Below are 277202 nucleotides of genomic sequence, written 5' to 3'. Positions count from 1 at the left end.
GCTATAAAACATTAGAATGCATTATAGTGGTGGCCTTTTACAAAGTAATAAGGCATTGTCTTTCTAGTTAATCCTGGACCATGTAGAGGTTTCTACTCTGCTTCAGTACCTGTGTTTCAGAGCACATCATAGCTGGCAGCACATGGGCAATTACATCTGCACTCTTTATAGAAAGAAAGAACCAAATGTAATGAATTTAATTTTTTTACAGTGGTATGATTGCGTATTCTTTGCTACAGTATGTTTTTTTGTAATTCTTAAAGGAGTGCTGACCCTAGGTTTTTAAAATCTGTTTTCTAACCAGTATCAATAACAAACAAAAAAGAAGTGATAATACACTATTGCTAATGCTGAGGTAAGAAAAATGTTAAACCTCCTTTAAACCGTGCTGTTCCAAGCTCTATCATGACTTTACCAATTGTTACCAAGCTTAGCCATGTTCGGCCAAGGCAATGATTTTGGCTACAGTTTTGCAACTCATGGATTTTATGTTTACTCCATATATTAATCAAAGTCAGAAACCCTGTCATGGACCCTGAAAAGCAACATTAACTCTTTGTCCAATCTCAGAATCGATTCAAGCGTTAAATAGGTCTACAGCATGAAGCCAGGTTGAATTTGGATGATGCTCAGCAATCACCCTGTTTCTTAGAGTGGAAAAGCTCTTTCAGGAAGAACTGAAGTTTGAACTTGGCTTAGTTGGAGTGTGAAACAAATAGCCCGGGGGGCAAGTAATCCTAATTAGTTAGGGCCAGGGTAAGCCCCTCAGTCACATAGCTGCAGCTAGAAAGACAATGACCAGTGCTATCTGAATCTGGACCTTCATCAATCATTGCAAACATTCAACCATAACATATTTCGTAAGTAAAGGTTTTGGTAAGCATGAAAGATGTGTTACCCTAACTTCAATTTCCTTGATGTTGGAATTTGCAACTTTTTAAAAAAGTAATTTCTGCCTCTCAGGATGGTCATCAGGATTTTTTTTTTTTATTTGATTATGTTATGTTTGAGACAACAACATCAATTCAGTATTATTATTTGTTTATTTAGCAGACGCCTTTATCCAAGGTGACTTACAGAGACTAGGGGGTGTGAACTATGCATCAGCTGCAGAGTCACTTACAATTACGTCTCACCCTAAAGACGGAGCACAAGGAGGTTAAGTGACTTGCTCAGGGTCACACAATGAGTCAGTGGCTGAGGTGGGATTTGAACCGGGAACCACCTGGTTACAGGTCCTTTTCTTTAACCACTGGACCACACAGCCTCCCACCAGTAGTAATTGGATACTGTAGATTTAATGGTAACCAAGCCTTACTCCATATTCCATGACTATCAAAAGCACAGTTCTTTCTTTTGTTTTTATTTATTTTTTTATTTTAGTGTGTCCAATTTTCTCCCCATTTGAAATGCCCAATCGCTTTTCTCCTCACCGCAGCAGTTCCCCACATGCCTCAGGAGACCCGAAGATTCAGTCGGCTTCTACCAGGTGAGCCAGGTGCGCCATGTTCTTCTTCTTTCTCATTTCACATAGTGGCAGGAATACCGTGTTTCTCATAAATACTCTTCCTTGGGTGTCACATTATGTTCGGTTGTGAGGGAATACAAATGTGACTGACATGACATTAACAAAGACCCATCATGTGTACAAGAGTGTTCATTGCACAGAGTTCAAAGATCAGCTGCCAGCCATGAGATCATTGCAGGTCATTATTTTAACATTTCACATTGAAAATTACATAACATTCATTTATTGGATGCTAGTTTTTATATACAAATAAAACTCAATTCTTAATCTTAATCCCCTTCAACCACATTAAAGAGACAAAACTTCCCAGCTAAAACAATATCAAAAATATGTTATGTTTTATTCAGACCTAGACAAAGCTGTTGGCACAATTGCTGAAATATTGTGGGTCATTATTGGGGCATTTTCTGCAGCCATTAATCTCCATAACAGCCCCCAACTCCCTCCCTTGGCTGTGCGTCTGACAGGGTCACATGACAAGGGACTCCAGTGAGTATGCCCTGCCTGTCCGCATGAGTGGCAGGTTCACATGGCCGCCAGATGACCCTGACATACTGTGTGCGGAGAGCAGACACAGGTCAATAGAACCTCTTATCCCTGCCGGGGGGGGGGATTGGAACACATACTCTTTAAAGACACACTCTCCCTTTTTGGAATACTATTTTAAGATGCACTCTGTTGTAGGGCAGAGGACACAGTTGGAATCCAGCTAAGGTCACGACTGAAATTAGTTTGGCTGTCTGAACTTGATACCTGTCTAAGATGGCAAGCCTCTTCATAAAGCCTCCACACAATTAGGTATAGTGTGGTGGTGTGGCGGTCCTCCAGGTCAGTATAAGGGGGGCACTGGCAATGCTGGGAGAGCTAAGGGGGCCAGGTGGCACAGTGAGTAATTCCAAGCCTTTCACTTCTGGTTGCCTTGGTTTAAATCCAGATTGGGTTTCACAAAGAACAGTACTAATAGTTTGGTAGTCTGGACAAGCACAGTCAAGATATGTAGTTACATCAGGAAAGTGCAGCTGAGTAGCTACAGTGTAGATCCTATAGTTTTCTTTTAAATGTTTTGTATATTTTTGATTACTGATACCCTTTCATAGGGATTGGTCTAGAAGAAATGTATATACAAATAAAACATTACACATATTCTTCATCTGCTGATGTATGGTGTATCTTAACTATTAATGTATGCGTTTGTTTACAAAGTTGTTTTTTTTTTGTTCCATTGTTCTACAATCCTATTTAGCTTCAAAACAATACATCTAAAATAATGATACTTTATATGATACTCAACCGTATATGTCACAATTCAGCCTTAGTTACATTGCCCTCCCTTGTGTGGCAGTGAGGACCCATTAAGCCCCCCTCCGGGTCTAATGAAGTGTGGACTGCAGTTGGACAGTCACTGAAGTGGCTCTTCCCCCTTTGCCATGAATACCAATACTTGACCCCGTACTGCAAGGGTCAGCAATTAGTTTTAGCAGGGGGTTTGTGTAGCACTTCAAGCTTCCCAATCCGTGCGGTCAGCCCTGCTGCTGAAGTTGCCAGCACCCATTGACGACATTGAGCCTCCTTAATGAGTCTGCAAAGCTGGCTTTCAGAGCACTTGGGTCTGATTCAGAGGCTCTAAATGGGCACAGTCTATATGGCATTGTGCTGCTCGAAAAAGACCCAGGCTTGAAGAAAGTATGGCTCCCTGACAATAGACTGACACAGACCATTCTTTAGACCCTGGGCCTACTTCTTTGCATATCAATATGGCCGTCCTTGAATGTGGTCACTCAACTGATAAATAGGATCACTAGCAGTGTTTCCAGGCTTCTATTTCTCTTTCACAAAGGGACTTACTGGGAAACTCTAAAGCCTCTCTTTACTGAGAATGTTGCACTTCTAAGAAAAAAGAAGAAAAACACCTCCCCCACCTAACCCCCCAGCCTTTCTCCCCAAAGTCTCCAAAACAGATCGCTGTTCCCCCACAGCAAGCAGTCCCCCATGGAGAGCTGGCTTCTTCCTCAGAGGCTACACTACACTACCCTACCTGTTGGGAATTTTGGTTTAATAAAGGACAGTCATTATAAAGTCACTAGCTCTATGTCTAATTAAACACTACATCCAATTAAAGCCAGTTAAATTCGCTATTTGAAAAAAAAGATTTGAGAGATGGATCCTTGCACCTAATAAATTAGTAATTTAGTCTTTTCTTGTGGATCAAAGGTAAAATGATTGGTCTGGATGCTGTTTTTGCTAAAACTGGACTGGTAAATATTTGTGTTTCAATTTCCAAGTCTTGCTGGCCTCCAGAGAATCTCCAGTTGCATTTGAATTAGCATTTACAGGGCATTGCGGCACTGCTTTCTAAAGCAGCTGCTTTTCCTGAATGGGCCCGCTCCATTCTTGATTGGGCAAGTCTGCTCTTGTCTGGATTGTCAGTCGGTGGAGAGGTTGAAAGTATCATTACAGATGGATTGTTGTAATCAAGGATGGGCGGGTTGCTGTGACCTAGCTCTGATATTGACACTCAACATCCTGATTTACTTTGATAAATTCAGGGCCAGGCTGGAATAAAATGAATAAATATCAATACATTCTATTAGAGGTGCCTAAGTGTTTTTTACAAACTGATTTCATTAGTTTACATCACTGTAAGCTGACTGATTTATGCAATTTGTAAAGATAGTATATAAAAAAAAGATAAATGGTTTTACTTCCTTTGTTGTGACATGTGAAATTAATTTTACAAGTCTTGCGTATAATTTGACAAAATGATGTGCCTAATACAGTTGGACTTTGTAAAACACTGCCATTTGGTCACATATGGATTTGATGGTTATGATATATTAATCATACCCAACTCCCTTGCTAAATCAAACAGACAGCAACATGAATCACAGCTATAAAGATAGAAATCAGCTATTGACCACACAATTTCTTTTTCATCTCTGGTCTCTTAGTTAAGTTACTGGTATTAATGGATCATGAAGCAGAGTTGGTCAGTCTATTACTCTACACAGGCTGTGGTCAGCAGCCTAATTCAGGTCCAGGTCAGAGGTCAGGGAAAGGCAGAGGGCAAAAGTCACAGGTTTCAAGCCACCCTCACAAATGATCCGTTCACGTGAGAAAGTCTTCTCTCTGTATTAATAACTTCAAATTCAGCCTTGGAATGTTGACACATACACTCCCTATTGATTTCTGCCCCCTCCCTAACACCCCAAGATATTTGACCTGATGGTGTTTTTTCTTATATAACCAATCGCATAGTATGTGGCAAAATGTAGTGTTTTCATCTGTTGACATCCAGCGCTTACCCTTTACAGCTGACCAAGCTTATGACTCAGACACTGTGCACAAATTTAAAATAATAATTTTACTAATATTTTACAAAAAAATATATACAACACAGTTACTTACTGCTCAATGCAGGCAACAGTATTAATTTTAATATATAAATTATTTTATACAGTAAAGAACAGTGTTAGTCTGAAATGGCAGTAAATGAGATTAAAGAAATGCTGTTGAAACCAATATATAAATGTCATTTTACATGAACAATGACCATGTAGAATTTAGGTACCTTCAGTCCTCAGTTACATAAAATGTGCAATATAAATTATAATCCAGCCATTTACATTTATAGTTATTGACAGGTTCATGGGGACTGCAAACATTGGCCTGAATTAAATCAAAGACTATGGATCTGCCATTGCAATACTTTATAATGTTCATGGCGATGCAGTGTTTCCTTGTTTGTTTGCTTGTTTTCACATGTCTTGGCAGCTCAACATGATCTCCTATGTGAGTCAAGAGTTTCTAAAACTAAAATATTCTAAATGTAAAATTAATTTTATACCACTTAGATACTGCATACTGGGTGGATACATTTGCGAGGACTACTTACATGTGAAACTAAATTGTAAAATACATAAATAATGAATCCTACTCTACATAATTAAATCAAATGTATATGCCATATTCACAAAGCCCATTATTTAAAGAATGTGTTTGTTTTTATGAATAATATAATGTTTGCTATATATGAGACAGCCATTGCTAAAGAAACCAGCAACAGTCTAAACAGGAATGGGCAACCCTGCCCATTCCTGACCATGTTCTTAATTAAACCTCCATGCAGATCCTATACAAGTTAACTACATTAGAGCTGGTAAACTTGGTATAGAACGGCTCTCCTGGACCAGAGTTGCCCATGCCTGGTAGAACATTTCCATGAACGTTAAACTTTGGCAACAGGACCCTACAAACCTATACAAACTGCACTAACACTACTATGTACTGTATGAATTAGAGATGAAAACCCTGACATCTGTATAAATGGATGCATGGTCCGAGGATGATAAGAGTAGAGCACTGTGGAGTGGTGCAGTTTAATGAATCCAGGGTTGTATTAAGGGATGAACTGAACAAAAATATTACAATTCAAATAAAATGAATAAATAAATACAAAAAATATCTAAAAATTCACCTTGGTAGTTGTATAATACACAGTACAAAGTTCAAAAGGCTATCTACAAAACCTCTTCTCTTTAATTGAGTGGATCCCTAAAATTGATTTGAAGTGCCTGCCGCTCACATCTGAGATACTGAAGGAGCACTGTAATAAAAACAAACAAACAAAAAAACCAATATAATGTCATAATTTCTACCCAATGATTCTGTAGTTCCCCAAAACCTGTATTCACATGTATTTGTGAAGAGTTGGAAATATGATATCCCTTTCTTTTTATAAAATAGTATAAAAGAATAACAAAAATAACAATCATAATAATAACAATAATTATAATAATTATAATAATGTGTCAAACAGCAACTGATCATCAGGAACCATAGATCAATAAAACAAATAACATTAAATTATGAATGTAGCTTTGAAATGTTATGTGCATGACTGATTGATTATGACTATTTGAGATGTAGGGATACTGTAGGGATACAGTCTGACTGTATTCTTATTGCACTGTGTGTAAATCAGTCCCTCTACTTATTCCCTTCACACCCCTTATAATGTACCAAAACACATTTAACATCCTGCTCATAAATAAGGTGATCTGTTCTACCTGCCACCTCTGTTCTACCTGCCATGAATTGCTTTATTACCTTCCCACGTATGAGTACTAGATAAAATCTTGGAAATCTTGGTAGTCAACAACTAGACCGTAGCTTCTGTTGATGCCACTGGAAACATAAAAGTTTACATTGCATACATAGAGATAGTTTAAACCAAACATGGAAAGCTTCCTTGTCCTACAGTAGGTGCTTGCCATTGATTGGATGAATGATTGATTCTTTATTTATTCTTAAAATAGTAAAGAAGGTCCATCAAAGTGCCATTGGAAAAGGAAGTCAATCCCACCCAAAGTCATGTCCGGTCATTTGGTAAAACTTGAGATTGAAGGGCCTGTAGAACTCCTGCAGTCTCTGCACCACCTCTGGGTCGATCTGTGGGTGTGGCCTCCCTTTCGACTTGCCGAGGCAACGTGGTCGACTGCTGCCCTCTGGCTTCTTGAGGCAGGGGAAGCCTTTGGTCTCGTTGAAGTAGAAATGTTTGTCAGAGATGACCCGCTTGAGGCCAAGGAAGTCCTGGACGCGGCCCATCTCGTCGGCAGGGTGCGAGACCAGCCTCTCCCCGCTGACGAAAAGGAAGCGGGACAGGGGGAAGTACTGCAGCCAGTTCTCCAGGTGCTTGGCGTAGATGCCGATGCGCACAGCGCTCCAGGAAGTGTCGATCAGCCCTGTGCTGGCGTTCTTGAAGGCCAGCGCCCGGAAACTGGGCAGGCCTGGGCTCTTGGACAGGGTCTGGGTGTAGTCCGAGATGGCCCTTGTCACTGGGTTGCGCACCACCACGATCAGCTTGGTTTCTCGAGACATGTTGAAGATGCGCTTGGGCGCCTCCTTGGTCACAAAGTAGCTGGGAGTCTTCTCCATGGTGATCTGGCCATCCAGCGTCCTCGGCATCAGGTTTCTGTGGAACGGATAAAACAGCATTTTAATATGTGGTTTTAAAAACATTTCAAATTAAACCAGCAGTCCCTGTATTGTACGTCCGAAGCCTGGGGGTGAATGGGGCTGCCATTATTGAACTTACAGCACCCTCCGGATCAGTGCAATCTATTCATACTAGTTCAGGATGGAAATAATATATGCATTAATATTAATACAAAGAATACTATATATGTTTAAATAATAAAGGTTAGGAATGTGCAAAAAATAAGAACATTGTGTTTACTCCTCAATCAATCAAATTCACAATTTCAGCATTTGCATAATTCAATCATGGGGAACTTTTCCCACAGCTGTTTTGTGGTTTTACGCGGTCACACCTATTGATATTGTGGACAGGTGTGCCTTGCACCTCTGAAAGAGATCAGCTGAGATTAAGCTCTACCTTATGAGTTTTTCAGTGTGAACAATACAGAAACTTCGCTGAAGAAGTGGTGCTACAGAGCTCAGTAAACCTTAGAGGGGTATTGAAGTGCACATGACAGGTAAGACTTAGGGATGCTTGAATACATTTCTCTTTGTTGAGCAATATAAAACCTGAGACCATTAACACCTTAAACACTGATCTGGTAACTATAATCAGGATCACTCTGTCTGGGATATCAGGCAACATTATCACACGGGCTTGTGAAAAAAGCAAGTTTACACTGGAAGCTGAACATTTGGTTTGTAATTAGTTTAAGGTGCAAAATTGCTAACCATTCATTTTTTCTGGGGTTACATTTCACCAAATTTCCCGAAATAGTTGCAAGAAGCACTGCTGGTAAATCAACATAATTTCGAAAGTCACATTAGCACAATTATTTAATAACGAAATAGGCATAATGACCACTTGAAAATACCAAAATCAATGCTACATACCGATTTGTGGGTTAACACTGGAGTTATCATTTACGACCTTTTGAAAATCCTGGCCATAATGTCATAAAATGTTTTTTTGAGGTTCAAAATTAATATTTGCACCAGAACAGATGTGCTTCAAACCGTTGACATTAAACACAGATATTCCACATCTTGGCCCAGCCCAGCAAACCCTGCTGTGATAAGAATCCTGGCTCAAAATACAGGAATAAAAAAACACACTTTGCTGTCCAATACATTTATGAGTGTCTTAATGCTTAAGGCACAATGTAAAAGCTGGCACTAATGTCGTAATTCAATTAACAACTTAATTGCCAGTGTGTTCATTAATTACAAATGAATATAGAAACATATTTTCATTGGTAATTGCATGCACTAATAAATGTTCCAAAAGGTTTGCCTCTAGCAAAAAATTGTAAACTAAATATTGGGCTAATTCTAAGACAAACTCAAATGCTCCTGTTCTACACACCTTGAGATTTACGTCTCGATACCATGGGTGCTTTGGTAGGACAGCAACATACAAGAGACAATTTTATAACAACGATCTTGTCTTTTTTCTTTATATCACTCTATTTTCTCAACTGGCTCTGCTATCTACTGCACATATACTGCATCCCTTATAAAAGTTGATCATAGTAAAAGCATAGCAAAGTGTAATAAAGCACAGTGAAAGCATGTTATGGCATTGATAAAATGCAAAAATACAGTGCAATAATTTCACACGAGCCAGTTATTTATTTTTGGCAAAAATAAATTAGAATAACATATATTAGAATAACATATATAAGTTATTCTAATTTGATATATATGTAGTAAATAATATATAACTATGTAGTACATTACATCACAAGCACATTACTAGATTTCCATAGAAATAAGTGAGTGTAGTTACCATGACATCAAAATCCTAAAAAGTAACTCCACTGTTTGTTTTCAAACACATTTTCACTTGACAAAGGTATGTTAAACAACCCGAAATGTTGGGAAGTTGGCTCTTTTGGGATATCAGGCAACATTATCACACGGGCCTATGAAACAAAGAAACAAAAGCTCCTGGCTTAAAAGCTTAAAGATGCTGTGTTCTAAGCGTATTCGGAATTATATCACAGTCCCTGCCAAGATTTAATAATCACATTGTTTTGCCAGGACATTGCTGATACACTAATTAGCCGGAAGCTGTGGCACCCACAGGTATTCAGCGATGCTGCCCGAGTCCAATCCTGACTGGGCAACAGGCAGACCAGAGCCAAGGCAGAAATATGCTAGGATTTCTGACACATCAGCAGACTGCGGCCAAGATAGAAAATAAAGATGTTTCCTTGCAGCAGGGGGTTGGAAGGGTGTTCTGTCCCTATTCAGAGCAGCGGGGCAAGCACATGTGTTTTGGGAAAGGAGAGGGCAAAGGAAATTTAGCCAGGCCAGAATTAGTTGAGCTGTACTATTCTGCCAGGCTCTGCTCTTTTTCGGGGCTCTCATTGAAAAATGATCAGTGGTATACTGTCCAGGGAGGCATGGCAGTTCTCTGGTACCTATACCTACCTCATGGTAGACCAGTGAAGATGGGTACTTGATGGCTGTTTGTCGCTATGCAATTCTGAATAATTGGTTAACTTTGAAAAGAGAAAGGGTGGATAATTACTTGGACTCAACTGGAGTTTTGAGACCTAATAAAATATCCACTGAATCAGTTAAAATATATGCGACTTGACAGTTAAAAGGATGACTTATTACAGTCCAGCCTCAGTCTCTGTAAGGCAATAGTGTTGAGGAATGATCAACAACATGACAGAGTCATTTCTAGGGCAGATTAAAAAATCATGAACACTGGTTATCTCAGACATCTTGAATCACTGCCCAGATCTCTCTATGCTGATTGAGAACATGCTTTATTTTGGTGTGTAGAATGATAATTTAGATAGTTTCCTTTTGATTATATCAGTACCCCAGTGGTCATATATTATATTGCCACCAGAATGATTAAACAATATGCTGTAATCCACCACCAGCAACTCCCACTAAATACAGTACAGTAACTCCCCAATATTAGACACAGTCCTATCTGCTGTTAGCTACTGATGGGAAACCACTTCAATTCCATATCATCAGCATTCCAAAGCATGGGGCAAGTTATCCCGTTTTGTTCCCTTCTGTTTGGGGTATATTTAAAAGTATTTTTTATTTGTAGCTCTGTTTCAATATATGTGTTGTTTTATACTAAAATTTATGTGCTAAATCATATAATAATCCGGATCACACACTAGGTATGTCCCCACCTAGAACACTGTGCATTGCTGATTTCATTGTATTCCAGAAGTTACAGAGAAAGGAGACTGGGCCAAATCCTGCTTTTAGCATGTACTAAAGGGTGTAGATATTGTCCTTGTTCGTGAAGATATTGTCATTGCTTTCAGACATATGAACCAGGCTCTAGATAATCCCAATTGCAAGGCATCTGTAGACTGGCACCACGCAACACTGATGGCAAGCAGTACAGTCGGCGTCACCTAATCGGGATTGCTGCTTAAATGGGATACAACTCAGGGTAACAGTTCTTCCCAATGCTATTTATGTGTTTAATTGGGACGTCACTTTGTTTAATTGGGATACGGTATTTTTAAATGATGAACAGGGATCGCTTTTCAGAACAAGACAGGCCTCGTAACACAGTTCAGTCAGGGCAGAGAGCTGTGACTTGCGTAAACCACGTTGAACTCTTGAGAAGGAGGAGCCTTCTGTGGTTTCTCAAGCTGCTGTTGCAAAGAAAGTTGTCGTGTCAACATCGCAGGTGCGATTCATTTTGTTTAGGGGGAAAAAAAACATGGACTCGTATTTTAAATGATGTATTTAACATTTAATCATAACGTGATGTGATTTCATTCTTTTTCTTTTCATCAAGAATCAAAAAAGTGTAACTAAGGTCATCTAAACTGCCTCTCACTTAATTGGGACAGATTTTCCCTTCTCCTGAGGTGTCCACATAAAATGGTGTCAGCTGTATACGGTTATCCCCAAGCAATGGTTGAACCTCTGTCCACCTAGCCTGGAAGTGATCGCTCTACCCATTGCTAAGCACTCCACATATCAACTCACTGTATTCTGACAGATGGTGCTCATGCAGCTATCACCTGACCATGAGTTTCTAAGCCATGGGTCACATTCTTCCACATCTTTAGCAAAACAGTTAGAAATGCAGTCTATCACTGTCTGCTCCTATAACATCACTGTCTTGTACTGGCTCTGCAGAGCTGAATCTCAGCCACCGCTCCTCATTCCTGAGGCTAACCAGCCCTGCTCGTTCTGCATTGATAAGCAGTTACAGAGCACAAGATTACTGCCTAATGGACAGTTGCAAGACTAATAAAACACACCACTGCTGTGCAACTGGCTAAAGATACAACAGCATCCCTCTCCTCCCATCTGGCAGGCAGGAAATGCGGCCTAGACAAGTAGTCGTTGAAGGAACTTCGGTTTGTGGGTTTGTTGCTCAGGCATTTATTGGTTTCTGGTAAAGACAGCTCATGTCAACTCACGTCTTTTGTCAGTCCCACCCAGGTATTCAATTGGCCTCTTGCTCTATACAATGTTGGGAAGGTTTTCATCTGTGGAAAAATGTTTACGTTTTGGTGCAGCTAAAAGCACTAACAATATCACTGGCGCAATGGCCTTTAGAAATAATATTTTTAAATGTGGCTGCAAATTTACAACTACAAGTTTCCATGTGAAAACATCTTCGAATTAGATTCAGATACATGTGGACAAGTTGGAAATGGGAAGTTGGTTTGAGTTTTTAAACTGTTTCATGGAATGAGTTTCAAATATTTGTAAATTCTGATTGTATAAAAATCCGGAAAATTAGGGACTCTGTTATGGTAGTTATTACAATAATGACTCCAAGCCCCAGGGCAGAAAGAAAAAATCTACTTGATGAATACATTGTTATTTTAAAAATCATTTGAATTTAGATATTTAATTAGGATTCATAACAGTGCTGATGTTGCACTCTCAGATGATACCCTACTGTGAAAACCACTAGCCACGATGATGAAGGAACACAGATCCTAAAGAAGTAAGTTTATGTATAATTCAATGTATTCAATGAAATGGAAGTCATACCACCTCGGTGCATCTACAGAATGTTTACATTGAAAACAATCATGAAAACAATATAACAGTACTGTTTAGTTATTAAAGCAATACAGCAGATAGAAGAGTGAGGCTCACACTCACTATGAGTGAGTGATGTTCAAAGACAATACATGATTTAGGAAAGAAATGCACAACACACAGCCACAATTAAAAAATATATAAATGTATCTCTGTCTATACTACGCCAATGAAGAAGTAAATATGATTCATATAATGCAACTTTGGACAAGCGCCTATAATTTGAAATTAAATCCATATCTCAAACTTACTTAAGTGTACACATTTGGTTCTTATTCTGAATGCTTCAAATACACTGTAGCAGTCTGTATAAAACTAGAAGACTTCAGACTTCATCACTGTGTACTTTCTTGAACTGTAACCACTTGTTGAAATTATAGATGTTTGATAAGCACAAAAAATGAAACAGCTTTTTAATTTTGTTGAGCGAGGAATGCTGCTTGATTGGTATATCAGTAATATATTAAATGTTAATACTGGCTTTTGCCTTTGGAGGGCAGAACTACGTAAATAGTTACAGTTTTTTCTTTGATTTAAACTCCTGCCCTCTCTCCTTCACACACACACACTGACTGGGCTCCAGCTGTTACTAAAATGCACCCAGCTTTAGAGATCTTCGAGATCATGATAGAAACCGATATCACAAACTGTTTTAAGCACAGGTCAGTACACGTGGGTGGCCAGCTATTAGGATTTTAAACCAGTCATGTTAACATCAGCAGCTATTACCATGCTAATCAGCTGCCTGTAATTTCACTGAGTTTCTGTCACAGGGACTTTGTTTAATGTTAACCAGTAGAAACCTCTAGTGTCTAATCCTTTAAACTCATTCAACATCTGGTTGTGTACGGTCAGGGTAAAGAGTAACTTGGTCTTCAGTCATGTATGCGAGCTGGCAGAACCCAGTCTAGTTTCATGGTGCAGATGTGCAGGTAGCATTGGTGTGTACAATGGGGGTTTCAGTACAGCTCATTAAGAACAGGTGACTGAATCATTCTGACAATTACAGAAGTTTGAAAAATACCACTGAGAAAACATTTTAATACCAGTGTATTATCCCCATAAATAAACCATAAGTAGACCACAGCATGGCAACTCAAAGGGTTTGGTACAGATATTGCACAGTGATCCTGATTTGGTATTGCATGGTTCTGTAATGAATTACCAGTCAATGTTGGTTATACCATTGTCATTGTAGTGTCACTGCTCTGAACAGGGACTCTAAATCCCAGACGATCTCCCTGTTCTTTCTAAAGGGGGGCTGACATGTCTATAATTGAGTTTAAACAGCTCTGTATTACATCTAAATAGCTAATGCTGTAAGAGACCACTCATTGTTTCCAACAGGCTTCTTTCTGTCCGTAATTATGGCAGGCTCGATTTCATTAACTCAGAAACACTTTCCCCTCAATTACTCCAGTTAATTATTGATGGCCCTTTTTTCCTGCAAACGCGATTAAAGACGCCTGTGAAGAGCAGGTTTTTATTAGAAGTCATTTTTTTATTGAAATCTTTAATTGGCAGCTCTAATTAAATTCCCGTCTAAAGTGTATTGACACGAAAAGCCAGAGAAGCAATGCCTACAGAAGGATTGCGGGTTTCTCATAATGAAGCTTTGTAGTTGAAGAGCCCTTTCTGTTTTCCATTTTCTTTTGAATCTGATATATTCTCATATCAGAATAATTTTATAGGCCAGATAAAAAAGGGTGTTTTTTTTGTTTCAACATTGATCTTTTTAGTTCTTCTTATCATTAGTTTGCACATGCATGGGCCTTTTTATAACAACAAGCCTGAATAGTTCTGTGAGGTAATAAAGCTAAAGCCCATGTACTCCAAATTGAATAAAGAAAAATGAGCCAGATGTTCAAAGTTTTCATTCTGTCCTTATCATCCATCTTGTTGAAAGAAGGAAGACACCTGTTGAAAAGCTAGAACTGAAGCACTACAATATGTAACACAATCCAAGGTCTCGCAAGTTGTTTGTTGAGTTCTCCCCCTTTCAAACATATAGGATTAAATTACAGACTTGAGTAAATGCTTTAACAACATTCTCCAATGGAAATGTTAGATATACAACTATCACAAATATCAAATAGCTTGTCATGTCAGAATTCCTAAAAGACGGCATTTTGATACATTACATTTTGTGAATTTAAAATTATACATTTATATGTAACATACATATAAAGTTACATTTATTCACTTTACCATGGTAAAGAAGCACACTCATACCACCCTGTCAAAATGCTTTACCAAATATTTTTAACTTGCCTCCCTATGCTTTCATAAAACGCTTGTGCATCCATTTGTTTAACTATTTTATTGCTGTTTATTTTCAAATTTAAACAAAGTATTATCATTTAAACAAAGGGATATGAAAGTTAAAATACTATTACATTTATTTTAGATTAATATCATACAGCCAGTAATCCAGTAACAAAATACTTCCCCAGGATACCAGCAGTGCAGCCATTAGAGATATACAATTAAAAATAAAATAAACCACTAGTATAAAACCAATGAATAGAGAGAGATCTGACAGATAACGAGACAACCGCAACATCTCATTAACACTGAATACCGGATGCTATTTTGACCTCCCTGGAAATGGAATCCTGGGAACAGTGAAAGCAGCAGTCTCACTGCTCCATTCCTAAGGTCCTTCAACCTGCGATAAATGAGGAGTCCACACGTACAGTGATCAAAGTCACAGCTGAGATAAAGCTGACATGTGCATACCCCTGTGGCAGGTTTTACTGGGGAGATATGTCAAACCTGAAAATGTCCTGAGTTTGTGCAATGCAGTCATGATTTTAGAAGGTCTACACTGTATCGCAATATCATTGAAATGAGACTTTAATTGTTTTTACTGTATGTTCTAACCTTTCACAGACAGAAAAGAAATGGTGAATTTTAACTGGAAACCAGTAACCAGGTACGGTACTGCACTTTCTCTGGAGACTCTTGTGTTTAACTGAGAGCCCCAGGGCAACGGAGATAATAGCTCCAATTAACGCTGAAGCTAAGGGATGAGTAAATTGTCCACTTTCAATGAAACAGCCTAATTGCTTATCAGTTTAGCAAAGGAAGGGGAAATAATCCATGGTCTGGTTCAAGAGTCATGTCACCTCTATTGGGACACAAAGCCTGTTTTATGTGACTGTAAGAAACAGACAAAATAAACTAGAACAAACAAAAGAGAACGAGGCTGTAAAATATTAACACACGATGCAACGCACTTTTCTGTATGTTAATGTTTTAAGAATATGCCTCTAATGAATCTGAGTGCAGTCCTCCCTTTATTATCTGACTTACACATGAAGTCATGAAATATTAAGGCCAGTGCATTACTAAAGGGATTTTACACTGTAATATATAGTAAAGTACAATTTATTGCATGCCAAGAATTACTGAATGCATGAATTATTTAGTTTTAAAATGTAAGACATGCTAACTTCCAGTTTACAATTTCAGGATTTATGCAAGGTACTTGTATTAGAAAAGTACCCTATTGTTGTTGTGTTTTTTTTTTCTTTAAGGGTAGCAAATGCAATAACTAAAAAAAAGCAGTATTTAAATAAAGTGAAAGTTACAGATTTGTGAGGTTGAATATTACTAAGAACAACATTGGGTAGAAGAAGTAAAGCCTGTTCCTAGCCTGGAATGTGAGTGTAAAGTCTGTCTCAGTTAGAACAAGTACTAAGCAAGCTTGGGACTGTTTGCATGTTTGGAACATTTGAAGGTACAGTAAATATACCATAGCCGTTGTTAACTTCAGTTAATTCCTTATCGCTGTTTGCTCACCTCTCTGATAGCACCCTAAGGTAACACCATAACTTGAGAATTGTACATATTAATTTGTTTGATTTATAAGAGCCTTTTTTTCCCTATAAACTCTTGAGAAACAGTCTGGGAAAGAAAGCAAACTTGCCTCCTAGGGTGTAACAGTGTGGTGGTAGCCAGTTAAGAAGGTTAAACATCTGGCAATGATGAAATCGTGTGCAGTAAAAATGGAACTGAACTACTTTAGAAAAGGACATTTTTTTTTAGATTTTTAAAAGAAGCATCAGTAGTTTTTTTGGATTACCAAAGCATGTCAGTAATATTGTTGTAGGAATTCTGTCATGGTCTTGTTTTACTGGGTTGGGCTTTCTTAAAAAATAAAAAACATTTGGATACCATTACAGTTGCAGCAGTGCATTCCACTGAAGAAAATAGATTTTTGCACGGTAGTTCTGATAGAGTAGCACACTGGTACTAATATGGTGCAGTATTATTGCAATGTGTTTATTGGCTCATAACATTGGCATACTGTGGTACCATTCTAAGATGCAATGTCATTGAAGATGACAGGGGCTAACTCACTCTTACCATTATTCTTGTGTAGCGAACCTAAACAAAATAAAGGATCAGTTTATCCAAGGTTTGCTTCATTTGTATACCCCTCTTTGTATGGGAACTGTGTAAACCTTAAATAACTGGGTCTTTTTGGCATTAGTGATTTTAGGAAAAGACTTGTAGTTTGATTGTTTGCAGGAAGTACGTGAAAATCATCTAGAAGAAAGAGAAAAAGTGTTAATGAGGGTACACTTGGAGATCCACAGGTTTGTCTTTTTGCAGTGTGAGAAATTGTGAATGGGAAAAAAGAACCTTTATATTTTCCACCTACTGTCCAAAACTATACAAATGGCTTTAAAAACGTAATTCCTATGTTACCAACACCAAAAGCACCTGGTAAAATTATTTTTTAGGAGACAGCAGGTCCTGAAAGAGAGATCTTCAGTAAGCAGGTTTATATGGAGCTGTCTCAAGAGTTGTATAACTGTATAAGGTTTTAGCACTTGTGAATGCATCTGCACATCAATAACACACTTAGGAAAAATGTTAATCTATTTTAATTATATTCATATCATTGTATAAAACAGGTTTGATGAATATGTTCTACAACACAGCACATCTAAGTTAAGGGAAAAAAATAAGATATGGCCAAAAATGATACTGTAACTTACCACCGTGCAACCTGGCAAACAATGGCATTGTCTAGATTTGTGTGAGAATGACATGTGAAAACATCTGTACTTTAAACTGTTTCTCCACAGATAATGCTGAGCCCTCTAAGGGCTTGAATGAAAGGGGTCAGGCACTGGGACAGAGAGAGATCCTTCTGTATAGTCCCGGACACCCTAATTACCCTCTACACTTATCACATGGGAAAATCAGCCATGTCTAACAAGCAGACTCCTGAAGCAGTCTATGATAAATGCCATGAAACGATCTTCTGGCTCGTCACACCAGTAAGATCCTTTTTTCAGTCTCATGCAATCGCCTATGATTGTATACAGCAGATGACTGAACAAACCTGAAACACATACAAGGACTATTTTCTTTTGCATTTTTCCTTTATCAATTTCTAAAAGAGGACAATGGGGATTATTGTAGTGGAAAATGCTATTAATAATACATATTTTGTATTCATTTTTCTTTGACTGAGAAACCCTCACTACACCTGCTACAGCTGATCCATTGCTGGCAGTGAAGGGGTCATGTCTGGGTTCTGATTGGGTGGAGATGGACCCCTTGCCCTTTGCTCAACCCTGCAGTGCATATATGGAGTCTTTGTTGGATTAAAACCAGACATTGACTGGCACCCATCAAAGAGCCCACTAATAACCCCAGAACCTCAATAAAACATTTTCACAGAAACTAAATTCAATTATGCCCTCATTGAAGTGCCCACTGAATTATATCTGTTTGGCATCTGTTAAAAAAAAAGGAGAGGAAAGAGAGAAAAAAGGAATTCAGTTAGGGGCTAAATGATTTGCCTGAGATCAATTAAGTTTCTCTTGGCAACAGGCAATCTTCTCTTTCTAATTCCTTTATACCTTTTCCTTTTTTTCACCCTTTTTCTCTCTCTACTTTGCAGAGAAACATTTTACCCCGAGACACTTAAGCACAGCTGGAGTCCTGGATGCTGTTCAGCTCCATATTGCCACTTCTTTGTTTTATTTTTTGTGGCCAGGTATGCAAATGAGCATTATTAGTAAAAAGCAAAGGTACAAGGCCAGTCTGTGAGGTAATTGGCTTTTAAAAGACTGTGGAATATGCTAATAAACAATGTAATGAGGATAAGAGCTGCCTGGAGTGAATGCTCCCCATGCATATTCAACAACAACAGCAACAAAAACAGAAAAAACCCTCTTTGTATACCTCAATGTGAAACCCAGTAGAGATTAGTTTAAAGGTTTTAGCCTATTTGCCTTGACATCCTAATAGCTGCCCATAGGGAACCATGGAGAAAGTAGACACTGTTTACACCCTCCACTGACATACTCACTCTGTATCAATAGACTTTACAGTCACGTTATGGACAGTGATTACTATTAATTTTTAACGGTTATCAAAATGAACAGCTGCATCTATAGTGGAAAGGTAATGTGTGATGCTGGTAGTGGAGAAAATTGTTATTTCCCCATTTAAAAGTTATTTCTTTTTCATGGAATTCACCAAAATGCACCATTTTCAGCATTAAAATTGTTACCAGATGAGTCTTGGTCCGCACTCCCTCCTCCTCCCCCCCCCCTTACTCACACAGATTCACTACACTGGGATAGCATTACTGCAGCTCTTCCAAACCACTTCCACTGTTTGTGTAATGGAAGATTTCTTGTGGTCTCTGCCAGTCCTCACTAACTGCTCAACTACCATGTCCGGACTCTGTGGTTTTCAATAATGCAGCAACATGTGGCAAATAAATTTTAAATTCCACACTTAATTTTTCTTCACAGAGAAAGAATCAAATATATGGAATGGAACACTGCATTCTGGTACAATATCAAGGGATTCTCATACAAGAGTCCCATACATACTGGCCACAAATTGGTGCCTTACTGGAATAAAAGCGTTGCAAACCTCTTGACTAGAGCTTTGTTAAGATCCCCACAAGAAGAGGTGGTGTGCCCTGAATGTGATGTTTAATTGTATTTCCAAAAGTGTAGAGATATTGTTGAAGTTTTGTAACCAGCAATCAGCAAAAAATGTATTTTTGCCCCAGGGTAGGTTAGATGAAAGTTATATGATTTAAGAACTTTCTACTCAGACTCAGGCATGGCTGGTTAATGCATCTGCTGGCAAAGAAAAGGAAGTCTCCAAACGAGTAGTGTGTCCTGTCCACTTCCCTCTGACTCCGCAGACTCCCTGATAATACAAACAGACAGGGCTCCTAATCACAGCATCCCTTGAGAGGAATCAGCAACTTCGTTTCCCCTTGCAATCGCCTGTCTTTACTGTGAGCCTTGCAGAAAGAGGGGCTGGAAAAAGATGGCCAGAAAACAATGCTGTCCAAGCTTAGTTAGAGATGTTTTGCAGTCTACTACACTGTACCTTTCAATACAAATTGTGTTTATAGGCATACACCACACAGAGGAACATAAACCTGTTGTTCTTATTTTATAGGTATCTGGCTTATAAGAGAGACTGGAATGATTCAAACTGCTATGCTATGCCAATGGCAATTTTTGTCCCTGCCTAATGCAAGACTGTATTGGCCTGTGAAGGAATGTATGGGGTTTGAGACTGAAAATAGAAAGTTGCTCGGGGTTCTTGGGCAGTAAGAAATACTTTCACCCGCTGGGAGCACTAGATGGTGAAAAAGCCCTCCAGAGAAATTCTTCCTAATACAGGAGGAGCAGGCGTCTGGCATAAAGGGAGATGTTAACAGCGCTGTCTCATTGACCCTGCCTTGGTGTCACAGTGTTGGGCTCCCTGTCATCAGCGTGGGGACAGAATGACAGGTGCCCAGGCAGGTCAGCACTGGGACTGCAAACAAAGCAGTTCAGAGCAACCTGGAGGTATTCACACAAATACAATATAAAAAGTTCCAAAAAAATCCTGGTCTTTCTCTAGATCTTGCAGTGGAGCGGCTATACCCAGGAATGTAGTATTATGCGCTAGTAAAAGAGTCCTTATTTCTGTATTTTTGATTAAGCAGTTAAACTCAATTCAAGGAAGTCCTGGCTTGCAATCAAAATTTAGTTACAGATAAACAAACTCATAGACTTGTGCTGAGTTGGATCCGGTGAAGCATTTCTGCTACAGATCTTTTTGACCCCTCTAGGTGTGACGAGGCAATTGGGTAAGTATGTATAACTGGTCTCAACAAATCTGTTAAACTTTGATAGGATTAATATAAAGTAAACGCTAAAGTCTATTAATAAATAATCCAGTGTTGGCATTGGACCAGAGTAGGGCCTCACCTGCCAGCAATGTGGTAAACATGTTCCTTGTTTGTGCAACAGAGACCTTGAATCTGTGCACTCCGGTCATTTCATATTCAAACTCTTACTAGAAGTCTGCATCAACCAACCACTGTGACAGAAATCAAACACTGTTAGACTCATAGGGCCATCAGTGGGTCACCCTTGGGGCATGACAAACCCAAACCTATCAATAATAATTCCAATCCCATTTGCTAATGCCTCACTCCAGTCAGCTCCCTACATTAACATAATAAGGATCAATCACATTCTGCCTTCCCCGACCAACCTACCTGCAAGTTAATTGTGGTAAGCTGACATCCTTTCCAGATATTTGAAGAATGAATGATCTATCCCACCGCAAATAGTTAATAGCTAGTTAAACAGCGGCTTAGGTTTCAGAAACAGAAGGTCTGTATCAGGCAGCTGAGTGGCAACCGTCCAGCTCCCAGTCAGTGCCCACAGATACATGGACTGTCATTGTACATGGCAAATAACTTTAAAAATGATTAGAGTTTTATAGATGTTAGGAGATATGATAGTGGATGTTGCATTCATACCAACATTTATCATCTAAGAACCACTTGGCAGGCTACAGACTGCGTGTCTGGTGGTGCAATGCAATATTTATAATATATGTTGGAAAACATGAATTAACCATTAAATGAGTATTGGTAGCAGATTGCTAAGCGTGCAGACTGGCAGAGCTACAATCATGTTATTTTCTGAAAAGCAACTAACATTGGAGATAGCATACTGCTAGTTCCAAATTGCATGCTCTGCTGACAATTGATAAGGGCTAGAGTCACAGACTCTGGGCCTACAGCTTACTTGCCCGGCATTTATTGCAAGCAGGCAATAATTGACTGCAAGATGCATATTCTTGAGAAAAACAGGATGATGCCCAAACGTGTGGATTTGGCTGTCGCGCTAACAGCAACTTCTGTTACAAACAATGGATGATGACTGAGGAAACTGAAACACCCAAGATAACATGACAATAGCTTGATAACATCCTAAGAATAACATGTTGGAAAACACATCAGCACATGACACTAGTCACATGTTTTGCACACAACACAAAAACATTACACACACAGTACTAAGAAAGAGGTGTAACCACAGAACATTGTCCCTGTACTATTGGTTAAGTGCCAGGAACAGGGGAGTGGAAACACTCTGTACAACAGGGTATTTAATGTCCTGTAAACTGTAAAAACTTGGAATCTGATAGTTCTGTATCTGGGATCTGATTTCCTGTATATTTTAAAATATACATCAACCTCACTGGTAAATCCATCTCAGTTACATATGTGAACAGGAGGATGAACACACCTTACGTAAACAGTTGTAGCAACACATGGGAACATGTAACACAATAAAATAAAAAGGTCCTTATGCACCCTTTAACACTTATTAGAGAAAAGGACTGTGCAATTTTCTTAAATCCACTTACTCACTTTAAAAAAAATACTTCAATATATATATATATATATATATATATATATATATATATATATATATATATATATATATATATATATCAAATATTTTAATAACAATAATGAACCATTAAAACAAGAGCAATACAATGCAAAAACTGTATGGCATGTAACTGTTCAAACAATAAGTAACTGGCTGTTCTACTCGATAAAATCACCTTAAGACATAACTGTTACTCAGGATCAAATGCTACTGGTGTGCATCCCAGTTATATTAATTCATTTGTTGAAACGCTTGGAAAACATTCTATGAAATCCAGAAAACGCTGACATGAGTTATGACTCCCCATCAAATCTCTGCAAAGGCATTAAACGTCAATCAACTCTTTAATGTTAGGCACCCACAGATAAATTAACGAAGCACAGTAAATAGGCCTAGTGAAAAGGGGTCGATTTTTTTTTTTAATATAGGAAAACCTGCTGGAGAAAAAAAAGAATGAAACATTATGAGATCCACGTGTTGTTTTCTCTTGTCACTGTATTTATTTATTTATTTAGGATAGCGATTCATCTTTTTGACCAGGGTTTGTTCAACCTGGACCTCCTCTCAAGGATCTGAACCCAGGATCTCCTGTCCTGGTTTTTATTCCTTTGCCATTTTTCATTTCATTAGCCAATGGTTTTTAATCACTCAAACAAACTGTTATAAAATATTTCACTGGCCATCAAATTTTGCATGAAATACAATGGCTCACACAGCAGTCAGCTAAGACACTAGTCTTAGGGCCAGCATCTACAAAATAATCCACATACGCTTATGCTTGGAACTAAAAATCTCAAATCTTTTCAAAAAAGCTTTGTTAAAAGCTGTTATAGCAGCTATTCCAGAGTCCGCCTTGCTCTGTGTTATATGATATTTACTTAGGAATTATTTTGCGACTTCTTCAGCTCAGGCAGCCAATGTGTCGAACTGGGGGCTAAGGGGGCAAGCAACACGAAACAGCTGGACAGAGCATCCCTTTTACTGGATGACCTCCTATAAACAACTCCATTAGTTCTGCTTCCCCACATAGCAACACATTCCCAAGCCCTGTATGCCTCTGGTGCTGGTTGGAATGTAGAACCTGATAGTGTGAAGTCATTGCACTGCCCTCAGGACCCTTTCACACTCGGCTCTGTTCAATGGTATTGTGTTCCTTCACTGTCGGCATAAAGACAGCACGGAGATGGCACATGTAATGATGACAGGAGAGTGGAAACAAGCATGTAGACTTTATTTTGATTAAAACAAAAACTGAAGGAATGCATTTTAACAAAAGAAAAACATATATCAATATGTACATACATCCAGGACTGGGATCACATACGGTACTGTAAATAAGTTTATTTACTGACCCAGCTGCAGCGGCTATTCCTCTGCCACTGAATAACATCAAATAGAAGACTAAATGTAAAGCCAGGTTTGTGATTTCAGTCCATGAAATAATTATTTAATAATTTCACTAAATAAAACCGTCTGAACATGTAGATCAGTGGTACTCAAATGTGGCCCTTGAGATCCAATCCAGCCCAGGTTTTTACTCCAAACAGGTTCTAGAATAGTTAACTGAACCTGCTAAGAGGCAATGAACTCATTTAGGACCTGCTTGAAATAAAGACCTGGACTGGAATGGATCTCAAGGGCCACATTTGAGTACCACTGATGTAGATCCTGAGACTACAAACTAGTCAGTCTAGATGAGAGGACCCTGCTCTAAACCGAGAAGGCTCTGGTAAAGATTTATGTTTTTTAATTGCAATCTGATTAGAGAGGTCCTCTCATGTCAAGGGTTAAAGGTCAGGGAATTGATGATCTGTCAAAATATCAAGGACAGACGTGAGAGATGATTGCAGAGTACAATGCTTTGATAGGGACTTTTCTGAACAGCCCATAAAGGTACTACAATCTAGCTAGGGTAATTCTGTTAATTAAACAATATTCAAATCATCTCAAAAAGGTATTTTGCTTTACAACAGTATTTAGTTAGTGTTTAGTTCTTCCTAGTTCTGTTCTCCCACTTAAGCCAGGATTCAATCCAAATCAAAGCATTCCAATATGGCGCTATAGATACACAACAGCTATAGCAGCACAATAGGTATTCAGGTACCAGTGGGGCAGTGCCCATCACAACTTACTTATATAAAGAAGCGAACCAGCATCAGGTGAGTATTCATTTTTGAATAGGAAAAACTGAAGCCTTTTAAAACCAGACAAAAGCAGGAATGCGGCAGAAAGCAGGAAACACAACTAACATGTATAATACTGTACAGTTCTAGGTGGAATAAAATGCCACTTTGCGAATCCGATAACCCCCAAGTGCCTGATTCGATTCTTCAATGTAGATGATACTAGAAGTTGTTAGCAAATTCTGGACGATTCTGAACGAAATACAGTGCATGTAAATCAGAAATGTAAAGTCCTCTTCACCAGTTCTGAAAGCAGCTGGCCTTTTGAAACAGGTGCTTTCACTGAACAGGTGGTCTAAGGTTTGCATTGGCTGTGTTCCCTGTGAACACGACACCTGTATCTCAATTGACCGACATGTAGAAATCATTTAAATAAATAAATTACATACATAAAAAGCCACATGCCCCCCCCCCCTTTTCCCTGAGGTTCAGCAGTAGGCAAATCAGAAAAAGAAGGGTTTGTTTGTTATCCCCAAGATATATATGGATTTCATTAATTCCAGTTCCATGCATTTCACCATGAAAGAGTTTCTCATATTTGACACTGCCTTTTTTCTTTTTTCTTTTTAAATTGTTTGTTCTAAATTAGGTTTCTAGGGTTTCATGCTGTGCTTCTTTTAAGTGGCTATCACCAAACCGTCATGCCTCCCTGCTGACAGGCTTTTTCCAAAGCTCACATTTGACTATAACCCCAAGTATCTGCTTTTGTTTGTTTGTCTGAAAAATTAATGGCCTGGTTATAAAGGCTCTAATTTGTTCTAATTTAGAACAAGGCTCAAGGCTCAAGGCTTATTCAGAGCTATATTGAGACCACAAAGACTCACTGGGTATGAACCAGGTCCCACAGGTCCTATAGACAAGGCACTCTAAAATATAATGGGGATAGTGAATCTTTCAAGAGAAAAAAAAGTAACTGAAGCCAGATCCAAATCCCCCATCTGCCTCTTGTCAAGAGCAGATGAAAGAGCAAGGTAGCTGACGTTGACACTCGGCTGTAAAACACAAAACGTTCCACTCCGTCTTACCTGCTAGAGATTTCAGCACCACGCTCTAATGTTTATTACAAACGATTCCTGCAATGATGATTTTACAGCCTTTAATATGACAATCGGCCCTGGCTGTGATCAATATTACCTCACAAAATGCTCTCACCGTCAAGGTTAGAGTGTCAGAATGCAGGGGATAAAGGCTAAAAAGGAAGTGCTGACCTCTGTGGCAGCCTTTCTTAATTTCCAATCTAGGGGGGCGGTCCAGGGTCGGGAGGGGCGAGGGTGAGCCATGGGTGTCCTTTTGAAGTATGAGATCTACAGGTGGCTCTGCAATAAAATAATTTACAATCATAGCTATAGCAGCAACACTGATATAGGCCATCACTCTGTTTTAGTGTGCTGACCCTCTGATCTCCAATATTTTAAATTCAACTTATCAACAGGGGACTTGGGATGGATTCAGGAGATCTGCAAACCTCAAATGTATATCCTTGTTTTTTTTCCCCCAACAGAACCAAAATCAACAACAAGATTAAGTACAGCAAACGACTACAAATAAGAGCCTTAAAGATAATATTACGAATTAGTTTGTACATTGAACTAAAAGATTTACAGAACTGCTGGGGTTTGGATATTCTGCATTGCAAATTTAGAATTGCAGCCAATTGACACAAACCTGTTTTGGGTAAGATGATAGTAGATTGTACAATTCACCAGGATGCTTGTATTATAGACATCCTGCAAGGTCATGGATAGTCATGCCTGTTTGGTATGGTAAAGCACTCAAGTGTGATGCATTAGAGTCCAGAAGACCTTGACCTGGCTTTAGATCATCAGGCTTTTGACTTTGTTTCAAAAGTACATGAGCACATTGTGTTAGAAAGAGAGAGAATCCAGATTTAACATTGAAGAATCGCACGGCTAACATGTGGGTACAATTTTAGCAACTTCTTGTTTTTCTTCTTTCTTCGTTTACTTTTTTCCACTTTTTTCTATTTGGGTTCTTCTTCCAGAAATTCTAGAGGCAGTTTTTACAAATTACTACACTTGTAAACAGCAGATTGACCGAACGCACGTATTTTCTGTTTTGACAAGAAAAAACAGATCATGTTTTGCTTGCAAAGTAAAAACCGCCCTCACTGAAACGCTGCCAACTGTTTGACGTGGGTTGGTGAGATGTGGTTAGCATGAAGGTGACAGAAACAGCAGTGACTGCAGTTACTAGCCAATATTGTAAAGCCTCTTCATCAGGGGTTTAATATCTAATTGAGACTTGTTTTTACTGAATCAATTAGAGTGTTACTCACCCTAGTTCAATTAACAGAGCTTCTTCAGTGCACTGTTCCACTTTACAGTGAAGAACATTAACAATTGTCATGTAAATGTGTGTTTCGGTGAATTTTATGATAGACCAATGTCCACACAAAGTTGGATGGAGTCCATAAGAACTCCATTGTCCAGTCCAGTACGTGAAGGCAGACAGTGTCCAAAGGAAGACCTTAAATGTTATTCCCAGACACACTAATCTTGTGAGATGTGTTTATCAGACTAAAAGTACAAAAAAATATGACATGTGACTCTTTCTCGGACTTTAATACTGAGCTATTGTACACTAATTCGCAAGGTAACACATGAGAGCACGGGAGAACCAATCAAGGATTGGCTTTTTTCCTCAACATCATCACAGAGCATTTGTCTTTGCCATCACAACTGACGGAACATGAAGACGGGAATGATAAAGCATTTTAATTTTTATGATTTGACATTGGCAACGTTCACTCTGTAGCCTGCTATTAAAATCAGATGTTGACTCTGTAAGTGATTTCAGCCCACAGATGTTGAGTTACAGCTATCCTTTAACAGCTTTAACCCCTTCTGCAACAATGTGTCCCTGTTTTACCACACCCCTACATTACTACACTAACCCTATTGGGACTATCGGGACTAGACAAGCAGGTTCCTTGAAAATCCAATAGTTAAACTATTCATGAACACCAACCATTACCCAACATGAGAAAGTCTTGATGGAAAAACCCAGTGTCAGATATTGAATCAAACAATCTATTCCTTTATCTAGTCATATGAAACCACTGAGAATAGGTGAACAGGTTCTCACAGGCAGTGGTGACCCAAGCCAAGAAGGCTCAGAAGTAGCAGCACTGCAGTAACAGTAAGTGTCATTACAATAAATACCAGACAAAGCCATTGGAACACACTCACAATGAGATTTTAATAATGACATTCCTTCTGGGTGTAGACAGTGAAAGGGACTGGTGCTCACATCTCCTTTAACCAGGAGGACCTGAGGAAATCCAATAAGGGCCATTGTTGGTATTGCTATTAGGGACACCTCCCATGCTAGCATGATCCATATCTGGTAATTCGCTGCAGCCGTTAGTTAAAACCAACCCTCTCCAGCTCTGATATGAGACTTTATATTTTTCCATATGAGATGTAATTAAAAGCGGCCCAACCACAGCAAGACAAAAAGAGTTGCAAAAGATTAACATAACGGGTGGACTTCCCAGAGATCTAGGGATTGTAAATATGGGGGATGTGATCCCTGAGTTCGCATGGCCAGCCAGTCGTCCCTCTGGCAAGCATGCAAGGAAAACATGTCTGTCTAAAAACATCCGCAAAATCGCATCAATCAATTCATTTTAGGTTGCGAGTGTGTTTTTCATCTCCTGGTTGTGGATGTGGACCTGACCAACCCAACACTGCAGATTCACAACACTCTGCATGGAGTTTCAGCCGAGGATCTCCCTGTCAGCTGTGTTGCCTTTGGCACAGAGAGGGAATCTGACACAGGGAGGTGTTAAAGTGTGTGGAGAGAAGGAGGGAGGGTTAATGCCCTTGGGCTTTCTTTCTTTCTCTCGCTCTCTCTTCTGAGAAAGCCGACCAGCACCTGTGAGGAGCAAGAGAATGAAAACACCTCATTCCCTTTGACCTGACACTGAACTGTAACAAGTGTACAGCCTTTTGACACCCTGAAATCAGACACTTACATGGAGACATGGAGCTTAGACATGGAGCTTAGCAGCATTATCATTGTTATCTCTCCCACACACAGTCCTGCTGACCGTATTACAAAGGTTAGATGTGTATCGTGTATAGCTGACCTGTATCTGCCAGGACAGGTAACAATATGTAAGGGATCCTTAAGAAAGCCACTAATAATATTTCTACTTTAACATCCCTGTGATTTGTAATACTTTTTAATTATTTACTGCATTGCTGTTTACATACGTGTCTATCCATCAAGACACAAGCATTTAGCTATTATATATATATTACAAATTTAGCCTATAAGATGAATGTGTTTGAATTGCAAGGTTGTCAGTTTGTAAATGTTTGATATTCTTAAAAAAAAAGTTTAGCTTAAGCATTGGCATCTAATGCTTATACACAGGAGATCAACACCATATGTGTGTCTAGTCAATCAAAAACAGGTGAAAAGCCACTAGGAGAATAAGCGCCAATTAAAAGAAAATTCATGAACCTCACCGACAAAAATCTCTGCTCACCAGCTGAGGAAACTATGGAAACTTGGACAACTATGACACTCCCTTTTAAAGTTAGTATTGCAATTGATACATTCAAAGTTCTAAGAGTTTATGGTTACATACCAAGTACAGATATAACATTGGAATGTTCAGATAACACAAAACAGAATCCTGAAAAATATAATGCTGAAAAAGAATAAAGAATAGACTATGACCCCTGTACAATACTCTGGTTTCGAATTGCCAGTTTTGTGCAAGACACAAAACAATTTGTATTCTGCCACTCATGCCAGGTGCATAACATATGAATTTCACACATCGCCGCAAGTATTTCGCATCCCAGAAATAATCCAACCTTCTGTCCCCCTAAAAATGCACAAAAGATGGCCTGCTGTTTCCAGCCCCAGGCAGAACCACATCTGTCTCCGGTTACATAACCCTGAGCCAGGCAAGGGACCCCCAATTGATGCCCGCATGTTTTAATGCTGTTTAGCCAATTTTCAAATTTGTCCTGAGCAATGCCTTGGAGGAAACTGGGGTGGCCACAGGCATTTCCAAATAAACATTTCTCGCGGCAGCCGGAATAAGCTTTTCGGACACAGAGAAGAAGAGTTTCAGGCAGTGAAAAAGAGGGAGAGAAGAGACTAGTAGTTTTCTATGCTAAAATTATCAGTGCAAAAACGTTTCCATGTGTTCCTCTGTTTATAGTCAGAGGCTGGTTAAACGAAAAAAAAAAGGCAGATACAATTACAGCTTGGAATTTTGATGATGTTTGTGGTTTTGTTTCTCTGTTTTCAGTTACATCCTAGGGATGGGCGCGCTCTGAAAAAGTATTCCTGTATCCAGCTGTGCACAATCAGCATCTATGAAGTGACTCAAACCATGGCAAAGAAGAAGAGGGAGCTTTTTAATCAAACAGTGCTGAATTGTATTTCGAGTTATCAGAAACACTTCCGCTCAACAGCAGCACCTACTGGCACAGGCAAACCTGAAGAATCCTGCAGTGTGGAGGTGAAGGCAGTCTTCCTGCTCTTGAATTGAGGGTTCATAGTGCGGGACTAATAGCACTTCCAGTCCAGGGCACGTCAGGATGGAAGAGCATTCTTTACCAATGTGTACCAGAGATCCTGCCCTGAGGGACTGCATCTGTCCTGGATTCTCTCCAAAGCAGAGTCTGACAATTAAGTCTTTAAAAGAGAGGTCTTCATCACTACAGTGTTCTGCCCTTGGGCTAATTTAACAGCGCTGTTAAAATTCACCTTGCATGTGTTGTACTGTTCAAGCCTACACACGAGTGGTGTGGTGAGTGGTTAGAAACCACCTCTGGTTTGGCCTTTGCCCGCTCTAAAGGCGTTTGTGGAGGAGAGGACACTTGAATCTCGGCTGGCGAGTGATATTCCATGCTCAAGGGCCTCTCTTGAAGAGCTCTTTCCTCTCTGGAGCCTGATATTCGTTAACCTCCTCCACTCTGCCCATCTCTGCTTTTTATCTTTAATGAGCGCCCAAAACGCTCCCCTGCTTAAAATACAAAGGAGTGCCAGAAGCAGGGGTGTACGCCTTTCAACAAAATCAGCAATTCATGTAAAACAAAAAGTTAATGAAATCAAAGGTCATTAAACACAAAACGCACTCATGAGAAATAGCTATAATGCAGCCATTGCACTGCCTCACAGGTTTGTACTTCACCTCAGTCTGTGTACGAGGTGTGGCAGTTATTTTTTATCAGCGTTTAAAATGGAACAGACCTACCCTTAGGTAACGTACATTAGCTAAAGTACATTTTCAAGGCACATGGCAATGTATAAAGAGACATTGGGATATCAAATGTATCTAATCCCTTTTCAAAAGCCAAATATTAAGAAGTAGATCACCATGAGCTACAATAAATCCATGAAAAAATATATAAGTAAAAACAGCACCTCCATACATGCTTGGATTCTGATGCAAAAAATTGTGTTAAACATTCTCCTAACCAAGTTTCATCACAGCTGGATACGCGGGTCTCTAAATATGTGTGTGACACACGTTCATACTGTATGTGCACCTCTACCATAAATGGTAAGGAAAACATGAAAATGGGTGGGTTGGTATGTTCCTATGTACCGTAAGTAATGTGGAAATTATAGGTCTATGGCCACAAGGCAAAATGCTATGTGCCTGTGTTTCTGTGATCTTGAGTGATTTGTCAATTCAAGCCCAGCTGATAGCTATGTATCACATGCTGAAATAGGGAAGCTGCCTGGCATCACTGTAAGCATGCTGGTACTTTTGTGGTATATTCATCAGGTCAAGTCCCCACTAACATACCCCATGATGAAGCTTTTCTGCTGCATTTAAAACTGAGTGGCCTTTCTAGTTCCTTTTGTTAGAGCTCTGCCAAAAACCACAACAGCAATAATTATTAATTTAAGCAACTGAATCCACTCCCCAGGGAGCAGCTCATCATTGAAAGAAGAACAGTAATACTGAACTACAGAGTGCATGCAGATGACTCTCTCATTTTTCCAGCGTGCAAGCTGTGTTTACCTTTCTGTAGGTTTTTGCAGCTTCCCCAGATCCCAGTAATTACATACACTCTGAAGTCAGTGCGCTGTAATTACCAGCAGTAGCAGCACATTCGGATCAGCAGCCCTGTTCCTGGGCAGAGATATCACGAATAGGAACCCTTTGTTAGCCCCTGTCCTCTCTTCCAAATTAGAAGCTGAGGAAACCTTGTACTGCTGTGAGCTTGATAGCTTTTATCTTACCAGAGTTTGGAAAGCATTTAGCATGACCTCAGCGGTGCATGATTACAGGTCTGCTATTGTAATAGCTCTGATAGTACACTATTAAACACAGCTCTGCCCTTCTCATAATGTCTTTGTGGCATGCCAAGCTATGACACAGTCACCCCTCTCTATCTCCCTGTGCAGAGTTCACCATCAATCTGGCAGCAATGTTGTACCACTCCACTCGCCGCTGCTAGTTGGCTATGGTGGGTTTTTTTAAGCGCTACGGTTGTATTTCCTGACTTTTATAAACCTGGAGCTCACACATGCTTGTTAAATAATAGGTTTACAACAGGGTTTGATGGTTTTTCTGTTTTTGGTGCTTGTGAATTTTTAGTACTCAAGAAAGATTCAAGACTTCAGTTAGACATGCAAAGACAACTTCCCCTTGTAGCTATGAGAGTGAATCTCAATCCTGACCTGAATTATCTCAGATTTATTGGTGGTTTTGTGCTACGGACCACCAAATTGAGTTCACTTGTGACATGTGCCAGATTTGTACATGAATATGCCGGCTGTGCTACCTCACTCTGATAAGACTTTTAACAGACACAAACTATTCTTATTCATTTATTTTGTAATGTATCTCAAATAGTTAGCCAACTTTTAGAAAGACGCTGAGAAACAAAAACAAATGTATAAAGTACAAACATTATCATCCTGTTTACTTATGAAGCTTACAAACAACATCTGCAGTTCTCCAACTCTTTCTTCCCAAATAGAAGTGACATTGTCTTTTAACTTTAAAATCTAACTTGCATAACTAAAGTTATTTTTCTGACCCATGAAATTCAAACCCTCTCATTGTTGGAAGGTTATAATCACTGATATTTGCAGCAATAGTTCTGTTACGTGAAATGTTGTGAGCGAGACCTACTTTCCCACAGTGTTGTGTATTTTTTGTTTACCCTTGTAGCAGGATTCCTACATGGCAGGTAAAAAAAAAGTGACTTTGTGTCTTTTTGTGTTTTTCTGTAGCGTTTACAAACCACAGATCACAGAGAGAAAGCCGGATGTGCAGTTGAAAGTCAACTTCATAATTTTGAATTAAGTGCTCGTTGGTTTCGTGGAGACAATGGCATTGAGCAAACCCTCCACGAGTAATAAACAAATTTATGAGGCTTTAAACCAGACTGGGAGAAAGAGCTTGCTTTCACTGAAAACAGTGGTAAACTTGTGTCTCATCTGCAACAAATCGTACACACTGTAGCCTATACAAGGCGAGCAACCTCAAACGTCACGAACACATTTCCATCTGAATATCCTCCTGGATCAGGCTTAAGGCAGATGCTGCTTTCGTTGTTCAGTAAAGAAGCTGATTTAACGACTCAAGCGAGTTTTGTATGGCAAGCATGGAATATTGCTTGTGGCAAACGTCCTTATTGAGATGAGTGAATCTTTATAAAATTGGCGTGTTGGCGCTAGACTAGAGAATGCATGTTTAAATGTTATATTACAGGTCTAAAATTATTATATTTACATATCTTACATCTCGTCATGAGCAGGTACTGTAATCCCTTTCAAAATAAATACAGTGCATTTGCCATCCACAAAGCTCTCAAAGGTATTTAATACACGCAGCAGTCATATGGAAAAAAGTGTATTTTTTCTTTTTAAACCCAGCATTCAGATCTTTAAGGGAAGAGCTTGTCAAAAAGAATCCTTAAAAAATGTCTTTTTATGTGGTGTTTTTGGTGAAATAAGGTCAGTTATTGTTTTTTTTTTGCTGATAATAACTGAATATATTTTATTTTAAGTGTGTAATACATACAATATAAACAGAAATAATGGAAAAACACCAGTGTGTTACATTTAAAGTTTAATACACTGTAGATCTACAGTACAATAAAAATTACACAGAAACTGTGTAGGCTCTGCAATGTTATATCCCTTGTTCTTGTGTATTTTGCTGCCATCAAAATATGGCAGCAAGAGCCTAACAACTACTGTACTGCACAACAATGCTAGTATTTAATAGGTCTTGCTCACAAACATTTCATGTTATACAGTCCCTGTCTTGCGGCTCACGACCATATGGAAATGTTCGTACGCGCTCATAGGGTCAGGCCACCCATGCAATATACGGACAGCTGGAACCTTGCTCGGCCAATCACATTGCTTGTTTCACGTTCCATTGCCAGCCCTGGATTATAAATATTTAAATAATGAAAGTCCTCATCAAAGTAACAGTGATGTATGAAACAATAAGCTTTTAGATGTTTCAGATGTCACATTCTAAATAGGTGGGATGTTTGCAAGATATGAAAAAGAAGGTTTAGGAATTGACAGATGATTTAGACAGTATTCACATGTCTTCTACTGTATATATTTTTACATCTGTGCTCCGTGAGGAAGTTCCAAGCAGACTGTGTGTTTGGCATTAGCAGCGAGTGGGCAGGCGGGCAGGCAGGCGGGCGGGCAGGCAGGCGGGCAGGAGGGACACACACACAGCTGAAAGCATGCACATCAGTAACCACAGCGAGAGAGGAAGAGCACAAAGCTAATCATGCAAGATAACTTGACTGCAGTTCAATCTCACCCAGCTCTGGAGCTCTGAGTGAGAGGACGGTGCCAAACGGTGCTTTTGCAAATAAGGAAGAGACTATTAAAAACACTGTGTGGGTCTGTGAGTCAGTGTGTAAGAGAGTGATTCATAAGTACCTCACTGTATCTCACTACAAAAGAGACAGGCACTACTAGGACTTGTCCCAGCAGAAGGTGGTGTATCCTGGTGGTTAGAGCCCACGGCCAGGGCATCCTTTCTGGGTTTCAATCCCAGATCAGCCACTGACTCTACAACACAAGACCTCAGTCAAGTCACTTGGCAAACTTCCACCTCCTTTCCATCTAGCTGAAGAGTTTTGCAAAGGAAGGAACTGACTGGAAATTAGGTTGCAGCTCAGTTGGGTCATACCCAGAACAAAACCCAGAAGGACCACATATTTATGACTCGTTATCACTCCCAGGATCAGGCCTTTTTTAAAATCATCATCCATAAAAACACTCAATCATAAGAAAATAAGAGCCATATTTTCAAAGCTTGTTTTTTTTAAAAGAGAAAGACACTTTAAGACACTATCAATAAGGTTGTAATATCTGAATTGGCTTTGCTTTTCTAAAGAGGTTTTACATTAACTAAAAGTTGCCACATTAAGCATTTAGAAGTCTTTTCAGAAGGCTGAAGAAGAGAATTTGTTTGCATGACTGGTAAACAATTATCTAAGCAAAAATAGCAAAAGAGGATCAAACACATAATATTAAACAAGTAACAGTGTGGTGATATTGTGATATGGCCTGTGAATGTTATTTATAACAACTCTAACTACTATGTTAATTATTTCCTGATTAACACCTAATTAATGACAATCCCCCTCCCCTATAACCCTAATCAGATATAAAGTAGATGTGAATCATTAGCAGTATTTTAAGGCAGCATTCCTGCTGTAATTAATCGAGCCAAACAGCTGTGCTGCAAAAGCAGCCTCTTTTGCACAATCTGCAAAATGCAAAACATTCCCACCGTGGAACATTTAAAAATTAGCAACTGTGACACAAAAACAAACAAACAGACACTTGCCTAGATTTGTTGAGCTCATCGCACTGATGCCACATCAGGAAATTAGCTTCCTAGGAACTCCACGATGTCACCTCATACGCAGCCTAATGCAGTGATAGGGTTATACATTCAGCAGGGAAAAAAAGAAAGAGATCCCAATTTGTCAGCCTACTTTAAGTTAAATGATAAAATGATGCAGAGAATGAATCACTTAATGTTGCATCTGCATTTGTTTTGCTCAGTGACAATTGTGGCAACATTTGGCCTCCATCACCTTTCCACAGTGTAATTCCCTGGGAAACAGCAACATCGTTTGTCGTGTTTCGAATAAACAAAGCCCTCTATTCATAGTACAATATTTGCCGTATTTTGTGCTGCAAGGGGAAAAAAATGGACTGTCACCAAACTAGCAAGTACTGCTTACAGCAGCTATTAAATTAAAATGTATCTTATTTCTGGCACATGCTATTGTAAGAGTTATTCCCAGCAAACTAACAAATTAAATAAAGTAGGAATTAGTAAGTACTGGTAACCTGACTCTGTAAAGCCATGTGTCACTCTATTTGGGAGGATGTCTGCTGCATGTTACAAAAAGGACAGTAATAATGGTATCTAAGCCCCTTTCACACTTGGGGCTTTAGATATCACCACTTGGCTACCAGACACAAGTCTTTATAAAATAAGGTATTTCGTCATCTAAACATTTTGTTTTCTGTCACACTGTAAACATAAAATGACATAGGGAACAGGATGAAACAGGAAAGAATAGACTATTGTCCGAAGTTTCCACATTGGCCCACGTCAGTCACAGAGCCCCAGAGATATCCCACTGCCACTATCCCTAGATATACAACGTCAACAAACAGGATTTTATTGGCATGGGACTGAATAGCCTGCCAATGGCCAGGACCCTAACTCCTAGTATTTATTGACAAGTGTTTGTAATGAGACGAGTGTTGACAAGCAGGAGTGGCTGATCAATACTCCTCTATGGCTCCGCTTGTTCCCTTCTCTGAAATAACGTGAACTGCTCTAAGCTTTTAGTCACTTACTGAGGGGCTGCTGGTGTTTCAAAGGCTATTGACATTCACTCAATACCTGTGTTAATAAACAGGCTTGTTGATACACTTGTTGGACAAAAAAAAAAAAAAGTTGAAGAACCCTCCTTGAGTAGGATTGGAAGGAATAATGCAACTGCTTTATACTCTCAACAAGGCGTTATTGAACCCACGGACTGTATTTTAAAGATAATTTGAATGTTTATTTTAAAGGGAATGTATAATGCTAACTTCCTCGCTACTGCATGCTTGTAGGGGTTTATAAACAGGTTCAAATAAATAGAAAAAAAAAAAAGTTGAAGAACCCTCCTTGAGTAGGATTGGAAGGAATAATGCAACTGCTTTATACTCTCAACAAGGCGTTATTGAACCCACGGACTGTATTTTAAAGATAATTTGAATGTTTATTTTAAAGGGAATGTATAATGCTAACTTCCTCGCTACTGCATGCTTGTAGGGGTTTATAAACAGGTTCAAATAAATAGAAAACATGTGTAGAAGAATATATATGAGTGGTTTACAGCAAACAAACTATGATCTAGAGGACAATATCTGAGGTAAACAAAATCTAAATAAGCTTTGCTTATACAGTACAAAGCAAATGCAAAACTGTTATACAACACTGAATATACAACACCAAAACATGAATATATGTTGACATGCTGTCAACCCAACAAATAATATACTTTAATAGAAAAACGCGACAGTATCTACATTGGTGGTATAAATATCATTTATTCTAATTATATTGACCTGTTTTTCATTATAACAATTAGAAAGAAAGATTTTAAAAGTCAACTCTCATAAGTTCCTACCACAACTGCAATGTGGTCATTTTAAAATTAGAACAAGATTCACTTAAAAAATAGATAGCCGTTGCAAGTGTTAGCATAACCAGGAAGTTGTGGGATTTTTTTAAAACACAGTTTTAACACAACATTGCGTTTTTATTCTAAAGAAGAAAAGTTCCACAGAAAGTTGAAACAGAACTCCAAACATTCTTCCTCAACTTGCTACTATTTGTTTGACAATGGAAGTTTTTTTTTTCCCCCAAATTCTAATTACAGCTAGAGTGATTAAAAGCTTTGAAACTACATTCACATGTGATGATGGTCTGTTCTCAACAGATGCTATCTGATTTTATGGAATCTTTAATGAAAGTAGTATAGTATCCTGGTAATAAACATTATATTGCAATTTACTTGATTGTTTCTCAGATTTCTTTTTTGGAATACATACAAATCAATCAGTGGTTCTGCTGTTATAAACTGTGTGTAAATACCAGATGTAAATGTTCTTTAATGTATGGTTCCAGCCTGGAAGTCAGCATGAAGCTAATCTAACCTTCTGTTATAGAAAAATTAGCCTTACACACTGCCAACTTACATTCAAAATGTTTATTAATTCATTATAACTAAAGGTTATATCAGAACATTTCCAAACTTAAATTGAAATAAAGATTGCATTACAGTCACATAATACAGCAGTCATACTTATGCAAACTTTAAAAAGTCTGCCCCACAACAGGATGCCTATCTAAATATCACTGCAGTGTTTAGACCAAAAAGAAAATAAATCAGTCAATCGAGTAAGATATGCACTGTTTTAAAATGACCTCTTGAAATTGTTTGTCTTCATCCTTGCAATAGTGCTTGAGGGCAAACAGAAGTTATTCATAATACTATATACAGTACTGCATTCTGTATGCAGCATACATGTGTTTCCTTCTGATGATTAATGTAGCCTACATTTTCCATTTGTGCCAGTCTGGTGCTGGAGGTATATACACATGTGAACAGTGGAAAGGGTGAGAGAGAGAGAGAGAGAGAGAGAGAGAGAGAGAGAGAGAGAGAGAGAGAGAGAGAGAGAGAGAGAGAGAGAGAGAGAGAGAGAGAGAGAGAGAGAGGCCAAATGTCTTGGCCAAGGCCATGTAGGTCAGATGCTGAGCTGGGATTCAAACTCAGGATCAGCTTGCTCCTTGTCCTTCATTGCTAGACCACTGGACTGAATTAGACACCCTCTGTCTGTCCACAACACTTGAAGAGAAAAAATATTATAAAGAGGAGCAAAGGTCTTCCATTTAATATATATAGCCTCAGATGACGAGCCTACATTTGAATATTTAACTTTTAAAAAGTATGTATTTTATTATTAAAGATTATATTTCTATATGGGTAGACCTTGGACTATCGTCTTTTTGTAGGGAGTCTGGGGTATTAAATGCATTAACAACACAGGTTTTTCATTAACAGAGTGATCTATTTTTAAAGTAAATAAAGACTGTACAGCTGCTTTAACATAAGCAGGCGTTTTATTTGTATTTTTCCACTAAATGTTTCCCCGAAGCGGTTGTCTGGGCATGACTACAGGAATATAATGGCTTAAGGAAAAAAAAAACCTGAAAGTAGCTCTGGACCCCTTTTTATTGCTTGTTTTGAATCTACTCAAGCAAGAGCACATTTAAAGAGAGAATGTAGTTAAATACATGTAAAATGGCCTTGTGGCCTTTTGGTATTAAACTTCTATATGGCATCACTCATTTGGAATACACCCCTGTGGGTCATTGTCTTTTTCCCCTCTGTATTTAGGGTCATATTCACAAAGCATTTACCACGATGCTAAATTGTCAGCATTTTTTTGTAGAACGTCCTGAGTAATTTATTTAAAGCTTGTTAACACAATTTTATTTTCCTTTTAGATACAAAACACTAAACGTATGTAGCACAGAGGGAAATACTTTGTGAATGTTTACAACTTATATTACAACATAAAAGTTACTGATGCATTGATCTAACATAGTACTACTGTACTGTATATTTACATTCAATTAAACATACAAATTGTACAGATTTATAGCTGGACATCCTGTGTTTTTTTACATGCATGTTTCTTAAAGTCCATCTCCTGCCTCAAAGCCTCCCCACCCCCCTTATAAACAATAGAGCAAATAACACTGCCAATAAAAACAGGTTTTGAAAATGGTTCCAGTCTGTCCTGATTGCTGAAAGGTTGTTTTTGATAGTGTGTCAAGCATTGGCAACTGAAAGCAACTGCTGACATACAACATACAGCAACATCATTCAGTGTGTACAGTTTTGAATAAGTGGTTTACGGTTTTATAAGTGATTTATGGTTTTATAAGTGATTTTTTGGATTTGGAATATGTTGATGATTTGTAGCATTACAGTGTACCACCAATAAAACCTGCTTTTCCAATAGCTGTTTCTCAACATCAAGACTTTAATTTAGAATTGTCTTTGTTGCGTGCATTTTAAGACTATTGACCCATTGGGTAAATCAATTTGCACAAATAGAGACACTTAAATCTTTTAACAAAATCTGAGTATTTGCTGTCAGATGTATTCATTATATTGGTCGAATAGTAGATTACATTCATTATTTTCTCTACAAAAAATAAGTAAGTTACACATGAATAGATTTGTTTTCTTTTTTAAAGTATGCGAGAACAGATATACGGACCTAATGCAATACAAACTGTAATTACATAGGTTATATATTAATCTTTAGCAACCATCGCAATGTCTTACGGCAAAGTTAATCAAAGCAAATGTTAAACATTATCAGCTACAGCTATTTTAATTACAACCTACTGTATTAAACGCGTCTGGCACTGTATTTAACATATACTTGCACGTTGCATTTTAAATCAACCAGCTTTGCGCCTCCAGCAAGTGATAAAATTGCAATATCTTAAAAAAAAAAAAAAAAAAACTTAAAAAAAACGGTACGTTAAATTTTATTACAACTGCGAGGTGATCAATATTTCATGATTGCTTTACAGACCAAAGACCGTAGCCTAATGTCCATTTACTACAGGTTAATAACTGAAGGAGGGTTTCGCTAACACTGTAATTAGTGTCGCTATTTATGTTGCACACAATCTAACAAATACCTAATATATTTTTCAAAAAAAACTTGTGTATTTTTGTGGTACAATATGCTGTACAGTAAGTGTCAACCAGTAGAATGCCTCCCTTGTATAAGATCATGTTAATGTACAGGCAAGCCACACACATACATTTAAAAAAAAGACCCGTGATATGTTTAATGATACAGTTATTATGGACAACATAGCCTAACATTTGTCCAATGAAAGGCTCGATCAAATTACAACGCCAAGTTGGTGTTGGATCCTGAATAAAGCTGTTTTTGTCCTTACCTGTACCACTCCAGCCCCTTGTCATATAACCTGTCGAAGAAATGGGGCTCGGCACCCACAGCTCTGACGTCGGGATGAATCCGGAGAAACTCCAGCAGCGCACGGGTACCCCCTTTCTTTACCCCGATGATGACCGCCTGCGGTAACTTTTTACTCCCAAAGCTATTGAAAACAGATATGCTGCTGCTGGCATCTTGGAACTGCTCCTTGTCCCCGTCAGAAATCTGTCTTTGGACGTCTCCGATCTGTCGCAGGATAGAATGCAGTTTGTCAGAACCAGGCAGCGCTCTAGCCCCAGAACTTTGCAAAGTTCTGTAAGTCTTAGTTAGTGAATGTGGCATGTCTTTAGCGAAATCTGCTCCATCCAAAATGCTGTTTTGCACTTGAAAGGCATTCTGTCCATTGTGATATTTACTTGTGCTGGTGGCGGGATGGTGATCATACACTGGCCGTGGTAGAGTCTCGCAGTAACCCGCCAGACAATAAAATAAATAAGTGAAAATAATGGTCATGGTAAAAAATACGGACACTTTGGATTGTGCCTTTAACAGTCCAAGATTGGTCCTATTTCTCCAAATACTACATCCCATGAGTCGCTATCCTGATGGAAATGCCAGCTGAAAAACTTTGGAAACATGCCTTGTCTTTCACAAATCTGGACAATTTGTTTTGTAAAATTTACAAAAAGATATTTCCGAACAGCGTCGGCCGTGCAACTGCGGGCAGAGGTGAGCGTGGCCGCGCTGTTACCAAGGGTAGCTCCAAAAAGGTAGAAATGTCACGCATTGTAATACGGCTTCTTCATATATTATAACAGTGCGTTCTACTCCCTGGCCACTTTCATTTCCATTTTATCAGGTTTATTTTGCTCAGACAACACTAACACCAAATGTTAAATCCTGCTCATTTGTTTTGTTTTCGAAACCTCAATTCACAGAAGCGTCCTTTTCATGTTCAATACTAGTTGCAAATTATGCGATCACTCAGGGTCCCTCATCCGCTCTCATACCAATCATAGACTCACTTATTTTCCTTCTCACACTTCTTGCCTTCTATGATTGTATTCCACGCCCCGCTTTGAACAAAGTACACACCCCCTTTGGTTTTTGTGCAGTCTCATTCTTAGCCGTGCACTCTCCGAGCAATTAACTAACTGCAGTGCATACGAAGGTGTTGTATATGTGCTTAAATGCTGCACAGTTATTTTAAAAAAAAGGTATACAACACATTTTCAGCTGTGTCATCGATGCTAATTATTATTATTATTATTATTATTATTATTATTATTATTATTATTATTATTATTATTATTATTATTACTACTACATTTCATTTAAATATAACTATATTATAATACGATTTTTTGAATTTGTATCCTTTTTTTAATACTTGTATTTATGTATTTATTTAAATATTTAGTTTTCCTGAAATCCCTTTGTTGTTCAAACAAATTGTATGATACTGGAACAAACAGCATCGTTAGAACGGCACCAATAAACTATAGCTAATTGTTTAAACGTCACATTACAAAATGTGTTTTATTTATTGCATAGTTTATTATGTAGCATTATAAAAACAAGATATGTTCTGGTAAAAACTGATATAAAAAAAACTTTAAACACGTACTTCCATTTACAGTAATTGTTCTTGATTAATTTATCAATGTTATTATATTAAACGATCGTTACATAATACCTACGCATTATAATACTACTACTACTACGACTACTACTACTACTACTACTACTACTACTACTAATAATAATAATAATAATAATAATAATAATAATAATACATTTGAACTTTATGGCATAATTAACAGCAGCTGTAAAACGTTCCAGCAAACACTTTAGTGCATTCGATTCCTGGAAGATTATTTGGTAAAATGAAGAAGAAATTGCTTTGAATGACCAGAGAGTACGTCACCACACACTTACTGTTAATGTAATCAAGTGCCTTTCATGTTGCTTATGCAGCTCTTTTTTAATTCTCTGAAAGCAGGTTCACGAGTCAAAGCGGGATTCGGATCGATCGGTTTACCTTAAACAGTGATCTGCTATAGAAAAGGATATTGCATCTAAAAGGTCTCTGCAGGGCAAACATTTTAATACAATTTAATCGTGAACAAATGCATTACAGTAAGTCACTCTGCATAGCCTACTATTAGTATTGAATATACCATTATTTTAGTAAATAATAATACACATAATAGTACTACAACTACCAATAATAATGATATACAAATTAGAAAATACAACTGGCACATTTAGAAAAAAAATCTCAAAAAATGACAAATTAATAATTTAAACAGTTAAATCCGACTCTTTTTCTTTTTTTTCTTCTTTTTTAAGGAAAGTTTCTAGGGAAACAAAACCTTATTAAATTTTTTTTAAAAAAATAAACTGTTTAAACATTTTATAGCCTTGGGTTTAAAGTTTTGTTTTTTTTTCATTTGTTTTGTTGTTCAGTCATACAAGGTTATTGTAGGGATAGGTCAGAACATTTCTGTCTTAAACTTTCTGCTGCACTTGAGTACTACAGTGTGTTTTATTAAGCCTGTCCAACAGTATTTACACTGCTGATCTGTGCTTTGATAAAATTAAAGAGTGCTGTTCATGTAGGGTCCCCAGTACCCGTCCAGCAGCAGCTTCAGAAGACCTACTGTATCATTACACACTTTAATTAGGCAGTCCCTGCTTTCCAAATATCCTTTGCTCTCAAATGGGTTGAGGCAGGGACCTAATGGTGATCGGTTCAAAACAGTCAGTGGCACATAACTGCACAATGACCAGAGCAACCCAAGCACAGGAGACTCCGACAAGCAATAATTCGGCTTGGAGACTCCAGCTGAGAGGGCTAACAACCCAGATCAGAACACAGCTCAAAGAGATGCACGGCACCCTCCTAAATATGTCCTTTTAGCTTCAGATGTCATTTTAATAGCTTTTTGTACATTACTGTTACTTTTTTGAATGATGATTGCAATTCCGTCTGAATGGTTCTGGTTCTATAGTTCCAATATTGAATCATTAAAGTATATATATATATATATATATATATATATATATATATATATATATATATATATATATATATATATTTATATATATATATATATATATATATATATATATATATATATATATATATATATATATACATTTGTTTTTGAGAAACACATAAACTTATTACACCCTAATCGTACAAACTGAACACTTGTAGCTCAAATATGTTTCCTTTCAGCTGCTAAAGCAAATGCAAGCAGACTGCTGTTCAAGATAAAATAGCCCTCTTTTAGTCAGAGTACAAAGAGTACTTAAGTTTCAGACAGGTCAGGTGAGGGGGCTTTTGAACTGCAGATAAAGAAAACATTTTCTGCAGCCTCTTCTGTACACATCATGAACAGAAGAAGTGATTGCTTGTAAGCATGAACAAATACAAGTAGTCACTGTAATGCGAAAATGGAGAAGCGTGTATTTAAGTGGAGTGTTATTGCATGCAAAATAGACATTGCGGCCAAAAATTATGGACACATGAGCATCAGGGACCTCTTTTGTTCTTCTAAGCAGTTGTCAATCTGCGTGGCTGGTGACAGGTGGTGAATGCTGCACCGTTAGGACATTGTACCTGTAGAACATTTTGCAAAATTACATGTTCATTTTTGAAAGTATTGAACTTCCAGTCTAACAGCAGCTTAGTTGAAAATCTCAGGGCAAAGCATGTAAAATATGTTTTATTGTAAGCTCAGTTTCAACTCTAAAGATGCACTAAAACGTGTCACAGACTGAAAACATTTTGAATAGCATACAAGAACAGATGCTGTCCAGATAATCTCCAAATAAATCGATATTTTAAATCTGATAATCTTCTGCACTAGAAGCAAGGTGCTTCCTTCTGAATAAACACATGTATATGTTACTCAAGTAACAAACAATACAAATGCTACTTGTAATAGTGGCCAACTTAATACTTGTTTGAAGAAATTAGGAGTAGTTCCAAAACCATGTAATACACTTTTTTTGTGTCTGTTTTAGCAGTGGACAAAGAATTGAAAATTTCAATTCCTGCACATAGCTGAGAGAGGAAATCAGTGCTCAAACATTCCAGGTAGGCAATCAAGCAGCTTGTGAGCACTCGCATAGCTAATAAGGGTATAATACCCCAATTTGCATGTGGAAATAACATTAATTGCAGCTAATTAACATATATGCAAAACGAGGATTCGATTTGTTGTGGAAGGCAAAATTTGAAGGTTAAGCTCCTTATGCTATCAGGGAAAACAAATTAATTAAGCTAATTCATGCTAATTACCATATACAAATGAGGTTAATTGGGAAAACTGAGGTTTATTTCTAAAAAATGAGAAATAAAAACAATAAAATCAAATAAACATTGGCTGGGTATTTGTGACTATCAGCCAGGTAATGTTTAGTTAAACGAGTCCGATGATAACATTTTGTATTTAAATGAAATTATATCTCAGATTTAAAAGGAGTGCTCCCATACTACCTCATATAAATATGTAATTATAAGTAGGATTTAACCAAGGCTGACCTTGGCCCAGTGCTATAAAACAAAGGAAACAGCTTGAACAAATAAACATGAAGCAGTTACAGTTACTGGAACTAATAAAACATAGCGCAAATAATGGCATTTGATATTTTAATTTAATAAAGAGCATTTTAGGTTCACCAGCATAATATATCCCTCTTCTTTAAGGAAGAACCCAACAAGCAGGCTGTGGTCTTCGCTTTCTTATTTCTCTAGTTCATTCAGTAGTTCAACTGACCACTGGGGTTTGTCACAGAAACCACAGAAAACAAAGTAAATGGTAGACAACTCAAGTTCCAAGTTTTTTAAAGCCTATCAGCCTGTCCAAAAGATGGATTGCTTTTTTGAATTAACAGTAAACAAATCAACATCCATTTTGAATGAATTTCTGTTATAAACCATTCAAAGTACCCTATATCAAGTTATTGTAACAGAGCGAATGGCAATGCCACTGATTGAAATGTGTGCTTATTGCATATTATTTAGACAGTGTGTATAGGGTGAAATATATCATCTGAACTAATGCATGAATAATGTGTTGGATGTCTGTTGCACTGTCCTCTCTGAATCATTGTGTATTCCATATAGATATATCTTGGTTAGGGGCAGGTAACAGCAAGTGGAAAGTGCTTGACATACATGAATGACTTCCTTAACAAGCATGCATTTGAAGAAGTGACCATCATCCATAACCTGGCAGGATGTCAATGAGTTTCAGACAGTTATTACAAGGATCCATTGCAACTTTAACTTTCTGATGGCATTTAGCATAGTATTGACCTGCTTTGCAAGTGAATGTGTAGTTTGAAATATCCTGCATCAGAAATGGCCATCATGGAAGATGGGTAATCCATATTTAATAGGCTTTCTCGTATTAAATGTCATTAAATGTGACATCTAAAAGCATTCCCAATTATTAAATTCTCAATTATTAAATCTGATAGTTTTCTGAAAGTACTACATAAAATGTCAGAGTGAAGGTAATGTGTATAGATGTTAGATGATAGATGTTGTTCGTCATATTTGTCAATTTGCCTAAACTATCATTTGAACTTGTTTTTTTTAGGGAGAAGATTTTGGAAATTACCTCTTCTGTAATTTAGAGAACCCAAACCTTTCTGATTTGTACAAGTAATGATATATTCTGCTCAACATGAAGTTAAAAGCTAATATTCTTGACAAACAACCAAAGCACAGCTCTCCCATTCCCAACTCCTCTACCTCTCCTTACTCAACGTTTTTATATCCATTTCAATTAAACAACAAATCAACCCGTTAAGATGCCATCTGTGCACAAATGCAACATGGGTAAAGTAAATAATCACTGTTAACATTACCTTTAACTTGCCCATCAGAAGCAATTTTTTTCTACAATCATATTATTATTATTATTATTATTATTATTATTATTATTATTATTATTATTATTATTATTATTATTATTATTATTATTATTATTATTATTATTGCAGAGATATAGGTAGTGATGTAAGGATATGCGCAACGTGATTTGCCAGTGCAAAACCTCCCACAATGCGGCCGTAATTGTGTTTAGAAACCTTAAAATCTGATTTTACTGGTCGCTAAAAATGCAGCATATGTAGTAAAGAATGGTGTTCACCTGGCGTTCTGCACCCGCTATCAAATTTGAACTTTGCCATCATGAATCCATTCAAATTATATTGAAATGCATTCAAATGAAGAAAAGAGCATAGAATTGGGTGCTAAAGCGTTATCGTCTCACTCCGCAGGTCATCTTAGACCTAATAGCTGAACTGAGGGATGAGCTAGACCCCAGCATCAATCTAGGAACCACTATCCCTGCACATGTGAAAGTGTGGTATTCTCTACTCTACTTAGCCTTTGGTTCCTTTCAGACCACAGTTGGAATGTCTGGAGGGATAGCCCAATCCACCTCCAGAGTGCTAGGCACATTTCTGGATGTCATGCTAAAAAGGGCAGGCCAATACATATCATTTCCTAAGAATACTAGCATAACTGATGTTGGCTGAGGCTTTTCCAAACAACTCAGTTTCATGCTGAGTGACCTCAGCCATAAGGACTCTCAGCTCCTCAGAAAACTTTTCTTCTCTTTTCTGTGCATCAAGAGGACTTTGCTGCCCTTCCTCTGACGTATAATTTTTTTGGTTTGTATTTTCGTGCTCCACAAATGTCCTACCGCGCCTACTGCTCTCTGTACTCCTAACTCCGTCACCGCTAGGCTGCAAGTGCGGCTCATTGAGACCCTCATTATCATGATTGCAGCTCATTATTTGTGCGTGTTGAGTAATTTGCATTGCTCTTAAGCTTACATATGCTGCAGTGCAAAATAATTCCCTGGCCACAATGCAATTAAAATTTTGCATCTGCAATTATTTGCACTGCGCCTGCACTTACATCTACACCATAGCATTGATTTATGGAAAACCTATGACTAGATCCAAACTATGTTAAAGAAATGCAATAATGTCTAGAAAAACATGCAATTATTTGGTAGCAAACAAACATCTAAAATATTGATCCATTATTTGCTTATTTAAAAAAAAAACTAAACAAAACAAAACAAAAAAAACTCAGTAACCCCCTGTTTCAACTACATGTGAAGGAGCAGCAACTGGATTTTAAAATCTCAGTTATAACTCCTTTAAACAAAGCATTAACTATGATAGTTTAACGGCATAGCGTTGAAATCTATGCTCTTCTGAAAACCTGGGATTTAACAACTGTTTAAGGAATGTTTTTTTTTTTTATTTAATTTGTTATTCTAATTATTTTTATTTTAAGGATAAGAGATTAACTGGTTAATTAATTTAAACTGTTTTATATAAGGCTAGTTTATTCTGACACTATTTTAAATTTAGTAATAAAAGCATAAACTATGGTCTATAGATAATAATCCCACAATATATCTCATATACATTTCAAACTAAACTAAATCCAAAAAAACAACTGTAATTGCTATGTGTTGGTTTGTTCCAATTTGCAGAATTTTGGCTGCTGGCTGAACCACCCAGGGTTCAGCCAGCACAGCCAGGGTCAAGAGCCAAGCAGGTGAGCACAACCTGCGTAGTGGCCGTGCCGGGGGAACCAGCTGCCCCCCTGGAGTGGCGTCGCCGTGGCCGGAAGACATCACCACTCACACCCAAGTTCCAGCCAGCCCAGCTCAGACTGAACAGCCCCAGCCAAGCCCCAATCTGGCCAGATAGGAGGCGGCAGAGCGAATAGCTGTCGCAGTCCCTGTGCGTCGCTAGTCGTGATGGTCCCAAAGAAGGACAAGGAGTGGCAGTTCTGTGTGGACTAAAGGCGCCTGAATGAAGGAGTCGTATCCCCTCCCCCGCATCGACAAGTCGCCGGACCTGGTGGCCTGGTTCTCCTCCCTAGACCTAAAGAGTGGCTTTTGGCAGGTGGCCCTCACTTCTGTAGCCTGAGCCCAAGACCGACTTTGGGATAACAGGGGTTCTATGTTCTACGTCGAGGACTACTGCCGACAGTGCGACCAGTGCACGACCAAGAAGGGACCCTTGAACCGATCGCACGCCCCCCTCCAGCTGTTTCCAGTCAGCAGCCTCATGGAGGGAGTCAGGGTCGATACCCTGAGATAATATATATATATATATATATATATATATATATATATATATGTTGTAGCACAACATAGATATATGTAATATCCTCCCTGCTTAAAAAAGTGTGTTTATTGCATTATTATTTGTTAATTTAATTACTGTTTAATTATCACCTGCACCTGGCTATTGTAAATTAGAGCCAGGTGCAGGGTATTTAAAGAAAGCAGGCTCTTCAGGGCTGCTGATGAAGGAAGAGCCCGGTCATGAGAAAGGTATTCAAAAGGTAATCATGCTTTGCAAACGTAGTACCGCAAACTGTTTGTGCATTTGTGAATGGTTTTTGTGTTTTATGGCAGGTAAACAGCTTGGCTGTCCTGCGAGTCAGTCAGGGACCTGCTGTATGTGTAATAAGTGCTCGGGAGAGCTAGGCTTTTGCTTGCTCATTTTATGTTTCTCTATTAAAAGTGCGCAGAAGCGCTAAACTTCAATTTCTGTGTGTTGGGTCTATAGTTTTTAAAAGGGGCAAACAAACCTCAGTATATAGCCTTTTCAGCACACACCTCAAATCGGTAATTCACATAGCAGCAAAATAAACACGATAAACTATGCTTGGAATGGCATGAGATAGTCAGATAAATATTTCATGACAATGAAAAAAAAGAAAATCTAATTAAAGGGTGAAAAGCTGTAGGTTTGCATGGACCAGCTAGGCAATATAACTTATGCCAGCTCTCTACATGTTGTATTTGATATACATTCTCTTTAGGGGAAAAGTCATCATATAAAGTTTAAACCAAATATACTACGGCTGCCAAGTAGCATTTGTTGTGACTCTTGCTAGATTAAGGGCTTGTTCTTTCATTGGAAGAAGGTTTTTGATAAATCATATGGAAAGTTATCTATTTATTATCATATTCATTTTATTAGTAAAACTATATCTTTTATTTAGCTGCTTTGACACCAGCTTGGAAGACTCAGTCCAGCAGCTGGGTACATACTGAAAGAACCAGCAATTAGCATTGAAAGGGAATAAGAAGCATAGCAATCACATTTATCTTATGGTCCTGTTGATAACTATTGTCATTGGGTATTTTTTTTTATGTTCTGTTTTTTTCAGTTGACCTGTTGCCTTTTTTCAAGAAAAGTGGGGGAAAGTGATATTATAAGGTAATAATAAGTTATGTGTGAGTGTGTTCCTCATTGTTATAAGAGATGCCATTTCGTGCAGTTTGTTTTGGCAGCTTAAACTGTGGCTTTTTTTTTTTTTTTTTTATAAAAAGAGACTCCCTACACATGGTTTTATTAGCTTATTACAAATCACAAAAACAAAGCCTGTACTCTGCTATTAAATATAAAAAGTGTTGTTTTGTTAACTTTCTAATTGTGCTGTATGTTATATAAGGCAGCAGTGTGGAGTAGTGGTTAGGGCTCTGGACTCTTGACCGGAGGGTCGTGGGTTCAATCCCCGGTAGGGACACTGCCAAATACGATTTCCAAACAGGATTTCCTGTTGCTTTCTATTGACATATTCATCAGTTAATAATAATTCCAACCCTTGTTCACATGAACTGACACTTGTGGCAGGACAAGAGGCACACCCTTAATGCTGGAAGTCTGCTTAACAAATGTATGATCCCCTCTTTGTCAGTCTTATAGTTATCTGGGGAAAGAAAAAGATATTTCATAAGGTCTTAGGTTTCAGCCTAAATGAGCAACACAGTCAAAAGAGCCAGGCTTGATTACTGCTTTGTATCCCTATCCCTGCAGACTTTGACACCCTGTTTACAGCAATGGAAATTATTGGTTTAGATTGGAACTGGAGAGGTTGTGAAACTATAATTAGCATTTTTGTCAAGCAGCTGCATTTAACAGCCCAGGGAAGTGAAAAACACTTGGAAGCAAAGAGCTGCGAAAAGATATCCAGCAACCTGAAATACATGTGCACTGTAATATCGGGTTGTGGATTTCATCATCATCATCATCATCATCATCTTCTTCTTCGTGAATTTAGTGCTTATGAAAGGTGAACTAGTCAGATCCCCCTAATCCCTGATGTGAACACCTCTTATTTAGTCCTGTGCTTTTCTCAAGCAGAGATAAATTGTAGTGAATTGTGTGATATTATTTGAATCAGTCTCTTTGTTTGAATATCTTTCATTATTTTTTATTTAGTAGTTTTGCCTCCCTAACCCACAGGAACACCAGAGCCAATGCAAAGCTCCCTTTGGAATTTCCTACAAAGACTGGCAACTCTGAACAGCCAGTATGCGAAACTGCACTGCATGACTCACCCTGCACACCACCTGCCTGTGCTTTTACCAGGTGAGTGACTCCGGGACCCAAATATGATTTATTTTCATAATATTTCACACCCCCTTGTCTTTAATTCGCAATATTTTTGCACATACCTCGAATCATTGTTTATATTCTACATTTTATATCTCAACAAAAATGTTCTATTTTAGAATTGAAACAAAATATAGAATAAAGAGAATCAAAAGTTTTCTTAGAAATATTATTTGCCTGATTCTGTATCAATAAAAGCAAGAAATGAGAATGACTTTATTTTGGATCAACTAAATAGTTGTGGTGTGTTTCTTTTTTTTTTTTTTTTTTTTCTCAACCATGCAAAACAATTATCTTTTCATAACACACCTGCCGGGCTATATGTTATGGCAAATAACCAGCTGGATGATAGGTGATAAGAGCAAAGCTTTGCCTTTTAAATATAAAGAATCAGCCTTTGTCTGCAGTTTTTTAAATGATGCAAAGGATCAAACCACACCTGGGCAGCACATTAATAAAAATACAAGATCCAACTTTTATAATACATGTCAAGCCAGACTTTTTTTTTTAAATGGCTAGGGGGCAGATACAAAAGTGTCAGTCGCAAGGGTGAAATTAAGTCACTCAAATATTTTCTCGTCTTCCACTTTTCCAGTTTAACAGAGTACAGCTTGTATATGATATTTTATAAGGTCTTGTTGGTGTTCAGTGTCTATAAGTGCATTTTACAGTCAAAAGTTATATAAACAAGAACAGGAAGAACTATAATGGAATCCAACAGGTATGAAAGGGTCGTTTACAGGACAAATCCGGCTGAATAAAACAGATAGACATTCTCTTTCCATGCATGGTAATCTCTTTATACATGATGCAAGCTGATTTCAATGCGGGGCTTATTCTATGGAATTTTCTTTATGCAGAAGAATTTGTAAATAATAGGACAAAAGTATTGTGAGATTGTTATTATCTGAGCGGATCAAACATAAAAGAGCAACACCTAATTGTTAGCATCCTTAGACAATTTCTATATGGTAATGTTCATTCACGACACAGTTCTTTTTTTTTTTTTGATTATTATCATGAATCTGCTTGGATTGTGAAGGTAGAATCCTATTCAAACACTGTACTTAGTGACCTCGGGTCAACACACACTTAAACTATAATCTTCCTTGGGGGTGGGGGCATGGATTTATTTACAAATGCACAGGAAATAGGATTTCTGAAATTACAGACCACCCTTTTTTCACTTTTACATTGGGATAAGTAACACATGCTGGTACATTTGAGGTCTTGACTGAAATCAATCTTTTCATTTTTTATCTAGCATCCATCTTTATAAAGTTTCCCTGCGATGCTAATTCTGACGTTCCAAGCACCGACCATTTTTTCATTAGGAAACCATTAATCAACAGCACTTGTAAAACAAAGTTGCCTGTCATTATTTTTCACTAGGAAACCATTAATCAACAGTACTTGTAAAACAAAGTTACCTGTCATTAAAAACACATAAGACTCCATGCCAAGTCTTACCAAAAAGAATCATGTATCATCAGATAACACTATGTAACACAATTTTTGTTCCTGGGTAGTAAGTGTTATTTCCTAATTGCCTCAAAAGTATAGAAAATGGCTATTATTCCCCACAAACTTTGCTTTTGTGACCAGGACAGTGATATTTTGAAATTTACCTATATCCAATGAGTCAACGGGCGAATGTGTCTTTTCGTTCACATAAAGTCAGAAAAAAACAACATATGAATCCAAATTAACATGTATTTATACTAAAGTAATACAAAAATGACTACACAAGATTTAGAAGTGAGTAGTCTTTTTGGTTGGGGTAGTATGGGTTTCTCTCCTCAGCTCCACCTCTGAAATTGTCATCTGGATCTACAACGTCTTCCTCGCTCTCTGACTTAGGCAGCTGGAACTAAACTGAACTGGTGGGCTTAAGGCCCCTGTATTTATACTACTATTTATGTTACTGGAAAGTTCTAGAAAGTTCTAGAAGTTACTCCAAGTTTACTCAGCACTGAATCTATCTGGAATGTTCTGGAAAATAGGTAAATTTCAAAATATCACTGTCCTGGTCACAAAAGCAAGTTTGTGGGGAATAATAGCCATTTTCTATACTTTTGAGGCATAAGCAATTAGGAAATAACACTTACTACCCAGGAACAAAACAAATAAATAAAATTGTTACACGGTGTAATCTATCAAGGACAATTCATGTCTTAAATAATAAATTATCTCAGTGATATTATTGTTCTAAATATTTTTGTGTTAACCTAGTTAGAGGAATGTACATTTGATGAAAAAATTTGGTAACATTTGATAATATATATATATATATATATATATATATATATATATATATATATATATATATATATATATATATATATTAGTTCTGGGATGAACACAGGATTTATATGTTCGGATATTTGCTCATAATTTAAATATTCATTTGGATATTTGTTCATTTTCAAAAAGTAATAAAAGCCAGTATATTGCTCAGAACGCTGGCAGAGACAGCATAGCAGGGGGGCGTGGCCCCTGTGTGTGTGACTTTATTTTACAGCAAGACGTTACACTATGTAACACGTTAAAGTACAAAAATATCCCAAGAGTAAAGAATACGTTGTGTAGGACTTACTTTACCCCAGTGAATTAACTACAAAACAAAGGATGCCAAATAGCAGCTCAAGTTAAACGTTGTTTTGTTTATTCCCGAAATAAATAGTACATAAAGCTGACACTGCATGTTATTTATTTTTTACTTTTTTTCATTCTTTGCCATTACCGTTTCTTCACAGTAGTGGATAGACAGGTTTTCATAAAGTAATAACATGAGGTTTACTTGTGCCTTTTTGTAGCTGAACAAGAAACAAAAAGTGAAGTTATTCTGAATGTAATTAGAAGCTACCAGCACCTACAATACTACTAGACATACAGTACAAATTCATTCAGTATATTTAAAACAAGGTAGGACCAAACAAGTTATCTTAAAACTTTACAATTAGCATTGCTCTTAACAAGAAGAGCAGGTTAAGGCAGTCTTTTTGTCATGGGCAATGGAAATTCTGCAGTCTAACTGACTGAATCCATTCCATTGTCATTATGGTTAAAACTGCTGTGGTCTGCAAATGGTTTGCTACAGCATTACAATGCTATACAAACGGTATGTTATTTTCTTTTTTAACTTCTGGCGAAAAGCATGAAGAATTGCTGCATAATGTACGTAACTTGTTTAGCTTCAGGGGCTGCATGACGGAAGGGTTGAGGATACTGTTAAAGAGGAAAAAGGGATAAAGACTAAAATGCAAAACTGCTCCAAAGGCTTTTAAATGGAGACCTCTGGCCCTGAGCCTCACAGCGCCCCAGGTGCAAAGGAATAAAGAAACCTGGTTTCTTATTGCTCAATTGATGTTCATCACCTATTCATTTTGTTCTGCACCTTGTATAGGTTGGGCTTCTATAATGGGCATTATGTAAACACTTTTAGCTGACAATATATTACACATGTACAGTATAACATGACCGAGAGAAACAATTCAGGAATAAAAAAACAAAAACATATGCAACTGAACGCAACTGTATGTGGTAAGCACAGGTATGTTCAAAAGTGAGTTTAAATGCTTTAAATTGCCAGTGAATGCCTTGTTGCAGTCTAATGCATGCACAGGTACACTGAAACATAACAACCTTTAATCTTTCACCATGAATTTATCTCAGATGAAGACGGCTTCACTCATACCCTTTTTGTTTTTTTATGTTACTGTACAGCTTAAAGGCTTTGCGTCACCTAGAATTTTAAATTATTTAAGATACTTTATTTAACATCATGTAAATCAAAGAAACTACAAAATAATATTGCAAAAGTCTACCGGAAGCCATAATAGTAGTACAGTATTTCATGTTAGATTTTGAAATGTCACACATTTTGATTTTTGTCAATTTTTTATATGTTAATGCAATATGTTAACGTAACATTATTCGGCAGGTTTCATTCGACTTTATGAAGCAAAATGTGTTAATCCTATAGGGTGATGCAAAACTTTTGGCCACGGCTGTATATTTAAAAAGAAAACACTCTTGGCCTTTTTTTTAAGGTACTAATTTTTTATTTCCTGCATGTGGATTTCAAAGCCCCTTTAATGCAATAAATGTATACAAACAATTATATACCCTTGCTGCAAACCTTTTACTCACACTACAATGTTTTCAATTACCATAGACAGAAGTAACTTCCTTTGCTTTAGGCAAATGTATACCAGTACCTTGTTTCCATATGTTAGTGATTCAAATACATTATGAGATAGATCCAAGAAGGATTTGGGTAGGCCATGTTTCGCTGTTGTTTCTAATATAAGAAGTTTGTGAATATAAATAAGTTTTAGCGTCATGAACGCTTAGGGTGCTACAGAAACTATGGCTTCATAAACAATTATCACAGTACAAAGGAACAAAAGTTATACATGTACTGCCACCTAATATAGTATCAAAGCTAATATTGTTTCTATGCAAGTACAAATATCAGAAAATTTGATTAAAACCGTTTACTGATTGTAAGTTGTTGACTGCATTCTTCTGAGTATTTTTTTTTTTATAACGCCCACATTTTTATACTAATATTTTAAACTACAGCCAATTCCAGAGAATATCTGATTATTTTATATGTAGCAAGAGCCTTTACCTTATACTACAATCAATGCAAAATTAATAAACACATTATACAAAAAAGTAGCATTTTTATTATTATATACCACATATAAAATGTTTAATTTCCACAAATAGTCACCAATGAGACCAAAGTAGAGTCCTTAGCTGTTTTTCTTTATAAAGCTAATCTTTCATTAAAAAGGGATATTAAGGAACCCAGAAGGAATGTGCATCTTTGCATAGCTTTGGTCTCAAAATCCCTTCAAATTGCAACCAACCACACTGGGAGGCTGCCGTTGTCAGAAAGTATCAGAGAAGACACCAGTGAACAAAGGAACAATACGAGACTAAACGCTACTTTTTACCCATCATAGGGAAACACTTTCATCATAAGAGGAGCCACATGAAATTAAGATGAAACCATGAGGAGCACAGTAATTGTCATGAGTGATAGTCACTGCTTTAAAATAATGAATTTATTATTCTGCCTTGCAGTGTCAGAAAAATGATACCGGTGCTGTTTTCTACCCTTAACCAGCGGATGCCAATAAAGTTCATTATTTAACTGCCTGATGTCCCCTCGCCTGAGGCTGGGTATAAATCAACAGGAATGATAAGTTACCAGGGTTGTGGTTACTTAATGCATCTTCCTATCAACTTACCTACAGTGAACCGTTGATGGCCTATTGCACATTAAAAGGTTAGGGAACAGGATGCACTCAAAGGCATGTTCCCTGGAACTGATGAGTTATAGACTGTACAGTACTGTAGTTTGGTTTGGGGATTATTTTCAAAGCACGATTCTGAAGCAGGTAGTTTTCCAAATCCATTATCTGTTTATTTTATGACCATTTGTCTTGAAACCCAGGTGACATGGGTGACCATACGGTCATCCAATTATTATTATTATTATTATTATTATTATTATTATTATTATTATTATTATTATTATTATTATTATTATTATTATTATTTGTATATAGTAAGCTGTCCAAAATGTTGTTTTTGTTCTTTAAACAAAGACCCAGAATTCTTCAGTTCTTTTTGATTCATGACCAGATAATCCCAGTTAGGGAAATCATCAACTGGATGTATCTGTAACATTGAGACAAAGATAAATAAATAATCCAGTCATTTCATTCCATGACTTAACCATGGCAAGAACTGAGTAACTACCAATTGTTCCTATTCTTATATGGTAACTACTGGCAGAATAACTGTGAAATAACATGGAAATGACCTGTACCGTATTTAATATGTGGAAAACGTTACAATATTTACTACAGTTGCTAGACAGTATACCTGTAGTAGAACCAGGCTTTATTAGGTTTTTGTGGGAGCTTGTCCTACTGCTTGCACACAGGTGAACATAAAATAAGTAACATAAAAATAACAGTAAAACAAAACAGCACCCAAACTAATATTGAAACATTAGTGTGAGTGTGTGTGTGTGTTTTCCCCATAAAAGCACCTTTAAAGTATCTTAGCAATTGTGGCGACAATACCCTTTCAGACATATTCAAATAATAATTCAATCAGAGCAAACAGAAATAATTTAAAGCCATTTCCTTTGTTTTAAACTGCAACTAAAACAAAACACGGGTTACAGTAAACATTTAAACTGGAAACGATAATGCTGTCATGGGATGAAGCTGATGGAATAAATATGTGCATGTATGAACTGCAGAATATGGAAGTGAATGAAAATAACTACCAGACTTGGCTACGAATAATGAGAAAAAAAAGAAAAAAAAAACCTTTTGTCCTCGATGCAAAACCAAAATGGTATTGTTCATATAGCAACCACTTCAATGCCACATGTATGAGGAGTGCCATCACCAAGGATGTAGGGAACAAAGGACAAAATCTGTCTGGACTCCAGGTCTGTGGCTCCCTTTAGCAGTCTCCCCATGATTCCAATCCTGGCTGGGAGACGAGGTTTGAAGCCAATGCCTATCATACTGATGTGAGGCGCAATATTGGAACTCATGTAGGAGTGAAAGTGGGCAAGTGGATTAGGGTTTTGACAGTCTGGATAAAATAACTTTCAGGCTTTCATGATACGCCTTCTGAACTGTGTTAACCTAGGTGTCTTTTAATGAGAGAGACCAATAGTGAAGCCACACTGGTAGCAATATTACCTGTGCAGATAACATATGCTACATCGACAGCTCCCTTCACCAAAGCTCTGCTCTCTGAAAGATGTGTCCCTCTGCTGCTGGAGAAATTCATTAGAATCTGATATGACACTGCACTGTTTATTGATTGTCATGTGGAAGACAAGACTTACAGATTTCAATTTAATAAAGGTATTTTGTTTTACCTGAAACATTTTTGAAAAATCTTCAAAGAGGAGACACTCCAGCTTTTTCTACAAAATCTACTTTGCGTAAACTAAAAGGTCAGTAAAACTTCCACTCTACAGCCTGGAATTAGGAAACGCATATTATAAATTGCACTTGAAAGGAGGTATAACTGCAGTGTACAAACATGAAAATAATGGGTTGTTTTTTTTTTGGTTTTTTTTGGATGTACAAAAATATTTAAATTACTCATTAAATCAATAATAATTTATATTATGAATAAGATTACTGTCCCAATATTTGTTGGGTGTCAATGTATAAAATAATTATAGGCCAATGCAGACATATAGGGACATGTATTTGATATGATAATGTTTCCGGTAATAGATTTTACCTGTTATAAGCATGGACCCAGTCCTACTAAGAACAGCATGGGCAGAGAGAGGACAGGCTGTAGAACCAATTGATTCTGCAGTCTGCCTCTTCAATACAATAAGGAATCATATACAAGATTTATTGATTATCTCTAAATAATACAATTGTATCACTGAAATATAAATGAAATATCTGTTTTTTGACAATAAACGCATCATATACAGTATGGCTGATATTGATTGTGGATATTAGTGAAGAATATATAGCAAAATATCTTTTCTGATTTTTTTTTTTTTTTTTTAAGTTTATGAATAACATACAGTTTGATAACCATGAAACTTACTGAGACTTTTGTTGAAGACACATGTTTCAACAGGGAAGGGTGGTTAAGCAGCGATGGGGATTTGAAGCTGGAAGCCTGTGAGACATGCTTGCCCCGGAGCACAGCAGATTCGTGAGCTGGGTAATAAGGATCTCAGACAGGCTTTGGGATGCGCCTTGACTTTGCACTTTGTCTTTCCAAAAGGTTTATCACTGGTGTGCACTGTCTGCAAAATCACAAGACAGCGCCAATGTATTTGCTGCCAGAATTAACTTTATATTCTATGATAAATACACTCCACCTTCATTGTGTTGGATCTTCTATAAATGGCATTAACTTTCAAAATTGCGTGGGGTTACAGTATGATGACTGAATAGTTCCACCGTGACTTGCCTTTATTAAAAATTATAGCAAAAGTATAGTAGTCCATATGGTATACCGTTACTACAGTGTGTTGGCCACTGCTAAAAAACATATGTGAAAAGGACCTGCCTAAATGCTTTCCACATGTGTAGTCAGATTCCATTTCCAGCATTTTTTTTTCATTCTAAAGGTAATCTGCAGAGGCAACACCATCTCTAAAACTCAACTGCAATCTCACGTCCACCTGCACAGCTGATGGATAAGCGAAGAGTTTATAATGCCGATGAACTGCTCCTTCAGATTGGCTATGAAAAAATTGCACAATTACAGCCCATATGATAAGGGTCCGGTCTCTTTAAAGAAACACCTGTGAAGGGAAGAGACACAAGAGTTTTCTAGGATCCCTCTTTTGTACATAGATTGGCTGGACACTTAATACATGTCTAAACAGGAATTCTCTAGCCGAAGGCACATTTGTGAATAAATGTTTGCTGGGCTTCAAAGGAAGATATGAACCGGTTGGCACACATGGCATCAATGGAGAGGCAAATTCACAGCAGATGTGTTGATTGCTACTGGGTGAGTGTTTTTTGCAAGCAAAATGTGTTGTACAGTTGTGCAGAGAACTGTACCACTCCTGTTTCTCACTCAATATCTGTACAGGAGGGCCCACAACTTGCTGTGTGGCACATCACAGAAAACAGAGTACTTAGATCCGCTCTTTCTCCTGCTTTCCATGCTTTCACTATGATAGTGTAATACACTTTGCGACACGCTTGCCATCATTTTCTTTTAAAGGACTGAAGGAGTTCAAGTCTGTCTGCAATAATGCCTGAAGTTACAGAAAGAGAAATATAATTTAGCAGTAAATACAGAACAGTTTCGTGCCTCGCGGCCAGGAGAGGGGATTAACAGGGACTCGAGTCAGCAAAATCTGACAGGCCTGAAATGGAGTGAGTCTGCTCCTCATTGTGGAGGAGCCAGCTTCAACCAGAGCACTGACCGTGTCCTGCTGTCTGTCCCTATACCCTCTTCAATTTTCATCCCTCTCTAAACCATTGTTATTGAAGTTTATATTTGTAGTTTCTCTTCATATGATCACTGGTTGCCCACTCTAGCAGCCAGTTTTGTTTAAATCTGTTTTTTTTTAGTCTGTACGTGCATAGAGCCATCACTTCCTTTATAATATTAATGCATATTGTATTAGTGCATACTAATAACAAATAGTTCCTGATTGAAATAAAAACCTGATCTGTTCTAAAACTGGTCAGGATCAGTGAACAACCTTAAAGACCTGGATCAGATCCAGACTGAACTGTCTGTACGCACTATTTGGCTCCAACCTTCACAGCCATTAGTTAACAATGTTGTTGTTCCAAACTGCTTCCATATCCGAGCACTTCCAAACCTGTGGAAATCCATCCTGACACTCCCATGAGACAACCAGGGCTCGAGGGAGTGCTTGAGTGGTGACATCACCCCTGGCCAGGCCAGGATCTCAGTTGAACCCGTGGTGTCAGGCTGGGGTGGGGGCTTAGAAGCCTTGGCACTCAGTGCTTTTAGTGCGTCATCACCCAGCAGGGGGACCAAGATGCAGGATTAGAAGATGACACGTTTTTGGATCTCAATGGTAGTACCCTGTATGAAAAGTTGTGCGGCGCAGGAAATTGGTTCTAGCAGCATCTGTGTGGTTGGAACAGAACAAGTTTGCAGTTCAGCAGCAATGTACCTCATGTGAAGTATGTTGGGATGTGCCCAACTGCTGGTGCTTATTTATTATTATTATTATTATTATTATTTATTTCTTAGCAGACGCCCTTATCCAGGGCGACTTACAATTGTTACAAGATATTACATTATTGTTTACACACAATTACCCATTTATACAGTTGGGTTTTTACTGGAGCAATCTAGGTAAAGTATCTTGCTCAAGGGTACAGCAGCAGTGTCCCCACCGGGGATTGAACCCACGACTCACCGGTCAAGAGTCCAGAGCCCTAACCACTACTCCACACTGCTGCCTAGTAGGTAGCAGTATCAAAAATATTTTGTATTTGTACCCAGCTAAGGAGGATTTCTACACATGACTTACCTGCCATACTCAGATCAGAGAAAATCTGTGTCTTTGAACACTGTTAACTGTTTCAGCATCTTCCAAGTCCAGCCAAGTGTGATCACAGTTCAAAGAAATGTGGTAGAAAAGAACAAGGATCAGATAAGATGCTGTACTATTTTTAAGATATGGGTACTCTCACAAGATAAAATATGACACAAAGAATTTATCATGCTTCAAAAAAAAAATCCTGCAGCTAAGTCATTTTTTTTGTCTCCAGTATTGAAACTGTATAATAAAAACTGTGTTGGCCTCTATGAAAACCGGACACAAATAACCCATGTTGATCTCCATACAGAGTACCTGTACACAACACTAAAGTACATCTGGTGCTGAAACGTTTCGATTTCTGAAGTGGAGAGTGGGATTGACGTTGCCAACAGTCTGGAATGGAGATGCTGAAATGATCCATCTAAACAGACCCCCGCAGAAAGACAGCAGGCAATGTGTTTACATTTCTGTGTCCTGACATCAGACACAACAGCACTAACCTGAGGTGCTGCTGTAGCATTGAGTCTGCAAGATTAGCTCATCTATTTCCTTCCTTTGAAGAAGTGTAATTGAGGACATTTGCAGGAAAACTGTAGGTTGCTAGTTAGTGGTCGTTTGCAGCATTTTATAAAATGTTATTCATCAGTTTTACCATTCATTTAGTGGGTGGGATCCTTTTTTGTTATGAGGGAAAGCTCAGTTTGGCTGCAAAATATCTATGTAATGGCTATGAAAAAAAACACAGTAACGAATCATTTGTAATATTTAATATTTATAGCATGTAGCTTTAATTTGCATCAGCGATTATCCCTACTGATGCGCATGGCAGAAAATGAGTGGGTGGGGAGGCATCTAGGTTTGGTTCTCCAGTGTTGGAAATCACATTTTAGCTGGTTATCTTCTTTAAAAATATAAATGCTAGTCCACATTGTTATTCCATCCTGAGTATATACCATGTAGGGCTGTATTTTTTTTAACGGTACAAATTGTTTATTTCATAGTCTAAAAATACGTATTTCAAGACATTTCACGATTAAACATAATCTGTATCAAAGCAGAAAAATTGCCTTTTCACATAAAAAAAAATGATTAGAGTTATTATACAACAAATGTTGCTAAATATTTAAATGCTTACCTGAAAAACAGTAAATGCAAAAGTGTTGAATATGTCCACCTTTAAAAGATCAGTGAATTATCAAACAAAATAAAAACAACAGTGTGAAATGTACCTTTCTTGTACTGGTCAGAGCAATCTTTGGCAGAAATATTTCCGATCTTTAGTGCAACTGATGTTTTCTTTCATTCAAGTCATTTTAAAGAGATGGTGCAGCTCTATGCAGTATGTTTAATCATTTACTGGAAGCAAAATAAACCGGCTGTCAGGTTCCTAAATGCAGTGCAACAGGTGGTGCATCAATAAGGCCAACGCTTGCGTGATAAAAATACAGCCTTACCCATTGGTGACCAAATGTAAACAACGAACAACATGATGTCTTTCATATTAAGAACCACTGTTCTGTGAAGCTTGGTCGCAGAGTTTCTGTGTGTGAATGCCTTTTATCAGTTTGAAGGCGACAGCTTCTCAAAGCTTTAATCAAAACAATAGTTTTAGTTTGTGGTCTGTCTAGACTTCCTATGGAAAACAGAAACAGTAATTTAAAAATGTTCAGTGCCAAGCATATCTATAGTCATGACTGTTATTTGTGATAAGCTTGCTGTTTGCCAGTTGTACAGTACATTTGATATGGAACACATGTTCTGTTGCCATGTGCATTGTAAAAGCAGTTTTGTCAAAACTGTATTAAAGCTACAGTACTGGACTGAAGTTCATTCTCCTTAATCAGCCAGTGGATAGTCTGTAGAAGCCCAGTAAGCAACGCTCTGATCCCAGGTCAAATGGCACTCATATCTAGTTCACAAATGTTCCTTGTGCTAATGAAATAAAAGGCAAGAAATAAAAGGCTTTATTTTTGAGTCCTGTATATTCTTAGCTTACTGCTAAAAAGAAGATGGCACTGTGTAATTGAGACTGATGAGCATTCCTCTTAATTTCACCCAAACCAAGCCAGGACAGCTTTTCAGATGCACGGTCCTGTTTACCACTAGAATCGCTCTGGGGAAACAGCGGGGACAGGAATGCGTCCCAGACTACTTAGTGGCTACGCTGCAGATTATATTGTAGGACTCATCCCTACTTAAACAGGCTACTGGAAAGCCTTACAACACTGTATGATTAGCTAACTATAAGAGGTGGAAGTAAGATCTGTAGGCTAAGCTGATTTTCTTCAACATTTTTAGGTGATGGAGACACACACCCTTTATACACAGTCCAAGCGATCTGTTTCCTTGCAAGTTCTTGTAGAGAGAAATACTCAAAAACCCACAGTAAACCAGCATTCTCACACCAATTAATAGTTGATCAAGCAGAACTGAATGGCTGTATCAACATGCTTAACCTTAAAGTAGTTTGGGATACATCTAAAAGGCCATCAAAAGCTTCCTTGAAAGTATGAAATTCATAAGAAACATCCCAACCCTTTTATTTCAACCCTAAAGGTCAGTAAGCTTATTCCAGTAACTGTTTTTAATGGAAGTGTCTCCCAACTTCGGGTGGGAATCTGAGATCTTGTGTCATTTGCAGCTAAAATGTTGCTTCATTGAGTTATTCAAACAGGAAAGTTTGCAGAACCTGTTTTTTGGGTTAAACCTTGTGCTGTTCCCAGTAGATAAACAGAAAGAGACTTTGTGCTCTAATGCCCCTTTACAAAAACACAAAAAAACCAAAGAATACAATTTTTAGGAAGAACAAAAAGACCAACTAGAAGTCAGCTGCCTCCCTCTCCTCTGCCTTTGACACTGTCGATCATGCTCTTCTCTTCTCCTCCTTCTCCGACCTGGGGATCTCTAATAATAATAATACCCTTCCTGTTACAGGAGTTTATTTATTTAGTTTTATTAATAAAACATTTTCTTTATTTAGTGTGTCCAATTATAATTTTCTCCCTGATTTTCTCCCAATTTGAAATGCCCAATCGCTTTTCTCCTCACTGCAGCAATTCCTCACGTGCCTCAGGATACCCGAAGATTCAGTGGGCATGATCCCACGACCAAGCCAGTTTCCTTTTCCACCCAGCGAGCTACCGACCTCTGGAGGACAAAGGCCAGCCCTGCAGGTGTCCGCCTTTGACCTCACTGGGTTCCTGGCCAGCAGGGTTCACTGTAGCGCGATGAGGAGAAACAGTCCCTGTTGGTTTTGCCTCCCTAACCCATGGGAGCACCAGAGCCAATGTGACAGGAGTCCCCAGTGAAGACCGGCCTACATCAAACAGCCAGATCGTGAACCCTGCGCCACTCAGGGACCCCTTCCTTGAGTTACAGTCTTTCCTTTAGTGATAGAGTATCTGAAGAACAATTTGCTAGTAATAAGACCACCCATAAACACCTTCTGTTAACAGTATGTGTTTCCACAACCGCACAGCACAGCTTTTCGTGTAATGTTTTGCAGCCAGCTCCTTGGTGCTGTTAACAATGCAAATCAGAATGCCCCTTCAAATATGTGATTTTGATATGGAATACCCACTGAGATTTAATATCAGTAGTATAATGCCAAAAGGAAAGATAAGGGAGGTTTTTTTTATTTTTTCAAGAAAGCCAGGGCCTCTTGTAAAAGGGACTTCAACAATTTATTTACCTCCACTGAGCCAGTGCCCCAGGATGATTTAATCTACCATTGTCTGTCTCTCTAGTGTCTGGACTTGGGAGTGATTTATTCATCTCTAATTATTTATTTTGTTATTATCGGTTTAGAAGAGACATCCAAATTAAAGCACTAGAGGAGCAAGAACAAATGAGAATCAGTCAGTATTGTCTTTGAAGTCTTACAATCCAGTATAGTAGCACCTCCACCTCAGAATGTGACTCCCAGTAGCACAGGATGATAAACCAGTCTGCAATAATCTGACAGATGTTAATGCAAATAGAATTTTGTTACTAGTTATAGGACAAACAAACATCTAGGGTTAAGGACAATGCTAGAGTATCTATACAGAAACAGATCATATATCCCTTTTTAAACAGAAGTATCTTTGGGATAAACTGTTGGTTAGCAACGCCTGTTGCTCATCATCTTTAACCTCCTTCTTTCTTATCTGAGGCTTGTCTGATTGAATTAAGGTCAGCTCAGGAAGGCAGGACCACAGATTGCGTACCTGCATTGGTGTTCGCAGAAGGAAATATTTGCTTTGAACTACTTCGTAAAACATTTCTGATTGGCTCCTTTTTCAGACAGAGAAAATTTAAGACAGGAAATGGGAAGATTAGGCAGCACGAAGGCAAATAGCAACACAAAAGCCGAACACTAAAGATCAGGTGTCTCCAGTCCTGGTCCTGGAGGGCCGGTGTCCCTCCTGGTTTTTGTTCCAACTGTACCAGGACCAGGATTGGAGACCCTTGGTATAGATCATCACTGGATACTGTTATGCTCATCAAGCTTTTTAATAATTGCGTGTTGAGCACCATTGTACTTTGCTTTCTCATTCTGTGTGTCCCTGTTGAACTTGTATCTTACAAATATGTTTTAAAAAACCCTTTGATGTTTTATACATTCATATGGTGCAGTAAAACAGCAGGTGCTTATGGGATACATGTTTGTTTTTATACTGAGAGACAAAGCCTTTTATCAATAATGAGGTACTTGGCATTTATGGTAATTATCTTCATCATTAGGAACTGATTTATAACAGCACATGGGGCAGGGTCTTAGTCACCGAGGTTTTATCTCATTGGTCCTGATCTGGAGGGGGAGGGGCTCTTAGTGTCAGTTTATTTAGCTCCACCCACCAACTGTACCACAATGCCCAATACACGATGAGGAAATAATGAAGATGAAAGGGAAGGCAAACCTCTTAGTTTTAAGAACACATTGTGATATATTTTAACCCTAAGTTGAATAATGCAACATTTAAATAACAATCGTATATTATAAACAATTTTTGTTGCTTTACACTTTTTAGTTCCTTACCATATACCTTACATGTCTGACATTAATAAAAATCCCTAAATCTTTTTTAATTTTTTTTTATAAATTAATATAGGGAGATGGATATCGTTTATGGATTTAATTTTAAAATGTGTCCCTGTAAGTTTTAGTACAGCAGTCGTTGCTCTCCTCTTCATCCAACAGTTTTTAAATACTGTATCAAAGTATTTATTTCGATTCGACCAATATATTTCAGAGAAGAAACAATAAAAATTAGAATGAGAATAAAAGTAAATAAATAAATGAACAAACTCTAATAATAAAGCCGCTTTCCTTCGGTCTGCTGAATCAGTCCCCCAGTGGCTGCCAGCAATGCGACTGGGCGTGATGTCACCATGAATAAAGATGGATGAAGTTATTACCAGGCAATGAAGTGAAGTAAACCCCTAATTTCATCCAGATGTTGTTTGATTTCGCAGTATTGACAGGTGAGCTCTCCTGAGGGTTGTAATGATGCTGTAATGGGAGCAGTGCTTTAATCTAATTAGGTTGCGTTCTGCTTGTCAGTAGAATTAGTCAAAAAGGTAAATTGTAAAACGGTGTGCATGGATTATAAAACCGTCTTATTTTGGATTATTGAATTATTCGTTTCTCATTATTTCATCCCACAGCTGCATCATAACGACCCTGGCTTTGTAACCAGCTAGGCTACAAATGTGCATATTTTATTATTATATGTACTAATGATTACTATTATTATTATTAAATATCTCAGCATGCATTGTATTGTAGATTTTGTTCTAAATAGCATAATAGCTTGTGCACACATTGAATGAAACATTAACCATTTCAGTTTGGATAACAAACTTCATCCACTGCATCCTGGCTTGCATGATCAAGTGAGGGACAAGCATGTCTATTTCAAATACAAAGCAAAGCTGCACTGACGCTGCAGTATTTTGATTCTTGTAACTTTGCAGAAGAGCAGTAGGCAGTACCACTGCATTCTACTGAAGTTGCTGTATGTCCAAAATAAACAGGATGATGCCCTACAATTTATAATATGCAAAAAAATATATATTTAAAGATTGAAAAAGCTAAAAAAAAAAAAAAAAGATGAAGCCCCAAGTTAATTACAGACTTCCCTCATGAAGGAAATATGCTTGCCTATCCACTCCAAACTTTCATCGCTTCAGTTTATCCCACATGTTGTTTGGCACAATGCTTTAGTTTGCAGAAAACACTATTTATAATGCCGATTACAGACCTCTTTTCTCAGAGCGCTCCCTTTACACAGTTTAGGAGTACAGCCTGATCTAGCCACCTGGGGATGTTCAGGAGAAGAACGATCAGTGTCGCGTGATAGGCTGGGGTCCAGATAAGGACAGCGTATTCAGAAATAGAGTATTCTGAGAAATACACACAAAACAGTGGACTGCTCTTATAGCGTCACCTGGTCTGTGGGATAATCTTAACTCTCTTGCAAAAGGTATCACTGTGAAACCATATGTATATGAACATTTTAATAGTTTTTTTTTTATTATTGCCTGGTAACATAGCTTGAAGTTTGGTGAAAAGTGGCATTATGGTCTGCAAGAATTAAGGTATGAAAAAAATACATTGATTATGTTGATATGAACAAAACCTTTGTTGAACTCATTTAGTGTCATAAGTTATTGCTGTCAATCAGCTGACTGTAGCCCTGGTTAACAGTTATTAAAAGAACAGTTGTTCACCTTTTGCCCTATTTGAAAAACAACCTTTTTGTTGGTGGTACGGTGCCATCTAACTGCAAAACGCAATATGACAACTGCTTTAAAAACACTTAACAGCTGTTAGAATATATGCAGTTATCAGTAGGAACAGTTCTGTTTTCACCTGTTGTCAAGGAAACTTTTCTGAAGACAAGGTGAAGTATGGGATGGGGTATATATAGATATCGTACGGTATACTTGGTAGCAGTTTTTTAACAATACAGATTATTACAACAAAATGTTGTTTTATAAAGTCAAGTGGATGGTGACAGCCTTGACGTGGCCCACCCTGACAAATGTCACCTCAGAGGTACTGAACTAGTCAAATGATGGCCTCCCGGCACAGAAGCCATGGTAGCAGTGCGATAGGGTCAAGAAGAGCCTGTTAAGAGTGGTTAGAGTTAAACAATGCTGTTAACTGGGACTGGCTTTTCTAGTCTGTCTCATATCAACTCTCCCAACCCACCAGAGAATTGCTAGCCAGACAGAACAAACTACTGTCATTTTCGAATCTACTGTAGCACGGTTCTCTTTTGGTCCAAATGAAAAAGTCACAGCCGGTGTGAAGTGGACCTGAAAAGAGGTTTAGCCGACAAGCTGTGCCGTGCAAAGACGACCTTTACATTCTTGCTAGTTAATAAAGCTAATGATGCCAAATTGCTCCAGTGTTTTTTGCCCTTATTACTCCGACTTGCGGCATCGATCACTGGAAACAGATGCTCTCTGTATGCACCATTAACCCTTGAGATGCTATTTTTAATGTTGTGGAACGTAGACTGATTACATGCCGTTACATCTTTTCACAGTCGCGTAGCAATTTATTTTTTTTAAAAAAATTTTAATGTTTACTGCCTCCCCTTGTTTCGTGTAATTTGCACTTGCAAAGATATTGCACTTTTCCATTATCAAATTTCATCCATAAATGCTGTCAAAAATTGCTGACCTTTAAAAGCCTCCCCCCATCGCTCCCTCAATAGTACCTGCACTTGTGTACCCATAAGCATTCGTTTTAAGATGTTTCAAGTTCCCCCTTGTCTCATTTAAAAACTGCACTTCAGGCCCTTCTGTTTAATATTTGATGTTTCCAATTCCATTGTGTAGAAATGTTATACGCTGTGCTTCCTTTCATGTGCTGTAATGATGATGTATTAGACAGCTGGAAATGGTTACAATATATGTGTTTATTTTTAAAGCACTGCAAAAAAGGAATTCAAAAGAAAGAAAATAATTGCTGTATCTTCAGAGCAAAGTTGTATAGCACATGAGATGGAGAGGAATTCAGTCCTCCCCTCCTTTCCTATCTGTCTTGTGATTAACGTTTTATTGGATTTTAAAATGTTTAACAGTACCGTGAAAAAGAATTATAGACATAAAAGGATTATTCTAAAATGCCTGTAAAAAAAAAAATAATTCAAGAGGGAGAAATGTATCATGCTTATCAGTTAAAAACTGAAATCAGCCTAATTATTACCAAAATAGGTAACACTCAAAATGCATGTAGACCAGACTATAAATGAGTCTCTGGGAGGCAGCAGCTGATTCTCACTGTGGCGTCAGGACTTTGCTAGCAGTTATTCCCAGGTTGGCATTCCAAAGGTCACATGCCTGAGCACTGTCTGATCAAGGGTCACGCTCCACTCCAGAGAAAGTAAAGAATTCATCTTGTTCATTAACACTGAACCCATCGTGAAGCAGGCACACAAGGCTGGATTCAGAACTCAACAGACCCCAATATCGCAGTGCTCAACAAGAAACGCATGATTTGTTTTAACATGTTAGATACCATCATAAAAACTACAGCTGTACAAGCACAGGTCAGAGGAAGCCAAAGTTCTGTTATTCTGCGGCAGGCTGAGCCATTTGCTAGAAGCTGTGACACACAGTGAAAGGTATTATTTCATGACAAAAACTGCAAATAACCCTGATACTTACCCAAACAGCATTATAATGAAAAATCAGCTGTTAGAATGCATGTCTAGATATCCACACTTGCTCCAAAACTGGTTGTTAGAAAATGTCCACACATTCAGCACCTTTCACATTGGCTCACTACCCAGTTATGTAACAACTCTCTGCAGCTGTTATCCTCTCTGCACACGGACCAGTTAGTAGTTGCAGGTGCTGATGCTCTGGTTAGTAGGATATCCACTATCACACCTTTTTTTCCCAGACTCCATTAAATCTTTGCTTCTACCTGTTTGGTGTGTTCTCTGACACTGGAGTCGATTGACATCATTAAAACCACCTTTCTCTTGACCTCACTTTAATTTACAGCACAGGGCTGGAAATCTGAAAGTAGCACTCCTCTTTGGGGATGAACAGTAGCCATTAACCTCATCCTTGCACAGTGTTGAGTATCCAGGTGTTTGGATGAGATACAGCATTTCAAGAGGCAACATTAATCAAGTGTGTCAAATTAATCAAGTAGACTAATATCAAGTCTGTTTTGATTTTCAAAACATTTGATGGACAACTAGCAATGCATAATAAATGCAAATAACAATTCTAGCATGATCAGCTAAGTTAAATGCACAGCCTGCCCTCTTGTTATTTAGTTTTTATTTCTGACACACCTGCCCATCCTCTATAGCACAAGCTATAATCACTTACTTCCTCACAAATATATATATATATTTTTTGTTTCACCATTCCAACACAAGCACACTACAGATTAGAAGCAACTGCATTGTTTCCCTAATTTATTATTTATTTTTTTTTAAACATGAAAAATTATAACCAGTTTAGCTTTGTTACAGGTAGAAGCGGTTAAAATATTTGGAAAAAATAGGGGTGAACTATGGCTGTACTTCCCTGTTGATTGGTTTGGAATAAAACAGGGATAGAGAAGTGCCAAGTTGCTGTTGATTACACATTGGAGTTATACCATGGTAGATTTTGCTTACGTGATCAGATTTAATTTTTAAATGCATTATTGGGGAGATATTTAGTGCAGCGGTTTGTCATTAATTGTAATCAAAGGTAATTACCCAACTGCATGATGGAATTCAGTTTGGCACAGCAGAAACCCATTTCATGCTTACTTCTAAAATACATCAATGCCTCTTCAAGGGGATACATGAACTAACTAGTCATGAAAACAGTGCCTTTAAAAGAAAACAGCCTTTTAATTAAGTGTGCAAGTGGGGTATAGCACTCTACCATAGGCCCTGTCCCATTTTAAGTGAAGCAATGATACATTAGCTTGAAATTTTGTGTTAAGGTCAGGAATGTTTTTAATAAGGGAATGTACACAGCATTCATTTTAAAACTACATGTAAAGCTCTTTTTACTGTGGTAATGATGTGAACCCCAGACTTACAGTTCCGAAGACACTATTGCCAAAAACTGAAGCCAAATGTTTAGCTAGCAAACTGGTTAGACAAAGATAAACGATGTGTACCAAGCCTGGACCAGATTAGATTCAAACTCCAGGCCAACACAAGGGTGCCCTGATGTACCAGTCGGATCCTCAATCTCCCATGCATGAAGAGAGCCACTGTCATTAATTAAATCAAAGTCCAGAGCGACTATGTAATCTCGATTCACACTAGCAGCCTAATAAGCACCAAGTGCCTTTTAAGTGGAGCACAGAGCCAAGCACAGAAAACGCTTTCCAGCTGAACTGTGGCTTGGACCCACGTGCGATTCCATTTTTAATTTAAAAAAACCCCTTCAGTTTCAAACAGAGGCAGTTTACATGAGTCTGACCTGCGTATATCATGAAGCAGCACGAGACGGAGTCTAGGATAGTGTCAGAGCGCGGTCTATAGAAAGAGGAGGCGGCCTGGGGTCAATTCATTTTACAAGCTTTACAAAAAAAAACTGTAGATAATATCTACCACTGTACTCAACCCACTGTAAACTGAATGAACGATCCATAGGGTTACACTATAAACCAGCATAGGGCAGCAGGGTGGAGTAGTGGTTTGGGCTCTGGACTATTGACCGGAGGGTTGTGGGTTCAATCCCCAGTGGGGGACACTACTGTTGTACCCTTGAGCAAGGTACTTTACCTAGATTGCTCCAGTAAAAACCCAACTGTATAAATGGGTAATTGTATGTAAAATAATTTGATATCCGTATAATGTGGTATCTTGTAACAATTGTAAGTCACCCTGGATAAGGGCGTCTGCTAAGAAATAAATAATAAACCGGACCAATTGTTTGGTTTGTTTTAATACAGAAATAGTTTCTTATTAGTGCTTTGTCACCACCTCTGCCTGCTTACCTATTATCCCTAAACACAAGATGAATGACGCATGATATTTATTTAAATGTGTTGACACTGCTAAGACCCTAGGTAAGATTACCACCATGAAGACTCCTACACCTCAGAGAACAGCTTCAATGCACGGTGTCCATCAGAATGAAGCAGTAACCAAAATCACGGAGGAAAAAATAATACTTGTCGTTGAAAAATACCCAGAGCTTTATGACACAGATCATTCCAATTATAAAGAGATGAGATAATCGAGTATGTGTCGCTTCACGTGTGTTGGTCACGTTGCTGCGAAAGTATCTCGTCACCTGATGAAAAAAATCACATAGCGTCTGGTGCGTAGTGGCCTTTGGTCTTACACTTGACCCAGCTTATCCCACACATGGGTATCTCTTAAAAGCGTAGTGTACTATAAAAATCAGAAACTCTTCCTGTGATTTTGTCCTCAAGCAATTAAGTGAACTAATAAAAAGTGTTCCACCTCATTTCCATTTGGCACAGGTTCAAATTAATACATCAATGAGCCATGAAGCATCTGGAAACAGCAACACTGGTGGTTGTTTCCATCACCTCATTCAAAACTCTGCCAGAAGTGGAGTTACTGTCTTTGACACGTTTGTTATTGCACTGGAGAAATCAGATTAATTATGATAGGTATAAACCTCCCACTGTCTGCGAGCACAGTCACTAAATCATTAAGTGAAAGAAAATCTATATACAGGGTCAAGCCAGGAACGTGCCATATTTAAGGGATAGAATCAGGACGGAATGTGCAATTATATCTGACGTTCTTTGATTCTAATTAGTGATGACATTTTCTAGAATTGCTACATGCAAGGCTCAATTCAAACATGTTTTGTATATACTCTGTAAAGTTGTTTTCGTGTGGTACATGGTTTATAAACTGCCCTGTGTTTTAACTCTAGTTAAAATAAATCACACAACTCATTGATATACTAGAGCCATTTTACAAGCAACAAATAATCTACCAGTTACTTGCAACTTGACCTGTGGAGTAGAAGACTCAACTGTAGATAACACTGCCATCTAATGGACATACGGAGAACTGCAAGAAAATGACAGAATTTACCAGAAACTGGAGATTAGCAGGTGCGAACAGTATGTTGTATCATACATTTACACACCCAGTGTAAACCACATCCCTACAACAGTACGCAACACATGGATCTACACAGATAGTAAGAACAAAACAGTCAATAGCTTTTATTAGATATTGTATGACAGTTTTTATTCCAGTGTTTCAAAATGAATAGAGTAGAGCAAAGCAAAACTGAAAACTCAAGCTAGTTTTACATACATGAGTGTTTCATGATTTTCTCGAACACATTTGTTTGTTGGTGATACAAATGCATGGCTATAATGTAAGCCTTTGTTCAATTTGCTCAAGTACCACATGGAGAAGATACCCTGTCCCAAGTTACAGTATGAGGAAACACGCTCTATTAATACTAGTCTTAGCCTATTAAGGCCTGCTTGTGCTATATCATACTTTTATTATTATTATTTGTTTATTTAGCAGACGCCTTTATCCAAGGCGACTTACAGAGACTAGGGTGTGTGAACTATGCATCAGCTGCAGAGTCACTTACAATTACGTCTCACCTGAAAGACGGAGCACAAGGAGGTTAAGTGACTTGCTCAGGGTCACACACAATGAGTTAGTGGCTGAGGTGGGATTTGAACCGGGGTCTTCCTGGTTACAAGCCCTTTTCTTTAACCACTGGAACACACAGCCTCCTGTACCTGCGTATCTAATAATGCAACCACAATCCTGCGACCAGAAAAGACCAAAATTGCACTTTACAATATTATCACAAGTGAAACATGAATGTGTTTTAAAAAGCATTTTAATTAGGAACTTTGACTTTTTTTTTTTTTTTTTTGGTAGTGCTACAATAAGTAAGGTTAGAGACAAGAGTTAGACGTGCACATTTAAAAAAAAAAAAAAAAATTGAATGCATTAAATAAAGCTTATCCTTTTTAAAAACTGTAGTCTGACCCATCAACATTGATTATGTAAATGTGTTCCTACTCAAAAAAAAAAAAAATAATATATATACATATATATATATATATATATTTTTTTTTTTTTTTTTTTTTTAAGTATGAAAGACAAAACATGTATTAAAATAATAATTTGCATTATGTTGCAAGATAGATACGCTAGCAAAAACACAAACCGTTCAGGACATTTCCAGATGTTCTCCCACTAAACGTGGCACAGCATGGTATACGTGTATTGCTATTGTACCAGGTCATTGTTTATCAGTATATTTTATTAGGTATAGCTACTGTTGCCCATTATTTTTACAAATGTGCCCATGATTTTAAGTAAGCGTTTCCTGAGTTATTGAATAGTTAAAAACAGTATGATTTCCTAAAGGTGAGAACATTTTGTATCCACTTTTAAAATGTAGAGACTGTGCATTAAATTCAGGTTGGAAAATAATTGTATGATCTGCATATGTTAGGTAAAGAACATCTTAAACTCGTGAAGTGTAATCAACGCTTCATCCATACCATAGCTGTCCCTAATGGGGTTTACCCAGAGTACTTCATATACTGATTAAGCACTTCCAAAGCACAAGACGCTCATGTTTCTATTGACGTTCTTCAAATCTGGGTAATAGCGCTCGCCTTACTGTCCCACCAAAGCACCATCGACTTTATCTAGAGGAGAAACAAAACAACTATGAAGGTCTTTCAATAACACCCCCAGTCCAAGAAAACAAAAGAAAAACATCAAACAGCTCATACTACTGCAAGACTGGGTCTACAAAGCTTACAGATTATTGTGTGAATACTTGTGTAAAACCTTACAATTTTTTATTTGTTACCTTTGGGGACAAACTTCAGCGAGCTGCTGAATATTCAGAAACGTGACTGCCCGCGTTTGGGACCATCATTTAGAAACTCGTGGCCCAGACCATTCCCACACTTTCCACAGGAAACCTGGAGAACAGGAAAACAGAATCAGATACTGCCTGAAGAACACGCAAGAATGTACATTAACATCAAGCTTACAGAATACCTACAGTCAATCAGTGTAACTGACTGCTAAAGCTTGCAACGGCCAGAACATCCAGTGGTTTGTCAAATAGGTAATGTAGAACCAAAAACAAAACGTTAAAACATGAACACCATTTTATTAGTGGTAGTTAAACTGCAGTTAGACTAGCTGCACTGCGTTATTAGATTACAATAAGGTCAGCTGCTGTTGCCTACTCTCCCAGTGATAATGTGCTTACACTGTGCCATGCTTCTCCATACTCATACAGCACACTGAAGAAGAAACAAGGTCTTCAAGGTACCTTAAGGGCATCCCTTCTTTCTGCATACTTGGACACGCTGTCTTCGTGGACAGTCTGGGTGAAGGCCGGCCACGGGGACGAATGCTCGTATTTGCATATACTGGAAAACAGCTCGTAGCCACATTTGGCACACACGTATATACCTGGAGAAAACAATAACGTATCAAGACATTTTAGTATTTTTAAGGCCATTTTTTTTGTTTGTTTAATTTAATTGGATTTGTTTGTCTGTCTGTAACAATAAAGTCTTGTAGTCTGGTAAATGCAGCATTTAATACCTCTGACTTTACCTAGTTTAGTGGAACTGGCTGATTTCACTCAAGTACCACCACCAATCCACAGCGGGAGGAGCGATGTTGTAAAAAAATAAAATAAAAACCTGTGACATTGCACGTGATATATAAACTGTGTTTGTAATTGATTTGGTTGAATGTTCTGTAATGTATAAATTCGTGCCACCCTCCTTCCAGGTTTATATTATAAATAGCACGCGCCCGTAACGATGTTTTTTTTTTTTGTTTTTTTTTTACCTGATAAAATAACTTTAATACAAAATAAGTCGATAGGTGATGATACTGCTCGGTTAGCGTGGAAAAGATTAAGTTGCAATAACATCGAAACATACACTTCTGACTGCCTTTCAACGTCGCTGTTTCAAATGCAGCATACTATTTTAACAACCATAACTATAAATATTATTTTAATAAAAAGCAGAGGTTGACGGTCACTGTTGTCGAGTCACGTAGGAGTCAATTTGAGCAAAGTTTGTCCACACTGACTGGCCATGCTAGAAGATTTACAAACTAAACTAGTTTATTCACTTACATTCAATTCCAATATTTTGTTTTATTAGAGAAAACGACTATGAGAACTGGTGATTACGTCATTAATAAGTGCAAACAGGAGGCAGGGTATGTTACAAACACCACAATGACTCAAATTTAAAAAATCTATACATATAAATGCGTCTACTTACCAGGTTCAAAGTGATTTTTAAATACTTCACCTCCTCGAAAGCTACAGAATGCCATTTTTGTGTAAATAGAATGTAGAAAAAACTCCGGATTTTAACTAGAATGTTAAATAAACTTTAGAACGCGTCTCTTCTCCGCCCTACACTTTTAGCCAAACAGCAGATCACGTGACAAAAGCTCAAAGCCGTTGTAATACACAAGTGTCCCGCTGGAGGTCAATAATGTCTCATATTTATTCTTGCAGTGTGCAGAATGTTATCTATTATTATTATTATTATTATTATTTAATTTATTACATTTTTATTTGTTGTTTTTTCTTCTTTATATTATTGTTTGCACAGGCAGATACATTTGAAAACGTTTGTTTCAGAGAAAAACGTCTTAATCGGTGTGCCTTAAAATACAAAATACAGTAATACAGTTTGCAGATTGAGTTCAAATACATTATAGTAATTTGTTAGTCAAGAAATTCAGGAATGAAAGGATATATTACCATATCAGTACATTCACAGTTCATGTTTATGTTCAAAGCACCAGTGTGGCAAGAATCATTAGATTTGTGCAAAGTGGACATTTTAACCACAGACTTGCATGCACCCTGTAAAACTAAAGCAGCTAGAAGGAAATCAAAAGCCAAGTTGCCAGCTGTGTTTTCAGTAATCCCTGGCAGGGAACAAAAGTGTGTCACACAGCGAAGGCCCAGGCAGTTGTCGTAACTCAATGATTTCCACTGGTACAGGAATGAAACAAGGTTACCAAGATAGATCTCCTAATGATGCTGTCCTCATTAGTCCTGCTTGAGGCTTTGAGAAACCCCTCAAGGGACACTGACAAGCTAAGAAAGATCCAGATAAAAGTGTTTGGCAGTGTCTCTAGAAACCATTTCTCCTGATCGGTCTGAGACATGTACTATAATATGCGCTTTAAAATATAATAAAGATTTGGTGTCATGTTTGTATAACTTTATTCTGAGCACTATATTATGGCACCTCAATATATAAGGTTTTGTTTTATATGAATAGCATGTGGAATGCAATTTCCATTTAAAATATACAGGTATTCTATTAAATACTGATTCTATTAACCAGTGGCTCAAATTCACAGTAACACACTTCAATGCAAACCCAGAGCTTTACACATTACGGTTTATAAACGTATGAGTTATCTTATCAGAGATCTAAGAGCATTATCGAAGGCCTCAGAGTATGTAAGAGAGCTATTCACACAACAGGCAGATCAGGCCAGGCTGTTTCCCATGTTGTGTCCCAAAGATGAGTCAGAGACAGAAATAAGACTCCATATGCATTGCTACTTGACCCATTTCAGAGTTCATGTGACCTCCGTTAATTCTTGTAACCAGGGGTACATAAACTCAAAGGCCGACGGAATGTATTTCTGATGGCCCCCTTCTACCTTCTAACACTATAAATGCTATGTCATAAAATATACAGTCCTCATGAGAGTAGGTCTGGACAGACTTATTAAAACACTTTTAAATATCTGGTCCATACCCTTGTAAAATTGTAGGCCTCTTAAAATAATTGGTCCCGCTGAGTTACCATCACATTTTGTCATGGGGCGCTGTTCCTTCTTTCTATGGCAAAACATTTGCATGAGCAAATTTAAATTAAATTTTAAATTATTAAAACTAATTTGGGGATCCCTCCAGATCTACCCTTTCCAGGATTTCAAATAATGTCCGTGAAATAGATCATTCACACTCTTAATGTGTCTCTCCAAGCAAATTTTCATTCAATAAGCTGTACATAACGAAGGGATATTGAACGCTATTAAACTATCTTTAGGATTTGTCTCCTGTTTATTGCCAAGTCAAAACTATGCCAACTTTGTGAACCATTCTTACAGGTTTACCGCAAACTCCTGTCTCTATAGCACCTGCATCTGGTGAATTCAGGAGCCATGTTGTCCTTTTATATACTCTGCCAGAATGCCTCCTTATTATAGGGCTGTTGTGTTGTACAAGGAAGCACATTCACTTTATCCCTTGCTTGCAGCTACCCCCGAGTGACAATTAAAAAAAGTGACAAACACCAGAGTTCAAATTCTCCATGGATATTGTGCGTCAAGTACAATTGAAGGAATGTTTTAGCGAAATGAATATCATGTTCACTTCTGACCTGAACAGGGGCTTATTAATTTGGCTGAGACTGGCACCCAGTCTCAGGGAGTATTGACTTGACAATCTCCTCATGCAGTACAAGACCGTTTTTTCTCTTAACGGGGTGGATGATTTACCTGGCTCCTAACAGTAATGTACCCTTTCTAAACTGCAGTGTGCTGAATGGCTTTTGTCTTTGGTGCACAGTCTTGGCATGGAGTAGCCGGTAATTGTATTTCTGTAGAAGTGCTGAGTTTTGCAGAAAATTGTCTTTTCTCCGGCCCTTCCCGAGACAATGTGCTGTCTTGTGTTTCTGACTGTAACATCAAACTGAGCTTGCCTTATTAATCAATCCTTTAGTCATTTTACCCATCTTTCTGTCTACATGGTTTTTTAAAGGAATGGTGCTATGAAATCCTTACCCTCCTAAATGTAAACCTGCATTGCTGCCAGAGTGATATTTTCAGTCTTTAGATTAACTTGTAGTGTAAGTGTAAATATACATTAAATATCAAATAAAATCCTGCAGTCCCCGCATATATCTGTGCAGCGCAGCGAATGGAGGCCACTGCTGCTCTTGAAAGACCATTCGCTGTCACTACAATGACACACCACCATACTCTAGTTGTTATTTGTTCTTGTTTGAAAAAACATAACAAATAGACTGTGTGTCTTTAAGATAGTTTAATCTTCTGTACATTAAAGGGTTTGGTTTTGAGGGGAGGTGGTGAGTCAGGTTATCATCGTTTAATCTGGATTAGGCAGGACGGCAGGCTCTGACAATTGTCACAGGCTGGAATAATCAGAGCAGAGTAGAATGCAAGTGCAGCAGCTGCAGAGAGAGAGAGACGGAGAGAGAGAGAGAGAGAGAGAGAGAGAGAGAGAGAGAGAGGGGGGGGGAGGGAGAGACAGAGAGAGCGAGAGAGAAAGAGAGAGAGCTAGAGAGAGATGGAGGGAGGGAGGGAGAGAGAGAGAGCAAGAGAGAGAGAGAGGGGGGGAGAGAGACAGAGCGAGAGAGAAAGAGAGAGAGCTAGAGAGAGTGCTGCTGCTGCTGCTTCTGCAGTTAGGAGTTGAAAGCCTGGAATGGAGCTGTCGTTAAATTGTGGCAGGGGGGTAGGAGGGGGGGATGCATATAACTCAGTTTGCTGCACTGAGTTTTTTTTTTTTTTTTGATGAACTGTAGCCCCCAGCTGACTGGAATTAAAACTGTGAGCTGCCGGTAGAACCAGCTGTGCATGTGTCAGTGGAGCAGGTTACATGGTAGATGGTGTTTGCAAAGAGCCGTTCTCAGTATAGCAACAGGGATGCAAACAGAGTTCATGCACCTCAACTGTAACTGGGGAAGCTACTGCAAAATAAGGACAGAAGTGCACGCGTGTTGTGAAGCTTATGTTCAGGTAAAGTTAACAAAATTCGTAACTAATTCTAGGCGTAAAATATGTATAACTTGTATTATAGGTACGCATTCTGTACACACAGACCTACACAAGGCAGATAATGAAAAAATATTTGATCATCTCTCCTGCAGGGGGCAGCATTATCTATTCCAGAAGTGTATCATCAAAAACTGCATGACCTGTTTCATGTAGTGTGAAGTAGCTGAAGGATAAAGGGGAAAATGGGTTCAATGTTTTTGTTTTTTTCTCTGTTTCTTCATAGGCAGGATGGTAAAGGTGGTTTCAAGACTAGATCAAACTTAAATTCAAATGGTTTATCATTGCCTCTCTTTGTATTCTGATTTCTGAATGCACCTCATCCCTACAAAATGGCACGGAAACAAACTGTGTTTCTCTAGCTACAAATAGTTGGAAATTGTTCGAGCTCCTGAAAAAAAACCTGAATCAGACACAAGTCCTGAGCAATTTTATGTTTTACGTTCTGTTGAGTTGCTTGGATATTGCTCCTGTACAGGTATTCATAATTAATCTAGAGCTGCTGCTGCATTTAATGTGTGTAGGGGTGCTGTGTTAGTTTAGTTTGACAGTTAGTTTATTAATGTTAGTTTGTCAGTTAGTTTATTATTATAGTTTATTAGCATACACTTGCCTATTGCTTTTTTATTACTTATTCTGTTCATTTCATATGTTGATGCACGTGTGTCATGACATAAGTACTAAATATTTATTTAATGATTGATTCAAATTGTGTCTGGTGGTCAACTCCGTCTTAGAGAACACTTCAGCTAAGAGAACACTTTGCTTGCTTCCCGAGGGGTGTTCTCTTAGCCGGAGACTACTGTGCCATACTGATCTGTGTCATCATGTTTCTTAAGGCAATGAAATACACCTGCAATTTGGTATGTTTAGGGATTCAGGTTCTGACTTCGGGCATATTCCTAACAGAAGTATTTACTGTAGAAGCTCCAACAGGCTTTTAAATCAGGTAACCAATAACTTCCTTTAAAACATCTCAACTAGCAAATGATTGTAAATACGTGTTTGAGTTTGTATCTCTAATTTCAACACATCGCTGAACTGTTCTACCCTTCTGGGATCTTGTCATTAAGAATTAGCACAGCCAGCCCTGCTTATCGGTTATTATAAAGACTTCTTGTGGTAAGTGATTTGCCATTACACAGAGTGGATGTGAGCCACTGGCTTCTCTTTGTATGCGTATGTCTGTGTGTGTGTGTGTGGGGGGGGGGGGGGGTGTTTCGGAGGGCATTGAATGGAAATGCTCTTTCTTAGACACTGGTTTCCTACACTTTGGAGCCTGGGGCACAAGTAAATCAAGTTCTGGCACTATAATAAACATAGCTGGTCTTGTTGCATTGCAGAATGCATGTAGCAGAGTGCATAATTGCATCTGTCACAGCTTCCTTGCATGGAATAATAATAATAATAATAATAATAATAATAATAATAATAATAATAATAATAATAATAATAATAATAATAATAATTGTGTAAAGTCAGGGATCATTAAATTATAACATCAGCAGAGGTGTATTATTATAGCCAACACAGGATGAAAGATGCAATATTGAAAAGGTATGTTTTAAAAGTATGTCTCCATTCATTTAGATATTGTATTTGTGTACAAGGGCAGCAGCAGATCTGCTTATGTAATGAGTAATGCTCTGCAGAGCAGTCTCCCCTGAAAGGTTGATGGTGACACACAGCCTAAGCTGTTTGTTATTATAAGAGATGGAGACTTCCTGTGGCAAGTGCTTACGAGGACACTGCAAAGGATTTGGCTTCTTGTTTGTTGTTGTGAATGTTTACAATTCTCAGTAACCTGAGACAGCTTGTGCACAGACATATATATTTGCATTGCTATCATTGACCCCAGTTATGCCCTTGGCGTTGGAGCACAGTGACACACCAAGGAACACCGATATTCATTAGGAAGATGCGGTTTCTGCTTCCCTGGACACTAATCCGAGGGCTTCAGGATTTCAGGAATTAGTGTCCGATCAGGCAGAACATGGCAATAAGGGAAAACAGTTGCAGGGGAGAAAATCCATAAGGATTAAAGAGGACTTAAACCAGAAAACAAGTGTTTTGTGACTTGGCAAACTAAGACGGCAACATTAGAGCTTTGGTATGATGGTTTGGTATGATTATTACATTGTTTTAATGCGGACTCCAACTTTCATCTATTTGGGACTCTTGCTGAGTTTGCGTTAGTGCGGTTATCTATGTGAAGCAGCAATATGTGTTCCCTCTTGCATTGCGATTTTATCATAACATTTTCTAGAGGTGCAGTAAAATGTGCTTTCAGATAAATAATGCTGCATTGACAGTTTATTTTTGTCAATACAGCATTATTTTGTGAGCTTCATTGTGTGTTTGGGAAATGTCTGATTAAATAGTGCTATTGATTAGGGAAATAATATGGGTCGGAAAACAAAGTTTCATTTTTAAATAAATCCACTCCGTATATTCAATCCCGTCGCCTTTTCCTTGCTAAAACGGGCAGATTTATTTATTGTGTTTGGAAGAATGCCATTCTGTAATTGTAAATCGTTTGATGGTTGCTTGACTTTGAATCTTGTCTTTATTTGAAGAGATTTTATTACATAACTACTGTGGTAGATATTGGTCTAAATTGACTGTGAAGTAAATTGAAAACAAGGCCAGCAGAAGCTGAGCTGATTAGTCCTGCAATAGGCTTGTTGACTCATCTTCATCCTAGCCAGTACATTCTGATCGCTGTGAAATTATGACTAATCAGTCACTCCCAGCCTGGTGCTTATGGGAGGAGGGGGTCCGTATTATTGGAAGTGCCTGCATAGGGGCATTCAAGTTTTGCTTGGAGACTGGAGTATGCAGAAGGCTGTGTGGAGGGCATGTTGTATCACAGCTTTAATATATCCACACAAAAGAGCGCTTGCAGGGATAAAGCAGTTTTATTGTGGATTACAGCAAATCCACTGCTGGTCCAAAAGTGGATTATATAACCGTGGACTCCTAGGAATCGAGCACATGCTGATGCACAACTTGGATGGAAACCTCCTGCAGACAGACAGGCAGTCAGGCAGACATGGACACCAGGGCATGCAGTATCTTACACTAAGGTGTTGGTTTGATACCATGTTCAATACACATATCAACTGATCTCTTATAAAACCCCCGTGTCAGATTTGCAATAGATGGCAGCAGGCTGCGCCAATGCTGTCATTGCAGATCCTTCCCTTTAACCAGAGTTGCACCAGTCACCTCTCTCTGCTTTGGGAAAACTTTGCAAGGTCTACCTACTTCATGTAGATATAGTTTGTGGGATGCTTTTAGTGTTGGAAATTCAGACCAGTGTTGTATTTTCCAATATGGGCATTCAATTTACAAATGAAAGGGAAATTACAATCCATATCCATTAGCTGGTGTTGGGGCTAATTAAAGTAGACACATTGATAGAGACTGCCCCTTTAATTTAAATGCCTTGTATATTTCTATGCAGGAAAAACTCCTATGACTCTACTGTAACAACAAACCAGAAGACTGCTACCATTCCAGCAGTAAATATAATAGACGCAGTTTCTTGACATTTTTATAGGCATGGGAAGAAATAGGCAGGCAATTTATTCTTGAGTTGTGAGGGTTCTGACTGCATATTGCCAACATTTATCAGCTACCACCCCTCACTTATCGTTAACATTGTGAGCCATTGAACTATAGAAATCATTTTTCATTCGTATTTGGCAGAACACCTTCCAAAGAAGAAAATTAGGTCTGGACCTGAATGAGCCAAACTCAGGAAGGGAAATAAATATTTAAAAAACTTTAGTTACAGGTATTAGTCAGAAAAAATTGTTATGAACATATTTGAAGAGTTATGGTTCCTTCTCTGACACAGTAACTGCTTAGCAAATACAGTCGGAGCCCCTTAAGCGAGAGTCAGCGAGACGCCCTGGTCTTTGCTTCCAGTGAGAAAGACATCCATCGTTTAGTTCAAACTCTGTGTGCCCTATCTGTACAGCGAGGTCCCGAGCTTTTGATTTAATCATTGACCCTTATAAATACGGCCCTGATAGACGTGCGTCCTCTACATTATATAAATAAACACTTTCAGAAGGTAAAAAAGACTACGCGGTGACTACGCAGAACAAAGAAGACTATGCGGTGATCTGATTCAAAATCCTAAAAGGTATAGCCAATGTAGACCCACGGGACCTGAAAAAAGAAACAAGGACCAGGGGTCATAAATGGAGATTAGATAAAGGGGCATTCAGAACAGTAAATAGGACGCACTTTTTTACACAGAGAATTGTGAGGGTCTGGAACCAACTCCCCAGTAATGTTGTTGAAGCTGACACCCTGGGATCCTTCAAGGAAGCTGCTTGATGAGATTCTAGGATCAATAAGCTACTAACAACCAAACGAGCAAGATGGGCTGAATGGCCTCCTCTCATTTGTAAACTTTCTTATGTTCTTATGTTAAAAAAGCCTGGAGAGTGTATGTCTTTGATCCTTCAAGTGGGCTTCGGAACTCCAGGGAGAACACTAGCTGAGTTAATAACTGTACAGACATTTATTTTAATCTGTCAACACACTGGTAGCCTAGCAGGAGGATGAGGCTGAATATCATTCCACTGCATCACAGGCACTGAATACTAATGGCCACTGATAACAAAAGCAGACATTTTTTAAAAGAATGGGTCACAGTTTTTTTTTTTCATGAACTTGGTTCTGCCTAATATCTTACTTCACTGGTTGCAGGTAAGATACAGGTTTGGCTTCACAGATGTATTGCTCTCCTGCAAGGGCTTGAAGGCTCATATTGTAAATAATCCTGGTGCTCTCTCTATACGTCCCCTGTGGTGCCCAGCTGTCACAGAATATCAGGTAACTGGTGGATAATAGATATTCTAGTGCAAAACATAATAGGGATTCAATCTCTGTTCAGTCTTTCAAAGCAAACAAAAAAATTGAAATTTGAAATGCAAAACAACCAATATTCCCACTCATTTTTGTACTACTTTTCATTTAAGTTTTAAATTTTTTTTTTTTAAAAATCCCTCACCGACGCATATGAGAAATTAAAGCATGCTTCATTTCGAATGTGCCAATCGAAATGGCACAGATTTGAGGCAAGTGCTTCCATAATGTCTTGTCTCCTCTTTAGCCTGTAACCAATTTTGACAAATCATTAATCCGCACTCTTGACATTGTATAGGAGATGACATTTCTTCAAAACAGTCTTAAAGTTAGGTGTGTAGCTTTTATTCTTCAATGGAGGGCTGCAGTGTATTGATAAAGACGTGAACACCATTTTAATTATTTGAGTTTGAATTGATTCCAGTGCATGTAAATTAGGTTGGAACCTCTTGATTCCTGACTGTTCTCAGTTGAAGTCTTTCGGAAATAAGTTGTGAAAGAAATAGAAGAAAATAGTAACATGTTTAATCTTGCACTTCCATGGTCTTATTAGCAAGTGCTTGATTCACAATGCATGGCCAGATGGTCTTGGCCTAGCAATTAGTAAAGACAAGAGGAATCAGGAGGCTTTGGAAATTAGAGCACAAAAAAGAACCAGCAATTAGTAATTAGGGTTTCTAATGCTACGTACTGTATTTAGAAACTTTTTTTTTTCAACCAATCGAACTGGTTCCTCCTAGCTTGCTCACTGTCCTATTTCATTTTCATTTTCTCCCCTCTGTTTTACTGGCCTCTTGAGAACTATGTTTTCCCAGCTTCTGATCACAGGCATCTGCAGTCAAAACTAAATTAGGATCTGTTTCATTTCCAGGTCATACCAGTTTGTTCATGCAGAATTCCATCAGTTGTTCTGGCACGTCTGAGTAGTGTCACACCAGGGTTAGCTGGTTTGGTTACTCTTTCTCTAATATAACCAAGTGACTAGCATCCGTTAAATAAAAAAAAGATTTGCGTGGAACTGGAACATACATGTATGGTTTAATTCATTCCTATTCATCTAAAGCAAATAGGTGGTGTTAACCATTTTCAATCAATTCCCAATCTTTTAATAATTGGTGTACCAGTTATTTAATCTTATGAAAGTCACTTTTTGGGGGGTTAGAGAGTATGAGCTTTAAATACAAGTTACAAATGATTATGGTACCAAACACTAACAATTAAAGAGCACATCATACTGTCTCTTCTGTTTTTTGTTTTTATTTTCAGGAGTAGCCATAGTGAAATGGGAATGTAACCAATGGCCGACTCTGCTGAAGACAAGAAAGTCCTAGGACTTCCCTTCGACCTTGACAACCAGTCTCTCCTCCCCACACTGCAGGAACCACCAGCCACCACCAACCAGGGCATTGTCATCCAGCTGACCACGGCTGGCAACGAGGAAGACTGGGACAGCCTGGAGGACAATGAACTCATCTTCTCACTGGACAAAGATGAGGACGGGGGGACGGTCATCTTCACCAAGGAAAAATCATCTTCAGAAAATGGAAAGAATGCTGAAGATGGCCTGGGCTCCACCTTCCACATGCCAACCTCTCCGTCCTTCCCTTCTGTTTCGGGGTCACTCAGGGACTTTTCCTGCTCCACTGGCTTCTTTTCTCCACAAACGTCTCCCAGCAACACCTATAGTTCCTCGGCCCCTAAGCCGTTCATGAACCTTGTCAAGTCTCTTTCCACAGAGATTGAGACCAAGGAGGCCACCTCCCTCAAACCCCGGCCTCTGCTCAGTCTTGTGAAGTCTATATCCACAGAAATCTCACGGCATGAGCCTGAAGTCACTCAGTCTAAGTCCGACTCCAAACTTAACCTCCACCTCTGGAGGCAGCTAACCCAGCCCAAGGGCAGGAATGGAGATTCCAAGACTGCTCCTCCCTCCCCCAGCATCTCGCCATCTGAGAGCAAAGGAGGATTCTTCAAGGTGCCGGAAGTCGAGGCCAAACTGGAAGACACCAAGAGGAAGTTCTCAGAGGCCATGCAGGAACCCCTCAGCATGCTGAGCAAGATCATTGGCGATGAGAACTCTGGTAGCCCAAAACAGAAGCAAGGTGCCAGCGATTCTCCTGGGCAGACCAACGGGGATTCGGGAGGGGACATAGCTGGGAGCAAAAACTCCAGGAGAGGAGGAGAGTGCGACAGGCTGTCCATCTGTGCGACTCCCATTAGGCATACCAAAAGGAGCCTGTCAAAGCCATGCTTGTCCCCAGAGCCAAAATGTAAACTGGATAGTGGTGGCAGCAGGTATCAGATTTGCACCTATGGGGACATCATGCAGGTAGTAGAAATTGAACCCAGTACTGAAAGGGTAGAAAGTGGAGAATTGTCTCCCAAGTTGAGTAGAGAACTTGGTTCCTTACAGACTTCTCAACCCGTGCCAAGCAAATGTTTGTTCTGCATAGCCACGCTGGCCTATAGTTACTTTGTCCTGCCTTTGCCCTCTTATATGTCGGGCCTCTGCCTGGGCCTGGCCTGCGGGGTTATGGTGGGCCTGGTGGTTATCTTGCTTCTTGCTCCTAGGAACCCAGTACACTTTGCCAGAAAGTTGCCATCAGCTCATGATTGTCTGCAGTCGGAGCTTCTTAGAAAGGAGCACAAGGAGCCTGATGTACTGAAGGTAAGTTCACAGAACCGAGGGATGTATCAGGTTTAAGTGAGGTTGCCATTACTCAGTCATCTGTGACATCAATTTGCCATGAAGCATCACCCTCTTCATTGGAGCATGGGCCCTTTGACTTGTTTAGCTGTTAAATGGTTAACACATGTAATTTCTGTTGATTTATGCCACTACTAGGGGAAACAGTGTATCAGTTCTGTTATATTAGAATTGCTAAAAAAATATCCAAGGTCTTTTCCATGACAGACATACACTCAGGAATAATGTAATTCAAACTGCTTTTTAGCTGTAATCCAGTAGCATATTTATATCAGCCTAGCTGTTCATTATTCTCTTTAGAAGAACTGGAGACAGGCCCTAGTGTAATGCTGGCAGTAGCATGTGATGATGGCATGCTGAAAATTAAGGTTTTTTGTCAAGGATATTCTCTGTTGTCCTGTAGTGTCGATTTGATTATTTTTAGGTTTGTTTTTTTCACTTCACTTGCATCCCCACTGGAGTTGAAAGCAAGATTATACAGAGTAATGCTGTGCAAATCCAGCCCAGTTGCAATTTATAAAGTTAAATTATCCTTGTCTGTTATGTAACTGATCTCAGCCAGGATGCTGTGATTCTGTCTCCACAGGCTTTAAAGGTTAAGCCCCTGTGTTCTCTATAATGAAGTCATTTACATTTCAAACTGTCCGGGTCACTCTGCACACTCGTTGGGTGATAACAGTAATTTGTAACATGTGTTAATATCTTATTTGTAGGCTTGACTCATAACCATGTTATCAATACCAGCAAGTGACCATTTCTCTTATTAAGCTGATGAGAGCTGGTAATTGTTCCCTAAAGGAGATGAGGCTGGATGGAGTCAGAAAAGTGTACCAAGCTAAAGTGCAAGGCAGTGGAGCCATTGTGGCGATAACTTTCTCTACTCCGTATACCTTGCTTTACCCTCATGTCGTTCAGAAGATCACTGAGTCCAATTGGGGATGCTGAAAAGTCAGCTTGTTTTGTCATAAACAATAAGTTATTTTGACAACAGTATCTTGGATCCCAGCCTCAGCAGCTTGTTGAACGATGAACTGTCAACTCCAGCAAAATAAGCCAGACTGCAGGAGGGGTTCGGGGTTGGTAAAGGTTAAGGAGGCTTCGGAGACTGAATTCTGAGTTTCAAAAAGCAATGCGTGGTGTTCAGTTAACCTTATGGGTTAGCCTGGGTCATTTAATGTGAAACTGTTTGTTTTTGTGCTTAAATAGTCAAACTGTTATGCGATTAATGACAATGGATGCTTTGTAAAAAAAAAATGCAGCCAAGTCCACATTAAGACTTTGTGTTCCAGGGATGGATTAATGAGATGTATGTGTATGACCCAGAGACCTACCTACCCTCCCTGACTCACTCCGTCTTCATCACGCTGGAGGGCTCCACTCTCAGACTCTCCTACCCCAAGAACAATATCCCAAGGCGGGCCACCTTCGATGAGCCCCGGCATGACGCTGTGTTTGCCAGCCATCGCACAGTGGATCTGGCCGAAAGCAAGGTTTGTCATTTACTACATGTCCTGTGCATTCTCTTTAACACATTGCTGTATATATTTATCCATGTGTTTTCTTCTATTCTCCTATATACTTTTAACAGGTGTTTCTAGTACCTCCAGCACTGGCCCGCAAGAGAATATGGAACAAGAAGTACCCGATCTGCATCCTGTTGACTGAGCAGGAGGAGACAAAGACAGGGAGCCAGGGCGAGCAAGAGGCAGAAGAGCAGAGAACCCAGTCCGACACCCCCAAGAGAGGGGCCAGCCCCGAGCTCTCTGCCAGACCCCCAACAGCGGAAGCCAGCCCTGGGATCCTCTACCTCTTTGGCCGCACAGGAAGGGACAAGGAGGAGTGGTTCCAGCACTTCCTGGCTGCCTCCAGATCTGACTCCAAGGACAAGGAGAGCCCCAGTAGATGTGGCTCCAAGTTTGGTAAGGGGCAGGAGGAATTCTTGCACAATATATGCCAGTTTCCCCTTCACACTTGTTTCCCTCTCTATATAGAGTCAGGTGTTGTTTGTGGTTTAGTCCACTTGTGTGATTCTCATTAATATACAATGCTGTGTGTGTATGTCAGGTGTGTCAGTGAACCTCCGCTCCAGCCCCTCAGCCCGGGTGTTGTACAGCGGCGGCTCCAGCAGGGGGAGCACTGAGGACATTGCCTCCCTGTTCCGACTCAGGGACCTGGCTGGGAGTGTGCGCCAGAAGATCCTTCTGGACTACAATACCTACATGGCCCACTTCATCCTGTCAGAGAGCTCCAGCCCACTGCTCAGCCCCTGCCACAGTGCAGCCAGCAGCCCCAGCGTCAAGAGGAAGGTACTAAGCATGGCTTTTTTTTTTTACTGTGAACTGTTTTTTCAGACTTTTCACTAATGGGTGAGTCATTGTTAGTCTGCCATTGCCTGTGTTTTGTCTAGTTACTAGTATATCCTTAAAACACTGGAATTTGACTTTGGGTAAACTCTCAGGCTACTTGAGTAAACTTAAAAGAAGCTTCACCACACAATGAGCAAAAAAAATCCATATCGTTCTTTTCTATTTGTATTTAGTTGAATTCGAAAAACAATGTTCTACACTGACTGAGTAGAAAATGATGATCTGCATTTAGATTGCAGTATTTATATTTTAAGGATTTGCTTATTTCAATGAACCAGACAGAATTGTTAGCAAAACGCTGGGGTGATTTTTTTTTTATTTTATGATCAAGTAGTAATTTCCAAGGCCAGGTTGTTCAGTCATTGCTCAGGAGAATGGAGATAATTTAATAGTTCGATCTGAATGAAAACCTAGCACAGTCTGGAGTGCTAAATTTCAGTGGAAGATAATTTGCTGTCTGTCTCACTGGGTGGCTGCATTTGAAGTGTGACTAGAATTTGCATCAACATCACCAGACTGTTAACTGAAAAACATGTATTGGATAGAATGCCAAAGGCTCCTGTAAAATTAAGTTTGGAGGTGACTTCAAAGTGTTCTTGTTGTTTCTGAGCTGTTTCTGAGCTGTTTCTCCTACAGTTCCCCAGAGACCAGCTAGGGGGCAGCAGCGAGGCTCAACCAGCCTGGATCAATGCTTTGATTGGACGTATCCTCTGGGACTTCCTAAGGGAGAAGTACTGGGCAGATCAAGTGGCATACAAGATCCAGAAGAAGCTGAGCAAAATCCGGGTGAGATCAGGGACAGACCTCCCTATGCCTTATCCTCAGGCTTGTATAGATATAAAATAGTTTCATTTTGTACTGTAGCCTATATTAGAAATATAGGCTATAGTACTTTAGTACAGTATTCTCAGGAGTCTTTTTATCATTTGTAAAAAATATTTTACTCTCTTTTACTCTTTCTATTAAAATATATACAGAGCAAAAAAAAATCTATTGTAGCTGAAATAACTTTACCTTTAAGGCGTTGTTATTGGTTTTACTTTTTGCCACACAGTGGCTGAATTGTGTTATTATTTCAGCATTAAAATATAAAAAGCATTGTAAAATACAAATCTTTGTTTTTCAAAGTTGTTCTTTAACTAAATAAATCTGTGTTGTACCATGGCAATTCCGAATACCGAATGCCTGCCTGTCTCAGTAGATCAATCAGGCCCAAAACACATCCTTCTGTTTTAGCAGCTTCAGCCTTGTACAACCTGGCTCTCCTTAGGCTGTTGTTAGAGAAACTGAACAAGCTGTTAACAGATTGCAGAGGTTTGCCCTGGGCTGTGATCTGCACTGACATCTTGTGAATGACTTGTAGACAGTGACAGACATGAACCCAGAGTCTGCAGGGACTGGCCTTGTCAAGCTTTCAAAGGTGTCAACATATCTAACAGCTCTGTATCTTATCCTTTTTTTTTAACGTATCGTAAGGTATATAGTAAGGTCATAATAACCTGATATGTCCTGCAGTTACCTTACTTTATGAATGAGCTGACCCTAACGGAACTGGACATGGGAACATCTTTGCCTCAGATCCTCAGTACCTCAAAGCCGTCCATCAACCACAGAGGTAAGGCTAAAAAGGTTTTGAAGAGCATAAAGAAAGAAAAATCTGAGCAACTCCATTCCGGCAGCGTTTACATTTTTCTGACATCTGATGAAAAAGCATGGCCCCCGTTGGGAGCTGTAATCTGCTTTTATCTCCAGCCCCCTTCGTGCTTTCTATTCCTGTTCTCCTGTTCAGTGTAGTGTAATCATGCATGGATAAAGCATCTCAGGTTATGAAACACCTTTAGTCATGTTTCAGTTTGAATGTCTCAAATGTTCTGAAGAATTCAATCTGACTGTTCTTCAAAAAGAAAGTTTCATCAATATCAAACTGAATTTAGGTCATGAAAACCAGTAAACAGCTCATGAGCTAAATTCAAATGTAACTTTCCTTAATGCATGTACAATGCAGTGGGACTGCATGCATACTGTATTATGGGTATTTTGCAGTGCTGCCAGTTCTTTGTCCAGAGGTATGCATATTTAGTACTGTATATTTTCTATTTAGTAATTCCAGTTGAATAGATGACCTTCTTGTGTTTTAGGTCTGTGGATGACACTGGAGGTGTCCTATACCGGAATGCTGCAGATGACTCTGGAGACCAAGATGAACTTGTGCAAGCTAGGGAAAGAAACCATGGAGGATGGAGACGGCATGCTGGAGCCTGGGAGGGTGGGGTAGGGATTGGGGCATTTCCATACCACACTACATACAGCATCCAATCAAACTGCAACCTCCATTTGTGAATGACGTCTGTGCTTTCCACGCGTATTACAGTCGGCGCCGCTTTATCGGGACGCCTCGGGAGAAGTACAAATATCCCGACAATTAAACGAGAGGCGAGACGACCAGTTTGCTGTTTTTTATTTCTACATTAAATGAAAAAGAATGAAATCACATCTTATCACAAGACGAGGCACCTGCGATGCTGACACGCCAACTTTCTTTGCAACAGCAGCCTGAGAAACACAGGAGACTCCAGCTCCTTTACGCAATTTATGCAACTCATTGTAATCACATACTCACTGCACTGTGCTGCGCAACCTGTCTTACTCTGAAAAGTACTGTATCCCAATTAAACGAAGTGACGTCCCAATTAAACGACATACATAGCATTAAGAAGACACGTCTCCCAGAGTTGTATCCCATTTAAGTAGAAATCCTGATTATCAGTATCCCAATTAGGTGGCACCGACTGTACCTCTGTGTTATTTACTTCTTTCATATTTATATGGGTAAGCCTGCCTCCAATGATAGCTTTCAAACTGGTTACTGAGATCCTTTTTGAAAAAACATCTTGAGTTTAAGTGTTTAAGAGGGGATTTTTTTTTTTTTTTTAATTGTGCCAAATTGTGCAACGCTTTTATGATGTGGATGTATTTCCTCTGGAGGTTAAGAACGCCAAACTGTTACCTAGCCCTTGGTGATGTATCATTTTGTTCCATTTAGTGATGGCTCAGTGCAGCAGAAGAGCATGGGGAGACATGCTGTGTGTTCTATAAATGTCAGCTGACTGTCTGCTTGGGTTAGCTTTGCCCAGAGCTCTGACAGCAGTCAGGATAGGGGCACCATAGACTAGTGTGGGCTGTGTGTGGAGACAAAAGCTGTGTCAGTATGCGTTAATCCCTAAGAGAGGTTTACAAACTTTGTTATTCAACAGTATTTAACCATTGTCATGCCATAGCACTTGTCCCCAACTTCGAATAGGTTTATATAACATTTCTGATGATATGGCAAAAACAAAAACAAACAACAATAGCACTCCAGCACATTAGTTTCAGCGTAAGGCTCTGTACTTACATAGCTGCATCCGCTTTGTACTGCCAAACTCCTCCCTGTGATCAGCCCGGCGCCACGCTCTAGCCAATCAGCGCGTGCTCCACAGCTGATCACAATACATTTGTTTAGCAGTCTTGCAACTACGTCCTTTCTCCAATATGGCCGATTTCTGGTTCCGTCCTACCATTGAGTCGGGCCATCTCTGTGAAAGCGTACCACCAAGGTTACTTAGCGCCCTTCCTGGTCGGGAAGCAGACTTGCAGCTCAGATTCCTTCTCTACTCGGCACACTTCTATAAATGAGTTATGCACTTTACAGATGGCGTTACACGGCTTTCTAATCCTTTAATGCACATTACTGTTCGTGGTATTTGATAAGCAGTGTCTAAAGCTTACTAATCATCTTATATGATTTACTGCTTGTGATGCACTCTTTTGTTTGTAAATGTTTTTACTATAGTTCATAACTTTCTATTTAAGTTCCGTAGTACTGTATTTATAAATTCTCCCACAGTTAAAAAATGGCTCCGTATATATACAAATTCTATGATAAAAATTATTATAAATGAGATCACATAGTGCATTTTTTTCCTAAATTGTGTTCTTATCAATTCACATTGGAATGGGTCAGATTGTAGTTGTGGTATTTTTTATTGTGAATTTCACTCTGTACAAACACCTTTATGTGGATCTTATTCTGTAAATGAGACTGGTAGACACTGTTTTGTGAATTCTTAATCCTGTCATAGTAATAAATAAATGAAGAGACACTGGGAGCTAGATAGAATGGATCCCTCTGTAGTCCTGAATATATTGATCTAGCAGGAGCGGTGCAATCACAGCGGTGATGGATTAACTGCAGCTCAAACAGGCCTAGTTTGAGTCCCTGGTGCTTGTTTGTTATGGATTTGGGTCAGCTGGACCTTGGGGATGTAGGACTTGGCACTGTGTATTATCCAATAACGCTGTCCTGTTCAGTAACAGTACAGCCAGCTGCTGACCTCACTGCAGATGTACAGGGGTATCATCAGCTGGGATCCCACATGCTGATATTAATGAACTCTTACAGTCACAGATGGGAACTTCTACTGTTACCTCTTCATCTTTTCATAAGAAATTATGTACAACCAACTGCATATAATAAAGATGTAATTCCATCAAGGGGTTTTCTGGTGACAAACCACAAGAGTGAATGTAAAGTTGCATAGCAATGTCACCTGAGCTTTGCCTAAACTCTCAATCATTAAACCTGAGAAAAGACCCAACTAGACAATAATATTTCTTTAGTTTTACTCCAATTTATACTTCCATTGAAGCCACATAGCAAAGCCAAGCATAGACCACAACTGTTAAATCTTTTATTTATGTTAACAACAGTCCTTTGTTTCTGAAAAAATTGATAGCTGATTTACAAATCATGATCTTAGGTTATTTTAGAGCTGTTCTGTTGCACTACTGGTTGACAGGTCAAAACCGCGCGTCTTCCTGCTGGCGGACAGTGATGAGGAATCTTCAAGCGCTGGCTCTTCTGATGAAGAAGAAGACCCACCCACTGAGCCGCAATGGATTCTGGGAGACAAGGCCACACCCACTGGCACTGAAGGGTAACCTATATGCACATTTTATTCTTCCACTCCACGTCACAGTTCAACGAATATAGAAATTTAGACCCACAAACAATTTCAGTCTGACACACTGTCAATGCAGTAGTACTGTCACAGATTTTTAAAAACTAAGGATATCAAGAATGATTCAATATATTTTTCTGTGACTGTAATTCCAAACAAAATGTGGCTGTTTGTTCCTGGTTTAGCCACATAGGTGGGAACAGTACAAGCCGGAAGATCCTCCGCTTTGTGGATAAAATCGCCAAGTCTAAATACTTCCAGAAGGCCACGGAGAATGAGTTCATCAAGAAGAAGATTGAGGAGGTGTCCAACACGCCCCTGCTGCTCGCCGTGGAGGTGCAGGAGCTGTCAGGGACGCTCGCTGTCAACATCCCACCGCCCCCCACTGACCGGTTATGGTATGTCCCCAAACGCAATCCTGTCCCCTCAGCTCACAAGCTCGGGCTCCCGATTTGGGCTGTGCTGTTACGGCATGGCCTCCTGCGCTATGCAATCTCGCTGCTGTTTTTGCAGCATTACAAACTATGTGAAGTAACTAACAGTAGTATGCTACAGTTGTCCCTGTTTTGGTGATGTTCCTATTTCGAGTGGTAACACACTGGGAAGCCATGATGAGAGAACCTCATGGCTGGGCAGGCCGAGCTGCTCATTTAACTCACCCAGTATTTTTTACTTGTTGAATGAGAACTGTGCCTGTAAATCCTAGAAAGCCTTAACCAGGAAAGGATGGAATAAGGAGACTTTGTAACGAGACGTTCGCTCTTTTCCCCAGGTACAGTTTCCAGATCCCCCCAAGACTGGACCTGAAGGTGAGGCCCAAGCTAGGTGAGAGGGAGGTCACCTTCTCCCATGTCACAGAATGGATAGAGAAGAAACTCCAGCAGGAATTTCAGGTGAGAATAACAATTACCTGCAGGTTTGGTTTAGGCTTTATAAATAATTAACAAAGATATCGAGCAGGTTTTGAAGCACAACAGCACCCTCTGCTGTTATTGTTGGAATTTTTTCATATTCTGATTAAGCAGTGGCAATAATAAAATAGAAATCGCTGGAGCTTAACTATATCTTTCTAAAAAGAGCTATAGAAACTGAAGTTATAGTTATAATATTAGGTTTTATTGTGACACTACTTTAAAAAGCATTGCATTATTAATTGCATTATTAAATAAATAACATGTGTTATATAAGAGAGGTTAAAGCAGATGTGGTGTGCAATCATTCCTCAAGCTGTTGAGAGAAAGGAGCATAAACTGCAGGGCTGACGTGCCCAAGACCTGTGTCTGGCAGAGCTAGGATTGCCTGGCTGCATTTCTGACTGTGATTAAATAGAAATGGATTGGAGCCTTTTGTTTAATCAGAGGCACAACATATAAAAGCACCTAAAGCAACACTAAATCACTTGTCAGCCACCCTCTTCTGCTAGTTTGTTGGGTACACCCATTTCTCTCATGTTGAGTTTTTATTTTCCTAAAACCTGTTCTGGAAACCGTTGCTATTTTTGTTTGCCTTTTCATTGCGAATGGTATCTGTACCATTCCTCTTCGTGTACCGTGCAGTATGTTTACTGTATGTCAGGATTTCCTTGTAGCTGAAATGACGTACAGCATAGCACCATCACAACCCATGAAGTTTCACAGATGAATTACATGCAGTCCTAATAAAGTCTGGCTAAATATTGCCTTTGAAGAGTGTAAATGTTTTTAATGTGAAAACTCAATTTTAGACGTGGTCTGAAAATAAGACATTATGTGTTATGATAAAAAGCAGTGTTTGCTTTTACCTGAACCAACTCCTATTTCCAGAAGCACTAAAACAAACATATTAAATTAAATGATAACCGTTTTGACTAGAAGTGTTACTTCATGTGTTTAGTGTTGTCAGTGTTACATTGAGGAGGGCATTGAGAACCACTTCTTGTCAAAACGATTGTCATTGAATTTAATATGTTTGTTTTAGTATTTATAAATTTAGCTCTTTTGAGTTTTTAATAGTTATGGATTATTTCCAGAAACGTACTCCAACTGGAGGCCATTCATAGAAAGACCACACAGCGAATACTTCAAGTTTATTTTAATGTACAGATTTGAAGAATTAAATAAACCTCAACACAAGCTTACGTTTATCCCACAGTTCTAAAGATAAGAACACATATAAACTGGTAAAACAGCAGGATTTATTTTAAGCAGTAATGTTGGTTTTAATTGTATTCATCCTAATTGTAATTATGCTCTTTTTATCTACAAAAAAAAAAAAAACAGAAAGTGTTTGTGATGCCAAACATGGATGACCTATACCTTCCCATCATGCACTCTGGCCTGGACAATCCGGCGCAGTCCCAGCAGTCCCCAGCAGGGCCCTCGAGACAGCCTTCTGAAGAGTCTCTGCAGAAAACAGAACCTGTACCATCACCTATTGCTGAATAACATACCTGAGCTACCAGGACTTGGTACTTATTATATACCCAAGGCAGCTGTGAGTGTGGCACAAGAACCTACACAGGACACTAAGAGTACTGTACAGAACTGAACTGAGCTTCTTGGTTAAGGACAGATTTTAAATTCTGAAATACATTGCTGTAAAAAAGAAAATGTAAGAAACGTACGTGCCATAAAAATATATTGGACGGCTTGGATATTTTTACAGACTTGTTAAATGCATCTTGTTAAGACTTACAGAATCTCCTTACCTTAACAATGTACTGTTTCCTTGTAAAGTGGTCTGCAAACACAATGGTAACCAATCATCTATTGCACAAAGCTATCAAAGGAAATTCCAATAGAAACTTTGCTTGTACAGTACTGCCATATGCATCAACCCCACAGGTTTCCCCATATGAAAATAAAATAGAGATAGAGAAAAAACGAACTGGAATTATTAAATTGCAAAGATATAGAAAAACTTGCTCAGTTTTCAGAAAAGAATGACTGAGTTCTAGCAGCAGTTCTCCATGCCAGTAGATTAGTCCAGTTGAAATCACTCTCCCAAAATAAACTTGTCAGTAGTAGGAATAGCTAGTCATGGACTATAAAAAGATTATTTTTGATGTCTTCTATAAATTGTGATGTTCCGAAGACTGCAGCTTGCTGAAAACCGATGGGTAAGTGCATGTTTTTAACACTGACTTTATTCTGTATTTTGTCTCCTAAATGTTAATAAATGGGACACATATTTGCTGCGCATTCTTTTTACATCTCTGGTAAGCTGCCATGCTGTTGACTTTACACTCTTAAAACAATTGAGGCATTTCATTTGATGCAAATGACCACACAACACTGATGTTTATCATTGGTTTTATTGCCACGCAATGCAGTAATAGCACAGTGCTGGGCTGCTCCTTCTAGGGACCCCCTGCCTCTTCATGAACCTCTGGGGTCTTCTTCTGAAGGCCCTTCTTGAGAGGACCCTAAAAAAGTGGAAATGAGCAAAGAGTTAGAAAAGCATCGCATTCCAAAGGATCTCCGTTGCACATATACACTTTTGATATGTCCCCCTATTGGTCCCTCTATCCTCATCACTGTCCCACCTACTGTAATAGACAGCTGGTCCTGATTGATTGTATCCAAAGTGAGCAGGGCTGACAGAGATACCTTAATGGTTAGCTTGTGTTTATAGAGAGGTGGTCCCTTGGAGGTGGTTTACTGCAGTGCAGCTGTGATCGCTACTCACCATGAAGGCTCTCTTCTCTTGCGCTGTCTGGAAGCGCCCGTAACCGAACTTGGAGGTGGTGTCAATGAACTTCAGCTCAATAGACTCCAGGTCCTTGCGGCTGGTATGCACGAGGAGGGACTGGAAACAAGAGCAGATGAGGACAGTGAGTAATCCTGCGCACTGGGGGTCCTGACCACAGGCACATACCTATTGCGAGAGTCCACTTACCTTCCGGAGCGTTAGGACACGCTTCTTGGTCCCCACGACGCAGCCCTTCAGCATGAGGAAATCATTGTTGACTTCCCCGTAATGGGGAAAGCCTCCCTGAAAGAAAGAGGAGAAGAGAAGGCTAGGGCAACGGCTGCCAGGAAATAGAAAGACATCGAAATGAAAGAAGAGCCCCGTACCATGGGAGTGATGGACTTCTCTGTGGTGTCGTAGTTAGTGGAGGCATTGTTCTTTACCACTTTGCCATCCTGTGTATGAATGCCTTTGCCGATGCGGTAAATCTGATAATACAGGACAAAGAAAAGGAAAGAGAAGGCATCATCTCTAGAACATTAAAACGGAGGTCATATGTTGCTTATAAAGCCTTCCCTTGTAACTTCGGGCTAACAATTATGTACATGTTCAAACGATTGTGTGATGGGGGGGGGCTTAAAAATAATTACCGGTAGTAATTTTCATAATTTAAATAGTATTATTATAACCTGCTCTTGTTGTTATTAGTATTAATACTAGTAAGTTAGGCAGAACTGAAGATTTTACGATGAAGTACTGTTCAGGATGATGCTTACGGAATCCCCTGACACAAACAGTAGCCTGTGAATGTACACGCCTACAGTATTTTGGTACATGATTTGTGTATTAGTGAATAGATGTCTGGCGGTGTGCATACAGCACAATTTACCAAGGATAATGAGTATTAGGACAGTAGTAAAGACACCTTCAGAATACCTTCTTGTTCAGCTCAGTGCGGTGGTGGTAGCCCTTCTGGCCAGCGCGGGCGATGGTGTACGACACGCGGGCCGGGTGCCAGGCTCCAATGCACGCCACCTTCCTCAAGCCTTTGTGGGTCTTCCGGGGCAGCTTCTTAACGTGCCAGCGACTCGTCACCCCTGCGTGTGCACGAACAAAGAACGTGAGCCTTTTCTAAACAATGAAGGTAGGATCTTTTGCAAAGAGCTCATCTAATTGAAAACGCTTTCAGGTCGGCTGGCTGAACTAAAGTAATCGAAGCTAAAATGCTGGAATCTCGCTCTGCTGGTATGAAAGATGTCAATGCCGGGTCTACCTTTCATGCCCCGGCCCTTGGTGACCCCGATGACATCGATCATCTCATCCTGGGTGAAGACGGAGGACACTGGGACCTGCTTCTCCAGATGCTCGTAAGCCCAGTCCACTTTTTCCGCCACCGAGCCACCGTTCAGCTGGATCTCCATCACGTGGGCCTTTTTCTGACGAAACGGCAGCAAGCGCATCTACAGCAAGGACAGAGCCAGGTAGCAGCGCAGCTGGCATTAGCTTTGTTGCAACTTCCACCCCTTCCCGAAATGACTGTGCAATTGAAGCTATTGTTTGGGTGTGTGTTTTCAGTCTGCAGTGCCCCACAGTCATGTTAAATATTATTTGGGTCACGATTACTTTTCTTCCATTCCACAATGGCTGGACACACTAGTTTAGAAGATCAACATTCTGCTATTTTCCTATTTCTGTAATCAATACTATGACAGGTCTAGAAAACCATATTACTGAGCTGATCGGTTCCCTGTTTCTCAGAGCAATGTTGTACAACCATCACAGCTTTAGCTGGATTATTAAATTTGTTTTTATTTTAACTTAAATTGGACCCAAGTCTGTTTTCATAATATAACTTGGCAAAGCCTGCTGCATATAACCTGTTCCAGTTTATTTTTAAATTGCCATTTGAAACCTCATGCTCAGTACAGCTATCAGTTGCTGTCAAGATATTCATGTTTAAGGTAGACATGTTCTCACAAGTACATTAAACCATTAAAAATGGAAGAAGAAAAAAATGTATTACTAATGTCGACTAGGCTCCCCATTCAATTTTAATAAAGTTTTTGCAGACACATTATTAGCCCTAATTTCTGTTCATAGTGGTAGATCTGGAACATCTTGGATCATGGATTTTTTTACTTTGGTGATGTCAAGGATACTGGAAAGACAAGTCTATGAAGAGTGAGTGAGGCTGTGTGAGAAATCCACAACTTTAAAACAAGCCCTAAAAAACTAAGAGGTTAAACTTCTCAGAAACAAAGGCTGAGGGTTCTGATCCAGAGTCTTACCTGGGTGTGAGTAATGACCCGGATCACTGTGCAGAATTTCTTCATGGAATCAAAATCCTTCTCCAGGTGTTTCTTCCCCATTTCATCCTGCCATTTCTTGCAGTACTTGCTGAAGGCCTTCTTCTTGCTCTTGTACCTGAAATACAGTTCAGTTTTAGAGGACTCAGACAACACCACAGCATTGTGAAATCTAGTGAGCCAAGCTCATCGCACCAGTTCCTGTAGAACCGGCGCTTGCACTCGTCACTGATGTGCTCCGCGAAAACGGTCTTGAAGTTCCGGAGTCCACGAGGAGTCTCGATGTATCCCACAATCCCTACAATCACTAAGGGGGGCGTCTCCAGGATGGTCACTGCTTCCACCGCCTCTCTCTTGGATATCTCTATGAACCAAACAATAAAAGAGACAAATTCCCACAGAGACAGTGTAGTCGTGTAACTGCTAACGAGAGGTAGTAGGGGTCTATTATTTAGTCAACTTACCAAAATGTACATGAAATAAATAAATAAAAAAAACATTACAAAATGTCTCTGTGAAATAAGCAGGTGTCCAAATGTCTTATATTAAAGGCATCTGTACACAATTTATGCTGTTTGCATTAAGACAGCTGTTGCACCATTACTATACAATTTAAAACTTTAAAAAGAGAGGATTCAGTAACATTGTCATTCTACTTTACAGCAGAACAGATTGCAGAAATGTGACATCCTGTTAACAGTGAAACTCGTCACATGTTCGGAAACAGACACACACTTAGCCCAGTCCTGTGCACTTCTCGAAGTGTGTGGGTCATCCCAGCCTTGTAGCCCAGGAAGGCGGTGAGGTGGACAGGCTTGCTGGGGTCATCCTTGGGCCAGCTGCGGACCTTGCCTCGGTGCCTGTGGCTTCTCTTGTGGGGCAGGAAGCCCATGTGTCCATGGCGGGGAGCTGAGAACTTGCGGTGTGACTGTACATGAGAAATAGAGACACAGGGAAGGACAGTATTCAATTTATTAGACAAAACAACGCTTGTCTGACACCAGGAAACAAGAAAAAAGTGCAATGAATTATCTGCTTCAATTTCTCCTTTCAAAATCATCAAGCATAAATGAATATATCTTTAATTTTAAATTAATCCAACTCAGCCTTAGGCTTTATTACCTATTATATAATAGTTATAATTCATTTATATGTACATTTTCATTCTTGAAAAACAACAAGTTTACTGCACTGTGTTTATTTTCTTTCAATACAGCTGAAGAAAGGCTTTTGTCTGAAATGTGAAATGTCCTAAAACACATTCTTTTTTTAATAATTTAAACCTTTTGTGTACATCCAATATATAGAGAGATATTACACAGACCTTGCTGGTTATAAAAGAGATATTAAATAAATATATATATTTAAAAAAAAAAAAAACTATGCCGCAATAGCTGGAAAAGTACAACTCTCTCACTCACACAGTAACACGTGTTGTGGATCATCGGCCTCAATCTATTATATATCATACATGTTTGACAACATACAGAGCAACACTTGTAATCACATACTAAGACTGCATAAGTTAGAGCACACACAAATCTTATTAATTTGAACTGGAGTTTTGTTTTAATATATAAGGTATTTTTTAATGAAATACATTAAGCAGTACTAACCATGGGACTTCCCTGTGTCGAAGCTGATGGCAGAAAGAGGCAGTGATAAGTGCTGATATACACTCATACTTAAGATGTTGCTCAATCTAGAGACACTAATTTAGTCCCTGGCCCGCTTCTGGTAGTATTAGTTTCATGCTAGAGGGAAGCTTGCCCAGGTTTGACATCACACAGGAGCAGATGGGAAAAGGAGGCAGGTGCTCCTAACTAAATCAACTGAACAGGCAGAAACGTTAGCTGATTACACTGTAATGAGGCACTGCATTGGGAAGATCTGTATTACTAAATACATGATAAACTAGCATATTAGTTGAGAGTTATTAAAGTATACCTGTCCCCGGTAACTACAAAAATGTTGTACTTTAGGTAGAGAGGTAGAGTATTATACCTGTTGCTACTACGCACGTGGAGGTGTTAAGCAATATAACAATATAACATAATATTAACAATAACTAGGTATTATCTCTTTCTCATTATAGTATTGGCATATGTAAGTCAATACAGCCATTTACAGCTGTATGTTTGTCTTTGGACAAATGTATAAATTACCAATGTGCAACATCTGTATGGCTTAAAGCAATTCCCCACAGGGCATCCATCCAGTGGACATCTGTTCTTTCTGTGAATAGGCTTTTTTTTTTAATATAGCAAATAGTGCCACTCCCAGACAATGGCTAAATAATGTAAGTGAAGAAAAGATCCAAATACTACATCAAACCTGAATTTATGGAGAGAAAAAAACCCTGAGAAATCTGTAAATGAACACAAAAAAATCGCATATAGGCGTATACGCTTTTATTCGTGATAATACGGTACAAAAGACACGCGTTTGTTTAACCTTTCAACTTGAACCTTTACGTTTTTAAATATGATACAATTATTAAATGAAGAGAAATCAATCACATCAATCAGATATTTTTTTCCTTTATGGCACTATAAAATTCCACTCAAAATGTATTTATCTTATGCGATCCAAGTGTTGTTTTTCATGACCTTTATTCCGCCATGTTGTTTGAGTAGCGGGGACGCGCAGCTTCTGTGAAGCAGGCAGAGAGAGCTTGAGGTCGAATTGTAGATTTATATTTCACTTGAAAGTTGAAATGCCGGACGGTTTTGATAAAGATGTATATCCAGAACCACCTCGTCGGACCCCAGCGGTTGAGAAGCAGACTGGTCTCCCAAACCCGGCTGACATTTTAATAAAACTGTTTCAATACACAGTTGACGTTCCTGTCACGACATTCAGAGGTCTGTGCAGAAATATATGTCTTGATCCATGTATAGTTATTTGTTGAACATCATAATTGATAATTAACGAAATGTGCTATTTGTATTCATGTTAAAATAGTTTATTTAACGTTTGAATGTGGAAAATCAATTGCTTAAAAATATATTTATCAATTTGTGTTGGTGTGCAACCGTTTTCTGCTGGTGTTAATAAATCACATTAAGAAACAGGCATAGAATACTATTATTATTACATTATTCTATGCGGTACAGATACTTAGCTATGTGTATACAGATGTGTATCTGTAAATAAAGTACCGTATTTTATCCAAATTATGTGCTTCATGAGCAATATTTTAAACTGGTCCCCCCCAATTGAAAATCCCTTTATTTTAAACTTCTTGAGTCAACTGGTAGACAATTCTGTAATGGATTTGATATACATGCTGGGTGGTCAGTAAATATTTGTTCCAATTCCCAGCAGTGAATTGGTCACAACAGGTAATAACTTGCATATTATTCGTGTAAATGTGTTACTTGAACACCCTGCTGTTGGTTTTGCTTTTCTAGTAAAAATTCAAGTCACTGGTCTTTAGCATTCTAATGAATGTCTCTTTTTTATCAGACTGGGTCGAACGCCAGCATGAGAGAAACAGATTCTATTATTACCAGCAGAAATTCCGCCGCGTCCCTGACTTGACAGAGTGCAAGCTGGGAGACCACCTGTGCAACTATGAAGCAGAGATGCAGTGGAGGAGAGACCAGTATGTATCAACAAGGGTTTCTCATTATTATCATTGTCTAGTGCTCTACGTGCACTCATCATCATCTGCTGCAGTTCATATCAGTCTAATCCCCATATGCCCCTAACTGTACAGGTTTTTGATTTAATTAGTGCCTAAAGTTTCGTTCTTAAATCTGCATTATTTTTTCAGTGTTGACACAAAAGCCCTGGTATACAGCCTCAAAGACTTCAGTCAGTAGCTACAGTGATTGCTGTGATTGCTGTATGTGCACCAGACCAATACATTATGCAAGGCCGGAACACCTGAAAATGAATAACCAAGCCCTTTGTTGTGGCAATAAGCATATTGTACCCCCAAAAGTGGTCAGTCATTTTGATCATATCCACTATATAGACCACTTGATCCCAAATCTTTAGACCAGGCTGTTTAACTTGTCCATTATTGTAGTAGATGTGACATATGCCCTTCACAATTCCATTTAAAGTCTCAATCATTTTAAATACACCTCATACACCTTGCATGCGAGTTAACACTGTTGTGTGTGTGTCTCCCATAAGCAAAGTGGATCAGGAGATTGTGAAGGTGATCAAGGAGCGGCTGGGGGCCTGTCAGCAGAGGGAGGGGAACAGCTATCTCCAGAACTGTGACAAGGAGATGAACCAGTTCAGACAGGTCTCCAAGGCTTACCAGTCCAGATGTAAGTATTGTCTATGAACACAAAGGTACTCTCCAGCTAGAAAGCACACACATTTTTCACAAGTACAAATTACTTTCTGTAACAATTGCCTTTATTTATTTATTTATTTATTTATTTATTATATATTGAGTATAAGCTTAAACCTGGTGGGGTCTTGAAACTAGTATATAATGAGCTCTCCTAGTTACAGTAGTGGAGCTGCCATGCACACCGATAAAATACAATTTTGCTTCTACCTTGCCTTTCAGATGGGGATCTCGGAGCTTATGGCAGTGCCCAGAAATGCTTGATGAAACAGAAGCACAGAATGATTGCGGAGAGGAAAGAAACTGCTGCTGAAGACTAACATGAAGCAGCACTTCAAGACTAACAAGTGGATCTACAAGACAGTCCTTCAACATTTTGTTGTTCAAATGTGGCAACAGGATGTATTAATGTAAAATAAAAATTATTGGGGAAAAAGATTGTCTTGTTGTTTGTCATAAATATACTGAGCATCAAAATAATTCACTAGATGCAATTGAAAAATGACACTGTTTTAGAGCAGGTGCAGTGACTTTTTATTGTGCTGATTAACAATTGACATCACAAAGATGCTGCAAAATGATCTGTCAATCTTGGTCAGGTGTTTTGACTCTTGGGTCTCCCAGTTCATGGCCTGTCATTGACAGAGAGTGTCTGGTTATAGTCTTACTAAGTTTGAAATTGCTGGCTGTGAGCACTGAAGACGGAGCCACAGTATGCTGCCCTAGTCCAGCCTCCTTTATGCTGATTGCATAAAGTCACTGCTCTCTTGACAGATGTGGCATACTGGGTTTTTTTTCTGTTATTTTCTTTATTGCTTTTATTCAAGCTTGCAATTAAACAGCTGAAATCACTCCATATACAGTGTCCAATCAACTGTCTCACTAATTAGGTGATTAAGTGCATATGCTTCAGATGAATAATCAACTGATTAAACAGAAACCAAAAACATTTTGTCAATCTCCATCATTTACATCTTATTTTTTTTTAAAAAATAAATGTGTTCTAATAGTGGCAAGTTTCTTTTGATGCTCTGTATACTTGCCAATGTTTGAATTCAGGCGATACAGATTGAAATATTCTGATCAAACACAATTATGATTTGTATATACAAATGTGAGCATATGGGAGGTCACTACGTTTAGGTGAAATTAACATTTACAGAATGCCCAAAACTAGAATAAGGCACTAGTTTTTAAAGCAAGCTTCTGCCAGTTTCAGTACCACCAACATGGATGATTGGGGTGAATTCATGCACCAAACTGCCAGATTAAGTTAAGCAGCAACAGGAGCAAATATGCTAAAATATGCTAAACCTATGGCAAATGCACTACAAAAAACTTTTTTTTTTTTTGCAAATGGCATCCAAGATTGCACATTATAATATATTCTCAATTGATAAACGTGCAGTTTGTAGCCATTTAAACATGTAAAAAGATAATCAGTTCACGATTGCTCCAAGGAATGCAATATGCAATATATATATATATATATATATATATATATATATATATATATATATATATATTTTTTTTTTTTTTAAATTTACTTGCACACAATTTAACCCAATTTAACTGAATGCTTATAATTCCACAAATTTAAGTTACTGCAAGTAAAATGTACAAATATTCGTATGGGCAAGTTGTGGCATTGGCAGGTACAATACAAAAGTAAATACAGACTACAGTATCAGTTGAAAATATTTATTATTTTCTTCAAACACATTTAAGAGGTTGGTGGTACAGCTTCCTGGGTCCTCTGCACAGAAACCCTGGTGTGGGTCTTGGCCAAGTGATCAGTGAACTCCTGAAAAACAAGAACACATTACATTAGCACTACAGGTATCAAGTCTTTAGACATCTTTTACAACAAAAGGGACTTAAATGAGGACAAACCAGGGACTAGATTATATATATATATATATATATATATATATATATATATATATATATATATATATAATGTTAAATGACATTAAATAGGCTTCTAGATCACCAACATGAATTCATCCCCACCTTCAATAAATAGAAGCCCAGCTGTAGCCATTTAATCATGCAAACGGATAGCAATTTTAGAGAACGCATTTAAAAAAAAATAACACTCACTTGGTATGGGGACTTGGCAAAGATTGTCTCCTTCCAGAGATCAGGGGTCAGGTAGCTGTAGGTCTTGGAGATGGCATCAAAGGTAGCCTTGGCTGTAGAACAGACAATATTTGGTTAAAATATCTAGTATACAGCATTTACAAACACACGAAAACTGAGAAGACATGTAGAGCTCAGAAAATGGAACAGGAGGACCATCAAGAGGTTAACCTGCCGTGCATTAGGATACTCATTTACTTTCGCTCCCGATTAACGACAGTTATACCACAGTAAAAGGTATATCTGAACAGAGCTGAGAGCTTTAAACATCCATCATCAACAAAGTCAGGCATATTTAGGTCTGAATAAAGTCCAAACTCACCAAAGTTGCCCAGTGTGGCTGTGCAGCCCCTGGCTGAAGTGTAGCAATCATCAATACCAGCCATCGTAAGCAGTTTCTTTGGTACAGGAGCAGATACAATGCCAGTACCACGGGGAGCAGGGATCAGACGCACCAGAACTGAACCGCAGCGACCAGTCACCTGATGAGGAAGATGACAAACCAGTTATTAAAACAGGAAAGGCTGGATCAATGGTCACACTAACAAATCTATTGCTTTTCCTACCTTGCAAGGTACGGTGTGGGGTTTGCCAATCTTGTTACCCCAGTAACCTCTCCTTACAGGGACAATGGACAGTTTAGCCAGGATGATGGCTCCACGGATTGCAGTAGCAACTTCCTTAGAGCACTTGACACCCAGACCAACGTGGCCGTTATAGTCCCCAATGGCAACAAAGGCCTAACATGAAAGAAAAAAATGAATAATTGTATCCAATACAAAAAACAAAAGCTTTCAACAGTGTTGATGACAAAAACGTAACATACCTTGAACCTGGTTCGCTGACCAGCCCTGGTCTGTTTCTGGACAGGCATAATCTTAAGGACCTCATCTTTCAGAGAGGACCCCAGGAAAAAGTCAATAATCTCAGACTCCTGGAAGGAAAAGTAAACAAGTTAGACATCAAGCTTTACAAAGTTTTCAGACAGGTGGATTACAATCTGGGACTTGCTACAACCAATAAGAAACACATCCAGGATTTAATACACCCAAGGTTTACCTTGCTTAACTTTCAGACACCTAAAGATCATGCCACCCGCTACCTCTGCTGGGTGTCAGTTCTCCAACTTGTATTATCAAAGACCACATGTACCTTGATGGGAAGCGAGTACAGATAAATCTCCTCCAGAGACTTGATCTTCATGTCTTTGACAAGGCGACCCAGTTTGGTCACAGGCACCCACTGCAGAAAATAAAGTAAACGTTGCTATTAAGTGAATTTAACAAAAATAGTTTAACACCAAAATGTGACCGTTATATATCTGCAAACCTGCCATTCACCAACGATTAAAAAACTTAAAGTTCAATAGGATACAATTGATCTGACAAGGCATCAAACTCATTCACAGAATTGTAAAAACAAAACTGAATGTTGAACATAGAAAATAATAAATCACACTATCCTATTGAAGCGCGCTGCATTGTTTGAACCCCCAGCACTCACCTCCTTGTCGTCGGCCTTGCCACGGGCACCACGGCCTCTCCCGCGACCCCTACCACGGCCTCGGCCGCGCCCCCGGCCCCCACTGCCAAAACCACCTCGGAAACCTCCTCTAGCACCGGCGTCGTCCGCCATTTGCTGCAGGAGACAGGATAATGCCAGGTAAACGCATGCGCATTAAGAGGTTTACAACACGTACAATGTAACTGTGGTTTTTCATTGACTCGGTAGAATATTAGGCATTCCTGGCTGTACCGAATAAGTCACAAGAAGCGTGCATGATAAACAGCGGTCAAATAGTATCCAGTTTTGGCGTACGGTACAACTTACATTTTCTAAAATACTGATATTGTCACATAAAAGTGGCCGTTAGGATTAACGCCATATGTTTTTACTCAATAGTTAATGTTATTATAATAATTAAAAACATGGCGTAGAACCCGTTTTATTTCATTATACTTAAAAAAAATAAAACAACAGTGAGGCCTACATGGTGTGATAACCGCGTAAAGCGGCTCGTCAAATTTTATTTAAAAAAAAAAAAACATTTAAAATATACCATCAGGGAGAACTGTAAACGTAATTACATAGCAACTACACAAACACATTTCTCAGAAAAGTAAGGATGTTTAATATTTTCCGAGGATTGATTTGTTGATTGACCGCTTGTTCGAAACACCATTACTACTTACGTGATATCTTTAATAAAGAAGGAGGAGTAACAGCCGCTCAGCGCATTTAAAGGGCCCGGCAGCTCGCGAGACTTTGCTGAACCCTGTACTCAGAATATACTATAATCTACCGCGGTCGCTAATACAATCCCAAACTGTTATTCAGATTTGGGGTGGCAAAAGCGCCTCAAGCGCGGGTGTGCACCCCTGACAATGAATATTACATAAACCTATATTGGCTATTGTCATATATTATTAGATTAGGCCGATTCCGGGTTAAGGGCTAGAAGCCTAGATTGAGTATAATTACACACATTTACAGACAAACCTCCTGAGATTATGTGCTATTCAGATTTCGGGGACCATCACGCAGAGGCTATAAAGCCTTTCTCTCAAGTCAGAAAGGTACTTTCGGTAGCGCACACGGACGATGATGGAGCGTTTCATTGGTAATGTATTCTCTAACTGCATAAAACATGCTCAACAGCGGTTTTTTGAGTAGATTTATTTGTGTATTATGTTAGGTTTTGCACAGATGATATGCGTAGATTGTCGACTGTTGATTTGTATTATATTAAGATGATGATAATAATAACAATAATAATAATAAAAATAAAAAATTGAAATATGGGTAAATCTAGATTGTTTTGTTCAATTTAGTACCGTAAACATTGATTTAAGTCGGAACCAAGGCGACGTTTGGTGTAGTTAATTCTGTCTTCAGTGTTTCATGTCTTTGTTGACCACGTGGCTTGCACATCGGACCACGTTTAAAAACTCGAACTGGATTAACATATGTCTTACAATGTATTTTTTGCATTACCTTTTGGCACAGTCTGAAAATTGCCTCGGATGTTTTAGTTTTCCTTGGTAAGATAACTGTGCCTATATGAAAATGGTACATTAAGCTTATTGCCCACTTATGTTGTGTGTGGTGATTAAACCCATGTTCCTACACTGTTGATGTCAAAATGAGTATTAAGATGCAGCAAGCATTTAACTCGCTTATCTCTCAGGACAGTGATATTTTGAAATTTATCTATTTTCCAGAACATTCCAGATTCAGTGCTGAGTAAACTTGGAGTAACTTTTAGAACTTTCCAGTAATATAAATAGTAGTATAAATACAGGGGCCTTAAGCCCACCAGTTCAGTTTAATTCCAGCTGCCTAAGTGGATGCATATCTGCTTTTTTTTCTCAGATGGCATCAAGAGGCTGCAAGCATCCGGCAGACGCATTTTGCTATGTCTGCGGCCAATTTATCAAGACAAGAACAAAAAAGTACTCCGTTGAAGCATCTGCCAAGATGTGCGAGGCCTACAAGGCATATTTCCGCATGCCTGTCGGGGATCAAGACAAACCCTGGGCACCTCATTTCACCTAAGAGCACTGCAAAAAAACTCTGGAAGGTAAGATGGACAATTTTTGCTCGGAATTTTGTTCTAAAATTTGTTAATTTTTAGAATTGTAAAAAATTTTAATTTTAAAATGTTTTACAATTTTCAATGTTATTGAAAAAATATATCGTATATGAAAAATGTTGCGAGAATCTCTTACACATTAGTCATGGGTGAAATGAATGTATTTTTGTAGGATGGTACAGAGGGGAAAAGAGAGCCATGAAGTTTGCTATCCCAAGAATTTGGCGGGAACCCACTGACCACTCAAGCAACTGCTACTTCTGCATGGTGGACCCTTCCAAATGTCGGACTGGCAAGAATGCACCTGCTATCATGTATCCGGACCTTCCTTCATCCATCGCCCCGGTGCCACACTGCCATGAGCTCCCCGTACCCACTCCTCCAGAGAGAGAGCAGCCGTCTTTAGAAGAGAGCAGCAAGTCAGAGAGCGAGGAAGACGTTGTAGATCCAGATGACAATTTCAGAGGTGGCGCTGAGGAGAGAAACCCATACCACCCCAACCAAAAAGACCTCAACAACTTGATTAGAGATCTTGGTCTCACCAAGTCCAATGCCGAGCTTTTGACGTCTAGGCTCAAGCAGTGGAACTTGTTGAATGAAAGTCGCAGATAATTAATCCATTTTGTATTTGTGTTGATCTTGGTGTGTATTGTTTAGACTAGTTTATACTATGATTTTTAATAAAATAAACACTTATTTTAATGTGTGTGTTTTTTTGGTTAAATATATATGTTTATACATTATAAGCTTGTTCAGTCCTCCTGACTGTTTTCCAAGGGGCTAGAGAGCTGAGGGTTTTGCTTTGCACATGTAGCGTATTATTCAGGTGTTGCAGTCACAATCCTTCTACAGGCAGAACACATTAAATTACATTTGTGAACAGATGTGCATTCTACTTTCACATGAAACTTCTGCGTATAGCATACCAATATCCAAACAATTTTATTTTGAATAAAACCTGCCTGAAGGAAGTGTAGTGAAATATTCAAAAGTTATGGAACATTAATAAACCTGTGTGACAATATTATGAAAGAAAATGTGTACACCTTTTGATAGTTTCAAAAATAAATATGTACAATAGCATTGCAATACATAGTTAATGCATAATCTCCAACAAAAAAAAAAAAAAAAAAATCACTTTCCAACTTTGGGGTTGATTCTAGTACTGGTTACACTCCTCAATAAGCTCTATGAACAAACATATTTCATATTTGCTGATTCCTACCAAACCCTTTGATTGGCTTTCATTAGATTTTTTTGTGTCACTGTTTATAAAAGGAAGACTAATGTTTTGATTATGGAGCTATTTTAATGCAAGCTAATGGACTGCAAATTCATTAGAACCCTACAATTCCAGGGACACAGAAAGAAGCGGGTTCTTTTTGAGGGTCACTCAGACATTGGCAGAGGACTCTGCGCTGCTGCTGGCAGCATGATCACCTTCCTCCTCGTCCTCTTCATCATCCATTACCTCCAGACTGTCACAGATCAGACCGACCTGCCTCCTCATCTGCAACATGGTGCTCTGCATCTTGGACAGCTTCTTCTTTAGTTTTGTAGCAATGGCCTTGTGGGTACTCTGCTGAGCCTCAAACTCCCTCTTCAGCTCCCTGTAGCAGTTGTGCTGCGCGTGGGTCTGATGCGTCAGCACGGCCCCGCAGCCCATCCTGCACGGCTCCTTCCAGAACTCGCAGCTCTGCAGGTGCCTCGCCAGCTCCTTCCTCAGGACCTCCACCTTGCAGTCTTCATTAGGACAGCTGGTCACCTTGAAGTCACATGCTGTGGAGTGACCGTACTGATCCGAGAGGGGGAAGGTGGCACAGCAGCCATGTATTTCATTCCTACACTGGAAAAAAATTAGCTCTGTTACCCTAGCTGTTCTGGTCATCCAAAAATGCCCCTGGAAAATGCTTTCTTTGTAGATTACAAAGAAGGGGTTTACACTGTCCTACAGTTATATTGTTATACTTGAATAATACGATAAAGATCACATACACTACATCACCTTTACTCAACACACAAACATTATTATTATTATTATTATTATTATTTATTTCTTAGCAGACGCCCTTATCCAGGGCGACTTACAATCGTAGGCAAAAACATTTCAAGCGTTACAATAAGAGCAAGAAATACAATAACTTTTGTGGTGTACAAACATAGACAAGATGTAAACGTACCAGTTTCAAGCTCTGACTGTCAAGGTTATTCAATTAGTGGCACTGTAACTTTTGCGGTTAAATTTCACGTCTATAGGACTCTATAGAAAGTGTAGCTAGTGTATCTCAGTACATTTGCAGAAACAGGGATGCCTTTGACACATTTAATCTACAGCCAGATATCAATAATGAGCTAGGATCGCCCACTGTGATTTAAAAGCTTGTCATAGTTTCCTTACCTTTATCTTTAAACGGCTGATGGATTTGCTGAGTTTGTACACCACAAACATCAACTCCCGGTGCACTACCTTTCTGCAGCAGGGACACGTTTCCTGCCTGGAGGGAAAAAGGCGTTTCACACTTATCCCAGTAGATGTCGCTATAACCCCAGCAATGTAAACTTAAATTCATTACTAGAACAATACTGTAGGGTCACTGTTTTGCACCAGCATCACAAACATATATTATATATATATATATATATATATATATATATATATATTTATATATATATATATATATATATATATATATATATATATATATATATATATATATATATACACACACACACACAAATTTAAGCCACGGAGCTAGGAATATCAACACACACACACAATTGATTACCTCTTCAGCCATTGCAAAATGCACGTCTTACAGAAAATATGGTTGCATGCCACCCTGACCGGGCATCTCAAAACCCCATGGCAGATGCTGCAGACAAGATCTTGGTCTGGCACCTCCACAAACTGCTCAAGATCATAACCACCGCTCTGTTAAAGAACACATACGTTAAGTCATAGAATTACACACGCGTTCATATGGGTGCTTAGCTCATTCCAATATGTTTAAAACAAGCCAGTGGGTTTTTGTTTTTTACAAGGATATACCGCTGAGGGGACATTTAACTGTAATTGAAACCATGTTGAAAGACTCAGTCCAGGGCTCTATTAAATAAGATTACATGTGGGTTATTTCAGAAACAAACCAGAACACATGAGATATGCACTAAACACAAGCAGAATGAGACAGTGAGTGAGATGGGTTGTCATGTGAACGATTCCTATTAATTCTGGAACAGCAAAAAGCTACCATGTGACAACTCTCGCTTTTCAACCGTTACGTTTCTATGGAAGGACTTACGGGTCAGTACACGTTTTGATTTAAACCAATCAGAATACATAAAATTGAACGTGTTCTAAATACATATAAATTAAATACGCTTTTTTTACGTCGGCACTGGTCATTTTACAGTAGTACCTATGATATGTTCACGGAGATCATTCTGCGTAGATTCTATGCAGAATCTAACCAATTTCATGATCTCCGTGAAGGCACCCATTGGCTATTACTGGTCAGATTCTGCACAGAATGATCTCCGTGAACGCACCCCTAGTGATGCGGACGTAGTCGCTTGTATTATGACTTTGTATTTACAGCGTAATCACAAGAGTAGTCAATCACATTCGGGATAACTTCAAGAAGGAAATTAGAAAATACCGCGGCGAGAGATTTTCTTCTAACGTGCAAATACAGATTTGAGGAGTGCTGCACATTTAGTGTAGTTACAGGCGTCTCATGAAAAATGGGATTGTCACAGTTTTATAGTCTATTTGTTTTTGTTTTTGTAAAATGTTCCCGGTTTTGCAATTGTAATTTTTTTACACCGTACAAAATAGCAGTGTGATTGCCATTAAAAAAATAAAATAAACAATTTTATGGATTATGTGTTTCATAATCTGTTTAATTTCCTGGAATTGTTACTATCTGACATAATTAAACCCGGTGTTTAACTTTTAAATTAAGATTAGGTTATATAGAATTATTTTGACTGCTTCGCGCCTGTGTCATTGAATTGAAGAAAAAAAAAAAAGTCCAGATTTTTCAATCTGGAAATCTGTTAACCCAAAGCCGACTTCTTGAGATTGGCAATGTAGACTGTGACTTAATTCAGTTTATATTACAGACTTTTTGTTGCTTTGATTTGTTTTTCAATTGTTTTTAAATTCACTGGCTCTTTATTATTATTTTTTTTTTAATGTAACATATCAATAATAAAAAAAATGATGTCGTTAAACACAGAAGTGATACTGTTACATTACAAGTAAAACCAGTTTCAATAAATAACTCACCATCTTTGCAAAACCACGGGCACCTGGACGCTAGCACTGTTGCCATTCCAAAAGCGGTCTGATGTGTTTGTTCATGGTTTGCTTTTTAGCAGCTGTTCTCACGAGCGCATCCTTCCAGCAAAACAACCACAGATCATGCGTAACCGTGTTCAACAATGGCGTGAATAGAACTAGGCTGTTATTATGCTTGCAAAGTGTTCGATGCATGCGTGTAACAAGCCTTTGTTTAGGTTCCAGACCAATTGATTGATTTACCTGGAAAAGCCTCCTCTAATGAGATGCACTATAAGTTAACTAAGCTGCAAACTACCACAAACTGTGTGCATGCATATTGATTTGTAGAGGGCAATTTGACAGTTTATTCCATATGTAATTGGTTAACCATTCACTATTTACATGTGTGTTTGCTTGATTAATTATATAATAAATATGTAATATTATATAACTTCAGGGACCAAAACGTAAAGAAACGTGCATTTAACCAAATGTAGCAGCAGAACATTGTTGCAATTTTTTTTTTTTTTTAATAAACCTGCTTGAATGTAATGACACGATTTCTTCAGTTATCCAAATGGAGATTTAGAAATGGAAAATTATAATAAAACACACAAGTTAAACTCCCTGATAAGCAACACTACTTTCAGTGAGAACACTGCAAGTTCCCTAACCACGTGTCATTTTGTCATGCGATGACGTACAATGCGTGCGCAGGCCAGGGAACTGTTGCTGGAAACACATGGCAGATAGACAGCAAGCTTGGCTAGGTTTTGGTGGTCCATAATTGATTAGAAGCATTTTAATATCTCAGAGTTCTTAGTACCACGGGAATACAACCAATAATGGCGAGCAAAACCGTCCTGCAGTTCAAAACAAAGTAAGTGGGTCAGGACAGTGAAGTGCCTATGATTGTACTAAAGCAGCAGAAAATTAAACATGCTATTCTCACTAAATTAGAAAGAGTGATGGAAAACACCATCCTGACGTTAAATTGTACCCTTTTCTGTTTTAGCTACGCAGTTTCCAGCAAAATTGAGCCATTTTACAAAGGTGGGAAGGTTCAGGTAAGAATCACAATAAAAACGCGGGGTTATATTCATGTACATATGTCTGTTACGTTTACTGAAGCAGAACGAGTAAGTCGCAATCAACAGCTGTAGAAAATGTATCTAAGCATTAGACTTAATTCCAAAATGTTCTTGCCATAATATGGTAATGCCTTTAACATAATTATGCAGGTTTTGATAAGAACTTTAAGAGATATTACCTACCAACCTACCTATACAAATGCAATGTTGTTTTGTTACCTTATGCTTCAGATCAGTAAAGATGGAAAATACATTTTCTGTACCTGTGGTACGAAAGTCAATATCCTGGATATCGCAACAGGACGAGTCTCTCACAGAGTTGAACAGGTAGGGGTGCAGTTCATTTTATATGGATCATTTTATCTAGTTTAAGGGTGATGGCAGATTACTTTATTATTAAAGTTAAATCATTTTTTTTCTAATCGCCTGGTTTTTTTAATCAATTCTGTTGCTATTTATAATATCCTGTAACCCAGAAAGTAATATTTGTATTAGTAAATTACAACCCCCCTTCTCAACTCCCAATAATCACAATGTATTTATTCACAGGATGATCAAGAAGACATTACGTCATTTACGGTCAGCCCAGATGATGAGGTAAAGCTACGAAAGCAATTGAAGCAATAGTTAAATGCAATACTGTATAGAACAAAATATAGATAAAATGATGAAAATATGAATTGTCTAAAAATACAGGGTTACCAGTGGCCTATCCAGTAAGGCACTATCGCATGGTGTTCAGGGTGAGTCAAGTGATCAGGAGTTTGCTGGTTCAGATCCTGGTCATGTCAAGTTTAAGATCTTGGCTGCATTGGCATGTGTGCTCCCATGAACTCAACAGTTATTGACCCCATTGTACATACTGTACTTGGGATGCTTGTTAAAAGCTGTGTCCTTTACCCGCTTCAGATCCTGGTGACGAGTAGCCGTGCTCTGCTGCTGAAGCAGTGGGACTGGAGGGAGAACAAGTGCACTCGCACCTGGAAAGCTATCCACACAGCACCAGTGGCCAGCATGACCTTTGATCCCACCTCTACTCTCTTGGCTACAGGTACTGTGTTTTTTTTTTTGTTTGTGTGTTTTTTTAAATCAAAGACAAGTGCTCAGGGTCTTGTTCTGAAGCAATAGTGAGTATTCTGGAATAAGGCTTAATATACATTGCCCGTTTGTAAGCCCATGTAGAAAATACCTGAACTACAGGTGTTCCTGTAACAGAAAAGAATGTAATGTAGAATGTGTTTTCTGTTCCTCGTAACTTCCTATGCTGTCGATGCAAGTAGTTACAGGGGCGTGCTTATTTGTCAGGGTTAAAAGCGGGCAAATAAACCCTAAACAAACCAAACTGCTTGCTTTTTGATAAAGTGTGCACAGTAAAGGCTACACTGTGCAAGAATATAGTGAATATGTTTGTGTAAAAATGCTTGCAGATTGTCCCACCTTGTAACTGTTGAATTTGCTCTGTGTTTTTAGGAGGCTGTGACAGCACCATCAAGGTCTGGGATGTGGTGAAACAGTACTGCACTCACAACCTCAAGGGATCCTCTGGAGTCGTTCAGTAAGACATTTGTATTCAACGCCTGGAACTTTTGTGTGTTTTTTACTAGCCTATATGGAATAGAGGAATATATGAACATTCAGGCCAGGGTTGTGAATGACCATGTGTAATGCAATCCTTTTCTTTGAAACCTCCCAGTGTTGTGGAATTCCATCCTGATATCTCCCGGCTGCAGCTCTTCTCCTCCTCGATGGATTGTAAGATCCGTATCTGGGACCTGAAGTCCAGCAAGTGTGTGTCTGTCCTGGAGAGCCACTACAGTGCTGTGACCTCGCTGTCGTTCGCTCCTGACGGCAACACGCTTGTCAGGTACTGCTCTTCTGTCTGATTGGCTACAGTCGCATGTGTGTCCACTTTAGAAAAGAAAGAGTGTATTGTCAGCTGTTTGACCTTGTGTTCCAGCCAAAATGAAATGTGTCAATTCTGTCAAGGTCTGGACTCCGAAGAATGATTTATTTTGTTAAATGAAAATAAAAGTTGTTTATTGTGTCTCTTCCACCTACACACATACTGTACACTGGGTCTAGCCTTTGAAATATCACTCGCTTTCTTTGGTAGTATCATTTAACATTTGAATCTATATTTCTAGTTCCGGACGGGATAAAATCTGCATAGTTTGGGATCTGAAAACAAAGACACCTACGAGGACTGTACCTGTTTTTGAGGTAAGGAGAATGTTGTATAGACCATGGTTCGAGCAGTGGAAACACACTTTGTGTATCCGTACCTGCGTTTCATATTAATATCTCCCTACCCCCCCTCCCAGACTGTGGAAGCTGTTGTTCTGCTGCCTAAGCAAGGGGACTTCTCTAAATTGGGAGTGAAGAGTGAAGCGCTCCACTTTATCACTGCCGGCAGCAAGGGTGAGTGCAGTCACTGAACCATTCAGACGCATTGTTTTTGTTTTGCACTGTGGAAGGCAAAAAGAAAAAAATGTTAAGTGTATTTGACTCTCTTCTCAATATCAAGATCTTATATCTTTCATGTCACAATCAGCCATAAGGAGCCCAAATATCTTACTTTCAGCAAGAATCCTAATTGGAGAGTCAAGCCTCCTCTCAATACTCTTGTTTTAATCTAGATAGACCTGCAAGTATAGTAGGTGTTAAGATTTTGTTTGTAGCTTCCACGATGTAAATGTTGTTTTAATATTGTGACTCTGCCCCCTCAGGTGTGCTGCGGGTGTGGGAGGCTAGCTCTGCCCGCTGTGTCTTCACCCAGACTGTGCCTGCCAGGCCCCAGCCAGTGGAGGTGGGAAGAGGGGAGGAGCCAGATGAGCACAGCCTCACCCACTGCTTGCTGCTGCCCGCTACCAATCGGATCGCCACTGTGACCGCCGAGCACAACTTCCTGCTGTCTGACCTGCACACTCTGGTTCTGGAGCAGCAGGTGAGGAACACTGATTGATGCTTCTCTCATAGACATAGTGTCTTCTGCCTTCTCAATCTAGTTTACTAGGTTATTAAATCATTTATAATGGCTGTATGTTTTGATTAAAGGTACAATTGTTTAACAAGGAGTACGAGGGGGGGGGCTTGTTTTTATTATTCCTATTTAGCTTAACGAAGTTGAATGTTGAAAAATTGAATGTAATTGTGGGGTGCTGTGGCTCTATCCTGGTTTAAAGTGTGCAGCTCTGGACAAGAATAAAACGGTAACGCTGTTGTGTGATAACACCTTCCTGATCACCTCCTTACCAGTTTGTGGGCTACAACGATGAGGTTTTGGATGTGAAGTTCCTGGGCCCAGCTGACTCTCATATTGTCGTGGCGACGAACAGCTCTCAGCTGAAGGTCTTTGATCTGGCCACGTCAAACTGTCAGATTCTGCACGGGCATTCCGGTAAGCATTCTTCCAGAGCAGCTGGTAAATGAAACATATAGGAACGTACAAGAAGCATGGTACTTACAGATTTTAGTACAGAAGACTTTTGGGGGCATTTGCCAAAGGTGATTTGATATATGTGCAACCAGGGATCACTAAAGAAATAATCTGGCACTGTCTGAACACTAGGTGGCACAAGTGATCAGTTTTAAATGTATGCGTGGTTTGAGAACTGTCATCTCTTCACAGTTTGCCCATTCACATGTAATGTTAAGACAATCTTTTTTCGAATCATGTTAAAATGGTGGTGGGGGAGCATTTTAATGTAAAAAACATTCTCTCCCAGCAACATAATCTAAATTATCTAAAACAGCACACATGTGATGCTTGAAACCATTTAAATTAATCATTTTATATCAGAACTCCCTCGAAACCTTTGAATTCTTTTGTAATGAGCACTACCACACAAGTTGAAATATCACATTAGAGTGTGCTGTAGAAGATGCATTGCTTGCTTTTGTTCACAGAACTACTCCTTTTATAATTTTCTCTCTGCAGAGACTGTTTTGGCATTGGATGTGTTCAGAACTGGTTCCATGTTTGCAAGCTGTGCAAAGGTAACGTATTAAGACGTGTGCTGAGTCCTGCTCCATAGCTCTGACTCTGAATCTGTTTCACAAGATAAGACGACACTAGTTTAAAAGCAAACCCTCTGTGAAAATATTCTCAGCAAATCTATTAACAAATACACTTTCTTTTCCAAATAAATTGCTTACATAGGATTTTACCTCCTATCCAGGACAAGACCATCCGTGTGTGGCAGATGAATACAGAAACGGGGGTGGTGTGCTGTGTGGCGCAGGGATCTGGTCATGCAAATGCCATTGGAAGTATTTCCTGCTCCAGGTGTGGTCTGTCTCTTGGTACAGCTATATACTCCTAGCTCCCTACATAATACTTATATTATCCCTTAGGGGATGAGTATCCATAGTGACAGGGACAATCTGTATGTCACACTTGCATACAGTATTTTCATATTTCTTGGGAATTGCTCTAATTGGGATGAACCTTATTTGGGTTATCAGAAGTTTATGGTGGCCTATTCTGGCATTCATTTATGTATAGTCTATGGTTTCAAAATAACTTTTCAAGTAAGGAAGGCCAAAGCTATCTCAACTTGGAATAATTGGTAATGTGCCATATTCTATGAGAAAAGGTTCCTTTTATCCAACACTACATTCAATAGGAGTGTATCACACCTGTGCTATGTACGCAGTCTTCAGGCTTCCTTTATGGGTTCCATTGCATTGCGCATACACACATTCATGGAACTGTTCAAATTGACAGCTTTATTCCTTGAGATGCTAATATACAGGGCTCAAGCAGAACCTCTACAACGAGTGCTCTAGTTTAAAAAATAATGTGTTTCCCTGCTTTTGTTCGGTTTTGTTCTTCTCAGGATGAAGCAGAGCTTCGTGGTGAGTGGCAGTCAGGACTGCACGATAAAGGTCTGGGATCTCCCAGAATCCCTGGCAACGAGAGAAGGCGGCCCTGAAGTCTTGCATGCACGTGTCACTGAGAAAGGTCACGACAAGGTAAGACAACAGTTGAACAATTGGTCACATTTTATTATAAAGCTTTTTAAAGTGTTCCATTCTCATCCTTTCTTTCTTTACTTTCTCTCATTCTCCCCAGGACATAAATAGCATTGCAATTTCACCCAATGACAAGCTGCTGGCAACAGGTTCCCAGGACCGGACAGCGAAGCTCTGGTCCTCTACAGACCTCTCCCTTCTGGGGGTGTTCAAGGGGCACAAGCGGGGGATATGGTGCCTGCAGTTCTCTCCCATGGACCAGATCCTAGCCTCTTCCTCTGCCGACGGCACCGTCAAGCTGTGGGGGCTGCAGGACTTCAGCTGCCTCAAGGTAGGCTTTCCTTATTTAACAGTGCAGTATGTTCAGGTCCATTGTAGGTGTAATTTGCACCTGGAATAAAAATGACTGCTTGAATAAGAAATCCTCCAGGAAAAGAAATGCGTTATTAATTTTGAACCAAGAATGCACCCATATTGGAACTAACATAATTACTAATAGACAGACCGTTATTGAGTGTGTCAGAATCGTGATTACAACTTTTGCATTGTTTTATTTGCATTTGTGCAATCATAATTGTAGAATAACAAAACATGTGCAGTAGAGTTTAGCCACAAGGATTAAATCCTTAATGTAATGTATAACCACGACAATGTATGCCACTTTAAAAAATATAGTTTGCCCTAATTTTTTATTTAAATTTTGACTGCCTATAGGCAAAATGTTCCTTATTTCAACCTAGTAATTATAAAAAGGCAGTCTGTGCAGAAGGTTTCTCTGCAAGGTCATCCTTTGTTCGGTGAGAACTGCTGACAATTCCTGTGCATGGGAGAGGATTGTCAGTAAGCATTCTATTTTTTTGTGTTATACAGTTGTGAATTGGTTTTGGGGGTGGGGGGTTGCAGTGTAGAATTATTGCATAGAATGATGGAGGTGTCTTTCTGATGATGATGATGATGATGATGATGATGATGATCTTTTGTTGAAGACTTTTGAAGGTCACGATGCCTCTGTGCTGAAGGTTATTTTTGTGAGCCGTGGAACACAGTTGTTGACAAGGTAACTACTTTTTTTTTAGTAGTACTAAAACTGGAGCTCTCTTGTAAATGTTTCAAAGGTAACATATGTCTGCTAATGGAATATAAAAAAACAATCACATGAAATGGTGTCCAAAGCTCTCTCTCTCTTTCTCTCTCGCTCTGATCAGCGGGTCTGACGGGCTGTTGAAGCTGTGGACAATCAAGACGAACGAGTGTGTGAAGACGGTGGACGCACACGAGGACAAAATCTGGGGGCTCCATGGCAACAAGAAGGATGAGCTGGTGGCTACTGGCTCGGCCGACTCCTGCATCACTCTGTGGAAGGTTAGTGCTGCACTGCAGGAGGACGCTGCTGATTCTGGAAGAGTGGAGCATGGATAGGGCTAGGGTTACCTCCTTATGCCCCCCTTTTTTGTGTGGTTGTTTTGTTTGCACAGCCACAATTTCTACTTTGTATTATATTGTGTACTTTCGAGTAGATCTTAAAGATTTAATTTCTTTTCTTTTACGAAGGATGTCACTGAAATTGAACTTGCTGAGGAACAAGCAAAGCAGGAAGACCAGGTCATGAAGTAAGCATCTGAATACTGCATCTGATGAAAAATAACTTCTGAGACTTGCACTGCCGGCTGACTTTCTGCAAAACTGTATCCTATAGCACTGCTCTAAAATGCTTTTTTTATTTTTTATTTTTTTTAAGCGCACACAACGCTCATAGACAGCCTCTGAGTCCTAGTCTTATGTGCATTGACATTGCTCCAGGTGTTTGAAATGAAAACACAAAGAAGGATATTCTGAATAAAAGTAGTCTGGCTTTTGCACATGCTGGGTGGTGCAGAACTATCACAAAGTATGTTGTTGACATACATTCCTTATCTGCTCTTTGTCTTTCTCAAACAAAGGAGCGCACGGCTAAGAAATGTCTTCAGATGTTGGTGCCAGAACACACGTGTCAAGCTTATAATTTAACCATTTACACATGCAGTGATCTAGATAGATGAACACAATTGTCTTTATATATATATATATATATATATATATATATATATACAGTGCCTTGCGAAAGTATTCGGCCCCCTTGAACTTTGCGACCTTTTGCCACATTTCAGGCTTCAAACATAAAGATATGAAACTGTAATTTTTTGTGAAGAATCAACAACAAGTGGGACACAATCATGAAGTGGAACGAAATTTATTGGATATTTCAAACTTTTTTAACAAATAAAAAACTGAAAAATTGGGCGTGCAAAATTATTCAGCCCCCTTAAGTTAATACTTTGTAGCGCCACCTTTTGCTGCGATTACAGCTGTAAGTCGCTTGGGGTATGTCTCTATCAGTTTTGCACATCGAGAGACTGAAATTTTTGCCCATTCCTCCTTGCAAAACAGCTCGAGCTCAGTGAGGTTGGATGGAGAGCATTTGTGAACAGCAGTTTTCAGTTCTTTCCACAGATTCTCGATTGGATTCAGGTCTGGACTTTGACTTGGCCATTCTAACACCTGGATATGTTTATTTGTGAACCATTCCATTGTAGATTTTGCTTTATGTTTTGGATCATTGTCTTGTTGGAAGACAAATCTCCGTCCCAGTCTCAGGTCTTTTGCAGACTCCATCAGGTTTTCTTCCAGAATGGTCCTGTATTTGGCTCCATCCATCTTCCCATCAATTTTAACCATCTTCCCTGTCCCTGCTGAAGAAAAGCAGGCCCAAACCATGATGCTGCCACCACCATGTTTGACAGTGGGGATGGTGTGTTCAGGGTGATGAGCTGTGTTGCTTTTACGCCAAACATAACGTTTTGCATTGTTGCCAAAAAGTTCGATTTTGGTTTCATCTGACCAGAGCACCTTCTTCCACATGTTTGGTGTGTCTCCCAGGTGGCTTGTGGCAAACTGTAAACGACACTTTTTATGGATATCTTTAAGAAATGGCTTTCTTCTTGCCACTCTTCCATAAAGGCCAGATTTGTGCAGTATACGACTGATTGTTGTCCTATGGACAGAGTCTCCCACCTCAGCTGTAGATCTCTGCAGTTCATCCAGAGTGATCATGGGCCTCTTGGCTGCATCTCTGATCAGTCTTCTCCTTGTATGAGCTGAAAGTTTAGAGGGACGGCCAGGTCTTGGTAGATTTGCAGTGGTCTGATACTCCTTCCATTTCAATATTATCGCTTGCACAGTGCTCCTTGGGATGTTTAAAGCTTGGGAAATCTTTTTGTATCCAAGTCCGGCTTTAAACTTCTCCACAACAGTATCTCGGACCTGCCTGGTGTGTTCCTTGTTCTTCATGATGCTCTCTGCGCTTTAAACGGACCTCTGAGACTATCACAGTGCAGGTGCATTTATACGGAGACTTGATTACACACAGGTGGATTCTATTTATCATCATTAGTCATTTAGGTCAACATTGGATCATTCAGAGATCCTCACTGAACTTCTGGAGAGAGTTTGCTGCACTGAAAGTAAAGGGGCTGAATAATTTTGCACGCCCAATTTTTCAGTTTTTTATTTGTTAAAGTTTGACATATCCAATAAATTTCGTTCCACTTCATGATTGTGTCCCACTTGTTGTTGATTCTTCACAAAAAATTACAGTTTCATATCTTTATGTTTGAAGCCTGAAATGTGGCAAAAGGTCGCAAAGTTCAAGGGGGCCGAATACTTTCGCAAGGCACTGTATATATATGTAAACTCACAGTAATGTGCACATTTATTAGAACACCCCATTGCTTCTGTTTTGATTTGTTGTGCATATAAAAATTAAACCACTAACTGAAAAGTTTGAAAAAAGGCAAATTAGTGGATGTGTAATTTAATTGATGACTTTAATAGGCCACACAAGCAATTAATTTAAAATAGTAAGAGAAAAGGAACACAGCGACAAATGGGACATGCAGGTTTCACATGCAGTTAATGTGTACTTTTTAAAAGTTCACTTACAGCCGTATAAAACGCACAGTACTTTTAAATGCATAATGTTTGTCATTGTTCTGTAATTGAAATTTGATTTTAGTGTTATTGTAACTTCAATAAATACTGACAGCATGCATTTGGCTTCAGGCGCCTGATAACAAGAATTACTGATCAGACTACATTTATGGCTGGTCTCTTGAAATTCGAATTAACAAGAAATTGATTTTTTTTTATTTCAGACAGCAAGAGCTCTCCAACCTCATACACGAAAAAAAGTATGTCAAGGCTATGGGCTTGGCAATCTCCTTAAATCAACCTCACACCGTGCTCATGGTCATCAAAGGTATGCTTTGAACTTGGGTCAGATAGTATCTTCCATTCTGACTGCAACTCTACATGTTAAACAACAAACACTAATGTAAAATACACTCTTAGGAAATATAGCAGACATAGAAATGTACCCTCCAGAGCTCCCTAACTGTGTGGTGTGTCTGTAACGTTCTGTGAACTCTGCTTTCACAAAGCCAAATAAAAAACAATTCCAGTGTAGCACGGACATTATTACAGTAATCCTTTGCATATCTGCCCTAACTGTGTGTCCCCCATGATCAACCTCTTCAGCAACGATAGTCTATTATTGAACAGAGAAGATTAGTTCGGAGATCGTAGATCCTACCAAAGTTTTTGTACACTGTGTTGTATGTGCTCCGTGCGCTGCCATTGCTGGCAGTGTCATGTGAGCTGTTCAATGTGTTGATATGTAAATAAATCCTGTTCGCCTGCGGGGGGCGTATCAACTTCAGCCTCTGTCTCGGTCTCCTGCCTGTCACTCAGCAGCGAATGCACGCACCCACACAGCAGACGGCTACTCTATCACAAGCATTAATATCCTGTATCTTTCTAAACAAGGGATTTAGGGGAGCTCCCTAATAAAAGCTGAATCTCAAAACAATAGTTGTGTGAATGTAGTAATTGTTACAGCTGTGCTTAATGGTATTTAAAACAGGATTCATTCATCCGACCTTTTACATATCCGCCCTTACATATCCCACCGCAGTCAGATATGCGACAGACTACTGTATAGAAACTGAAACGATTGTTTTGCTAAACAGATCACAGACATTATTTTAGTGATTCATTGCCAGATTTGATAATGTCAAAAGAGGCATGCTGCATGAATGCTGATAGTCTTCAGGTAATTATAAAGTGAAGGAATAGGCATAATTAACGTCTAGTGTTTTCTACGGCTTGGCAAGTTTCTATGGGGATAGAAATGAGCCAAGATGCCTTCCATGAATGATGACTTTGTTAGTTGTGGGCAAGAGGTTATTAGATTTAAAAAATGCAAGTCATTCCAAGTAAACAGATTAAATGCATCTTGCCATTCAACCTCATTAAACTTGTCTGTCTACTATTAATCTCATTATGGTTTTAACAAGGTTTTGTCTATTTTTTATTTGTATATTTATTTGTTTGCAGGAATTCTTACAAATGACGATGGTGCAGAGCAGCTTGAAAAAACGATTTTAAAATTACGACGGGATCAAAAAGGTCTGTACACCTTTTTATATCTTATCTGTATCTGTTACTCTGGGTAGTTATGTTTGGTTGTGCTTTTTCCAGACCAGTATTTTAATGTTATACCTAGCAGATGCAGCTCAGATCCCTGCCTCCTCCTGGAGTATTGAATTTCTGACAATCTTTTTGCAATACCTTGAAATGTCAGTTCCTTTTGTTAATAATCTGCAGCATGCCACGGAACACTGTTCAAAGAATAACAGGAAAAAGCAACCGGATACATGGTCTTTTGAGAATAGTTGAAGCACAGGAGTTTTATTGTGTTCTGCTGCTTATGCTACAAAACAGCCTGAACCATCATTGCAAAAAGTCTTGCTCCTTGTTCTACAAAAAAATGGCCATCTATTTTTATTTATGCTTTATTTAAAATTGTATTTAAATACTTCTGTGCTTGTTAAACCCTCATCAGTGCTGAATCAGTGGGCTAAGCCAAGGTTTAGTATGTGCACTGGTTTGGGTGCAGCAGGGAGACAGGTGTGTGAGAAGGGAAAATGGAGAATGGCCATGTAGTCCCCAATGTTTCTGGGTTGCAGAGTCAGTGATGCGGTTCTGTGGGGTGTGGAACACCAACGCCAGGAACTGCCAGGAGGCCCAGGCGGTGGTGCAGGTCCTGCTGCAGCACGAGAGCCCTGAGGAGCTGTTGCAGTACAGTGGGGTCAGGGCAGCACTGGAGGGGCTCATTCCATACACCGGTGAGCAATCGGGCTGTTAGTCATGTCAACCACTCGACAATCAGCAACAGAACTATAACCCTAAGAATTATACAAGTCATACAAATAGGGGTATGCGTGAGAGCCCTGTCAAACATCCCTATAAAACCACTTTGAAGATCTGTGTAGTTTTAAGTGCTGCTGTAAAAGGTTATACAACGATTAGAAAGTTGATACATATAAGGAACCTGGGTCTGATTTACTTTATTGTTTTTTATTGTCTGAGACGTTTGTTCAGCCTCGCCCATTAGGGATGGAAAGTGTTAATAGTGTGGTCTGCACGATTTCTATGTTAACAATACCATAACTTCAGACACTCGATCATAGATTCTGGGTTAAAAGTAATTGCGTTTGAGTCATGGTGGTTACTGAGCTGCTGATATTGGTTAGAAGCCACAAGAAGCACTGAATTGGCCTTTGTGGTCCCGTAGGTTAGGGAGAAAAATCGACCCAGGATAGTTCACTTCATCAAGCAGAATAAAGTTTACTCTAATGCATCAGTGACTTTGTATCTACTTTGTAATTTTAACTCTTTATTTACCATCTGCAGAGCGGCACTTCCAAAGGATCAGCAGGCTGCTTCAAGCCTCAATGTTTGTAGATTACATGTGGGAGAACATGAGGCTGACTGGCAATGCCAGGTGAGCTCAAGAGAATACATTTTCAGATGAATAACAATACACTAAACACGCCAGGCATTTGTTTGCATAATGCGATAGCTATGTACACGATAGACACTTGAGTATACTTTATGCAATTAAAAACAAATTCCTGTAATCTTCAAAACTATCGGCATGTGTATATATAATCTGTGTGCATGGGAGACTGGGCATGCAGGATTGATTTAAAGGAAATGCATAATGCCTCATGAAGGAAGTAAACCATTTTCAAAAAGTAACCGTGACTCATTGCACATTGAATAGAGACCTACCCTGTTGTCTTGTTCATAAATTGCAGTCAAATGCTTGACATTCCTAGAACTGTTTTTGTTTCTTTATTGTGTAAATACAAATGCATCTCTTCTCATCTGTTCCTGGAAATGTGTATTTTCAGCTGCGGGGAAAACCAGGATGAAGAAATGGAGTCCTCTTCTCTGGGTGGACCGGCACCATTGTTCACGATCGATCCAAATCCTAGCAAGGGCCTGGATTCAGAGGGTGGGGACTCTGCAAGACTTGAGGAGGCTGAGAGACGGGGGCGAGGGGAGGTAGAGGAGGAGGAAGAGAGCTCACAACAGGAAGACGGAGAGAGTGATGATGATGTAAGCGCTGCCAACAAAGGTGTGAAGAGCAGGAAGATGGCGTTGCCAGAGGAAGGTAAAGAGAACATCGAGCCAGAGTCCAGCAGCGAAGGGGATTCGGATGGTGAAGAACAGATGGAAGGGATGGAGAACGAGGAACAGCAACTTCTTAGAAGAGAAACGGAAGCAAGACTGGTGACGATGACCGCTGGGAACCAAGCAGAAACGCAATCGGTAACCCCCCGCACCAGGTCAATGAGACTGAGAAGGTGATGGACCAAGAAAAGGACCGACTGACTGGAGACCCTGGGATTTAAATCCCAGCTCTGTCCTTGACTCGGTGGGTAGTCGGTTTGAGCTCCTTGTCATTCATTGCAACTAGAGCAAACAAAATGTAAGAAACTGGCTAATAGCAGCGCATCTTTTGAGATGCAGTGTCACGAGGCAGGAGGTCCATTGAAATGAAATGACTGAATATTGTAAAGGTTTTATTTTTACAGCAGGAGCAGGCAATCTGGGGGGGAAAAAAATAACATACACTTGCACACTGAGTCATCTATGCATCTATAATTATTGTATGACCAATACACTTTTAATAAAAACACTTTTGGAACTAATTTGAACTAATAAAAACCTTTTGCTCCTCTCTCAACTAATGTGTGTAATATGTAGCTTTTGTTTGCCCTAAGGTTTTGGTTTCTACCAATAGGCCCCTCCGTGGAGTGACGTCCTTGGTCCTGTCTCCTGAGGTAATAAATAGTCACTACACGGAGACGTCAGTCTCTTGCATTGAACCCGCGAATGCGAGTGATGTGACCTCGCAAGGTTGGCAGTCATCTCTTTCAGGGAACCGGGGTTACATTCGTAACCTATTGTTCCCTTTAAATTCGAAGATGACCGCCAAAACAATACTTTTGGGAAAGTATATCAAAGTCGTTGCGAGGGAGAATGAGCAGACAGCACATGAGGGACACCTTCGTACCGCTCTAGTGTTGGTGGTGTGAGTGTGCAACCTTAAGGACCCTGGTGCCTATTGAAGGCATAGAGGAATCTACGATATTAAGTCGGCAGAACCTGGTAAATGTATGCGTTGTAGCCCAGCTAGCCGCAGTACGTATATCAGTCAATGAGGCACCTCTGAAGAGGGCCCCTGACATAGCCACACCTCTAGTAGAATGCGCAGCCACCCTCCCAGCTGGCGATAGGCGGGCATTACTATACGCAGTCGACACCTTGTCCACAATCCAATGGGACAGTCGCTGCTAAGAGAGGGCTTGACCTCGGGTCTCTTCACCATGACAGACGAAGAGCTGTTCAGACTGACGCAGCGCTCTTGTTCTGTCCACATAGCATCTCAATGCCTGAACCTGGCAGAGGGAATTTAATCTCCTATCTGTCTCTTCCACAAAGGGTGGGGGATGGAAAGCCTCTAGTTCCACTGACTGATTCAAGTGAAATGCTGTAATCACCTTAGGGAGGAAAGCAGGGTTCGTGCACAACGACACTATTACCGTTGTCCCAAACATGCATACAGGAACTGTGCACAGACAGTCATAATTTTTGGCACAACACCAATTGTACTGTGGACCCTAGATGAAACAGGGCCAGACAGTTGCGAATGGCAGCTACTCTGTCGTCCAACAGGTAGGCTTGCATCGTAAGGGAATCCAGTCGGAGACCCAAGTAGACCGTACTCTGCACCGGTATTAATTGGCTTTTCGCGTCGTTGAGGGTGAGACCCAGCCTCAACAGATGCTCCATCACAATCCTTGTGTGGGCCACTGCCCCCTCCTGGGACTGGAAACATATCAACCAGTCGTCCAGCCACAAGGGAGCTAGGTTGGCGCCCATTCACTTTGAGAATGTGCGGAGGGCTAAGGAGAGGCTGAGATCTATAATAAGGCAATGTCCCTCGTCTGATCTGCGTTCCTCGCTCTCTTTCTACCCCTCAAGGGGGATCTAGAGCAGTTACGGCAGGAAAGGGCTGAAGCCTGTGCACAAGGTATACAGTGTGCCGGGCTTGAAGGCTGGACGCAAGGGTGCCTGTGAACTGTGCTATTCTGTTTTGCAAGGTTTTCCCTTTGGATCTGGCACAAATAGTGCAGGACAAGGCAGCATAGGTGTGATCTATGCCCAGGCACTTGACACACAGGCTGTGTTTGTCTTGCGGGGGCAGATTCCGCCTGCAGGACGTGAACGGGTGAAAATTTGGCATGGCTTGTACCAAGGGCGTCAATGCACCGAGGCGTCGAGGCCCTGGGGCCTAGTCAGCTGATAGGGGGCACTAGGCTGCGCAGTTGCGTAGCGTTAGCTAAGCCTTCAGCTGCCCAGTTTCTGATTCCGAAGAAGTGGCAAGCCTACTTCTAGCGATACAATTGCAAGGAAACTACAGAAAAAATAACTGGAAGGTTAGTTTATACTCACCCTACCTACCTGTTCGTGAAAGGCAAGAGACTGAAGTCTCTGTGTAGTGACTATTACCTCGGGACCGAGGACGTCATTCCACGGAGGGGCCTATCAGTAGCTTTGATATAAAATGCTCAGCAAATACCTGACAAGCAGGCATATCCCAAAAGTATTGTTTTGGCGGTCCTCTTCGAATTGAAAGGGAACTGTAAAGACACAGATGAGTCTCTTGTGTTACCGTTTTCAGAGAAGGTTTAGGAGGGATCTGATGTTATCTGGATAACAGTGATCCAGATTTTGTGATTGAGATTACTTTTATCCGCATTGTTTTGATCTGTTTTTTCAGAAAGTGTCACTGCTGGATCCAGATTACAAATAATCACGATTACAAAATCCTGTTTTTGAAGTAGTTCTTAATAGATTATAGCCTTTTTTTTTTAAATAGGCCATTATTTATGACAAAGCCTAACTTAAAAAGATACGACCGGTGATAATTCTGAGTATTAATACACAGGTTTATTTATTTATTATGTTTTATATTTAAAAAAAAAAAACCCAAAACCCTGAATATTCACTTTTAATGTTACTGCACATATAAAGCATGCGAAGAATATTTATTGTATTTACTTGGCAGAAATTAAATAACTAAAACGAGATTCACAATAGAATGCATTAACGGAGTGCTTGAGTTAAGATGAGACGATTCGCTTGTCTGAATTACCTGCGTATGGGACCGCTAGGGGCATGCAACAATTCTATCCTGCATTGTTTTGCACAATATCGCTATCAGTCGCAATGTACCAGCCACTGAAGGCGAGGATTTGAGCGCCAAACTTCCAGAGCCTCAGGCAGGACACCATGATGCACCTTATAATACCACAACAGGATCGACTTTCTGGATGGACATGAAGGGATGCCATTGTAAAGAACTACATATAGAAGACGTCATTTTCAAATCTTTATTTCTACACAGCACACACACAAAAAAAAACTTGTACGACATAATGTAAATACAGGGTGTGAATTTCCAAGGGGGGGGGGGGGGTTAAAATAGACAAACAACAAAACCTTATGGCAAGCCTTGAGTGCAGTTCACAATTTAAACAGTTAAAAGAATCACCAAGTTACCTATTTATGCCGAATCATACATTTGCCAAATCTGCCAGCATGCACGATAAATGCAGTTGTTATTTTTATGGATACAGTATCAAAAGGCAATAACAAAAACACCTACGCTCACAGCAACTGAAACAATGTTAAACACACTCATGATAAATACTTGCATTGTTGCACATAACCTCATTGAGAACTACACAGAGTGTAACAACAGTAATCTGCTATGAATATTTCACACACACACACATAGAGAGTGAATGCACTAAAAGAAAAGGCACGCAGGGCATTTTATGCTATTAAGAGAATAATTAATATAAAGATACTGGGTCATCCAAGTGTCCTCCAACCCATTGCCCAGTATGGCAGTGAAGTGTGGGGTCCGCTCACAGAGCAGGATTTTACACAATCCCAACAGAAACACCCAACAGAAGCCCTGCATACAGTCATCATTATTATTGTTGTTGTGATTTGTTTTAAGTATACATATGTTTTAAATGTTAATTGTAAAGATGGAATTTTCCCATCTTTGTTTTGCCGATACTTGTAAAAATCAATCATGCCAATAAAGCACTTGAAATTGAAAATTTAAATTGAGAGAGAGAGTGAGAGCGAGAGACCATCGTTGGACCAAGGAGATACTAGACCGGATCCCAACAGATATAAAGCGACCAAGAAGACCTCCACGAAGATGGCAAGAAGAAATTAGGAAACACACCGGAGCAACATGGATGAGGGATGCAGCAGACAGAATTTTGGAAGAATTTGGGGGGGGCCTTCATCCAGCATTGGATTGAAAAAGGCTGAAGATGATGATGATGGTGATTACGATGATGACGATGGAGTTGTACACGCAACATGTATTGTTAATATGTGAAGTAACGTTATTAGAAAAATAATTAGAATTAAATAAATAAATAAATAAATAAACAAACAAACTGTCACACATCATAGCCTGAAAATAACATATTGACATACATTTTTCATAAAAAGGTAAACATAAACTTAAAAAAAATTCGTGTTTTTGAAACTTAAAAAAATTAGTGTTTTTGAAATGAATGAGCTGGATCTGTGGCTTTGTAAAAATACTTTTAACTGCACTTTAACGGTAAGTATACACTTCCAACTAAACAACAAATAGTATCCATTTCACGCATTCTCTCTCTCTCTCTCTCTCTCTCTCTCTCTCTCTCTCTCTCTCTCTCTCTCTCTCTCTCTCTCTCTCTCTCTCTCTCTCTCTCTCTCTCTCTCTCTCTCTCTCTCTCGTCTAGATTCGTTTGGACACCTGACTGAATGTTGTTGTTGTTTGTTTGTTTTTAGAAACACAAACTTGGCAACATATGTTGAAGCTAGCGCTTGCGTTAATCACAGCACAACCCATTGTACTGCTTTGGAGGTGCAGCTGGGATATATTAATAGCAGCGGTCTGGTTTCATAAACCGGACACATGTTGATAGATGGAGCTTGCTGATCTAAAAATAGTTTATTTTTAGATCAGTGATGAAGATTCGCTCTGTGTCGGCACTTTGCACTGTACAGATAAAGTATTTGTATTTTAAAAATAAAAATATTTGATATAACGTTGAAAAAAATTCAACTTACAATGCAGTTTATTACATCCATTCTCGTATTACTGCTAAGAATGAAGTTACTAGGGGTTGAAGCCAAGAAGGATGTCTTGTGTATATTACAAGTTAAATATTATAGGGCTCCCGAGTGGCGCATCCAGTAAAGGCGCTCCTCGCAGGATGTGCCCTATAGCCTGGAGATCGCTGGTTCGAATCCAGGCTATGTCACAGCTGACCGTGACCGAGAGTTCCTAGGGGGCGGCGCACAATTGGCTGAGCGCTGCCCGGGTAGGGTGGGCTTAGGTCGGCAGGGGACTCCACGGCTCACCGCGCATCAGCGACCCCTGTGGCCGATAGGGCGCCTGTGGCTCTGCAGCGGAGCCGCCAGATCTGTGTTGTCCTCCGGCACTATAGGTCTGGTAGCATTGCTGTGGATCTGCAGTGCGAAAAATGACGGCTTGGAAGGAGCACGTTTCGGAGGACGCGTGTTTCAGCCTCCGTTTCCTGAGTCGGCGGGCGGGTTGCGAGCGGTGAGCCGGGGATACAGATAATAATTGGGCATTCTAAATTGTGGTGAAAACCGGGGTAAAAATAATTGGCGACGACTAAATTTAAAAAAAAAAACAAAAAACAAGTTAAATATAAAGTAGATACAATTCTACTATTTTTACTTCCAGTTTGTGCTGCACATTTAAATAAAATTCCTGAAAAGTCTCTCTTAACGATCTTGCACCACGGCGGGTTTGGAACCCGGGCTCAATCTCATTGCCGTCTTCTTGGTGATTGTCGTGCACCGTGACAATATTTCCCGAACATTGGGCCGTGGAGGCATCTTGGGCATAGAAGAGCTCTTGAATAGGTTTGGATCGGAGTTCCTGCTGGGTAACTGTTGAGCTACATCCACACAGTCTGAACCTCGCCTGTGTGTGATTACTACAGGTGTGTTACTGCTTCTCTGGGGCTGCTCTGCCATGTCTGTTTGACTCCCGCTGAGAAAATCACTTTTTGGTGACACTGCGGAATCTCTAGAGGACCTGAAGCTGTAGCTGAAATTCAAACTGTCTTCACTCTCGTCGCTGATGCTGTCCATCCTGCTTTGAAGCTTTGCGGAACTGCCTGCATCGTGGTCATTGATGGTGACCACTGGGGGCGAAAGGAAGCTCAGAGACCTTGATTTGTGTCGGTCCAAAGGCAGAAGCTTCCGTTTGACAACTGGGCAAGGCTCGAGTGATGTTTGAGAGCAGCTGAGATTTTTAACAGCGAGAAGGTTTCCTGGGGGACTTCCAGGTCGGTATAGATTCATAGATTGAATCTGGAATTTCTGGTGAGGGTTTTTGTAGGGCTGGAGATACATGGAAGGCACGTATCCAGCTTTTCCATTGTACCTGTGGGAGACAAGACATGGTCAGTTCTCTGCACAACAGGTATTTATCCTTTATACAATACTTATATACACCTCTATAATACATTGAACTCTTACCTAATTAACCACCAGCCGTTGTCAGACTTTTGGAGGACTTCCACAACAACCCTGATGTCTAGTGACAGTTCGTCCATGTTTTTGGCTTCATAAGCTCTGGCTGAATAGTACCGAATTCCTATAACCATGTAGAACACAATAAAATCAGCAACAGAAAACAGAAGCACCATCCACATAAGCTAGTGCAATTCAGTCTATTTTGTTTAACCAATCAGTTCAAAATCAAATAATTGGTGCAGCACTCACCTTCTTCTGGAATGCCATCAGTCGTATCATCATACTCTGGGTCACAGCATTTCTCCAGATACGGAGCTGGGAACCAGGCAATATGCTTCTCCTCATTTTCCACCAGCCACCACCCTTCAAAGGAAACGCACATTCATTTTAAGCATTCTGTATTATTTATGCAGATTTTTTGTTATGTATGGTTCGATACGACAAGTTAGTATGAATCCGAAGGTGCAATTAAAATGTTCATGTTAAATGACAAAAACTGTATATCAATCAGAACAGAACATGTCTAAACTGGATATGGACTTACTTGTATTATTTTTAGAATTACCAGGAAGGAAGGTTTGTTACCTATCAATATAGATCTTTGTATAGCTTTCAAAATATATTGAGAAGAATCTCACTGCATAGCCATTTCAGTGCATCACTCCCCATGCAGTCACAAGTTCAATAAAGTCTGGCTCAAAAGTCTGTGATAATCATATATTAAATATCTACCTGCTGGGTCTTTGAGTAGAACATCTACAGTTTCCTCAACGTTGACTTTAAAGGGTCTGTTCTTGGTGTCCTTTGTCTCGTAGGAGCCCACACACATGTATGTTTCCGCGACGAAAGGCTCTGTGATGCTCCCTGCACTGTGACGTTTTGTATCTTTGTTCATGACTTCTGCAACCTCCTGGTCGACTTCAGATGGCATGATGACAATGCTATATATAAATAAAAACAGACTTTATTTTAGAGATGATAATCAGAAAAATAATAGGTACTGTGTACCAAAAAGCAGAAAACCCCATTAACCATTGGTAGAACTGTGCCGTAATGTAAAATATCCCAAGGTCCAATAATGTGAGCAGGTTTAACATCTTCTGCCTCCGAACATGGTTAATAACATAGCTTATAAAAAAAATCTATAGAAAGTACCATAACATTTACTGTAGTATTTACTATAGTATGTACCTATGGTATTTTTGCAGAATCTATAGAATTCTATAGAACTGTACTATGTACTACATATTATATACTATAGAACAACCTATACTATGGTATTCTTTCAAATTGTATAGAATATTTTATTATCTAAAAACTACAGTATAGCATATCCTATAGTAAAAACTATACTATGGTATTCTTTCAAAATCTATACAATTCATTGGGCTATATGTGCTATACTATAGGAAAAATTATAGTAACTACACAGCTACACTCATATTTTTTTAGAACCTATAGAATTCTGTAGTTTCTAATGTAGCACCAAAAATTATGCATACTGCAGTAGTGTTGTACACTGCAGTGTATATTGTGTATGCATGTGTATTGCTAATCTCATACTGTTGTATATTCTGTAGTGCAGTATAGTACAGTTTAGTACTTTACTACAAGCAAACATAGAACAGTGTAAGTTTGTGCTGCAAGCATTAATATATTTCATTATGTTGGGATATACTGTAACTAATAAAGGCATTTAGGAAACTATTTTAATTCAACCTCCAGATGCCAGCATTACATTTCACAATGGTTATAATTTGTCAGTACAAAAACTGTATTGGCTATAGTCATTCGTGGTCAAACTGGACAATTCACGGATTTGACAGTATATAGCTCCTTACACACTGCAGATAGAGTGATGTTTACTATAGAACCTGTATAGGAAACCAAGTATGCCATATCCAAAAATGACCTTGACCTTGACTTTTGACCTATCGCGTTTTACAACTTTCCAGAAACTTCAATTATAGTTTCTAATTAGGTTTTGCGATTTTACTTTGGCGAAACAAGCTTTGCCATATATAGGGACTACATAATCTTTTCAATACGTTATAATGGTGGTATTAAATTGCAGTTACAATAAAATTTAGTGGCAGTACTTGTGCACTGTACCTGTTTTTTGGAAACGAAGGCTCCAAGTCCTGATTCTGCGGTATAAAGAACTGGATGACGTCATTGCACTGGGAGATCTTGGGCTCCAGTTCCATCAGTGCCGTGAAGTACTTATCCAGCAATTTCAGCCTGAGCATTGATTTACAATGGGGTTTCTTCCGCAGCCTTTTATTAGGAACATCTAAAAAGTACATCGAATTCGGTTGATTAAACAGACCTTAAGATAGTAATAATAAATACAAGGGTTGTACAAACCACTTTTTTTTGTGCTCTTCTAATCGTATTGTTTTCTGTATTTTTTTTTAATCTTCATTTTCTTTTTAAAAAAAAAATGGTTTGTGGCTAATGCGTATACACCGCTGCATGTGCACCAATGCCTGTATTATGGTTCTTAAAGTACAGTATTTCGAAAAACACTATTATTTAACTGATGTTATCCTTTAAGATGTATCCTTTTAATGTTTAAGGTTTGGATTATTACCCAATAAATAATGTTTATAGTATACTTTTCACGTATTCAAAGTCTTGAAAATGCATTTAATAGTTATGAATTTGGGTGGTATCAAATATACATTCTTGGTGTTTTGGGCAAACTGCCTTTCATTCCTCACCTCAACACTCAATTTACCTTCAAATTTTGGAAGAACTCCCTCCGACTTCCTGCCGAATTCACGCTCCACGAGAAACTGCTTCTGAAGTTGCTTCTGTTGATTTAATAAAAGGAAGCGACATATATATATATATATATATATATATATATATATATATATATATATATATATATATATATATATATATATATATATATATATAATTGTTAAGGGGATCAGACGTCAAGTTTTGAACGGGACAGTCCCACTTTTGAAACACTGGTCCCAGTGTCCCCAGAACCTTTTTTGGGACGCTCATTTCATCCCGTTTTTTTCCCACAGCATCGTCGCGCTGGTAACATAAATTTCACAATATTGCATCATACAGGCTTCTGTGTTACTTCCATATATCTTATATACGTTCCACGATGTCAACGTTCATATTTGCAACCAACCACAGGGAATTGTGGACGGGTTTATCCACTGACTGCTGCTAAAACGAACTGGCGGCTGTCCACGTTTTAATCATCAGGTTAGACTACTGCAGTCTAACAATAACAGCTCATACAGGTGTATTGTGTTGGAATTGTTCTTCATCCATGATATTATAAATAAACGGTTTTGCTTCGTGTGTAGCGATAGGCGACAATTGCGGAAATCAATGCTGCCACCTCACCTTGACATTTTTAAAGGCAGTGCACTGAAGCTTGTCATGGTTTGAACACTTTGTGCATTATTAAAATAGCCCAGCAACAATAGGAGGGGATGTAAAATATGACAAAAGTATTTGGAAACATATTTTCTATTGAAATAAGTCTATATTCACTTTCAGTATACCACAGATACCACTAAACGTATGCTCGTGAATAATACAAAATAATTTATGAACTAGTTATTTTCACATTTGTGAAATTCATATTGTAAAAATATTTTACAAGTTTCAGAACATTTTTGTTTTTCTTAAAGTGTACATGTGGTGTTGTTTTTAGCAATAATTAAATACAGTCGTTGCAGGTCTCCTGGTGCAAATTTAATTTATTTTAAAAAATGCACAAATAAAAATGAAAAAAAGAGAAAACAATGATCTTAATTTTTTAAATTTAATCTTTGTTTAGTAGTTCAAAGTGAACCGCTAAAAACAAACAAACAAACAAACAAACAAACAAACAAACATAGAATGCATCACGTCCACATTTTTCCAACGGTACGCATGCGCAATTTGGATCGCGTATATTTAACCGCTGATATAGCAGGTTTCTGGCGATTGTGCCTGGATTAGAGCGGTCTGTGCTGCTTGTGATATTTGCTGTTTTCAATCTGTCGAATCAATGAAGCATAGCGTTTCTGGTTTTTTTTATAAGTATAAATGCTCTGGTAAACATAAATAGCCATCACATTACTCATACGTTGACGTTTTTGTTTATTACCGCGGCTGCGTTTTATTAACAGCAATAGCGGCTGGTTGAATATGTTTTCAGTGTTTGATACATTTCTTACTAGCAATAGAAAAACGAAGTCAGAAAGTGCAAAGCGACAGAAAGTTATACAGAGTCCATTTGGATCATTTTAATGCTGCTTTTAAAAATTGTATTATTGTTCGTAATTAATTCTCTTGAGGTTAATGTTTTTGATATATGTAAACATTTTAAACGGCACACAATTATGCTGAGGTGGAAAGTAAATAGTAACGTGATAAACATTTACAGTGCAGACTATTTTGGATTATTTATAATGACTTTGCCCAATAGAACGCGAAAATGAGTGTTTCCAAAGATTCCTAAATACTGCCTTTTAATTCTTTGCATCCAAAGACATGTAATTAAGTTTTAAGAATGACGCGTACTGTTTGGTTTTCTGTCTCAGCAATTTGTCAGTCCCAGACTGTTGTGTAAAATTATATATTAAATAAACGAAAGAAAAAAGTTTAACCAGATTATTCCGCCTTTTATTGCAACTGTGGTACCATTTAGTACCGGTAAGTGAAAATTGTAAAGGGTACTTTAGCACCCGATACGCATGCCAGCGTCAGTGACACACTGTCGCTGGAGGTGAAAAGCGCTCAGTGCTTTTAGCTGAAACCTCCCGACAGAAGGGGTACAGTTTCAAAAAAAGGTTGAAAAGCCCTGGTTTAAAACAATTACAAAAAAGAACCACGTCCTCGTTTCATTTTACCTTTCTTTTTACCTTTCTCTTTTTAATTTGGTGACCCCTTACTTTGATTATCCTGCAAAGTTTAAGAAGAAAATAGAAACAATTGAGTACTCATATTTAAGATTAATGCTATCTGTTGCATAGGTGTGATAGGTCTATAAGGTATTTTATAAGTATTTTACTTTATCACAGCTTTAAGTTTAATAGAAGAAAAACAATAAGAAACTGCAATAGAAAACATACATAACAAATGCCCTGTCATATTAAATGGTAATAAATGCAATATTTTGAAATTCTATTCTATGAAGTAACCTTTTAATAAATAGAAATATTGAGATATGTAATGTTTTGATGCAGGAAGGGCCTAGTTTGCAGATTGGATACTAGAGGATAGCATAGAGATAGAAATAGAGATGGAAAGTGGAAATCAAAGACAGAAGATGCAGTTTCTTAGGCAGAAGAGGGACTATATTTGCAGCAGTAATCGGCAATAAAATAGAATCTCAGAATTTTATATTATTGAATTGCTACTGTGTAATGTAATGACTGTTGTGCAGAAATGACATTACAAGGACAATAAGATCATGTATTCACAAAAAAAAAGTTTTTGAAAGTAAAAGATTCCACTTTGTATATCACCATGAGTCTCTGCATTCACTTTCAATATAATATTAGCTCGAACATTGCCAACGTGAAAGCAAAAACCCGTAGCTTTGATGTTGGAAGTTATTCAAAATATTTCCATACTGTCCCAGTTTAAGGTCACCTTATCAATCGTGTCAGGTTCATTCCTTTCAGTGTTAAACTAAATGGAACGTTGGGTGTACTGTTACTCACGTGCAGTTTTCTGAAATCTTCAAACTTTCTGTAGACAATAATGTCATTTTGATCTGACCACAGGACCGATGTCATAAATCTCTGAAATAAGTAAACTACATATTTAGAAAAGAAACGAAGAAAAAAAAAACAGCAAAGTAATTACCCGTGTCTAGATTGTATTATGAATACTAATAATACGAATATTACCAATAATGATGATGATACTCAATTATTATTATTATTATTATTATTATTATTATTATTATTATTATTATTATTATTATTATTGTTGTTGTTGTTGTTGTAATAGAAATGGTAGAATTACATCTGTAAAATGTAAATAAACAAGTAATAGATACGTGTCAAAATATTATGAATATCTCATTTAACATAAATATATTTTTTAAATCAACTAAATACATTTATAAATGAAATACACACACACACACACACGCACGCGCGCACACACACACACACACACACACACACACACACATTTTTGTATCTTACTTTATTATTTTTGTTTTGCATGACCCCGATGAGCCTCACTTGCACAGGGTACCTCTGACTGATCATGTTTGGGTGTTTGCCGCGCAGCTTCTCAGATTGTTTCCTGTGTATCCACCTGAACTACAGAGCTGAAGAATGTGCTGTGCGGTTTATAACAACACCACTCGCCAATCAGAGGGCAGGGTAGGGCGGGCTTAAAGGGGAGAAAGGGTTCTATCAACGCATATAAATTTGTTTCTTTTAAAGTGATTACCTGGCTAATATGCTGTTACAATCCTTCACAATACAAAACATAACAAAGAGGCACTCGTAAAATGATGCAAGTAAAATTATACAACTATTAGTCTCCTTGCACACAACTCTGTGGCTCATATGGGCGCTGTTTTCCATCCATACAGAGGTTTCAGTACTGTACATGTCAAATCATTAATGGGATCATGTTTTTGTGGTCCTCTCTGTAGTCCCATCAGCTGTGCTCACAAGGACAGTGGAGAAAGGGACAGTGGAGAAAAAGAAAAAACTGGACATGACACAAAAGAATGAACAGCATTCTTAAACTCATACTTTTGCCATCTGCCAAGTGTAATGGACAATTTCTGTTTTCTAATTGCATACCTTTATGACCGGTTTCCAGGTTATCTTTCCATGCATGTCAGTTTGCTCTTAAAGGTTTCTTGTTAAGCAAAACATACAATAGTAGTATATAGAGATCTTTATTTGCGTGCAGTGTTATTTGTTCCAATTATTTAGGGAGATCCCAAAACATAAAGCAATATGACATTACTGTAAAAGGGGAGTGGCTGGATGCATTTCCTGGTAAGCTTTGACGTATACACTCAAAATGATGATGCCTAATGAGAGCATAAACTGCACATAGGCATTTTCCAATATATTGGGGCCAATTATGCTAATGTGTTTCATTCTATTAATAAAGATCTGCATGCCTGCAGTATCTGACGCTAGGAAAGAAAGATTGTATGTAAGCAATCGAATACTAATGACTGGCACACTGATGTACATCATTGATTGCAATGCCATTATATTCCAGGTAGGTCTCCCTCAATGCTTTTAACAGGGAGGTAATACGGAAGACCAATACATTTTCAGTAACATCCCTAAGAGGGAATCATTGGTTTTCAATTACTGGAAATGCCCTTACTTCCCTGAGTGATTTTCTTATCCCCTTTACCCCGGGAAACCCCCAAAACATATTTATCCACTTCAATTTTTTTTATTGTAAAGGCTTGGAGCGCTGATTTATTTATTTTTAAATATTGACACAGTATAAAAAGGATCAGCCAGTTTCGAAACAGTGAGTAACATCAAGAGATAATAATAAATACATAACTTCATGTTGAGTAAATAGTGCAATACCGTTCATATGCATGTGAAGTGGCTGATGTCAGTTAGATCCTGGAATTGTAAGAACAGATATGCAGTTTCATTGTATCACCTTAAGTTTAGCCAAAAGCCAGCGCACGCCCCTTCCCCTGGAAACTATGCGGCATGTCTTAGCAAATCAGCTTAATGATTAACTTTGCGTATTAAATAGCGTTCAATATTGACTCAACAAGTATAGCATTTGGTGTTCAAAGACAAAAACAGATGGACTGGAAGAACTGCACACTGGAAATGTATGTTTGGAATTTCCAAGTGCCTCTTTATCACTAAAATATGCCATAAACGGCTGTGCTGCCTGCAGGACGTTAAAAAAATGTCAATTTTTAATAGTTTGTTCTTCCACAGTGGCCAGATTTGCTGTGGACGCTGCTTTTGATTGCTTTGACTCATTTTGTCTTGGTGTAGACTGCAGATTGAATTCACTCAATCCACAACAATGGAACGAGTGTCCACTTTCAAATGCAGTTAAAGGGAAAATAAATCTAAACCCACAAATCTAAACCCATACCCATACTTTCAGCGATGCTTATTACATGATAGTAATAGTATGATAGCAAATGTCACAAAAGCCACTATAAGCCGACAGTAATATATATCATATATCAATTTTTGTAATTGCTGGATTCTGCCACGTCAACCACCCGGTGTAGTGAAAATGGTATGTGTACAGAAATGTGACCCTGTAATGTCAAAAAGTGGTACGCTGTCCGATTCTGGTACATGTGCAACCAATTGCAATCTGATGGGTGTCTGCTAGAGGGTTTCCAGCTGTAATACATATCTGAAACAAAAGCACATTGGTAATGTGAAAAAACGCCAAGTTATCAAAAGTGCCCAGCTATTTAAAGTGGAGATATCAAAAACACAAGCCAAGTTTCAAGAAACCATTGGAGCAACCTTGTCCAGCACAAAGCAAATAGGCACAACTGTAAATGTGGTGGGGGTCAGTTGCCCCAATTGTTTCTACTAACTTGGCTTGTGTTTTTGATGCAAGTTCGATCTGTTTTGTGCCTCAAAAACACAAGACAAGTTAGTAGAAACAATTGGGACAACCTTGACCCTCATCACTTTTACAGTTGTGACTATTTGCTTGGTGCTGGCCAAGGTTTTAAGTTTGCAATATAAATCATGTGTGGGAATCAAACGCAAGCCATGCTTCCAATGTAGCTTATAATGCAGACGCCATAGCTTTCACGCCACAAAGTTTGACCTTCCGTTTTACAACATTTGCAAGTATAGTAGTAAAGTTACTGTTTGTAAACGAGGAACAAGATTTTGTAAATAATGATTATGTATTATCCCAATTGTATTGAAAGCTTTCATATGATTTTGCAAACTATCATAATAAGCTCGATTCGTTCATTTGGTATATTGTAACGTTTTCATGTTTAGGAAGTAGTACTCAAGGAGACGGTGTTGAATTCTCAAAATATTTGTTTTTTGTCAGGGGCCGGAATTCACTGCACCAAAATAATAACCCTACGTTTTAGTCTTGGCACTTTCACTGCATATTCTCTCTGGTCACAGCTCACACTATCGCTCAGTGACCCCTTCCCCTTACAATACATGTAACATAAAAGACAGAGAGACAAACTGAACAGACAACAAGTCCTGCAACAAAACAATTGCCCGGGTCGTTACAATATATTTAAACATTTTAAAGTAAAAATATATGAAAGCATGGCAACTTTTATGTACACAAATCTTCACTAATATAAAATTGAACAAGAACTGTTGAGTTTTTATTTTGGTTTCATACAGTATTATACGGCAGTGTTTACATCTGATAATGAAAAATAAATAAATAAATATCAAGATAGAAATTATGTCAATGTTTATTAATGTATTTATTTTATTTATCTTTTACTTTTACCAAATATATAGTATAGGCTATCCTTCATCCAATTCTCAGTAATTAACGTTCCTTTTTGTCCAGTGGGGACCACAAATAGCGTTACTAACCATCATAACCATCAATATCTAGAAGAAGTTACCATACTTCCTTGCGCCAATAGGGACCACAATGAGCGTTACACTGACAGGAAACCAACATTTTTTCAGAGATCAAGTAATGGTGAATTACTGGACGAAACAAAAATAATCTCCAAAATGTAAAAAAATAAGTCCCGAGAATTCTCATCTGGCTGACTTCAGCTTTCAAAATACTGGGTGTTTAATTGTGCAGCACTGACAGTATAACACAACACACTTGCAAACTGTAAGTTATAGTTTCAAATCCCACACATGCTAGAACTTTTTATATTTATATTATATAAAAATATATATTTTTTTGCAGACAAATGTTCCATTTTAAAACAGAAATAAATAATGTAATATAAATGATATAGATGTCACAATAAGTGCGTTCCCTAGTATATTTCCATGTTGACAAAACAAATTCATTTGCATTAAACTCGGATGTTCCTGTAATATACATATGCGTGGATAAAACTCCGTGGGGTCTTCAAAATGTATTTATTTATTTTTTGCGTGCGATGCGTGTGACTAGTTCATTTTAAAATATCAATAAACCGTTTAATATAAATGATACATACGTCAAAATAGATGCATTCTCTAGTATATTTCATTGTTGACAAATTTGTCATTAAACTCAGATGTCCTGTAATATACATATGCGTGGATAAATCTGTTAAAAAAAAAAAAAAATCCTTGGGAGACTTATTTCTCTTACTGTATGACAGATATTGCTTTTTTTCCACCACTACATTTCACCTAAGAGTTGAAAACTACAAATTAAAAGTGCTTTTGGCGGATTTACTTTTGCTGCGCCAATACCCTGAAAACACGTAAACTATCCTTGCTGTATAGAGAGTTCTCGCTGACAACTTGGCATGAGTCAATAGCATTAGCTGTTTCCATTTTTTCTTTTTTTACTCAACTGCCACACGGCATTATTGATAAACTAAATCACTAAAGCAAATCAATTAATTTCCATTATTGCACAACTTCACTACTGCCCTAACCCTATGAAAATCAATTAATACAGATTCTAGTAGCTTATTAAAATTAAGGAAAATAGTAAAGTCATTTAGTCAAACATGATTCAGAATGATAGCAATGGGTTAGTGGAGTCTGTCAGTATGCGCAGTAATCTTCTTTAGGCAGAAGGAATTTTCTTTTGGCGTGTTGATGTGTTCACAGGGTTGTTTACTAAATATGACGTTGGACAAGGAAACCATTGGCAGAGAAAAAAACAAGTTGGTCTTCCCTGATGTGCTAGTAATTACTGGCACATAGTAGTAGTAGTAGTAACAGTAGTAAAGTTACTTCCTTGACTGAATTATATCAGGATATCAGGATATAAAATGTGTTTTTTTCAGCAAGTTGTGGATGTTAGCAGCAGAACCATCAGTATTTGTGGGGGTGGGGGGGTGGGGGGTTGGTAGGTAACGCTTGCTTATTGTTTATGAATATAAAAATACATTTACACTGGGCCCCTTCATTTTGAGAAAACTGTATTTAGTTTTTGCTTTGTGGTTCTTGAATTCTAACAAGGCATTCTTGTATTTGTATGTCTGTCTGTCTGTTTTTCATTTTGAGAGTTGCCAGATACACTGCAATCGTATAGTACTGATCTTAGTTGCCACATCTGGAGAGGTGTCAAGAATGATCTTGGCCCATAGTAACAATAAGCTTGAAGCATTAGATGAAGCCAATGCCTTGAAGTTTTAGTGTTCTTTCAAGAAGTTATATTATCAATATATCAAGGCCATCCCTTGGGAACAGGAAATAAGACACATCATTTTGATTTCAAGTAAATGTATTTTTAAATAGAGAATGTATTTACATTCATTGATAACAATTAGTCAAAGGTTATTTGTTTTTACAGAAACAGTCTGTTAATGTTCCCTAAAGGAAACAAACGGCTTGGGCTTGGCCTGGAGCCACAGCACTGAAGCTTGCCAGGTCTTTTTTTTTTTTTTTTAATCAGATTCAGTTTTGTTCCTCATTCAGTTGGTTCGCTACTCAGATGAACCTTACTTGAAATAACTTCCAAATTTCCACACAAAATATGGAAGTTAAGAGAATTTAAAACCAAAACTAAAAACTAAAAACCAGTGCACGCGCATACAGAGGGTCCTCACAGTCGCTCAGTTACCTGCAAGGTTAAATAATGGTAAACAAATTGAGAGTTAACCAGATTATAGCCAAATGCAATTCGAAACGTTTGTAGGAAGCTAGATGTGTATGATTGGTGACGAGATTGATGCAAAATCAAGTCAGTTATCAAGTTCATCCATTATTCTGATTATGCATGGTTTTTTTCTTCCAGATTTAACACCTGGGCTTCAAGGCTAGTTTTGATGTGTAGCGCTACCCCTCTGCCTCTTCTGTCCTGCCTGTCTTTCCTATACAGTGTATACCCACTCTTATTATATCTGTCTCCAACACTCTCAGATAACCAAGTTTCTGTAACACCTATCACATTGTAGTTACTTGTTAGTGCAGTAGCTTCAAGTTCTAACATTTTATTTTTGAGACTTCTGGCATTTAGATAAATACATTTAATGGTTGTCTTACCTGAGTTGTTGCCCTTGTTTTGATGTAGTCTCCCTTGTTTTTTCTGTTGATTTCTACGCCCTTCCTTTCTAGTTTAAATGCTTCTGTGGTCCAATGTTCAAGAAAGATGAAGCCTTCTGTGTGTACCATGATTTCAGCTATGCATTTAGATTATTTATTTCCAGCTGTCCGTATAGCACCATAGAAACTGCACCATTCTAGACAAAGGGAAATGCGTAAACTTTGCACTGAAGCAAAATGCTTATTAAATCTTGAAAAAATAATTTTCAGACTCTGAATCAATTGTAGGTTAATTGGTTTGTAGGTTTGTTTCTACTGAATGTCCTCTGTTAACAAAATGGTTTTGCAATTCCTTAAGCATTTTTTCCCCAGAATAAGCACTTGCTTGTCATCTGACATCCCCGCTCCCCAAGAGATGTATCTAGCAAACTTAAATACACCATCCAGACACTTCTTCACAACAATGAAAGGAGGTTTTGCAATACTGGAAAACAAGAAGAAATGACAGCTGTCTAAAGGATGAACAGCATACAATGATATGCAGCTTACTGAAACTAGCTTGGTCAATGTAGTATTTTACAGAACTTTGAGGTTTTAGCTTAAAACACATTATCAGTAATTTCTTACAAATTTGACTTTGCAAAGTCAAAAATGCCTTGCGTTCCAACCAACATTGTTTAGTTTCTTTAAAAAAAGAAAATTCGCCTCCATGCAGATTCCTCCAGAAAATCAAAACTCCACTCAACATGCCAATCATAACTTTTTTTTCTTAATACTTGCATGTCATTTTCCACTGAATTCTGTCAAAGCTTATTTGTCTTTTGCATTGTTTTAGTACTTTGTCACGAATGAACCTAAAACCTGTCTTCCCTTGTACAAGGTGCAATCACCTTTTTTGAGTGAAAGTTGTATGCTGCAGAGATAGATGTCTCTTTGATAGAAACAGTTTACTTTATTTGAAGGGAATGGGAATGTAGAGATGGAAGCCCTGCTAACAAGACTGAAGTTTTTGCAGGTATCAGGCTTCTAAAGACACACCTGTGGTGGCTTTGACAGCCTCACTGAGAGCAGAAACTGACCCAAGACTGTGACAGCTACTGGAAGCAGGCTGATCTTTGGGATACAAATTGAACATTTGTGAAACTGCATGTGTATTAAAATGTTGTAATAACTACTGTGTTTTAAAGAATATAAAGCCAACAGAAATACTAAACAAATTGTAAAAACACACTGTTCATACATGAAGTTATAATATGCTATGTATTAACCTACAGTTATGTTAGAGCATTCTATATTCCTGTTTATTCTGTTAGAACAGTAAAACCTATTATTGTATCTCTGTAAGTCTGAGTAAAAAGGGAGCTAGGTTAGGGTCACACTGACCAAAACACACCTGTGAAATGAGCTAAGCTTGTACTTGTCTGAGCTACTGGTGCCAAGGTTTATAACCTTGAGGAGAAAAGCATAAACGAGAATCTCATTTATTTAACTCAAATGTTCAGTCAAGTCTCTTATTTAAATAAGTAAGCTTGATCTGAAAGCAGTCTTTAAGCTAAACACAGGTATTCTAGAATAATTCAAACAGAATATAAGTGTAAATGTTTTATTTTAACAGAACTGCTAAATTTGAAAATAACAGAATATAGTGCAGAAATTAACTTAAAGTAAAAACTTCAGTCAAAGCATAATAGTACCAGTCTGTTTCGGGCATATAGTAGGATCTGCCAAAGAGAATGTAATTAATGTGTTAACCTTGTCTTGAAACCAGGCGCATGGGTAACTGGAAAAAATAACTCTCGGCAATTGAAGCTAGACTTAATGGTCAGCAGTTTTACATCAAAGTTTTCTATAATGGCTAATCTTTTTAAGAAACACCTTCTGGTACATGAAAGACAGTATATGGTGAACTGTCTATGGCTTCATTAAATCACAGAAAGACCTGATAAAACAAGTGAGAGGGAGCAATAACATAGCACCATATTTAGATTTAGTAAGAATGGCAACGTCTGGGAAAATGCTTATAGAAGAATCTTCTATTAATGATGAATGACCTTGGCAGAAAAGCAGTTGATCTGAAACTTTCCTGAACAGGATTTTTGGAAAAACAGAGAGAGGTCACATTTAGTTTAAAGCATTGAATAGCTAAAATGGGACTGTTATATTTTGACTATGTTCTTGATAGACTGTATTTAAGTGAGAATAATTGGATATATAATTGCAGGCTTATAAGTTTGCTATAAGCCTTCTACCAGCCTTTATCCAATATGTTTTAGTTAATTGTTAAAACAGATCTATACATGTAATAAAGCCAATCTAATAAGGAGGGTGTCTTTTGATGTTAAAAAGGAAATACATTTTTTAACAGGATTGGAATAATTAAATCAAAATAGGTATTATATATTAAACACATCTCTTTATATGTATACACATGCATGCTGTGTTCAGGAACTCCCTGGTACCAAAAGAGAATAACATCAACTCAAAAGTTCACCTCACAACTTGTTTTAAAATCAGCTTATCGGCTTGAATAATAACCACAAAAAACAACAAAAACAATTATAAGAAAAAAAATATCTCGACCTCCCAACTCCTTCCTATATATATGAATGACAAATGTATTAGTTCAATATTTACAAAAGTATGTATTTTATAAAGTAATTTATGCATTGAACAAAATAATTCTTCCTGTATACATTTAATTAATTTCTGTGAGGCAATCAACCAGTGTTGGTCTGAATACAGTTCCCATTATTATTCATTTAAGGGGTCTCTACTAACCCCAAAAGAACTGTCCATTCTGTGTATCACACCCTCAGTACCAGACTGCCATAGTACAGCTCTTTCAAAGTTCATCCAGACAGATAAACCTGCTGGCTCCAGGGATGTGGTATAATGCTGCCAGGAGAGTATGTGCAAAGGTCTAGAGTATACCCACTTACAATCTCTGTCCAGGCTGCCTATATTAGCCACCCCACTCCCACATTTAAAAAAAATGAATGTCCACAGCCCCCCAAAAAAATACTCACTTTTGCAATTAAAAAAGTTAGAAATTGTTAAGATTAGATATTGTTGATTTTAGATTAAATTAATAAGCATACATAGTTGGACTGTGCCATGTTTTTGATTGAATGATATGCAAAACACTTTGGAGAACACTTTTAAGAGGTATGCGCAGATTTGATAAAACTTTTTTTTTTTTTTTTTAAATCTCTTTTATTTATATATACTATATATTTGAACACCAGGCAAACTTAATTTCTCTGCGGTCACCTGTTAGCAGTCAATATAAAGAGGCACTTATTTCAATCACTGACCCTTGAGGTAGGTAGAACAGAATTTAACTTCCACCTCCACTAGCTTTCATAGGAAAAAGAGGCATGGGAGTTGTATCTATATTTCGGGTTTCTGGAACATTTTGACAATTTAACATGATGCAAAAACATATACAGGAGAAAACTGGTTTAAATTCCTAATTATACTTCCAAAATATGTAGGAGGTTACTTAAAAAAAAGTAACTTTTAAATAAAAAAGCTCAGTTGACTGGACTTGATATCATGTTCAGCCATCTTTGTGTATGTACTGTAATCATTCCAAATACATTTTTAAGGCAATAGGTTTACACATAAAAGTGGGTGGAATTAAACCAGTGTGCCAATGTCAAACACACAATCCTATGTAGAAGTGGACTTGTGTCCTTAGAAATCTCCTTTAAAGAATGGAAGTCTGAACCTCTACTGCGCTGCTCAAATATGAGATCTGATCTCCAGACAGACCTTTAGGTATCATTTGTATCATTTAAAATAGTAAAAATTGAAGAGGCAAAAAGCAAAGAAATACTGCAAATCCCCACCTTACTGCAAACTGTGCTGTCTGCTAAGCACAAAGAATTGACAGATATTGATCATGGGGTCATCTTGTCACTAGGGATAGGAATTTTAAGTGTTTAAACGTACACACTCTAAAGTGGTTAAACGTTGAATAATATGCTAGTCTAACCGGTCACGTGACAAATTTCACCAAACACATATCTCTTAATGTATTCATTTTACTAATTTATCATCATATACAGTAGTCCATCACGTATCCGACTGCTTTGATGCCACAGTAAGGGTGGATATTATAAAAAGGAAAGGGTTTGGCATTTGCCTGCAAGTAGTTTTTAATTGATGTAAAAGAAAGATTGACATGGGGCGGGTTTTATTTTCGGTCGATCCGACACTTCAGTGGTGCACTCTGTTCATGCTAGAGTAGGCGTAATAAGAAAGTTAATAACAAGTGTTTTTTTCTGACATTTGTTATATATTTTTAATAAAATGGCATCCCTAAACAAAGGAACGAGGCGAAGCCACGTTTAGAAATATTTGGAAATAAACTGGACGAAAATTATTAGAAATAATTATGCCAAACAAAATAGCACAAAAACAGAAGTTCAATGCTTCACCATTTGAAATGAAAACATTCAGAATTACTGTGGATGGAGTTACTGATGGCAGTAAAAAACAAACATCCATAATAAATAGAACGCTAGTCCAGATTTTAAAATAACTTTTTTTTTTCCAATATTAATTCAGAGAACCCATACGTGTAAATAAATTATGTATAGGCTTTACTTTACCAGTACACTTTTACACATCATTTGTTTGTTTTTTTTAAAAAAGGCCATGACATCTATGTAATTTGTCAAAAATAAAATAAAAGGTTTCCCCCGTTTGTGGCACCAAGTTAATATAACAGTGTATTGGATTCTGTAGCATATGCAAGGTGTGTTTTTTATTATTATTATTTTTGTTCTTTGAATATAATGCAAAAAAAAAAAAAAAAAAAAGGTTTAGTTTATTGACTTTGCGCCCATGGGGCCAGCACAGGTACACATCAATAGTGCAGTATAAATGTATTTACCAAGACATTTACCAAGATAAAAATAATAATGCAAATGCTTTTAAAAAGACCAAATTCCCATTTCCTGTTTTTTTTTTTTTTTAAGAGTCTATTGATTTTTTAGTATTACTATGCAGGACAGCTGCAATAAGATTGTTACCTTTATTAAAAATGTGCACACTTGATTCTACCAATTAATCTACTGGTTTATCAACTAATGCCCATAAATTAACCGATCAAAAAAATTGAATCAAGTGACAGGCCTAATTTCAATATATACTTTGGTGTGTACTTGCTGTTTTTTTTACTTTGTAGTTAAGTCTTTACAATGTTAAAACATTATTTGCTTATTTAGGGGTTCTTTGCTTGGGAAATACTAACCAGGGCTGTCAGTATAGAATGCAATATAAAGAGTGTGTGTTTATGTAGATATGGTTTAAACGCCGACACCTGCATAGCATTTAAACGTTCATAAAAACCACATCCCTACTTGTCACTGCCCTGTGTCTCAAGCTTAAAATTAATACTATAATGTCTTGATACAAGTTTTAATCATGTTACTCAGCAGGGGTCTGAGAACCTTAAACTTAACGCATATATTGACTGATAACTGGTGATCCTTTTCAAACTGTCAACATTACACTGTTGTACCTTGTCTTAGTTTAAAAAAATGCAATACACATAACCACCATCATCCACCACAATCTCTTGGACTGGCAATCTCAGGACAAGCAAAACAGGGGGGGGGGGGGGGGGGGTTCTGAAGCCTCTACACTGTTAAAATATCAGGGAATATTTTCCCAAATATTGCTAAGACAGTTTCTTAAAAAGCAAACACTACCAATTTATTTTCTGAGCAGTAATGAAAAAAGTCCTTAAGGTGCAAACCAGATTGACTGCTTTTAAACATTTGCCCCCCTCTACTTTCCCCACTCTTAATATAAATGTGTCATGCTTTTCAACATAAACAGTTAATTATTCCCCGATGCACAGTCACAAATAAAAAAACGTACAGGCAGAACAGAAGGCGGAAATCACTGCTTTTCTTTTTTTCTTTTCTGTTATGGATTATGGAAGAAAACTGAAGGACCCAAAATCTATACCAGAGAGACTGCGGAAGAGTGCAAATAAACAAAAGTAGCTTTTAAAAACCCAGATAAAAAATAAAACTGCCCAGTCAATCGTGTTTCCCACATTCCAGCTGAGTTAGTCGTGCGCCCTAAGCGGTCCTTGGCAGTCATGCTTTCTGCCCATCAGCAGAGAAGGCTGGCATGTCTTTTATCATGATTAACAGTTTGTTTACATTCATTTTCATAACAGTCCTAGAATGAGAACACTCCATTCTCTGCTGGTGGTCCGACACTGCCGATGTCACCGGAATTCATATATTGGGGCACTGTGTTCAGGAACGTGGGTGAGGTTTAAGGACTGGTACCTGTGGAGGTCAACGACAGAGGCATCAAGGAGAGCAGACAATGATATTGCTTTAAAAAGGTGGATAATCTCATACAAACAATGACGATCAACAAGACAGCATCTGCTTATCACATGTAAACATTGACACTGGAAATATTTCAGTTTGTAAAGCAAAAGAATCCTAGAATACAATACATGTATCAAATATGAAACCAATACCTAGTGTTATCTCTATGATAAAGAAACAAAAGAAAAATACTGCAAGGAATGCAGTGAAGTTTACAAAGATTAATCAAGTAATACAAAGTAAATCCTAAGGCTGGAGTTTAAGAAAATTTTTTTTTTTAAACTTACCCAAGTACATAACAGATTTTACAGAAATGTTTTAGTGATTTTATGCAGCAGTCGTTTTTGTTCCTAATGAACACAAACGTTTTCCTCATTATTCCGCGAGTAATGCGGTTTGCTCAGAATTCCATCTGGGGACTGGTAGCCTTTACTCAGGCTTCATCACAGCGGTGGACGCTTCGTGGGGATTTCAAATTGCTACTTACATGGAGCTGTTCTTCAGTTGTGAACTGTTTGTAAACCATGTAAAGAATAAAAGTACAGCTAACTTTTAAATGTTTTTATTTGGACTGAGTGCATGTTTGAGTAAGTTTCAGTATTTAAGTTATTGTTAGGTCCTAAAATGTGTTATATATATATATTTTTTTTTTTAAGTTTTAGGTATTAAACATATCTGATAGTCTGTGTTAATGCAGATCGTCCTGTATGTTCATTAATTTGTTCACAGTGTGTGTTTATAAGGTTTATTCTCTTTGTGAGAAAAGAGAGCACTGTGCCTGTGTTATGCTGAAATAAAGTTGCTGAAAGTAATCAGACTGCATCCAGTTGTTTGATTTCTTCAGCTCGTCGTTCAAACCTTTTTTTTTTTTTGTTATACTTTATTTGCTATACTAAATTTAAATAGAAAGATAGGACAGAGAGTAAGCAGAATTCGTCTACTTTGACAAACCAAATTTTGAGGGCGTGTACAAGAACAGTTTCTTTCTTTCAAGCAGAACAAAGGTAAAATACACAAATACTGTATTACAGGCGAATTAACAGTGATTAAACAGTTCAAAAGATAACATTGGAGATCCTTTATCAGAGATTTAAGTCCCTGTATTGATCAGGTTAAAGGAGGCAGTGTGGTCCAGTGGTTAAAGAAAAGGGCTTGTAACCAGAAGGTCCCCGGTTCAAATCCCACCTCAGCCACTGACTCATTGTGTGACCCTGAGCAAGTCACTTAACCTCCTTGTGCTCCGTCTTTCGGGTGAGACGTATTTGTAAGTGACTCTGCAGCTGATGCATAGTTCACACACCCTAGTCTCTGTAAGTCGCCTTGGATAAAGGCGTCTGGTCTGCTAAATAAACAAATAATAATAATAAATCGACGATCCATTTTCAAATCCATATTTAAACTTGATTAACAACAGTATACAGATTTCTGTTTCTAAATCCAGACTCCAATATAACAAATAAACAAATAACTTAATTTTTTTGTTGGTAAAGACAAGCTCACCATTCTGAACTTCTGTGGTAGTAATAGCCCTCGACGGTAGCTGTGGATTTCTGGAAGCAGATGTAATAAAACCCAGCAAAGGAAGCGCCACTGATGTCCTTGATTGTGTGATCTGGAACTAAAAACTGTTCCTATAAAATAAAATGAAACGCAACATTACACAACTGCACAAAAGAAGGAAGTAACCGAATCTAAAAATAAAACCTTTCGGTAATCTTTCAAATAATTATCATTATTCCCTCCCATCCTTCACAAATGCCCTAAATCAAATCGTCTTGTTCTCCGGAGTAGCTTTTGCAAACAGAAAACAGAGCTCCTTAGTTTATTCATGTTAAGTTTACCTTACACATTATCCATTCACAAAGACATTTAATTGATCTTGCCTTATCAATTCTTCAGTTTGTGTAAAACTTGTATTTTCTAAACCTAACTGCTTTTTCAAAGTACTTCAGTCTGTGTTGTGCTAGTTCTCTGTTAAGCACTGCCCTCTACAGGATGTGGAGCAGAAGTACACAGGCAGAAAATGGAATTACCTTCCACCTCATGAAGACGTAGTCACTGTTCTTTAGTTCTTCATAGTCAAATTCATCAGAGTTAAATGTTTTTGCATATTGATAAAAAGCCTGAAACTTCCCCTAAAAAAAAAAAAAAATAATAAAAAAAATTAGCTAGATTTTTTTTATTTTATTGGTTTCCATACAAATATTGTTTCTGTGTTACAGATGCAGATTTTCCTGCGGCAGAGAAATGAGTCAGAGGAGGGATGCAATAATGAATATGCACTGTTGTTCATACCCAATGTTTACGATCCACATCCTCATCTGCGTCCCACTTCCGTGTTAAAAAAGGATGTTTTTTACTGATTATTTCCCCTGCAAAAAATGTGGTAAGTGTTGGGTACTCCTGTTGAGACAAAAAAAAGTTTTAAAACACAGAAAAAATTTGAATGATTTGAGCACCACTGTCAATCTTTTTGCGTAAGATGCATATGTTTTCTTTTTGTTTTGTTTTTTATTGGCCTTACCACTTAAGTTAAACAATAAGAATGTATGTTATCTGGGTCAGAGGGAGATGAACTATTTTCCGAGATATATCCATCCACAGTACAGTATTTCATAACAGTTAAGTGTTGGGCTTTTCTAAGCTATAATATGATATCACAGTATAAAGTGACAGTTGCACTGATCAGATAATCCTGGAAGATGATGGAACTGCAGAATATCCTTAGAGGACAACTCACCTACTTTTAATGAATAATATCTCAGATACAACACTAGTTTAAAAATCGAACCTTACTGTTTATAGATTAAGCACCTCCAGAATACAAGCCCAACGCTCATTCTCCAACTCCCACCTAACTAAAGAACAAATGACATGTGTGTTTATCGGCTGTGAAAGTCACATGAAATTGTACAAACAGATGAAAGGACTGCACACAAATCCCAACTGGTAAATCCCTCCATTGTGGCTTCCATTAGAAAAGGCAATGCAGGACTAGGTAAGCAATTAGTCCCCTGATAAAGGCATTGAACCGCTGCCACTTCGGACTCGAGTCAGTGTGATTTTGGTTGCCACGGTGTACGGAGAACGTAGGTACTAAGAATGATACATTTTGTACCAATTTTACACGTTTTATTCTACCCAACTCAAATCTTCCCCCACCACCTACAGATCAGGATAAATGAAGATCAACAGGAAACCTCTGTTCTGCTTTTAATAGGAAATATGCAATGAGAGCCCTACAAGTAAGTGTAAAGAGACAAAGCAAAACAAAATACACCACAATTCTGGATTGTGGTATACATACGGTTCAGTTTGTTAGCAAATCTCTCAGCATCTCACCTCAGTAAGTCCTTTGATCTTCAGGTAACCACACAAATAAGAATCTTCCTTGGTAACATGCTGAAGATAAAAAAAAAAAAAACATATTATCTTCACATCACACAGCTTTAACAGCTGTATGACAGTGCTAGGTTTAACCTAATAACCAACCAAATAAATTGCATAAATACCAAATACATTTTTGTAATTGCATGCTGGTGTCTAATGTCGATAAATGTTTTTACAGGAGGAATAATAACATCATTAAAGGGATAAAAATAACATTTGCTAAATCCACAGTAATGAGTCATACACTGCAGATGTGAATCATCTTTTTTACTGATACCAAACCCTTCAAAAATTGTCTCTAGTTCTTCTACATGGCACAATATCCAGTTCTAATCAGACAGCAGGAAACTGGGCGTAAAATAGACAGATATTGCTAATAACAACAACATGACCTGGGTAATTACTTTACAACGATCTTTTGCTAATTAAATTAACTTAATCGGTGACAAAACGAACTTCATCACTCAATCCAAAAAAAAGCAAGGCAGTCCTGTCAATAAGATGACCTGCGTATTACATTTTTTTTTTTTTTTTTTTTTACCCATGTACAAGAGGGCTCAAATAATATAAAACGAGTAAGGAAGACTGGTAGGGAACGTAATGGAATGTCGTGAACTTCCAGCACGCAGTCTACTGACACTGTGTATATTGTTCTTAAATATTATTGTGCAACAACACAACACTGTTTTTACAAAATAATAATAATAATAATAATAATAATAATAATAATAATAATAATAATAATAAATCGTCTCCCAAATGTGCATGTTATTGCAACATGTGAATTATAAGCTGTTGCTAAATATATTCTTCCAACGTGTCGTTAGTGCCATAGTTGTATGATCATAAATAACTGGGTAAAAATGAGCAGGGCAGACAAAATTAGACAGCTGTCAGCTTACCTGCAGAACTACCTCCACATCGTAAGAGTTGCCTTTGCTCTTCTGGTGCCCGCGGAACTTGGAACCGCTGTAGAGGAGTGAGGTGGCGACGCCGGGCTGCTGCGTGTTGATCGGGGGAGGCGGGATAAGTGAAACCGAGGAGATCAAGGCCGCGGAGGCGTTGCTGCAGGACTCCGTGCGGACCGGCATTATTATTCCTCCAGGAGGGCTGGCCCCGAACGCTGTCGAAGCTCTCCGGGGAGCAGCTGAGAGAATGGAAGGAGGGGAAAGGGGGGGAAATTGACGAGGCGGCTCACAAAACTCCCCAGGCCGCCAGAGTCTGCGTTACCAGGGTCCCTGTAAACTGTAGGGACCACTGCGCAGCGCCACACCGCAGCATCCTCCCACCTGATTAGTCACGATAAAGAACTCTCTGCATTCATTGGATGGGTAGCCGAAACGTATCATGGGATTTGTAGGTTCTGGGACTCCGATTTGTAGTTCTGAATTTCGCAATATAAACTCATTCTCCCACAGTCCTCTAATGTGACGTTACAGGTTGTTTTTGGTAACGTAATCCCGCCCTTTACCTAATCCGATTGGAAACGACACAAGCTTTTTTGATTGGACAGTATGGTCTGCCAAAATGACGACTGATAGGTCACAGGCAGGGTCAATGCTATGGCGGCGTCAATGAGTGGAATGTGAATGACATGGGTTTTCATGTTAATTTTAATAAAAACTTGAAAGCAGCCAACGAATAAAAAAAATATACAGTGTTCAAATTGGATGCATTAATAAGAAACAATAGTTTTTTTTTTTTTTTTTTTTTAAATTAGGGATGCAGAATTAATTATGATATTGTAATGTGCCGGTACACTACAGTACATTTGTATTATTAATACCGGCACTTGTACATTGCTTGTTAGAAGAAAGACGCTCTGTTTCTTTTCCAAAGATTTTGCTAACCACTTTCAAGTAAATATTGAAAAATATGTTGCGGAATGTGCTACGTTTGTATAATTCGCTTCCAGTGGGCTGCTGTCCATTGATCACAAGCCAGACACAAACCAGACGACTTTTGGAATGCAGACGGACATATTCATCAGCAACGTCAGGTATGTCTTTTGCTTTAAAAAAAAAAAAAAAAAGTTTAATTCTCTAAATTGTTAAACTATGTAAGAATACGCATGTGGAAACAAAACTGCCATGTGAAACACTGCAGGCTTTTTCCTGAGCTAAGTACATAGGCCAACTCCAAATAAAATGGACATGGTACAGAAAACTTGCAGGCCATTTTGCTTCATTATGCTCCATTGCAAAGTCATTGTGTTTGTTAAGCTAAGGGGAGGTTGTAACACTGCAATTGATTCCAGCATGCTGCAAGTACATTAGATTGGGCATAACTGTATGTTACTATATCCTTTTTTTTTTTTTTTTAAATAGTAGTGTAGTCTTTACAAGCCTGTATTTTTGTACCGTAACCTTTTCTTTTTTTTTTTTATCTACAGAAAGAAAGAAATTTTATCAGGATGTCAGTATTTCACAAGGAGAAGGTGAGTTATTCAAAAATGTTGACTTTCTGATACATTGATTTGTTGCATTATAGAATTCATCATTAATTTTGTTGTCTCTGTAATATTTTAAGGCGGAGTGTTTGAGATCAATCTGGACCGCAGGAAGTTGAAAACTCCGGGTGGGAAGTTATTCACCGTCCCCAATGAGGCTTTGGCTACGGCTGTAGCCACTGAGTGGGATGTGCAAAGAGATACTCTCAAGTTCTACGCAATGCACATGGTAGATCGAAAATCAAATTTTGCCGGGTCCCTTATTGCATCAGAATATAAACACACCCTATAAAGATGACCTCATAGTCCTCCCCCACCCCACCCAATATACAAGTGGCAGATTACAGCGTTTGATAGCATTTCATAGCATTCCAATAATGTCTATTGTCGTTCACAGACCACCTTGTGTAACACAGCTCTTGATAACCCGACACAGAGGAACAAGGATCAGATGATCGAAGCTTCACTCAAGTATCTGGAGACAGACACAATCTGGTAAGAGGTGATGATAATGATGAGAAGGAGAAGCTTCTCTTCTGTTTCGTTTTATGTTCTTACCGGTTTGATTCTGAAATTGTAACTAGTGTTGCACGGTGGTATCAGATTTGATCAGTTTCTTGTATTTACAGCTACAGGGTTGAGGAACCTCCAGGTTTGGTGCAGCTTCAGAAAAATGAATGGGATCCTGTTATGGATTGGATAGAAAAAAGGTAAATCTGAGTCTATTTTAGGTTCTAAAGCTCTGAAGTACAGTATTCTGTGCAATGCATAATGACTAACAGAACACAATCCTAGCAGAAAGAAACGATATACTCTAAAATATGGTATACCCAACATTTTCTGATTTCCCCCCATACCTTTTTTTATTCTCCTTCTATTCACAGATATAATGTGGTGATAGGCTCCTCTTCAAATATAATGGGACCCACAATCCCAGAGGAGACTAAAGATACCTTTCGACAGCACCTGGCCTCCTACAACTTCTGGGCTTTAACAGGTAAGATGGGTTCAGTATTATAAACTGCACTGTGGAAATAATATGACAGGACTGGGCAGAACATGTCATTTGCAAATAGGCTTGAGTTTTAGAAATTGAATGTAAGAAAAAAAATGAAGCCACTAACAGCCTGATTTTCAGAAGGGGTAAAGTGAAAAACAGGTAGCAAAACGCCTTTGCGACACCAGATAGGTGGCAAACTGTATTTTCAAAAGTCCTAGAAGTCAGGGTGGCATGTCAGGGTGCACGCTTTATGAAAATTCACTCGCATTACAGCTTGTTAAGCAATTGAAGTCTCTAATTAATTCTATTTTGCAAATAACGTCTTATTTTCAGAAGGTGCAAAACAGTTTTCCATAGAGCAAGGGAATATATAATATTTCTATTTGGGGATGTGGAACAAAATAGAAACAAACTCACATTTTATCAGTTGTCTGGCTTCCCAAACGTGCTGGGTGTAATAGATTTCCCACATGTTGCACTCTTTCCAGATTCAAGGAATTAAATTGCTTAGTACCCAGGCTGATGCCACGACTCCTTAATCGTGAAAAACAATGCCTTGTTCTGAAAATTTGAACAGGATCTTCTAAGTGGAGGCTGGCTAATTTTAGAATATATTAAATGCATAGTTAACATATGACCATTATAAAACATATGTAACAAACGCATATTAATGTTTAACATTTTTTATTATTGTAACAACCTGGGCAACTGCATCATTGCAGGACTTGTTATCTGTCCAGTTCGTTTGTCTTTTATGTTGCATGTGTTGTGAGGGGAACGGGTCACACTGTTAGTTAGCATGGGAAGGGGGAGTGAACGAGTGCTTGAATGCATGCACAATTTAAGGGGGTGCATGAGCCTGTGGTACTAGTGAGACTGGGGAGAGTCTGCAGTGAAAGCGATAGGGTGAGTTAGAAAGGGTTTATTATTTTTTTTGGTGTCGTGAATTCCATCCTGAACAGGAATTCTCTGCTTAGTATCTCAATAAACCGTGAATTTGAGAATTCAACATCATCTCCGAGTCCTGCTTCATAAAAACCTGACAAAACTTATATTTTCTCTGTAAAAATGCGCCTTTTGAAAATCAGGCTGAAAGTGGCAGATAAAATAAATGACTTCAGTGTCTTTGTTGTCAAGAGACTGTCTCCTTCTTTAACATTACATAGGTGTATGTATGAATATCATATTAAGTGTGGATTCTCTGTTGGGCAAAATTAACATATTCTACTTCTCCAGGTTTGGAGTATGTGATCACACAGCTTAAATCAGTGATTCTGTCCTTTGGTTTAATCGACCAGCACCTCACTGTAGAAAAGGCAGTGCAGCTGTCCCGGTTGGAAGAAGAATTCCAGGTAAGAAAAATTACTACTACACACAGGAAGAGTGTATTAGTGGCGAGCAGGGTTCTGTAGTCCCCCAGTCCATAGTTTCTTGATCAGTAAATGTTTTTTGAATGTATTTTTTGTATGATATTAGAATTTTGATTGTGTTTCATTGCCTTTCCAGATCCACCACTGGGGCAATGTGGAGTGGGCCCATGAGTATGACCTGCAGGAGCTCCGTTCTCGCACTGCGGCTGGGACCCTGTTTGTGCACCTGTCTTCTGAGAGCGCCACTATGAAACGCAAACTTCTGCAAGACTTGGAGTTCCCCCTGCCCAGAAAACCAACAATAAAGACCCCCTTATTATCTAAACACTCACATCATTAAATGTACAAAACATGGACCATCATTTGCCATTTGTATTCTGCCATTAAAATCTACTGTACAATAAATTTTAGGTATCCATGGTATATTATTTGACAAGAATCTCAAGCCTCTAGGTGGCACTGTTTCATATACAATGGCTGTGTCCAGTTTTTATTATGTTGCAGATTTAGAGGGACACAGAAATAAAGGGTATCTTTTCTAAAAAAATAAAAGGCAGAAAAAAGCACAAGTGATGTCTCAAAATAGAAACAAGTTTGTAGATAAAGTACCATGCTTGAATATGTATTTGGTATGGAGTGGTGTCCATCAGTTGTGATGCTTCTATTTTATAATCAAAGTGTATGGAGTAAACATAAAAGTTCTAGCCATAATCATTGTCTGGTAACAAAGCCAACAGAACATTTTCAGATAGCACTTATTTCAAACAAATGTATGTGGCTTAAATGCATACTGTCACATTTAGGAGGGATTATAGAAACTAAACAAACCATGTACTTTAATAAAAGTAGTTCAGAAACCAAATATAATATAATCTCCAACAAAGTTCTGTCTTGGAATAAGAAATGTGTTTTACAAAGTCATCTGTGGATTAATGTTTTATAGGATTAGTGTTCTGAAAAGGTCCATTCCAGGACAGATTCTACACGGAATCAGGAAGGTCCAGGTTCTCCATCTCATCCCGCAGGTAGTCGATGTAGATGTTGATCTCTGAAATCCGCTTGCGGTTCCGTTTCACTTCATCACTGTGCACCTGCAGAAGCACAAACAAAATGCAAGCTGCTCTGAAAACATAAACCCATTTATTATTTACAATGTGGTTCTAGGATATGCTCCTAGAGATGTTTTTTCATGTCTCCAGAAGCTCCTAGGGAACAAGATGCAGGTGTGACAAACAACCAAAAACTAAATTTAGGCGTAGGAAGTTAACAATAGTGATTCAGCAATATTGTAACTTTACGCTGAAAGCATTTTCTACACTTTAAAAGACCTATGATGACTCGAACAACCTTTTATATAACCTTGGCCCATTCTGAAACTTTGCTGTGCTGACCTTTTGAGTTTCCATTACCCTGGTTTCTGACGTGCATCCTTTGTTTATTACCTTCTCCACTAGAGCAGTGGTCCATCCATTGGCCCGTGTAATCAAGTCATCTTCTCTGTTATCAATCTTCAGTAGATGGATGTCATGCGATGCACTGACAGCATTAACAACAGTGTCTTTATCAACAAACAGCTAGGTAACAAGAAAAAAAGTTGGAATAAAGGACTGCAAACAATGATCAAGCCATTCACAGTTAGATTTATGAATGCAATCTCTTCCCTGATAAAAACTTTGGTGAAATTTGTGTTCTAAAAGAGTTTAAAAAAAAAAAAAAAGATTCTGAAAAGTAAGAAAGTCTAACAAGCTGAAGATATGATAGGCATGTTTGCCTCTACACATTTTGAATAGATATTACTCCAGTACTAGAGAATTGCTAGATTTGTTTGTGTCAGAACAACATGGGAAACTGTCTGGCAATCCAGAACAGTTTGTTGTTTTGATCCAGTAAGTAACTCAAGGTTGGAAACCCAGACCCAGAAATCACCTACTGACCATTCGGACTTCATCAGGAACGTCCTCAACAAACTCATTCTTCAACACCTTCTCCAGCGTGTTGATGGCGATCTCCAGCAGCTTCTCATGGTGGTTGTTCTCCAGGTCTCTGCATTGAGAGATCGTGAGGGCCAGTTAAGGGGGACAATGACAGGATAGGGAGGTACACCTTGGCATTCTGAACCAGTCAACACTTAGTGAATGAGTCACCACAATCTACTAAGTATACGTAGCAGAACCTCCGTTTGACTACTCCCCTAAATGTTTCCTAATCACAGCCAACCCATTTCATCACCACTGTCCAAAGTGATCTGGCCTTTTCAGTCCCATATAGTTTCCCCCACAACCTAAAACCATCAGTTTGGAGAATAATTACTTTTCCCAATGGATGACGGATTAAATTAATTGTAACATTCACCCCTAGCAGACAGCTGTGTAAAAGGATATATCCCCTGAACAAATTCAATGAAGCCAGTCATCATGTCCGAGATGTTTCTTTCAAAGTCCTTGATTATGTCCTAAAATGTAAACAGCTTATTAGTAAAGAAACAAACATTTCTGGTGGTTATATCTTTAGAAAATGTTACAATACAATGTTTCTTTAATACAAAATTAAGTACATGCTGAATTTACAAAGGAAAACTAAACTAACAATGTTGTGATGGCTATAGCTACACTAAATACAGTATATAATCAACAAGCCGCGGTGCTGATCAATCTCGAACAGCCTGCTCCAGAGGGAAAATAACAGGTTTCAGGGGGAATGCTATAATGTGTTACAAGAGCCAACTGTGACTCATTACTGCTCTTAAATTGTTAGCTTGTGTCCTGTGCTGCAGAATCACATTTGTCCACACAACAGTCATCCATGTAGAACATCTGCAGTGGTACTGTGACCACCCACATGGGTCTGTAACAGGCTGGATTTCTCTGTACGGAAGAAGGGATTTAGGCCCTGGCTGGGGTTAATTCAGCATTGACACACTGTATTGGATGACTGGTGCTTGTGCACTTATTAAGAACATTTTGATCCCCCTTCTTGCTGCAGCCTCCTTACCTCAAGCTGGTCCAACAGTTGCAGCTCCAGCATCATGAGGGAATCACACAGCTCATTGATCTCCTTGTTATACTGAGCAATGCGGGTCTCCAGCAGCGACATGTCAGTCAACTGATGCAGTTCACTGAAAATCTGAACGCACAGTTAATTTAACCCTATGTTGCACGAGTGGCAAAACAATACACTTTACTATAGTATACGACATTCAATACAATAATATACCATAATGTTTTGGCCACAATTATACAATACTGTAGTATGTGTTTGGGGAGACATAACTTCATAATAAAAATTATACTGTTTGTATTTTATAGAAAGTATTTAATGCTAATGTTCCTCTATTGATATAGTATATGAATTAAGATTGATTATTTTAGGAGGGATTTCCCTTAATTGAATCTTACACTGACGATTTCATATGGTTAATTTGTTTCCTTTTGCAGTAAATTAGCAAGATAAAAATAACTTTCATTCACTCTGATGCGAGAGTTGTAATTTATTTTTCTGCCAGATGCTTCGGACGACAGCAGGGGTTGTCTTGGTAACAGCTTTCTTCAAGCAAAGTACACTGCTCACTTATTTGTTGAGCACATTATGACTTCAAATGCACCGATTTATGGAATTCCCCTTAATTAAGGCAAATGTGTTACAATACTGCCTTCTGTTATTTCAATTCCTTTTCGAAGCAGGCTAAAAATCTTCCAAATGTTTACTATGATAATATTGTACCAGCCAGCCATACAGTACTTGCAATTATGTACTTTCGTTACAGAAAAAAATAAATGCTGGATAATAGGCTATTCTTTACTCCTCATTTGTACCTTTATTCATTATCTCAACAGTTACCGGTCCTAAAACCAATTTACTACTTTTCATTGTATTTTAACTGCTTGTAATGCAAGTATGAACACAACATCTGGGGAAAACAAAACACTGCAGGATTAATCACTTTTATGCAAATTTGATTTTCTGGTAAACTCATATTATGCCATTATTTTAAATATAAACTAATTGAGAATGTCCATGCTTCTTTTAAAGAGAAAGCCACTATTTTCCACATAGGCTGATGGAGCTACACTATAATAGTAACAGTAGCTAATAGACTCTACCTCTCTCTTTTTCTCCTCAAATCCTGCCACTTTCTCTGATCCCTTATCCTGGTTGCTCTCTATTGCTTCTCTGAGGCACTCAAAGAAGGATGCTACCTCCGCCTCTCTCTTCACCTGCTGCTTTAGCCCGTTTTCAAAGATCTGCTGGCAGATCGCAACAAACTTACTCTTGTAGGTGAGCATGGGGTTAAAGATCAGAAGAAATGTGGTTTCCTATTTCTAAGCCAACATATTTATTCCAATTTATTTTTTTAGAATAATTATATTATTTAACACATTTTTGTCCCAATGATGCTTTCATCTTTTTAAAAATGATATATATAGTTAATTTTCATCATCCATCATATTCTCTTTCAGAACATTACTGGACCCTCCAACTGGATTTATGAACCTTTAAATCCTTTTACTATTTTGTATGCCAGACACAGTTAAATATAGTGATGATTATACATACTGGCCCCTCAATGTGTCTCAACCTTGCCCTGGAGGGACCTCTCTTGCTGGGGGTTAAATTATAATTCAGTCTTTATTACCATCCTACCCTCACCATCTGCAAGAGGCTGTTAACAAAGATGGACAATTAGCTCAAAATTGGGATGGTGGGATTTATCCACTGGGAACTGTTCTAAGCACAACAGAGCTAAGACCTCACTGCCAATCTGAAGAACAAAGATGATATTTTCTAAGACTGTCTATTCTGAATGTTAACTCTATAATGTTTCAAAGGATATGATTCCAGCAGCAGATGCACTCCAGGGAGGTATGCCAGTTTAGCTGTTTCTGGATCCTCAGAATACATGCTGTCAAAAAGGAATGATCCGTTCAGGAACTCCACATAGGCAGCCTTTAAAAAAAAAAAACACAATTATAACATGCCATAATCTACCAATAACAACAGTGCATAATATACATTTAAAATAATAGATAGATAAATAGATAGACAGATATGAATAGACAATACACATTTTCTGCACACCCCTAAACTGCATGCTCATTGGCACAGATGTTGTATCTGTCCCCACAGTATGCCAAAGACTGAATTTTGCACTCCGGCTATTGTTTTTAAAACAGCTGCAATAGAATTTTCAGTGTTTGTTTGTGTGCAGATCATAGTTTTATTCAAACCACGTGTGACAGGGCAGAGACTGTGCACCACAAGCGTGCGTCTAAACCACAATGCAAAAGAGCCAGGCTCGTTTGCATGCATGGTTTGAAAGTTTTTAACCTCATCTCATCTCACCGACATGGGACTGGACAGAATCCATAACGGCAGTGTATCACAACACTGCCCATTATACTCTTCCCCCCTTTAACCTCGGCGATCGGCTGCAGCCAATCTATCTCATCTCATCGTCAGGGGCATGGACAGAATGTATCAGACAACACTGCCCACTACACATACCAGTATGAGTCTGTGAGAATTTGCCATGGCAATGTGGCACATGGCCAGCACATCCAATGTTAGTCGACACTCATCTAATAATTATGCTGCTTTGACCTCTGAAGGAATGGCTGCTCCAACATGTTACCTTGTGCAGTTCTAGTTCCTCCTGCTTCTGCAACTCTTCAGTAAGTTTTCTCTGTGCCATATTCTCATTGTGTTTAATTTCGTCAATGGCATACTGGTACTGCAGGTTAGCAACCTCACACTACAAAACACACAAATAAAAAAATAAATAAATCAGCAGTTTGATTCACCTCTTTTCATTTTTTCTCTTGTTTAAACATGCATATGTAAGGGTATCTTTCTTTGATATGTATATATATATATATTTTTATTTATTTATTTCTTTAATTTTTAAGTGAAAAGGCATGGAATAAAAATCAATAGGATGTATTCATAAAGAACCATGCTGGTAAATGTCCCTGTTCTCATACAGTACTGATGATGCTTAATCTGTTTAGCCTTTTGGCAGGTGAATCCTTGGCCTTTGGGCAGGTGATATGAAATGTCTACATAAAACACAGCACCAAATACTAGAGTATAATGTTGGCAGATAAGTCACGGTTAGATCATTCTCAAGATTTGAACTGAGAACCTTCAGTCCTAATGCTAAAAACACAGCAACAACAATAACTATATATATATATATATATATATATATATATATATATATATAAAGTTTGAGAAAAAGGAAAACTACTGTGTACCAAAATGATCAATAAGAAAAAAAAAAGTATATTTCAGGTACTTAAAAAGGTAGAATAATTGATTACAAATCAATTGTCAGGACATTTCGGACTACAAGTCCTTCATCGGCTGAATACAAAAAAACAGTGCTTTAAGAAGTTGATAAAAAACAAATAAAAATAAAAATAAAAGTTGTTTTTTATCAACTTCTTAGAGCACTGTTTTTTTGTATTCAGTCGATGAAGGACTTGTAGTCCAAAACGTCCCGATAATTGATTTGTAATCAATTATTCTACCTTTAAGTACCTGAAATATCCTTTTCTTTTTTCTTTTCTCTTTATATATATATATATATATATATATATATATATATATAAATACACACACACACACACACACACACACACACACACACACAAAGTATACACTGCATAAAGGGTATACTTACTGTGTTTTCATCCACTAGTCTGAAATCCAGGTAGACTAGTTCAGGTAGGTAGGCAGCAATAAACATTTTATAGTTCTCATCCTCATAAATGGGGTTCCCAGCCAGGTTCAATGAACGCAGCCTTTTAAACCTTCGCAAATAGATAAGCTGTAGAAAAGAGCATAAGAAAAGATATTGAAACTTTAAGATACATTTCCTTTAAACTTTGGCAAAACTGTAAAAATGTGTTCTCACGTTTTCCAGCTGGTCCAAGCTGTTGTTCCCGATGGATAAAACCTGCAGGTTATACAGGGTGTCTATGTTTGCAATTTCAGAGATTCTGTTGTTGTACAAGCTCAGGTCCTCCAGTTTCACAAGAGCATCGAGACCCTCTATCACCTCGATGTTGTTAAACGAGAGATCTACAAACATGGCACAAGGTCATTACTTGGAGAACAATCTGCTTCAAATTTAGCTTTGTCTAGCTCCTCTAGTTTCTAGACTCACCCAGCCATACCAAGTTGATCAAACTGTCCAGTCCCTGGATCTTCTCAATTATGTTATTGTCCAGTTGTAGTTTGGTCAAGGTAGTGAACTGCCATAAATTATCGATCTTCAGGATGTCTGGAACAAACAAAAAGCTTCTCAATACATTGAACAAGAAAACTGTTTTTTTTTTATTATTATTGTAAAAGGCACTGTGGTTCTTCTGAAATATTTTTTACAAACGTTTACATGTTTATCAGCATTTCAGGTAGACAGCCACCCACGGGTCTATAAATAAAGACTACTTTGAGGTGGTTGGTAAAAAATGGATGGCTGGAAGTAAATTCTAGCATTAGGGTGAACTTACTCTTGAAGTCCAGGCGCAGCTGTGTGACATCTCGGAAGTGAATACCCTCTTCCTTGGCTATGCGCCCTGCCTGGTCCTTAGGCCCCTGCTCCTCCACTGCCTTCTTCAGCATCTCCTCATCCACAACACTGGGCTCAATGGTGTCGTACAGGCGGCTCATTTTTATGGAAGGCGCTGCTGTATTAAAACGTACACACAACAGTAAGCTCTATGCGATGAAGCTCTTTTCTTTAAGCCATTAAGAGTCATGGTGATCACATCTTAAGCAAAAAGCCTTAAGCAGAAAACATTGCTTTATGTCTTGTGCAGTGGGAAAGCTAAGACTTATTGTGAATACATGGCAAACATTAAAATGATAATTAGAACCAAAAAAGGCATCAACATATATTTTAGCTTTCTTTTAAAATGACACTCCCCCCTTCCAAAAAAACAAACAAAACAAACAAACAAAAAAAACACATTATAGCTAATAATTATCCCACTGAGAACATGGTAATTAGCAGCAGTACTGCAGACCTGCTGGCTTAATTAAGGATAAATCAACAGATATCAGAATGCAGTGAAATACAGCATTTTCTTCCATTATTATATTGAGACAAGCTATTAATAATTCACATTCTAAACTTTGTGTAGTTCTAAGTTTAAATGAACAGACATTTAAGATCATTGTTGTTTATATTTACATTTACAATGGCTTTAGTAAAGCTAAATGGAAGGTTATGCATAACCAATACAACAATTAGCACGACTAACCAATCAGTATTTTACACCTGACCTTTTTATTTAGCAGTTTACTTTTTCCTATGTTTTTTTTAATCACTTTGCTTGTCATTTTCCCTGTGGAGTGCTTTATATTCTCTTGACTGAATTTTAACTGAAGCTTTGTTAATTTTGTATTTGAATATAATGTCTAAATTAAAACTTGGCACTTACCTTGCTTAAATAAAATCTAAAATCAGATGCACCCGTCTTCTACAAAATACGCTTTACCTGTTGCTAGGAGACCTGTACCCGGATCCAAGCAAAACCTATAAATACATTCATACAATCTAATAGTTTTCAGTTGTATAAAATCCCGAAACGCATATCCGCGTTTAAAATTAAATGTGGAAAATAAATCTGTATTTAGAAAAAAGAAAGACGTTTAAAGAGATAACATTAATAACAGGGGCTGTGCCTTATTAAACACGACAAATCGTAACTACAATTGTAGGCGTTGGACAAGCCAATCACATACGAGATTTACAGTGTTTAGAGCCAATCGCTAAAGAGCTGGTGACAAACGGAAAGAACAGCGACCAATTAAAACAACGTTACATTAGAAGCTTTACCAGGCCAACGCAGACCTTGGTGAAAACAGACACAACAGCTAACCAATCAGCATTATCTGAAGGCGGTGTCATTTCTGATTTTTCTTTTCATTGACATCTAAGCGGTTCAATCAAAATAACATTTCAGGGAAGTTGTCCAATTATCCAGCTCAGTGGGCTGTCCTTGAGCGACCACCTCCTGTGCCAGCGACTCTGTCAGTGCGGATTGTTTGTTGTCATCAAGATGGAGTTTTTACTGGGAAACCCGTATAGCACTCCGGCTGGGCAGTGCATAGGTAAGATGTACTTATTTATATTAGCAATGCAACATAACCGCAACACGAGGCTGTTTATTTGATTGTTTCTACGTAGTTGTTTCAAAGAAAATTATGTTTAGTTATGGGTGTTGGAAAACGCAGTTCACGACATACTCTCCCCTGTCGCTCAGTGCGTATAACGGGCATTGAGAAGAAAACACACGGTTTAATTATTAAACTGTATATGTAAGGCTTAAAGTAAATGTCACCTTAATTGCATTAAGTTTGAACGATTCATGTTTACATCATGATTTCCAAGTAGTAAAATACCGTTATGTGTTACTCTGATGGTTGCCGGAGATCCATTTAATATTTTTTTTTATTTCTTATTAAACTTAACTAGCAATTAATCTATTTATGTTAATGAGTTGGAAACATATAGTGACGTTGTTTTCAGTCGGTCCAGTTTATATGTTCAGTTTGTAATTGCATGCTATTAAATAGGGTTCAGACAAAAAATTAAAAAAAAAAAATCAAGATATGATCTATTTTTAACATTACGTCCCTATAGATAGATCCATGGCGATGTAATCAATTTATATGTCAGATTATTGAGTTGCAAAGGCTTTTAAAAAATGTTCTTTGCAGTTTATTTAATTAAAAACAACAGATTTTTGGTAAACAATCCACGTAACTTGTACCTGATAAGAACTACACCTTAACTTGCACAAAATGGAACAATATTGCTGATTAAAGTGCCTTTGCCGAGTGTGTTTCCAGAAGTAATGAGAGCGTAAAGTTGATATGCTACAGCTTGTTTTAAACATTAAAAGAGAAGCAACTTGATAGCAGCTTCCAATAAGTCTTTAGTAGGCTTAGTCGCCATTCAAAACAAGATCAACTGAATTTACCTAAATTAGCAAATGCAGTCAAATGTGCCTTAACTTTATTATGGGGTAATGCACAGTTTTTTTTCAGTGCAGCTTACAGACTGTTAACTCATCAGTCACCCCAAATTCCTTTAAAAAAACAATACTGTCCCATTTCAGAATTGTTTTAATAATATTATCCAACATTGGTATTCATTCTAGAGCCCTTCTATCAAACTTTAACACTTGTTTTATTTCCTTTCCAAACTTTTAAAATCAGCATGGAACCTCAATATTTGCAAAATGCAAATCATTGGGCAGCTGCACTATACAGTGCCTCCCACTGTGGTTTTAAAAAGGATTGAGGTAGGTCTCCTCAGGGATAAGGTTGCATAATGTGTTTCAGTTCGTATGCATTGCACAAATGCATTTGAATTGCTGGCCCATGGCTGTTGCTTTCAGATAACTGATGGGCTGGGAGCTCCGACTCATTACTTGAACAGGTTTGGAAAATGTCCCTTTTTAAAATTGTGAAAAAGATGATGGGAAACACACATCACTACCACTGGTGGGCAACGGGCTGCTGCTGAGCTCATTAAACAGGGAATCGACTTTTCTTTTGTATTATTGCGGGTAGGGTGACCATTGTTGCAGGTTTTAATGTGAGCTTAACAAATCACCATGGGTGAGGTATATCGACTGTAGCTGAATCACAGTAAAACGTTTCACTTCCATGCCAGACCCTTTGCTGCTGTCTGTGCTCTATGCGGACAGGGAAGGGTTTCTGCCTTCTGAGGCCCTTTGCTTTATTTCTGACAGAGAACTTTCTTTATTCTCTAAAGGAAAAATAGGATAAAAAAACTAGCCTCACATTTATGATTCAGTTGTATTAGGTTATGTATGTGGAGGTGCCAATATATTTTATGATTGCATTCCTTTGCTGTCTGGTTTCCAGGTCATGGAACAAGAAAATGCAGTCAAATATGTCTTAGGTGTGTGTGGGGTCTGATTTAACTGCTGGATCACTCCTCCGTGTTTACTGGAACCGATACCCCATGCTCAGACTCTCATGGTGTGCAATTAGCTTTACTACAAGCTAGCCTGCAACTGCACGTTCAAGCTGTGTACCACAATCATTTTTATGGGACACAAATGACCTTTAATTAGATGTTTGCTCTTGAATAAGAATCAGACAGAAATGAGGAATCATGACCTCATGTGTCACTTGTAGCTCTTTGGAAAAATAATATTATGCCATTGGGTCAGGTATTGTATTGTAGTTACTCTAGAAAAAATACAAAAAAAAATGTTCTACTGTAATTCTTTCTCCCTTCACCTTTTCTGGTACATATGATGAGTGTTTGTTCACATTTTTTTTTGTTTGTTTAAAAGGCGGCCAAGGAAATTGCTGTAGTTTCTGATGCCTAGGACAGACTAATACACAGAAAAGGGAGTCTTGGGGATAGTTTTAAACATGTGCAACTCCTCTGCTGCATGTACTGCGTGCATGAACAATAGTAAACTGACAGGCTGACAAGGTTTGTTGGACTAAGATCAGCTAAAGATTTGCCTCAAGTCAGCATATAAAATAATGAATTCTCTTAATTAACTCTGCATTGGTGGTGAGGGGAGTGAAAACCCAACTGTATAAATGGGTAATTGTATGTAAAAAATAATGGATAACTTGTAACAATTGTAAGTCATCCTGGATAAGGGCATCTGCTAAGAAATAAATAATAATAATAATAATAATAATAATAATAATAATAATAATAATAGTGTGTGAGTGGTACAGCACAGGCATGTAAACAAATCCCTAAGATAATTCATGGAAGAATAAAAGAGATGTGCAATTAATGTGAATGAAAAGGAAGTAGACTAAAAAGAAAACATAAATATTATATCATCAGTACATAAAAGGATTGAAAAAAAAAGTGCTGCTGTTGGGTGTGCAAATTCTTGAAATTCTCTCAGTCCGGCATAATGCACAAGGCTAGTGGAGCCTGTCCAGATAGCTGGATGAAAACCACAGGACAGTATGCACCTGATACGTCCAGGACTGGTATGCTTGATACTAAAAGCAGGGGTGACTGATCCAAAAACAGGTTGATTTGTTTGGGTCTCCTATGAAATCAACAGGATTTTCCAGTTATACCTGTTGTTAGAAATCTCCTGGGTTCTACAAGGACAAGTGTCAGCATGCTCCACACAGAGTGATAATTAGAACCAAACAGATCATTCTAAAAACATAATAATCATCCCTGGTCATTGGAACCTCTTCATCATTTAAAATCAAGCATTCTGCAAATGGAAATTCTGACCTTAGTTTTAAAGAACTACAATGGAAATGTCAAGGCTGTCCATCATGACTTCAATTAAACAAGTAAGCTCTAACTACTATAGAACATTATAATTATGTCCTCAAGCTGATTTTAACAACAGACCAGCAGAAGCGCTGGCTATTTAAACATCTTCAATATCTTTATAATGGCCTGCGGTAGTGGGATGAATTCATGGTGAATGTATTTTCTGCTTGCACAGGCTTTAGTTTCCTGTGCCAGTGGCTTTCTGAACTGTAATGTAAACATCCAGTAACGGTGCTCGGATCCAGTAAGACTTGCTGCAGGCCCTATGTGCTGAGAGCTATTGTTCTTTATATTTAACATTGTTTAATCTGTACTCTGAAAGTATGACATTGAATTGACTTTGTCTTTGGTATACGGAGGGAGGAGAGTTAGCAGCATTAAAAAAAAAAAAAAAGAGAAATCGGGTCCACTCCTTGGTAAACTGAAACCCGTTCTGTTCCAGCTCTATCCGTTCGGGCATGTTTTGTTACATGTTTTAGTTTTGCACAACTGAACTCAATAAGGGCTGTCTCCTGCACTGCAACACATTGTTACTTGCAGAGTTGAGTCTTAAAGTTAAATAAAGATCAACATGTTCAGTAGCTGTTGTTGCTCTGACCTATTTTACTTTAGACTTGTATCTCTGATAAACTGTGTGATAAATTACTTTTAAGTACAACTGCTCTGCAACTGTGTTTTTTTGCTAATGTAGCCTGTATTTGCATTACGTGGTTTATGGTTAGTCTTTAATCTAACAAAATAATAGCTGATAAATACACAGTAGATTCAAGTACAGTAAATATTTCCTCTCAAAAAGCCTTTATTGTCCAATAACAAAACACTTTGAGGACAATGTGTGAGAAGAAAGGGAGAAGCCTGTCATCTTATGTATTTCTAGTTTGGCTGAATTAATGGCTAAAATGCTACTTAAATCTACAGAGAGATTGTGTCATAATTCATATAGTCCTAAATGATGGCTTAAGATACAATTTTAGACGTGTGGAATTTGCTTTTGTTTTTTTTTTAATGCTTTGCTAGTCAGAAGGTTCTGTTTTTGACTTGCTTCTTTTTCTTACTAGTTTCTCCAGAGGGGGAAAAAAAGATCTTTATCCTGCATAAACTAAAAACGTCAGATTGTTCAGTTGTTCATGTCTGTACCTTTTTAAGTTTGTTTGATTGTGAATATTTGTATGATTACAACAGAAACTTCAGAATACAAATATATATATATATATATATATATATATATATAATATATTTCAGTTTTTTATATTATGAATATATACTAAAATTCAGTTTTAGAAAAAATTAAATTAGACAATGTACAATATAGAAGACTAAAAGAAAATAAATGGATAAACTGCATCATAAACTACAGTATGTGGTGAATGACATCACAATCACATTAATAGATTTAAATAGAAATAAATGAGTGTGGTTGCCATGACATCCAATGCCTATAAGTACCTCCACTGTTTGTTTTCAAACACACTTTCCCTTGACAAAGGTATGTAAACATTGAATATAAAACAACAACTTGTTGTCATGACGTCAAAAACCTATAAATACCTCCAATGTTTTGATTCAAACACATGCTCCCTTGAGAAAGATATTTACAACATATCGAAATGTTGGGCAGCTGGCTGTTTGAGCTAAAAAATAATAATAATTAAATAGTGCTGTTGATTTTTATCATAATTTCATTTTTCTATGCCCCCAAATAATCTACAATTGGACCAGGCCACTATTACTTTGTGCGACAGTGAAGTCAAGCTTTATTGCTTTGACAGCTAATTGCTAATTAATTATTAAATTATGTTCTGGTGCATACAATTTTAATGTTTGTGTTTCTCAAAATTGGAATGGCATATTCATAAGCAGATGATTTTGATGCATTATGTATTGTAAAATCAGTGCAACATCCTGAGTGAGAATCTATACAATAAACAGCAGGCAAAAAGATACTGTTTAGCTTGGAATGTACAAGCAGTTTTGTGTGCACCCAACTTAAACTGCATTTGTACAGTACTAAGTATGCAGCAAGCATGATGACTGAGACAGTTGCTAAATTTAACCACAAATAGCTGAGATGTTATTGTAGACTAAAACTAGAGCATCTCAATTTATAAGGATGCCTGGTAGCTTTCATAAGCAACATGCATATACAGCAAGAAAATAGGAAGTGACACCAGCAGTGTATGGTTTTCACACAATTCTGCAGTGCCAAAAAACATGCATGATAGTGCAAAGCACACAAGATCTCACATTAAACAAATTGTAACTGATGTTTCTTTTCAGTAACCAAACTGTTTCAAAGAGACCTGACAGACACACCCCAAGACTTCCCTCTGATTCCTCAAATTAGACTGACGAACTCTGGCTTGTAATTTTGTGGGTTTTCCGAAGGGTGTGGTTAGATGCTGTTGGTCATTTGTGCCAGCGTTGGGTCTGTTACATGACAGATTTGTAATGTTCTAAGTTTGAAACCTGTTTTTTCTTCTCCCTCACAGAAAAGGCTACTGATGGCTCCCTTCAGAGTGAAGACTGGGCCCTTAATATGGAGATCTGTGACATAATTAATGAGACAGAGGAAGGGTGAGGCACAGCACTGTTAAAGTACACTTTGGGTTTGAATGAATCATTAAGTGCACCAAGCAAAGTCCTGTGTGTGTGTGTGTGTGTGTGTGTGTGTTTATGGGATATTGTGTAATCTTGCCACTACAACAGAATAACAATATTAGGCAAATAGTTTACAGGGCTGAATCTGCCAAGGAGAAACCTGCTTCCAGTCTGGCAAGCACTCCAGCATTGCATGTGGCACTTTCCTGATTGACACACCCTCTTCCAATTAAGAAAACCCTTCCTACCTCCAGCTTTCACAGCAAGTTTTATACAAATTAAAGACACACCCAATTATTATAGTTCATTTTCTTTCCTCTCATCTGCACTAGTAACATTATCATTGTATCATTTTGCTTTGCTTGGTTGTTATGCTATTAATTTGGGCTAGGCAGATAATTTAATTACAAATCTATAGGATAAAAATGCACCTATTCCTTTCTGTAGCTGCAATCGGACCATTTGACCTTCACCACAGGAAGTAAATAGATATCAGGAAGCAACATTATATATATATATAATATCATTTTTCTTTTTTTTTTTATCTGCTGCGTAAAAACAAAGTCCCTGATTTTCCTCATAATGTAACTGAGATCGTAGATCAAGGCTAATAAGAAAAAAGAAAATTGGAATTTAGAACTGGTTAGCACGTCTTTAAACTACAGTGTTTGTTTTATGAGATCATTCTAGTGCAATTTTGAAAACTGGACATAGATATTGGATATAAGGGGTTAATTAACTGACCTATCACACAACCTGGAATAGCTCAACCTGCTGTGCCATGACAGTCTCATTTCTAGATCTGCCTCCCTTTATTAATCGAATCCCTTGTCCCTCGTATTCCTGCAGTTTATTTATTTAGTATCTCATCTCACCATCTTATTTTCTGCAGCATTATATTTCCCCAACTGTCTCAGTCACATTCCTCAGATATACAAGCTCTCTGTCCTGTCAAAATGCAGCTTTAAATCATTACAGATGCTTATGGTGTATCTCTCCCAAGTCATCCTCTCCGGCACAGTGCTGAGATTGAAAGGCAGGCTTGGATGGTCACAGTATGCCCTGCAGTCAATGTCTGTCATCTCTCAGGTTGAAGAGATTGGGTCCACCATGTTTGATCATGTCTCCTCGTGTAATTATTGAACTTGAAATGCAAAGATTCTACTATGCACTAATCATTCACAGGAGTGCTAACAAACGAGCAGAAGTAAAGACGGAACTTGTATAATGTTGCTAACAAATGAGAGAGAAGTTATTTTAAAACCTTTGTTAACACTCATTTAAGATGAGATAACATCAACATGTATTTTAAAAAAAGCCTGTTTGAGAGAGCTAATCCTTTTATTCTACTTTTGATTCTCTATTGTCTCTTAACCCTACTGGTTTCAAACTCTCTTTTCTGCTACACTGGCATAGTGCAGTGCAATACTTGTTTAGCTGTGTAAGTAGAAAATGTAATTAAAAACCCACACTAGGTAGCTTCAGCTGAGTTTTCTCATAATAGGATGTCAGTAGGGTCCTTGAGGGCAAACCTGGGCAATCAGTTACATTTAATAAGAAAAAAGACCATCAGCCATATGAGAAAACTAGGAATCTTTTTAGTATTGCGTGTTTGAATAAATTGATTTATAGCTGCATGGGATTTTGGAGTGACTTGGCTCCAAGATTACCTTTCCTCAGCTGATACAAGGTGGATACAGCTGCCCTGCATTGGAACAGGAGAAGATTGAGGGTGATAAGCCCACTGTTTAGTATGACAAGGACCATTTAAATGCCATAGTTCTTGTTTTGTTAGAGAGGAGCAATGGCTGAGCACATTTTATTATACCCTAGAGATAAGGAACCTGGCTTCTAATTGTAGGGTTAATTTAGAAGCAGCCAACCACACTGTGTGTAGGAGTGAGAGAAGTTATTCATAAATCAAATATTGATTTCAAAAAGGCGGAGATACAATTCCCCCTTTTTATCAAAGCTGTTAAGTTAAAGGTGCAATAGTGTTACAAAACTAGTAAGAAACATATTAGGTGCACCTCATGTTTGCATAACATAAAAATAACAGCAGAAAAACTGCCTCCTACAGCTTGTGTGTTTGGAAATGGTCTAATTTAAATTTCATATCCATTTTGTGTTTTAGACCAAAGGATGCGATAAGAGCTCTGAGGAAGAGACTGAATGGAAACAGAAATTACAGAGAAGTAATGCTTGGCCTAACAGTGAGTATGGTCATAGGTCATATGGTCACAGCCGTCACTGGAAAATTATAGTGCTGTGCCGTTTGAAATCGGTGACGTTGGCTTGCTCAGTAGGTTATTAACTGGCGTTCTCCTTGCAGCCTCACTGCAATAAAAACGCATGAATCAGATCTCATAATCATAAAGCCGTCACAAGCTTCATCTCAATATGTTGCTATGCTGAAAATAGGCATTGCAATGAATACATAAATAACATCATTGTATTTATGAGAAAGCATGTGTCTGTTGATCTAGCACTGGGACTTATAATTGTATTAGCTTGTCATGTTTTGAACTGTCCAGTTTGAAATATGGCCACAGAGCTGGTGGTATAATGTGTTAAGCTATAATGAAAAAAAAAATGATGAGCATACGGATGCTGTTCTTTCTAATATAAAGACAGGAAGGTTATATTTTTTAATTGTGTGGTACAACACTGGTGCTACCCCCCCTCCATGGGTTTTCCCCCTATGCCTTCTTTGCTCCACTTAACATGTGCTGTGTTATGTCTGAGAATGTCACGTACTTGACTATTTCCTCTTAAAGGGACACTTTGTAACTGAATGGCATGTTAAGTTCATATTCTCATTTCTTTTGTTTTTTACTTTGAACAGGTACAAAGTGTAGTGAAAGGTTAACGGGAGAAAATTGATTTAAAACAATGGTTCTACACTTTAAAATAACCTCCAAACAGAATACAGTACTGTACTTCTATACAGTGATCCATGAAATGAGAACCCAGCTTATGTGTATTTTACCTACAGTAGCCTCCCCATTATGTATACTGTACTTTATTGAAATACTGGCACTGATGCAATGCGGACTGATAAAAGGTTAAATTCAAGTTAGCTTGACTGTGATTGTCAAGAGTCATTACAATTGCTTTAAAACAGCTTATTCTATGTTCGAAGTAGCTGTAGCTGCCTAAATGAAGTCTAAAAGAGGTCAGTTTGTAATCTTCAGTGGCATTTTGTTTATAGGTCACTGTTTATCTTTAGGATAAGATTAACCCAGGGGTGGGAGCGTTCCATCTATAAACGATTTCCCGTCTTATTAAAAATATTTTGGGAACTGTGAAAAATCAGTGTGTGTTTGGAATGTGTACTGTAGCAATGGCGGGCATTGGCGAGCTGAGAGCTGGTTTCATAAGCAAAAACGAAAAGTTGTTTTCAGCTTCTTGCAATTTACAGTGAAAAATATGAATTTTATTTTCCTTACAGCATTTTACACTGTAAAGTCATACTTTTATCAGAGCCATGCATTTGGTTACTATGGCAATAGGGTCAAACAAATACCAACTTCATGATTGGTGTTCGAGTTATACTTATACTAGTCTGTACATTGACCTATCAAGTCAGTGGCTACTGTGCTCTGCTCCCATCCCTGTAAACCCCTTCAGTATGAACGATGGGCGAAATTTTCTGACTGGAAAAACAAACTGGTAATGTTACGAATGCAGCAAAAAAACTACAAAGATATACAGAGGGTCCTTGAATTAACAGACACCCCTCTGTCCACTTAGTGAATCTAGACCTTTGTGTCCTATGTTTTTCTCAAAAGCAGCAATGTCGTACAGTAACTAAATTCACAAAATCATGTATATAATGTCTTCTCTCACAGTCATGTTTTCTGTTTTTCAATTAGGTCCTGGAGACATGTGTTAAAAATTGCGGCCATCGGTTTCATGTTCTTGTAGCCAGTCGGGATTTCATTGATGGAGTCCTGGTAAAAATAATCTCTCCCAAAAACAACCCTCCAGCTATTGTGCAGGACAAAGTGCTTGCCTTGATTCAGGTGAGCTTCACTCGGATCTATCACTCCTGTTTATTTTTCCGTTTGTACATTCTCTGGAAGGTAACTGATGTAATTGGATGGTTAAAAAGTCAGTAACAGGACTCTGGGCCAGGTCTTCCTCATCACCCATGCTAAATAAATAACCTGCTTTGCAAATTGAAAAGAATCCATTATAAAATGCTACTGTACTCCTTGATGGGTTCACTGTTTCAGCTGTCATTCAGTTATAACTCTTACTGGAAAAGTGCTGTGAGCTCACACCAAGAGGTTCTTTATTTGCTGGACATTGCAGTTTCTCCTGCAGCTTCAGGCTATCTTAGCAGTTAGATTTTCTGCTGAACTACTGATTGAGCCAAAGCATATATGTGGACCCAGAAAATGCTTTAAAACTGTAGTAAAGAACACATGGACTGTACGTTGTATCTCATGAACGCCTTTACTGCCTGGAATCTAAAGAATTCTCAGTCAACTACAGAAAGATTAGTGTGTGGGAGGCAGAAAACTTTCTCCCACAGAAGAGGAATTCTCATGACAATCATGAAGTTATTTGAACATAATAGCGGCCTGCAAGAAAGTGTAGCTGCGCCTGCCCACCCTGTGAATTCTTCAGATGCAAAGGAGCATGTATAGTATTGTGGCAGCCTCAGGTTACCCTCTGCAATAAGGATATTGTAGCCAGCTCAGGTGACGGGACTGTTCTGTATTGGTGGGCATTTATGAAGACAATTAAGGCAGGCACTTTACAACAATCTGGTTGGCAGAACAAGCTGCAGTGAATGCTCATTGAAAGACAGAGAGATTGTCTTATGTGTGTGACAAAGGAATGCTAGCCAATGGTTGTATTACCAGTTACACTTATTTTGCAGAGATTTTTTTAGCAGTCTTTCAAGGACATTCAGACCTGAGCATTTGCACACCATCTTCCGCCTGTTTTGCTTCAAAAACCCAGTACACTGGGAGCATATTGCATAATCCACTTTATTCTTTCTTTTCCACTCGTGGCGATTTAGCAGCCCCTGCTGGTGGAAGTTTGTCAGTTTAGAAATGTTCCTACACCAGTTCTCTCCAATCAGCCACTCCTCTGCTCCTCATACAGGTTTAGCCACTCCTCTGCTCCTCATACAGGTTTAGCCACTCCTCATACAGGTTTAGCCACTCCTCATACAGGTTTAGACACGCCCCTGCTCCTCATACAGGTTTAGCCACGCCTCATACAGGTTTAGCCACGCCTCATACAGGTTTAGCCACGCCTCATACAGGTTTAGCCACACCTCATACAGGTTTAGCCACGCCTCATACATGTTTAGCCACGCCCTGCTCCTTATACAGGTTTGGCCACGCCCCTTCTCTTCATACAGGTTTAGCCAGTCCTCTGCTCCTCATTCAGGTTTAGCCACTCCTCATACAGGTTTAGCCACTCCTCATACAGGTTTAGCCATGCCCCTGCTCGTCATACAGGTTTAGCCACGCCCCTGCTCCTCATACAGGTTTAGCCGCTCCTCATACAGGCTTAGCCACTCCTCATACAGGTTTAGCCACGCCCCTGCTCCTCATACAGGTTTAGCCACTCCTCTGCTCCTCATACAGGTTTAGCCACACCTCTGCTCCTCATTCACGTTTAGCCACTCCTCATACAGGTTTAGCCACTCCTCATACAGGTTTAGCCACTCCTCATACAGGTTTAGCCACGCCCCTGCTCCTCGTACAGGTTTAGCCACGCCTCTGCTCCTCATTCTGCCATTTCATTTCCAGGCTTGGGCTGATGCCTTCAGAAGTAGTCCAGACCTGACCGGAGTCGTCCATATTTATGAGGAGCTGAAGAGGAAAGGGATTGAGTTTCCCATGGCAGACTTAGATACACTGTCTCCAATACACACACCACAGAGGGTAAATTACATTGACTGTTCTCTCCTTTCTTAAAAAGTGATGATTATCTTGAAGAAGGCTGTGTTTGTGTAGTTCAGGAGCAGTAGTAACAAAATAACAAAAAAAGTGTCAGACTACCCAATTAGATAGATATAGATAGATTATATATAATATATATATATATATATATTATATATATATATATATATATATATATAATTTTAGTAGTAACAAGCACTGAGGACAATCAACTACTGTAAAAACCTTTGTACAAGTCTATTTTCTAGGTATTTTTAGGGGGTCCTAAAAAGGGGGGAGCGACTTATACATCAGTGTGACCTATTGGCTTTTTCCTGAAATTGTTGTCTCAAAAAGGGGGAGGGGGGGGCACTTATACACAGTTTTTTTACAGTAGTTAGCAGGGTTGATTTTAAACAGAAAATGCCTTCTTCACATGAATGTTTCTGTTTTATTATTAGGACATGAACATAGCCATATATGATATGTTAAGGGTTGGAACTGAACAGCTTAACACAAGTCACTGCATAAATGTAAATAATCCTGTTTCATTTGCAGCCACTCAGACAGAGGTAAATTGTGTCTTTTAATTTTAAGTTATGCACTGCGCAGAGTGAGCCGGAGGGGGATCCTGCCACGAATATGTGCATTTCCCAGTCTCAGCAAGGAATAAACAGTGCCCCCTCCTTCACGTCTCCTCTGCCACCCACATACGCAGCAACACAGGTGCCCGCCCTGCAAGTGACTGGACCCATCAATGCAAACTCAGAACAGGTATGGAAAATACAAAAACACAGGTATCTTTGTAAATATATATTACTCTCAATAGCTTACTGCAGATAGCGTTACGTGCAGATTTAACTCAGGAGTGGTGGTTAGGGAGGTTTATATTTTTCTGTCTGCCTTCTCTCCAGCAACCCCGTCTAGAAAGACATTTAACTTGGAGTAATTTCATTTTACTTGAGGTAACATGACCTTTGAAGCCTCTTCAAGAAGCTGCATATTTCCCTACAGCCCTTATTGGTACATTTCCCCAAACATGACTGTTATTGCATACAAGCACAGCCTGTGATGTTCCTGGTAAAGTGATGCTAGTACTCAAACCACATACCCCATGTATCAGACAGGTTACATGAATCCATGACCCTTTAGTTTTTAGTTTGTGTAAAATAAATTCAATGTGCTTTTATTTGATATCAGAAGTATTATTTGTGGACATGGTTTAATTTACTGACATACTGAAATCTAGATAGGAAAATAGGTTGGCATTTAATAGCTGTAAGGCCGTCTTCAAGGAAAGGTTAGAAGTAAGAGTGAGTGTGATGCATGCGTGTGTCTGCCTTATATTTGGTTTCTGGCTTTGTTTCCCCTGTCAGATCGCCAGGCTGCGCAGCGAGCTGGATATTGTCCGTGGCAACACCAAGGTGATGTCGGAAATGCTGACGGAGATGGTGCCAGGCCAGGAAGAAACTTCAGACCTTGAACTCCTACAGGTCAGGGACTGTCGTCCACACTGAAGTGCATTTCACTTCTTCAGACAGTATGATCCTGATGAGACTGTTATAAACATGTTGTTGCTAACTGTAATCCCCAACAAGACACTTTCTTTATTAAGCTACATTCAGCAACGGCCACTACAGCCGGAGTTGGAGAGTTCTGCTGCCCGCAGTCATAACTGTCTCAGCCAGTCACAATTTGAATGGATTTGATCTCAACCTGCTGCTAATGGAAATGAATGAATCTGATGTCAGATTGCTTTCAAGTCAATACTGGAGACAGATGTAAACTCAGATTTAGTTGTACGGGTGTAGATGGAGTAAGCCATTTATCAGAAGATAAATGAGATTCGTAAGTGAGATTCTGAGCTATGTAGGAGGGACCTGTAAAACACACATGTGACTAGCAAATGTTATAACTGCGTTTACTTACAGTGGTGTGCTTTACTCACACAGGCGTTCTTTTGTTTGATTTTTAAAGGAACTAAACCGAACATGTCGAGCGATGCAGCAGAGGATTGTGGAACTCATTTCACGAGTGTCCAATGAGGAGGTGACAGAGGAGCTGCTGCATGTTAATGATGACCTCAACAATGTGTTCCTCAGATATGAGAGGTCAGTTTCTTTAAAACAGTTCATCCACATTTCATCTGTGCGGGGCCTGCTTCACAAAACCTGAATTGATCAACACTTTACAAAATCGTCTTTAAGCTCGAATTCTTACTTATTTCCGTGAGCTTATTTAACATATGAATGCTCTAACACACCATCCAAAGCTGTCTTCTTTCCTAGCTAGGTCAACAGCACATGGCTTCTGATTCCAGAAGATGTTAAGCTAAGCAGGGTTGGGTCTGGGCAGTTCATGGATGGGAGACCTAGGTTCTACAGTAAGAGTGGCACTCTCACACCTCTACCACAACTCAACCAGTGCCCCAGCTTGATATTTGAGAATGCTGTCTGCTTGATTTGTATTAGCGTTGGCATTGCACTGGATGAGCATTTACATGGTAGGTCTAATTCGCTGTAGCTTTCAGTACAGAACACACTATAACTGGTGTTTCATTTTTTGTGGTACAGGTTTGAAAGATACAGATCTGGACGAGCTGCCCAAAATACTAATAATGGGGTAAGTAAAGACTACTGTTGCTAATCAGTGAAAAGAGTTATTGTGAAGCACAAATTCAGCGTGTAAGATAGGAATGTGTCAATGTTGGGTTTCTGATAATTTGTCTTGTCAGTGGACTAATAGGCAGAGGAAGCTGCCATGCACACAGTAAATATTGGGGCTTGTAATCATCATGTGCCATCATAAAATATCTTGTAACATTTTATTTGGTGTAGTACATGGCATTGTTCATTAGAAGTATGGTCTGTACCATAAAACAACTGCAATTTTAAGTTAAATTAGATTTAAATGCATTCTTTTTCATTTAATTTGTATTTACATGTATGTATATGTTTTTGTTCCCAATGTTCTTACTGATAGACAGTAATGAGCTAAAACTACTATGTTTGTTTGTTTTTCTTTTATATATTATGGCTAGCTGAGGCAGGCAAGTATGAAAGTTAACAATATTTTTGTATTCCCCTCCCCCCATTTAAACTAATAAATAAAAAGAACAGATGTCAAAACATGAATACAAAATATGGATATACTTGTACATATCCCCCCCCCCCCATTTCATTCAACTAACTATATTTCATGTTTTTTAATTTTTTTTTATATATGTAAACCAAAACACCAGTAGCGACACTCAAAACTACCACTCACGACTAGCAACCTTTCCTTATAAAAGAGCAATTCAGATAATTACCAATTACCAATGTGGATGGTATTCCTGCTTAGTAGTTTCCTTTCTTCCTTTGTGGCGAGTAGCCCTCGTTATTACTCCCAGCTTCTAGTAGTGGTGTTGAGATCTCACGCAGGTTAGCTGGGATTAAGGACCATTTATTAGATTACAAATTTTCAAGCCATTTGTGTAATCTTCGACTGTGGTGCTGATTCTGAGTTGTTGAATCCTCATTTTGTGTGTACTCTCAGGTACTAAGTGAAGTTACAGAGGATAACTTGATAGATCTGGGCCCAGGATCCCCTGCTGTGGTTAGCCCAATGTTAGGAAGCACTGCACTGGCTACACAGCTAGCTGGACTAGGTAAGGTCCCACATATAGCAGCCCAGAAACAAGAACATTCTCTTTCGCTGACCTATTTACATGGAACAGTGGTGACACCTAGTGGCCAGAAATGTGCAATGAATTAAAGTTTTTATAAAACATTGTATTCATATTAATTTGGACTGTCTTGAATAACAAATAATCTACAAAACAGGTTTTACTAATCTATTTAAATATTGTTATATTAACGTACATGTAACCCATTCCTGTAATTAGGGGATATTGCCAGCCTAATAAAACTCACTGTGTAACTTCATGCTGTTTTTCAATTCCAGGCCTGGGTAAAGACAATGTCAGCAGGACCCTGAGCTCACTGCCAAGCTGCAATCCTCAAGATGATTTTGACATGTTTGCTCAGACGAGAACCAGCTCTTTGGCTGATCAACGCAAAAAGTAAGCCAGGCATCAGTATATGTTTTTTTCAGAAAATTACCCAAGATGTCAAAAACAAACATTCAATTGGTATCCTGCATTACAGCATGCTGTTTGATTTATTTGAACATGTCATTTGAATAAGTTGGCAGTGAAGTGCATTTGTGAAAGTTAATGAACAGTTGAACCTGCCTTGCATTGTATCCTTCTGTAACGGGTGTTCTGTTACTGTGTGGGTATCTGCTGAAAGACCAGAGGATTTGAGATTGAAAACGCCGCTCAGGCGTCCAGGTTTTATTAATAAACCAGGGGTTGCAGGCAGTTGCAGTGATTGGTGGCCACCACTAAGGTACCAGAAATGATGTCCCTAGTGCGGAAGGATATAGACAAACATGTACATGGCAAAAAGCCAAAACTAAACACTAAAACCTAAAAACAAACGTTTACCATCCAGTGGCTCAGCGTTGCTCCCATTAAAAGGGAGGTCCCGCTTCAGGAACCTTCTCCCCAACACAAACTTAAATAAGCTTTGGTGGAATTAAAATCCCCTAAATTATTCCCTACCTTAACGTTTATGCAATTATCCCAATTTACACACACTGTGATAATCTTGGTTGGTCCATCCAGTTCACTCTCCTTGGCTATCCACCCTGGCATGAATCTTCACATTGGTACACAAGGACAGGAACAAACAAAAGAACAAAGAGTCTTTTCAGCCTCTTTTGAAAGGCAGGTGACCAGGGTTAATTGATTGTCAATTCTTCAATTGACACCTGGCCACCTGCTGCACATTGGGTTTCAATTAGGCAGGCACTTGTTCTGTATTATTTGCAAACCTTAATGGTTTTGTTGTGCTTTTCAGCATGAAGTATGAAGACCCCCAAGCACTGGTAGGACTGGCTTCTGCTCTTGATGTCCGACAACAGAACTCGGAAGGGGTGAGTTCTCTGTCTGAAGCATGCTGGGAACTGTAGTCTTTGACCCTCATGTTGAAACCAAGCGTGTGCGGTTTTGTAGGTTTCTCTGGACCTCAGTGTGCCCGTTTCAGCATTGGAATGTGTCGATGCATGGGCTGCTTTGCAGTGTGCTGTGCTCTAGTTGAAGGAAAAATTGAGCTTCGACTAATATTTTTTTGGGGGACCGTAAATGTATGACAAAGATGCACAAGTTCTTTATAGTGGCATCCGCCCCAGTTGTGCTGCACATTTTCCTTTTCTTTCCATAAGATTCTTAATCTGCCGGTGTACTCTACACCAACCTTCCCAGCCCTTTGTTTGAATGAATGCTGCTCTGCGTTTCCCGTCACTGGCAGGCCTTGGTTTACCACAATGGACGCCATCATAGATATATTTGAAATTGAATTAGTCTGTGCTGCTTGAATAAGGCAGTTGACAGAAAGAAGCAGTGATGGTGTCTATTGCGGAAAAGAATCTGCCATCAAGAAGGGAAATAGGCAGTGGCCATTCACATTCACAATCTGTTCTCCTTTATCATAGTTTTACTATTTGTGGTTTTAGTGGAAAGGAAATTGGTTTTAAAAAAAAAAAAAATAGCAAAGCAAATATTGAGGCTCAGGACAATTCTCCCCGAACACTGTAATATCAAGAGGAAAAAAAGGAAGACCTAGGAAAAACTAATGTAGTGTAAATGTTGATCATGAAATGTGTTTTAAACTTTACATTTAAATGTATCCATTAATTAATTAATTTAGGTTATTATAAAAAAAAAATAGGAGAGAGTACTTTTTCTCTGAAGGGTGGGGTGAGTCTTGCAATCTTTATTACTTAAATATATTTAATCGGGGACTGCAAAAAGTAGGGTTCATTTTGATTTACTTAATAGTATGTAAATTGAGATCTGCATGCTGTGTACTTTGTAGCTATTTTAGTTTCCATATCTTAAAATGTTATTAAAACAAAAATAACTTGTACACTTTTTAGTACAGAATGTTTTCATGTTTTGTTTCTAAATCCAAAAGTATTTATTGTGATCAAATATCTCACATAGATGTAAGCTTTCGATTACTTGGGTAACTAACTAAAAATATGTTGTTGTTGTTAAATTCATTCATAGCACTGCAATCCATTCTATGTGGCTTATATGTTGTAAACTTTATGTATTGGTTCCAAGTGTTGTAAAATACCTGCAACTGTAGATTTTACCAACCTGATAAAGAATGTTTTGTTAAATGAATTAAAGGCAGTTTTCTGTTTACACAATATTTTTTATGAGTTTAAAATCTGCAGTCCCAGGTGTTTACGATGCTGATGTAGATGTTTGTCAAATTGCAGGTCGATTTAAATGCGTTAGCTGTAGCTAAACTCGTGAAAATATAGTTGATAGTAAACTGGAACTTGACCATGGCAATATCTTTTTGATACATGACTAAATACTGTACACTTGTATACACTATCAACAGCACAGTCACGTTACTGTGCAAACTTCAGATGAACTTGGTGACATGCAGGACTCCCAAGTGAACTTTGACTTATCGAAAGACGGTGATGGTGTAAAAGAATGAGCCTTTGGAACCAAACAGTGTAATTTTATCAGGGGTTGTCTATTTGGAGCCTTTTGTAATTTATGTAGGTCAAATGCTGGCTTGTTTCTGTTTTTAACCGTTTACGTAGTTTTCAAAGATAGTGAAAAAAAAAAAGCAGTAGTCTTTAAACACTACAATTAAACACTAATTAAACACTAAAAATATCAAACCAGTGGAGAACAGACGTTGAAAAGATTTCCATGCTCGCACGTTTGTTGATGAATTTCTGCCTGTTTTTTTTTCTCTTATTTCTTTGATTCTCGGCTGTTGTTCTTGCTTCACTGTATAAGGCATTTTCTGTTGTTGATTCAGCTGAGACTTAAAGGTGGTAACCCAGACATGGAGCCAATAGACAGCTGGCTTATTACCCAAGGAATGGTGAGGATTTCACCAGTACTGCCGTCCCGCAGTGTCCCTGCAGCCATTCCCTTCAGCTGTCCCGCCTTCCACCCCTGATCCCTGCCCCCCACCCCTCCACTAACCATGCAAATCCTACAGTAAAAGGGAGAGCCTTTAGGAGCAAGCTTGTAATGATAGGTGATTCTCAAGGAGTTCAACAAAGTGCAAAATATGAACCATAATCTTATCACAGAAAACAAACCGCTGTCATCTTCTAATTCCTCCGTGGTTTATTTTCGAACACTCACTTGAGAAAGATCTGTTCAGTAAAACGCAACGCTAAAAAGCCGGACCTTCTGAGCAAAGATGGTCACAAATATGTAACATACATGTGCTATGCACCATTAGCAGACGGTGTGCAGTACACATCAACCCCTCAATCTTGGCAATGAAATTGACATCTATAAATGGTGTCTATGATTAGAGTTCTTCTTTTCTTTTTTCAGTCCCTATTATTTTTCCATGTCTTATGTTTTACCCCATTCTGTTTCACAATTTGCCAGATTGAAAAAAGGCAGCCTTCATCAAAAGGTCTTATGTAATTGAGTTCTACAAATCCTGACCAATGCCCTGCATGCATGCTGGTTACTGGCATTTCCTTTGACTCGAACTACAAAAAGATGTGACATATTGAGACTTTATATATGGCTGAATGCTTGCCTTTGCTCAGTCCCTTTTTCTGTCATGATTGAATCAATTTCATTACAAACAAATCTATTTTATCAACATGGAAATGCAGTCTTGTTCCAAAAGAACAGACTTGTATTTTCATATACACAGCCTCAATCTGAGTGTAAAAACTACTAACTTCTTCCATGAAAATTACTGTCTAGAAATCCAAGCTTTTATTTTTTCTTTAGTTCGTCTAGCATTTACATTTTTAACCAAGCTGCAATTAAAACTAACATATTAACAATTCAACAACGTAACATTTGCTAATTAGACTGTATTCTATAAATGATTATTGCTGTTCTGCATTTGAATAGAAATTGTATTTATGAAGAGGTATTGTAACCTGTGCTCTCAGGATTATTATCCCAGCCATAATGCTAATCTGTATACTGAGAATAACATGCAAGACTGTCAACATCAATTATGATGTTTGAGCAGGGTTGGCTGTTACTATGTAAAGACACTTTAGCCGATCTAGCCTGTGTTACTTATGTCTAGACCTGAAGAGCAGCTTCTGAAATGAAAGCAAAGCACCTTAAAACAGATTTATAAAAAAATAATACTTTGGTTATTGCAATAGGAACCACTTAGAATGATTTCAAACACCACATGTATGTAAGGGGACAGAAAAGAAACCCTGTAAATATAATTTTAAGCTACTTGACATTAGAAATTGATCTTAAATATTCTGTTTAAAAAATGAATATACCTCTAAAGGACCTTTTCAACAATTACTAATTTGATCATTTCAAGAACAAACCAAACAAAACACAAAACACATCCAGCTGTGGAGTTCATCACCACATTTTGCATCAAACCCATCACAAGAGGCCATGTGCAGATATTTTTTAATAGATCGCAACGGGACTCTGCTGCAGATTTAGCTACTCAATCAAATACATAAATCTTGGAAGGCAATTTAGCCCAATGTGTGAGACAGTCATTGGGAGTCATGACATCCTGATTTAAATGCCAGGCCCATCCCTAGAATTACTTTGCAGTACTGCTGTCATTCCCTTCTCCCGTCTCCAATTGAACCATGGAGAAAAATCCACATTTAAGTTGTAACTTGTAACTAAGCTACAATTATGATTGGGAGAACTTCCAAGTAATCACACTTTCACACTGATCATTTTGTAACTACCAAATGCTTTATACAATAAGAATGCATATCCTTTCTTCTGTCCTTGCATGAGATCATGTGACAAAAGAGATCATCAGTCTCTTTTGTCACAGTGCAACGTGATGTGTGTATGTGCCACTGTTTCATTTTTTGACATTGTACTTTTCTCAGTTTTAAGTTGAAGGTATTTTTTTGTGTGTATTTTCTTTTTCTTTTTTTTGGCTTTGCCCGCCTTGGTTTTTCCCTCGCTTTGCTCCATAGATTCCTGTTGCGCAGTCCTCTGTCATGGATGACATTGAGGAGTGGCTCTGTACCGACGTGGTGAGACTTTTTTTACGTTGATTTCTTTCTCTTTTTTTTCTCTCTCTTTGCATACATTTAACATCATTCATCGATCAGCAAATTGATTTTCCATCTGTCCACTGAGTTAGGAACAAAGACCATAACCCAACTGCCATTCTACTGACTTTTATTCTGGTGCATGGTTTCCAAAGCAACACCAATATATCGGCCAGTCACATCCACTGGCAAATGTAATTGGTCCTACATCAGGCTGAAAAGATTTTAATGACAGAAGTGGACAATCAGCTTTGTATGGGACACTGTTAGGTAATAATTGAGTGAAAATGTATTAAAGGCTATGAAATGGTAGCAAATTGATTTAAAACAGTAAGAATCATATCTCCAAGTGAATATTTCTGTGATGCAAAGCAGTTTGAACTGCTACTGTGTGTGATGGGGTATTCAATGTTTGTGTGTGTGTGTGTATATTCAACATTTTTGTGTGTGCATTCAAAAGATTTGATATTAAATACCTGCAATGCTTTTACTGTGCAGGCACCGCTTCGGTGAACGTTCTACCTGTTTTGAGTTTTTTTTATTTTTTTATTTAGTAGTCGGCAAGTGTTGTTTTTTTGTCATTTTCTCCCAATTTAGAATAATCAATTATTTTTAGGCTCAGCTCACCGCTACCACCCCCGCGTTGACTCGGGAGCGGCGAAGACGAACACACGCTGTCCTCCGAAGTGTGTGCTGTCAGCTGACTGCTTTTCACAATGCAGACCCACCTTGCAGCCACCTCAGAGCTACAGTGTCGGAGGACAACGCAGCTCTGGGCAGCTTATAGGCAAGCCCGTAAGACTACAGGGTTTGCTGGTGTGCGGTGAGCCAAAGACAACCTGCCCCCCCCCCCCCCCCCCCCCCGAGTAGCACTCGGCCAATTGATTTTACACCAAATTGTTTGACGGGTGCGTAATGTGAAGAAGTTCGCCATCAGATAGATCTGCCAACTCCTCAACATCTTCTGTAAAAAAAATAAATAAAAAAATAATAATTATTTCGTGTCGGTAAGCATTCTTGGTTATGTAAAGCAATTTAGTATGCTCTCCGGTAATGCTGCACTTTAAAATCATGGTATATACGGTAATCGAAAACCGAAACCTAAGATACTGAAGTTCTGCATCTCATAATAAAAGGTATCTCTATTGCACTGGGGTTTTACTGAAATGCATTTTGATTGGCGGGCCATCCCTGAAGTTCATCTATGAATATTTCACTACAGTTAATATTTTGTTAATTTTATTTTGGGTTTATAAACATTTTGGACATTGAGTATGATTTATGGTAAGCTTGTACTTGTACTAAAACTTACTCATCTAGCTTTATGTCTATCTAACTTTACTTTCGTTTTGAAAGAATATAAAACCATCCCTGGTTGGTTTTTTGAGCCTTTGAAGATGTCAGTCATTTGGCAAGCAACCAATGGTTGTTTAAAAAGGCTTAAAATGGGCGTCTAACATCACCCTTACATCATTATTCATATATGAATGATTTGTTGTACTGCCATAGTGAAAGGGTTAAAATGGGCAAATCCAGTATCGGTAACCATGTTTCTCCTTTTTAAATATTTAAAACTAAAATGTTTGTAAAATTTTTGTGCTGGACCACAAACCAGATAAAAGCAATCGTAGCTAAAAAACAAGTCAAGCAAAGAAGAAAATGTTTTTTTGGAAAACTTGATATCCTTGTAATGAATGTCTGGGACAGTGCCTTATATGTCAGATTTTTTCAATAACATCAGTGATGGTTCATTGGGTAAACACAGTTAAAAGTGAATTACTTTTAGATGAAACTTGTCATAGAGCATTATTATATAACACGTTGTAAAGACATGTATTAGAATCATGAACTGGAAGTACCGTCTTTCTTGGTTAATGTTTAATGTTTTTATAGCCATACAATTAAGATACTTTGGGGCAGGCTGAGATCAATTAGTTGCAGTGTTGGTCTTAACCACAGTACTTTGTTCTGAATGTTAAATAGGATATGTCCGCATTTATGTGTGTTCTGTTTTATTCCTGCCAATTCAAGACCTACTGACCAACCTTCATTGTATCACTATAGGTGGCAGAGTACTTCCTTGATATGTAAATCAATAACATATCCTATTTTCCTTGTAGCCTTAAGGACAGTGTATTAAATCACCAGTTGCTGCAGTCCAGGCTTGACTAGGTTCTGATGACAAAGGTGGCTTTAGCAATTTACATATACTAGCCTTGAGATAGATGTATACCTTACCAGCAACATGGAACTTTTGGGTGTGAACAGTAGGTGTCAAGACCAAGTGACATCCAGAGGTAAAATAAATAAGAGATGGCTAAATCAGGATTTTGGATGGACATTGCTTGATTTTGTGTTAATTCCCCTTTTTCTCTAATTAACAGAAAGGCGATGAAGCAGAGGAAGGAGTAACTAGTGAAGGTATTGGTACCTTTTATGCTTCACGTCCTGAACACGAAATTATTTCATGCGATAGAAAAATGTTCTTGACGGCAGGTGGATGTGTGTGGTGCAATGCAATTTCTCCACTGTGTCATGATATTTGGAGTTGAATGGCTGATGTGTTTTTGTTCGTCTCCCCTCTCCTCCAGAATTCGACAAGTTTTTAGAAGAGAGAGCCAAAGCAGCAGAGGTGATCCCCAGCTTGCCGTCGCCCCCTGCTGGTGAACCCATGCCGGCTGCCACTACGAGCAGCAGCAGCAGCAGCCGCAAGAAGGCAGAGCACTCTGAGGACGCCCTCTTTGCTCTGTAATCTGCCTCTGCATCCCTCACCTTCCCCCTGTGTCCGGGGCAGAGCGCGGCTGTACAGAAATACCACTGCTGCTGTTGTCATCACAGCTAGCCATGCTCCCCATGCACACCCTACCGCCTTTTCTCTCTCCGAGCATTTCCCTTTCAAGCAGTCTAACATTTAACTTTAAATCAATATCTAGGTGTAAAAGAAGAACAGATTAAGAAAAAACCACTGCACACCCTCTTTGCAGTCCACCTTTTTCTCAATGTAATTAACCCAGAAGAATTACTGATAACTTTTAACATTGAAAATATATTTTTGTCCTGCATGAAGTTGATATATGCCCTTTTAAGTAGTTATATTTAACTCACAATTTCTGTTCTAGAACTTATTCCATTCAACCATACATGTTTTTGTTTGAATTAATATTATTTTAGATTTTGGGAGGAAAAATGTATGTTGAAGTAGGTGAGGGTAAAAGAGATTTAGAGGCACTGGATAGTTGTTGAGCACAGTGTACAGTTTGTTGGTATCTAAGTTGGATTGCAAAGTTATCTTTACTTGGTTGAGCCTTTGCATAAAGAAGCGTTTGCAACTTCTCGTGGTTTCCAGGAGTAGACGAGCATTGAAATAGGTTATTCTGTTTCTCTCTCTTTCTCATTTCAATTAGCTTTTGAATATTACGCTAATAACCATTTGATGAACAGTGCTGTATGGCTAACTGAAAATATAGCCATAATACAGTCGCTTCAGTAGTTCAGAGCACTTTAAAATCTATTCATATTTTGAGTATTCATTTAATTTAACAACAATTTTGCAGTGTCATATTACGCTTAACATGCAAGGCTGAAAGCCTAATTCTGTCTGCTGGATGATTTGCTCTTCCCACTGGAAGCTGTATGTAATTATTGAGATTCAAGTGTCCTTAAATATAGGAATTCATAAACCCAGTCTAAGTGGATGTAGATTCATCTATTAAAATTGGGCAATTGGGGAAAGCAAATGGACTACATACACGGGTGCCGGCTGCATATGATTTTGTTTCTGTAAAGTTTGAATTTTGATTAAATATTTCCCTTCATACTGTTGCTCATCATTTTTCTGAAAGGTGAAATATACAGAATGGGTTCACAGTTTTTTCCAGTGAGATGTTGGAAATGCCTATCCAAAATTCTCACCACTTTCAGAGTTTAAATTAAAATTATTTTAAATGGATTCTCAGATTTTAACATAGCTACTACAGGCAAATTACATATCCGTTATTTCTGTGTATTTGTAAGAGGGGGTTGTCAGTTTTATCCCTATTCAAGATCACCTTGCCTGTGATGTGCTTGAATTGCTGTAGATTTCTTTAGTACTCCTCTCCATGTTTATTCGCTACCACTTAATACTGGCTGCATTCAAAAGGTTTCTATCTAATAATTTTGTTTGTTGCAGAGTTTCTGAGAAAAGGAACACCTGGAAGAAATGATCTCATGGTATATAATATAGCCAGTAGCTTTTCCAGCACCTGATACAGTTTACACAGGAAAAGTCTTAACAAAGACAATTATTCCAAGAAAGTTTCAACCCAGTTACAGAGGTACATTTCCAGCAATGGGATCTTGTTTAGCTTGCAAACTGATGCATCCTTGTACTCCGTTATTGAAGTCTGACTTCTGCAAAGTGGGACTGGTGTGTTCACATTCCTTTTTGTACTCTACGCCCAGCTATTCAAGGCACTAACACACATGTACTAATACACAGTGTTAACTACCTTGCTCATGCTTTACTAATAAGCTTTATATTCTTTCTTTGAAATATCCTAACCCTCTATACAAACACTCAGCGGAAATTCAGACTGGGTCAAAAAAAATGACCACTCCAGAGGAATTGGCATCTGGCTACAGGGAAACCAAAATGAAAAGGGATTTCAATTTTGGGATTAGGAACTTTGTTCAAAGGATCTTTTAACCTTGTATAGTTGTACATAACACTAACCGTAAAATTGGTTAACAAAATGTTCTTTACTAAGTGCAGAGATCAGCATTTAATCATACGAAACACTAAAAGTATTGTATCCATATTTTCACACAAACACAAACCAAGAGAATTGTAGCCACTGACAAGCACAATACTGTGGATTCCATATCCAGAAGTTGTGCTCCTTGGTGGCTAAAGCTCATTTTCTTGGTTATATATGGAAATGAATACCTTTTTTTTTTTTTTTTTTTCCCAATTTTTTTTTTTTTTTTTAAACAATCTTCAATCTCTTATCAAATAATATTGGATATTTTCTAATAAGTACTAGAGCCTAAACAGACTATTTAAAAAGGATCAATTCCAGATGCAGGAGAACCTAATTCACCATTGTTCTGGCTTGGTATGTCAGTTGGTTTGTGTGAAGTTAAGGTTTTACTTTCATCAGTCGTAGACTCTGGGGGAAAAATCGCATTCAAACTAGTATGAAAATTCCTCAGCTTGTTGTAGTAAGCCATTTAATATACTGTTTTTTTTTTGTTTTTTTTTTAAAGATTGAAACTTTGTGAATACAATTTCAAATCCTACATATGTTAACTTATTGTAGGTCTAGATGAGTAGCTAATGCATATATTTTATTAAAATGAGGTTGTTTCATGTAAAGCTGTAAATCTTTAGAGATGATTAACAGCCCTGTGGTTTTGTTACTCTGCTGTCATTTTGTTTGTGAATGTGTGTTTGTTGTCTGTTGTAGCTACCTTAGGCAATTCACACTGAATTTCATAGCTTGTTTATTCAACCCACATGAAAAGAAATGTTATTAAAATTCTTCAGCTAAGGTGGATAGATATACAGTAGATGTGTTACAGAAAAGCTAAAAGATTTTTCAGTGAGTGATTTACATGTGTGCCCCAAACTAGACTCCAAGTAATTTTAAATTTCAAGAAGTCACTGGGGTTTTAGCAAACTAATTCTATTTGTTTTCCCAGAAAGCACTTTTTCCCTCTTAGGGAAACATACTTGTTGATATAAATATGGCATTTGTTGAATAACTAAAGCATGTTTGTAACAAAATATTTCTCCTATAAACTAAATTAGATTAAATTATTGTTTTATCTATCTTTTTGACAACAATATTTCAAAAAATACAATTTCGGTTTACCTACAGTAAATGTGTATTATGTAACTTTTTTTTGTGTGCACCAGTTGTATCAAAGGAAACTGTCGCCATGTTAACTTGGTTCAATGTAATTACATTTTTGGTAAGCAGTTAAGCTTTTTACACTAAAGTTTAAGTAATATAGGAGCCTGCACTGAACCAGTGTGAGAAAGATTGATCGGAACTAGGGTGGCCAAAGAAAAGCACAACATAATATACATTTTTTGGTAAATGGAAATATAGAAAATGATATATAAACTAAAGTAAGCGTCATTTGCAGACATTTCTTGTAAACTGTACACACCAGACTATGATTCAAGTGTTTTCCAGTCCAGTTCACTTAATTTCTTGCGCATATAATTTAACAGTAACATCTGTGTAATAGATTAACTCTTTGTATATTGGATGTAAGGGTTTCAGAGCAGGGGCTTATATTTATTGAGTTGTGAAGACTCTGGGAAACGGTTTAAAGAGAAAGACCGAGTGTGTAAAGTCTTTTCCTTGAATTCTGACCATGCTTTCAGCTGGGACAAAGCCAGCGTTTGTGTGTGAGAATGATGCCTATGTATTTGTAAAAGCCTGTCTGTAATAACGCTGTTACAGATATTAAGCTCTGTACTATTCGACTCTTGCATGTGTTAAATTTCAAATAAAACACTACCAGTGTGACCTGTACCCATGGATGTGTGTGTTTGATACTTTTTAAAAATGTCTGCTTTATTATAGACTTCTTCCACGAGGCATTATCCTGACAAATAATAATAACTTGAGGTTTTGGTGGTCTCGCCTTGGCTCTCTGATTGCAGGTTGGTCCATAGGTGTCACATTGCTTCATGTTATTCACCTGCAAATGTAGGCTGGTTATTACATTATTAAAGGGTACACTCATTCCAGTTCCAGTGGTGGGTCATGGTTATTCAATATTTGTTACACTCTGAATGCAATGGAGAACATTGTTTTTTATTAGATTAAAACAATTCTGTTGACATTCCTTAAGCTCTTAACCACATATATTCAACTTCATCTCATACAGCTATAGTTACAGTTCAGAAATGCATTATTAACAATTAATCCTTCAAACCCCTGTGTAAGCAATGTTCTTATTTGAATTAAATCCCAGATTTTTTACTCCCTGGAGTATCAACAAAGGAAGTCAGTTATTTTTTTTTCATTCATACCCAGATATAATAAGTACATTCACTGAAGTGCATATAAATCCCATTGCACTTGTAATATTGACCGTATGTTCAGGGATTTGGGGGATTAGTTTCTGAAGGATAGAGCAAATCAGAATGTGAGCTGCACCCCCTAAAGAATTTGTACTGACCATGCGTATAATTCTAAATCAGGCTTATTGCATTCACCTGAGGGATTATAGCACTCCTCTAATCCTATGCAGTGACTGAATCACATTTCCAGAGGAGAAATCTCCTATGATTGGAAAGGACATGCTGGATGGTATATGGAGGATGCGATAGCTAGACTTCCTTTCTTGTTGAGGTGTATCTGAAGATTTCAACAAGAAGAGTGGAACACTCTAATTACTCAGGAATTCAATTGCAGATTCTATTCGGAGTGCAGAGGCAGTACACGCTTTTTATTCCACTCTTAAAACTTAAATAGCTTTTGCTTAGCAAGCAGTCTACAGCTTTGTTCGTCTGATAGTCTGTAAAGCACACCTGGGATGCTTGTTGATGAAGGAAGCTATAAAAAAGAAATTGGTACAGGACAGTAATTCATGGATCCTCCATTATTATTATTATTTATTAATAATAAGCAGGCCATTATGCTGTACTGGAGATTTAATGGGGACTAAGAGGGTTACACCTAGTAAAAGACGTAATCATTCTTCGTTCAGACACTCCACAGGGTACAATGAGTACTCCATGTAATTTTATCTGCACCATTTAAAATCCACCCCAACCCCCTTGGAAACTTGCTGTTCACTTTGGGTTATGTTTTTTTGTCATCATTACCATGTTATCAACTTGCAAACAAACAGCATGTCAGCGTGGCTCTGTTTGGCAACAAAGTGTTTCACTCGCCTTGTGCCGTATTTGACCAATCCAGCATGGTCCTGTGTTGTGTTATCCCAGGGCAATAACCCCTTTCTACTCTAGTGGCTCTTTTGTCCAGCTTTTTATTCTTTGTTTAAAATCTTGTGTTCACTGTATACATTTTGCAATCATCTTCACTTTAAAATAAAAAGCACTTTTTTTTTAAAGATTTTTTTTAATGTTGTAAAAACATTTTGTCATCCTTTGTTTCCCTCCTCCCAACAGATTAGCATGATAGGCTTGAATAAGGATTATGAAACTATAAATTTAGCATTCAGGTTTTGCGCATTAAGGGGCTGCAAAATCCAAACTGCCTAGCGGGCAGGCAATTATTTTGCACTGCAGCCTATGTAAGCTTAAAAGCAATGCAAATGACTCAACATGCACAAATAATGAGCTGCAATCATAACGAGGGTCAGAATGAGCACCGCCTGTGCATGGGCTATTTAGCAGCCGCATAATCAACCCAACCATCTTTGAATATGCAGGGTTTAATATCAATGCAACATCTGCTTAGTTTTGCTGGGTGAAAAGAGGTAACTGACCAGAGGAGTGGTCAGTTACAGCAGCGAGGTGACATTCACATTTCAAATTGGGGACAAAACTGAGAAAAAGGCAGTATCGGTATAAAAATGATTATAAAATATATTCTTCTGATATTTACATTGGCTGTTTTCCCAAATCATATCCATAACAGAGATCTACTTTCTTGTTGGGTTTACAGAGCAGAAATACTGTATTTGAATTGCATTGGTGCTCCATTTATGAAAAGCCAGAAGTCAACATCCTTCTGTGCAGAACTAACCCTGAAGACTCTAATCAGCCTCCCAAGCGTTACAAACAGCTCTCCTTTTTGAAGAACAGGAGAATCAGCCTAGTTTGTGCCTGGGAGGATTATATGATGTAATCACTGAGCCACAGTTGTGATGTGAAATCACCCCACTCTGAACCTGTTGCACGATTGGCCAATTCTACTGGTTCTACAGGCAGGGCTATCTGTGCAGCTCTACCAAACTTCACCAAGTAGTCCCACCTCTAGCTTCTTCTGATTGGCACACTGGAACACTCCTCCAGTGGCTATTCAAGCAGTTGTTACTGGCAAATATCAGATACTGTATTACATTTAGGAAGCCAAGCTTACAGCATTGATATGCTACTGATATACCCTGGTGATGATGAGAAGTTGACATGCAAGAGTTGGGAACTGGAACACACATTAGTGGTTTATTTTTACTAGATATGTATGTATATAGGTAACACTAATACTGATTAATTTAAGAGTGAAGATAACAAATGATACTGTAAAATATTTTTTTCTCAATCCAGCAAAATCAGTCCCTCAACCAGAAATGCAATCTCTTGAATCACCATGACCAGTTGAAAACTAACACTACCAGTTCTACGAGCAGCTGTGACAAGTTCTACAGCACACACACCATTTCTTTCTGGTCAGTCCTATCAAAGCTAGAGTTTAAATCTCATGTTATACATTCACTGACAACGTGGATGGTTTAATGCAGAGTCCATGATTCTTATCAAGATGAAAAACTGACAAAACAGAACTGCAAATTACAACTGCTAAAAACAAACTTCGGAGTATTCTTCGATAGATATGAAACTGCATATTTGAATACAAAATTAAAAATGATATTATTATTGACAAATTACATTCAACAAACAGTTGGTTAGCTCTGTGTCCAGACTGCAGCTCTACATAGCTTGACAACAATCTGACATTAATTTTAGGTCTGGTTATATACTTAGTACAGTGAGTTCAGCTGGATCTGGCAGCATGAACAAGCTTCAAAGAATTGGTGAAACACAGGGGATTCTCATTTTACTAGACTACAGACATGGCCAAAAGTTTTGCATTACCTAGAATTTTAGGATTTTGACATAATTAAAAAAAATATTATGAACATAATTTAGATCTTTTATTTAACATCATGTATTGTAATCAAAGAAACTACAAAATGTAGTCTACTGTAAGCCATAATAGTAGTACAGTATTTCATGTTAGATTTTGAAATGTCAGATTTTCAATTTCAGTTTTATATATTATAGGCAGTAGGTACAAGTGGCAGCTATTATGCATTCAGAAATAGAACAAGATAACCTTTAACCTAAATAACTGTCTGAGGATTTGGAAGATACATGGACTTTGATACCTCAGGAGACATTTCAACATACTTTAGCCTCCACACACCAGGCATGCTCAAAATTGCAGTCAAGATAAAACAATTAAACAACATTCCATAAACCAGCTTCTTCCATGCTTTTACTAACTGTGCTTCATTGCAACCCTTTTGTGGGGATGAAATACATACAAGTCAGACAAAACACATTAGGGCAATGCTGAACACTGGAAAACGGTTACAGGCATAGTCCGAATAAGTGGCTGCAAAAGCATATTGTGGCACATTTTATATTACACCTATGCAGAATGTAACACATTCTGACGTTTAAAAGAGTGATCTGTCTAATATCTGATTAACTTAATTAATAAAATTAAAAATAGAAACAAATGTGGAGTGGTTTTTCATCACTAGATATATAGATTTCTAATTGAAACCCATAGAGTAAGACCTTTCATCATTTCACAATCTTTCACATTCTCTCTTCTACACTCTACAGAACCACACACGTCTTCTTCCCCCCGTGTGAGTTTACAGTACAGAGCACAGACCGGTTTAGCTTCTGTGTATTGGCAAGCCATATTAAGTAGTGGCTGCGTTGATTCGCTCCACCTATTGTCAGTCATTACAGTTACAGGGCTTTCTTCCTGGTAGCAGTTGAGAACGCACTGTTTGGACAACTTTAGTTTCACAGATAAGGAGAAGGAGGGTATGAGTGAGTAAGGAAGGGGTTAATCAGAAATTTTAATTTGAGTTTATCTTTTTTATTTTGCATGGCAAAGAAGATCTGAGAACACTGAAAAAACAAATGACTGAAAATGAACAACTTGTCCTTTGACGATACATCGCTGGACAATTTGGATCCTACTCTGACTCTAAATGAACCCAATGATATTGACACAGCCCTCCTGAGCGATATAGATGGTACGTTTTAATATATTCCTGTTAAGTTGGATTGATTGTACAGTATTTATGTAATAAGTACGTGCATATGCAATAACAGTACTCTAACGTAATATTATATATAATAATTGTTATATTTTTCAATGCTTTTTCTCTGAATTCCTTGTGATATAATACTATAACAGTCTGCTACTTAAAAAGTACTGTTTTATTGTAAAATTCTATTTATTCTATTTTCTATCTATTTATAGAATTTTAGCTACTATTTAGATTTTGTAAAAAAAGGAAAAAAGTTTAAAGTTTAAAGTTTAAAAGAGTTTGTAGTGTTCGGCTGCTCCGCCCAGTTGAACTTGAGTAAGTGACGTCACACCAGGTTACTATCGGATATTCCTTTACTGACATTCAATACAAGCTTCGGTATACAGCGCAGTCACTCGGCAGTCACTCATCTAAGGTGGCAAATTTGTTTTTTTTTATAGCACAGTCGAACAAAAACCCTATAATATTTGTCTAATATATTGGTGTTATATTTGAGATATATTTCAATTTGCATACGTCCTGAACTAGAAACATAACTACAAAAGCTACATAGATAGCGTAAAACTCCACGATTACATCCGTGGCGTTTATGAAAATGTATAATTTGCTTTAACGGACCTGGACAAATGCAATCATAGGCACCATTTGCAACCATGCAATCTCCTTTATGAAAAATAAATATATACTTTTTTTGTAAGGCTACATACATTTACTTAATACAGTTCAATTCAACCCCTGGCCTTTCCCCCAAATCCTTTCTAACTACAGTATACTGTATTTAAATACAAACTTGGATGTAATTTCCGATCTTTTCTATCTTAACATATAAACTAGATATGTCACCTTATTGACAAGAACTAACAACATTAAAAATAACAAATAACCAATAAAGCCATTTGAGTATTCTAGTATTCTATATCACTTCCCTCTAAACCTGTCTGCTCTACACTGAAAAAAAAAATCCTTCATTTATTTTCATGAAACTTTGAGTGTAAAAGGGTTAAATGAAAATGACCGTGAGTAACCTCGGTCTGGTGTTCCAGCACTGAAGGAGTTAAACCGAATACCCTACAGTAACCCCAGGCTTGTACCTTGACAGCCCTGGAAGTGACAGACTGTAAAACAACTGGGCATGGGTACACCCACATAGCAAGGTGGCCTGCGGAGATCTCATTGGCTACAAGGAATCACCTCATGCAAAAACATTGGTTTACAAATCCACCCCTCGCTTGCTGCCATACTCAAGTAAGAGGCGTGCTTTAAACCCCACGTGCCTTACTTTACTTTTTAGTTTATTTAGCTGCAGAGGCTGATGCAAGATAACAAAAACAAAGATGTAAGGATGGTTTAGTTCAGTGTGGTAATGATACAGTATTCGATTCATTGATTGCATTAAGCAAGTAAACTGTATAGCTCTTTGCAATAATGGACTGCACTTTGGAAGGTAATAATATTATGCATTAATATTTACATTGATATGATGTTATGTCTTTATTTTTGATTTAGGTAACTTTGTGATACAGTGTCATCTTTTTTAATGCTAATATTGTTTCACTTTGCAAAGCTTTTTTTTTTGTGTGTCTTTTATTAAAATCTTTCACAGCATTGGATGAACAAGCTTGCTGTTCCTGCCTCTATCTGTACTTGTCCGCTTGTTTAATACAGGTGATGGTAACACTGAGTAAATCAATTTGCTCCATGGAAACCTTTTTAATGTGACCCCTTTGCATTGTGCTGAGGTGGCTCCAGGTATAGAGGTTATGGGGTAATCCACAGTACTGCTGTCGGAATAGTCTAGTCTAGTAATATAAGTTACTTCTCTCAGACGCACACTGTGTGTGGATGATGATATAAAGCATTTTATTTGTATTATTAATAGCATGGGTAAACTATTAAACTCTTAACCAGTAATACCACAATAATAATTGCTTATTGATTACGAATTGCTACTGTCACCTGATAAAGTGGCTCAATGTTCTCCCTCTGAATTGGATTTACTTTTATTATTTGTTTGGTGTGCTTTAACTTTACATTGGCAGCTGTGCCGTTTACAGAACAGTTTTGTTATTTTGTTCATATGGTTTGAGTTTTAATCTGTGCTGGTTTTAATACAAGGGCTATATAAAACTGACACAAGACATGCTTACATTTTAATGTTATTGTATGAATTGTATTGTAACACTTGAATGTATTTGTATTTGCTTGCGATTGTAAGTCGCCCTGGATAAGGGCGTCTGCTAAGAAATAAATAATAATAATAATAATAATAATGTTATGCTAAACCTTAAGGTGAAGGAACTCTGTATGTTAGACTATATCACAATTTTAATGGATGCAGTCATTTCTTTCTTTTTTTTACCTTATATTTAGCTTTGGTAGTCATAGGGCAGCATATAGTACGGAGTGAAAGTGTTTGTTTTTAGCGTTTTTATTTCCATACATTTTTTCAGTGCAGGATTGCAAATTTTACATAGATTTTGAAACTATGAGGTGATTGCCTTAATTCAGTTACTCTGCAATTGCAACTTTTTAAAGGCTAAGGTAAAACTAGAAGAAACTAAGTCAAATTGTGATTGAGCATTGTAAAGTTTTGGTTAACTTTTGACAGCTCCACAAAGCAACCTGCAAAGACTGATTATCACAGCCAGTTTGTTACAGTATACAGTATAGCTCCTATTGATTTAAAAATGCATTTTTTCACCGTCTTTCCCAGATATGCTACAGCTGATCAACAACCAGGATGTGGAGTTCCCTGGCTTGTTTGACCACCATCACTTTGGAGGGAACGTGCCCACCCAGGAGACCACCCCTCCACCCGTCCTGCATGTTCAGGGCTCCCTCGGCACAGTGAACACACCTATACTGAACTCGTACCTGGACAGTACCAACAAGCAGACAGCAGCCCCCACTACTGCTGCTGCAGCCAAGCTGTACCAGAGCCCCCTCACCCAGCCCCAATTCCAGCCCGAGCCAGCCTTCCAGCATCCCCAGGCACCCCTAATGATGCCTGTACCCCCTGCCCAAGACCTTGTCCAGCCAGCTGTCAAACAGGAGCCCAAAAAACAGCAGCAGGGAGCGCCGTTGCAGATACAGAAACCTCTGCAACAACAACAGCAGCAGCAGCAGCATCAACCCCAGCAGCCACAGCTTCAGCAGGCCCCACCATCCACCAGCATGATGACCCCGAACTTTACAGCTCCCCAAAGGTCCCAGTCACCGTTCACCCACCAGCTGCAGCCACAGCCTCTCATCAGCTGCCAGAACCAGGGAGGCTTCAGCAGTAAGGCCTGGTCACAGCTACCTGCTGTATTGCATTGTGTTTGCAAGCCAGACTCAAAACATTACAATATATGATTGGTTTGTGCTGTGTATAGGAATTTGTAAACCTATAGCTTGGTTTCAGTACCTCAACAGTCTGCCATGTATTTCATGCTGTTTCATGTGCTTTATGGACGACATAGAGTCTACAAGTACCCTCCAGCACTTTTTAGTTTTTGGCAAAAGCATGCATGTTTGAGTTCAATTCCTTGTAAACATGTTGCAAAACAAGCAAAAGCAAGCTGTGGGCATAACAAAGTCCAGCAACAGCCAAGTAAAGCTGGTGCAATAGAGTGATTAGGGCACATCATGCAGGTCCAACATTGATCAGTGTTCATTTGCTCTAGTAGGCAACGTGACATGACATTTTGCGAGAATCCCCTGTACTCTGCTCGAGTTTCTATTGTGCCTTGAACCTGCCTCTGCCTTTTTAAATAACTTGAAGTTTATGCCCTCAGTCTATTTTGAACTGATTACGCAACACATGTTTTATTTGATCAGTAGTTCAATTGATTACAGTGTTATTTAAAACTTCCATATGTACACACATGGCAAAGCATGTTGGAGGCTGTCATTGTATTATTGTGTCAACATACCATAACATAACCAAGAAGTCAGTTCTTCAGTTTTCTGTCAGTCTTAACCATCCTCAGTATGTACTGCAACGTAGTTGGTGTTTCTTGTGAAGTTAGACAAACAGTATAAAAGAACACTGTTCCATTGTTTTCTCTTATTGCAACTACACATTCACTTTCTGGGCCAACTTGGCCCTTGGCTGATACTTGGCCCACAATACTGTTGTTGCAATAATAAGGCAGACAGAATATTTTTAAAATGGGCACAAATAGTGTAGAGTTTGTGAGCCAGGCAAGTGTTGACTTTGTTTGGTTCCCATATTGGAACCTGATAAGGAACTGTCTAGACAGAGGACATTACATAACACCGTTTGCCTTATTTTAAACTACTGTACAGTGGGAAAGTCCATTGCTCTCTCAGCATTGACGCCTGTAATGAAACTGCAAGAAAGACATGGTTATGGGCAGAGACATTTTTCAGTGAAAGAACATGCTAACAAATACAGCTGAGTTTATTTTACCTGCACTTTGATTGTAGGCTAGGTGTGCTATAATTACTTCAGCCTTCAGCTAACTGTAACTGTTTAACTCATGGCATTGTACTAAAAGTCGCAAGGTCAATTAACATTTGACCAAAGCTAGTCTTAAACCCCATATTTTTACTGTACCATATAATCCTACCTTTTTGAAAGAAATGAGTGTACCCTATTGTTTTTGCACCCAGTAGTCAAATATCTAGGATGCTGCTGATCGAGACGAGGGGAGTACAAAGGCTGAAAATCCATTCTAGAAAGGCTGAAATACCCTTTAAAAAAAAAAAAAAAAAAAAAACACAAACAAAAGGGAACAACAGAGGATAGTGGCATATTCCCAGGGCTGGAGCCGAGGCGATGGGGGCAGTTCAAAATCACTCTCAGTAGAGCCTGGGAGCTGCTTTAATCTGAAGGGCTGCCAGGGGCACTGTAAGAGCCTAAAGATCTCAACCCTTGGGTAGTAGTGACAAAACGCAGCAGCGCTGCAAGTTGAAGTCAGACTCACATACTAGTGAAAGCTGAGTTGACAGGAAAGGAACATCTGTGGCTTTATACAGCAGGACCTTCCTATCCCTGCCACTCTGCCACTTGGTGGATGGCTGTCTAATGTTTTCTCTCTTGTGTTTGTCTCTGGCAGCGGTACACCAGGGAGTCACCTCCCAGCCACTCCCCTGCATCTCCGCCTCCCCCCAGCAGATCCAGCCAATGACCATCCAGACTCACATCCAGAACATCTCCCCTCAGCAGCTATTGGCCGCGGTGGCCACCACTGATTCCACCCAGCGCGTCCCCACACAGGTCCAGCAGGTCCCAGGAAGCAGCTCAATGGTAACATCCCATTACACACTTTCAGTGTCATTTTTTTCAGTCATCAACCATTCCTACAGTGGTTTGTGTTGTACATGTTGTATATGTAAACACACAGGGAACGGGTAAATGTGCTTTCTCACAATGACAGTTGTGCCGTCACTGACTGGTCATTACTCTCCCCAGGTGCTGCTTCAGCCCCAGTTCATCCAGACAGACTCACTGCTCCTCACTGCTCTCAAGCCGGATGGCAGCTCTGTGGTGACAACAGTCAAGTCCCCGTGCGTCACTACGCTGACCACCTCGACCACCCCGGTAGTGCAATACAGTTCATCTTATTAGGTCCCCAAAGCCATAAATACATGAAGCAAATAAGTTTACCAGGAGTGTATCTGTGTAAATATGTGTACAGTACTCCGTGTCAACACCAGCTTACGTAATTACCACACAGCATCAGAAAATACCCCATACACTTAACTAGTCAAAAAGGTCTTGTATGTCAATGTGCGAATGCTGTGTCCTGTATATTTTAATTTAGGATGGAAGCCCTTAAGCCTCCAGTGACTTACAGATTTCTGGATGTATGATTCCTGCCCTGTCTTGCAGGCTCTGATGAGCGGAAGCACCTTTCTGACCACAGTGCCGCTGGTGATGGACGCTGACAAACTGCCCATCAACCGGATCACAGTGAATGGCAAGCCCTCCGGCATGCCAATCAAAGGGGAGAAACGCACCGCGCACAACGCCATCGAGAAGCGCTACCGCTCCTCCATCAACGACAAGATCATCGAGCTCAAAGACCTAGTCGTGGGAACAGAAGCAAAGGTTGGTCTATGTGTACCCACTATCAAAAATACTGTGGTGCCTGACTGTGCTGTGGTTTTTGTGTGACAGTGGTTTTATTTTGTTTTTTAGCTCAACAAATCGGCTGTTTTGAGGAAAGCCATCGATTATATCCGGTTCCTGCATCAGTCTAATCAGAAGCTCAAACGGGAAAACATGGCGCTGAAAATGGCAACGCAGAAGAACAGTGAGTTCAGGCAGCTTTGGAACAGGCTGGGTGTCACATTGGTGTAGTACAGTGCTGCAGGAATGCCTTAGAATGTGAAATAGGCTTAGCGTGTACAAATCCAGCAAAGCTGGAACATCCTTAACAGAAACTCGGCACTACATTCTGTATGTTTATAAAATAAGAATTTGCCTAAATAACAAGCATCCTATAAAAACATTCAGTTGCAGTGTACATATATTGTAATGCTTCTGGGACTTGATAGAGTAGCAGACATACTGTATAACCTAGAATGATTGCATTTCGTGTGTTTGAGATCTGGTCTAAACATTTGTTTTGTGTGATTGATAAGCCTGTGGCTAGCGTCTTTGCTGATGCCCCCCCCCCCCCCCTCACTCCTCAGAGTCCCTGAAGGACCTGGTGGCCTCAGCGGGGGTCAGCATGGAGGTTGAGGTGGAGGAGATCAAGCCGGAGGCTACAGAGTTGCCCACCCCCCCACCCTCGGATGCTGGCTCTCCCACCCATGGCAGCCCCTTCTCCCATTGCAGCAGTGACTCGGAGCCCGACAGCCCCATGTCCGAGGACCCCATGGTAATAGACTTTTCTGATTGGCATCAAACAGCATTTCAGAGGGTGGCCAATAGGTTGGTCTATTTGTTTAACAGATTCTATACTCGTATACATCACTGATTGCATTATTTGGCTGATTGAATTTTGAATTTTTTTTTTCTTAGGATAGTAAAGTGCTGCATTTGCTGTTTTCCAACAGCCCTGTTCATAGGTGTGGAGGATTGTAATTTGAAGGTTTGCTTATTAACTGTGCAACATGATTTTTTCCGCATCTGGTACGGGGCTTTTATTAATAAACTTTGCTTTTTAACCTAGCCATGCTACCTAAATATTGCACATTCAACATGCGTTGAAACCATGTGGTTGCCATTTACTTCCTTCACAGTTTTTCAAAGCATGTTGATCAATGATTTTTAGTTAGTGTGAATTTGGAGTCTGCAATATACTCTGTAAAAAGCTATAAGGCTTTGTGGTTTGATTGTGGCCCTCCCCCTTGCCAGGCTAGTGTGAAGCAGGAGCTGGCCTCCCCCGCCACCTTGGGCATGCTGGACCGGTCCCGCATGGCTCTGTGCGTGTTCGCCTTCCTCTTCCTGTCCCTTAACCCACTGGCCTCTCTGATGGGCGACTCTGGCGGCTACGGCTCTCTGGACAGCACTGATTATCATGGCACTGGGAGGAGCATGCTGGGGCACTCCCTAGGTCAGTCCTGCAGTTCAGGGGGAAAAAAAGAGCTTTTTACTTTTCACAACAAATTCATTTTTTTTAACTATTTACCACACCTATAGTAAAGTCTCTGTGTCTCTCTATCTAGGGAAGTCCTCTGGCTGGCTGGATTGGGTGTTGCCCACACTCTTCCTGTGGCTCATCAATGGCGTTCTGGTCCTTGTTGTCTTTGTCAAGCTCTTTATCTATGGGGAGCCTGTGACACGTCTGCACTCGGGCTCCTCTGTTCTCTTTTGGAGGCATCGCAAACAGGCTGACCTGGACCTTGCCAGGGTAACTACTGGTTTTTCATTTATTTCCAATGCTTTCTGTTTCCAAGGAATTCCTAAAAGTGGGAATTTATGGCTTGTACGCTTTCTGTGGTCTTTTTATCCTGAACAACAAAACAAAGCAAAAAGCATTATCTCATTTACCATAGGAGATGTTTTTTTCAGTCCATTATAACTGCCAAAAAACCAAACAAACAAAATAAGTCATCAAAATCCACATTATTCAGATGTTTTACAAGAATTACCAAAATAAAACATGGCTTATAATCGGGAGTAGATTTAACAGACTGAAAGTTTCAACCACAGCGTGCTGTCTGTGTGTCTCACAAACCTGGCAGTGTTTATGCAATGGTTCAGGACCTCTCTTATATTGCCTGGTATGTGTACCGTCTTCTTTATTGATGTTAGCTTAGATCTGCACTCTGATGTATTTTTAATGGCATTCAGTCTCCCTGGGGAGAAAAGGCAACATCACCAATATCCCTTTGAAATTGATTTCTTTCTTTTTTAAATTGCTTGTCCTCCTATCCCTCTGGGCTCCTCTCCTTGGGTACTTCCTTGCTAGATTACTAGAATAACAGTCTGATGTGCCATGGCACATCAATGAGGCGATGCGTGGAAGTACTGTAATGCACTTCATTAGGATGCTGGTTCCATGGCTTTCTATCCCGCGTTTTTCACCACTATGCTATCCTGGTTGACTTCTCATTTACTTACCTTAGGGGGGCATTCTGAGAGCTCCTAATCCAAGTTTTTTTCCAAACAACACGCATGCAATCTCTATGGTACTGTATAAGCGATTCTGTCTGTGATTCACTCCGTCCTACCATCATATAAGAGACAAGCTCTTGAATAACTGCAGTCTGGCCTTACTGTAGACAGATATTAAAGCAATTAGCAAAACTAGCTGAATTCAGGTCATGTTCATTAAATAAATCTCTGTGGTGTCTCTTTATGGTGACAATACGCTTTTGCTGTCTGCCTCTCTCCTAATAAGCATTCCCACCCTTTGTGTGTCTCTCTTGTCTGGTATCAGGGTGACTTTGCGCAGGCCTCTCAGAACCTGTGGACATGCCTAAAAGCCCTGGGCCGGCCCCAGCCCACCTCGCACCTGGACCTGGCCTGCAGTCTGATGTGGTCGCTGGTGCGCCTGGTCCTGCAGCGGCTGTGGGTGGGCTGCTGGCTGGCAGGGAGGGCAGGGGGGCTGTGGCGGGACCGCGAGCTGCAGGATGACGTGAGGAAGAGCAGCAGAGACGCTGCCCTCGTCTACCACAGACTGCACCAGCTCCACATGACAGGTAAGCGCTGGACACCACAGTCAGAGCGTTTGTTCTGTTTGAGATACTGCTGTGCTCACCGTGCGAAAAAAAACTTTTCAACAATGCACTGTAACATCACTGCAGCCTGCAATGTATGATTTGGAATGACTTGTTTATTTTAGAATTCCGATAAATGGATGACTCATACCATACTTTGGAATGGATCCGGGTGGTTCTTGCTGAATTGTGTCTCAATGATTCTTGTTGCTTTTTGCCAGGCAAGCTAGGTGGCAGTCATCTTGCAGCCATCAACATGGCACTGAGCGCAGTGAACCTGGCAGAATGTGCGGGGGATGCCCTCTCTGTGGCAACGCTGTCTGAAATTTACGTCTCGGCCGCGCTGCGCATCAAAACCAGCCTGCCCAGGGGACTGCACTACATATCTGTGAGTTTGGACGGGAATCAATATTAATGGGGACGGCAGGGTTCTTTGCAATTGAATAGCACTTACAAATGAATATATAAAACTGTACATAAAGCCTGAAGTATATCACTCATACAAAACAAAAAATCGGATTTTAGAAAATGTACATTTATACAACATTTAAAATTGAATATAATAAACGAAGCACGTTTTATGGTTGTTGCAGTATTTTGATTTAGATGTAGTACTGCAAATGAACTGCAGATAGCAGCAAAGTGAGCACAAAGACCTATGGTCTATTTTAATTAAAATAGGGCTCCAGCAGGAATGTGTCCTCCATAGCAGACTGCTGTTGTCTTGATTAGAATTGTAATGGCGCAGTGTTCTTGTCTTTCAGAGGTTCTTCCTGAGCAGCGCCAGGCAGGTGTGTCTGTCTCCAAGTGGCACTGTGCCACCTGCCATGCAGTGGCTCTGCCACCCCCTGGGACATCGCTTCTTTGTGGATGGGGACTGGGCGGTCCGCAGCACCCCACGCGATAGTATCTACAGCATTGCTGGGAACTCTGGTGAGGACACAAAGATGGGTATTAAAAAGACACAACAGTGTTTAGATGGGTGGCTACATAGAGTTGTACTAGTTTATTTTATTAGTTTTGTTACACGTTTTATAGTTGAGTGACTGTACAAAGATGAGCAGATTGAAATAGGCATCATTGATGGATGGCCAACTCAGTGATTAGGTATCTAAATGTACATCTATTAGGTTCTCAGCACAGATTATCCATATCGACAATTTACACGAAAAGACCATGCCTAAGATGGACTTAGTGGCTGACTGCTTCACCCTGGATCCTAGTGAGATGATACTGAAGGGCACTGAATCCGTCCTACACTCTGTGCCCGTCTGTCTGCATTGATCCTGAACGGCTGTCTTCGTTGTTCTCCTGTCTCTGTGCAGTTGACCCCCTAGCCCAGGTGACACAGGCGTTCCGGGAGCACCTGCTGGAGAAAGCTCTGTACTGCATTGCCAAGCCAGAGAACGAGAAAGCTCTCACTGAGGGAGAGGGGTGAGGCTCAGTTACAACGTCACCTATTTATATGTTTTAGATTTATAGATTTCACTCAAACGCATATAATTCACATCCACTTCAACAACAGAGGTTACAGATTTCACTTTCGTTAAAACATTCACAAAGCTAAAGCAAAACCATAAAGTAATAATAATGCCACATACATATTTTTGACAGTTCTAGTGGTCTCTGATTCAAGCTGCTGTTGGTTTTGCTCTGCTTCCTGCAGGGAGTTTTCCGATGCCCTGGAGTATCTTCAGCTGCTTAAGGGCTGCTCGGATGCAGCAGGGATCACAACGCAGGCGTTTGCTATCGGATCAAACATGGCAGCCGTTACTGGTCAGTATCCTTATAAGTGGTGGACTTGGTCCAGGTTACCACTGATATTTGAGGGATGTTCTGGATAAATGTAATCATTTCAGATTCACCTTGTATTGTTTAATATTGCCATCAAACACAAACAGAGAGAGGGTGGAAAAACTTGATAACCCACAAACATGAATATTTTCGGAAAAATGTTATTCACTAGGCAATAGGGCACAATGCATTCTTTGTGGTGGTAGAGTGTTTACTGTAGCACTGTGTAGTGGTGGTCCTGTTTGTAAAGCACCTGGAGATGAGTTGTATTGTGAATGCTCTCTCCTCAGGTACAGACCCCATTGCGAAGTGGTGGGCATCCATGGTGGTGGTGGCAGTGAACTGGCTGCAGGGGGACGACGAGGCAGCTGAGCGACTCTACCCTATGGTGGAGTACATGCCAAAGGTCCTGGACACCACAGAGTGAGTCCTTATTCCATCAAACAAACATGCATACCGAGTTGCAGTTTACATGATACAGTACTGTCTACTGTGTTAAATTGCAGGATCAATTTAACACATTAAATATATATTGATTGTCTACCTGCCCGGTAGAAAAAACAATTACATTCTGTTCTAATTTGCTTATTAAACTCATTGTTGTATCCTGATGGCTCATCTATCAAGCCTAACGTTACGTGGTCTATGCAAACCAGTAACTGGCTGTGAATGTGTTACCCTGTTTGAAATCTCAGTTTTCTCTAATGAAAGCCTGTCTGTTTCTCCTCTGTAGGAACTGTCTGCCCCGGGCGGCTCTGTTTGCCTTCAGAACAGTGCGCACCCTACTGGCCAAGCACGAGAACAGCCAGCTCAGCCTGAACTACTGCGAGAAGGCAAGCGGCTACCTGCGGGACAGCATCAACATGGTGCAGTGCAGCAGCAGCATTGACAAGGTACGCCAGCTAGTGTGGCTGCTCATCTGTACCAGCCTCCCTGAGAGAACCAAACTCCTCCCAGCCAACTCTGACAGTGCTGCAACACTTAAAAAGCTTAATAATGAAAACTTCTAACAAAAGACAATGGCATCAAAATGGATTAATGCAAAGCTTCAATTTATCTAAAGATAATAGTAATCTTAATTGCGCTCTGTAATTGGGAACCTGTGATATTAATATGTGAGCTGTGAGTCAATGAAGATTGTGGCTTAATTCCCTGCGGTGGAAATAGGAGCCGTCTGGACAACTGTTTCTCTGCTTGCCTGCGAGGGTGGGTCGTCGCTGTCGTGCATTGTAGTTGCATTGCATGTGTCTGCTTCTGTGCAATGTTCCTGCGATGCAATACAGAGCCTGACCGCACACATCAATCAGCACACTGCCTCTGTCTCAACCATTGCAAATCACTCCGCTCTGGACTCTTTCCAAACTGTTTCTGAACTATAACTGACTGGAGTTAGGAAACACTTTCTTGAGACAGCTAGTCCCAATTTAGAAGTGTCATAAGAATGTCAAATTAAAGGTATAATAACCAAATCTTTTAAAAAAGCTTTTTTTTAACACTACGACTGAGTCCCAAGTCATTGTTTTTCAGACTTAATTTTTTTACTTTGCCTGTTCATCCTGCCACAGGAGGATACAACCTCAAACCAGGGCACAGGAAGTGAAATTCAGACTTATAGTGTTGTGGCACATCACTCTAATAACTACAAAGCAGATTCTTAGGAGGAGATCAGAACAATAATGGCTCCAGAGCAGAGTATTACACTACTGTGCACTATAACCCGGCCTGCAGTGATTAAATATGAAAAAATCACAGGGGTTCAGCTTGTTTAAGTCATCTGCCTTGTGCCTCCCTGATGCAGGCAGTGCATCTTTTGCTCTGTGACCTCCTGCTATTGACCCGGACGAACATGTGGCAGCAGCAGAGCCTGGCACTGAGCAGCAATCTGCAGGCCTCCCCACTGGAGCTGCGCGGCTTTCAGCAGGACCTGAGCAGCCTGAGGAAACTGGCACAGAGCTTCCGGCCCGCATTGCGCAGGGTGAGCGAGGGAGGAGCGCTGGGGGATTGCAGATTTGCAACAGTAGGTAGTAAGTACGTTTTGGCTAACTTACTGTGCTTTCTCCCCGGCACAGTTGTTCCTGCATGAAGCCACAGCCCGGCTGATGGCAGGCGCCAGTCCCACACGCACTCACCAGCTGTTGGACCGCAGCCTACGGAGGAGGGCCACCCCCAGCTGCAATGCAGGTAAGTGAGAGGCTCAGCTTCGACACGTGGTTCACACGCTCACCAGCCTTCAGGAGCAGGGCTGAGCCATCTCATTGTTTTATGTAAGGTATCAATCTGAACAGGCATTCTTAACATTAAACTGTTTTCTATAAAACAACATTTTAAATAAAAGTAGCCAAGACTAGAAAGCTGTCATTCCCAATAATATTTCAATGTATACTGAAGCTTACTTAATTGTATTCAAGATTTCTATTGTACTCTTTTTATGTAGCGAAATCCACTGTGTGGTGGATGGATCTTACTGTTAATTGGTTGAAACATAAGCACACAACAATGAGCCCAGCAGTGGCTGTCTGGAGAGTGTGTGTCTCTGGAGGGATGGTTGGTAAGAGGCTGTGTGTCTGTCTCTTCAGGTGAGTCGGAGACGCGGCCAGGCCGGCGTGAGCAGGCGGAGGCGGTGCTGCTGGCCTGCCGATACTTGCCTCCCTCCTTCTTGTCGGCTCCAGAGCAGCGCGTGGGCATGCTGGCAGACGCGGCACGCACACTGGAGAGGCTGGGTGACAAGCGCACGCTGCACAACTGCCAGCAGATGATCATCAAGCTGGGCAGCGGCACCCCCGTCACCTCCACTTAGAGAACGTCCCCAGAATAAAAACTGAAACTTCAAGCTTGGGTGATAACCCCCCTTCCAATGTAAAGGTTTTTTTTATTATTGGAGATTTGACTGATGTTGGAAAGGGATTGTAGTTGTTTTAAACTCTCCCTGTTGAAGCGTTCAAATTGTATTTAGAAATTAAGCAATCTCTTACTTGCTCTTATTTCCAGTTCTGTAGGGCTGTTTTCTCCCTGGGGTTTGCCAAATGAGATGCATTGTAGCATCTAAATATATTTGAATTTCCCTTTGAGAACCTTGCTGCAGTTACAGTATTTAGCCACCATGTGGCACTGCATGCTACAGTTAAGGAAATATAAACATTTAAAGTTAAGGAAAATTAAAAGTGTTAAACACATGTTATTAATTTCAAAGGGAGAGACTGTGATTTGTATTTTTAAGGGAAGGAAGGTTTCACCTGGAATCTGGTTTCTAGACCATTCCAGTGTTTCCATCTTTTTTATGAAAGTCGACTGAAATGGGGAAATTTGTTCAACACTGTAGGCTTAAGATCAGGGATCTTATCAATTTCGAAACAGCTTATCACACGCTGGGCCACATGGCTTTATCAGGCAAGTAAAGGCTATATTTTTCCTTATAAATGTTGTACAGATCTCTCCTCAATCTGCACTGACCATTTAATTAAAAAAGAAAAAAAGAGACAAAAAAACAAACATACATTTTCTTGTCAAGCATTATTTTCATATGGTTTGATACCTTTTATTTGTATATATATCAAATATTTATAATTTTCTAAGAATGTTTGAATGCGGCAAAATTATATTTTGTAGATGGATTCTTTCTCTTTTGCTATTTATTAGAGCTTATCTTTAGTTAATAATTACATTTCATTGTGCGTTCAGTGTGTTGTAAGCACAGGAAGGACTAAAAAACAAGTAATATTTCCAATTGAACATCATTACTGTTAAAGCCTCTAAAAAGAGATATTTTGAATGAAAATGTATACTTGCTATAGCCCCTGTGTTAGGCTATCCTTATAGCTATGCCTTGGTGTTGTCAAAGAATGCTGACTCATTCTACTAGATTTCACTTATTGTTAACAGCTTTACCTGACATTGGGGTTCTGCTGGAGGACAGTTATGATTGGCTAATCAGACCACAATGGATCCATAATTCCACTGAACACAAAGTGTCCTTGTTGTAAACCAACACCACACTGCCCCTTGAAAATGTCCATAAATCAAAACAGTTCCCGAGATTAACACGCTGTGGATCCTGGTCACAAAACTTTGGGTCTGTTTGAATTGATTTCATAACACTTTGCTAGAACGCTGTTGGCTTCTGAAACACCGTTCTAGAGACGTCTCATGAAATGAATAACCACACCGGTAATTGGCCGAAGCAGAACAATGGTCTTGATGTTACACAGGAATCAAGAGTTTTGTTACTAGGGTCCGATTCTGTCAGCAGTTGACTGAATTCATATACCTGCTAGAACAAAGGTTGCAATATGCTGGTTAAATAAATTGGAATAACTGTATTTGTTAGCTTCCTGGGTCTTGTCCTATACTCCACACGTCTTCCAGCACTGTCAGCTCCGTGGGCATGCAGAGGCAAAGACTAATCATCAGGGGGTGCTATGTGATTGATAACAGTGCTGTGGCTGATGCATTTTTGAGCACCCTCAAAGGTTGGCATGTGTGAGAGCAGCTCCTTGCTGTTTTGTGCATGGAAGATGCAAGTGTCTGATATTGTGAGCCAGAGCTGTAGCCCCCCTGGAAGTGCAACAAGTCCCTGTTGAATGTTCATGTTCAAAACCCATGTGCATTCACAGTAGAGTTACAATATTTTACAGGAGGGTTGGGGTGCAGGTAATAATTAATACTATGAATTAATTGATTTTATCCATTTAATTTTTTTTTTTTTTGTTATAACCAAGGAGTTTTGCACTGTGTGTGTGTGTGTGTGTGTGTGTGTGTGTGTGTGTGTGTGTGTAGTGTGTTTTATTTATTGGGCAGATGTCCAGTGGTCCAGCCAATCACAAGCAGACAGTAACTTGCATTCCTGCCATCATTTTAAGATAATTACTTATTGTATTGTGTTCCTGTATCAGCAAAATAAAGCTCACCATATTTACTTAGATCCCTCTTTCCTATGAATCTAGATTTTTTAAACATGCTATTTCGTAGCACTTGGTTTTAAATAAAAATGCACTTTTTATTACGGTTTAATAAAGCTGTAGTTCTATAATGTACATTTCAAAAAAAGAAATTTTTGTAATTATTTTTGACTATGAACTCACTTGCTTCTTATGATTCTTTTACTCATTGATGTATTTGAGAATGTAAAAACAATTTTGTAACAAGCTGTTAATATTAAATATTGTTTACAAAAGACAAAAAACACTTGACTATCCTCTATAGGTTCTCTTGACCTTATCTACTTTCACACTGTACAGCTAGCTCTTCAATGTCATTGAAGTATGCAGCACCTAATTCAGGTTACAGTCAAATTTCAAACACACATACTGTACCTCCCACTCCTCTGGAATACCTAAGTTAGCAAGCTTGGGTTTGCTTGTCAATGACAGTGTACAGTTTACAGCCCTTAATCATTCAACCACACATGGTATGTTGAAAAATGAGCAGTTAATGATATTCTGTTTTCTACCACAAGAGGGCACTCTCCACATTCACTCAATTTGCTCAGTGCTTTCAAAACAAGGGAAGCCACAAAGATGAGTAACATTCCAAAAATCATTTTTAATTCATTCATTTAATAACATTTTATAGGCAATAACATATTTATTTTATAGAAAATAAACATCTCTAAGAAATACTATACACAATTATTTAAGTACATCACATCTTACAATTAAACATAGTCAAATACTTATATACACCATTTAATAATAATAATAATAATAATAATAATAATAATAATAATAATAATAATAATAATAATAATAATAATAATAATAGGGTGCAATATCAGTTCATTTTTTATTTAATTTTAATACATTTCTGTTAAATCTTACACAGTTCTTTAAATTAACCAATTGGAATACCTTGTAATTGGTTTAAATCTGAGTTCTGGCAATGACCTTTGTATAAAGAAAGGAAATAAAAGCTAGGGCTTATCTCAGTTCTGCTCTGAATACAAATCAGGCAGTTATGAATTCACCAGACAGCGAGCGGAGAATATAACGAGAGTATCACTGGAGCTCTGAGCTTGATCTATGAACTGATCCACGGCCAGATCTATTTGTCACAAAGAGAGGCAGCTCCCCAGGATACCTTAGAAACCAATGCTGCTCAGAATGCACAAGGACTGCGCAGCCCACTGTCAATAAGAATCAAGAATCTGTCGCTACCTTGCCTTGGTATAAACAGGGAATCTGCACTTATGAATGGAGTATTTTAAAATATGCAAAATAGCAGACAAGCATGGTCAATAGACAATGTAACTTTGTTTAAATTCTTCAGCATTGCAAACTAATAATATTTACCTTTCAAAAGTGCACATTGGTTTGATACTGGCACTCAGCATCAGTACTGTTTACATTGTTTTTCTTCATAGATATCGTAACTCCAAACGTTAGTATATTTATATTGAATAGATCCCTTGAGAGGCAGGATCAGGGATTTTAGAGCTTTGCCATTTACAGAAGAAAGAGAACTGAAAACTTGCTATAGAGGACATTTTTTCAGTTTTATATTGGGGTTTAGCCAGGACACTGGGGTAACACCCCTGCATTCTTTGAATGTGTGCCATGGGATCTTTAACGTCTACTGAGTAGACAGGACTTTAGTTTAGCGTCTCATCCGAAGGACGGTGAGAAGCTCTGCATCTGTGTTAAATCTGACACAAAGTATCTCTCTGTATATACACCAGCGCCACCTGCTGGACACTTACAGCTGACTTGAAATGCATGTGAAATATAAAATCGATTGATAATTTCACCAGCTCCAAAAGTGTTTCATTTTGATTGTTGTTGATATAGAGACTTCCTGAAAATGTACAGGGATTCCCTACAAAACAACTTCTCCTGGGGTCTGCCTTTCTCTATTCCCACTGCCTTGTTTAAGCTCTGAGCATTGCATGCGTGACGGTATGCGTGCACTGTCTATGAAAAGAATAAGAAATAACAGTATGTGCTGGTATTCTTTTTAAACCAGACCCTAAAAAAAACAAACAGCTTTTAATTTTCTTTGAAGTGTAGCAACAAATAACAGAAAAGGGTCACTCCTTAACAGTCAACAATCCATCAGTACTGGTAAGAGAACAAACTCCTGTGCCACGCAATACTGAAGACGTGAAGCATTTCCCGTGAAAAAGAAGTGAGAGAGAAAAAAGAAATCTGCATTTGTGTAATGAAAATACTGTTGAGTTCACTGTTAACATTGCCTCAGTATTGCTGCAGTGGTGCTACAGGCTGGATTCTGTATAATGAGGGTGTGAAGCATTAAGCTCTAATCCATATCTAGTTGTCTATCCAGGGATGTTCTTTGATGCACTGCATAGAAGGGGATATTCACAAGCCTGGCTGCTTCCCTTTCAGCAGAGCTAACAGGGTTCACACGCCCTAGGAAAAAAAATCAGAAAACAGAGGCAGGATGAGAGACTTTGATGTCTGAAAACAACCCAATTAAAAAGTCTGCATTGGAAACATGGCATGACGTGTGTACGGTACTTTTACAATCCATATCGCTGGCCTCTTCATTATCTTTCTGGCTATTTTCTCCCCTTTCCCTTATTATTATGTTTGTGAAGTAATCCTTTTCAGTGGTGTGCATTTTAAACTCGTCAAACTGATTTCTGATCTGGGTCACCCCTCCTCTTTTCAGAGGGGGATGGTTAAGTGAGTATAATAGCTGCTCACTGCTCCACCAGCACAGGCTGTTCAGATGTTACACTCACATGCTTTAGCAGCACATCTCCTTGAGCCATGGAGTATATGACCCAAATCAAAAAATGACCAGCTTAAAAAATAAAGCAAAAAACTTTGACTACAAAGATTTGAAGAGGAGTGAAATATTATTAACACCAATGAAAAGGTTTATAAAATTCTAGCAAGTATCTCTTTAAGGCACTGCATCGGAGAATTGTCTCTATCAAATACTGCATGGCCCTGTTATGGTCATCAATCTGCTTTGAAAGCTCATATAAATGGATACCCAAGAGCAATTAAAGCTCATTCTTGACACAGACTCTGAATCGAGGGTCAGTGAATAATTCATAAACTGTCAGCAAGTGATCCAAACTGAAGATAAGCAAAGGTGTCATTCACATTCTTCTCCATCTTAAACACACTCATTGGAAATCACAACATGTTTCATAGCGTCGTAATGGCCAAGTCCAGATTAATAATGCCCTGAAAAGGCACAGAAAACAGGCATGCAATTCCTTGATTTCTCTGTTCTTTCTTAGTGCATCGTACAATGAGACAGATTTTTATTATTAGACACAATATAGGATTCACCATTCCCTTTATAAGATCCTTGGAGGAATCTATTTAACCCTTTCAGTCCTGGCCTCCGATTCATGTCCCGTTCTCTTGTACACTAAAGGAGTTCCTTCTTCATTTTGACAAAAATAATTAAGGACTGAAAGGGTTAAAAAACCTGTAATGACACAATTTTGACCACCAGGTGGCACCATATGCAGTTGAAAAATCATATTAATTAAAGGTAAATAAAACTGCAATAGTAGAGAACTAACTAAGTAACTAACAGTACAGTATGTGTGACCTGGGGAACGGTTTTTACATCAGTATCTCAGTAACATCATTTATTAAGACTAAAAGTAAGCTGTGTCCTGTATATAGTATAGTACAGTATACTGAATCATTGAAGTGGTGGGTTGCCATTCATTTTCACAAGCACTGTTTATGAATCCATGGAAACCCATCTGCTGTGCTTTAAATGCTGCACAGGGAGATAGACAATTTTAAGCAGTAGCTTGTTTGTAGCACTGATCCTAGTCAATCAGTCAGTTTGTTTACCATTGCTGAGGGACTGCTTTGTAAAACTGTAGCGTGTACTGGGGGAAGTGTACAAAATGGAAAAAGGCTTAGTGAAACGTCTAACTCATATACATTCTGTTTTGAATCTAATAGTACAACAATGTTAATTATGAAATGTTTGGGTTTCTTAGTTCTGCATTTTAGCACAATCCTTACCTTATGTTTAGGACATTTCAATGAGACATTTTCTTCCCTCAACAAGCAACCTAAAGGATAGATACACAATTAGTGTGATATCTAATATATATATATATATATATATTTGAATTAATAATAATAATAATAATAATAATAATAATAATAATAATAATAATAATTGCTTAATTAAATAAAACAAATTTAATACATTTAAATAAAAAAAAAACATTTTGTATCAATACCCATAACATGCATTGCAAACATTTTCAAGTTGCTAACCCTGTACATCGATTAGATTATTGTTTGCAAAATAAAGCGGAGACACTTCTGTGGAATTACCTATTAGTTATGCATATGATACATCCTCAAGTTGTGTCATCTAAAACTCCCCTATCTAGGAATTATTTTGAATGTAGCCATAGAACAAGGTATTGACAGGGGTGCTTATGCACTCTGCATAAACAGCTCCATCAGTCGGAAAAACTCTTACCCATATCTTTGGCACAGACGTAGTGAAATTTCTGCGTGCATCCCTTCGAACAACAGCCTACTGTAGCCCCAGATTCCTGGCATTTCAAACAGTTCTGAAATAATAAGGAAGAATAATAAATAATTAACAGACGAGACAGAAAGATAATACATGATCACACCATGTTAGTAAAGGGTTTGGAATGTGGAATGAACAGATGTCTAGCGCAATATGATTTACATTTAAAATGATGGAATGGTTTAATTCATAAAAATGTCCCTTTGTGACACTAAAACATATATGTGCAGGTGTTAAACAGCACTAAAACAACTGGAATGTAGGAAAAGTTTTAGATAAACATAAAACAAATTATGATAGGGAGTGAAGTAGAGAAAATAAGTCTAAAGTTAGGGCCAGTAAGAATGATTTCCTGGTTTATCATTGCCAAACCTCAAACAAAGAATATAAAGGGTCATTCAGAAGCCACTAGAAAAATGGGATAAACACATGTATTAATCGATAAATGCACAAGTTACAGATATGGTTCAAACTTGTCCACTGGGTTATTCAAAAGTCACTGGACAAGTGGGCAATGAACAGTACCTGTAGGTTCAATGTTTTATCCATTAATCAACGTGTCCATTCCATTTGTCCACTGACTTCTGATCCTGTATATTACACATCAGGCCAGATTTTTCAAGCAGTTTACTCCAGAAAAAAATAAAAACACATTTCATGACGGGCTCTTAAGTCTTAAGAGCACATAAGTTGTTTTTCAATGAAATAAATAAATATGTTTATAAAATGGGCTTACCGTTTCACTGGCCACCAGCACTGCTTCCTGAAGTCCATACAGTTTGCCCGCGACGAGGAACACGCCATTACTCCATACTACACAGGCCTCATGTACCCAGTGCTCTTTAGACTCTGCCTCCAGCTCCAAACGCTGTGAGACTGGCCCACTGCAGTCCTGTTCTTTCAGGGGGTTTGACTTTGCGTCCACAGCTTTCCTGTTGTACCCCTGAAACTGATGCAGTTTCCGGTACCTGTCCCTGAACTTCGATCGGACACCGCTGTGCTCCCCTGGTAACTTGTCGAAATGCTTGGGCCTTCCAGGGACATCACTACTGCTGCTCTTCTCAGTTTCTGGCTCTGTTGCCTCACTTTGAACAGAGCTACTTATCATTTTGACCCTGTTCTCCCCCAACTCTGTTTTGCACTTAAAAGATTGTGTTTTTCTTGGTATGCTGTCCTCTGGATAGTATGGTCCACAGAGGTCTCCCAGCTCTCTGAAATTTGCAGGCTTTCCACACAGGCAGCAAGTTAGACATCTGTCAATCAGATTCTTGTTCATCAAAGGCCCCTGTTGCATGACAGAAGAGTTTGGTATCACCTTGGCAACTGCTACAGAGTTCTTTATCCTTGGTGAGTTTTTTTTCCTTGTCTGAAGAAGTTGACATGCCTCTTCGGGCCTGTTAACAATAGTACATACAGAAGACAACTCTTTTGACTTGTCAATGCGAATATAAGGACAGAATTGAAGTTGTTTGTATTCGTCTTTCTGAGGTTTGTATGATACATTCTTTAATCGGATCTCAGGCTCATCTTCTACTATTGGAGCACGTCGTTTTTTATGTCGGTTCTTGAGCCTGCATCCATTCTTCCTGGTCTTAACTGCATTTAAATGCTTCCTATTCTTTCTGATTGGCCCTGTTTCTTTAATAGTCTTTTGATTTTGCCTGCTCTTGTTACCTAAATATTTCACCTGTTTCTTTTTCGGATGAGATAACCTTTGATTGACCCTCTTACATTTGCTTGTTTCTACGGTAACTGGTGTGGGTGTTGACAGTTCTGTTTCCGGGGGAGGTAATGCAAGCAAAGGGGTTGAAGAATGCTGGTCTGCCACAACGTTGTCTTCGGGAACCGTTGACCCAATACATTTTCTCCTTCTCCTCCGTTGTTTCATGTGCATTTCGTGATTGTTTTTGATTGCCCTTTGTTTAGCTAGCCTTGGTCCAACAACTAAATTAGCTTCTGTTTCAAAGGCTGAGGCATTTTGGCTCCTACTTTCACAGATCTTGCCAAGTGACAGTTTCCTTCTTTTCGAAGGAGGGACTTTGACAAAGCTTTCTTCTAGTTCCACAATCACATTCTGTGAGTCTGCATCATCCCTTGGTTTGAGCTGCTGTGCTTGCTTTATTTGCTCATTCTCTTCACAACTCTGCAATGCACCCATTAGATTAGCCACTGTAGTTTCTGTGTAAGTGCTAGGGGCATTCTTCTTGGAGCCTGGAGATGTGATCTTCTGCACCATGGCTTCATATTTAAGGCCCCTGCCTTTCCTTGGGGGTAGATATTTAGTCTTAGCAGGGTACTGAGCCTGAATGCAAGGGGCATCACTTGTGACTTTGAGAGGCGATTCTTTGGTAAGGTAACTGTTTAAAGAGATTTTGAAATGGGCTCCCCTCCGAGATTTCTTTTTGGGAGTTTTTGCCACCACCTCTTTGTTATTTAATGGGGCCGGGAATGCCTCACCTTTCCCCTTTTTCACACCTCTGTGTCGTTTCACAGGGATGGGTGAGCAGCCGCTGGACTTCCTCTTACGGACGGATAACAGATTCTCGGCTGGTTTTTCAGTTTTGTTTTTTATTCTGTACATCACTTTTCGATGGGAGTCATCTGTGTTCTGTTTAGAGCTTGCTTGTGCCTGACCTTTCAGAAAGACAGCCTTCTGCTTAGGTGGTGTTTTAAGCTTTCTAGGCAGGAAATTGGGCATTCTTTTTTCTTTGACTTTTTCTTTCAGTGGCTTCTCTTGCTTTTGTTTTCTTGACCTCAATAACATTGGGCGTTGCTCTTTTAGTAGTGGCAATATACTTTGGGTGACATCCTGGCCTTCCCCATTTGGGCAGCTCTCACTAAAAATCATCTTGCCCTTCATGCAACCTTCATTAGACTTTAGGCCTTTGTGTTTCAAGCATTTGATTTTGGAAAGCATGTCCGTAGGGTGACAAAGAAGGTCTTTTGAGGAAGCTGTCTTAGGGAGGCTAGTGGCTGATTGTCTTTTTATATGCACAGAAGCCTTGGGGGCACCCAGGGCTGTGAAAGATCGAGTACACATCCTTGATGGCGGGTTCTCTGCAAAACGTTTGGGTGTCTGACTAGGCAGATTGTTGCTAGTTGCTTCTGTCTGGTCTGCTGAAGATGTACTTTTACTAGATGACATATTGATCGCTTGTGGAGCCGTTGGCAGCCCCTCTCCTACCAGACTAGAAAGCCTCCTAATTCTAACACTTGTGTGCATTAATCTTCCCGGTTGGTTGGTTTTCTCTTCATCATGTTTTCTGTTTAATTCATTGAGCTTTGCTGGTGGACTGAGTGACTCTGATTCGAAGGATTCCGACACTTCATCTAGACAGTCAGTTCCAAGTTCTATTTCTTCATCCCATTTTTTTGAAGAGGGAGGGGTATCAGCCCATGATGGGGCAGAGTGAATCACTGACTGAGCAGCTAAGAGAGGTATGTCATGGGCAAGCATTATGCTGTCATCTAGATCACTGTTGTCACTTGTCTGGGACAGTGTCGTTCCATTGGGGGTCGCTAAAACTGGATGCTTAGGTGAGACATCGCATATTACTGATCTCCTTTCAGTGCTAGAAAAGACTGCCTCTTGGACAGTTGACTGTAGAAACTGTTCTTTAGGTTCTGGGATCTGGTTTCCCCTGTCCTGGTCTTCTTCTGGACTACTGGATTCTGCAGACTCCTGCGTCCATACCTGGTGCTTGAATGTCTCTTCAGGGGATAGTGAACTATGTTTCTCATTTATCACAGCAGGTTTACTTGATGCTGACAACTGGACAGAGCACTGCTCAATGTATATCTCCTGGTTCTCCTTCTCAGCTGCTGAAAGCTTTTCTTCAAATACTTCGACTCCGGAATTAAAGTGGGAATAATTGGAGACTTCCTCTTTCATGGTTAAATATTGATCTTGTACAAGGTCATCGCTCCAACTGAATTGCACAGCTTTACCTGCAGTGTTTAAATCTGTAGTAAACTCTGTATTATACATTTCAGCCTCCACATCAGAGCCTGCAGCTGTCCCGCAGTGAAACTCGGCAGGGCTTGAGGGCTTCCCACAGTCTTCCCTCTCATCTGTCACATACTGGATTTCCATATCCTGATATATTTTCTGCTCCATACTGTTGGAGTAGCTTTTGCTTATTAACGCTTTGCTTAATTTATGAAAGAACGCTGGGTATTTCTCTTCCTCTAGCCAGCCTCCTTGGTCTAACGCACAGATGTCACCCTTCTCATCATCTGTGACTAGCGGCTCCTTTATTTCTTCCTTTTCTGTTTTTGTCTTATCAGGCCAAGCTGACTCTTCGAAGTTTTCCTTGATAATGGCAGCAGGGGAGTTCTCTTGTTTCAGAGGACTGGAGGCAGACTGGCTCGTTGGAGACTTCTCATTGCCTAGGTTCTTCTTCAGTAAGGTTGTAAACTTCTCTCCTGGTTCACCACTCTGGAGACTGTGCAGAGAGTCGTCGGATTTGGTCGACATGTCGTCAGGTGAAGTCACAGAGCATGAAGCTACAGTTTCGAGGATAACATGTGAGTTGTTTGTTGCCCGGGCTGGACATCTGCTTTGACTGCTCATGTAATAGATCCTATCAAGTTGATCTTCAGAACTGCTTGAGTATTCTCCCTCTTGCATATCTGTGTGGACTGACTGAGGTGTGCTGAAAGGTTCGGACGCTGGTGTGGCTAGCTGTGCCTCAGACCCATCCTCCAGAGCTCTCAGCTGACCTTTATAGTCCTCTGTTTTTTTAGGGGCGCGTTTGACACCTTTCTTGTTGGAGATGAGAGCTTCGGAAAGCAGAAGGTGTTGGACATTATTAGAAATGTTCTCGACTTGAGAAGTCAGTGCATTGAGGCTCCAAAGGCTGGGGTTGGAGAGAAGCTTCTCTGAAAACCTGTCCTTGAGAGATCCTGCATAACTGGTGGGTTGAGGGTTGAGATTGGAAGAGTGTGTGTGAGAGGGCATCAAAAGACTCTGGTCTCTGATGCTAGTGGATGACGAAGCCCCTGTAGTGATGGGTGGCTGGTTGTACTGGAAGGTCTCTGGATTGACCATTAAGGGAGAAGGTGTGGAACTGTAGGAGGGAGATCTCCCAACCGATCTAGCTGGGGAGTGGCTTGAACTCGGGCTGCAGTTTTGGTAGTACTGCTCGGGAGACCTCACAGAGATGTCTGTCAGGCAGTAGTTCTGTTGGGGGTTATAATGTTGGTACTTTGAAAGGTTGTCCTGGGTATTGGGCATTCCTTGCAGGGGAGCTTGCTGTTCATAGCCAACTCTTGCAGGAGTCGAGTGATAGCTATAATTAGTCTGGGCTCTGTAGCCACCTTGTTTGATAGTGCTACTCCCAAGTTGCCTGTTGTATTGGGAATTGGAAGGCATGGCGTAGGTTTTGTAGCAATGGCTAGTTTGGTTGCATTTGTCCACCACGGTGTAGGAAGGAGTTGAGGAGGAGAGCGATTGGGAGTGCTGAGGAAAGTGGAGGGAGCCTTGTGAGTACGTCATAGCGGAGGTGGAGGTGTCTTGTTGGACTTTTTGCTGGTGATGGGTGGTATAAACTGGGGGGTTCTGCTGGGTAGAATGGGAGCACTGGCTCCTGGATATAGGGTGTAAGTTCTGCTCAAGGTACTGACCTCCACTGGTAGGAGACTCCAGTCTTCCTATGAGCTCCTGCTCATACTGGGGTAAATGTGATGAATCTTCCCACTTTTGCTGCAGGTGTCCCTCGCTTACGTACTGGGCTGAATACGCATTGCTGGGGTAGGTGCTGTAGCCAGTCAAGGACGAGCTGTTTTGCAGATGCTGGGTTGGGATTTTTGCTCCTTTGTATTGCTTATCTGCTCCTGTGCTGTTGCTGTAGCCAGGGTAGACTTGCTGGCTGTAACAGTCCTTCGCTGCTGCAACAGCATGCGCCTCATAGCCCTGTCTCGTCTGGCTCTGATGATGCCTGTAATTCTCAAGGCGTGATAATTCATGTGCCTCCTGCTGGTAGCACTGCTGGTTGCCATGGAAACCACTCCTTTCTCTGAAGGACTGCATGACTCCAACTCCAGCTTCTACAAACAAAACAGAATTCAGGATTACTTCCAGCCCAGCATGTTTACATTTACTGTGATTTTTTTTCTTTATTATTAAAGGGCTGATGTGGAACTGATTCTTGTTGTTTTCATGCTCAGTATTTACTCTCAGAAGGTTACGTATATTCTCAGTTTATTAAAGAATATACAGTACTCGATTAATTGCAGAGCTACTAGGAAATTCATTGTCAGCTTTTCACTCAGTTTTTTATTTTGACAATAGCCAAGGTCATATGCTAAATGCAAGCTTTGGTAAGACCTGAAGTACATAAGCTTAATATGACAACGGGTTTCAATTTAAGAATACAAATGATGGTACAGAGCTGTTGTTAAGAAGCAGAAAACACAGAAACCATATTTCAGACCCAGTACCACCAATAAGCATGTTTGTTGATTTTTTAAAATGTTATACATAATCTTTTAGGTAAACAATGATATGTAGCTTTTAGGTTAACAATAATTTATTTTTATAAACAGACTATACATAATATGTTGACCATGGTTAGTTTAAAAACAATAAGGTACTGTTGTTGTCAGCTGAAAATGTTGCATGATGTAGGGCAAAACACCTTACAGCTTTGATAAACCACCTGTATCGTTAACTCTTTGTTTTCTGGAATTCATTGTCCTCTATGTTCTCCTACCATTCACCAGTAGGTGTTCAAACTGAAGTTTCTAGGGAGATGCAAGTATGCTGTTTACTCTGTAACAGTGAACAACATGAACAGTACACAGTGTATTGACCATACCTGTACACTCAAATGTAAAGAATCTGAGTAATACAAACCACTTTGGTACAGTATGATCACTATAGATGAGTTTTCTACACTCTATTGGCTAAAAAGTCTGGCTTCATGCAAGCCATTTTGCTGCAGACCTAAGGCACTAACTGGCCTGGCATCTGATAAAGACAGAGTCAATGGACTGGATAGACAGATCCTGTCCCCCTGGCTAACTGAAGCTAACTTTATTTAACAAATAAATAAATAAAACAAGCTGAAAATTGGACACATTTGGGGGCTTTATTATAATTCCTGATTAAAATGTCCATTGTCACAAGTGCAATGCTAGCTGCTTCTTTGTGACGAGGAACGCTGTGCTGTTTAAGAAGCTGTCTATGAGCAGGGAAGGCGGAATCCGATTGTTAAGCTTATGGCGGATAATCAGGCACGCACTGAATGCAGAGGCCTCTCTTGATCTCATCATTCATTTGGCAACCTTATACAGGAATTGCTTTCCTCTGTTTCCTTGCCTCGGTTTTATTTAAGCCCGAACCCCGTAGGGGCTCTAATGCGCCACCCTGTATTTACTTTGCTGTCATCTCATTTATTATGCATGCCAGAGCAGTTGGGTGGGAATAGTGAATACTCCAGGAGGAAATTCAAACACGGTCCAACACGCTTTTCAAAGGTTGCTTTGCCCTCATTTTGTTCTACATATTTATGACCTTGAACTATGCAAATTATTTAGGGCTCTAATGGGATTGGAGCATTTTGTTTTCTTTTAATAACCATCAACAGTCTGCTTGTACTAGAAATTACAAAATGCTTTTTAGTTGAAAGCATAAAATATATATTTTTTTTCCCACTAGGAGTACTGTTTGATATCTGTCATTAGCATTTTAATATACTCTTAAATAAAAATGACGGCAGCTTCCTTAAGGGAGTTTGACAAGAATTCTGATCATCGCACTCACTGAAGCAGGCAAAAAACACAGACACCTATATCCATCCTCCTCATTGCCCGTCTCAAGCTGAAGGTTGCTACAGAGAAATACCATAGTGAATACCTGCTAATAAATGGATGTCTCTTTCAGCGCTATCTTGTACTGCCTTTATTAACCTGAAACTTTCAGCTTTCTGGTTGACTGTATTGACCATCAATATAAACTGGATAACATAGTTATAGGTTTTTTTCTGGTAACATAAACTCAGCTATTTTCTAAAAAGCCATTTAATCTACAGACACCTACTGGACTATTGTTGTATTGTTAAATTACATTTTTTCTTAGTTATTTGAATTGAAAAAATTTAATAATTTTTTGTAATGTATTTTTTTTCACACATGACATATTTTATACATAATATAAGAAAACACAGCAAACAATAATTAATCATGACTAATAAATCACTTGACGTGACTAATCCTTCAATATAATTTCATTCCAGCAATTGCTTGTGCACAATTCATAATTTATACTAATCTAATCATGGTACATATTTATACCAGTAATGAGTGTGAAGAACTGCTCATTTAAGTAATTCATTTGCAGATTATAAATGATCGTCTTATTTTATTGTATACATTAAGTAAACATGTGTTAAATGATATATATATATATTGCCTGTATATCTTGGTTCAAGGCTATGGCAGTGGGTTGCCTATTCAAATTGGTGATTCGTCACTATGTTGACTTAAATTTGAAGAATACATTAAAAAACCAATGCTTCATTCAATTGATCTTCAAAGATAGCATGAAACATCTTGATTGAACGGACCTCAGTGCAGTGTTGTGGTTAAACAAGTGAGCAATGCATTACTCATTTTAGGACCAACATTTTAAACTGAGAAATATTTTAATAATTGCTTATAAGGCAGCTTCTGTGTTCATAGTGAAAACTTCTGTTAGGGAATATAAACAAACTGGTCAGCCAAAAGATATAGTGTGCACAGCAAAAACAGTAAACAGTAACCCAACAAATTCAATGTGCAAATGGGTTAGCACCTTTAAGAGTTGCATATTAAATAGTCACATCTTTAAGAGCAATAGAAGGGTGTTTATGGGGCAGCCAGGCTACAACCATAACAATGGCCACAATGTGATTGTCTTAAATGGAAAATAAATTTAGCCATCCCTAATGTTACTTGTTTTAATATATTTTTTTTCCTCTGGATCACAGTTGCATCACCATTCTTCCTATCTTCCTAAAAAAATAAAACAGGAAAGAAGGTTGCCAAAAAAGGACAACGTGACTTGCAAGATTTTGTCTTCTGAAAACAATAGCCATCAACATGCTCATAACTGGGTGGATTAAGCCCACAAAAGGCTGTCATTCTACCAGTGTTATCTTCTGCCATAATCTGTGATTTCTATCAACAAAGGCTGAGAATGACGTTTCCAGAATGTGCATCAGCAGCACTCATTTTTTTCAATCTCACCTGTGTGTCCGAGCTGGAGCCTGGAGGCTATAGTAGACGGGGAGGAGCAGGCAGCGACTGACCCTGGATGAAGTAAAGGCAGATGCGAGGCTGAGATTTACATCCGCAATGCGATGCAGCACAGCCTCGCACCCAGGGTTATAAATAAGACGGCGGCTCAAGGACCGTTATCCCACATAACAATCGCACATTCTGGAACCATGGGCATCTTGGCATTAAACTGATGGATTGCACTGCTCGCTCTGCCATCGACTCTACAAGCTACACGAATGAAAGCATTAATAGCATGCATGCATTCATTTTTTTAAATTTTGTTTAGTGGTCTCCAGTTATTATTTTTCTCCCCAATTTAGTAATGTCCAATTATTTTTAGGCTCAGCCCACCGCTTCCACCCCTGCGCTAACTTGGGGAGCAGCGAAGACGAACACATGCTGTCCTCCGAAGCGTGTGCCGTCAGCCGACTGCTTTTTTCACACTGCAGACTCACCATGCAGCCACCCAGAGCTACAGCGTCAGAGGACAACGCAGCCCTGGACAGTTTACAGGCAAGCCCGCAAGCGCCCGGCCAGACCAAAGCGGTCGCTGGTGCGTGGTGAGCCGAGGACACCCTGGTCAACCTAGCCCTCCCTCCCCCCGGGCGGCACTCGGCCAATTGAGCGCCGCCCCCTGGGAGCTCCCATCCTTGGTCGGCAAAGGAATAGCCTGGACTCGAACTCCAGACTATAGGGCGCATCCTATGCATGCATTCGTTGAAGATTCAAGATTACCATCCGCTTGTTTAGAGAGGTCAAAATCAGAGCAATAGTATTTTTTTTTTGTATGGCGCCGAAGCAATTTCCTACAGTGGTGGTATTTTTCCTAACTTTCAGACAGATACCATGCTTCCAGTTTTGCAGTTCAATCAATTCCTCAACATTAAAAGCTGGATGTTCCACCAGGAGACTAGTATAATTTTCACTAAGGCCCTGAAGAAGGAAGGAACAGTCAAGTTTGATTAGCACCATAGATGATAATTATTTGGCATAGTCACTATGGTTCTAGTTACATCCTGGCTACACAGAGATCAAATCTCGCTGGCTGTTTTCTTGCAAGGTGAAAACTAATAATTGGATGTGTGCTCAGATTCTGTGACATGACTGACTCAACCTAGGCTCACAGTTCTATTTTTATACATTACAGGATGCAGTCACTTTATTGGCAGATAAAGCAGGCACATCATGAGGCAATGTAACGCAAAAGAGCTAAACCATGTGAGCGGTCACATGATCAATTGTGCAGTTAATATGTCCCAGAGCAATTAACTATTTGTTGGCATTAAAGTAGATAAAAGCAAAATGTGCATGGTAGTGAGTGCACTATTTCAGCCAGAGCTCTGGACAGCATTGGTATTTAAGGAATAGCAAAGGACCAAGAAAACTACTGATCAGTGTGGTGACTGATAGGCTGCAGATGATTGGGTTAAACACCCAAACATTGAATGCAAGTTGAGTAGAATGGAGCAGAACAGGGATCCAAGTGGGTAATATACTGTAATTTGTGTTAGTGTTAGTGTTTAATCCCTATGACAGTGGAGGTTAATTGGTTTAAACTAAACACAACAAGCCTAGGGTTGTGTTGCAGTATTGTAAGTTTACACAAATTAATATTAATGGGGCACTGAACAACACTCATACTGAAGGTATTCAACACACACACACACACACACACACACACACACACATATATCCACATGTTTTTTGTTGCCCTGTTCAGCAGTGACTAGTATTCTCAGTCAATAGTATATTAGCTTCCTTTCACTGACCCTTTTGCCTGTCTCTTCTGGTAGTTGTCAACAATCACGCTCTATCAATCTGACCTGTAACATACTATTCTATAATTTTTCATTGTAGAATATCTATTTTTAACAAGAGCCTGGAAATGTTTACCTGACAAACAAAACAGTGGCACACTCACTCACTCCCTGACACTCACACGCACTCGATCACCCACCAGGGCACGCACACACTCACACACACATGATAAGATTATAAATGAGCTTCTGTCGCGTAGGCTGGCTGAGAAACGCCTGAGCTAGCGGAGCTGCAGCATGTTGTTCACAGCAGTACCCTGTTGCTGACAGCAACAACAGCTACAGAATCACACAAACAAACGGCATGCAAGGCTATTCAACAACTCGCTATTAACAGGTCGAACACAAGCATCCATCACCAGCTCACTCGCAGACTGCCTGTTAAGTATTATAAGCAGATCTCAAGTGATAATGTGTTGTGGGCTTGGTGAATTTCCATAGACAGAGACCACCTTTAGTAAATGCCCTCTATCTGTGAATAGTTGTAGTGGAATCCATATAAACCATGGTACATTTGCAAGGAAATGTTGCATGCAAATAACATGCATTAAACATTTCTTGCTTGTCTATGATTTAACATGGTCCCACTACGCTTTACTACACTTTACTATAGGTGCACCGTGTCACATTGCAGTGCACTAATACAAGAGGAAATCACATCTGAGGCTCACAGTTGGATCCCATATGCTTTGGATCAGCATGCTGAACTATCACCATGGTCAATTATCTAGTTATCAGGTAAGTCCTCCTGAGTTGTGTTTATTGCTGAATTCAAATGGGATACACTGTGCACCACTGGATAAAACTGGACTGGGAGCTAAGGGATCATTGGTTCAAATCCCCGCTTATCTACTGACTTACAGTGTGGGCATGCAATCAAATTACATACTGCCTATTGTGAAGTGTGCTGAATTTAAAATAACATACAGTATGAATTTATATAGCATACAGTGCTTATAATGTACTTGACTGAACTATATCTAGTCTAATTTGTCCCGCAGTTGCTGAGCAGCGAATCCACAAAGCCCCTTCTTTTCCCCCACCATCGGCAGCACACCAGTTAGCAGTCTGCAGTATAATAGTTTCTGACAAGCAGATAAAGCAGCCTGTAATTATACCTTTCCCCTGACTTCCCAAGGACAGATACGAAGGACTCTATGCTGCTCTGCCACTGTAAACAGCTGCCATTTATTATTGCATAATAAGAGTCAAATTGGGTAAGAAAAACTAAAGGTTAACTGAAAGAGTTTGGTATTCCACAGAGATCAGTGGAATCAATCGCACACAAATGCTTTGACACAAAATGACTCAAATTGGAAATAGTTAACACAAAAACAAATCCTACACTGAGCTTTATGCTGAAAGCCCTGGAAGTCCTAACATTCATTTATTTTTCTGGGGGTGTTGTGAATGTGTTTATTGCAGTACTACAGGAACCAACACCTGCTGTTTAAAAGCTAGAGATGGAGGCAGTGCCAAAGTTGCACAGAATATAAATATTTAATAGCACGGCTGTTTTAGTGTTGAGGGTTTCTCTGTTCTGAGTACCTGTACAGAAACATTGAATACTGCAATATATTCAAGTGATCTGGAAAATCAAGTGTTTCTTACACTCCCCTAGCTTTAACCAAGCTCTTTGTTTAGTGTGATACAGTGTGGCGGTCTACCTTGTAACACTGTGTGAATGGATTTCTCTAACCCAAGGGGCAGCCTCTGTGCTGCAGTTTTACCAGGCTAATCCCTGTGTAAAGGCTTGGCAGCCACGTCAATGCTCAAGTCTCCCGTCCCTCATCTCGCGGCGCTCTCTCTGAGTGACAGCTCGGGATCACTGCTCTCTGCCATGCTCTACCTCACCTCCTGACAACACTAAAACACAGCGAGGGAGCCACTGCAGCCAGAGGATTGGAAATCGCTATGCAAGCTGCTGCCCAGAGGAATTTAGAACGTGAGAAAAGGTCTTTCTCTCAGAAAGACACTAGCTCTCCCACACACACATGCAAACGTTCCCATTCTGAATGTCTGTACGTTTAATCATTACACTTTTGTTTTGTAAATGTCCTTACAAAGCCTTCAGTTTGGATACTGTTGTATTAACAATGAGACATATATATGACAGTGGCATAAACCAATAAACTGTATATGCTGGTGATCGATTGCATAGCCACGATACAGTCGGTACCAATGGGTTAGCATGATCAAAACAATTGTACAATATTTGTCAGAATACTTAAAAACATCTTCACGAGCAATCCATCCTCAAGAAGGCTGAAGTCAGAAAGAGGAAACGAATGATGAGGATTTTCTGTTTATCAAATAATTTCCGTTCCATTATCACAAGTAGTGACTCATTGGCTGGATCCAGATTCTGCTGCATTAGAGTGTCTGTTTATCAGCACTATATATGCGCACGCACACGCACCAGACAAACAAGTGTTGTCAACAGCATGCAGATACTTTGGACTGTGACCCCTATTTGTGTGGACTGAATACAATACAATGCAATACATTATATGTGACAGTATATCGACATGCTGTAAACAGTAAGCATTGCCATACATAAGTGCATCTCAGCCCATACCTTAATAAAGAGACAATCCTTTGATTTGAGGTCCAAAGCAGAATCTTTGGTAAAAGCCAGACTGATATTCTCCGAGTGCTACTGTATGCATCTGTTAACAGCATTTTGGTTTTACTTTTCCGTCCTGGTATTTCCAGTTCATGGATTTTGACTGTTGGGATTATGTCACGTCAAACACAGGGCTGCAGCTGTGGGCCATTTGAATTTTGAAAGGTGGCTTTGTTGACATGAAAATGCTGAAAAGACTGAACACAGGGGCGCCTTTTCCTTCCAGGAGATGTGCTCAAGTGCCAGTCTTAAGCCTACAGAAGAGCTCTCACACATCACTGCATTTCCAACCCTTGTAATAAAAGTCTCTCTGGAAGACTGATATAGGTTGCAAATGTAAAAAGGAACACATGTTTTTTTTCCTTAAGAACTGATATGAAAGTGTCGGGCTGTCACAAATGCTGGCCTCTGTCGTGAGATGAGTTAAAAGCTCCAGAACTGATCAAAAAAGCCTGGCTCTTTTGTTCTGGTAAGATACTTGCTTGGGGTGTGTTGTTGCTAGTTGCCTTCATTAATATTATTATTATTATTATTATTAATATTATTATTATTATTATTATCAGTAGTATGCTAAAAAAAAACTTCAATGACAAACATTTTGACTCAGGTTTTTAAATGTCTTCAAATAAAAAAAAAACATTAACCATGGTACTAATCACCTTTTCTCCTGTTTCCTCTAACGGTAATCTGACATTGTTTATACCTCTTTAACCTCATGGGGTCAGCTATTATTATTATTATTATTATTATTATTATTCATTTCTTAGCAGACGCCCTTATCCAGGGCGACTTACAATTGTTACAAGATATCACATTATACATTATTTCACATTATACAGTTATCACATTATTTTACATACAATTGCAATTTATACAGTTGGGTTTTTACTGGAGCAATCTAGGTAAAGTACCTTGCTCAAGGGTACAACAGCAGTGTCCCCCACTGGGGATTGAACCCACAACCCTCCGGTCAAGAGTCCAGTGCCCTAACCACTACTCCACACTGCTGTCAGCTAGCCTTCCATACCTATCCATGCAAACCAAAATGGTGAGAAAACACTTTATGTTTGGGCTGCTGTCTCCTGCACTCTTGCGCTCCACACACACACACACACACACACGCGCCAGACTCCCAGCAGCAGGGGGATCAAACTCGTGATGGGAAGTGTAATGTGCTTCTGGATAATAGCCAAGCTGGTATGGGGGAGGCAGGGTTGTCTTCCTAGCTGATGAAAAGTGAAATTGAAATCACCTCACACCAGTTAGGCCAGTGCATGCTGCAGAAGCAGGTGACTGACATCTCATATAAAACTCTGGTATTCTGTTGCATTAGGGTAAAACTATAGGGCTGATATTGTATGAGAGTGTTTTGTGTTTTTTTTTTTTTTCATTTGAGATTCAATAATGGTGTGCAGTGGTTTTGTAAGTGAGGTTATGAGGGGAATACTGAAGAGGGAATAAAATGGATGTGCAATATCTGTCTACAATAAACCACTGTTATATGAGCAAATAGTAATATAAAAAAAAGACAGGGGCAGTGTGGATGAATAATAATACATTAAAAATACATTATGACCTAGAATTTCTGTTGTTATATTTATAGACCAGTCCATAATGATGTTCCTCTTGCATTACACATACTTTTATACAATTATTATTATTATTATTATTATTATTATTATTATTATTATTATTATTATTATTATTAAACAGGAAGAAAATAATGAACAAAAAGATTGTCATTAACATTGTAAGAAAATGCTGGAGAGATTCGTGTCACTCCTATTGCACGCTATTATGTACAGTTGAGTCTGCATTATTATCATTATTACTATTCTTATTATTATTAAAAAGGTTCCAGGCCAGAAGGAGTTAAACACAAGGCCATTGCCCCCCTCCCACCCCCCTGCTGCTGTTCCCTACTGCTATCTGCTGGCTGTAAGCAGATCTACTCTGGCCTCTAATGTGGTGTAAACAGTTATTACCAGCAGCTTCACAGGCGTTGTGGTGCTGCGATGGCGTACACTGATCATTCTCACTCATTTCATTGAGGCAGGCTCAAACAGGAGGCTCGTAATGAAATGCGCCAGTCTGGCACTCAGATGAATGACATTGTTCTCGGGGAGGTGAGTTTGAGCTGCTTATCACAGCGCTGCAATAGGATTTCCATTCACTGGAGACTGTTCGAATCAGGTGCTCGCGATGCAGCCTCATGAATAACTTATTAGACGCTGGGAGGCACAGCAGCTTTTCCTGGGCTCATTTGCATACATTGCCTTATTTGCATATATATGAGCATTGGAGTAATAGATTTGTTTTAAGGAGATATGACGGAACCTATTGATGGAAAGAAGAAAGAATGCTCCCCCCCCCCCACCCAGCCCTAAAACACAAAGCCTTGCCAGGCTGTTCTGTAGTGTGTCCTTTTAGTGTTCTCTTTCTGTCAGTCTCTCTCTCTCTCTCTTTCTCTCTCTCTCTCTCTCTCTCTCTCTCTCTCTCTCTCTCTCTATCTCTCACACACACATGCGCGCACACACACACACACACACACACGCACACAAACAGATGTACTCAAAGCCACCCTAATACTTGAGCGATTCTTTTCAATGCAGACCATCAGCAGCATTTTGAAAAAAAAAAAATGAAATACCCCTCATTATACAGGTATCACTTCTACCAGCTCCTTGGGAGTAGACTAGACAGCTATGCTGCTGTGCTAGAAAGACATACCTTGCTTCAAAACTCATTGCTTCCTATTTAAATCAGCTGATCAGCATATCAACTTTTGCATGAGACATTCTATGCTACTGCAAAGGGATCCTGGGTATAGTAAGGGCTATAACACTGGCTACATTCCTTCTGCTTGACCAAATTAAAACGCCTTCAATCCAGGACTGGAAGTATCTTGTTTATAAATAGATATCTTCAAATAAATAAATGACCTGCTGTCCTGGCAGCTGTGCATCATTGATGGGTGTCTGGGAGCGGACAGAGCTGAGATCACAGAGTAAGTGCTCTGGGTTATTATGCTCTCCCTGAGTGCTCCCAATCGGGTGACCTGGCTGTGGCGAACTGCTGCCTGCTGTTTAATCAGGGAAGGCTATCAGAGAATGCGAGCCAACCACTTTTCTCCTGACCAGAAGGCAATTATAAGAAGCATATATAACACTTGTGGATAAAATGAGCTAGCCTTTAGGTGTTGTTGTTTTGTCCCCTTTTAGGGTATTTTACCCGATCATTTTGTAATTCGAAACCCTCACCAGTGCACCTGCATACCAAGATTACAGGCAATTGGCTATCGAATCTTACAATCAAACAAATGGCCTTCAAATGTGCTTATTTTCTTCTGTCCCCTTAGTACAGCATTACAATCTCCTGAACCATCAAAAAACCCAGACAACTGTCTAAAACCAGAGATGTTTTTGGTAATTGCTGACAAAGCAAACAAGTAAAACACTTCCATGCTATCCCTATTGTTTATTCAAGCCAGGGAAGCACAAAGCATCTCTATCTAACAGCACTTATGAGATCAGCCTGCAGAGATTCAAGAGACTCCTTTGATGTTGCAAAGCTACTGTAGAAACCTTTAATACCGACTTTATAAAGAGTGCACTTTACTGGGTGCAGTTTTGTGCAGGACGACTGTGGAGTCAACAGCAGCATGTCATTCACATCTGCATTCAATAAACAGCGAAGGGAATACTGAGCTATTCAAAAATTCTGTCCCGTAAAAAAGGCACTCAGTACAATTAACCTCTTGGTTCCTTTTTTGCAGTTTACCATACTTTTAACTACACTTGCTATGCTTTTTACCATTGTGCACTGACGCTGTTATAAAGGTCAGAGACCAATAGTGTAAAGTTATAAATCAGCTTGTTGTAGTTATCTGCCAACAAACAACACAGCCTTTTTTCTTGGTGCAATGGGATGAGAAATGGAATATGGCCAGACCTTCCACAGAGGCAGCAGTTCTTAGGGATGCCTTTTCCTCCAGGGAGGCTGCTTATTTTTAGCAGGGCTCCTCATATTCTTACTCAGGAGTCTTGCTGTGTTTGTTTTTGAGTGATGCTGAGCCGGTAGAGCTGGGGTCAGGGCTGGAATGGCAGTCCGCCCCTCTGCACACTCAACAAGGAGTTCTAGGAGAAGTGGCTAATGCCACATTGCTTTATCCATTTTCGTATTATTTCCCTCTGAGAGGAGCAGAGTCTTGGGGAATGTGCAAACTACGGTATAATAACAGCCACACTGTCTCCTCTACTAAGCCGTTGAGTTATCTATAACAAGAATGGAACTCTATTATGTTTGTGTGTGCAATACATTACGGTTTCCTGGGACTGGCCCAGATTGTATGGTCCTTTTTTTTGTATCAAGCTGGATTGCAATAGTATAAGTTATATGACCAAAATCATCTAGCAAGTAAAGGAAAATTCTGTAAAAAAATAATGAAAACAAACCCAGAAATGAAAGACTTTTTTTTTCTCCTGAATTTAACATTACAAAAACATGTTTGTTTCAACATAAAATAAAAAAATAAAGCGTATCCAGGCAGAAACAAACAATGTGTGCAAGAGTTCTGACCTTTGATACACAAGCATATCCTACTGCACGTTTTGTCTTTCAGAAGAAATGGTGCACTGTGTACCTGTAAGGCTGATCTGATTGCGTGCTGCATCTGTGCTCTAGCTGCCTTCTGGGCTGGTGTTTCCCTGGAGTGCAGGCAGGGAAGGCACAGTTAATGGGCTGTAAAGAGACAGTGAAGCACAGCAGAGAATGTGCGGGCGGGAGAAACAAGGGGCAAGCACCACATTACACCTATACGCTGACATCTTACAGCCCATATCAACCTATGCTAACAAAAAAATATCCGATGTGCCATGGAATGAAGTAGGGTTGTACTGTATGAACAGTGTTTCATATAACTAAAACTGCATAGCACAGGTAGGGACTGCTTTATTAGAAAGTGATGTCTTCTAATAAAGTAGCAACACTACAGAAAAAAACATCCTGTGCATGCATTCGGTGTTTGGGTTAATGTGCATATTGATTGACTGACGATTGTTGGGGTCCAACTGTCATGACCCTTTCTTTGCTTTCTTTGATTTTTACGGCTTAATAATTAAAAGCTATCTGCTCTTGGCCTAACATACTGCCAAGTTGATAACGTTGCCGTGATGTGCCTATTGCTTCTTTTATTTTTGAATCATTCCTAATAATGGTATGATTCATACACATTTACCAAACAATGATATGATATTAAACATCTATTGCACTCCAGTAAAGACAGGAGCTAGCCTCTCATAGCACCTTCTTTAAAAGTGGATCGCCACACACACAGCTGCAGCGAAACTATGTTGCCACAGGACAGGTAATTTAAGCAGCAACGAACAAGCTTGTATTATCCTCTTCAAGCCTGCTAGCTTAAGCCAAAGCTCAAAGGGATTGTGCACATGTTATTACGGAGTTTGTTTATACTGTACAAACAGCCCATGTGCAACAAGAGATAAAGGACAAGGATATTCTCTTTCCTGTGTTAGCTCTAAGAACTCACTGCAGAATGGCAGGACTGTTAGAGCGCAGCACAGTTCAGTACAGCAGAGTGAAAGCATAGCTAAGCTCATTGAAAGCAGCCCAGCATTGTGCTGAAGGCATGTGAAAAGGTTTCTAAGATGGTAATGGCAAGGGAGTTACAGCGACAGAGCGATAAAGTTAGCTATCTACAATTTGTGCTTTAAAATGATGGAGTCTGTTCCCCAAAACCAGTTAAGGTGATTAAAAATACAGCAATTAACTTGTAAGGTGGCAGACAGAAAAACAGGGACTATTTATCTTGTGAATATATGGACTCCCGTGGATGCAATCTTGCATTAAAAAAACACGAGCCCAAGAGGTAATCACCAGATTGGGAGACAATATTTCTCCCATCCAGATCCCAGCTGACAAGCACTTTCTCAAAGCTCACATCCTGACAATCTGCATTCACCGGTAAAATATTGAAGCCTTTTAAAAGCAGACACAGTATTCACTGCAGTGACATTTCAAACAATATGTTTAAGTGGCTGCGGAAATGATAATTCTGGCATCAGATCAATAATATTACCCTGAAAATTAGATCTAACAGCTGATAGGTGTTTGAACACTTAATTTCATGACTGAAGCATGTACACTGGCCAGGAGATAAGCAAGTGTGCTTGGCTCTCCAAGGAGGTAACCATGGATACCAGAGAGCTCATATTAAGCTGTCTGTCTTGTAGGCAATATAATAACAGGTTTCACGGCCAATGTCAAAATGCTTATTGATAAATGGATTTTCAGACACACCCAAATCAATGATATTGGCTCTAGCTGTTAGAAGCATAACAAATACACACATGCAATGGTTTAATTTGGTTCAAGGAAGTAATTGGGCATGATTGGTTTATTATTAATAAGACTTCGAGATGAATCCAACGTGAAATCATACTATACTACACATTGAAGTTTTGGTAACACTTCACGTTAAATGTCTGTAATTACAATGTAATTAAGCTGCACTTGCACAGGTAATTAAATAGTAATTCCATTGAAATATACAACCACATGTGGAAATACATTGTCATTACAAAATACATTTTTTATTTTTGTCATTAAACATGCAGTTGCATTGTTACTTCACAACCACACATAACATTTAGTGTTGTTAGATTTAAATTGCAGCTGCTCATTATTTAGTGTTACTATTATCTAAAGGACAAACTGCAGAAAGATGTAGAATCAGTCAAATAATTCACTGTACTGTATATATGCTGTTAGACACCTGAATTAGTTGACTTACAGAATCAATAAACTAGAACATCAAACAACAATGCTATAGAAATGTGTTAGTGTGAAAAAATACACCCACACACACACACACGCGCATCTATCTATCTATCTATCTATCTATCTATCTATCTATCTATCTATCTATCTATCTATATATATATATATATATATATATATATATATATATATATATATACAAATGAATACCATGTGCACAAGCCTATATGTCAAGGAACAGTGCTTGGAAGAGGGGTAACAACTAAGAGAACGTCTTTAGTCTGAAAATGCAGTCTACCAGCAGGGAATGGGTTACAAAGGAAATGAAGCAGCAATAACCCAAAGCCTTGCAGATATTCCAAATGTGCTCTGCAGATAAGAGTGTGCTAACCAAATGAAATGTATTGAAGACATGGAAAACTCACTTAATTAACCCATAGTTCACTGAAATGTTATTGATCTCTATAGATTAGCCTCGGTGTGTGTGTGTGTGTCTGTGTGTGTGTGTGTGTGTGTGTGTGTGTCTGTCTGTGTGTGTGTGTGTGTGTGTCTGTGTGTGTGTGTGTGTGTGTGTGTGTGTGTGTGTGTGTGTGTGTGCGTCTATCTGTTTGTTTGTGAGTGTGTGGGCACGCGCGTGCATGCGTGATTGCGTGCGTGTTCATCAGCAGTACAGGAGGAATCATTAAGAAAAATACCTTTGCAATTGTAGAAAGACTCAGTGGGTTCATGTTTTATGTGTTCAGTTTGTATCTGTGACTGATATGCTTTTTAAATGGAAATGCATTCCCTTTGCTGGAACCACAAAATCAGGTTGAAACTATTGTGGTTAAAAAATTGAAGAGTTACCTTTGGGAAGCAGTGAGGTTTGTATTGACAGCACTGCAGTGTACAGAGGGGAATGGGGGCACAAAGGTAGTACCATACAGTACATACAAATATCAACCTTTACAGAAGAAAAGAGGATTCAATATATTGTCATAATTAACTTTCAATATGATTAATATATATTAGGAGTGTGGCTAATTGGGCAACACTGCCTATTATTATTATTATTATTATTATTATTATTATTATTATTATTATTATTATTATTATTATTATTATTTAGTAGCATAATGTAAATATGTTATAATGCAAATATCTAATGCATGAAACCATTTGTAACGCATGAATATCCAATGTTTACATTACGACACCAACATATCAGTAGAATGAAACAGTTACTGAACCTTTCAAATTCAAATCCAAAGCGACTTACAGAGACTAGGGGTAAACTAGGCATCAACAACTACTGCTGCAGAGTCACAATAGGACCTTGTTTGTTTTACATCTCATCTGAAGGATGGAGCACAAGGAGGTTAAGTGACTTGCTCAGGGTCACACACAGTGAGTCAGTGGCTGAGCTGGGATTTGAACCGGAAAACCTCCTGGTAAAAGCCCTTTTCTTTAACCACGTTAACCACTGGACCACCAAGCCTCCTTTGTTACACAAAGCAGTCAATTACAAGTACTGCTTTTTTTTAAAGTCACACTTTAAGTATTGAATGTATGAAAGAGTAATGTGCATGCGATATATATTTTTTCCATGTATTGTGTAAGATTAAAATAGTAATTAACTGAGCAAATAAAGTGATGAAAGCTCTAACGATACATTAATGGTAATAATCACTGCCAACAGGAATCACCAGGGAAACATGAGTTCTGCTCTTTTTTGCTTTCTTTGGTTTTTAGTACATATTAAACATTAAAAATGTAAAGGCTATAACCCTACTAATGCTACAACCCTCCTTACCATTTGATGATATTTCCAATCATTCAGAATGAATTATTTTTCTCTAGTGCTCTAACTGGCCTCCATCTCGCTTGTAGGTCTGTGTTGTTTTTGATTCTTCACAAATCATGTGTGCAGTGACCTTTGAACCCCACCTGCTTCACAGTATACTATAGAAGTCGGTGCAAGCAAAAAAAAAAAATATATATATATACATTCAGAATCATTGCACACATCATACAAACCTACATTTTAAAGTTCATGATTTTCCTAAATGACATACAGTAGCATTTATAAGGTATCATTCAAGCCCTTTTTAATAAAGTACCATTCAATACCAGTGAACTGCAGTGTTCATGGCAGTCATGTATACCATTGCTATAGGGTTATGATATATGGGTGCTGGTTAAGCTAAACTTTTTAACTGCACTCTTGTGCAAATGCTATGCTAAATAACAGTATATGAGAATGTATATGCAATTTTATTTTACAATTATTTCATTGTATTTTTTAATGCTCCATTGGACTACAAGGTAAGCAGATGTTCACCTAATTAGTTTCTTTTTTTAGCAATAGAAAGAAAAGCTTCACAGCAGGAGGAAATCCCTTCATTTGTATTCACACACACACACACACACACACACACACACACACACACACTCCCAAAACTCTCCAAAACTATCAGCGCCTTAGCAGTGACCGTGGCTGCGGAGCAACGTATGCACGCGGCCGGCATAAATTAGAAACAAGCAAAAAGGAAGAGCGAGAGCGACAGGATGTCTGTGCGCAAGGATCAGCAGGATGGAGCTCTGATCTCTGATCTCGCAGGGAGGAGAGGCAGCGAACATCTTGTTTTCTACAGCAGTAATGCACTCACATAAAGCCGCCAGCTTGGCAGATCGACCACACAGCGCATTCACAGTCCCAGCTATTTCCTTTCTACGAGAGAGAGAGAGAGAGAGAGAGAGAGAGAGAGAGAGAGAGAGAGAGAGAGAGAGAGAGAGAGAGAGAGAGGGCAAAGATAAACTTCTCCAATTATTCTTAATTTGTCGAGCACAAACGATGCTGCAGCATAAGAGACAAGTTTGACTCTGAACTCTTGTTAATAGGCTGTGGTGAGGGATAATTTGATTTATTTTAGTTTCTTTTTGTACTTTAATTTATGTTGTTAGGTTCCTTTTTGACTCTTCTGATGTTTTGTTTTTTATTTTTTCATCTGTAGGAATATTAGAGGAAGCAAAATATATACCTACTAATAATGCTGATGCCTGATAATAATAATAATAATAATAATAATAATAATAATAATAATAATAATAATAATAATAATAATAATAAAATTCAAGACATTCAAGAGAAAGACTTCAAAGCCCCCTCAATTATTCAGTCACCTAAGGTTTAAAATTCCTTTCAATTATGCCTCTCACCTAGTACGTGATCTGACAGAGAAGTGTTTCCTGGTTTCTATCTACCTCCCCCCTATCCAATCACCTTTGCAGGCTTTTTTTTCCCCTGAAGGCTGAACATTAGAGCGGCAGTGATGCACTACTTGCATTAACAAAAAGAGAGCATAAAACAGCAGATTTGAAACGTAGAGGACAGTACATTATCGTGCGCAGAGTATTTGAAACAAACAGCATCGACTGGCGCTACTAAACTGCTTCTGTAGTACAATTGTACATTGTACAATTTCTCGGGAAGCTTTTAAATATCCCTGTTAGCAACCATAAACCCTACCACAAACGAACAAACAAACAGCCTAAGAGAAAATCACTCCCCACGTGACAACGCCACAGGGTAATCGGATGAAGCAGGTTTCAGGGAATTGTGTGCAGATCCTAGAGCTTCAAAGGCAGTGCGCTATCCCCCTGGCATTGCTGCTTCCTGGACTATAAACTCTTTTCTGCCTCGATCACTGATAGCATACTCTGCAGTGTTACCTTTGATGTAGCATTCTCACAGACCCTGTACTGCAGAGGTGCGTGAAAGATGCTATGCAAGTAGCTTAACAAGAGTGCAGTAAATAAGTCTTAGAGCTGATGAAATTAACAGATTCCCCAATCTGCCTTCACCTACACAAGGGGCACCGAGGACCACTGTGTGACACATCTCTAGTGAATTGCAATTGTCCAACAAGAACTGACGATCAGAGTGGTCAGAATAGATTGGTGAAGATGAGAACATTTGGTGAAGGGCAATTAGCTGTGATATATATATATATATATATATGTATATATATATATATATATATATATATCATTATGTTTTCTTATCCTGTATTCATGTACCAAATTCCATAAATCAAATGACTTTTTATTTTAGTGGCTATTTTTATGAAGCTGGTTCTGCTAATGGGCCGAGGAGGGCAGGTGGTGGGGGTGGTCAGGCTAGGGGGATCTGGGAATAAAAGACTTTTCGTAAATCAAAAACTGTGCAGCAGCCTACAACGTGAGATGCTTCCCCTTAATTGCATTTTAAGTCGCAGTGTCAAGAAACCTACAATGTATGGATTATCATAATAAAGATACACTGTACATATACATTGATATGAGGACTGAATAAGAAGATATATAGAAGAAAATAGTAATAGCTTTTCTTTCACATGCTTGTCAAGAAAAAAATCACAATTCATCTTTTCTGAAATTCATGTATTTCATGAATTCAAGGCCATGGGCAGCTGGCTCTTTGAGCTAATATATATATATATATATATATATATATATATATATATATATATATATATATATATATATATCTTAAATAAAAAGTGGATGAGATTTTTTTTTTTTTTAAAGAGAAAGTTCATGACCAGCAGTAATCTGAAGCGAGATTGAAAGAGGTTTTGTTTTTTTGTTGTTCATTGAGGCACTAGCTGTACCTCTCCACAGTGGCAGGTAAAAGACTTGTTTCCCTTGGTTACGACCCAGTGGGCTGGTAAATCTCGCAAGAGGAAGCTCAGAAATTAAGAGCCACAGATCCATTTAGACGGGCCAGTAATTTCACATCCTTGGATCGGTGGCAGGTAATTTCAATGAACTTTGGGATAATAGAATACACCCCCCCCCCCCCCCCCCCCCCTGACACTCCTCCCCTCCACCCCAAGGCAATACCAACACAACATGAACTACAACACCCAGAGATCTGGTTTATTCTGAAACACTCAATTCAGAACTCCTACACTTCTGTACATAAACCATTCCAACACATGGAAACTATAAAGAATATTACCTGAACTTAGACAGTTACTTCATATAAATGAAATCCTGTGTTAGTTCATACATAATTCCATTAGTTTTACTGGCACTTTATTAGGGAGTGTTAGCCAAGGACCTCTGTTTGCACTTGAAGGAAAGGGGGAAGGGGCTTGCAGTGTTCAGGCTGTTGGCATGTGAAAGAAAAAGGAGCACTGCATTTTTAATGTGCCAGACAGTCTCTAAGCTTTAGTGACAGAACTGGTACCTGGGGATTAGTTCTGTTCAATTAAAATTGACCAGGACTGCTGAGGATTATTAGGAGGTGTGCGGCAGAGTCGGAGATGAATAAATGATTCAGGAGGCGAACTATCACTTAAATACAAGCAGAGTGCTGCTCACAGCTTGCATCACATTGTGTCCCTGTCCTGTTTCTCATTAGCCTGTGTTTCAGATGCCCAAAGCTGCAGTTCCACGCTAAGGAGGTGACTGAGGTTTGAAATAGACTCCTCCTGCTCATTGTATTCTGCATTTACAAGCATTCCCTTGGAACACCCACACATACACCATACAGTTTGCATCTTTAAACATGTTTATCTGCTTTGCATGAAAGCTTTTCTAAAATGACAGAGTTTAGCGTATTCATTTTAAAGTTTGGGTTTAGTGAATGCATTCTTCGGTTCCTTGCACTCAAAATATTTTTCTGGTAAATAGTTTTAAAATAAAGTAAGAGGAAAAGCATCTGCACAGATTATGCATTTCATGTGAGTTTTCTTGACATACTGACAACATGCATAGGAATATACCACAGGAGCTATGCAATGTTAATTTATATGGATGTGTGAGTATTATGTTGTTAATACATGTTTTCTTATTCACTTTATGCTAGTTTCTTATCCTCTGATGTCATTGAGGACACAATGCACCCCCTCCCTCTCTAAATGAGTTTTCACAGCAAGCCTGGCTGTCCTAGGCATCTATTTCAGTCATCTATGACACTGCAGTCTCAGTGCAACATTTAATAGCTTTTAACTGCAGCAGCAATTCTAGGTTCTCTTGTTTTGAAGCACTCTGATAGGCAAAGAACAACAAAGTCTGTGAAACCAGACAACTGGTCAAAGACAACAACAATAATATGTTCAATGATGTAAAAGAATAAGACCTGACAAGCCACTAAGATTTAATGACACAATATTGTCAGTGCACCTATAATTGACAATGGTACTTTCAGCCTTATTATCTGATTTTATAAGATCGTATTTTTAAGGTGACAATAAGACTTTTGTCATGCCAGCATGCACTAAATATGCAGCATCCTTTTTTTTACTTACATAAACAGATCAGTAATACAAACTCCAAATAGTTATCCCATATTTTGCTATACTGTCCCTACAGATAAAATGCATTCTGTGTTGTGTATGTTTTGCTCTTGCACACACACACACACTAGTGAAACATTTTAGTGACATTGAGATGCCAGGAGAACCACCATCAGAAGAATCAGAAGAAAACGCTTGACAACAGTACCTGCTTATGTATTGGTCTGTCTCCGTCTCCTTTCCAGCAAAGCTCAACCAGATTAGATCCTCTGCAAGGTGAAATAGCACAAAAATTTCCAGTCAGCTGCAGCCACTCTCTCTAACGCTCCTTCCTCTTACCCTTAGCATCCATATTCACAGAGCTCAGGGGGATACAAAGCAATTAGAAGCCAGCCCTGTAGCTTCCAGACTGAATGTATAATGGAATTAGCACTGGGGCGCTCTGCTGGCGGATCCTGCAGCCAGTCCGATAGAGAGAGAGAGAGAGAGAGAGAGAGAGAGAGAGAGAGAGAGAGAGAGAGAGAGAGAGAGAGAGAGAGAGTTAGTCAGGCGTTCAGGGTCAAGGGAAGCCAGTAACAGGGCCACCTGCTCTGGCAATGTCAAGTGAAGAAGGATGCTTCCTTGAGACGTTTTGACTGGCTCTTTCTGTCCCTCTGAGTGGGTGGCAAGCAGACTGAGTGTGTGTGTGTGTGTGTGTGTGTGTGTGTGTGTGTGTGTGCATGATTGTGCCATGAATGAAAATAAGGAGGAGGGCCCCCCCTTCACTGAACAACCGACTAGGCGGACGTTCAGTGGTTCAGACAAATTTGGTTACTACATTATAGAGCGTCCTTCCAACCCTCCCTTTAATCAGAGCGCAGCAACACAGCTGAGCAAGAGACACGCCAGCCTGCAGGGAACAAAACATCCACTACCACCTGATTCTGAACAATTTTCTGAAAGATTGATTATGAACAAAATTCAACAAGTATGTTTTTTTTTACTGAATAATCACTCACAGAGGTTGTATTTGATAATGTCGTGTTCTATAACCCTTCTTTTGTTCTGCTATTGTTTTCGTGTAATAAATAGGATAGAACAGAAATGAATGCTTCCCACTCTGACATTTTGTAGCAACATTGGCTTGTGTTTTGTTTTATGTGCTTGCCTTTATATTACGAAACAACCAGTATAACTGGCACTAATAGGAATGACTGAACCCTCTTGCCCTTTAGATGAGGGCGATCTCTCAAAGGCAGGATTGAGGCACATTGATGGGGAGGGGAGGTGAGAGGGGGGCTGCAGCTGCCCATGCTGTATAAAAAGGACTCCAGGCTCTGGTGCCGCTAATCCAGCATCTTTATCGTGCATAATTCAACACCTTTCTGATAATTATCCTCTGACAGCAGTCAATAAATTCTTAATTAAAGAAAAAAAAAGGAATTTAGCTTATTTTAAGCTGAGAAGTAAATGCATAAGAGGTAATTGGTTTAGTCTGGTCTGACTTGCTAGATCGTTCAGTTTTAAAAAAAAAATAATTTATTATTTTTGAAGGAAGGAAATAGTAAGTCTTAGACATACTGTGGTTTAGTGATTACAGTATTTACATCATAAAAACTGAACATTAGAGATAGTACTGTATGCGCTCACAGTTCTGTAAGGGGTTAAAACACTGGATGGGATTTACATGGATTTATTTTTCTACTTAAAGTTAATTTATACTTGTATGCTTTGCACAGATGTCTGTTACGCTTGCAACCTTTTGCCTGGGCGTGCGTTTCCAGATCTCCAGATCAGCGACGATGTGCCTGAATAAACTCAATCCCAGCTCATCAAATCGATCGACAGAGAGATAGATAGATAGATAGATAGATAAAGGTTATTTTCTCTAAACACATACAAGTTACATTGGATATAGCTTTGATATTTGCAAATACATACTACCCTCATTAGAGTAGGGTCTCCTGGTGTCTCATCTTATCAGTGTGTGTGCTGCAGTGATGGTAACTTAAAGCAGATTTACGCAGGCATCGAAGCACTGAATTAGAGGAAGCCTAACAACGAAGCATATAATAAAGGCAGAATACTTAGCCAGGTTAATCTTTTACTTTAATTGGCGTTGATCAAGAAAATATTAAGCATACGACTTCATGGTCTTTATAATAAACTAATGGTGCCGTAACACACCAACTAAAGAAATCATGAAATTAGATGCTAGATTCATAAAAGGAAATATCACAACCTTTGTTCTTAACCAAAATAAATTGATATATTTCATTACAAACAGAATCAGATTGGTTTTGCCTACCAGATGCATGGGCTGGGGGGCCAGATAGTCTGAAGGGCCATGTTTGACCAACCCTAATCTATATTATAAAATGGGAGTGATTGCTATTGTAGATTCAAACAAAACACCAATGTGATTGAACATACCAGTACTTTTAAATGTTGCGTTGATATGTGCTAAATAAATGTGCAATAACTTTCAAATGCTGTTCTGTAACTCTTAATCGTGTATTACATTTTGAATTATGTTTTCTAGTTTGCAGTCCAATATATATATCATTCTTTTCTTTTCTTTTTTTAAGAAACATGTCGAATTAATTAACCACCCTAGCATGATTTTTTTTTTTAAAGCCTTCAACAAATAACTGTTTTTAAAAAAACCCAGTTTGGAAATGTAAAGAACTTTGAAGAGGGTAAATTAAAGGCTCATCCTATGGAAGACAGAAGAAACCATTTGAAGAAGCAGCTGCCTTCACACAGTATAATTGTTTCACTGGACCACTTCACCAAAGTGCTCTGAAATGGGGAGCCTCGAAGCCCCTCCTCCATAGCCCCCAATTACTAGAGACCTGTATCTGATTTGCTTTAATTAGCTATAGCACCCTGGCTGTCTGTGGCAGCACGAGGGCCCAGGATGTGTGAGTACTGTATATTAATCTGTACAGATGTGTGATACAGGTATCACAGGAAACATCATGACTCGTCCCTGCATGCTCAGAAAAAGCAGGCTGCGTAGTGCACAGGGGGTAAACAGCAGGGACAGATACTGCAAAGAAAGATGAATTCGCTGTCTGGACTCAAAGCTGCCAAACCTCTCTCTGGCCAGTAAAGCTGCCCGCTAATAATTATAATGAACTTTCCAGTCTCGTTCACATGTTAAAGCCCCGTGGGCATTGCTTCACTTTTCTCTTGATCAGTCCCAGGCTGCCCGTTTGCTTTGAAACTCAGGGGTATAACAGCAAAGCAATGCTTAAAGTTTGCTTGTCGAGTTTGCAGTGTTAGCTACAATATGCACCATACATCGGTATTACATATATGTATTGTCATATAAACACATAATATTTCCTGCTAAAATCATTTATTCAAATTGAATTCATATGTTAGTAAACCTCAACATGTATTCATATTGCAGTATGTATTGTGTGATACTAAAATTCAATAAAACATGACTGGGGTTATATTCCACATAGACAAGTTGGTAAAGTTCATCTAATACTAGAACCTCAATTGAATCAAGGGGTTAATCTTGCCAGGCAGCCCTGATGTGCTCTTCTGATTCCCTGGTTTGATGTATAGAGGCCTGTTTCCCCCCTCAGATACTATTAAAATGAGATGGGATTGGAATGCGTACAGCATACACAAATACATGCAGAAAAATATACCTGGCATGCGACAGAAATTAATCACAATCCAGCATTTCCCCAGCACCCTCAGGGCTATGTACACCTAGTAAAAGCACTACCTACCACCCAATTTATTAAGCAGGTAGGTGGAAATATGTATACGCATTGGCATATTAAACAGGGAATAGCACTTTGAGATGAAACATCTATTTTTCAAAGGTGACCTAGAGGCAAACGCGGACAGGTGTACCATATCGTTGCTACAACAGTTTCTATTAAAGCAGACGTCGCGAACATCAATACAAATGAAGTACAGCAAAATCAAAACACTGGATGTAAAATATTAAATCTGGCAATTAACTGCGAATAATAATAAGCAGAAAATGTCAGACGTGGGATTTGAAAGTGTGGCTCCGGAGGAGATGGTAAGGTAACCTCAGCTCGTTTATCACGCTCGGCCATCCTGAGTCGCTTAATGAGGGAGACCCACTGCTGAGACGTCAGCGAGAGTCACTGATGGCGCAGCGACTCCCTGCATCGGAAACTAGTGATTTAGTGTGAAGCAGAACCAGACTCAGCTTTGACTGCCCTTTCTGATGATTATGCAGCGTGAAGCACTCTCTGTCTTCAAGCCTTCTGGTTCCCAATCTGGCCTGACTGTTCCTGTCTCTCACATAATAACAGAGCGCAGCAAAGCCAGACGCACTGTGTCTCAGGGATGCATGAGACAGATATATGTCTGTCTCTAGAGCCACCTTTGAGTATTGCAAAAGAACCAACCGACTTCTGAAAATGAGTTTAGCAGTTATCCAAAGCACAATGCAGCTTCAATTATCCCTGAATATTCAGCCAGGGAACTTCAGATAATACAGTGACAGGATTTTATAGCCAAGCTATTATTTCATAAAATTCTGATTCTTTATTATTAAAAAAAAAAAAAAAAAAAGAAATCATAGTTATGGTGTACTCAAATCTTTATTGTCTTCAGGTCTTCATTTTCTGTTATATATATATATATATATATATATATATATATATATATATATATATATATATATATATATATATATATGTATATATATATATAATGCTACAGTATGTATATGAATGCAGGATTCGTGCCTGTCTAGAGATATTGGAGGACTAAATGTATTCCACAAGGAGGAGACCAATGTGGCATATTGTTTTAATGGTCACCTATTAAAAGGTCAGATTAATCATGCTAATGAGACAAGTGACCTTAGAGCCATCCGCATAGATAGACCAGGGAAGGCAGCAGCAGAGAAGGCTCCAAACGAATTGGAATCTGCTACCTGATCAATGGGGGAAGAGGGGGCTGTTTCTATGGAGATGAGGAAAGAACAGCTTTTGCTTGATACTTGTTTTATTGTTACCAGTGGTGATAAAATTCCCATTAAAGGCATCGGCAAACGGAATTGATATCTAAACGGATATCTGTCTGCTGCTCTTTGAAAAGATTGGAGGAAACCGGACTGAGTGAGATCCTTTCAGGAGTGCATTAGACCAGATGAAAATAACACAACTTGGAATTATTATTATTATTATTATTATTATTATTATTATTATTATTATTATTATTATTATTATTATTACATTTACTGCAAGTCCTTTTTGAATTTAAGAATGTCTTTAACAGACACTTTTTTTTTAACAGAAATAAATAATATTACTGTTCAAGAAAGCAGGTGTTGCCACATCAAAATATTTAATTCTTAATAATTTCTTGAAACATTCCAGATGGATTGTATCTTCTATTGGTAAACGTCTCGTGTTTCAGATGGTTTGCTTCTTTAAAATTCCTCTTATAATGGATTTTATAATAATAATAATAATAATAATAATAATAATAATAATAATAATAATAATAATAATAATAATAAGAAGAAGAAGAAGAAGAAGAAGAAGAAGAATAAGAATAATAGTTATTTCTTATGCACACAGCAGCACAACTGCAACATCTTATTTTCAATTGGATACCAAACCTTCAACATTACCTTGCAGTTTGCATTGGTTCAGTGCTTGCTGGGTGTGGTTTCTCCAGTGCAGTTACAGCATGGGCACTAGTCGGACCCATTGCAACTCTCCCAGTCACTCCAGTGTCTATGTGACCCATATCCTCTTCTAGAACATAGCTTTCTACAGTTTGTTTCTCCAACATGTATTATTAGATGAGGACAAATGGTTGTTCTGTACGTATTGTCTTTCATACAGGTTTGACTGGACATGTTGTATATTATTTCATATAGTATATAAAATAACATTATCATGGATATTGTATTTAACTAAGTGAAGTAAACAAGCAGGAATTAAATGACCCACACCTCAATGTATTTTGAGTCAAGAGTCCAATTGCTATGTGCATTAATCTTATCCAAAAGCATTATGCTGTTTTTTGGACAGGACTGCATAAAACACTTTTTTTAAGTGAGTATTACCTTGGCACTGTGTGTTTGTTTGTTGGGGGAAAAAAAAAATCCTGTGAGTTCATAAACAGGTTCTGGCGGTCAATATGTCATACAGTGAAAAGAATCTCAACAGCAGCACTATAAGTAGAGCCGTGGCACTGTCCTCTTTGCCAGGGAGTGAACACTGTACTCTGTGCCTGAAGGCATCTGGGAAGTGATTTTTCTTTAACTTGCACTTGAGGGCAGCCCCGGTATTTTTAGAGCCACTCCATCCAGGCCTAGTCAATCTACTGCTCCACTTTATTGCATGCAAAATAAGCCAACAAGTCACGGGCTGAATGGCTAAGTTTAGCTTTCCTGAAAAGATCGCTCCGATATATGACTTAGCTCCAAGGACATGAATAGGCTATAATTAGCCTTGACTTTGACTTTGGAGGAAGGTATGTTTTGTATGCAATGTGGGCAGAAAATGAAAGCTGAAGATATGCTGGGTGACATTAACGTTTTCACTTGCACTGTATTTGCGGAACAAGAGGAATATGCAGACACAGGGCACTTGAACCAAATGGAAAAGCAAACGTAGACCTGACTGAGGCACTTCATTTTTAGAAAAATTGGGCCTGAATTAAATTTAAAATAATATTCCATTAAGTAACATGTCCCAGGCTTAAGACAATAACATGGCTATCGTGATGCTTTTTTAAAAAACATTTTTTTATTATTTAACCAAATCTAGGTAGATACTGTTCAGACATCAATAACAGTTCTGTTTTAGTGCTACATGAAACAAATTCACATAATTGCACCATCTAGTGGAAGGTTGTCTTAACTACAACTGTATAATTTCCGAAATAAACACAGCTGTTACAGCTTTGCTGATAGCTTGCAACTCTCCATTTTCATCATTTGTATTAATATTTTGGAATAATAGAAACATGGAGAACAGTAGCAAGTGCATCATGATGGTCATTGGGAAGCTTTGGTGTTGGGCCAAGATGCCTAAATCTCCAGTGGTGACACTCCTCCAGCACATTTTAGAGCACAGAGATTTATCAGATAAGCTTTTAGCACCTACTCCCCCCTCTGCTTCTCCAGTCCTTAGCTGAGTGCAGATCTGCAGTCACTGCTCAGGCCTTCATTCAGGTCGATAAGCACTTTATCCAGACAGGCAGGCCTTTGTGTCTCTCTGGCGATACCACGGCAACCACACAGCAAACAGGGAGAGAGGCAGGCAAGAACTCTTTCCAAGGGAGCCTTTCCTGTCACATCCACAATTCACGAGGTCAGCAGGCCTCTGGGTTAACCCCTTCCCTCCCAGTGGGAGATTCCAGCACTAGGCAGCAATGGATTTAACCAGGTTTTAGCTGCTAATTGTGTGGGGTTTCAACTGGTTATGTGGTTTCAAGAGGTATTAATTCTGTCCCCTTTAAATTATATGTTGTCTACAGTGGAATTCGAGTGTTTAATTATTCATTTTTTTAAACCTTTATTTTACTAGGAAATCACATTGATTAAAATCTCTTTTGCAAGTGAGACCTAGGCAAGAAAGGTAGCAGCAATACAATACAACATATTACAATACAAAAATACAAATACAGAAATAAAATTAATTTAAAACATAGACAAGTCATACTCAATACAATTAACAATCAGTTAGTGACAATTGCCTAGCTGTCCAAAATTCTTTTGATTACATGCAATATTTATTGATTTTGAGAGCTGTAGTAATATTATATCATATTATGATATATTTTAATAATATATTATATAGTATAATATTTCATTAAAATGTGAAAAAGCAGTCATATAATTGCCTGATTTGTTTAAACACACATTTGTATTCATTTATTAGAACAGGACGGGCAATGTACCACTGGGTTTGTTTCCTTTTTGTACACTCAGAGCGCCACCTTGTGGATGTATAGGATTTGTGATTAATTCATGTTGTTAAGGAAAGGTTGTAATATCCTAGTGAAACGGTAACACCTTAGATTGTGTCTCTAATTACTATGTGCTTACACATAAATACAATGCTATTATGCATAGTTACAATGCACTTAACATGTAAATCTTTTTGCACAATATAACCCTAACCCTAAGCCTAACCATTTTCTGATATAATTATGTACTTACATATATCAAAAGATTGAACCTTTATTTTACCAGATAAGAAGATTGAGAACAAAACACGACAATGATCTGGTTAAGAGGTCAAACATCACAGCAGCACAAAGCAACCAAATACAAAATATAAATAAATAAATACATAAATAACAAGTACAAACACATGCATCAGACAATAGCGAATTCAGATTCCGAAACAAAACATCCTCCGAAACAAAACTCTTTAGTTTTAATTTGATTTGAAATTAATTCCAGTTATGATCAGCCACAAACTGTAAATGAATTACACCCCAAAACAGTTGGGAAGAACCAATTTAATAAATGAATTAATAACATTGTAATTATGTGTAAGTACACATGCATTTGCAAAGTAACTACTATGTAAATACGCAGTAATTAGAGAAACGTAATGTGAAGTGTTACCAGTGACACTTCCTAAGTAATGCACAATCATGCTGTGATTTTGAGTCAGTTGCAATCATGCGGTTTTAATGCGTCTTGATCATGCAATACTTAGGTAGTATGGAGAAGATGTATGAATGTCAGACACTGGAAAATAGTTTTCTTTCTTTCTTTCTTTCTTTCTTTCTTTCTTTCTTTCTTTCTTTCAGTGGAAATCAATGAAAACATGTCCTAGTATGCCACAAGCACATGCAAATAATCAAGGGATTAACAACAGCCCAACCTAATACTTTAGTCATACTCTAAATGACCAAATATATTTTAAATACACACACACACACGCACACTCACACGCGCACGCGCGCGCACACAGACACACACATATGTATTTATTTTAAAATTTCTAACGTTTAGTCCTAAAATATCGGTTAAAATCTGGATTGGTAAATAGATAAAAAGACATATGGATATAACCTTTAAAGTAAAATCACCTTACCAAGTAATATTCAAATAAACCTTTAAAATAATTCTGCTAAATTATCACTACATGTTTTACAAAGCAAGCATTCTTATATAGCCCATACCACTACACACTATGAGTACAATATTTTCTCTGAACTGCAACCCATAACACTAATATCCAGTAGAAAAGCACACCTCGATCAATGTTCAAGTCATCTGACATTTCCCTTTGATTTATGGATTAACCTTTACTTCCCACTTGATTTAACTTGCTTGTTTTCATCACTTACTGATTTGTTTCAAACCATTATTTCCCAGCTGTTCCCTGACTAAGTCAAAGCATTCCTGGTGATTAAACATCAAGAACAAGGTCTGTGTTTTACAAACAATGGGCAAATATAAACAAACTAGGGCACAATTAGGATGAAATGAGCCGTGGGGGTCTTCCACTTGAATTACATTTAAGAACGTGGGCCGAGACGAAGATATCAAAAACTTCTCCACTTAAAACAGGATTTCATTGATTTATTGTAAACCTACAAACTTGTTTATTTGGTTAAGGTTCTAAAAGCAAGTGGTATGCTTGTCTATGTTTATAATTATAATGTGTGCACTGCTTCTGTTGTACTAGTTGCAGAGTGAGGCTTATGGTGCAATATAAATGCATGACATATACTGTATATCTTTCATATATTTTAACCTGGTATATGGCATTAAATATATTTGCAATATATAATTTTTTTCATAATTCATGTAACCGGTTAAGTTGATTATTTACCTGGGGACCAAACTCAGTCTTACTTGATAGGGGATGTTTCCCTACGGGGTTATTTAAAGAGTACACCTGGAAGGCCAGTAGTCTGTGCTGTTGCATCAATAAGAGGAAACGTTGACTACGGCCTGTCCTATCAACAAGCTCCCATCACCCTTTCTCTCACTTGAGTTTTATAACTAGTTCTGTACTATACTGGAAAAATCTTTTTCACGAGCAAGATCTGTGGACTGTGACTATTACCAACAACGCCAACTTTCTTGGATACTGATGAAATAAACTGAGAATTAGTTTATGTCCTTGTCCTGGCCTTTGTTTACACACACTGCAGACCAGCACAATGCCCAAGGCCCATACTAACTAGTTTGGCGGGAGTGCTAGTTTAGATTGAAAACTCATATCATTGTACTAGGATAAAGAAACTAGCTTCCAGGTAGTCTTGCACTTCTTAGTTAATTTCTCCTGGATAGTAATATTGTCCCACCCTTCCAATGCCTCCTTTACTGGCATTAGAAGCTTTTCAGTCAGTAACATGCTGGGTACCCGATTTTAAATTAAAATGTATGTTTCCTTCAAATCTGCACATACAATATGAGATTTACATTGAAACAAAGGTTCACGACAGTTAAGAGAATGCAATTCGTTCACTAATTTTAACCCTTTAATCCCAATACCTGAATCCTTTTTATAAAAAGACCAGGTATCTATAGTGACCATACTGACCATTCCCCTTATACAGTATATATTGTCCACGCTAAATAACCTCTGTATAAACAACACCTGTCTATAAAGTGCACTTTTAGGAGGTCCCTTGAGTGGTCAATATCATCAGATTGGAATGCATTACAGGCAGCAGTAGAAGATTGCTGTGCCACATTTGGATAGGATGCGTCTATTTGGGCCAATTGCCAATTATGAGTGAGACTGAGAAAATGCAGTGAGCCTCTATGGGAGTCCCTGGAGAGGCAAGGCTGTTGTCTTTAACAATTGTTAATCTGTTAATGAACTCCAATTGATTAATACTATGGTAGGCACTCCCAAGGGCTGCAGTTGATATGTATTGAGTAAATAGCATCATGTGGCTTGAACTGTGAACTTGGGTCTTGGGACTGGCCTGAGCAAAGAAGGTTTAAAATTGGACTTCAGCCACTACATTCACATTCATACTAATGTTACTTTAGTATCCAGAATACTCACTATTTTACCAACCATGTAATTAACCCTAACTGAAACCTGAGCACCTCAAGTGAGCCGGTGTAATGCCTGCAACTGAGGGTGTTATTGCTACTATTGACAAAAACAATATGAAACATATTTTAAATTGGTGTGTGGTGCGTGTGCTTGCGTGCGTGTGTGTGTGTGCGTCCGTGCGTGTGTGTGCGTGTGTGCGTGTGTGTTTGCGTCTGGTTGTGTGTGTGTTTGCGTCTGGTTGTGTGTGTGTGTGTGTGTGTGTGTGTGCGTCCGTGCATGCAGGTGTGTGTGCGTGTGTTTGTGTGCGTGCATGCGTGCATGCGTGCGTGCGTGCGTGGGTGTATGTTTGCGTGTGTGTTTAATAACAGCATCTTGCAAAGGTATAATGACCAGTAATAATCTATTCAGAATCTAATTGGCTGTGACAATCGGTAGAGTTATAATCTTGTTTTCCATGTCTTCCTGTGTAATTGGATACCATGTTTACAATATATAATTACAGGTATTATAAATAATTACATTCCTCTTACATTGTACTGTAGTCCAAATACAAACATATTTCAAACTCATTTAGAAAATTGGAACAGAAAAGAAGAATGATTGCATTGCTCTTTACTTTTTCGTTTATGTGACTTCCATGGTTTGTTGCAGAAAACAGCTTCAGAGTACTTCATAGGAAAGCGATTTCTTTTCAAAAAATGGCCAATCCTATTACAATGTTTGTGGATTCTAAAATGAAGTAATAGGACCACATTTCTAAACCCATTTCATACATTTTGTTCCATTAATTTATAGAAAATATTTGTCATCATATGTTTCTGTCATAAGTACTGTACATTCGTACAGGCTGTGTGGTCCAGTGGTTAAAGAAAAGGGCTTGTAACCAGGAAGTCCCCGGTTCAAATCCCACCTCAGCCAGTGACTCATTGTTTGACCATGAGAAAGTTACTTAAGCTCCTTGTGCTCTGTCTTTCTGGTGAGATGTAGTTGTAAGTGACTCTGTAGCTGATGCATAGTTCACACACCCTAGTCTCTGTAAGTCGCCTTTGATAAAGGTGTCTGCTAAATAAACAAATAATAATAAAATATGCTTTGATCTCATCTGAACAATGAATTGCTACATATACAGATTATTTAGCTCTATATACTTTCTATATTACATTTTCCACCTTTTTTTATAGGGAGAGACTTCTTCTGGGGGCCTGTGGCTATTGTCAATAAGAATCTCCTAGATGGCAATTTTCAATAGCTATCAAGCCATTTTCAGTTCTAGGGGCAATGACTATATGCAAATATAAAAGTAATGTACAATGTTAATCAAAGGCTCTGTCAGAGAACACAGCCCACCAAATTGGTAAATATACAAACAGTATTTAAATTACTGTTTAAAAAAAAAAAAATAGGTATTTCAAGCAATGCATTATGCACAAAAAAAATCTGTAAGTATAAAATTAAATGACCTATTTCTGTTTAATGTTCAGGCTTTAATAAAGTTGCAGTTCAGCGCCTTCCCAATCTCTAATGTAATTTTGTTGTGGGCGCCTTAAGCTGGAAATCTTATACCGGTACAGTAGCTGCACCAAAAAGCTTTACATTTAAATTCACTTGTAGTGGTTAACAAGTTTCAAGATACATCAGCGTTTCTCACAATACATGCGTCTCTTTCCTTCTTTATCCAGAACACAATTAAAGAACAGCCATAGAGTGCCATGCAGAAAATATTTTAATGGAAATATTTAAACAGAAAGAGTAGATTCCTTTATTTCCTGAGATACCTGCAGTCTGTATTCCCTGTACACTACATGCATGTTTAGCTTTTTCTCTATTGTAGGGTTGGGATGATGGAGGACAAGGATCACACTTTATTTGTTTTTGTATACATATATATTTTGAATGTAGGTAGAGCCTCATTTCTTTTGAGAAGATAACATTAAAGGATATTTTTGCTAGCATACCTCATGCATCCTATAGTAGATGCCCTCTAAAGATTATTTTTTATTTATTTATTTCTTAAAAGACACACTTACCCAGGGCGACTTACAGTTGTATACAAAAAATACATATCAATAATTCCAGTACTAATAAGAGCAAATACAAAACACAGTACGATTTGATATTGGGGCAGTTCAAGAGCAGATAACATTGTTGATAGTTAGATCAGGGTTAGATACGAGTGCAAGTGATATACAAAATACTACAGATTGGGTTAAGTGCAGGATTAAATACAGTAAAATAGGGAGCAGATAAGTGCAAGTTAAAGTGCATTAAAGGCAGAGTGCTATATTGTCCAGAAGGGAAGAGTTGAGTTTTACAGGTGTTGTCTGAAGAGGTGTGTCTTGAGGAGGCGCTGGAAGGTGGTCAGGGACTGTGCAGTCCTGACATCTGTAGGAAGTTCGTTCCACCAGGGCGAGGGCGAGGGTCGAGAACGATCAGGGATGAAACTGACTTTAAACAGCTCAGACTCAAGCAGGCTAAAGCGGTCCAGTACAAAATACAATATGACCTGAAAGCAAGTTCCCCTGTGTCATTACCTGTAAATTAGTTTAAGGATCCGATCAAACAATCAGCAATGCATCTATAAAGGATTTATAAGCAATACAAGACAGTAATGATAACATGCTATAGCAATAAGGAGTTTTAAGGCGTTTTTTAAAGAAATGTTATGACATAAATGTTCATTAAAATGCTAAGCGTTAGATTCCATGCCATCAACACATGTAATAACAAGGTTATAGATGCGTTATAAACGAATCCATAAACTAAAATACAAACCAGGATAAACCATTCCTGCACAGGGGAGTTTCCCAGTCTGTTAGAGGGTCACCAGATATCATGTGTCCTGTATCATATCCTATAAGGGAAAGGGGCAATGGATAGGAAATGCTCTTTTGAATAATAAAAAATACAACCAAACACAAAGAAGAAAAAAGTGTAATGAAACTACCATATATAATATTGTGTATTAGCTTGGGTTTGGACATTAACAGCAAAATGTGTCATTGCAGAAATCAGCATTCATGAATTGACTGTTGCATTTGCTCATTGTGTTTCAACCAGCAGCCACTACACTTATGCTAAGTTAATTTACCTAAATATATCCCTAGCATATGGCAATACATGAACAACTTTGTTAATGGAAATCTGTTGATCCATAACACCGCTAGTGGTAGACATTTGCTGGGGGGCAATACGATATTAATGCTAATACCAATGATCGATCAGAGGATTTGCAAGAAGGCATAGAGTGTTTAATTATAATTGCATTATGAATGGCATTGTAATGGCTTCAGCATTTGAATAAGGTCACATCTAACCCTCTCCTTGCACGTGTTCTAGTATATTAAATGCCACTCATGTTAAGTGCATTGAAACCTACTGGATGCAGTCAGAATATAATATAAAGGTTAAATTAAAAAACGTCACTTTCACTCCCATAAAAAGTATGATGATTGATATCCCTTTGCACAAAAAGAAATGTTCTTAACATGTAATTTTTTTAATGAATACATTGTATTTAAATGAACTATTAGGAATAAATCTGGTATGTTGCAATTTCACTTGAATTGAAAAGGTCTAAGAAGGGGTTGGAAGGGTTTACACAAGGTTAGACTTATTTCATTTGTCTATTTGTTAATTCACACTCAAGTCCTCTGTCATATCCAAATATTAATTTAGTATTTTTGTTCTCTATCCAGTGTCTTTTAAGTGGCTTAGGAAAGCCAAGGGAAAGCAAATATGTATGTTCATTACTCAAATATAGTATTACATTATATTATTAATGAAGCAAATTTCACAGTCCTTTGATGTTATCCATACTTGAAGGTTAAGTAAACATGTAGTGTCTATAAGTACTTTGTATTAAAAATGCATAACAATGGTATTACATTTTAGAGAATTACACACAAGTGTACGAAATAAGATCAATATAACCATCTTGCTAGAATATTTATTATTGTGTATCATATTTTTTTACAGTTTTTACATTACATTTATACCAGATACAATTAAATGACAATACTTTTTGACAGTTTTGACAGGTTTTCTTTTTTTTTTCTTTTCTAATTATATTTGGGTTAAAAAAAAATGGTAAAAACTTTAATATTAAAAATCAAGTTTAATCTAGCTTTATTTTTGTACAAACTCACCGGTGAAAACTGGGTATAATCAGGTTATATATATATATTTTTTTAATAATTTCTAATATTTTCTTTAAAAAGTAAAATTGAGTATGAGACAAACATTTTAATTACATTTCCATTTAGCACACACAATAAAAAAGGACACAGCATTACTTTTACAAAAAGGATCTTGATCATCAGTTAATAAAATGTCTGGTTAATAATACAATACACTTAACAGTTGTCATATTAATAACTTATTGACAGAATTTTCATGTGAAATCTGGTTAAAACCCATTTTTCCAATTAAATTAGAAATTAGGTTACCATGTACTGTGTCAAGGATACGATTGTTGCTTTGCATATTTTGCCTTAATAACTCAATTTACCAATACATTCTGTGTTAACCCTTTTACAAATACACATCAAAGATTACAGCCTCAAAGCCTTTTACTCAAAATCGTTATTAACACTGAAATAGTTACAATACATGAAGTCCTAAATGCTTATAATTATTTTATTTTTTATTATTAGAATTGATTGGGTGAGAGTTGAGAAAACAAAAATAAAATATATCCTGTATATATAATTGGAGTAAAGCACTTTGAGAGTTTAGTGACTTTATTATTATTTTTTTTTTTTTTTAGAAACCTAGTTATTATTTTGTCCCTTTTGATCAAGCTGTCTGTGTTTAAGTGCTTAAAGTTTTCAGAGCTACCATGGTTTAAATGAAAAGCAGATTTGATAGAGTTAACCAGTCAGGCACACTACAATGCACATGGTCCTGTACATTGTAAATGATCATCATAGCGTGTTATATTTGTGCCAGATACCACCTTTTCCTCTACACTAAGGTACCTATAAAAGCACTGTAACTGAGGAAACCTGTGTAGATGTGTACAAGACAATGAGGAAGGTAGCTCACACCAGTACATAAACTAAAAACTGTAGTTTTACTATCTGGTAAGCTGGGGATGAATTCAGGTCTTTATGACGTGCTTTTTCAGCCATTGCCAACTCTTTTCCTCTAAGACATGACTCTAGTTTCACATTGTCCAGAAATGCAGGTTGATGTGATGTGGCTCCAGTTGATGAAGTTTACTAACCGTCCCACTGAAGTGGGGTCTCAGCCCTGGCATTGGATCTGGAGCTGACAGGATGTAATCAATGCTAAACTTGATTTCAGAGTCAGGTTTTGGCAGGCCGGAGTTCACCTCAACCTGCCGATGGCTGGTGTCACTAGGACAGAAGGCGTCCGATTCCAGCTGCCTGGACCCAGTCCCCAGATGGTTGTTGCTGAAGCCCGCGAGTGCAGAGGGCAGCTCTGGGGATGGGGGCCCGTCACTCTGATCCGTCTCGTCTCTGTATCCTGATTTCATATTGCGCCTCCTCCTTCTTCTCCTGTAGTTCCCGTTTTCAAAGAGATCCAGCATGGATTCGCAGCCTGTCGCAAACGTCCAGTAGTTCCCTTTCCCTTTCTCATTGCCCTCAGTTCTGGGAACCTGCATTTAAAGATACAGCAGCACCTAACACTTCATTCAATGTAAAAAGTTAAATGAATTGTGTCCTTATAAATTCCAAAACCAACTATAGCAATAAACAATAAACAGCAACAAAATAAAACATATTGTTGCCCTTCGTTATTTGTACTTTAGTAACAACAGTTTTTTTTTCTGTGGCATGAATGTTCTGCTTGATAATAGTCAATGCACATAGTTTAAAAGTTCAAGTATGCCTGTCAGACAAAACTGCAAATGTAGTAAATAAAAAAATACTGTGAAATCTGTGTAATTCTCTTTTGTATAGTTTTGATGTCTTCTCTGTGATATGTACCATCTGGTCAGTTGGTAGTACAGCAGTTTCTTTTGTAAGCATTAATATACTGTACTTTTTATCTGTGAGCATTTTATATACCTACTGTACGGAAGTGGTAATGTTGACATCTGCAATCATTTACACTTAAATTCAGCCTGAGTGTATGTGTGTAATTGAATATGCTATTTTACTACATCCCTTTAGGTCACAGTCAAGTGGTTTTATGTAGAAAAGCAGACTATGATATTTATTGTTTGATCTCTAAGGGAAATATGGTGATTTACATTCTACCTTCTGCGAGTTTGCCTGTTTATACTTTATCTTTAGTCATATATGTTTGTTATTTTATTATATATATATATATATATATATATATATATATATATATATATATATATATATATATACTGTATATATATATATATATATGGGTATTCAGGTTTTTCTAATAAAAAGCCACTCAATATGTTATACTTAGTTACCATATTACTGAATAATTTAAGCAGAGCACGGCATTGCAAAATAATACACAATTAATACTAAATAAAGCTATTATCTGGAAATACACTATGGCGTTATATTGAGGAAAGTTTGGTATTTATTTTGTATAATCACTTAATGATATTTGCTATAATAAAAGGACATATATAAAAACAAAAGCAACTTTGTTAGAGTTTATCAAACAGACTTTGTATGCAACAACCTGACATCAACATGCAATGCAAACACATTTTTTTTTAAAATAATCTTTTAAATGAGTTTGGTAGTCTAATAAGGATATCCCTGTGAGTTAATACTGTGAGTTCACGGAAAGTAATAAAAAACAACTCGTTTGGACATATTTTGTTTTGCTTTGCTTGTATGACTTGGGGTTTACATAGCTTACCAATAATAAAACATGCCAGGTGTAGTGTTTGTGTAGCACCTCACATTCCTGTATAGAACAGTAAATCCTAGCCTCGGATTAAACATGCACAGATACTTCAAGGGCAGCTCACCTTTACAAAGCAGCTGTTAAGTGACAGGTTATGTCGGATGGAGTTCTGCCACGCTCTTTGATTGGATCTGTAGTAAGGGAATTTCTTCATGATAAAATCATAGATACCAGACAAGGTAACTTTGGTTCCAGGACTCTGTTGGATGGCCATAGCGATGAGGGCTATGTAACTGATCAAGACATAAAAGATGGTCAGCATTGTGCTGTAGCATTTTCCTATTTTATATTAAAGTATAAAGCAAAAAATTACTATTTCCAAGCTGTTCAAAAGGTTGCTGTTGAAAAACCTTTTTTTTGGACCAATACAAAAATGATATTTGCCTGTTTCTGAATATCACAAAGACCTATTTTACATCCAATACTGTAAAATGAAATACGATTCTTTAGCTCCATAAAATTATATATATATATATATATATATATATATATATATATATATATATATATATATATATATATGGACTTTATTTCACTACATTTTTTTATATAAATTTAGTCATTGCCAATTATTTTTTATTATTTTCTCCCAAGTTGGAATTGCCAATTATTTTATTATATATTATATTATATCAATATATTTTATTATAATCAATAGTATAAATAATATTTAAAACATGAGAAATACTTTATAATGACTCATCTTCACAAATTGTAAATATAATCTGAAATAATAATAACAGTAACAATGACAAACAAAACAACAAAATTGTTTGATAAAATGTGCATAGAAAATGAAGTAGCGTACAATTGCAAACAGCATCAATGCAAATGCCTACTTACACTACCATATATTTATAGATTCATTTTAGATTGATTAAAAACATGCAAATATAACTTAGAACTAAATCTTATTACTAAATGTTATTACGAAGAACATATTCTTCTGGCTATTTGTACTCCAGAAAACTGCAGTTACAATATAATCGTACAGTAATAAATTGCAATTATAGGTTTGGTGAGAAGAAGAAAAAATCCCTATAGTTTAGTATACTGCTATGCAGGACTTCATTGTATTTTGGTGTATGATATCTATAGTCAAATTATTATCCATGCAGTAGATCTAACATGCAGCTACACTAACACTTTGTTATAGAAGCATATTACTGATACAAACTTGAAAGACTTCAGTAAGGTAAACAGGAGCATTGCTGCACTTACCTGTACGCAGGTCTGGATATTTTCTTCTCTTCATCTGAGCTACATGTGGGATAGTCATCTCCATCATAATTGAAACAGTTATAAGGATATTGAGAATTATCAAACATTATGCAGATTAAAGATGAAAAAAACACCAAAAATGTTACCACTGATGATGATAACCTCTTGTTTGTTAGAGGTGTTAGTGAGGCACTGAAAGTCCTCTTCAGATTGATATAACTAAGAGGACGCTCAACCCTGCTGGTGAGGTAAATGATTTTGTAGTCCCTCAACTCTGGATCATAAAGTCCTATAGGCACACAGTCACCAACCAGCAGTCTTTTTTGAGATCTATTTTTCTCTTTCAATCTGCTTGTAAAACAAGACTGCTAATAACAGAATAGATTGGTTAGTTCTTTCTCTCATGAACCTTTGAACCCTGGGCGTGCTCAACCAGTAGCAAGTCTCTCCCTCTCACTCACTTACTGGGTGGTCCAATGTACTGAACCGACAAGCGTTCCCCCATTCCCATCTACAAAACCAAACACATGCAAACAACCAGCACACCTAGCATTAATAAACCGTTGCGCACGCTATTTTGATCCTTGATGAGTGTCTGCGTGTATATTATAGCGTTAGTCTGCTCTGCTAAAGCGAGTCATTTTTGTTTCTATCCTCTACAACAAACTACAGAAGTTGCAGCCAACAATGCAAGTTCCGCAGATTTAATCTATAATACAGTATAATAGACATAAATTACATTTCCGTGACTAAAGGGAAAGCTGTGTGTTCAAAGAGGAGCAGAACAGAGAGTTTTGAAGGACTACTGTCAGGAGGGCAAAGGAAAGGAAAAAATAGCTCCGGGCTGTAAAACTCCTTGTGTGGGCTTTGATCCCGAGAATGTATTAATCTAATAGCCCAGTGTGCACTGGCATCAACAATACTGTAGCAGTTTAATAGCGTTTTGCTGATGTTTTGGGGTTTTCTCCAACAAATGATCCAAACCAGAAACTATAGACTGGATATTCAAGCATGTGTGCACTATAATAATAATAATAATAATAATAATAATAATAATAATAATAATAATAATAATAACAAAAGAATAATTATATGGAATGACAAATTGGTAATCATTTCTGAAAAAATGAAAACTGTGCTTGTATGTGAAGAAGAAGAAGAAGAAGAAGAAGAAGAAGAAGAAGAAGAAGAAGAAGTCTATATTGTTCTTTGTTTCATTAAATCAATCATTTGAATTGTTGCTTAACGCAAAAGGTTACACGGGACTGTAGCAGATGCTAAGGAGAGAGAAAATCTGGGTAAAACTAAGAGGGCACGTATCGGATATCAATAACAAATAATGACAAAATAAACACCACAAGGAAACGTTTAATAAATACAGAATTGAGAATTAAAATAAAATTTATAAACAATCAATAGCCTAAAATATATCCAATACATTAATAAGGTACAGATAATTTGATATATATAATGATATAAATTAGCATGGTGTATAATGTATTATTGCTAGTCCAACATGCAATCTAATCGCAAATTTATGAATGGCCTCATCAGTATTTTAAAAACTCCAGAAAATATATGTGTTCTGCAGTAAACAGCAATACATAAGCTGTTTTTTTTTTATTATTAAGTAAATGGTTATTTCCAGATTCAAGTGAATTACTGAAGTAGGTATTGGTATGTTTGTTGTGGGTGTGGATTTCTTAAGTTCTAGTGGTCTCTTCCTATGTCGCCTGAACTTTTACCACAGCGCTCGCGAAGGCGGCTCCGACTGCCAAATATATATTTAACTAAGGGTTTTATAATGACCTGTTTATATTATCAAAAGCTGCTCTTCCGTTACTCACGTGGTATATTTTTTAAAAAACAGCCTCAAGGTTTAACAGAAGATCCTTTTTAAGGCGTTGGGCTACCTATACACTTCAATTTGATCTTCAAAGACGTTTTACTGCGTATTTAAATATTACTGCTCGATACAATTTAAATTTGCAATGCGTAGTCGAATTAAGCATACAAGTCGGATTAAAAAAAGACAAGAAAACAATAGCAACATTAGGAAAATAGTAAATGTGAACGAATAATAAATCTAACAGCTAAAGCCAGAACACTTTCTAATGCTATGTATATATGCATTTTCTTTCATTTTCTGTTTATGCAAGTGGGTAGACTTCTACTGTTTTTATTTGATCTTCCGTCTTGTTGAAGAAGGATGTTAACTGCAGCACTGACAGAAACACTGTGTACTACAAAATAGTTCTGAACGGCTACAATAGTTATCATGGTGTATGTAGCTGTTGCATGTCTTTCAAAATATAATGTTCTTCTTTGATAAGCTTTTGAAAATCATTAATTTGGTGGAAGTTCACTTCTGAGGAAACAATTAAGCCAATGTTGTCCCGGTGCAAGCATTCCCATTCCAAGTTGTCGTGCTAATTGTATTAGGTTCAATAATCGTTGATTGCATTGTCATTGAAGCCATATGTGCTCTCTATCCACTGCGCACATAATGAATACATTATTAACTATGTGGAGATGACACGATAGCCTTCTGTGTAGAATACCTCAATTTCACATACATTGAAGCAGCTATATACTGTACAGTGCGGTAATTATTCTTTACCACCCTGCTGCTATTGTGAATAAAACATAACAGCGATACAGTCACAAAATAAACATAGTTTAAAAACAACCCCAAGAGCGATTGAAAAAGTGTTTCCTCTACAAAAAACAGGGTTTAAGTGGAGTTTGCATGGTGTGCCTTGAGGCATGTAAACAGCTAATAGACATAAATCAGATAATAAGAAACTCAACAAACAATTTCAATGCGCCTCCTGGCTCTCTGGAGTCAAGATCCCATGGGCTGGTTCATGCATTCCCATGACGCAATTTCCTAAACATCTATTTGATAGTCTGGGGCCATTTGTATTGTGTTGGTCTAAATTGCTGCTTGTTTACCTCTGTTGCCCTTCTTCAGAAGGACATTAACAAAGATTAGCTACTGTTGTGAAAATCAATATAAATTAGCATAGGGGATTTGGCCACCACATAACATGGGCAAATATAGAAACCCAGTGGCTTCTGCCATAGCTTCCCTGGGGTGTTCATTAGCAAACGCCTTCACTTCATGTGGGGTTCTAAAAATACACAATTCTTAACTTGTTGACCAGTAGAAAGGTGAGGACATGGGTTCCATTGGCTTAGCTGTTAAATATTTAACATTTGGTAGCGACTGCACACTGGTCATGTACCATAGAGGTCTGCAGATAAATGCATGTTGTAACCAGTTGGGGAATCACTATCTCTACAATGAAGTGAATTTGAATCTTTACATTGTTAATTCCTTACATTGGCTTGCACAGACCCTTGTCAAAACTTCATGGAAATGTGATGACATTTGTGGCTTGGTGGGATTTAAGTGCTGATAATTTATAATCTTTAAAATAAAATTAAAAAATCAGTTTGGCAGATGGACATTATGTGCTATAAGGTACTATAATTTATCAAATAAAAGCTAAAGAAAACTTGTGCGTGTGTCATTTTAATAGGCTCCAATAGTCATGTTTTTTTTACTGTTTTTTTCTGCATAATTAAAACGCTAGGTGGCGCCAAGTGACTACAAAATGAATCCCTTTAAGCTTTTCTATATTCAGGACAGGTTACATGCTTCCAGTCTTCTTTCCAGAACTCTACTGTACGATATGAAAAACATGCATAGACAACTGTATATGTGAAACAAACTACATAGCCCCAAAAAACAAAATGCAGGACTTATGTAATAAGAGCAAATAGAAACATCTGAAGTGCAATTGAATAGATTAGAGACTTTGTTTCATTACAGGGCCTGATAACAACATACCGTACTCCTGTGACACCAACAGAGTGACAAAATCGCCTGACAAACCAATAAAATGAATTAGATGAGGGGCCACTGGTCATCTGTGCAGTTTCTTGTCTTTAAGTCCACAGCGCCATCTGCTGAAAGGGAGATGAAGTTTAAAAAACTGCTGAGCCGAGGAGGGTTCATTAATCCATTTATTTCAAGTTATTTATGACCTTTAATGCGCAATTACTTTGAATCAGACAATAAACAGTAAAAAATCTGCTCCTCTCAGGAATGCATCAAATATATTCAGAGTACATTGCTAATAAATGTCCATCAAGCAAATGAGGACAATGCTGTAGCTATCAAAGAAGTGTGATCTATCTCAAGTAAATAACATCATATGAAAATCAACTCAAAAATCTTGCTGTGCCTCCATTGAAAGATCCCATTGACCCATTTTGAAAAAAGAGGTGCAAGAGATATTTTAATATATTTTTTACATTATATATTTAGTCTGTGTTCTTTGCTAATGATAACAGTGTCCAATTGTGCATGTTTCAAAGCTTTAGGCAGCAGTCTAGTTAACAGAGAAAAGCAGACATGTAATAAATGTGCAGTTAGGGATGCATTTAGCCAGCTAACCACATCCTGTGAGAGCCCTGCACAGGATCATTATGGATCCCTCACAGTACTGTGCACTGTGGTAAACATCCTGACTGAGAAACCCTTCTCTTCATGGGAACGGCGTCCGAATTTCCATGAACCAGACGGAATCAGGGGACTTGTTCCTGAAGATTTTATCCATTTTTAAAATGATCTTTAAAAAACGATACTGCAAATGAGAAGCGAGTTCAACCACAATATTTTCTACATCTCTAGATCTCTTTTACATTATTTGCACACATGCTAGATTTATTTTGTAATTATTTAAACTGATGCACAGTGAACGGAAGCATATCTATATTATGAAATGTTACAACAAGAGGAATACTTTTTTTGGTAGTGCAATGACATTAGGTCTTGTCCAACTATGTATGGCAGTTTGATTAAATAGTACCATAATGTAGGGAAATAATGTAGGTCTGAAAAAAACAGAATCTTCCACTAATGTATTTAGTGCAAGTCACAGATGTCAGATTTATTTGTGTGCTCTAAATCTAGATGGAGATGCCCGGTGATAATTATTCAGCAGACACAGATTTGTGCTCTGTTTCTATTATAATCCTGTGGTGCATCATATTAAAGTGCCCTTTCAATGCCAAATTGTGCATGCAGTGATAAATGAGTTATTGACCAGAATCTAACATTCACCAGAAGGCTACTGAACAAGCCTGGTAATGTTTGGGCTACATTAAGAACTCTTTTCATGTGGAATTCAGGGAGGGTCCTTGGTCAGTGTGCAGAGTGAAGTAGTGTCATATGATAACCAGTGTTCATACTTTCATGCGGTCTTGCTTTTTTTGGATGATACTTTTTTTAATACACCCAATCTCATAACTAGCTATAGGAATCCCATCAATTAATGTGTTATGGGTTTGCCAAACAAAGAGTAGCGCACAAGAAGATGAAACTAAAAAGGTGAGCATGATGAATAAGAATAATTCTGCATTCTGAAACCTGCTCACGTGACCATATTACTGTATTTGAACCTGAAAATAAACAACATGTCACAAAATGAACTAAACATTGACAAATAATGAAACACATTGTTAACATGTTAGTAAAATATTCTTTGACATTTAAAAACAAATAAATTCTACTTCAGCATTTTTCAGTTTAGGATTTAGAAACATATAACTTGTTTGAATACAGTTCTGGATCATTAGGTATTTTATTTGACAGGTAATACGGAACCAAGTCTATTACCAACGTGTGCTAATCAACTAGACATTCATGATACTTGCTGCTGTCATCTAGTGTGAGAAGTAGGTATGACACCTTTGTGTACATCCAGTAAGGATACATGGAAGGGTTCATTTACGTAAAGGATATAATGGACTCAAAATTGAATTAAAGGCATAAACTATCTCAGGGGATGGTGCTCAAGTTACTCTCCTGTATCTTAATCTTTCTGCTCAGTTCAGACCTTGGTAAAAAACAGAACTGAATGCACATTTTTCATTTTTAAAGAGTATCCACATGAGGGCCCTTGCTTGTTTTCTGAGAATCACATCTTCTAACATATATAGAGAGACGCCCCTTGTAATTAAATACATAACCCATGAGGATACTGGAAGAATTTTAACTTGACTGTGTCTGCTGCTCCAAATTGAAAAAAAAACTGGTAAGAGGAAAGATTAACATGATGAAAGGTAGGCCCAGCTTAATGCATTTCTAGCTTAAAATTGTTCAGATCTAACTTGAGTGGGTCATTACTGATTTTTCTTTTCAGAGTTAGTATTGGACTCTGACATTCACTTATGTCATAGTCTCAGTAAAGCAGAATGGCACAGACTGTGCTAAGTGGTGTTGAAAGGAGAAGGTGCTGCTGAGGAGTGTTATACCCTCAGAGACTTTCCTAAGTGAAGAAAATGTAATAGAACTGTGGAATACTGAGAGGTGCAGTGACTGAATTAACACTTTAAAGATAGATAACCTTAGGCTAGACATTTAAGTTTTAATATGATTATGTGTCAGTAGTTATTCTTTGCATGAAATAAATAGAATTGAAAAGGAAACCATGAAGGATTCATATTTTTTTTCTGAAATTCACTTTGTGTTTGGGATTGTTGGCTATGGCTACCTTGCTCTGACTGAACAAACCTGTTAAAATACAGGGATGCACTAGTTTTCTACCAGGCCCTGGTATTGTTTGAGTTACTAACTCAAGGACATATTTTCTAGCTACTGGAGGGCAGACAAACCTGGCTGGTTAGTAAGAAAGGATAGTTCAAAGGGCAGGAGCCCGGGCTATTAGAATAGTTTGTTCGGTCGTAGATTGCGTTGGTAGAGGAGAGACCTCTAGAGAAAACATATAAAAGCAGTTGTCTTGCTGTATGAGGAGAGGCATGGTCTCCAAGACTGTGCATAGCATCCCTCGAGGATAGAACACATAGCGGATGTAAACCAGAATCTCTTGAGGATGGATTAGGTAGTGGATGCAAACCTGAAAATGAAAGGGCAAAAAAGTAGTTTCCATGGCTATTAGAGAGCCGCTCGCGTAGGAGCAGACAGCCTCCCTCAGGGGATTTGAAAACAGGTGGAAAGTAGAAGTTTAGTTAGGACATTATACACTAAACACGTAGCAGGCTAAAGAGAGAACTGAGCTTCTGATTTAAGGTAAGTAATAGAGCATGAGCTGCGAAAGGATAGGTGTGGCTGGGGGTCCCCGCTGACATATGATGAGAACCCCCCTTATCCAAAGGCAGAGGTGGCGTAGCCTGACCTGAGGTCGGGGCAGTGAGATCACTTGCCCCCCAAAAGAAGAACCCCCGGCTCATATAGTATACCTATATCTCTTGCTCAGTGGAGAGGAAAACCTCCTTCATGGGAGGAAACCTCTGGTCCTCCAGGCGAAGAGATACTTTGTTGGGTGTGGAAATGTCAGAAATGGAAGAGCGAATGTATAAATCAACTGTTTAAGAAGACCAGCGCCTCAGACTCTTCATGAGATGCTGGTTGATTCTCGCCTTGGCTACCGATGTTGCTGCCTGGATCCTGAAGGAGTGAGGGGTGTAGAACTACAGGTGGGAGACCTGCCTTGGAGATCAGGGAGGCCAGGCGGGAAGAGAACCAATGTTTCGATACAACTGAATGGGAAGAATCCACAAACAGCGGGTCTGATGGGAGGGAAAACTGGAGATTGATGGAACTGTGAACTCTGCGCATCTGAGGAATCTGAAGACAGCAGTTAAACACATTGTCTCCACGAGCGGGTCGCTGAAAGGATTGAAGCAGCCATTTTGAAGGATTTGTATTAAATTGAATAAAATGTCCACGAATATAGGTAGTCGTGATGGGGAAGCTGGGGCTGTGCTTTTGATGATTCCTCGCAGTGTCAGACGGACTTCTGGAATGGACACCAAGATGGGGGAAGGAACTGCCAGTCAGCGATAGTGATACTGTATCCTGCTGATGTATGAGAGAGTCCCTTGCATGTGCAAAGCAGATTAAATAAAGTATTGCAAGAAAACCATGAAACTGACAAGTATTCTCACGTTACAGTTTTATGAGCATGGCTTAGCATTTATTCTTGCTTCACACTTTTGCGGATACAGGATAATTGCTGGCCAGACTGCACAACATTATCA

General features: G+C 38.6%; 15 protein-coding genes, 2 long non-coding RNA genes and 1 other non-coding gene across 34 annotated transcripts; 9 read left to right on the top strand and 9 right to left on the bottom strand.

The window, feature by feature from the left end:
* Window positions 1-4880: 4880 nt before the first annotated feature.
* On the bottom strand, window positions 4881-41568 carry LOC117431211 (heparan sulfate glucosamine 3-O-sulfotransferase 6-like). The gene is made up of 2 exons (XM_034051939.3): window positions 40543-41568; window positions 4881-7499 (listed from the first exon to the last, which is right to left on the bottom strand). The coding sequence occupies exons 1-2, from the start codon at window positions 41130-41132 to the stop codon at window positions 6881-6883; spliced, it is 1209 nt and encodes a 402-aa protein (XP_033907830.1). The 5' UTR covers window positions 41133-41568; the 3' UTR covers window positions 4881-6880.
* A 7340-nt stretch (window positions 41569-48908) lies between these two features.
* On the top strand, window positions 48909-64186 carry LOC131699519 (uncharacterized). Its single transcript, XR_009308190.1, has 3 exons — window positions 48909-48942; window positions 50856-50981; window positions 64128-64186. It is a non-coding gene; the product is annotated as an uncharacterized LOC131699519 (long non-coding RNA).
* Window positions 64187-73224: 9038 nt separating this feature from the next.
* LOC117431381 (methionine-R-sulfoxide reductase B1-like) lies at window positions 73225-76526 on the bottom strand. The gene is made up of 4 exons (XM_034052247.3): window positions 76334-76526; window positions 75358-75500; window positions 74884-74998; window positions 73225-74716 (listed from the first exon to the last, which is right to left on the bottom strand). Exons 1-4 carry the CDS (start codon window positions 76386-76388, stop codon window positions 74685-74687), a joined length of 345 nt encoding a protein of 114 aa, XP_033908138.1. The 5' UTR covers window positions 76389-76526; the 3' UTR covers window positions 73225-74684.
* Window positions 76527-79494: 2968 nt separating this feature from the next.
* Window positions 79495-98012, top strand: LOC117431034 (testis-expressed protein 2-like). Of its 5 annotated transcripts, none has more exons than XM_034051615.3 (12): window positions 79518-79847; window positions 86146-87435; window positions 88764-88964; window positions 89063-89393; window positions 89539-89780; window positions 90477-90626; window positions 91356-91455; window positions 91979-92111; window positions 94679-94816; window positions 95026-95238; window positions 95613-95733; window positions 97099-98012. In XM_034051615.3, the coding sequence occupies exons 1-12, from the start codon at window positions 79686-79688 to the stop codon at window positions 97261-97263; spliced, it is 3246 nt and encodes a 1081-aa protein (XP_033907506.1). In that variant the 5' UTR covers window positions 79518-79685; the 3' UTR covers window positions 97264-98012. The 5 variants fall into 5 exon arrangements, 4 of the variants coding, with proteins under 4 accessions (XP_033907506.1, XP_033907507.1, XP_058851903.1 ...); XM_034051616.3 differs by having other exon boundaries at window positions 79519-79847; window positions 86034-87435; XM_058995920.1 differs by lacking the exon at window positions 79518-79847 and adding an exon at window positions 81590-81993 and having other exon boundaries at window positions 86034-87435.
* A 104-nt stretch (window positions 98013-98116) lies between these two features.
* Window positions 98117-102530, bottom strand: LOC117431035 (large ribosomal subunit protein uL3-like). The gene is made up of 10 exons (XM_034051618.3): window positions 102432-102530; window positions 101551-101743; window positions 101011-101179; window positions 100798-100933; window positions 99783-99969; window positions 99446-99606; window positions 98896-98997; window positions 98717-98812; window positions 98507-98626; window positions 98117-98243 (listed from the first exon to the last, which is right to left on the bottom strand). Exons 1-10 carry the CDS (start codon window positions 102432-102434, stop codon window positions 98178-98180), a joined length of 1233 nt encoding a protein of 410 aa, XP_033907509.1. The 5' UTR covers window positions 102435-102530; the 3' UTR covers window positions 98117-98177.
* Window positions 102531-103419: 889 nt separating this feature from the next.
* On the top strand, window positions 103420-105563 carry ndufb10 (NADH:ubiquinone oxidoreductase subunit B10). The gene is made up of 4 exons (XM_034052970.3): window positions 103420-103679; window positions 104284-104422; window positions 104962-105101; window positions 105350-105563. The coding sequence occupies exons 1-4, from the start codon at window positions 103532-103534 to the stop codon at window positions 105445-105447; spliced, it is 525 nt and encodes a 174-aa protein (XP_033908861.2). The 5' UTR covers window positions 103420-103531; the 3' UTR covers window positions 105448-105563.
* A 1251-nt stretch (window positions 105564-106814) lies between these two features.
* Window positions 106815-108930, bottom strand: LOC117431243 (small ribosomal subunit protein uS5-like). The gene is made up of 7 exons (XM_034051996.3): window positions 108773-108930; window positions 108422-108511; window positions 108096-108203; window positions 107836-108009; window positions 107592-107751; window positions 107231-107322; window positions 106815-106931 (listed from the first exon to the last, which is right to left on the bottom strand). Exons 1-7 carry the CDS (start codon window positions 108902-108904, stop codon window positions 106851-106853), a joined length of 837 nt encoding a protein of 278 aa, XP_033907887.1. The 5' UTR covers window positions 108905-108930; the 3' UTR covers window positions 106815-106850.
* Window positions 108931-109742: 812 nt separating this feature from the next.
* LOC117973659 (uncharacterized) lies at window positions 109743-111563 on the top strand. The gene is made up of 3 exons (XR_004664097.2): window positions 109743-109889; window positions 110642-110849; window positions 111034-111563. It is a non-coding gene; the product is annotated as an uncharacterized LOC117973659 (long non-coding RNA).
* LOC117431849 (small nucleolar RNA ACA64) lies at window positions 110272-110400 on the top strand. Its single transcript, XR_004548727.2, has one exon. It is a non-coding gene; the product is annotated as a small nucleolar RNA ACA64 (small nucleolar RNA).
* A 57-nt stretch (window positions 111564-111620) lies between the features above and the next one.
* rnf151 (ring finger protein 151) lies at window positions 111621-115451 on the bottom strand. The gene is made up of 4 exons (XM_034051772.3): window positions 115153-115451; window positions 113648-113793; window positions 113260-113356; window positions 111621-112707 (listed from the first exon to the last, which is right to left on the bottom strand). The coding sequence occupies exons 1-4, from the start codon at window positions 115153-115155 to the stop codon at window positions 112255-112257; spliced, it is 699 nt and encodes a 232-aa protein (XP_033907663.3). The 5' UTR covers window positions 115156-115451; the 3' UTR covers window positions 111621-112254.
* A 332-nt stretch (window positions 115452-115783) lies between these two features.
* On the top strand, window positions 115784-129346 carry tbl3 (transducin beta like 3). Its single transcript, XM_034051975.3, has 23 exons — window positions 115784-116026; window positions 116162-116213; window positions 116469-116564; window positions 116787-116834; window positions 117147-117288; window positions 117708-117792; window positions 117931-118101; window positions 118382-118457; window positions 118559-118655; window positions 118964-119181; window positions 119493-119634; window positions 120175-120233; window positions 120416-120522; window positions 121076-121211; window positions 121312-121542; window positions 122198-122268; window positions 122417-122573; window positions 122763-122821; window positions 125402-125505; window positions 126642-126713; window positions 127274-127432; window positions 128001-128091; window positions 128504-129346. Exons 1-23 carry the CDS (start codon window positions 115992-115994, stop codon window positions 128961-128963), a joined length of 2868 nt encoding a protein of 955 aa, XP_033907866.3. The 5' UTR covers window positions 115784-115991; the 3' UTR covers window positions 128964-129346.
* A 4103-nt stretch (window positions 129347-133449) lies between these two features.
* Window positions 133450-158485, bottom strand: LOC117431084 (NADPH oxidase organizer 1-like). Of its 3 annotated transcripts, XM_058995917.1 has the most exons (10): window positions 158034-158485; window positions 157084-157143; window positions 156037-156144; window positions 155775-155876; window positions 155242-155372; window positions 153634-153693; window positions 135987-136123; window positions 135504-135617; window positions 135258-135375; window positions 133943-135162 (listed from the first exon to the last, which is right to left on the bottom strand). In XM_058995917.1, exons 1-10 carry the CDS (start codon window positions 158220-158222, stop codon window positions 134496-134498), a joined length of 1686 nt encoding a protein of 561 aa, XP_058851900.1. In that variant the 5' UTR covers window positions 158223-158485; the 3' UTR covers window positions 133943-134495. The 3 variants fall into 3 exon arrangements, with proteins under 3 accessions (XP_033907598.3, XP_033907599.3, XP_058851900.1); XM_034051707.3 differs by lacking the exons at window positions 153634-153693; window positions 155242-155372; window positions 155775-155876; ... (1 more) ...; window positions 157084-157143; window positions 158034-158485 and adding exons at window positions 137367-137547; window positions 137995-138070; window positions 140945-141025; window positions 141437-141546 and having other exon boundaries at window positions 133450-135162; window positions 135987-136195; XM_034051708.3 differs by lacking the exons at window positions 153634-153693; window positions 155242-155372; window positions 155775-155876; ... (1 more) ...; window positions 157084-157143; window positions 158034-158485 and adding exons at window positions 137367-137547; window positions 137995-138070; window positions 141437-141545 and having other exon boundaries at window positions 133450-135162; window positions 135987-136195.
* Window positions 158486-158563: 78 nt separating this feature from the next.
* On the top strand, window positions 158564-162355 carry LOC117431110 (ATP synthase mitochondrial F1 complex assembly factor 2-like). Of its 2 annotated transcripts, XM_034051746.3 has the most exons (8): window positions 158564-159130; window positions 159524-159568; window positions 159661-159809; window positions 159978-160075; window positions 160210-160290; window positions 160465-160577; window positions 161817-161932; window positions 162087-162355. In XM_034051746.3, exons 1-8 carry the CDS (start codon window positions 159007-159009, stop codon window positions 162288-162290), a joined length of 930 nt encoding a protein of 309 aa, XP_033907637.3. In that variant the 5' UTR covers window positions 158564-159006; the 3' UTR covers window positions 162291-162355. The 2 variants fall into 2 exon arrangements, with proteins under 2 accessions (XP_033907637.3, XP_033907638.1); XM_034051747.3 differs by lacking the exon at window positions 159661-159809 and having other exon boundaries at window positions 158995-159130.
* Window positions 162356-162688: 333 nt separating this feature from the next.
* Window positions 162689-187490, bottom strand: drc3 (dynein regulatory complex subunit 3). Of its 3 annotated transcripts, none has more exons than XM_058995915.1 (13): window positions 187377-187490; window positions 169462-169638; window positions 169116-169232; window positions 168864-169030; window positions 168630-168776; window positions 167580-167699; window positions 166783-166894; window positions 166051-166226; window positions 164942-165073; window positions 164332-164402; window positions 163885-164008; window positions 163393-163524; window positions 162689-163041 (listed from the first exon to the last, which is right to left on the bottom strand). In XM_058995915.1, the coding sequence occupies exons 2-13, from the start codon at window positions 169619-169621 to the stop codon at window positions 162931-162933; spliced, it is 1569 nt and encodes a 522-aa protein (XP_058851898.1). In that variant the 5' UTR covers window positions 169622-169638; window positions 187377-187490; the 3' UTR covers window positions 162689-162930. The 3 variants fall into 3 exon arrangements, with proteins under 3 accessions (XP_058851898.1, XP_058851899.1, XP_058851897.1); XM_058995916.1 differs by lacking the exon at window positions 187377-187490 and adding an exon at window positions 170395-170750 and having other exon boundaries at window positions 169462-169635; XM_058995914.1 differs by lacking the exon at window positions 187377-187490 and adding an exon at window positions 170395-170748.
* Window positions 170808-198414, top strand: LOC117431079 (TOM1-like protein 2). Of its 6 annotated transcripts, none has more exons than XM_034051694.3 (16): window positions 170808-171067; window positions 176753-176837; window positions 178996-179074; window positions 180737-180886; window positions 182639-182773; window positions 183383-183544; window positions 184147-184263; window positions 184748-184881; window positions 185344-185392; window positions 186308-186419; window positions 186716-186833; window positions 187675-187750; window positions 189667-189732; window positions 191810-191869; window positions 194272-194308; window positions 194479-198414. In XM_034051694.3, the coding sequence occupies exons 1-16, from the start codon at window positions 171016-171018 to the stop codon at window positions 194637-194639; spliced, it is 1593 nt and encodes a 530-aa protein (XP_033907585.3). In that variant the 5' UTR covers window positions 170808-171015; the 3' UTR covers window positions 194640-198414. The 6 variants fall into 6 exon arrangements, with proteins under 6 accessions (XP_033907585.3, XP_033907588.3, XP_033907582.3 ...); XM_034051691.3 differs by having other exon boundaries at window positions 170812-171067; window positions 183368-183544; XM_034051697.3 differs by lacking the exon at window positions 189667-189732 and having other exon boundaries at window positions 170811-171067.
* A 4131-nt stretch (window positions 198415-202545) lies between these two features.
* On the top strand, window positions 202546-218966 carry LOC117431458 (sterol regulatory element-binding protein 1-like). 3 transcript variants are annotated; one of them, XM_034052373.3, is made up of 19 exons: window positions 202547-202855; window positions 205587-206153; window positions 207937-208127; window positions 208293-208421; window positions 208713-208931; window positions 209022-209136; window positions 209519-209706; window positions 210186-210384; window positions 210497-210681; window positions 211714-211975; window positions 212215-212381; window positions 212758-212926; window positions 213319-213427; window positions 213660-213769; window positions 214078-214210; window positions 214521-214680; window positions 215586-215762; window positions 215857-215968; window positions 216364-218966. In XM_034052373.3, the coding sequence occupies exons 1-19, from the start codon at window positions 202750-202752 to the stop codon at window positions 216582-216584; spliced, it is 3519 nt and encodes a 1172-aa protein (XP_033908264.3). In that variant the 5' UTR covers window positions 202547-202749; the 3' UTR covers window positions 216585-218966. The 3 variants fall into 3 exon arrangements, with proteins under 3 accessions (XP_033908266.3, XP_033908264.3, XP_033908265.3); XM_034052374.3 differs by lacking the exon at window positions 202547-202855 and adding an exon at window positions 204130-204317; XM_034052375.3 differs by lacking the exon at window positions 208293-208421 and having other exon boundaries at window positions 202546-202855.
* Window positions 218967-219329: 363 nt separating this feature from the next.
* Window positions 219330-250694, bottom strand: LOC117431116 (retinoic acid-induced protein 1). Its single transcript, XM_034051755.3, has 5 exons — window positions 250265-250694; window positions 224010-229321; window positions 223217-223310; window positions 222745-222794; window positions 219330-221148 (listed from the first exon to the last, which is right to left on the bottom strand). The coding sequence occupies exons 2-5, from the start codon at window positions 229302-229304 to the stop codon at window positions 221140-221142; spliced, it is 5448 nt and encodes a 1815-aa protein (XP_033907646.2). The 5' UTR covers window positions 229305-229321; window positions 250265-250694; the 3' UTR covers window positions 219330-221139.
* A 14288-nt stretch (window positions 250695-264982) lies between these two features.
* On the bottom strand, window positions 264983-270087 carry foxl3 (forkhead box L3). Its single transcript, XM_034051621.3, has 3 exons — window positions 269130-270087; window positions 267973-268141; window positions 264983-266661 (listed from the first exon to the last, which is right to left on the bottom strand). Exons 1-3 carry the CDS (start codon window positions 269234-269236, stop codon window positions 266206-266208), a joined length of 732 nt encoding a protein of 243 aa, XP_033907512.2. The 5' UTR covers window positions 269237-270087; the 3' UTR covers window positions 264983-266205.
* Window positions 270088-277202: the final 7115 nt, after the last annotated feature.

Source organism: Acipenser ruthenus, chromosome 22, assembly GCF_902713425.1.
Source record: "Acipenser ruthenus chromosome 22, fAciRut3.2 maternal haplotype, whole genome shotgun sequence".
In the NCBI taxonomy this organism is placed as follows: Eukaryota; Metazoa; Chordata; class Actinopteri; order Acipenseriformes; family Acipenseridae; genus Acipenser; species Acipenser ruthenus.
This window is presented reverse-complemented; position numbering and strand designations above follow the sequence as displayed.

Bases quoted from the DNA above. Each gene is read 5' to 3' on its own strand.
- rnf151 (XM_034051772.3), bottom strand. The intron at 113,357-113,647 runs GTAATCAATTGT...TTTTCCCTCCAG, and splicing joins ATTTTGCAATGGCTGAAGAG to GCAGGAAACGTGTCCCTGCT. The intron at 112,708-113,259 runs GTAAGGAAACTA...ATTTTTTTCCAG, and splicing joins TCAGCCGTTTAAAGATAAAG to TGTAGGAATGAAATACATGG.
- LOC117431211 (XM_034051939.3), bottom strand. From the start codon at position 41,132: ATGGGATGTAGTATTTGGAGAAATAGGACCAATCTTGGACTGTTAAAG. The intron at 7,500-40,542 runs GTAAGGACAAAA...TCCGTTCCACAG, and splicing joins AAGGGGCTGGAGTGGTACAG to AAACCTGATGCCGAGGACGC.
- foxl3 (XM_034051621.3), bottom strand. From the start codon at position 269,236: ATGTTTGATAATTCTCAATATCCTTATAACTGTTTCAATTATGATGGA. The intron at 268,142-269,129 runs GTAAGTGCAGCA...TGTCTTGATCAG, and splicing joins ATATCCAGACCTGCGTACAG to TTACATAGCCCTCATCGCTA. The intron at 266,662-267,972 runs GTGAGCTGCCCT...CTTTAAATGCAG, and splicing joins TTAACAGCTGCTTTGTAAAG to GTTCCCAGAACTGAGGGCAA.
- LOC117431458 (XM_034052373.3), top strand. From the start codon at position 202,750: ATGAACAACTTGTCCTTTGACGATACATCGCTGGACAATTTGGATCCT. The intron at 208,422-208,712 runs GTAGTGCAATAC...CCTGTCTTGCAG, and splicing joins TGACCACCTCGACCACCCCG to GCTCTGATGAGCGGAAGCAC. The intron at 215,763-215,856 runs GTGAGCGAGGGA...TCCCCGGCACAG, and splicing joins TCCGGCCCGCATTGCGCAGG to TTGTTCCTGCATGAAGCCAC.
- LOC117431079 (XM_034051691.3), top strand. From the start codon at position 171,016: ATGGAGTTTTTACTGGGAAACCCGTATAGCACTCCGGCTGGGCAGTGC. The intron at 184,264-184,747 runs GTCAGGGACTGT...TGATTTTTAAAG, and splicing joins CAGACCTTGAACTCCTACAG to GAACTAAACCGAACATGTCG. The intron at 189,733-191,809 runs GTGAGGATTTCA...TTTGCTCCATAG, and splicing joins GGCTTATTACCCAAGGAATG to ATTCCTGTTGCGCAGTCCTC.
- LOC117431110 (XM_034051746.3), top strand. From the start codon at position 159,007: ATGTTGCGGAATGTGCTACGTTTGTATAATTCGCTTCCAGTGGGCTGC. The intron at 159,569-159,660 runs GTGAGTTATTCA...TAATATTTTAAG, and splicing joins CAGTATTTCACAAGGAGAAG to GCGGAGTGTTTGAGATCAAT. The intron at 160,578-161,816 runs GTAAGATGGGTT...CTACTTCTCCAG, and splicing joins CAACTTCTGGGCTTTAACAG to GTTTGGAGTATGTGATCACA.
- LOC117431116 (XM_034051755.3), bottom strand. From the start codon at position 229,304: ATGCAGTCCTTCAGAGAAAGGAGTGGTTTCCATGGCAACCAGCAGTGC. The intron at 223,311-224,009 runs GTAAGCCCATTT...TTATTATTTCAG, and splicing joins TGCTGGTGGCCAGTGAAACG to AACTGTTTGAAATGCCAGGA. The intron at 222,795-223,216 runs GTAAGAGTTTTT...TCTATCCTTTAG, and splicing joins CGTCTGTGCCAAAGATATGG to GTTGCTTGTTGAGGGAAGAA.
- LOC117431243 (XM_034051996.3), bottom strand. From the start codon at position 108,904: ATGGCGGACGACGCCGGTGCTAGAGGAGGTTTCCGAGGTGGTTTTGGC. The intron at 107,323-107,591 runs GTGAGTTTGGAC...TCTGTTCTACAG, and splicing joins AGCCACACTGGGCAACTTTG to CCAAGGCTACCTTTGATGCC. The intron at 106,932-107,230 runs GTGAGTGTTATT...CTTGTTTTTCAG, and splicing joins TTGCCAAGTCCCCATACCAA to GAGTTCACTGATCACTTGGC.
- ndufb10 (XM_034052970.3), top strand. From the start codon at position 103,532: ATGCCGGACGGTTTTGATAAAGATGTATATCCAGAACCACCTCGTCGG. The intron at 103,680-104,283 runs GTCTGTGCAGAA...CTTTTTTATCAG, and splicing joins TCCTGTCACGACATTCAGAG to ACTGGGTCGAACGCCAGCAT. The intron at 104,423-104,961 runs GTATGTATCAAC...GTCTCCCATAAG, and splicing joins ATGCAGTGGAGGAGAGACCA to CAAAGTGGATCAGGAGATTG.
- LOC117431084 (XM_058995917.1), bottom strand. From the start codon at position 158,222: ATGCCGGTCCGCACGGAGTCCTGCAGCAACGCCTCCGCGGCCTTGATC. The intron at 135,376-135,503 runs GTGAGTGCTGCA...ACATGGTTATAG, and splicing joins TGATGGCATTCCAGAAGAAG to GAATTCGGTACTATTCAGCC. The intron at 135,163-135,257 runs GTAAGAGTTCAA...TGTCTCCCACAG, and splicing joins AACGGCTGGTGGTTAATTAG to GTACAATGGAAAAGCTGGAT.
- drc3 (XM_058995915.1), bottom strand. From the start codon at position 169,621: ATGAGCCGCCTGTACGACACCATTGAGCCCAGTGTTGTGGATGAGGAG. The intron at 167,700-168,629 runs GTAAGTATACCC...TGTGTTTTGTAG, and splicing joins GACTAGTGGATGAAAACACA to TGTGAGGTTGCTAACCTGCA. The intron at 166,227-166,782 runs CATATCCTTTGA...ACCCCATGCTCA, and splicing joins AGTGCATCTGCTGCTGGAAT to CCTACAAGAGTAAGTTTGTT.
- tbl3 (XM_034051975.3), top strand. From the start codon at position 115,992: ATGGCGAGCAAAACCGTCCTGCAGTTCAAAACAAA. The intron at 122,574-122,762 runs GTTAGTGCTGCA...TCTTTTACGAAG, and splicing joins CCTGCATCACTCTGTGGAAG to GATGTCACTGAAATTGAACT. The intron at 127,433-128,000 runs GTGAGCAATCGG...TACCATCTGCAG, and splicing joins GGGGCTCATTCCATACACCG to AGCGGCACTTCCAAAGGATC.
- LOC117431035 (XM_034051618.3), bottom strand. The intron at 99,607-99,782 runs GTAGACCCGGCA...GTGCACACGCAG, and splicing joins CAAGGGCCGGGGCATGAAAG to GGGTGACGAGTCGCTGGCAC. The intron at 98,813-98,895 runs GTACGGGGCTCT...TCTTTCTTTCAG, and splicing joins AGAAGTCCATCACTCCCATG to GGAGGCTTTCCCCATTACGG.
- LOC117431034 (XM_034051615.3), top strand. From the start codon at position 79,686: ATGTGTCAGTGGAGCAGGTTACATGGTAGATGGTGTTTGCAAAGAGCC. The intron at 79,848-86,145 runs GTAAAGTTAACA...CCCACACTGCAG, and splicing joins GTTGTGAAGCTTATGTTCAG to GAACCACCAGCCACCACCAA. The intron at 95,734-97,098 runs GTGAGAATAACA...AAAAAAAAACAG, and splicing joins AACTCCAGCAGGAATTTCAG to AAAGTGTTTGTGATGCCAAA.